At 48.3% G+C, this 285,714-nt stretch overlaps 7 protein-coding genes and 1 long non-coding RNA gene across 14 annotated transcripts; 5 read left to right on the forward strand and 3 right to left on the reverse strand.

Annotated features, from left to right (window-relative positions):
- Positions 1-4,063: 4,063 nt before the first annotated feature.
- Positions 4,064-6,133, reverse strand: B3GALT6 (beta-1,3-galactosyltransferase 6). Its single transcript, XM_084822331.1, has one exon. It carries the CDS (start codon positions 5,343-5,345, stop codon positions 4,302-4,304), a length of 1,044 nt encoding a protein of 347 aa, XP_084678457.1. The 5' UTR covers positions 5,346-6,133; the 3' UTR covers positions 4,064-4,301.
- A 674-nt stretch (positions 6,134-6,807) lies between these two features.
- On the forward strand, positions 6,808-35,010 carry SDF4 (stromal cell derived factor 4). 2 transcript variants are annotated; one of them, XM_084821739.1, is made up of 8 exons: positions 6,808-6,924; positions 9,430-9,485; positions 17,053-17,429; positions 20,626-20,762; positions 22,113-22,226; positions 23,879-24,037; positions 26,621-26,796; positions 31,006-35,010. In XM_084821739.1, exons 3-8 carry the CDS (start codon positions 17,110-17,112, stop codon positions 31,180-31,182), a joined length of 1,083 nt encoding a protein of 360 aa, XP_084677865.1. In that variant the 5' UTR covers positions 6,808-6,924; positions 9,430-9,485; positions 17,053-17,109; the 3' UTR covers positions 31,183-35,010. The 2 variants fall into 2 exon arrangements, with proteins under 2 accessions (XP_084677865.1, XP_084677864.1); XM_084821738.1 differs by lacking the exon at positions 9,430-9,485 and having other exon boundaries at positions 31,006-35,002.
- A 3,149-nt stretch (positions 35,011-38,159) lies between these two features.
- On the forward strand, positions 38,160-56,099 carry LOC146335226 (tumor necrosis factor receptor superfamily member 4-like). The gene is made up of 7 exons (XM_084821740.1): positions 38,160-38,351; positions 41,449-41,571; positions 46,171-46,278; positions 48,121-48,187; positions 49,068-49,300; positions 53,185-53,322; positions 55,073-56,099. The coding sequence occupies exons 1-7, from the start codon at positions 38,222-38,224 to the stop codon at positions 55,144-55,146; spliced, it is 873 nt and encodes a 290-aa protein (XP_084677866.1). The 5' UTR covers positions 38,160-38,221; the 3' UTR covers positions 55,147-56,099.
- Positions 56,100-60,326: 4,227 nt separating this feature from the next.
- LOC146335227 (tumor necrosis factor receptor superfamily member 18-like) lies at positions 60,327-84,922 on the forward strand. Of its 5 annotated transcripts, XM_084822344.1 has the most exons (8): positions 60,332-60,635; positions 64,030-64,124; positions 64,546-64,638; positions 73,558-73,674; positions 74,180-74,267; positions 79,488-79,588; positions 82,008-82,133; positions 83,461-84,921. In XM_084822344.1, the coding sequence occupies exons 2-8, from the start codon at positions 64,091-64,093 to the stop codon at positions 83,598-83,600; spliced, it is 699 nt and encodes a 232-aa protein (XP_084678470.1). In that variant the 5' UTR covers positions 60,332-60,635; positions 64,030-64,090; the 3' UTR covers positions 83,601-84,921. The 5 variants fall into 5 exon arrangements, with proteins under 5 accessions (XP_084678473.1, XP_084678470.1, XP_084678469.1 ...); XM_084822347.1 differs by lacking the exon at positions 64,546-64,638 and having other exon boundaries at positions 60,327-60,635; XM_084822343.1 differs by lacking the exons at positions 60,332-60,635; positions 64,030-64,124 and having other exon boundaries at positions 64,420-64,638.
- Positions 84,923-88,802: 3,880 nt separating this feature from the next.
- On the reverse strand, positions 88,803-211,339 carry TTLL10 (tubulin tyrosine ligase like 10). 2 transcript variants are annotated; one of them, XM_084821901.1, is made up of 16 exons: positions 211,024-211,339; positions 158,622-158,772; positions 155,456-155,662; positions 153,998-154,187; positions 143,741-144,342; positions 127,584-127,667; positions 119,410-119,578; positions 116,332-116,450; positions 115,197-115,311; positions 112,416-112,501; positions 110,422-110,593; positions 104,802-104,973; positions 99,832-99,972; positions 97,550-97,666; positions 91,681-91,774; positions 88,803-90,050 (listed from the first exon to the last, which is right to left on the reverse strand). In XM_084821901.1, the coding sequence occupies exons 1-16, from the start codon at positions 211,084-211,086 to the stop codon at positions 89,215-89,217; spliced, it is 3,318 nt and encodes a 1,105-aa protein (XP_084678027.1). In that variant the 5' UTR covers positions 211,087-211,339; the 3' UTR covers positions 88,803-89,214. The 2 variants fall into 2 exon arrangements, with proteins under 2 accessions (XP_084678027.1, XP_084678028.1); XM_084821902.1 differs by lacking the exon at positions 99,832-99,972.
- On the forward strand, positions 163,858-194,897 carry LOC146335229 (uncharacterized). Its single transcript, XM_084821904.1, has 4 exons — positions 163,858-163,935; positions 168,324-168,491; positions 172,628-172,797; positions 193,199-194,897. The coding sequence occupies exons 1-4, from the start codon at positions 163,923-163,925 to the stop codon at positions 193,370-193,372; spliced, it is 525 nt and encodes a 174-aa protein (XP_084678030.1). The 5' UTR covers positions 163,858-163,922; the 3' UTR covers positions 193,373-194,897.
- Positions 176,220-191,999, reverse strand: LOC146335230 (uncharacterized). Its single transcript, XM_084821903.1, has 3 exons — positions 191,818-191,999; positions 188,220-188,462; positions 176,220-178,752 (listed from the first exon to the last, which is right to left on the reverse strand). Exons 1-3 carry the CDS (start codon positions 191,917-191,919, stop codon positions 178,120-178,122), a joined length of 978 nt encoding a protein of 325 aa, XP_084678029.1. The 5' UTR covers positions 191,920-191,999; the 3' UTR covers positions 176,220-178,119.
- A 59,213-nt stretch (positions 211,340-270,552) lies between the features above and the next one.
- LOC146335231 (uncharacterized) lies at positions 270,553-278,913 on the forward strand. The gene is made up of 3 exons (XR_014786017.1): positions 270,553-270,611; positions 271,932-271,988; positions 277,825-278,913. It is a non-coding gene; the product is annotated as an uncharacterized LOC146335231 (long non-coding RNA).
- The last annotated feature ends 6,801 nt before the right edge of the window (positions 278,914-285,714 follow it).

Below are 285,714 nucleotides of genomic sequence, written 5' to 3' on the forward strand. Positions count from 1 at the left end.
CTAAAACCCATGGTTCATTAACCAAAAACAACCCACAGTTCACAACCCAAGAACCGTAATTTCTCATCATGGGTTGTTCATCATTAAAAACCACGGTTTGTTAGCACAGCTGGGTTCACACAATGCAACAACCCACAGTTCGACAACAACCCAGACTTAACCTTGTGTGTGGGCTGCCATGTTGTGCAAGTTAAAGCTGCCGTATAAAAATTTGTGAAAGGTGGAAATTCCTAAAAAAAATAGTTATACCCCCCCCCCCCCGTTCCCCATGTCTATCCTTTCGAATGCAAAAGTGAAGTTTGCATCTCATTTTAATCCATAAAAACAATAATGGTGTCCCAGGTATCAAGAGTCAGTTAATGGCAGTATTTGATTGTTCTTTTGACTGTCATCCCAATTCAGACTGCTCTGTATGACATGAGAGGGTTAAGCTTTTTCCCCACCACTTGAATGAATATTGTAACTAGTAGCCATCATCTTATATGCTGCACTCAGCTTTCATAATGTCATATGTCTCATCTTGATGCAACCAAGCAAGAAACATATTCTTGACTTCCCATCTGGCAAGCTTGATGCTGTAACAGAATAATGCAAGCAGGGCCGTTCGATAGATTTCAACACACAAGGGAAAATGCCACATACTGGCAAGACCCAGCTTTAAGAAAGACCAATAAGTGGCTACAACCAGTTACAGATTGCTAGATAAATGAAGAAAAATGCAGACATCTTATCAGAGTTCCATTAGTAATGGCCAAAGCCACATGTAAAAAAATACAGCCATTCAAGAACATTGTAAAGCTTGAAAATGGAGGCATACACAACCATTTGCCCATGCTGTGCTGAGCAGGAAAAACCAGCACTGCCATATTATCTCAGGCCACGGACATGCGCCTTGCCTCAGATGAGAAAAAGGAATGAGGAAATGTCATGTTTTACCAAAAGCTAACGGAATTTCCTCCCCAGAAATAACTGCTTGACTTTATTATTTAAATGCAGAGTTAAAGCAATTCTATTTTCCCAGGCTTTTATTGCTGTTCTCATTTTAAATTGGATTTTCTCGGCTGGGCTTTACTTTTGCTGTTATTGGTATGATTGTTGTAAGCCATCCTGAATCATTCTTGAACAATGGGTGGTGGGGGTGGGAGAGTCCATTTAACTTTTGTTCCTTTTTTTTAGAACACTGCAGGGGAGGGGCATGTTTTAGCTAAAACTGTGGGATTGAGGCAGTAGGGCTTGTGGATTAAACATCCTCTTACCTTCCCATCCATAATTCAAGCACGGTCTAGAATGCTTTTCAAACTGGAAAGGTAGGATACAAATATTTTGAATAGAGTAGATAAAATAACTTGCCTACGGCTCCATGTGGAGGTCCACCTTACTTTCTCAAAACCATTGTTCTAATTGCATTCTTCATCATCCTAATGGATGGAATTACAAAATACGTTTGGGGCATTACATAAATGTTTAGTGCAGCAGAATGTAACCTATTAAAAAGCCTGTTGTGTCACTGCAGCACTGCAATAAATTGCAAGGGTAAGATTCTAGCCTGGGTTTTTTTCTGAGAAGTCAAAACACCCTACCTTTGCCCAGTCACATTGCTTTAAGTTCATATGCATCTACGCCACAGGACGAAGGCTCTAATCCTTCAAACTCAGGTAGCCGACAAGTGTACAACTTTCTATAAAAAGTCTTTGAGCCATTGGCGGTGCTCACATGAGCTTCCCACTGTCACATTTCATTTGGCAATTTTCCATTTCTTCTGAAGCTTAAAATCCAATCACCACAGGGGAGTTATGGGGATGGTGAGGGAGAGGATTCTTTTTAAAAAAATGGAAGCGACAACACAAATGACTTTCAGAAGCACTGATATTTTGACTAAAAGGAGTGATCGGATTTTACAAGCTCCCAAAATACATGCAGAGGGTTTGGGCTTAAAAGTCAGCCCTGGTGCATTTAAATAATAAACTGTACAGCAGAAAAGGCATTTGATAAGTAATAGTTACGAGCTTCGACACGCTCCTTTAAATAATTTAAAATTACAGTGACATTCGGCTGTTTTCAAGCCGGCAACTATACACAGCACCTTTACAATATTTATAAATAAATAATCACAGCTGTAAACACATAATTCTACATACAATGCCAGCTTCCCTCAGAGCAAGGAGAGGAATATTTTTGACTTTTCTGGAAACCAACTTCTTGGAGCAAGCCTGCACAATCGGTGATCCGCTGAATGCTGCCCACCAGAGGCTCAGTAACACCCCCCACCCCCAATTTTAGCATTTCCCCAGGACAGCAAAACGAGAGTGGTGGGAATGTCAGCCGCTTGTCAGGCCACATTACATGACTGGTGGGTAGGTTCAGCTCAGGTGAGACATTGTGCAGACCTGTCCTTACAGCAAGGTTGGATCATAATGTCCTTTTTTGACGATCTAAACAGCACTGGAAGATGCATCTGTAAGGAGTGTTGACGCAGGATTGGATGCCTCAGATTCTCCACTCATTAGTACTTTCAAAGTTAACAGATAGTTAGCTTGTGTCCAAAAACTCTTTAGGTCCTCAAAAGAAGCTCTTAAAATGTAGTTGGAACATTTAGGGTTTAGATTTAGGAGCAGGGAGAGGCCAGAAAAAAGGGAGCACTGGATACAGCACTTCTGCATGACGCAAATGACGAGTCCTTGGCTCCTCCTCAGCTATCCTCCTCTGCCCATCTCTAATTCTCATGTTGTGCAAAGAATCCCCCAAAGGAAGGCAATTAAATATGTTTATATCTGGCTGCAAGATTTTTTTTGGTACAGAATTCTTTTAAGGCCTTGGACATAAACTACAGAATTCTCAGACCCACCAAAAGAAGGGTTCTGCAGTTGTCCCAGTGCAGCCTTCCTCAACCTGGTGCCCCCCAGATGTTTTGGCCTTCCAACTCCCCAACCAGCATGGCCAATGGTCAGAAATTCTTGGAGAAGTAGTCCAAAACTTCTGGAATTTACACAGTAAGAAATCTTTGGAAAGTTAAGCCCCCCTCCTCAAGGTAGGCCTCAAAAAACGCTGGTTTGAAGACAACACAAAGGCTATGAACAGTTGTCCTCAGCCAACTTACTTCGGAGTAGTCCATTGCTTATCTAAAGAGGGAGTGGTTCAAGGAAGGCATCTTTATTTTTCTAAGCAACTCCAGCAGTTGTCGGTCATCTCCTATTGTTACAACTTGGATCATTTCATGACAAGGGACAAGCACCATTTCTTGACAAACAGTATACTTGAGGCGGACAATAATTAAAAATATTTTTAAAGCAACTAATCCCAGAAACCAATAACACTCCGTTGGGAGCAATGGCTGCCTGATTTTCATTCAAGATTAGGTCATCTTCTATGCTGCCTAATAATTCATCCTTCCAAATACAGCCGTAGAGAGCAATTCAGTAAACCCTTAAGTCAGTGATATTACATTGATGCCCAGTAGGACTCTCTTAGAATATGTGGTCACCATAGCATCCTTTCAAGGTAAATTCCTACTACACTGAAATGCAGTTTTTACAGACTAACGTTTCTCCCTTTCTACATAGTTGGCAGATGATTCAGGGAACACACTATGCAATAAACAAAGGAGTACAAGATTTCTGTCCAGTGACACAAGTTATCCAAGTATAATAAATGTTTGAAGGTCGGACCATCTCCTGCTAGAATGGATATCTCCCACCTCTAATACATCTTGGCCAGTACACATGCTTATCCAGGACAAAAGTGGCTCCCTCAGTTTAGAACTAACATTATGGAATATACTAATCATCTATTCCTTTGATGCTAATACCGGTTGTTCTCCTGGTATTATTTTATTTTTGTCGATATCCTAGGCCAAAATCCACTTATCCTTTTGAAGAAAGTAAAAATTATCAAACACCAGGTACTTTGTTTTTTCCACAGTCTACAGGATGGCATGAAGGATCGTCACATCACTTAAAACAGTAACTTAAGGTACCTATGAAATCGGTGTTTATTGGGGGGGGGGGGTTAAATTGACCATTGTCTCAAATGACAAGTTTGTTCCCTTTCCCAATTCAGGTACTTCTTCTTTTTTTTTTTGACTCAACACTTGCCCCATGCTCTTCTGTATCTTTTGCAGCTTGAGACAAAAATATGTGACACTGAAACGTAAGGGTGATGCAGTATGGCCTGACATATTGTGCGATATCTCAGAATAATTTAAAAATTCTGGCTGCACGGGGAGGTTTTTCAATATGACACATATCTGTCTCCATTAGCCCCCTCCTGTCCCATATTCCCTTCCCCTCTTGTTCACGAAGCCTTCAAGGTATACCATCCTTCCTCTGACAGCACTGTGAAGGAGGCACGCTCCAGTCATACACGTAAGACAGTCTGAGTTTAACCTCCTCTTTACAAAGCTTCCCTTCTTTGGCCAGAGTCTGATGTTTCTCCAACATGTCCTCAATGCTCTGTTTATGAGTCACAATGTACTTATTGTTGCAACCTCGCGATTTATATTCCGTGTCAAAACGAGGGTCATGGACCCTCTTCACATCCACTGGGGCAAGCCAGGCACCCAAGGAGACATCTTCACTTTGCCAGACATTGAGATAGTCTTGGCTGATGCGCAAATAGTGCACCAGATCAGCTGAAATCACGTAGCCGCCCCCAAGGGCGTAAGGCAAGTAATAGTCACAAAGGAGCCAAGCGTTTTCTTTCCATTTGCCGCCTGATTTCACGCGGCCACGCCCAGAAAAGAAGCCCCAGTAGAGACGCCGGGGCTCCTTGGCCCTCAGTTCTTCCACAAGGACATCCAAGCGCACAAACGTGTCGTCGTCTGCCTTGAGAACAAAGCGGAAGCCCAGATGTTGATCTAGCCAGACGTACATGGCCAAGACCTTGGCAGTCAGGTTCTCATAGGCGTCTCGAAGGTCGGGAAGGAGCAAGAGGTCACGGTGCCGGCTTTGCTCCAGTTCCAAGGTGTGGAGCTCCTCCGCATTCAGGCCACCGGTGCCCACCACGAAACGGCACCAGACGTCACCACCGGGGGCCCGGCCAGCAGCCGAGAGCCAGGTGCTGCGGATGATGCTGCGCCGCTCCGTATACTTGGGGCCGCTGGCCACCAGCACAGCCAGGAAGGCCGTCTCCTCGGGAGGAGGCGGCGGGGCGGCCGCGGGGGGATGCGGGCCCCCCGCGATCCCCGACCGGGCGGGCGCCGGCTGCTGGTGCGGCAGCCCCCAGCCCTGCGATGGCCTGAGGCCTTCCGAGGTGCACTTGGCCAAGTAGAGCAGCACCACGCCGAAGAGCGACAGCCCGCCCAGGCCCAGGGCCGTCTTGTGGCGGCACAGCAGGCGGAGCAGCTTCATGGCGGCGGCCGAGGGGGGGTGAGGAGGTGGCGGCGGCACAGGGGGCAACGGCCCCCGCCACGGCTGTTCCCTCGGCACTGCCCCGAGGAAGCTCGATTGCGTTAGGGGCGTGGCCCAAAGACTGGGCTCCTCCCCTTCGGGGGACCGACGCCCCCAAGCCCGGCTCCTCCCCCTTCAGGCGCGGGAACCAATGCCCGTCCTCCTCCCCGCTGAGGAGCCGACCTCCGAACGCCTCTCCCTCGCAGCGAGGCTCAGGCCGTTACGGTGGCACCTCCCACTCCCTCCCAAGGGGCGGGGCCCCAGCGTCCGCCACACAGCCTCAGCGCCGCCCCCTCCTCAGGCGCGAGGCCGACGCCTTTCCCCTCCCCCCTCCCCGCACAGCTTCGCCTCAGGTTTTGGCGGGAACCACCGTGAGGCGGCTACGGGTGGCGGGCTGGGACACACCTCCTCGGGCCGCGTGCGAAGGCGCCACTGGGTCTCCCCTCAGAAGCCTCCGGCGGGGGTGCCATTGTCTTCTCGTCGCTCTTTTTACACCCCCCCCTTCTCAGCCACGCGCCCCCCGAGGAGAAGGTGAAGGGCGAGCGATGGTTTCTTTCCCGCTCAGCCCTTTTTTGCCGCTGCGTCTTCTCCTGAGGCGAAGAGGAGAGAAAATGCGAGTGAATAGAAGCGAGGAGGAGGAGGGGGCCGAGCAGACTGGCGCCACGTGACCCCCGTTCCCTTCCTCGCCCCCCCCGTTCCCGCTCGCCATGTCTTGTGAGGGCGAGCGAAGCTGAAAGCCGGCGCCATCTTTGAGGGCGTTCCTTCCCCCTTCCAGAGGAGCGGCGAGTCTGTCATCTTGTGTCAGGGCAACTGAGGCCGCGGAGGTCGCCATCTTAGATGAAGGCATTTCCCCCTCCAGCCTCTTTCTTTCAACGCGGGTTTATACCTGCCATCTTTCTTCAGGGCAGCCGAGGGTGAAGCGGCTGCCATCTTGGGTAAGGGAAAAGACCCTTATCCAGCGGAGGCTGGTGGCAACATGCTCACACAAATTAGGATTTTTAATATGTAAAATACACCGGAGCCAATGGGTAATAACGGAGCGCACTCTCCGCCTCAAAGCATGAGGGAAAGGACTCGCCGGCCGAAGTAAACATGGCCGCCCTAGACTCACGTTGCCCCAGAAAAATATGGCTTCCCTCGCTTGAGAGCCCCTCACTCCACTTTAGAATATAGGTGTCTAACGGAGTGCCTGATTTCTTTTTCAGTATCCCCCCCCCCCAAGTTCTGCACCTTTTTATTTGCAATGTTTACCAAAGAGAACGAGGGACGAAGTCAAACCCCGGAGTGCGCGGGGAGCGAGGGATGGGAAGGGGTCCTCGCGCTTCTCAGGCAAGTGAGAGGGTCTCCCCGGGAGGGGCGGAAGAGGCGGGGTACTGCCTTTCCCCGAAGATCCGAGCGGCGCTTCCGGTTTCCGGCCTGCTCCGCAGCAAGAGGCGGTCCTTCGGCGCTGCGTTGCTCTGCGCCGAGCGGGGAGCGGGACGGAGGCGGCGCGGGGCCGGGCCGGGCCGGGCATGAGGAGCCGCGGCGGCCTACGGGGCAGGTACGGCTCCCTCCGCGGCCTACGAATCGAAGCAGGGCTGCCCCCTCTGAGCATGTGCAGAGCGCCACTGCTCTGCTCTAAAAAGTGGTTGGCCCGCTCTTTGTTTCCAAAGGGTGTCTTAAAAGCGGCCCCCTGAGCACGTGCAGAGCGCCTCTGCGTTGAACGGAAAAAGCGGCTGTTTTTCTGCCGTACCTTTTTAAGGGTCTCTAAAAAGATTGCCTTTGAACATGTTCAGAGCGCCTTCTGCTTCGAAACGACAAAAAAAAGAGGAAGGTGTTTTGCTGTTTGTTTTTAAAGGGTGCCTTAAAAGCGTCCCCTCGAGCATGTGCAGAGCGCCTCTGCTCTGCACAGAAAAGTGGTTGATTTGCTGTTTGATTTTAAACGGTGCCTTAAAAGACCTCCCCTGAGCATGTGCAGAGCGCTTCTTCATTGAACAGAAGAAGTGGCTGTTTTTCGGTTGTAGTTTTTTTGTCGTTCAGTCGTGTCCGACTCTTCGTGACCCCGCGGACCACAGCACGCCAGGCCTTCCCGTCCTCCGCTCTCTCCTGGAGTGTGCTCAGGTTCATGTTCATTGCATCGGTGATGCTATCTAGCCATCTCATCCTCTGCCGTCCCCTTCTCCTTTTGCCTTCAGTCTTTCCCAGCATCAGGGTCTTTTCCAGGGAGTTTTCCCTTCGCATTAGGTGGCCAGAATATTTGAGCTTCAGTATCTGTATTCAATATTCAGTATCCCCTGCTTGTTGTTCAGTCGTGTCCGACCCTTCGTGACCCCATGGACCATGGCACGCCAGGCCTTCCTGTCCTGCGCTCTCTCCCGGAGCGTGCTCCAGTCCATATCTATTGCATTGGTGATGGTATCCAGCCATCTCATCCTCTGCCATGCCCTCCTCCTTTTGCCTTCAATCTTTCCCAGCTTCAGGGTCTTTTCCAGGGAGTTTTCTCTTTGCATTAGGTGGCCAAAATATTGGAGCTTCAGCTTCAGTATCTGTCCTTCCAATGAGCAGTCAGGGTTGATTTCCTTTAGGATGGACTGATTTGACCTCCTGGCAGTCCAGGGGACTCGTAAGAGTCTTCTCCAGCACCACAGTTCGAAAACATCGATTCTTCGGCGCTCAGCCTTCCTTACAGTCCAGCTCTCACAGCCATACGTTGCTCCTGGGAAAACCATAGCTTTGATTATGTGGACCTTTGTTGGCAAGGTGATGTCTCTGCTTCTTACTATGCTGTCTAGGTGTGCCATAGCTTTCCCCCCATGGAGCAAGCGTCTTTTAATTTCATGGCTACAGTCACCGTCTGCGGTGATCTTGGAGCCCAAGAAAGTAAAATCTGTCACTGCTTCCATTTCTTCCCCTTCCATATGCCAGGAAGTGATGGGGCCAGATGCCACGATCTTCGTTTTTTTAATGTTGAGTTTCAAACCAGCTCTTGCACTCTCCACTTTCACCCTCAACAAGAGGCTCTTTAGATCCTCTTTGCTTTCTGCCATTAGGGTGGAACTGAAAAAAGTGGGTGTTTTGCTGTGGGCTTTTTAAGGGCTTTTAAAAATGCTTCTGAGTAGCTGCAGAGTGCCCCTGCTCTTGTTTTTTGGTTATTTTTAAAAGTTCCTCTGGGCATGTGAAAGCTGCATCTACCCTGAGCAGGGAAAAATTGGGTTGACCATTTTGGGGTTGTTGTTTTTTAAACAGGGGCTTTAACAACAACAAGAACAACAGAAATTAAGTAGGGGTTTATTTTACTGTGTGTGTGGTACTTTTACATAGTTCCTTTGAGCATGTCCTTTGAGCATGTGCTTTTGCCCTGAGTTGATTAAAGTGTTGCTTTTACTAAAGTGTAGTGCTTTAAAGGGCTCTTTATTTATTTGAACATGTGAAAAGTGATTTTCCTGTCAGATAAGTTATTTTTTATTAGTAGCATTAAAAATGGAAGAGGAATGTAGATTTTTTTCCCCTTTTTGTGTAGCAGATGTTATTAAACTGGTGGTACTCGGGAGTTTATAGCAAAGACTTGAAAGACTGAATTGGATTAACTTGATGAAAGTGGCACAGGAAATTAGTGGCAAAGGGCAGCGAAAGGAGGGGGCTTTTAAAAGGGTTTTTCTGAACATGTGCAGAGTGACCAGGAAACCACATGCTAAAATCTGTTTTTGTCCTTTTTTAAAGAGGAGGAGGGAAATGTTGTTATGGGGAGAGTGCATTTCAAGATATACTGAGTGCTTTTAATTTTGGATGGGTGGTAGCTTTCTTTTTGAAATTGGCAATAGCATACAGGGGGATGACACCATCTTTGTTTTAAAAATATAGTGTAGGAAGTAAGCGAGGGTTATTTCTGAGTGTAAGAATTAAGAAGATAATGTACAATAAGTGCTTTGAACACATGGCAAAATAGCTATAAATAAATACAGCCATTAATTGTACAATAACAATGTTTGAGTCAGTTGAAAGGGTTGGGGACAGTAAAATCAACAGAAATCCCAACTCTACTTATTCTGCTTGTCTTTTCCCACAGATCCTATATACCTTATTCCTGTTTCTGCAAATATTTCCATATTTGCCTTCTTTTAGGTAATTGTTTTTGCCTTATTTGCAAACGAATTTCTGACAAGGTTTTCTTCAGGGTTTTCGGCCTGATCCTATGCATACTTATTTAGGAGTAATTTCCTTGAACTTAATGGAACTTCTGATAATGGAAGTTACTACTAGATATGTGTAGGATCAGGCTGAAAATCACAAGGGGTTTGGGCTTAATTTTAGAGTAGCGCTAGTTGAGGACTAGCATACTGACTGCAAGTGCAATTCTATGCATTTTTACTCCCCAAGTGTGTATTCATTTATAAAAATTTATATACAGCTTTTTGGCCTTCAAAAAGGTCCCCAAAGTAGCTTACAATCATAAACCTACACGTTAATAAAGACTAAAAGGAGTGAAACAGTTATTTAAAAGCATCATAAAAATGATTAACAACCCATTTAGAAACTGTTAAAAGCAAAATAAAAATGTCTTGGCTGCCTGCTTTAAGAACATCAGACTGGGCCAGTCAGACTTCCCTTAGAAGAGAGTTCCACACCCAAGGTGCTGCCACCACTAAAAAAAAGCCCTTCCCCGTTACAGAACAGGGCTTCTGATAATGTCCGTAACTAACAGGCAGGCTTGTATGGGAGGAGGGATTCCTTAATCTATTCTGCCTTGGTGTGTCCACTAAGGCTGAAATGCTCATTCACGCTCTGGGTTCAAACTCTGGGTTGTTCATCCCCCAACAAGCCAGAGTTCCAGGTTTGGACGCCATATAAACAATCCCAGGGTGGGGCATCCCTGGTTTGTTTATCGCTGCAGAAATGGGTGGGTGTGTGGGAAGCAGCGTGCTCCAGCTGCATTTTCAACAACAAGTGGTGGGTTTCAACAATGGTGGGTTGTTGGCAATGTGTGAGCCAGGTCAATAAGATGTATTGCATTTTTTCTGTTTGTTTGAAAGAGGTGCGGTCTTATGCATGCTCACATGGGGGAAAAGCCCCCTTGGACACAGGACCGTTGAGTAAATATTATGGTGGATATCAGATTGCAGTCCATTGCAGCCCACTCCTATACACACCTTCCTGGTGAGAATCTCACCTGAACAGAATGGGATTTACTTCAGAGTAAACATGTGTGGTGGGAAAGGAGTACGACAAGGCTGCATATTGTCACCCTGCTTATTTAACTTATATGCGTGGGATTGCGCTGTGCATGTGTTTCTTCAGAGTTAGTCCTATTTGACCACTGATGTCGTGAGATACAGAAGTGCTGCCTTATAAAGGAGATTCCACACTTCAGGGGCTGGAAGGAGTTTATGTTCAGGGCCATGACCTGGGCCTATTCTGTTGATCTTTCTTCCTCGATGCCTGTGCTTGACTGGTCCACCTGTGTCTGGGCTGTACCACTTCAGACTCAAGGTGGTGGGGGCTCACGCATCCAACTGTAGCTTAATCTTTTCCTTGATATGCTAGCTTGCCATGTGGACAGGTGTTACCTGTGGGCGTTTTGGCATGGAGGAGCAGTCAGTTCGAGTTATTTGCTTACAGCATTTTTACCCTGCTGTTCAGCCGAAAAAGGCTTCTGGAGTGGCTTTTAAAAATTGGCAGTGGAGCAGTCTCTGTCCTCAGGCCTGCAATTTAAAAGCCACAAGACACAAGGAAAGCGATAGGGAGGGATGTGGAAAAATGCGTGATGGTGGTAGTTGACTCAGGTGCCCAGATGGACGAGAATAAACCTATCCTAGATTCGATTCTACTCAGGTTCGCACTGCATCTATTCTCCTCCTGGGCTGCCTTGTATGTTCTTGACTGGCCTGATCCTTCCCCGCCCCCCCCCCTTGTGTTTTTTTCTCTTTTCTTTGTGCTTTTTGTTATGATTGCAGTTGCAGGAGGGAGGGGATGCCGCTGATACCTGGGTGATATTCACCAGGCTGTTTGTGCTTCAGTCTTGTGACCTTGTACCTGCATTCTGAAGTCTGCAAACAGGCTGGCCGCTTCAGTTAGGACTAGGCCAGAGACTGGATGAAAAAGGCCAGATGGCTCCACTCCTACCATCATCAATCCTTCTGTAAGGATACAGTCCTATGCATGTTTAGACGAGAAAAGGCCTACAAATCCCAGCTTTGCTGGGATTTGTAGGCCTTTTCTCTGTCTAAACATGCATAGGATTGCATCCTAAATTGTTCAAGCAACAGCGTGATCTCCCTGTGAGGTGCAGATATGACCTTAGAGTCAGTAGAAGATGTCATTTCAGAGGATAGCTGTGCTAGTCTATTGCAGCAAAAACAATGTAGAGTCTTGTAGCACCTTTAAGGCTAACACCTTTAGGGTGCAATCCTATGCATGTCTAGACAGTAGCTGGCTGCCTGGGGCATGCTGGGAGTCGGCCTTTTCTCTGTCCAAACATGCATGGGATTGCGCCCTTAGGGAGCAATCCTGTGTCCCCTAGACAGCATGCGGGGGAGACAGGATGTTTGAATTTCCCAGCTACGAGCTCATAGCCGGGAAGCCGTGCTCCCTGCTCGCTGGTAGCCAGGGCAGAGAGAACCGCACCGCCTCTGCACTTGTAACACAGAGGGGTGAAAACGGCATGTTCCCGGGGGCGGGAGGAGATCACAGAAGCTGTTTTAGACAGCTTCCTATGTGGTCTCCAGCCCCGCTCCCGCCCCCTCCCCGAAGCTGCAATTAGATGCGTGAAAACGGTCACCCCCAACTTCAGGGGAGGTCAGAGGCACCTGTCTCTCTCTATAGGATGGCGCCCTTCTTCTGGCATAAGCTGTCATGGGCTCCAGCCCATTTCTTGAGATGCACGGATTATTATGGAGGATTTCAGGCTAATATGCAGTACGTATAGTGGGAGTGCTGTGTGTGGAAATTGTAAACAGCGAGGTCGGAAGGAAATTAAATGCAGGAATGTAGTGACAATTGCATTATTAGAAGGTGAGATTGCTGTGTTAGAATTCATCAACAGGTTTCATTCTCTTGCCAGGGGCTTGAACGGGATAAAGGATTTTTTATTACACCATATGTTTTAATTGGCTTACCTGGTGCCAGGATGTTTGTGTTATCGGTGACAGCTGCATTGCAAAAGACTGCTGTTAATAATGTGATTGTCACTATCACTACTTTCCACAATCCATTTCCTGCTGACCTCATTGTTTACCGTTCTCCCTCCACCTTATGTACTGTACATGGAACCTGAAACTCCCCAGAGTACTCCATGCCTCTGATGAAGTGGACTGCAGTCCACGAAAACCTATGCCAGTTGCTGGCTGAGGCATGCTGGGAGTTGTAGTCCAACAAATCTGGCTTGTGTTAGGCTGCTCTAGTGATTCTTGGTAGAGATGCTACTTGAGGCCAAACTGGTTCCAGTGGGAGAATTCCTCCCAAACCAATATTATCTTCAGAAGAGGGATTTTCGTCAGACCACAACAGAGAAGGAAAGGATTAAACTCCCCTTCTGTGCCTGCTCTAATCTCATTAATTATCCCCTCCCTCCCTAGCTGATCCAATTTTCACTTCAGAAACTCTGCATTCGATGCAAAGGTGCCTTTGACATATGTAATTTGGTTCTTATTTCTTGTGTGGACCTCTCCACAGAGTCTGCACATGCTGGGTTGAGGACTGATTCTTAACAGATGGACCCTTAGGGTTAATATGTGGAATAATTTTGGGGCGCAGATGACCATGAATACTTCTCAGATTTATATTAATGCTCGCAAAGCAGCATTTGTGTGTTCTTAATTCTATGTTTAAAATAATTGCATGATCAAGGGGTCAAACGCTGTGACTAAATACACCAGCTTTCCTGCCTTTGGGGGTTTGAGGCACTCCAGGAAGGGATTTTAACTACAAGGTGCTGGTGTGGGTTTTTAATAATTTGTTTGCAAATTGTGTTTACAGGATTAGAGCTCTAGGCGTTACAGAGTTGGTCATGGCAGGATTATTGGCAACCCTTTTGTGCTTCAAAGCATCTATTTTTATTCCACACTCCCCAATTTGCTTATGAGTCCTCAGTTAATGATTTCACTTTTCAAACAGAATGACAGAGCGCTGCAATTATCATACAGGCTCTTACAAGCATTTATTTAAGAGAAACTATGGAATTCGCTACCACAGTATGTAGGGATGGCCACCAATTTGGATGGCCTTAAAAGCGGGTTAGACAAATTCCTGGAGGAGAAGGCTATCAATGGCTACTGGTCCTGATAGCTATGTGCTACCTCCAGGAACAGAGGCAGTGAGCCTGTGTTGCTGGGGAACATGGGTGGGAGGATGCTGTGGCATTCATGCCCTGCTTGTGGGTTCCCGGTCGACAGCTGGTCGGCCACTGTGTGAACAGAATGCTGGACTAGATGGACCCTTCGTCTGATCCAGCAGGGCTCTTCTTATGTTCTTAATTATCATGAAAAGACTCATGCGAATATGGGGAGAGGTTCTTGAAGAATAAATATGTACATATTAACTTCCACAAAGCTAAATGATGGCATTTGGCTACTGTTCACCCCAAGGCTGGTTGATCTCTTGGGCGGTAACAGCATAGAACAAGTTGAAGAATTCAAGTACCTGGATGCTACTTATTCTCAGACCATTTTTTGGCTGACTCGAATAAACACAGTGACCTGGTTCCTGCATAACACCAATTCGTGGGTTGTTTAACCCATGAATTGGCAGGGCCACGAGCAAGGAAGCAAGTTCACTGCCTCCCGCACATTCATCACTTATGCCTTCAATCAGCTTTAATCAACAACCCAGGAGCAACCAGCACTCTGGGTTGTTGAGGGACAAACAACCCAGAGTTTTAACTGAACAACAAACCATGGGGGATCGTTGAATTAAACTGGGTGGTTTAGCCCTAAACAACACAGAGTGCCAGTTTCAGACATCATATCAAACAACCCAGGAGCACGTTCCTGATTAAGATGGATTCAAAACAGAAGTGACAAGCTTCTGGGGTAGTTCCCTTGCTTGCAGTCCAGCAGTCCATGCTTTAAACAACCCATGGGTTGTCGTTACATGCAAACAAGGCCATTGAAACAAACCCTATAATCTCAGCTGAAGTTGTGCTTTTTATAAGAGAAGGGAACCTGGCGAATCTGGCTATCAAAGACTCTGAAGCAAAGATTTCACACCGATTAACATATGGAAGGAATGGCGGTATACATCAGATTTAGCTTTTTAGGATTTGGTCTTTTTCATAGAATAAAAAGGTAAAGGTAAAGGTGTCCCCACCCAGTCATGTCCGACTCCAGGGTGCGGTGCTCATCCCCGTTTCTAAGCCGAAGAGCCAGCGCTGTCCGAAGATGCTTCCGTGGTCATGTGGCTGGCGTGACTGAACACTGAGGTGCACGGAACGCTGTTACCTTTCCCACCAAGGCGGTACCTATTTATCTACTTGCAATTTCTTGCTTTCGAACTGCTAGGTTGGCAGAAGCTGGGACTGAAGACGGGAGCTCATTCCGTCACGCGGCACTCGGGTCTCGAACTGCTGACCTGCCGACCTTCCAGTCTGCAGTTCAGTGTCTTAACCACTAATAGCGGGATGTAAAGTGTCTTATCAGGGCTCTGGTTCATATATTGCTGTTGGCAGAACTGCTGCTTGCATAATGGGGGAAATGAGTGGGATACCAAAAGAACATGGAAGGTAGAAACTTCACGAGTCTGCTCTAATACTTGCTCCCCCACCCTGCACAATGGGGCTTTGCATGGAGGCCCCAGGTTTTATGTTCTGGTCCCTTGTTTTAGATCAGGGGTGGGCAGCACGCAGCTCCTGTGCTGCGTCTGACAGGCTCGGCCTCTTTTGTGCCTCCCCACCCTCAAAGCACTGCTACATTTTGGTGGCATGTCAGCAGCAGAAAGACGCTTTCCCCCTTCAAAACAGGATGCATGGCGGGCCTGCGCTCTGTTTTAATGGCAAATCACGCTCTTCCAGGAGTACAATTTGCCTTTAAAACAAGGCACGCTCACCTTGTTATAAAGCTGAAACGTGGCTTTTCTGTGGCCACCACGCTCCTAACATTCGGTGATTGTAGTGGTGGGTGAGTGTGTGTGTGTGTGGCCCCCAGTGGGGGCCAGGGGGGTGAAAATTGGCCCCTGGACCCTCCAGTGTTATCCACCCCTGTTTTAGCTGCATGAGGGAGGGGAGTTAAATCTGCTGGCAGCTTTACCACCCCGTTAGTAACAGCACCCTCACCAGTAATGTATTAGGCAGCAATGTTAAAGTTTCTATAGAGCCTGGTGTAGCGATGTGGGTTTTCTGGAAGGAAATTTAACTGGAACATTTTCTGGAAATGTTAGGTTAATTTGCATAGGGTAACTTGCATCAGAACATTTTCTGGTACCCTACAGCTGCCTTCTTCAACCTTGCAGATGTTTTGGACTGCAGCTCCCGACATTACTGACGGTTGGCCATGCTGGCTTGTGCTGATGGGAGTTGTAGTCCAGCACATCTGGAGAGGTTCAGGTTGGGGGAGGCTGTTGTAGGGAGTCATCTAATCTAGCATGTTTATTTTACATGTATTTTGTAAATAACAAAGCTAAAACAAAAGTAGTCCTTGTTACTTTTCTGTCCTGATACGCCACAAATATTTGACCTGAAATATTTGAGGGGGGAAATGAAAACACACTTAGTGTTCTTTAAACATTACATTATGTAGAAATTTTTATTAGAATAGTTGTTAAAAATTTAAAGGCAGTAATATGTACTTTTCTTCCATTGTTTAAATGTAAGGGGGGGAAATCCTGTTGACACGCTGATTTTAGCAAACAAAAAGAACTGTACACGATGTGCCACCAACCACGTCCAGAACTTTGAAACTGCCCCACTTGCCTAATATTGTACTTGCAGTTAGCGTCCGCTCATTGTTGCCGATGAACATATGAAACATTTTCAGCAGAAAAATAAAGCCCTGTAATGTTTTCCACCCCACATTATTGGCCTTACGTTAATAGCCCTGTGTTTGGAGCGGGTTTCAAATTTTGGTTTGCATTTACCGTGGCCAACCTTTATGCCTGTACTGAGCAAGTCATGGTTATGGCTGTTTCTCTCTCCTGCCAGCAAGGTGTCAGGGTGGTCTCACTGCTGTTTCCCTGTGCACACCCTTCAGGGCAGGGCTTAACTTGGCAAGCTTCCTCTGTCCTGCTTGGAATCTTATTTAGTTTAATCTTTATTTATGTGCTGCCCTTCAATTAAAAAATTTCTAGGGAGGCTTACAGAAACAATGAGTACAATAATAAAATTCTATTGTCAACCAGGGTTAAAGGAACAATCCATGGTTAGCGCTAACCAGGCTTACAATGGCTACTAGTCTTGGTGGCTCTGTGCTACCTCCAGTACCAGAGGCAGTGAGCCTGTGTACACCAGTTGCTGGGGAACATGGGTGGGAGGGTGCTGTTGCACTCGTGCCCTGCTTGTGGGTTCCTGGTCAACAGCTGGTTGTGGCCACTGTGTGAACAGAATGCTGGACTAGATGGACCCCTGGCAGGTCCAGCAGGGCTCTTCTGATGTTCCTATGTGTACACTGTGCCCGTGTGTCTGATGGAAGGTACTGGCTCAGCTTCTGAGCTCATAAAAGCTTTCACAAAAGATGGATTGTTTTCATCAGGTTGGTTTTCCTCCCAGGTTATCCATTTGCTGTGCCAGTGTTTTAAGCTGCTGACGCTTTGAAGAAGAAGAGCGATGGTTTCGAAACGAGCCTTCATCTGCAGCTTGGGCTCCATCTATTTATCCCTCCTCTTTGTTTTCCTGCTCATGGATGTCTACGCTCGGCCCGCCAACAACTCTGCCTTAAAAGAGAAGGTGTCCGACAGCAACAATAATAACAAGGACGAGAATGAGATCCTACCTCCAGACCACTTGAACGGAGTAAAGATGGAGATGGACGGGCACCTCAACAAGGAGTTCCACCAGGAGGTCTTCCTAGGGAAAGAGATGGAGGAGTTTGATGAAGATTCGGAACCACGCAGAAACAGGAGGAAGCTCATGGTTATTTTCTCCAAGTGAGTGTACTCCTTGCATTTTTGTTTTCATTTAAGAATGGCTGTGGGCACTCTGAATGGGATTGGGGCAGAGTGCCAAGGAAATATATACTGCTTTACACTGACCCTGATTGTCAGTCTGTCTAGCTCCGTGTCGTATATGCCAGCCTTCCCCAACCTGATGTTATCCAGGTAGTTTTGTCCTAAACAAGCATCAGCCCCAGCCGGCAATGGCCAAGAATGCTGGGAGTAGTTGTCCAAAACATCTGGAGCACACAGGTAAACTATGGAATTCGCTTCCAGAAGACGTAATGATGGCCACCCATTTGAATGTCTTTAACAGGGGGTTAGACAAATTCCTGGAGGAAGAGGCTATCAATGGTTACTAGTCCTGATGCCTCCACGCTGCCTCCAGTATCAGAGGCGCTACACCTAGGTACACCAGTTGCTGGGGAATATGGGCAGGGGGGTGCTGTTGCAGTCTCGTCCTGCATGTGGGTTTCCTTTGGGCACCTGGTTGGCCACTGTGTGAACAGAATACTGGATTAGATGGACCCTCGGTCTGACCCAGTATGGTTCTCCTTATGTGGGCATCAGTTTGGGGGTAGACTTGGGGAAGGGGTGGGCAGAAAGTAGTTCTCCAGATGTTTTGGACCTCAATTTCTAGGATTCCTAACCACTAGGCATGCTGGCTTGGGCTGGTGGGAGTTGGCAAGCCCACCAAAACTGCTTAGCATCAGAAGGTAAAGAGAACCTGAAGAATACCTTGGAAAAGATATTGTATGGAATGTTCTACAATGTAAATGCACAGTCACTTAACGAGCGTACCTTGAATTATACAGCACATTCATAAGTAATAACATACAATAGGCAAGGAGTGAGCAGAAGGTCTGTCTCCAGATGTTTGGGACTTCAGCTCCCAGAAGCCCTTGCCAGCATGGCCAGTGGTCAGGAATGCTGGGAGCACACCCTCTCTCTGACTGCTTTTAGGTAAAAATTAAAATGTTGGGCGGTTCAGTAATCTTTGCAACAGCCTCTATCTGAAAAGGGGAAAACAGCCCTGATTGTGGTGTGTGAACATTTCATTCCGTCCGGTCCCTACACAGCCACATTTCACTTTAGAATAATTACTGGTCTCTGATGCTGTTGGATTGGTAGCCACCTCGCAGATGCTTTGTTGGCAAATTAAAAGGTTTATTAAGTGCATAGCGGATAAGCAGCGGGAAATAATGAAAGTGAAAAGCCGATTAGTGCGCTGGGAGTTCGATTAGTGACTTAGGTCATTCGCAAGCCCCTGTCCCTCTCGCCGCCTCCCATTCTTGGCAGGGAGGGCAGGTCACAAGCAGCTTGGCTGCTCCCATCCTGACCTTGCAAATGTTCTTGAGCAGAAAGCAAACCCTTATTCTGTCCCACGTTCCTCTGAGAGCAGGGACCGTAAATTTGATCAGGAAGAGCTCGGGGAATGGAGGATTTTTTTTTTAAGAGGAGCACAGCAGAGATTGAGGGGAGGAGTGGAAGGGACTGTGAAGGAGGTATGGGGAGAAACTGCCTTTGTGCAAAAGCTTGTTTCTAAAATGCCACTCCTGATTTTCCAGGCAGTGTCTTTCACCGAATAAAAAGAACATTTTGCAGGTTAACCACCTTCGTTCCTTCAGGCAATCAACTCCATTAATATCAAGCATGCTGCGGAGCAAGGTTATGTGGGGGCGGCTCACATGTTACAAGTTGCCCGCCTCTAAGTTAGCCCTTCTTTGCCTGCTTGGAATCCAGGAAGAGGGAGCTGCCTCCCGGGTGTCCCTACGACCAGCCAAAGCAGAAAAGTGCTTGAAACTCTTGCCTCCCTTTGCCATCCTCCCAGTGTGGAGAGACCCCTGACCCTTTTGCACACTCTCCAGGAGCAGCTCCTTGCCAGAGGGAAGAGCTTATCACTGGACAAAGTCTTTGCTTCTTTATCTCGGTGCAGCTGATCTTCCCCTTCCCAACCGTTAAGGAAGATCAGCTGTATCTGCTGCAAGAAGTGGGAAGAGCAGGGAATATGAACCACAGCAAAGGCAAGAAGAAAAGGAAAAGCCTGGCTGGTGTTTCCTCATCCCCTCTGGCAAGAAGGCATACCTGCCAAGTCCATCATGGGTTCTTTCCTTGATGGGAACACATGGAAAAGTCAGGGTTGCGGGGAGTAAGCATAGGAAGCAGCCTTATGCTGAGTTAGTCCACTTAGCTCTGTATATCTACACCAGTATTCTTCAACCTTTTCAGATACAAAGATGCCTTTGGGGATCCAGTTCTTTTATTTTTTTTACTATATATTTCTGTGGTAGTAGTGCTGCTGTTGTGACCCACCTTAGATCAGGCTGCAACTCAGCCGTGGGTCCCAACTTGCCACTTGAAGACCAGTGGTATTTATTTATTTGAGGCATTTTATCCAGCTCTGCTCTTCTAGAGCAGCTTACAAAAGATCATAAACAAGACAATGGGGCTGTTCACACAACACTAACCGACACTCAAGGGTTGAGTGTGGGTTGTTGTTGAACCATGGGTTGTTTGTTGAACTGTGGGTTAGTGTGTTGTCTGAACCCAGGACATTTTCTGCATGGTGGCTTGTTAACTACCCTGAACAACCCAACAACAAACTATAGGCTCTCAAGGTAACTTCCTGAGGAAAAATAAGCCACTCCGTATGGTTAACTAGCCACCCTGCAGAAAATGTCATGGGTTCAGACAACACACTAACCCACGGTTCACCATCAACCCGCACTCAACCACTGAGTGTGGGTTAGCATGTTGTGCGAATCCAATCAGCTTCTGCCCATAGGCTTACAATCTAAGAGACATGACACAAAAGGAAAGGGGATTGGGAGGGTGAAGGAAAAAAGCTAATTTAGGCGCTAGGTTCTTAATTGCAAAGCTTAGCAGGTCATGGACTTGGTATTGATTATTGGCCTGTCCTGACTGGCAGTGGCTTTTCTGTCTTTTCCAGCCCTTATGCAGAGATGCTGGGGACTGAACCCAGCACCGTTTTGCATACAAAGCATTCCCCAAATCCTCTCTGGCCTTCGCTCCCTGAGAGTGACTCAGTCCAAGCCCTCCGAAGTTGCTTCATGGCTGAGCAGAAATCTGAACCGATGCTTTTTCCTCTGCTCCACAGTGACCTATGGGGCAGATGCCGGGCCGCTTTGTAGCTCTGTAATGTGGCCCCTTTCCCCCATTTGCCCGACAGGGTCGACATCAACAGGGACAAAAAGATCAGTGCGAAGGAGATGCAGCGCTGGATCATGGAGAAGACGGAGGAGCACTTCCAGGAGGCTGTGGAAGAGAACAAAATGCACTTTCGGGCGGTGGACCCTGATGGTGACGGTAGGAGGCTGACAGCTGCGATCTCTGGACTACTTCCGTGGTGGCAGCTCGTGGGCAGCCCCGTGGCCGCGGTTGCATCAGAGCTGCGCTGTGCAGGTTCCACAGCTTGCAGCCTGCCAAGGAGAAGGCGGTCGAGCAGCCATGGGTTTCAACAGCCCACCGTGGCTTCATGAACACCTTGGATTTGTTGCCCTCCACTGGAAGAGCTGAAATGGGGGAGGGTTTTGGAAGGTCATTAGCAGGGGGCCAAAGAAGACTGGCTTGGCTTATTATATTAGCCAGCTTCTGGTTTTGCTTGCCCGCCAGCCCCTCCCCAAGTCCTCTGGGGTATTGTGTATTGAGGGAGTAGAGAAGAAGTGGGGATTTCTTGAAGGTGATACGACAGTGTGATGAAGATAAGGAGCCTTCCCCAACCTTATGCCAGCGTATGCTAGTGCAATCTTCCCTGACCTGGTGCCCTCCAGATGTTTGGAACTTCGGTTCCCATCAGCCCCAGCTAGCATGGCCAATGGCCAGGCACGCTGGGAGTTCTAGCCGAAAACATCTGGAAGGCCCCCGGGTGGGGAAGGCTGTGTTGGTGTCTGTAAGGCAGGGGTGAAGAACCTCAGGCCTGATGTCCAAATCTGGCCCTCCTGGGTTCCTCCTCTGGCCACAACAGCTTCCTTTGATCCCACCGCCATTCCCTGCTCACAGATGGGTCGGTGGTTTCCCAGCTGTTTTGCAGGTCTTTCCCATTCTGAAAGGCTGAAATGCCTCCCCCAAGGCTTATTTACTGGCAGAAAGAGCTTTAAGCTAACATATGCTGGTGTGTTTTGCTCCGCCCCTTTTTCCTGTGGTCCTGCCCACTGCTGGAATGTGGCCCCCAAGGGCTTCTCTGAAATGGAATTCAGCCCTTGGGCTGAAAGAGGTTCCACACCCCTGCTATAAGGGAAGGTTCACTGGCAGAATACCTGCTTTGTGCACAGAAGCTCCCAGGTTCGGTCCTTGGCAGCTCCCACGGAAACGTCTGGTAGCAGAAGATGGGAAAGGACCTCTGTTTAGGCCCCTGGAGAGCCGCTGCCATTCAGTCTAGACAGACAGGGCCGAGCTGCACTCACATGGAGAATAGAAAGGAGCCATTGGCTCTTTTCTGGAAATGAGCGCAGCGTGTTCCCTGTGTCCCCTTGGAGGCGTTTTGCTACATCGCAATGAAACGTTGGTTTGAGTCCAAAATGGATCGGTGGCTTGTTCTCTCTGCTGTTGGCAGAAGCATCAAAGCCCTTTATCAGGAGTCTTGATCAGTACCAGACTCTTAACTTGACCTTCAGCTGTTGACATATTTGCCTCCTGAGACTCTTCCTGTCTTTCCAGGTCACGTGTCCTGGGACGAGTATAAAATCAAGTTTCTGGCAAGCAAAGGACTGAATGAGAAGGAGGTCGCTGAAAAAATTAAGAATAACGAGGAGCTAAAGATTGACGAGGAAAGTAAGTGGCGCGGGTGATGTTCTTTCCTGGACTGTGTGGAAGTGTGTTCATCTGCCCATTGCCTGCAGTGGGTTGAAATACCACCTTGAGCATTGTGTATGTGTTATCTCTGTGGCTTCCACTGGTTAAATCAACACCACTGCTCTAAACCATGGTTTGTCTTTGATGCTTGGAAGCTCATACCATGGTTTGGGTTCTAAACCAGGTTCAGCACAAACCATGGTTTCGCACAATGCCTGAATGACCGGCCCAAGGCCACTGGTTGCGTAAGGATTTGAACCCAGGTCTCTCCAGACTAAGTCCAATACCCAGGGGTTGGCAACCTGGTGTCCTCCAGATGTTTGTGACTACAGTTCACATAAGCCCCAGCCCATGCGGCCAGTGGTCAGGGACTGTTGGAGTTGTAGTCCAAAATATCTGGAGGGCACCAGGTTGCCTACCACTGCTGTAACTTTTGGAAAGCATTGCCCGCAAACTTTCATGCATATCTTTGCAACCCTAAGGACTAGGAATTTGCCTTTTTTGTTTTTCAAAAAACAAAGGTTGAGATTCTCAGGAACCTGAATTCTGCGCACAATTCCTCGATTCTTTGTTTCTTTCACAGTCAGGAGGGCCACAGAGCAGACACACACACAAGCCCTGGTTACAATAATGAAAAAATGAGCAACAAAGTGTTGTTCCAGTAAACAAAGTATGACAATTGGAGGAAACGGTAGTCCTGTTATGATCAATACAGCAAGTAGCAATAACTTCAGTAGTATTGATCAAAACGAATTTGTACAGAGGAACATTTCAGTGGAATTGGAACAGGCATGGTTGAATTTAAATACACACAGACTTGTTAGTATATTGTGCCATCCAATCTAAAATGAGTCCGTCAACATATTCCATACAAGCCTTTAATCTCACCCGTATGCATTACGCACACGCCGTCTTAATCGCTCTGTCTAGATCAATGTGCCATATGGAGCAGAGAAGCCCATCTGGCAATCTGCTGCCACTCCAGCAGGAAGGAACGGGTTTGCGTCAGATCGAGAGTCTTCCCTCTTCCATATTGCACTCTCTAGTTTGCTGTTGCTCATTTTTCAGTGCCACTTGTCTGCAAGATGTTGCTGGAGACCTGTCCTTCCCCATTCCCCGACTCCATGTTTCAATCTTGCCTCTTTGGCTTGGTCCATAAGCCCCTAAAACACATAGATAGTCAGGACGTAATAGGAAAGTAGTTCAGCCTTCGCCCACCTTGTGCCCTCCAGATGTGGTGGCCAGCTCCCATTATCCTCAGTTAGTGTGGCCCATGCTGGCTGGAGGTGATGGGGTTTGTCCAGCATCTGAAGGGTGCCAGACTGGAGACAGCTGCTCTACTTTAAAAGTGGGTGGTTTCAATCTTTTCACGGCTCTGCAAGAGAAGGCGGGGGAAGCACATTTACTCTTGAGACTTATCACATAGCACGAAACTCTTGGTTTAGTGTTGTGTCTCATCTGAGCCACTGTGTTTGATAGAGTCTTATAAGATTATAAGTGTCGGTTTTAATTTCAACCAGGCTATTTTAAAAGAAGAGAAACTTGCAATATCTAAAACTAACAAAAATCAGGCTTTTAAAAAGAACTTTTCTTCCTCCTTTGAAACTTATATTATGCACCCTGGTTTGCAGCGCAGGAAGTCCTTGATAACTTGAAAGACCGTTGGTACCAAGCCGACAATCCACCCGCCGACCTCCTGCTGAATGAGGAAGAGTTCCTGTCCTTCCTTCATCCAGAGCACAGTAGAGGGATGTTGAAGTTTATGGTCAAGGAAATTGTCCGGGATTTGGGTAGGTCTCCTTTTCTCTCCAGGGCCTAATGGACAGAAGTCCTTTAAAGCCACCAAATAAACATGCTAACAATGCCTGCCAGACAGATGCCTGCCGGAGGAGGCCAAACAGTCCACTGCCGGAAATGTTGGCTGATGTTAACGGCAGCAGGGGATGCAGGGCTTAAACACAAGGAGGAGTGTGGGAAGCCTGAGTTGTGTGAAAGGTAGCTCTGGATGAAAAATGCCCTCCCATTTGTGCAACCTTATCCCCAAGCTGAGATCGGGGGGGGGGGGGGATTGTTTGGCCACACTTTCATGGGTCAGGCAAACGGTTTAACATTTTTCAGAGGCAGAAGGGCTTACCGGAAAAGGTGGAGGCAGTAAATTCATGGCACAGCATTATTCCAGATTCACTGGGGGGAGGGGGGGGATAAGCAGTAAGATAGTGGCCTCTGCTAGCCACCATCTTATCCCCCCACCCCCCGCCCCCACAATTCATCTGAATGATTATAGGAGAAGATGGTGGCCTGTCCGGCCGCTAAGTGCCAGTTCTCCTGGCTGCTTGAAGTGCCCATGGAGACTTCTGTTGTTTAAAACTTCTGTTGTTTAAAACTTCTGTTGTTTAAAACTTCTGTTGAGAGCCAGCGTGGTGTAGTGGCCACAGTGTTGGACTGGGAGTCGGGAGATCCGGGCTCTAGTCCCCACTCAGCCATGGAAGCTCGCTGGGTGACTTTGGGCCAGTCGCAGACTCTCAGCCCAACCCACCTCACAGGGTGGTTGTTGTGAGGATAAACTGGAGGAGGAGGAGGCCTATGTGTGCTGCCTTGGGTTCCTTAAGGTGGAAAAAAGGCAGGATATAAATGTAAGAAATAAATAAATAAATAAATAAATAAATAAATAAATAAATAAATAAATAAATAAATAAAAACAATGACCTAAAAACAGTCTCTGCCACCCCTGCTTTTTCTGGTAAGCCTCCCACCCTCTGAAAATTTTAAAACTTTTGCCTACTCTCCCCTCCCCCAAATGTAGAAGTTTTCACCCACCCTTAATCTGCCCCTCAAAAAAATACCAAGCGAGGTAGTTCTGAGCAAAATGTTTGGAAACGTTCTAGGAAAATGTAATACAGTAAAGATCCCAAGAAAGGGTTAACTGTTATAGTTCCATCCATGTGCATCGCAAGGCTTTCCGTGGCCAGGAGGTGGAGCCCTAGTCCCACTCTGCTCTTTATCTCACCAGTGTTAGCCTTACCTTTCCGCTTGCCTGTTCTGCGTTCCGCCCCTGTTCCCTAAGTTTTCTCCCTCTGATCCCATCACTTGTTGCTTCAAGTCTGCCTTGATCCGTTGCCAAAGCTCCAAACTCTACACAGAACCCAAAATAGACTGTGCTGGGTTGGCTGAATGCATGCAAATGAGAATAAGTGTGCAGTTTTTGCTTAGCTACTTAATTTAATTTAATTGCTTCTTCATCCTGTCCTTCCTCCCAGGAGCCCTGCATTGACCTGGTTCGCCGCATCCCCATCCTACCTCCAAAAACAACCCTTAGATTTAAGGTGATAACGACCCAGTTGAGAGGGGACTTGACCTGGGGTTTTCCCTGTCCATGTGCATTTCATGGGCTGATCTATGATCGTAATAAAATGTATTCATCTATCTATCGATGACTAGCACAGCCTTCTCCAACCTGGTACCCCCTAGATGTTTTGGACTACAGCTCCCAGCCTTCCTCTCCATTGGCCATGCTGTTTAGGAGTTGAAAGTCCAAAACACCTGAAAGGCACCAGGTTGGGGAATGCGGCTATATCCATTCTTACTTTCTGCCCATCTCTCTCCTCCCCTCCCCTGGTTCCTAGACTCATAGGATAGTAGGGTTGGAAAGGACCTACAAGACCATCGAGTCGAACCCCCCGCTCAATGCAGGAATCCAAGTCAGAGCATCCCCGACAGATGGCTGTCCAGCCTTGTCTTGACTGCCTCCAGTGTGGGAGAGCCCACCGCCTCCCTAGGTAGTTGGTTCCTTTCTCCAATTTGTAGGAAGGAAGGAAGGAAGGAAGGAAGGAAGGAAGCTGCAACAGAGGGAATGACTTAATGAGGGATGTAGGAGTAAGCAGCGCCCCCACCCTCAAAAGTGACTCTGAAGGCTTAAACATTTCTTCAGCACCCTGTACCTGCAGCCCTGCTCACCACTGGAATACTGTTAGCCTCCTTGCTGCTTGCAGCTGCCACCCCCCAATGCCTTGCAGTGGTGCCGTGTCGTGATGCAGACTCACTCTGGGGCGCTTGGGAGAACACAAATGGGAGTGATGTGGCTACCAGAGTGCCAGTGATCATCCCCCCCTCCCTGAAAGGTGGGGCAGTTTTGCTTCCTCTTCATCTCGATATCCCTCCCTCACAGTCAAGTCTGAATTTTTAGATTTGTTGTCCCAGCGGTGTTGCCGTGATCATAAAGAACCTTCCCGACTTGCATTGACAGCATTCTGGAAGCAGAATGTACCGTGGTTTCAGCATGTCCATGACTAGGAGCTGAGAAAAGAAGCGAGATGACTCATGTTACCTGCGTTGGGTGTTCTTTTTCTCGGCTTTGAAACATTTCCTCTCTGCAGATCAGGACGGCGATAAGAAGCTGACACTTTCCGAATTCATCTCATTGCCCGTGGGCACTGTAGAGAACCAGCAGGCTCAGGATATAGATGACGACTGGGTGAAAGACAGGAAGAAAGAGTTTGAAGAAGTCATCGATGCTGACCACAACGGCATTGTCACCATGGAAGAATTAGAGGTTTATTTTATTTATTTATTTACAACGTTTCTATGCCGCCTGATAGCTGAAGCACTCTGGGCACTTCACAGCAATTAAAACCATAAAATACAACGTGGCAAAACATAATGTAAAAGTTTAAAGCTACAGTATAAAACCTAGCAGCAATGCAAAGATTTTTAAAAAAAAAAACAGTAACCAAAACTTGAAAGACTAAAATGCCTGGGAAAATAAGGAAGTCTTCGCCTGGTGCCAAAAAGAAGACAACGGTGGTGCCAGGCCTGAAGCCTGGTTGAAAAGGTCTAGATAATCAGTTTAATTCAAAGGTGCCTGGAGTTGACTGGCAACCACCCGCTCAAGCACCTTGCCCAGGAAAGGGACGTTGACTACTGGCCTGTCGTTGTTGACATCATCCGGGTCCAGGTCAGGCTTTTCAGGAGTGGCGTAATTACTGGCGCCTTTAAAGAGGCTGGCACTACTCCTACTCTTGAGGAATTTACAGCCTCCTGGACCCAGCCAGTCTTCTCTTCCCTATTAGATGCAATAAGCCATGAAGGGCAAGGGTCAAGCACACAGGTGGTCGGCCAGACTTGGCCAAGCACCTTGTCCACATCCTCAGGCCTCAGTAACTGAAACTCGCCCAATAAAACTGAACCAGGCGGTGCTCTGAATGCCTCTGCTAATGGGACTGGGTTAATTGTGGTGTCCAATTGGTGCCGGGTTTGAGCGGCTTTATCTTCAAAATGCTGCGCAGTTTTGAGGGTTCTACCATCTCTCTCCTTGGCCCAGATTGTGGCAGGCCTTGAACCAGTCAGAAAAGCTCCACTGGTTAGTGTTTCAAATGGCTGGCTGCAGGCATCTTAAATGCATGGTACCCCGGCATCTTACTCAAATGGTGACCTCATCGACATGCCTCCCACACTGGAGGCATTCAAATGAGGCTGGACAGCCACCTGTCAGGGATGCTCTGACTTGGATTCCTGCATTCGGCAGGGGGCTGGACTCGATGGCCTTGTAGGCGTTCAACCCTACTGTTCTATGATTCTATGAGGCTTGTATCTTGATTACAATCCCATGCATGCGCACAACAGCAGTTATATATATTTTTTTCCCACTGTTACCCCCATGCCTAGTCTCTTGTTTTGAAGGTCGAGGGAAGCTAAGTCACCGTGCTTGGGAGAAGGTGGCCATTACTGCAAAGCCAGTAGCGGTCCTTCTCTGGAAAGAATCCAGATGCAAAGAGATAAGCATGTTCCTTTTTCAGTTTCCTACTCCCTCACTGAGCTTTATCAAACCAGGTGATCAGAACTCGTGTAGGCATCTCTGCTTCCTGAAGCATTGTGTAGAAAGGTCTTTATTTGGTGCTGTTCCTGACTTCAGCTTCAGCTCTTTATTTCCACTGAACCAAAAAAACAACAACCCCTAGGCACTATTGAATCATGACATGGAAGCAGTTTGGTATTTCAGTTAAGCTTTGAAAGAATGTTTGGGTTCTGTTTTTTAAATATCCAACGAGTGTGCATTGAACTGTGTTTGTGTCTGTGTACTCCTTGGAGTATCAAAAGTGGGGGAGTCACAGCAGGAAGAGTAACTCTCTCCCCCCCCCCACACACACACACACACACACTTGTGCCTGCTTATCTGACTGCTGGATCGTCACTGCATTGTTGTGTCGTAGGATTAATGTCTCCTCATCTTCGGACTGTTATGGATTTGGGAGGGAGGCTGACTTCACGTACTGGCCCCTTCGTTGCTAACTTTCCTCTCTCCCAAAGAATCACTGATAGGCTACCACCAGTCAGGATGTGCTTCCTGACTGGTGGTAGCCTCTCTTGTTACACCGCAGTCTGTCCAGCTGCTTGGGCAGTGTTAAGTCCTTCTGCCAAGAGCTCCTCCCTTAAGCCCAGCCCTGGGGAAAAACAGAACGGTGCTTTGGATTTTCTTGCCCAAAGCCCAGAAACATAGAACTTGGCAAAAGCCTTGTGAAAACCCTAAGGGCGCAAGCCGTGGTTTGGTAACTACGCAGTCCTTCACGTGGGGAAGGGTTTAGAGTGAGCAATGCCCTTTTAAAACACAGCCAAAATAGGATTTAATTTGGGGGGCCAAGAGGAAAAAGGGAGGGGGGAAAACAATAGAAGGCAACAGTTCCACACACACAATTCCAGATGAAATCGACAAAGTCAAGCTAACGTAGCTAGTTACACGTTACCTGCTTGAGTCATGGATTTCTGAGCATATGCAGAGTTCATTGCAGAGAAGGTGGTGTCAGGGAGAGCAGCTTGGCCTCTCATTCGATGCTACTAAGAAGGTGACAGGTGGGGTGTGTGAGCAAGCTCTTTTATGGGAAGTTGAGTGGGGTAAAAGCAGGCTCCTTCATGCAGACTGTCTGCTGCTTTTTCCAATAGCGCAGCGTCGTCCATTTCTCATGTCAGCCAGCAAATGAGAAAATTAGTTAGGGGCTGGACCCACCTTCACAGCAACCCTACACTTGAGAGATAAAAGAGCTGGCCAGTTCTAATTGGAAACAATTGTGCAAAAGAGCTTCCGTTTTGGATGCCATTACCTTTGGAGAACAAAAAGTGAGATCTCGCCCATTTAGTCATCTTGTCATGGTGCTAACTTACCAGATGCTCTAGGGGGCACTGTTGATAGGGGTTTGTCATAGGGACTCACGATCTTATTGAGATTTCCTATTGAAGAGGCCATGAAGGTTGTGGCTCAGGGATTCTTGTATTTCCAACCACACATTTAATCTGTAGGGTTTATTGTTCTGACACAATTTTCTGTAAGCACTGGTTTAGCCTGAATGAACTCCCTGCTCTCTCCCTCCCTAAATTCCACGCTTAGGGTAGCCAGGTTCCACAGATATACCACACCAGAAGCAGCATTAATTTTACCCCTCTTTGCAAATACTGTTGGATCTTGATTATCCGTAACCAACAAAGCAGCTGGATTTAATCATACAGTTTATATGACACTACCAGAGTGTTCCATGGGCTTCCCATGGATTATTGTAGATATCCTTACAACAACCCTGTAAGGGAGGTCAGTATTAAGATCATTTCCCATATTTCAGACAGGACAGAGAAAGTGGCTTACCCAAGAGGTTTCTTGGTTTGCAGGATGACAACTCTATTTCATTTTATGTTATTATTTTGTTTTGTTTTTTATTCTATTGTATTCTATCCTTTTTTAATTTAATTTATTTTTTTCCATTTTATTTGTTCTATTTTATTCTATTCTATTCTATTCTACTTTATTTTATTTTACTTTATACTCTTTTCTTTTCTATACTGTCCAATAGCTGAAGCTCTCTGAATGGTTCACAACTCTACTATTGTGTGTGTGCATTAATGTAGCAATTTTATATTTTACTCTCTCCTATATGCTGAAAAGCCCAGAAACTGATGGCTTACCAAAACTCTTTAAAAACTCTTAAAATACTCTTAAAATACAAAGGGTGGCTTTGTAACTATGCGGTTTTTCACGTGGACAAGAGTTCAGTGAGAAATCCCTTTTAAAACAACACAGCCAAATGTCCAAATATAAAAAAGGAATTTATTGGGGGGGGGGGGACAAAGGGGGAAAACCAGGGGAGGCAACAGTCACACACATGCACAGACTTCCAAATAAAAGTCAAATCTAACTTATCTAGTCACATTACCTACTTGAGTAGAGTATTGGGTCCCAGAGCATGTGCCAAGTTTATTGCAGAGAGGATGGTCTGGGAGCAAGAGAGAGCATCTGCTTCCAGTTAGATGGTATATAGGAAAGCTCTAGCAGGATCGAGGGAATCTTTTTTTTTTTTTTTTTTAGAGGGATCTCCACTCAGTAAAAGCCATCCCCTTTGCAGAGACTGATGGTTAGTCTCCATTTCTGATACCAGTATCCTAGCCAGCAAATCAAAAACTGCCTATTGGCTGGACCCACCTTCTTAATGACTGTAACTTGCATCTCAAAAGCCCAAGGTGGTTGGAACCAGTCAGCCTACTCAAGAAATGGGATTACGGTTTTGTTCACGTTTTGGAGGACAAAGAAGTGAGATAAGGCTAGATAAAAGTATTCAGGTTGCCCAGCAGGGTGCAAGCTGAACAGCTGCTCTAGGGGGCACTGTGGATGCATATCAGTAGTAGGGTTTTGTCACACACCTGCTTAAGTTGAGCAGTGCTCGCACAGAGGGATCATGAAGGCACTGGCCATCTTGCTAACCTTTTCTTTCCCTCTTCCCAGGAATACATGGACCCCATGAACGAATACAATGCCTTGAATGAAGCCAAGCAGATGATTGCGGTGGCCGACGAGAACCAAAACCACCACTTGGAGCCGGAGGAGATCTTGAAATACAGCGAGTATTTCACCGGCAGCAAGCTCATGGACTACGCCCGGAATGTCCATGAGGAATTCTGAGTCCTTGGACCCAAGGCCCCCGATGCACCTTCTTGCTTTCCAAAAATGAAAAACAAAAGAAAATTACCTTTTGCTGCTATATCTGTGTTCTGTGTGTATACCGTGTGGTGTTCTAGACTTTCTTCTTAAAAAAATAAAGCCACCCACATGAATTAAAAAAGAAGAAAGAAAAAGCTACGTCTCTCTCTCAGCCTTGAGGAGAAAGTGGTCCCTAAAGTCAACAGGGCAGGATCTGGACAAGTTCCTGCTTTGTGTTATTAACTGATGACTTTCCTGCTTGGGAGGCCCAGTTGCACCCTTTGAAGGCTGCATTGAAGTATCTCCCTCTTCTAATTGACTTCTGAAAGCCACGCTGAACATCTGAGGACCATTATCTTGAGAGGCAGTGTGGGGAGGAGGGTGGTGTGCGGGGGGTGGTGAAATCTTGGTGATGGGTTAGTTTGGTCTTGTGTTTTAGCTCTGGTTGGGGAGTGGGGGCTTGTAGTATGGCAGGAAACTTGGTGATTGCTTGAAAAGAGAGTGGTAGCATTTCTGCAGCCAGCGTCCTTTTCATCGGCTACTGTGATTGCCTAGGGATGGTGGGGAAAGTTCCATATTAGAATACAGGCTGTCTGAAACTGGATTGAGTTGACAGCTTTGCTTTGCTGCTTCTAATTCATCTTCTCCTTGTAGTCCTCAGCTGTTTTTTCATCCAGACCACCCGAGTTCTTTCCATTCCTCTTTCCCCAGTGTGCTTTTTTTCTTTTAAAAGAGCTGGCTTCTGTTGTCTTCCCCATTTTTGTTCTAATAGAAGGCCCGCCAACCTCTTTACACACCGTCTGATGCTCTTTCCCCCTCTGAAAGTAAACTGCTCATCTTCACCGATCTTCATCTTTAAAAAAATAAATCCATGCATCTTTCTCATGGTATCAAGAGGGGAACAGCAATCACCGTGTGGTTCTCATATGCTGCTGCCACACACACATGTCAGTATTATTGAACAGTGACTGTGCATTCCTACTGGCTTGATGTCCATCTGGAAATTCATTGGCTGGAGAGGTTCGGTGGCAGGAGCGCCCTAGCTGCCTCTTGCAGTCCCCTCCAATAGCCAACTCAGGACACGGACGACGAGGATTCTTTCCAAGGCTTTATTCCTTTATTACTTTATGACTCTTTCAGATACTAATCACTAGCGACTAAGCAAGGAACAGCACTGGGGTAGATAGCAGAGTAGCCTAAGCTCCAGGTAAGGCAGTTGGTCTCCGTTTGAAGGAGAACCGCGGGAAGACTCTGAACTTATGGGCTAGGGAGAGATCCTCCCTCTTTCCCTTGGGTCCTCGGGATGTGACCGTTGTTTGAGCGCCAAACAAGTGGAGCGCCACCTTTCGGCACCCTCCATCTGTCGCCGCTCCCTGCATCTGCGCCGAGCGTCCAGCAAGCTCCCCTCCAGCGCTCTCTCACTGCCAGGGTCACTATCCCAGGAATGCTGGCAGGAGGAATCTCTGCCAGCTACTGTGCTTGTGAGAGATGAGTGAGCCCCTCTCCCACGGATTGCTGTTCCTCTTCAGAAGCAGAACTGCTCTGGGGCTCTATGGGCTCAGTTTCCACCCTGACATCTGTCGTACTGTGGGTTCTTAGGGTGTCTTGCACCATACTTTGCATGCTGTCCTCACAAGTCATTGCACGGCAGGAACAATGAACGGTGCCTGCTTGTATTAGCAGAATCCTTCAGCAGAGTAGAACTTCAGAGCTTTTCCTGGACTCTGCCACTTCAGGCTGTGGGTATTTGTGTGCAGAGAGATAGAGGAGAGAGGGCATGTTTGAATCATCCACCCACCCACTCACCATGCAGGATTTCGTGAGAACTCTGTGCTTGAACATTGCCCCCACAAGTGTGAGATTTGGCTCTCCGCTGAGCCTGTCTTTCACCTCTTCCTTGGCCAACACTTTCCCCCCTCTCAGGACCCTTGTTGGAATAACACTTGATATAATGTCTCTTGAAGAGGCTTCTGGGGAAAGAAAACTGGTCAAAAGGTGTTGATGCTGGGAAAGACTGAAGGCAAAAGGAGAAGGGGACGGCAGAGGATGAGATGGCTAGATAGCATCACGGATGCAATGAATATGAACTTGAGCACGCTCCGGGAGAGAGCGCAGGACAGGAAGGCCTCGCGTGCTATGGTCCATGGGGTCACGAAGAGTCGGACACGACTGAACAACAACAACAAAATTTTGCTCCATCCTGTCTGAAAGAATTGCCAAAAATCCCCCCCTGCTCCGTTTTTTACTGCATGAAAATGGTGAGGCGGTGCTGAACTTCGGAGAAGCGCTCGGGGGCTGCATTCCAGCCGTGGGTGAGGCCAAGAAGACCAGCATATTTTAGCTTAAACCTCTTACTGCCAGTAACTTAGGCTTAGGAAAGGCATTGCAACCATTTAGAACTGGGCGGTGGGGGCAGGGGCTGTGCAAAAGCTGAGAAGCTACTAAGTGATTGGGGAGAAGGGACAGGATTTGGAGAAGGAACAAAGGTATTCTGGAGAGCCCCTGAGGCTTTGATTTGGCCCCTGGGCCTGAGGTTATCCACCCCTGTGATAAGGCAAAGGCATTTCAGTGTAACCCCATAGAAAAGGAGCATGTTGGGGAGAAGCATTCAGGTTAGCCGTCTCCTTGATGTACTAAGTGATGACATATGGGGAGGATTTTTCCTTAAGGAAGACCGTTCACACCTGTAACAGTTCCAATATGAAGTGGTACAGTCCTGCTGAAGTTTTATCAAGTGTCCTAGAGCTGGAAGAAGTGCAGAAAAGGGCAACTAAAATGGTCAAGGGGCTGGAGCATCTCCCCTCTGAGAGAAGGTTTCAACAGCTGGGATTGTTGAGCTTGGGGAAAAGGGGGGGAGGGTAAGGGGAGACATGATAGAGGTCTGCAAGAGGATGCCTGGTGTGGAGAATGTGGATAGGGAGACATTTTTCTCCCTCTCAAAATATTAGAACCCAGTGGGGTCCTCCCATGAAGCTGATTGGTGGGAGATTCAGGACAGATCAAAGGAAGGGCTTCACACAGCACAGAGTTAAACTATGGAATTTGCTACCACGGTGTAGTGATGGCCACCAATTTGGATGGCTTTGAGAGGGGGCTGGACAAATTCATGGAGGAGACAGCTGGCAATGGCTACTAGTCTTGAGGGCTCTGTGCTACCTCCAGGACCAGAGGCAGTATCCCTCTGTACAGCTGTTGCTGGGGGACAGGGTGGGAGGGTGCTTTTGCACTCGTGCCCTGCTCGTGGGTTCCTGGTCAACTGCTGGTCGGCCACTGTGTGACCAGAAGGCTGGACTAGATGGACCCTTGGCCTGATCCAGCAGGGCTCTTCTGATGTTCTTCGTTTCTGCTGATCTGTGTAAAATGGCCCTTCTATGGAACATTCCTTGGGGAGATGCTCTTCAGCCAGGATTCCCCATTGAGCCAAATCTTTCGTCATTCTCTTCTTAAGGGAGCAACTTTACTACCGAAGTGATGCGTGCAGCTGTGCCTCCATCCCTGTAGAACTGCTTTCTGGCTAAATTAGCATTGAACATGATAAGGAGGGGACCAAAACCAGCTTCCACAGCTTTGACTATATTTCACTTTTTCTGTGTTCAAACAGCTCTGAAGCCCATAAGATGCCCCCTCACTCAACCTATTGCTGGGGTCAAAGGTTGAGTCCACTCATATTTTTCATTTCAACAGATTTATTCAGCTCTCACCCTTCCTACAAAAACCAAACCCTCTTCTTTTGAAATTGCAGCTTAAGGTGTCTGATCAAATTTTATCCTCCTTAATATAATGTAAATACATCTAACGTGTGTGTGTCTTATTTCCCCTGTTTTATTTAAACCGGTATTGAGAAGGCTTTGCCTGTGAAGTGCGGGAGTGGGGGGTCGTCCTTTTGACGTGGAGTACAGGGGGGGGGGAATGGTGGAAACCCAGTGGGAGAGTGCTTGCTTGTATGCGGAAGGTCCCAGGCTCACTTGGTGGCATCTCCAGTTAGAAGGATCAGGAAGCAGGTGACAAGGAGGCGCCCTCTCTGTCTTAGAGAACTGCGGTCAGTCAAAGCAGACAATACTGAATGAGTGGGTGTTCTTAAAAACAAACTCCTTTGCTACTGCTAGGCTGGATGTTTGATACGGCGTGGTATTGCAGTAGTGATTCTGCACGCTCGCTCTTTTGACGTGGGAGGGGGGACAGGTCCCTCTGACCAGACATCTGAACTGATGGTTTGCAAAGGGCTTTTGAAATTGTGTGGAGGGCCAGATTGTTCACCCCTGGTACAAAACTCCCTCCTCTCGTATGATGACTCACTTTCAGTTATGGACTGAATGCTTTCACGGACCGGCCTTGCTCTATCAGACGTGCAGTGGATTTGAATGTTAAAAATGGATATTTATTTATTACATTTTTCTGCCACCCAATAGCCGAAGCTCTCCGGGCAGCTCACAACAATTAAAACCACAAAATGCATCATAATATACAGCATAAAATGTAAAGTGATATAAAAGTACAAACCACAATCAAACCTAGCAACAGTGCAGAGAGTTAAAACACAATAACAGATTTAAAACAAAGCTAAAAGACGAAAATGCCTGGATTTTTTTTTTAAAGGTCTTCGCCTGGCTCCAGAAAGAGCACAATGTAAGCGCCAAGCAAGCCTCTCTGGGAAGCCAATTCCGCAACCAGGATCCTTGGAGAAGTGAGGTGTGCTGGACCCTTCTTCTTGGCCTATAAGAGCAGCTGGTGGGGAGTGGGGGCCTGGTTGACTGGGTAAGGGTAGTGGTGAATGCCTTTTTACTGTGGTTCTGTCTTGCTTAAAAGAGGTGGTGGAAAGACCTTTGTCTAAGAGAGAAGAAAACCTCCCTGAATCCCACTATATTGGACAATTTCCAGCCGGTCTCTTACACTCCATTTTTGTGCAAGGTCTAGAGCACGTGGTGGCTTCTCATCTCCTGGGATTTCTGGATGAGACGGATAATCTAGATCCATTTCAATCTGGCTTCAGGCCTGGTTACAGAACAGAGACTGTTTTGGTCACCTTGGAGGTCTTGGGAAATCTGGCGTGATTTACAGCAGAGTTGCTTTAGATAGAGCGAGTGTGGCAATACAGCATTTAGTATTGGATGCAACAAACACAGGCTAGAAGCAGTTTAGAAGAAGCTAATCCATTTACTGTATTAGTGCCTTCATACACATCATCAGAGAAGGCGATCGGACACTGTATCTACAAGCACCCCCTAAAGCTAGGTGTGTGAGTGTGAGAGAGCGAAGCCGGGAGGTATGGTTACTTGCTTTCTTTCCGGAAAGACCACGTGTTGTTGCTTCTTGCAGAGACAAGAGGAGGAAGAAAAGAAAAGGAAGGGAAATATGAACTGATCAAGCTATAGGACATTCTCTATCGCCCCATAGTATCTGGAAGCATGCAGAGTTGTTCCTATTATCCAGCAGGTGGATGATCTGTGCCAGGAACTGGACAGGGGGAGTGTGTCCCTGTTCATTCTGCTGGACCTTTTGGTGGCTTTCAGTACCATCAGCCGTGGTATCCTCCTGAGGTGTCTGTCTGAGATGGGACTGGAATGTACTGTTATGCAGTCAGTGCCTCGGGTCGTTTTTGGAGGGGCGGTTTCAGAAGGTGGTGCTGGGGGATTCCTGTGCGACATCATGGCTGCTGGCCTGTGGTGTCCTTCCGGGTTCCATCTTATCCCCCATGCTATTTAACATATACACGAAACCGCTGGGAGAGTGCTGATGACACCCAACTCTTATCTCTTCTTTCCATCTAGATCCAAGTAAGTTGTTCTGGTTCTAAGTCAGTGCCTGATGCCAGTAATGGACTGGATGAGGGCAAACAAATGGAAGCTTAATCCAGACAAGAAGAGAGAGGTGCTTTTGCTCAGTCTAAAGGCAGACCAGGAAATAGGGATTCAAAGTGTGCTGGGTGGGGTTACACTCCCCCTGAAAACTCATTCAGACATTCAGAGGCATGTTTGGTGGCAATGCAGCAGAGGGCCTTCTCGGTGGCCGCTCCTTGGCTGTGGAACTCAGTGCCAAGGGAGGATGGGTTCCATCTGGAAGGTGTGAATTGGGTAAAGCCAGATCAAAAATGAAGTGAAACAAATTTCTCATCTCTACTCACCACTAGGGATGTTTGTCATTTCCAAATCTGGACCTTTGGGGAGCCAACTGATCCCCACCATCTGCAAGGTTTGGCTTGCATTCACGAGCCATGCTTGTCCAGGCTTTTCCTGGAAACCGGAAACTCCCCCCCCATCGACATGTCTGCATATTGCAGCTACAATTTACATACATTAAGCAAATCATAACTGTAATTTCTGCAAATTACGGCCATAGTTTGCTCAAATTACTGTCATGGTTTGCACAAACTACAGCCGTAATTTGTGCAAATTATGCAAATTGCAGCTGCAATTTGCATAAATGCCAATTTAAGGAAACGAACAAACCCGAAAATCCGTGAGCTGGCCCGACTCAATCCGCATCGAGTAGGGCCAGCTTGTGGCTAAGTGAGCCAAAGTGCAGGGTGTCGAGCTGCTGAAAGCTTGACAAATTTCACCCCCAGACCAGATTCCTCTGACATCCTTACTCACCATTCGAATTCACTGTTGGAGTGACCACAGCTGCAATCCTATGCGTCGCCCTTGAACTCAGACTTGCTTCCGGGTCAATAGGGTTGCATCTGAACGAGAGAATGATGTAATCCATGTCTATAATGGGGGTGGGGAAGACAGCATTGCAAGAACTAGTAAGTCTAGTGAGTTTCCGTGAGGCTTCATTTCCACTTCTGGGCAAAGTGCTGACGATTGCTATCTCCAGCGTGGAAACTAAAATTGCCTTTGTTTTCTCTCTACTTGAACAAAGAAAAAAGTGTGTGTGTGGGGGGGGGGGGTTTACAGTTTCTGGGAACTTCCCAGCCATGAAGAAATCATTTAGCTGTACCACTGTCATCGCCATTCGGCTCAGTAGTTTGCACACACCTGTCCTTTCGCTGGCGTGAAGTCAGGCATTGGTACAGCTGGACATGAAATCCGCCCTGGGTTTCGCTACTGCGTTTGCCTTCTCCTTGCTGGCCCACACCACATGGGGTTTACAGTGTTTAGAGAATGAATATCCCCTCGAGAACTTGAAATGCTGCAAATATTGTCCACCAGGTGAGTGATGCGTTATTATATTAGTGCCTATAAGGCATCCCCAGGTGTGAGGGACAAGGGACCACAAAACAGGAAAATTTGGAGAGTTGGTACACATACCTTATTTCTGCCCGATTGATGGATTGGATTCCTTGAGTTCTGGGTGATGACTGTATTAGGGATGTCACAGGAGTCCAAGAAGGAGGTGGAGTCTGGCGCACTCCCCCCTGCTCAGCCTCCTGGGCCCCAGTCCATGGACTGTCACACTTACCGGACCCCGCTTCCCAAGATGCCAGACAGTCTGAGAGCTTCTGGTGGGCACCAGTTGCCTCAGCGAGCTGCTATTTTTCAAAAAATGGCAGCTCAGGGTTTTTTGGTAAATGTAATGTTATGTTGCTTGTATATATTATCTTTATGCTTTTATGTAAATGGTTTTTAAACATTTATATTGTATTTTAATGTTCTAACTTTTGTAAACTGCCCAGAGAGCTTCGGCTATGGGGTGGTATAGAAACAATAATAATAACAACAACAACAACAACAACAACAATAATAATAATAATAATAATAATAATAATGTAAAACCTGGGCATAAAGGGGCCATTTATGCAAGATTACAGGCACAAATGGTCCAGTAATGCCTGTAATGTTGCGTAAATGGCCTCTTTATGGTCTCTATTTATGCAAAATTACATTTATGGAAAACCCTGAGCTGCCATATTTTTTTTTGCAAAATGGTGGCTCGCTGAGGGGTCGGGCGGCCATCGGGCACTTGTGGGGCATTTGCAGACCATGCAGCAGCTTGCCCAGGGAGCCAAACAGAGGCGGCCAGCTGGCGGGGTTCAGCAAGCACGCAGCAGAGCAGACAGAGGTGAGTCTGTCCATCCCTACACTGTAGCTGTCGGATGCTCCAGGGTTGAATTTTTGTGCTTTGGATCACAGAGCTTGGCTATAATGAATCCTTCTGAAGTGGTCAGAACTTGGCCTTGGGTTCAACAATGGCGTGGGGGAAATCTGCTTCCCCCCACCCCTGCACCAACTCTGTGCCCCAGTTGGCAAATCAGTTGGGCAAAAGCAGGGTGGGGATGAGTCATGCCCAAGACGACAGAAAGGGGGACCGAGCTATTTTGGAAAGTGGACTCCACACTCGGCACACCAACCCGCACTCGCTCCAGCCCTGCTCCGAACACACTGTCGGTGTGTGTTGCTGGAGTTCCTTTCCAAGCAATGAAATATCTGAGGCAGGTAGAGTGTACTTTGTTTGGAGTGCACATGTATGTCAAAGCATATGCATGGACGCCAAGGCAACATGTCTCATGCAGCCTGCAGTCAGACTCTCCCACCCTAAGGATGCCCATCACGGGGAAATCCCATCCTTTTTTGGCTCGAGAGCGTTCCACGGTGTGTACAACTCGCCTTGTGTCTGCGAGCCAAGCTGTGGGCTGTTCCCCGAACTCCAGCAACATTTCTGCTCACTTTTCAGGGGAAGGGGGAAGGTTCTGCCAACCATCAATGGTTCTGGAAAGCATTTGCCTTTTTTCACTTATTTAAACAATTAGCTTTGGAATCTGTTACCCAGTTAATCAGCAGGGGACATGGCTTTTTCATGAACGTACAAGATTTGTTGAGCTCTGAGCTGTAATCTAGATTTTTAAAAATTGATTATATATATTTTAAAAAAATGCTTGGGGGACTGTTTCTCAGTCACCTTGAGTGCCTCATATTGAGCCTAGATTTGTATAATGAATGAATGAATGAATGAATGAATGAAACAACTGAGAACTGCAACCAAAGGTTACAGTATCTTTCCCTTATGTCCTAGCACTTCTTTCCAGCCCTCCTCACTGTGTTTTGGCTTTTTTTTTTGTCTCCTTAGCTTTGTGTTCTGTGTTTTGTTTTAAGGTTTTGTAGTTCTGTAAACCCCAGAGTTTCCCAAAGCCTGCTGATACATCCTTCTTGTTTCTCAGTAGCCCCATTTTGGCTCCATTTCTGTCGGCGCTCACCACCCGTGTTCGCTATTGGAGTGATAGATAGTACAGCTGCAATCCTATGTGTCCCTTGAATTCAAACTTGCTTCCGGGCCAATAGGCATAGGACCGAGCTGTAAACTAGAGAGGCAGCATTATGGTCAGACAGCAGTTGGGCCCTCCAGATGTTGTCGGACTATAACTTCCATAATTCCTGGCCATCAGCCATGCTGGGGCTGGGTTAGAGTGCCAGGCTAGTACTGGGGAGACCCAGGTTCAAATCCCCTGCTTGAAAGGGCCAATCGCAAACTCTGCCTAACTTCCCGCACAGTAGGGATGTAGAGATTTAGTAAAATCCATCCTGTCTGCATTTTCTGGATTCTCAGGTGCTTTTATTCCACCGTCCACTCATTGACAGAATGAGTGGAAAGTGTGGAGTAGTGGTGAGAGTGCTGGACTGGAAGCCAGGAGATCCATGTTCTAGTCCCCACTCAGCCATGGAAGATCACTGGGTGACTTTGGGCCCATCACAGAGTCTCAGCCTAACCTACCTCACAGGGTTGTTGTTGTGAGGATAAAATGGAGAGGAGGAGGATAATCTAAGCCACCTTGGGTTCCTTGCGAGTGGAAAAAAGGCAGGATATAAATGCAATAAATAAACACATAAATAAAATCGGATTTTTCTCAATTTCCCCAACTTGCGCAAATCCCCACCCAAAATGCGCAAATTCCACCCAAATGTACATTCTCATGCTTTAGCCTTTGGGGGGAAATGCACATTTTCAGCTGGTGTTTTTTTATTTAGGTATTTTTCTATGACTAAATTTGCACAAAATTCTGGAAAGTACAAGGGAAAAAAACCCTGATCCACAGGTCTGCGGAATCCGTGCAACTCGGGAAAAGACAGTCCGCTGCAGAATCTGTGGGAAGGATTGATAGAAATCTGCACTCATTTGATTCTGTTGTGAATTTCTCCAACATCCCTACCTCGCTGGGTTGCTGGGAGGATAAAAGGGAGGGGAAGCACATACGGTAACTATAAACAAATGTTGCTGCCCTAGAAATGTTGGATTTGAAATTGTAGGGTTTGTTTCGCCATGGTAGCCTCCTGCCCCTCTCCATCTCTGAATGCAACTCCTTCTTCCATGTAGGAGAGCAGCTGGCAAGACGATGTACACGCTCGGCCGGAACAACCTGTGAACCATGCGAGGAGAACTACTACAACAGTGACTACACTTACTCTGATTGTAAACCTTGCACCGTCTGTGACAAAGGTAAGCCTCCCCCCTGCCAACATTTGATGAGAGAGGCTTCAACGGCTCTGTGCAACTGGAGATACAAATCAAGGTGAGACCTGGAGTGCCCTTCCCACCCACCAGTAATGGATCTGTTTACGGCATCTCAGGTGGCATCCAAAGTCCCTCCTCCAGGTGCCTCCTCTGAGGGAGGCTTTGAAGGTGGCAACAAGGGAGAGGGCCTTTTCAGTGTGGGCCCCAAATTATGGAATGATTTCCTGGGCAAGGCCCACCTGGAGCCAACATAGTTATCTTTTTGGTGCCAGGTCAAGAACCAGCCTTTAGCAGCATACAGTAAGTTTTTTAAATGGGTCCTGGGGTCTCTTCTTATTCATTGTTAAAACTGTGTGTGTGTGTGTGTGTGTGTGTGTGTGTGTGTGTGTGTTAGGGATAGTGACAGAGTCCGGTTGGGGGCTCGAGCTCAGCGGATTACTGCCAGCTCGGCCCCCCGGACTGGAGTCCACAGACCACTGGGCTGGTATGACTCTGCAAAATTTTCCTTGAAGGCTGGTTTTACATAAATGGTGTCTGTAAAGAGGCCCATTTACGCAACATTATAGGCATAAATGGTCTGTTTAGACCACGAAGAGCCAGTGTAGTGTAGTGGCGAGAGTGACGGACTGGGAGATCCGGGTTCTAGTCCCCACTCGGCCATGGAAGCTCACTGGGTGACTTTGGGCCAGTCACAGACTCTCAGCCCAACCCACCTCACAGGGTTGTTGTTGTGAGGATACAACGGAGAGGAGGAGGATAATGTAAGCCGCCTTGGGTTCCTTGCAAGAGGAAAAAAGGCGGGGTATAAATGCAATAATGAATGAATGAATAAATGAATGAATGAATGAATGAATGAACCTCTTTAGGGCCGCCGTTTACGTAGGATCAGCCTTTACCGAAAAGGACGAGCCACCATTTTGTGCAGAATGTGGGCTCGGCGGAGGATCGGGGCTCTGCTCACTGGGTGCCCGTGGACTGCCCGACGGGTCTGCGCACGGTGAGCAGGGTTGAGTGGCCAGTGGGGGTCCGGTGCGGGGCAAGCAGCGCATGGCGCATATGGGGGTTAGTCCGCCCATCCCTCGTGTGTGTTGTCTGTTCATATGTCTGTAGGTAAATAGCTTTTACAGTATGTACAGTTTTGTATTGTAAAGGTTCTGAGTCTTTGTGAACCGCACAGAGAGCTTTGGCCGCGGCCTCCTTGCTCCCTGGCTGTCTGCCTGCCAAGCAAGCGAGAGCCATGATGAGGAAGAGGAGGAGGAGGAATAGCAAGAACAGCTAGTTAGAATGGCACTGAGAAGGGAGACCCACTGGGGGGGGCATTGAAGGAGTCTTTCCCACGGGCCCTGAGAAAATCTGGAGCTGACACAGTCTGCGATGATAGCGAGCTAGTCGCATGAGCCTCCCTGGGCAAGGAGTTTGTTAAAGAGAAGGCTGCCGTTGCCAGGCTAGAACCGATTGCTGTCCCAGCAAATCTCAGATCTTTATAACTTGTGGGTTTGTGTGTGTGTGTGTGCGTGTGTGTGTGTGTGTGTTGGTGTTATTTCTGTGGGTTTTCAAAAGAGCAGTTCTCACACCCAGTGCCGTTGGAGAAACGGCACTGGAAACCGGGGGTGGGGGATTCAGAAGCAGCTTGCCATCTGTCTGGCTCATCGTATCAGCAAGTTAAGAAATTGCACAACCCAGCCTCAGGGAGCTGAAGGGAAACTGCCTTATACAGATTCATCGCCATCAAAACCATCCGCTTTCTGTATGCCGTTTTTCCCCAGTACGACCGTGCTCGAAGCAGCTCACGGCAGTGTCAGAACAACTTCACACCATAAAACCGAACAATGTTTCGAGACCATTCGCTAACGACTAGGAGTTGTAACAAAATGTAGACAGTCACGCATGTGGAATGTTTATTTTAAAAGGACATCTCGCAAAAAATAAAGATGCACTAAACCTAAACAATCCCATAAAAATTCATCATAAAGCCACACGAAGGAGAAGGGCAAAATGCATGCATGCATGCATCCAAGCAGCAGTACTAAAATGACACCAGGAGCTGGTCTTTTGAGAAGCGAATGGGTCTTAGTTGCCCATTCACAGCCAAGCCACCCCAAAATATTTTGCAGTACAACAACCGGTGTAGCTCAACACTATATATTGTTCCTGGAGACATCCATCTCCCCCTGCCCTACCCCAAGCCCCTGTGAGGACAGAGGATTGCAGTAAGCTCAGAGGACACAGGGAAGTTGTGTGTGTGGGGGGCAGGGGTGGTGATGGTGCTACTAAAAAGTCCCTGCCGACCAGTCCCAGGGCTTCGACTACTGTGAGGATTTCAGTATGCTCAGACTAGGGAACAGGGAAGTTGTGTGTGACGCTGCTAATGAAGAGACTGCCTGCTGGTCAGTCCCGGGGCTTTGACCCTGTGAGCCCTGGCTCCACGACATCACTGGGCCTCCTGCCTTCAAACCGGGTGCTCTACCACTGAGCCCCGGGACCTTCCCTAGCTAAAGACAGGAAACTACCGTATGCAAAATCCACCTCCTCTGACAGGCGGCTGCTCAGGGTTCCTTTACCTGGAGATGCATCTTGGACTTCCTTCATGCAAAGTGTCTGATATTCTTTATGCTTGCCTGTTAAAATATTTTTTATACCTCCCTTCAGTTATATGCTCAGGGAGGTTTAAAAAAATCAAATAAAACCACTGAAGTGTAAGCACGAGTACACACATGCATATGGACAGACGGATGGATGGATGGACGGACACAGCTACCTTATACTAGGACAGAACATTTTTGGCACCACATAACTCACTAGACCAGCCTTAAGAGTATAAGAACTTGGGAAGGGCCCTGCTGGATCAGATCAAGGGTCCATCTAGTCCAGCATTCCGTTCACACAGAGGCCGGCCAGCTGCCTGTGGGACTCAGGACATGAGTGCAACAGCACCCTCCCGCCCATGTTCCCCAGCAACTGGTGCACATAGGCATACTGCCCCTGATACTGGAGGTATCATGTATCCATCAGGACTAGTAGCCATTGATAGCCTTCTTCTCCAGGAATTGGTCCAGTCCCCTTTTAAAGCCATCCAAATTGGTAGTCACCAGTATGTCCTGTGGTAGCGAATGCCATAGTTTAACTCTGTGCTGTTAAACAAGGACTTCTTTTATCTGTCCGGAATCCCCCACCTGTCAGACTCATGGGATGGCCCCATTGGGTCCCAGTATTATGAGAGAGGGAGAAAAATGTCTCCCCACCAGGCAAAATTCTGTACACCTCTGTCATGTCTCCCCTTACTGGCCTTTTCTCCAAGCTAAACAATCCTAGCTGTTCTAACCTTCCCTCACAGGGGAGTTGCTCCAGCCCCTTGATCATTTCAGTTGCCCTTTTCTGCCCTTTCCCCAACTCTACAATATCCCCTTTTAGGTAACTTTTAGGTAACCAGAACTCTGCACGGCATTCCAAGTCTGGTTGCACCATAGGTTTGCAAAAGGGATGTATGATCTCGGCAGTTTTATTCTCAGTTCCTTTCCTAATTATGCCTAACACAGAATTCCTTGTTAGGAATTTTGGACTGCAGCTACAATTCCCATCATCCCTGGCCATTGACCATGCTGGCTAGGGCTTGTGGGAGTTGTAATCCAAAACCCCTGGAGGGCACCAAGTTGGGGAAAGCTGAGCTGCTACAGTCTGTTCCAAGGGTGTTGAACCTCTTTCAGTCTGAGGGCCAAATTCCATTTCAGAGACAGTCTCAGGGCTGCATTCCAATGGTGGGCGGGGCCAAAGGCAAAAAGGGCAGGGCCAAAAATACTCCAGATACTAGCACATTGGCTTAAAGCTCTTACTGCCATGAATGAAGCCTTAGAGAGACATTTAAACCTTTTAGACTGGGGAGAAAAACTGTAAAAGCTGGGAAGCCACCAAACGATTGGTGGTTGAGGGAAAGGGGGCAGCCTTATGGGAAGGGGGTGTGGCCATTGGGGGAACCAGAAGGTCCACTCCTGGCCCCTGGCCAGAGCTTCTGCACCTCTGCTCTATTCTGTGTCTTCCCTAGCCAGTGGAGGCTGGTGACTCCAATGTCAGCGGGGCAGTACATCCACTCTGGGTTTGGTCAGAACCAGCCAGAATGCTAAAGGATTTATCCATGGTGCTGAGCCCAACCCCCAAGATAGGTTAAGTACCTTGGATAGCTCCTTTAGAGTTCTGGCTAGTTCTGACCGAAACCCAGAGCAGATTCACCACCCCACTGACATTGGAGCCACCAGTCTCCACTGCTTAGCTCTGTCTGTCTACCGCTTCCCCCCGCCACACACACACACACACATACACATACACTGTTCCCTCTATTTCCTCCCCTCAACTGGAGGGGTGTTGCTTCCTCCAAGCTCTGATGAGTGTCTCATTCCATCTCATTGGAGAGAGATCCCTGGCAATCATGACACTCCCCTCCCACCCATTAGCTCCCATTGATGGAACATCAACAGACCACTCTGGGCTATTCACCAGAATTGTGCATAGCAAAGGAGCACCGTTCTGACAACTGAAGCTAGGTTTCTTAGAAGTCCTTGCTCTCTCTCCCTTCCTTTTGTGCTTTCCCAGACAGAGGTCTCCGAGAGGAGGAGCCATGTGAAAGAAAGTCTAACACAATCTGCGTGTGTCTTCCAGGCTATGCGCCAGCCGGTGCTATGTTCAGTAGAAACAACAGAAGTGAGTAGGGGGGACGGTGGGGGGGGGGTGAAGACCAAGACTGGTGGTGGCCGGTCAGACACATGACCAGCCACTCCTGTGGGATGATCAAAAGTGGAGGGAAATCCCTTCCCTTATCAGTAACCATCACAAGGTGGCAATAGAAGACCTCCTTGCCTCTATCAGCACCGTGGTTGCTGACTGGTTATCTGCCCTTATCAGCACTGTGGAAGTGTGTGGTTGCTGACCGGTTACCTATTCCTATCAGCACCATAGAATCATACAATAGTATAGTAGGGTTGGAAGGAGCCTACAAGGCCATCACACCATGTAAGTGTGTGCTTGTTGAATGATTACGTGTCCTTATCAGCACTGTGTAAGTGTGTGGTTGCTGACTGCCCCATGATATCCTGATGAGCAAACTAGCTCAAAGTGAGCTAGATGAAACGACGATCCGGTGGATCCACAGTTGGCTACAGAATCGGACTCAAAGAGTGCTTATCAATGGGACCTTCTCAAACTGGGGAGAGGTAACGAGTGGGGTACCGCAGGGCTCAGTCCTGGGCCCAGTGCTCTTCAACATTTGTATTAATGACTTGGAGGAGGAGGTGTAGGGAATGCTGATCAAATTTGCAGATGACACAAAATTGGGCAGGATAGCTAATACTTTGGAAGACAGAAACAAAATCCAAGGTGATCTTGATAGACTGGAGCGCTAGGCAGAAACCAACAGAATTACATTTAATAGGGATAAATGCCAAGTTCTGCACCTAGGAAAAAGAAACCAAATGCACAGTTACAAGATGGGGAATACGTGGCTCAACAACACTACAAGCGGGAAGGATCTTGGAATTGTTGTCGATCACAAGCTGGATATGAGCCAACAATGTGATGTGGCTGCAAAAAAGGCCAGTGCTCGTTTGGGCTGCATTAAGAGAAGCATAGCTTCCAAATCTCGGGAAGTACTAGTTCCCCTCTACTCAGCACTGGTTAGGCCTCATCTGGAGTCCTGTGTCCAGTTCTGGGCACCACACTTTTAAGAAGGATGCAGACAAACTGGAGAGGGTTCAGAGGAGGGCAACAAAGATGATCAGGGGACTGGAAACAAAGCCCTATGAAGAGAGACTGAAAGAACTGGGCATGTTTAGCCTTGAGAAGAGAAGACTGAGGGGAGATTTGATAGCGCTCTTCAAGGACTTGAAAGGTTGTCCCAGAGAGGAAGGCCAGGATCTCTTCTTGGTCATCCCAGAGTGCAGGACACGGAATAATGGGCTCAAGTTCCAGGAAGCCAGTTTCCAGCTGAACATCAGGACAAACTTCCTGACTGTTAGAGCAATACGACAATGGAACCAATTACTTAGGGAGGTGGTGGGCTCTCCCACACTGGAGGCGTTCAAGATGAGGCTGGACAGCCATCTTGGATCAGGGATGCTCTGACCTGGATTCCTGCATCGAGCTGGGGGTTGGACTCGATGGCCTTGTAGGCCCCTTCCAACCCTACTATTCTATGATTCTGTGACTGGTTGCCTGCCCCTATTAGTGTCATTTAAGTGCATGGTTGCTGACTGGTTACTTCCTCCAGATGTGGGCTGTCAATATCAACAAAGGCAGCTAGCCAGTCAGCAACCATGCACTTGCACAGTGCTGGCCGAATCGCCCCAGCCTTCACCACTATCTCCCAGTGGTTACTTCCAGTAACAGCAGGAATTTTCATCCCACCCACCATGATTGTAGCGATGGTCATCGATTCCCACCGGCAGAACGTTCGTTGAGCTGAGCTGGTGAAGGTTGCACCAGTATTCCCTTGCTTTTGTTAAATTTCTTAATGTCTTGTTTCTTTTCATCACATCCATTTTGTTTCAGGATGTGACCCCTGTCCCAATGGATATTTTTCCAGAGGAGGGAAGGAGAAGTGTCAGCCTTGGAGAAAGTATGTATCTTAGCTTAAAATCTTACTGCCAGTAACCAAGACTTAGATGCATTTCAGTCTTGTAGAATGGGGAAAAACTGCACAAAGGCCAGGAAATGAGGAAATGGTTGCTGGTCAGGGAAAAGTGGGTGGGGCCATCTAGGAAACTGCAAAAGGCTGGATTGGGACCTTAGGTAGGTCAGATTTGACCACGGGCCTGAGATTCCCTACCACAGACTTAACGTTTATTTACAGAGAGGTGTAAGCAAAGGATAGGTCCCTTCCCTAAGGATACTGTGGTTGCTGACTGGTTACCTGCCCCTGCCAATATCAACAAGGGCAGCTAGCCAGTCAGCACACATGCATTTGTGCCCCAGCTTTCACAGGTTTAGCTGGTGGTGGGAGAGGTAAGAGTGGGCAGGAGAAGGAAGTGTGGCAGAGGGACAAATGTGAATAAATGCAGACATGTTTGTAGGACTGCCCCAAATTTTGGCAGGACTCATTTTTTTTACAGTGGAAAGGGGCCATTTGGGGTGATGGTGGTGGGTCAAGGTTTTCTCCAAAAGAAGTGCATTTTCCTATGAGAGAAGGGAGGGAGGAATCACTTCTGACTGTGAAATTCTAATTTCACCTTCTTGGTGGTTATGGGGCAGGTAACCAGTCAGCAAGCACAGATCACTTCCTTGAGACATGATCCTTGCATCTGAACGATCACCCAAACTGGGTAGTCTTATCATGTGGGGTGGGGTGGGTGGTGGCACAGGTCTTTGTGAAAAGCAGGCCCCACCCTCCATGTTTCAGTTCAGCCCATTTTAATTGCGATCGGTGCCATCCCAGCGTGATTTACCTAAAGAACCATGTGCATCTGCTCTTTTGTTTGTTTGTGTGTTTACACGGGCAGTTGCACGGCTAATGGCTGGAAAACTCTGCATGCTGGGAACAGGGAACAGAATGCAATCTGTGAGAAGCAGCCCGCCAAACCTCCAGGACCGACGGCTGCCGCATTTCCCTCAAGCCAAAGATGGGAGCATGGCATACTCGCAACGGAGCCCAGCTTTACTCACGTTAGTCTGGCCACTCACGTTAGTTTGGCCACTCACGTAGATAAAGATGAGCCAAAGGAGGCTGACAATGGTAAGGGTAAGGGACGGCGTCAAGGGTAGGCACGGTTGGGCGCCGGTCGAGGGCCCACGCCCCAGCAGGGGCCCACTGACAAGAGCCCGCTGGAATTGCTCCTCCCCTTCGCTGTTGCAACCTGCTTGTTTGCCTGCTTCTCGCTTTGATAACGGAGGTGGCGAGGAGGAGCAGGAGAGGCCACGGCCTCCTGGCTCCCTGGCTCTCTGCCTCTCAAGCAAGCAAGGGGTAGCAATCAGGGCCAGTGTCGAGGGTAGGCATGGCTGGGCACCTGCCAAGGGCCCACGCCTCAGCAGGGGCCCACTGACACCATTGCAGCCTGCTTGTTCCCCGGCCTCTTGCTCTGGCCCAGACAACGGTGGTGGTGGTAAGGAAGAGCAGGAGACGCCACGGCCTGCTTGCTCCCTGGCGCTCTGCCTGCCAAGCCAGCAAGGGGCAGCCATGGTGAGAAAGGGGAGGAGGAACACGAGCGGCTGGTGAGAATGGCGGTGAGGAGGTCAACCCACTGAGGGAGGGGGGCCACTGAGGATGATCTGCCCAAGGGCCCTCCAAAGCCTGGGCCAGGGGGAAAGGTGTCATGTTCTGTTCGCTTGCAGGCTTCCCAGTGGCAGCTGCTTGGGCACTGTGGGAACCAGGATGCTTTCACAGAATCATAAAATCATAGAAGAGTAGGGTTGGAAGGGGCCTGCAAGACCCTCGAGTCCAACCCCCTGCTCAGTGCAGGAATCCATGTCAGAGCATCCCCGACAGGTGGCTGTCCACTAGCCTCGTCTTGACTGCCTCCGGTGTGGGAGAGCCCACCACGTCCCTAGGGAATGGGTTCCATTGCCGTATTGCTCTAACAGTCAGGAAGTTTCTATTCCTTGGATAGTCCTTTGGTCTGATCTAGGACAGCCTTCTTCTGCGAAGTCCTTAAAACCTGAGGACAGGATTCTTTGTCATAGGAATGTCCTGTTTCTTGGGTTGTTCTGTGCCCTGGCTTTGCCCTGTGTGTGCTTGTTTTTGCTCATTCTGAATGTGATTTTCTTTTCTTTTTTATATAAACCTTCCCCCCCCCCAAATTAGAAAATATTTCTTTGACGGATACATAAAATTGAAAACACATAGGGCTGGGTGCAAGCTAAGGCTGTATCCTCCATTCCAGGTGTGGGCAACTTGAGGACCTCCAGATGTTTTGGCCTACAACTCCCATCAGCCCAAATCAGCATAGTCAATGGCAAAGGATCATGGGAGTTCTAGGCCAAACATCTGGTGGGCCACAAACAAACGTCTGGTGGCAATCACATCTGGTGGACCACAACAAAACATCTGGCAGGCCAACAAACCCCCTGGTGGGCCACCAAAACATCTGGCAGCTCCCACACAGACACATCTGGTAGCTCCCCACAGACACATCTGGTAGCTCCCCACAGACTAGGGATGTCAGAGAATTTCGCCACGAATCTCGGGGAGGCCGAATGCCAGCGCATTCAGCCCCCCGAAATCGGTGGCGGCACGGTCTGCCCCCCCCCGCGGGACGTGACTTACCTTGGGCGAATCTTCCTGGCGGCAGTGGCTCCGGCGGCAGTTCGGCGGCGGTTCAGCGGCTGTGGCAGCCGGTCTTCCGACTGGCTGCTGTCGCCGCCATTTGCAGTAAAAAACAAACAAACATGATAGGCTACACAAAGATTTACGTAGCCTATCACAGCTAGATTTTAAAAAAAATACCATGATAGGCTACGTAAATGTTTACGTAGACTAAGACGGCGAAAATAAGGGGAACGCAAATAGCGTAGACGCTACGCTATTTGCGTTCCCCTTATTTTCGCCGTAGTCTACGTAAATGTTTACATAGACAAAGATGTGTCAAAATAAGGAACGCAAATGGCGGCGCCCATAGGCGCCACCATTTGCGTACGCGCGTTGTTGTTTTTTTCCTTTAAATCAGCCATGATAGGCTACATAAACATTTACGTAGCCTATCACGACTGACTGCAGGGACGCAAACGGCGGCGGCTATGGCCGCTGCCATTTGCGAAGCCGGCTGACCAGGATTCGGGGGGGGGGGAGGAACGGAGTGCTCACCCCCCAGCCACAATTTCGGGGGGGAGGGACGGAGCACCTCCCCCCCATCGCAAATGTCACCCTTCGAAAAGGTAAGTGACTTTCATACATCCCTACCACAGACACATCTGGTGGCCCACCACAAAAACATCTGGCAGGCCACCACTTCTGGTAGGCTATACCCACTTACCTGGGAGTAAATCCCATTGAACTGAATAGTGCTTATTTCTGAGTAGACATTTATAGGATTGCGTTGTAAGGCAATCCTATACCCACTTACATGGGAGTAAGTCCCATTGAAGAGATTTTTAAATATTAAGCAGTATATAATATTATTAATAAACAAATAAATGGCTAATAATCGGAAGCTAATGAGGCTTACTTCTAAATAGATATGTACATAGCTGTACACTGTGCAGCCTTAGTTAGTTGCACTTACAGTTTATTTATTTTTATTTATTAAATTTATTAATCGCCCATCTGACTGGTCACCTAGCCACTCTGGGCGATGTACAACCCACCATAAAACAATTTAAAACAATAAAATTTTACCATAAATTTTTTTTTTTTTAAAATACCCTAGCCCACCCCAAATGCCTGCCTGAACAGCCATGTTTTTAATGCATGACGGAAGCTCATTAAAGAGGGGGCATGACGGAGTTCCCTAGGGAGGGAGGTCCACAAAGTGGGGGCCACCACAGAGAAGGCCCTCTCCCTCGTCCCCACCAGTCTAGCTGTCCTGGCTGATGGGACAGAGGGAAGGCCATCCGAGGCCGATCTTGTTAAGCGGCCTGTCTGGTGTTGCTGGAGGCGCTCCTTAAGATAGGCTGGGCCGGAACCATATAGGGTTTTAAAGGTCAAAACCAACACCTTGAATTTGGCCCGGAAAACAACTGGTAACCAGTGCAACTCCTTCAGCACTGGAGTGATGTGATCTCGCCGGCGGCTGCCTTTAATCAGGCGAGCCGCCGCGTTCTGTACCAGCTGCAGTTTCCGAACCGTCTTCAAGGGTAACCCCACGTAGAGCACATTACAGTAGTCCAAACGAGAGGAGACCAGGGCATGCACTACCGATGGGAGCAGATGGTCGGGAAGGAAGGGGCGCAGCCGCCGTATCAGATGGAGTTGATACAGCGCTGTCCGGCTCACAGCTGACACCTGAGCCTCCATGGACAGCTGGGAGTCCAAAATGACCCCCAGGCTGCGGACCTGGTCTTTCAAGGGTAGCTGTACCCCATTCAACACCAGGTCAACATCTCCCAGCCTCCTCTTGTCTCCCACCAAAAGTACCTCGGTCTTGTCAGGGTTGAGCTTCAGCTTATTGAGCTTCAGTGGAATCCTATGCATTTTTACTCAAAAGTAAGTGCCACTGTGTTCAATGGTGCTCACTCCCAGATAAGTGTGCATAAGATTGTATTGAAATCCATGGGACTTAAATCATGGCAGTTTAAAGATGCAATGATAACTCTCACTGGGACTGCATCTAAACAACTTTACCCCGCCCTTTTTTCCCCCCAGGGAATTTGGGGAAACCTCAACTACTCTTAGGCAATTAGCTTGGCCATCCAAATTCAAGGAGTGGTGAATTATGGGAGATAATCCACCAAGGGGCGGGGATTTTCCAAACTTCAGACTGGCTTGGGGAATTTTTCCAATCCCCCCCCCCACACACACACACCCCTATGTTTTTCCAGGAAGTTCAGAACGTTCCTGAGCTACTCCGCCCCCAACATGAGCTTCAGAGAGTTTGCCCATCTCTAGCTAATACTGAATGCAATTGACTCCAACATATTTCCCAGGCAGCTATAACTTTGGGCCATCCTTGTATGTTTTTCTTTTAGGGCACTTATGGATTTTCCTGACCTGTGCAGGGCTCCTGCTTGCAGTTGGAGGACCGGTCCTTCTGCTGTTTTTCCAGAAAGCCAAGAAAAAGAAGGAGCAGGCAAGATCTGAAATGTTCTCATATATTCCCCATGAGGGTAAGTTAAATCTGTAGCAGGAATGAAGGTGCCAGCTGGTGGTTGAGTTTTGTCATGTCCCTTTCAACTTTTGGATTGAGGTTTTATTGTATCTTTATTATATCCTCAACGTGTTAGCTTATGTTTGTTCACTGCTGTGGAATCCACTTTTGTGGGTGAAGGATAGTCTAGACATTAAAAAAAAAATGATGTGGCAAATATTGTATACGGGCTGTTCAGGACCAGAGAGGGTTTTCTGGCAGCTGTGTGTGTGTGTGTGTGTGAGAGAGAGAGAGAGAGAGAGAATCTGGCATATTGCAGAAATTGGGAACGTGATGTAGATTCTATGTGCTACTGAAAGGGGGGAGGGGATGGTGGCGATTAGTATCCCAACTTTCTTCCATCATGGAACTCAAGGTGGTTACATGGGATGCCCAGGTGGTCTCCCTTCCAAGCACTGACCAGACCTAGATCTGCTCAGCTTCAGCAAGGTGGCTGCCTCCTGTACCTTCAGACCACGTCCCATTTCATTTTGTTTTGTTTTTATCTTATCCTTCCTCCAGGCAACTCAGGGCAGAGTAAATCAGCCTACCCCAACCTGATGCCCTCTAGATGTTTCAGACTGCAGCTGTAACCATTGACGTTACTGGCTGGAGCTAGGGATGTGTGAATCAGCAACACTCGAGCTTGCCCACCAAGGCTCCCTGTTCCACCGTCCAACCGATCGCACCATCAGCAAGCTTTTTCCTAACGTGTAGTTAAACCCCCAATTCTTGCACTCTGAACTTGTTGGTTCCTGGCCTTACCCTCTGGAGGCGCCAAGTCCTGATAGGGCTTTGTCTCCAGGCTCCATTTCCTGATAGGGCCTTGTCTCCAGGCTCCATTTCCACCGTCATCTTCCTCTAGATGCAAATCCTTTGGATATGATTTATTGGGATTTCACATGAGGCTACTCAAGGCTTGTAAATGACTAAAAGCACCTTCATGTTCTTGCCTTTCAACATGGGTGTTTATTGCTTTGTAAATTTTGAATGATCAGATCTTGTATATGAATGCTTCAGTAGCTTTATCAGCATGCGCTCTTGGGCCATGCTTATGGGCTCTGAGCATTAATCCAAGGTGGCTTATTATTAGCAATGTTCATCTTGATTAACCTCCTCCATCCCTGAACTCTCTAATTAGGTTGGACTGTTCAGTTTGCAATTGAATCCAAATGTACCTAATTTTGCACTTTCGAACAAATACGTGAACTGAACTCAGTTATCCTTTGACAGTCACATTTCTCCAAATTTCTCAGTGACCTTCCATCAAAACATGCATACAAACATGCCTGTATCAGGGAAAATAACACCATATTAAGGAAATTGCTTGCAAAAATGGGTATATTAGACAAAATTGGAGAAATGAACCAAAAAATGCCTATGAATTAAACGAAAAACAATTAAAATATCTCCATGTTGGGATGAACTGAATTTAAGACTGGAGACATGAGAAACCAGATGACACTGAAACTGACAGTTTCATCCATCCCTAATCCCATCCAGCTTGACCATTGGCCATGCTGGCTCGAAATGATGGGAGTTGCAGTCCAACACATCTGGAAGGCACATCTACCATTTGGGGATGGCAGATTTAGTTCAAAGGGTCCAGCTTCCAAGACGGTAATCTGTACTTTTAGAAATAGGATACTCTATGGCAACAAGTTTTGGGCACGCCTGGCTTGTCCTCTCCTTCTTTAACCTTCCCATCCACCCCCATACTTGTCTTTCAGATGGAAGAAGCAGTTATCGAATCCCTATCCAGGAGGAGCAAATCGATTCCAAATCTAGCCTTGCGCGAAACTGATACCCCCATGGAGAAAATCAGATCTTTAACCTCTGAGCCAAAAGGAACACCGCCTGGACTTCCAGATTGCCTTCCAATTTGTTTGCCTTTTCCACCATCAATGCTTCTTCTCCTTCTCCTTCCCTCCCTAATGGGTCTTGTCTTTATCTTTTGGATTGTAAGCCTAGGTGATCAGGGCCTGTTTTGTTTGGTTTTCTACTGCAGGGCTGGGCATCTACCATCTCCAGATATTTGGGACTTCAGCTCCCAGAAGCCCCTGCCAACATCAGGAATGCTGGGAACTGAAGTCCAAAACTTCTGGAGACCTGCTTTCTGCCCACCACTGTTACATACCACTAGTTGTTTTAGGTACTTTAGAAATAGGGATGTACAGATTTTGTAAAATCTATTACATCTGTGTTTTGTGGATTATTAGGTGCCTTTCATTCCATCATTCATTCATTGGTGGAATCAGATTTTTTTTCCAATTTCCCAAATTTGCACAAATTCATATTTGTGCAAATTCACACATGCGACAATGCGCAACCCCCTAAAATGCATGGCACCCCCCCCCCAATGCACAGTTTCATGCTTTAGCTTATGGGGACAATGCGCATTTTCAGTCCTTGTTTTTTATTTTATGTATTTTTCAACAACTAAATTTGAGTAGAATTCCAGAAAGTTTTAAAAAAACAAAACATTCCACAAGACTACAGAATTCATGCGACTCAGGAAAAGCTGGTCTGCTGTGGAATCCACAGTTGGATTCATAGTAATCTGAACTCATTTGATTCCATTGTGGATTTCTTCGGCATGGCATCCTTATTTATAAGTAATGAATGAGCGGTAATTATTCCAAATTAATTGATGCAGAGTACAAGAGGATGCAATTGGTGTATGTGAAGATAAATATTTCAGCTCTTTTAACTAAAAGCTGAACCTGCTTTTTGGGGGGCGGGGGATAAAGTAGTTTCAAAAGGAAAAAAAATGCATATAGATTGAAGAAATGGCTTGCATCTCTAAATCTATATATTCCAAAAATGTTAAATATTATACTTTCTAAGTTCAGTGGATTTCAACATTTTTGTGTTTCCTTAAGGAAACAGTAGTTTTACTCCCAAATAGGGAGGTTTTAAAGCACAAATGTGTGTATCTGTGTACACTTCAAGACATGAGAAATGCTCTTTTTAAGAAGAACATCTTTTTTGTTTTGTTTTCACATTTGCGGGTTTATTTGTAGTACATTTATTTTAAAAGTGTATAGTTGTTCTAGTCACCAGACTACTAGCCCCCGTGGTGACACGAGATTTACACTAGTATATGTCCACACCCAGAAGTACACTTGTACTTTTGTGGATGGGTGGATGGATGGATGGGTGGGTGGGTGGGTAGAGTTTGTTTCTTTGTGTGTATGATATATTGACGTACTTAAAAACACAATAGGGTGGATGCAGGATTTGTCATACTTAGAGAAGACCCACTGAAGTCAGTGGGACTTAAATTCATCATGACTAACATTAAGTTCCATTGATTTCAGTGCATCTACTCTAAGTATTTCTCAGGATGGATCCAGCCCCATATTTTTACATAAGGTATGTTTGTGTCATATTCTGAATCTGTAATTAACTCCCAAGTGCAAAGGGGGTGGGCTGGGAAATGGGCTAGGTAGTGGGTCTACTTTAAGTATGACTAAGGCTGGATACAACCCTATATTTTTACATAAAGTATGTTAACTCCAGAGCACAAAAGGGGTGGATGAGGTAAACCCAGTTTTTTAATTAGATATGAGATGGATTTGGACATGACTTAGGGGATTGTCTCTGAGCACTCTTGGAATTCCAATACGTGTGTGGGATCTTCCAGTTTGAGTCTGGGTACGGGTAGATATGAGGCCATCTTGTTAAGGACAAACTCACTTGTCAGAGCAGAGCTGGACCAGATCAGACTTATCAGTTGCCACCTGGCATATGCAAATGGATTGGGCCCAAAGTGTCCATCTGCACCACCCACACACAAGAGGAGATAACAGCAAGCTTGGGGGGAGCCTGAGGTTTGCAGAAGTCCAAAAAATCTAACCCTAAAGGTGAAAAACCAGTAAAATGAGGTCTGAACAAGTTCCATAGCCACAGAATGCTAACTGTTGGGAGGGGGACATGGAAAGTTGGGGGGGGGGAAGCAAATGGAATGGAGTGACTAGGACCCTGAACAGCAGCATTTCACACTGCAATATTTTGTGTCTATCACATACAGGCCTTTGAAGCTACATTTGTAGTGAGTCAGGTCAGGGATTGAGCTGGAAACCTGCATCCAAAACAGATGCTCAGTCACTGAGCTGTGGCCCCCTAAGAAGAGTACTTTTTGTCATATTGATTGCCTGTAATTTTGTTTGCGTTTGTCATATACCTGATACTGTCTCTCTCGGGATTGCTAAATGTGATGATCTAATTTATGGCTAGGTTTTGTTTCTGAAAAACCTCTCAGAAAAAAATGCGCATGGGCACATACCGAGCATAACATTTTGCATTTGGAAAATGCACTGGTTTTTTAATTGATGCAGAATGGGCAATATCCAAGTGTGTCCTCCCGTTAGTGCAAAGGACGTTGTGCCAGCGGAAACTAGATTCTGAACTATGCTCCAGAGAAGAATCCAACTAAAGTTACACCTGCACAAATGTGTTTCCGCAAGTGCGTTTCCGCTCTTGGGCGACCAGTTGTGCATTCGCTTGTGCAACAGGTTGCGTGGTGGCTTGTGCAACTGGTTTCACAACCAGCTGCACAAGCAGAATAGGCAACTGCTTGTGCATCGCTAATATCCAGCTGAGCTCCACTAGCGGGATCTGAGTTTGCGAAATGACACTGATGGATACTGCCCCCAATTTTTGTTCTCTGCTTTGCTTCTGAGCAGCTGCTCTGTGGCAAGTTTTTGTACTCTGGGACTGATGAATTCACCCATGTTTGGTTGCAGTTGTAAGCCAATTAAAAATGTTACATGTTCACTGTCTCTTTTTCTCTCTCTCTGTGATGACGTGATATTTATTCCAGAATAATGAATCCAGAATTTAAGAATACGCTTGGTGGGATGGGACCAAACTCGGTCTAGCTGAGCAACCTGTTCTCAGTCCCAGCAGCCAGTTAAGGAGATCAGATGATGCTCCCTTTTTGCTTTTAATGAGTTTGGACAAGCTGTCCCAGCACCTCCACACTCAGCAGAGGAGGCGGATGGCTCCAATTTCAGTGGGGCTCTGCATCCATTCTGGGTTTCAGTCAGAACCAGCCAGAACTCTAAAAAGAGCTATCCAAGGTGCTGAAACACACACCCCAAATAGGTTCAGTGCTTTGGATGGCTCATTTAGAGTTCTGGCTGGTTCTGACTGAAACCCAGGAGGGATACACAACCCTACTGAAATTAAAGCCACCACCCTTCTCTGGTGCTAAGAGTACGAACTGCTCAGCGGGGTCAGACCAAAGGTCCGGGTAGCCCACATGCAGATACGCATGTCAGAGCATGCCCCTGCGTTTGGGATTTCTGCAGCCTCTGTACATGGAGTTCATGTTCAATATAACTTGCTTGCTTGCTTGCTTGCTTGCTTGCTTGCTTATTTATTTATTTATTTATATTTATATAGTGTCTTTCTCACACTGGTGGGACGCAGAGGAGGGCCCAGCCAACAGATCTCAGTCCTTCCTTGGGCAGGCATATATAGCTACTTTATACTGAGTTGTACTGTCTAGCTTTGTTTTGCAGCAACTCTGTAGGATGCCAGGCAGAGGTCTGTTACCCTGGCATCTTTTTCATTGAAGAAATGTTCTAATTCTTAATTTTGTGCCAACATAAAACAAACCGAACAACATTCTCGGCCATCCTCATCCTGAGGTGCAGGATATCTCTTATGGTCTCTAAGCAGAGAAGTGTTAGCAACGTGCTCCGCTTCCCCTACATGCTCAGAGGATCAGCTTTATTGCAAAGTGCTCCCTTTATGTGCAAAGTGTTCCTTGTTTTCCGTCACCAGAAAACAGAAATCACCTTGTTTTCCGGCGTCACCAGAGCTCTTCTGAACTCTTCAGTGTGTGCAGGGAGAACTCTATGTTGCATGGCCTGCCATTGCACCCACTAGAACGTAACACCTTACTGAAATACTAGATATAATATAACAGAAGCCTGCGGGCCACATGCGGCCCCCATGGGAGATTTTGCAGCCCCCGCTGGGTCTCCTGTCACTGCTGGATTCCCAGCAATTCTGCTGAGCCCTGTTTCTCCGCAGAATGGTGCTCCACCAACCTGCTGAACAGCTATTGAACAAGCCTTGTGTCCTAGCAGAATTGTGGGAAGGCAGCTGCGTGGATACATCTGGTGGCAGTGGTGGTAGAGGGGTGTGACCCGTGGTGGGTTCTGAGGGGGCAGTGCAACCCCCTAACCCACCAAAGTTGCCTACCCCTGTAATAGAATAATTCAGCAAATAGAATTCTTGTTCCTCCTGAAGAAACACACTGGGCAATACACTTAGGATGCAATCCTATACATGTTTAGACAGAAAAAGTCCTACAATTCCCAGCATGCCCCAGCCAGCAGGGCTGGCTCAGGCATGCTGGGAATTGTCAGACTTTTTTGTCTAAACATGCATAGGATTACGCACTTATTTTCGTAAAGTTCTCTACATTTTTCAATACCATGTTGAGTCTTGCCTCTTCTTTTTTCTTCTTCTCAACTGTATTTAGTCACCATTTCTAACAAAGTAACATATAATGGTTTAAGCAATGCTTTCAGGCAAAACAATAAAATAACAAAGACAAAACGTGGGGGGGGGCAGGGGGACAGACTGTAGAGAAACCAGAAATAATCCCTGAAGAAACTCACTGAGAAAATTTGATTAAGGCTCCCTACATTTTTCAATATCATTTTGAGGCTTGCCTCTTTTACCTTCTCCTCCTCACATCTGTATAGACATCATTTCTAACAAAATAACATAAAAATGTTTGAGCAATGGTTTCAGGCAAAATAATAAGAATAAAATAATAAAAACATTAAAAACAAAAAGCTTTCAGGGAAAAAGAAATCAATAACTATAGGGAAACTGGAAAAAAAATACAATAAAAGTCAGTTAAGCATCTGTCACCACATCTTGTTGTAACCCACAACCTAAATATGGGTTTTAAGAAGTGCTTCCTTTTGTCAAACGGAAGCGGATGCTACTCAACTTCGCGACGTGACAGACATCCCTTGAGGTTTCTCCATCTTGCCCATTTTCCAGGGGAAAAAAAAACTCAGCAGAGAAGCTGCCTGCACAAGAGATCTGGCGGCTTCTGTGCTCTTAAAATAGCTGCAGATGCAATGCCTTCCATCTGCCATCTTTGATCGTATCTGTTTGTGTGATGTGGAGAGACCTACTAGAAGTGCTGGCATGTGCGTAATTTCTCTTCCTGCCTTCCTCAAGAGGCATGGAAGCAGGGCTCACTGAAGAGGTCAACCGTGCTCCAAAACTGGTATGGACTCCCCAGGGCTGGCGTCAAAGGTAGGCATGGCTGGGCACTGCGGAGGGCCCACGCTCCAGTGACAAGAGCCCTTTGGAGTTGCTCCTGCATTTCCCCATGGCAACCTGCTTGTTCCCCTGCCTCTTCTTGTGGCCCAGACAACGGTGGTGGTGAGAAGGAGGAGCAGGAGATGCCGCAGCCTCCTTGCTCACTGGTCAAGCAAGCAAGTGGGAGCAGTGATGAGGAAAGGGGGGGGGGCAATGGCAGATGGTGACAGTGGCACTGAGAAGATCAACTCAGTGACGGAGGGGACCATGGAGGGTGTTTTGCCCAAGGCCCCTCAGAAAGCAGGACTGGGCATGAGGACTCTCTGACCGTTTATGAGCTCAATGTGGAACATAAAAAGAGCTGCAATAGATCAGAAGGCCGGTGGTCCATCTAGTCCAGAATTGTGTTTCCAAAGTACAATCAGAAAGAAAATTGGAGAGATCCAGGGAGCTCTCTGGATGTAGGGATGTCAGGGGAAGTTGGAACAGATTCAATGCATTTTTTAAAAAATGTACATGCTTTTGTCGGCATGTTTTTTTTTTTAAAAAAATGGAGCGCTCCCTTGCAAAATTCGGCCACGTGCAAATTTTGAAGGATAACTGAGTTCCCATTCTCATAGTGCTACAAAAGTGCGGAAATCAGGCAAGTTTGCATTAAAATAGAAATGGAACGATTTTCTCCCCCAACCTTCAGCACAGCGAAGTACAGCTAATTCAGAGGTGGGGAATTTGGCCCTCTTGCAGTGGTGGCTGGTAGCTTCAATTTCGGTGGGGCTGTAAATCTACTCTGGGTTTCAGTCAGAACCAGCCAGAACTCTAAAGGAACTATCCAAGGTGCTGAACCTATTTTGGAGATAAGGTTCAGCACCTTGGATAGCTAATGGGTGGCACTGCTTGGTCCCCAAGGTTGAAACCCAAATTTCACTTCCTTATGGAGGCCTTTCCAGAAACAGATCTGGATTGCTAAGCATGATTTGCCTTTAGGAGGAGGAGTTTGTAGGTGTGGTGTTGGTGATGGGCAGACATTTGCTGGTCAGACACTTTCTTGGGGGTTGTGGGGGAAGCTCATCTCTGCCTGAGACTCTGAAGAGTGTCCCAATCAGAGTAGACAATCGTAGTTTAGATGGTGAATGATGCAGCCTCCTAATGTTAGACTGGGTCTGATCCAGCAAAGCATTTCTGAATATTTTTATTGGCCAATATAGATTATTTTAAAGCCAGCACACCTGCACAGGTTCACTCCCAATGAATTAGTTCTGCCTTAAATGTCAAAGAGATGCTCAGGGTTATGCACTTGCTTTGCAAATTAAAAGCACATGCCCTTTTATAGGATACTCCATCCCCCCCCCCCACGTACACACACAGACATACACACACCCAACCATCAGCATTCCATGCCTTCTGAACACTGCATGCTTAGTTGGCATCCCTGACCCAGAGTGCCCGTCATAAGAACATCAGAGAAGAGCCCTGCTGGATCAGACCAAGGGTCCATCTTGTCCAGCATTCTGTTCACACAGGGGCCAACCACCTGTCAACGGGAAACCCACAAGCAGAGTATGAGTGCAACAGCACTCTCCCATCCATGTTCCCCAGCAACTGGTGTACAGAGGCATGCTGCCTCTGATCCTGGAGGTAGCACAGAACCGTCAGGGCTAGTAGCCATGGATAGCCTTCTCCAGGAATTTGTCCAACCCCTTTAATGCCATCCAAATTGGCGGCCATGACTACATCCTGTGGTAGCGAGTTCCATAGTTTAACTCTGTGCTGTGTGAAGAAGGACTTCCTTTGATCTGCCCTGAATCTCCCACCCATCAGCTTCATGGGATGACCCCTTTGGGTCCTAGTATTGTGAGAGAGGGAGAAAAATGCCTCCTTGTCCACGTGCTCCACACCAGACATCGTTTTGCACACCTCTGTCATGTCCCCCTGCCCCACTTGCCTTTTTTCTTTCTTTCCCCTATTCTAAACAGTCCCAGGTGATGTAAAAGTGGAAGCTGGTGGTTCCGATTTTGGTCAGGCTGTGAATCCACTCTGGGTTTCCATCCGAGCCAGCCAGGATTCTAAAGCGGCGATCCAAGGTGCTGAAACTAATCCCCAAAATGGGTTCAGGACCTCGGGTAGCTCCTTTAGAGCTCTGGGTGTTAGTGGCTGAAACCCAGGAGGGATGCACTGCCCCACCGAAATTGGAGCTGCCTGCATCCACTGCATTGTACACTTCCTGCATGGGGGACTTGCTCCAGCTCCTTGATCATTTCAGTTGCCCTTTTCGGCCCTTTTCCCAACTCTACATCTCCCTCCCTCCTTGCTCCTCCCCTGAATTCCTGTGGATTCTCTTGTGAAAGTGTAGGGCTGGCTGGCTGGAACCCTGAATAGGGTTTGTGCTGCACCATTCTGTTGCAGGTCCCACGTGCACTTACAGTCCTGGTAGGAGGACTACGTACAATTTGGATTGTCACATCACGTAAAGCAGCCATGGAGCTGAAAAAGGATAAATGAGTTTAGTTTATAATTTATACCCTGCTTTTCCACTGCAGATGATCAAAGCAGCGTACTATAGCCAAGATTAAAAACAACAAATCCATTTTTATTTAGTTTTATTTATTATTACACTTATAGCCCATCTTCTTTTCCTCTTGCAAGGAGTCTAAGGCAGCTCACACGATCCTCCTCCCCTTCTCCATTTCGTCCTCACAACAACCCTGCGAGGTAGGTGAGGCTGAGAGTCAGTGACTGGCCCCAAATCACCCAGTGAGCTTCATGGCCAAATGGGGACTAGAACCCACGTTTCCCCAGTCCCAGTTCAACACTCTAACCACTGCACCACAATGGCATGACAACAATAATACAGTACCAAAAAGGCATCCGTTACTAAAACATCCAGTATTTAATGATGAAAATTATGAGGCACATGGCCGTAGATTCAAAATGAGCTGGATTTTTTAAAAATAGTTTTTACTGACAGTCTAAAGTTGAAAAGAATATTGAATCACAGGAAGGAGTTCCAGAAACATGGGTGCCATCAGCGAGAAGGCCCCATCTCTTGTACCTGCCTGCCTGATCATGGCATATGAGCAGAACTGAACAAAAGGCCTTCAAGGCTGGTGATTAAAGTTGGGCAGGTTGAGATGGGAGCAACAACAGAAAATGGAAAGGAATCAAGGACCTGGAGCATTTTCCCTATGAAGAGCTGCTAAAACATATGGGTCTTTTAAGCATGCGGGTCTTTTAAGCATGCGGGTCTTTTAAGAGCGGCTACAGCATACAGATCTTTTAGGTTTCAGTCATGGGCAAACCACAGCAGCTGAGAACAGCACAGATCACCAGATAGATGGCAGCTATGGTATATTTTGATGGACGCTGGTTTTACCTTTGTCACTCTCATCAGAATTTTTCAAACTTGCTGACTGATCGTCCACCAGCTGCAGAGATTTCCCGTCTAGGGCCGGATGTCATCTATGCTTACGACACCGCTTTTCCAAGGTAAGCAATCCCCGCAGCAGCACTCGCGTGCAAAGTCATGACACGCGGTTTGCGGGCAGACCTAAAGATAGTCGAGAACCTTAAAAGAAGAAAACTAAAGTACGAAACGCAACCTTAACAAAGGTCTCAGTTCTGCTTCCTGTCAATATGCGGCCTTTCTGATTATTTGATTCAGCAAAAAAAGAAGGGCACAGACATTTGAATCCTATTTTTAGGGGCACAAAATAGGTCTACAACTGCAGGTAAAATTTTGGCTTTTTTTTTAAAAAAAAACTTAATTAAAAAAACTGTGATGTTTTGGATCATGTTTGGAAGGTGGTTCAGGAAAAGCCTAGTTGTTGGCTTGCTCAGGGGCTTAGTGGTGGCAGCTGGCCAGGCAAAATGGTAGTTTTTCAACTTTACATTTGCTCTTTCCATGCAGCCTGGCACACCCATCTACCGCATGAGATCTCGCTCAGTACTGTCTACATCAAGGATGGGCAATCCCCATCAGCCCTAGGCAGCGCAGCCAATGGTAAGGGATTATGGGAGTTGTAGGCCAAAACAGCTGCCCACCCCTGGACTATAATGACTGACAGTGGCTCTCCAGGGTTTCAGGCAGGCTTTTCCCCCACATCCCTATATGGAAACGCCACGAATTAACTTGGGACATTTTGCACAAAAAGCAGATAGAGTATGACTGAACTGTGGTTCTATCCCACTGCCAATGTTGAAGAAAGTTTCAACTACCAGTCCAGTCAGTTTTTGTACATGGAATGAGAAGCGGCGCCATCTTGCCTCTTGCCTCAGGTAGCAAAATATCTCCGTTAGCCTGACCCCACATCTCTGAATACTTGCCTGTGCTTAACCATTTGCCTGCTTAATTGACCGCTCTCTTGTTAAACTCTCTGCACTGGCTAGCAAAGAGCCAGGACTCGGTTTAGAGCAGGACAGCAACATCCAAATCCATCTGAGACTTCCCTGGGAGAACATCTACTGGGCACATTTTGGTGCTCCCAAATCCAGTAGACATTGCTCACCTGGACTTCCAAAAGGCTGTGGACAAAGTCCCTCACCAAAGACTCCTGAGCAAATTCAGCAGTCATGGAATAAGAGGAGAGGACCTCTTATGGATCAGTAACAGGTTAAAAAACAGAAAGCAGAGAGTACGAATAAATGGTAAATTCTCCCAATGGAGGGAAGTAAATAGTGGGGACCCACAGGGATCTGAATTGGGACAATTGCCTTTCAATCTGATCATATATGATCTGGAATTAGGAGTGAGCAGTGAGGTGGCCAAGTTTGACGACAACACCAAATTATTTAGGGTGGTTAAAAGAAAAGGAGACTGAGAGGAGCTCCAAAAGGATCTCTCCAAACTGCGAGAATGGCCATCTAAATGGCAAATGTGGTTCAGTGTAAGCAAGTATAAAGTGATGCACTTTGGGACAAAAAATCCCAACTTTAAGTATAGCCTGATGGGATCTGAGCTAACAGTGACCAACTAGGAAAGAGATCTTGGGGTTGTGGTGGACAGCTCCATGAAGATGTCAACCCAGTGTGTGGCCACTGTAAAAAAAAAAAGAAGGCAAACTCCATGTTAGGTATAATTAGAAAAGGGATTGAGAATAAAACTGCCAACATCATACTTGTTGTTATTGTTCAGTCATTAAGTCGTGTCCGACTCTTCGTGACCCCATGGACCATAGCACACCAGGCCTTCCTGTCCTCCACTCTCTCCCAGAGCTTGCTCATAGAATCATATCGTAGGGTTGGAAGGGGCCTACAAGGCCATTGAGTCCAACCCCCTGCTCGATGCAGGAATCCAAGTCAGAGCATCCCTGACAGATGACTGTCCAGCCTCGTCTTGAATGCCTCCAGTGTGGGAGAGCCCACCGCCTCCCCAGGTAATTGGTTCCATTGTCGTATTGCTCTAACAGTCAGGAAGTTTGTCCTGATGTTCAGCCAGAATCTGGCTTCCTGGAACTTGAGCCCATGATTCCGTGTCCTGCACTCTGGGATGATCGAGAAGAGATCCTGGCCTTCCTCTCTGGGACAACCTTTCAAGTCCTTGAAGAGCGCTATCCTATCTCCCCTCAGTCTTCTCTTCTCAAGGCTAAACATGCCCAGTTCTTTCAGTCTCTCTTCATAGGGCTTTGTTTCCAGTCCCCTGATCATCTTTGTTGCCCTCTTCTGAACCCTCTCCAGCTTGTCTGCATCCTGCTTAAAGTGTGGTGCCCAGAACTGGACACAGTACTCCAGGTGAGGCCTAACCAGTGCTGAGTTGAGGAGAACTAGTACTTCCCAGGATTTGGAAGCTGTGCTTCTATTAATGCAGCCCAAAAGAGCATTGGCCTTTTTTGCAGCCACATCGCATTGTTGGCTCATATCCAGCTTGTGATCGACAACAATTCCAAGATCTTTCTCGCTTGTAGTGTTGTTGAGCCACGTATCCCCCACCTTGTAACTGTGCATTTGGTTTCTTTTTCCTAGGTGCAGAACTTGGCATTTATCCCTATTAAATGTCATTCCGGTGTTTTCTGCCCAGCGCTCCAGTCTATCCAGATCACTTTGAATTTTGTTTCTGTCTTCCAAAGTTTTAGCTGTCCCACTCAATTTTGTGTCATCTGCAAATTTGATCAGCATTCCCTGCACCACCTCCTCCAAGTCATTCATAAAAATGTTGAAGGGCACTGGGCCCAGGACTGAGCCCTGCGGTACCCCACTCGTTACCTCTCCCCAGTTTGAGAAGGTCCCATTGATAAGCACTCTTTGAGTCCGATTCTGTAGCCAACTGTGGATCCACCGGATCGTTGTTTCATCTAGCCCACTTTGAGCTAGTTTGCTCATCAGGATATCATGGGGTACTTTGTCGAAAGCTTTGCTGAAGTTGAGGTATATGTTGTCTACAGCATTCCCACGGTCTACAAGAGAGGTTACTTGATCAAAAAATGATATCAGATACGTCTGGCAGGACTTGTTCTTGACAATCCATGTTGGCTTTGAGTCATCACTGCATTGTTGTCAAGGTGCTTCCAGATGGATTGCTTTATCATCTGCTCCAGAATTTTTTCCCTGGGATTGATGTCAGACTGACTGGTCTGTAGTTCCCAGGTTCCTCCTTTTTACCCTTTTTGAAGATAGGGACAACGTTAGCCCTCCTCCAGTCATCTGGCACTTCCCCCATCCGCCATGATTTCTCAAAGAGAATAGACAGCGGTCTGAGAGTTCTTCTGCCAGTTCTTTTATTACTCTAGGATGCAGTTCATCTGGCCCTGGAGATTTGAACTCATTCCAAGTCATTAGGTGTTCCTTGACCAGATGCCTATCGATCTCAAGCTGTAATCCTGCCCCTTCAGCCTGTACTTTGCCTTTGCCAGGGGGGTCATAGACCCTCTTTTGGGAGAAGACTGAGCCAAAGTAGGAATTGAGCACCTCTGCCTTTTCTTTGTTATCTGTTATTGTTTTGCCATCCTTATTTAATAGCTGAACAACCTTTTCTTTCCTCTGCCTTTTACTATGCACGTAGCTGAAGAAAGCCTTTTTGTTGTTTTTAGCATCCCTCGCTAACCTCAGCTCATTCTCAGCTTTAGCCTTCCTGACACCATCCCTGCAATTCTGTGCTACTTGCCTGTACTCGTCCTTTGTTACTTGGCCTTCTTTCCACTTCCTATATTGTTTTCAGGTCATCCCTAAGCTTTTTGTGAAGCTAACGTTGTGAAGCCAACATTGGCTTCTTCTGTTGTCTTCCACCTTTTTTTCTTGTTGGAATTGTTTGTGATTGTGCCTTGAGAATTTCCTTTTTTAAAAGCTCCCACCCATCCTGGACTCCTTTTCTCGTTAGCGTTGCTTGCCATGGGACCTTACTGATCATTGTTCTGAGTTTATTAAAATCCGCGTTCCTAAAATCCAGGGTACGCGTTTGACTACACTCGGCTTTTGCTTCCCTTAGAACCAAGAACTCAAGTGCAACATGGTCGCTTTCCCCCAGAGTTCCTGTAACTGCTACTTGATCCACTAAGTCATCTCTGTTGGTTAGGATCAAGTCAAGGATAGCCGCTCCTCTAGTTCCTTGCTCTACTTTCTGTAGGAGGAAGTTATCCGCCACACAAGTCAGGAATTTCCTGGAGGGGCCATGTTTTGCAGAATTTGTCTCCCAACAAATATCGGGGAAATTGAAGTCCCCCATTACTACTATATCACGCTTCCTTAAAACATTGGCTATTTGCTTTTCAAAAGTTTCATCCTTGTCTTCTCCTTGGTTGGGTGGCTGGTAGTAGACTCCGACCACCAGGTTCCTTTTATTCTTTGCTCCATTTATTTTGATCCAGATACTCTCGATGGGGCTACCAAGCTCATCCTCCTGTAATGCTCAAGTTCATCAACATCATACTGCCCCTATACAAATCTATGATGCAACCACACTTGAAATACTATGTAAAGTTCTGGTCACCACATCTAAAAAAAGGTATTGTAGAGCTGGAAAAAGTGCAGAAAAGGGCAACTAAAATGATCAAGGGGCTGGAGCATTTCCCCTATGAAAGAAAGTTACAACAGTTGGAATGGTTTAACTTGGAAAAAAGGAGTGTAAGGGGGGACATGATAGAGGTCTACAAAATGATGCATGGTGTGGAGAATGTGGATAGGGAGGCATTTTTCTCCCTCTCTCAAAATACTAGAACCTGGGGCATCTGATGAAGCGATTGGTGGGAGATTCAGGGCAGATCAAAGGAAGGGCTTCTTCACACAGCTGAGAGTTGAACTATGGAATTCGCTACCATAGGATGTAACAATGGCCACCCATTTGGATGGCTTGAAAAGGGGGTTGGACAAATTTCTGGAGGAGAAGGCTATCTATGGCTACTAGTCCTGATGGCTATGTGCTACCCCCAGTATCAGAAGCAGTGAGCCTATGTAGACCAGTTGCTGGGGAACATGGGTGGGAGAGTGCTGTTGCACTCATGTCCTGCTTTTGGGTTTCCAGTCGACAGCTGGTTGGCCGGCCGCTGTGTGAACAGAATGCTGGACAAGATGGACCCTTGATCTGATCCAGCAGGGTTCTTCCGACGTTCTTATGACAGGCATGTTGGGTCAGGAATGCCACCTAAGAATGCAGGACAAATGGAGTCCACTCTACTAGCTCCCTCAAGCTTCCACCCTGCTCTTGAAGGAGGGGGTTGAATCTCCACCCAGAACTTGGAGGTCTTTTAGTCAGATGCCTGGGGGGGCAGGCAGGGAAGCCCACATCGATGAGTGAACAAGACTGGTTACTGGGCTTTCTAGGTTTCTGTGGCTGTAGGATTTGTGTGTGTGTGTGTGTGCTCGTGGGATAGTCTTTGGAGACATCTTTTGCCACTCTTCTTTCAGCCAGAGCCTTCTCCCACCTCCCACTTTGGCCTTTGGCTTTGACATTTGAGACATCTGAGCCACCTCCTTTTTAAAATGGCACCTCTCTCCCACTGCAGCTGAGGAAGTGACGTCTGTCTTCTCCTCCACAAATGCACAGGTGATGAATAGGGCAGCCAGAATGAAAGCCGAGCGATGCCTGGGCCTCCACAGAAAGGAATGACAGCCCCGAGGCATGTCGCTAACGTTTTTGGCCCAGGCTCCAAAGGCTAGTGGTTGAGTTTGACGTCAGGTTGAGTAAATCCTGAACTTGCAGGTTTTTCTCCCGCCGCCCCTCGCACACAGCTCTGTATTTGACTGAACTGATGTCACATTCACCACATGTTTGGGGGTTTTTTTTGACAGGAAACAGTAGCCTCTCTCAAGAATACATGAGCTGACAAAAAAATTTGCATACATGGGCTTATCTAAGGCGTTGTAGTTGTGGTTGATTTACTGTCCTAGGTGAATTGAAATCTTTTCCTTTGCTTGGCTCTTACTGTACCCTGAGGAGAGTAATGGTAGTGCACGAAATGATCAAAGCACTCTCTGTGGGACCGATGAAGCTGATTTCTGGCAGGTCAGGGCTTTCTGACTGCCAATCATTTAGCAATAGAAAGGGGTATGTGCGTCCTAAATTAGGGTACAGAAACAAAGTGCTGGTTCCAGGTTTTTCAGAGCCCCTGGGCAGAACATCTCCAGTGGGCCCCCTCCTCAGTGAGCCTACCTTCTCACCACCATTCTCCCCAGCCGCTGTTTCTCCTCCTCCTCTTCCTCATCAAGGCTTCCACTTGCTGGCTGGACAGGCAGAGAGCCAAGGAGCAAGGAGGCCGTGGCCAGAGCGAAAGGCAGATGGAAAAGGAGGAGGAAATGGTGAAGAGAATCAACTCCAGGAGGCTCTTGTCCATGGGCCCCTATTGGGCTGTGAGGCCTTGGCAGGTGCCCCACTATGCCTCCCCTTGACGCCGGTCCCAGGTTGAGTATCTGCTTCAGATTGCAAGGCTCTCCTCTGCTCCTGCCCTAAATTGCTGAGCTAGCATACTTACATTACATTATGTAAGTGACGGGAAATTTGTTCCTATTCAAAGGGACACTACATTCAAATGCACCCCCAGGCCCTAATCCAAGACTTGGGGCACCCTCTGGACCTCATTTGGACTCTGACCCTGGCTCCCCTTCCCCCACACGTGTGTGTGTGTGTTTGTGTGTGTATGTGTGTGTGTGTTAAGAGATGGCAAATGTAATGGTATCTTTGGATCAAATCTGTCTGTTTTGAACACTGTCTTTAAAAGGGCCCCTAATTCTCCTGCTTTTGAACATCATTTCCCTTCAAGCAGGAACCCCATTTTCCCTCTTTTCCTTGGTTTTTTGTTCATTTCTTTTTGGTTTAAAGCAGATTCCATTTTTGCACTTTTGGTGCTGTTTTAAAAACTAAGCTCACAATGTTCAGTTGATTAATCTGTTACGGAGCTCCGTGAGTAGAAAATGGCGGCTGCCGCACACACACACACGGCATGTATTAAGAGACGATTCTGAAAAGTGGCTTTCTTTTTCTGGAGGGGAGAAAAAAGCCTCAGACATTTTCTCAGTACAACATCTTCCGAAACATTTCAGCTTTGCTCGAGTTTTTGCTGATGTACAAATATCGACAGATGCTGATTCTGTAAATGTTTATATCCCTCTTTATAGCCACAGGAGGCTAACAAGGTGGTTTGACCTGCAAAACAAATATCTCGCAATAGAATCACATTAAAAGGTTTGTGATGGAAACAGAAAGATCGGAATTTCCACACATTGCCGCAATCACTCAGGCAAAACCCACGGCTCTCACCCTTGGTCTGAACTGATCAACGCCCTTTGGCGTTACCTTTCGGCTGCTGCCATCCAGTACACAGCTGGGGGCCCCTGAGGCGAGGAAGTGGGGCTGAGCAACTAGAACTGGCTGTTGGATGTATTAACCGGACCCTTTAATTGGGCGGCAGCCCCTTTCGAATCGCTTAGCAGCGCCTACTGTGTTTTGATGAACAGGGCACTGACTTCCTCATCGTCTTTCCTCCTTGTACTTTCTCTTTTGACAGTGAGTGAAAGAAAGAAAGCTATTTCAGGGGTTCCTGTCAGGGACCTCTGGAACGTCACATCCAGGAAGCGAACCCACATGATTTTGTTCCACAGAAATGTGTGGGCCATACAGTATAAAATGTGTCAAAAGAAACGAGGTGGAGAGATTGAGGGTGGAGGATGAGAAGATAGACAGACAGACAGACAGACAGACAGAGAAGGGCCAACACAGGTGCATTAGAGGTCTAGTTGTGGCCGAACCTTGAGTTTCAAAACATAAGACAAGAAGTGAAGACTTGACAGACATAATGCCAAGCAACTCTCATCCCAGGCTAGACACCAGTTTGCGTTACGTCATGACACTCTGGTTGTGCATGGGGCTTGGGGCAGGTGCCCGGGACTCTCCCCATCGAGAGACAGTGTGCTGTGCCGTGAATCCTTCAGGTAAGTTTTAATTTTCCTCAGGTGATAACGTTTCAAGTTTGAGCCTACCTCAGGCTCTCAGGCCCCTCTTTCCTGCCCCACTGTAGCTCTTCATGGGGCTGGTGATGATGATTCCACAGCACGGGGGGATGTGGCCCTCTGCATATGCTCCGAGGCCCAATTAGATGCATGTGTTCTGGGCCAGGCTGTCCAAGCCAAGTGTTCAAGAGGCCTTGCTCCAGATGTCTCACGACAATCTATTTTTGCTGGATCCGTTTCAAAACAGTTGCAGCAAGCAATCCCAGGGCTGATTTTTCAAACCCGAAACATAGAACCTTGCTGCAGGCTTCACAGGACATCTTATGCCATGTTGTGTTTGGACTCCTGCCCTTGAATCTCTTGAAAATGGGCTCAGGAACTGGGATCATGGGTGGGTGGGTATCATCCTTGAAATGTGCAATCCCCTTCTGAAGGTGTCAACCTAATTCCAGTCTGTTGACTTAGTGTTCAGGAGAGTTATTGCATTATAAGCCACTGAGAAACTTGTACAAAGGGCAGTGGTTGGACCAAAATTTTACTTTTACTCAGCCAATTATATGTATTGTAATATAGTCCTTCCTTCTATAGTTGATGTCTAAATCAGGAAACTTCCTGAGAATCACAACTTCCCATAGCTGGTATCTTCTTTCTCTTATCGATCCTATTCTGTCAAGTTGTATATCCTCTATGTTTATCTTTACCTAACTGTTCTAACATACGTATCTGTCTAGCCTCTCTAATGTACTTTCTTATCATCTATCTATCCATCTGTCCAGCTGCCTTATCTTCCTTCTCTATCTTTACATAACTTATCTTATTTTGAAATGAACTCTGTGCTAGATAAAACATGTTTCATAGACTAACAATGAAACGGTGTCGGTCAAAATATAATAAGAAGAAAAATACACCACCAAAATGCCTAATGATACAGAGGTAGATTCTTTTATCTCCTCCTTTGTGGTGTGATTCTTACTTACCACAAACAATCTGAGACAGTGAGGGGGGGGGGTGTCCCCTTTTACAAGCCAGCACTGTCATACAAAGCTGATGTCACTAGAAGGATGGACCATAACACACTCTTCCATTCCTTGGCCCCATTGAAGGCCATGACATTTTGTCATGGGGGCATTTTGAAGGGGCCATTTTGGCTCTTTTGAGGGGAGCAGTTTTTCAGGGGATGAAACTCACATGAGCTTCCTTGCTGCTCCAATTGTGTGGCAGCCATCGTCTTTCCCCTCTGCCCAAAATGCCCCATTGCAAAGGGCATCCTGGGAGGGGAAAAAAAGATGGTGGCCACTGATCAATGGGAACATCGAGGGAGCTCCAGCAGTGTTCCGCCCCCCTCCACAAAATGGTGTGACCTCCACCCCAAAAATGTGGAAGAAGGAAGGTGGTTTCAGCCCTTGGATTTCCCATATTCAGGTGGAAGTCCGAACAGTTTGAAAGCTCGGACCATCCTGAAAAGTCATGGCGCCAGAAGCAGCAGCCAGGTGGCAGGAGTACGTTGAGCATTTGTAACCATCTCCCTCTGTGCTTTCCTCAATGACAGCCGAACCTCCAAAGTCATGTGGCACCTGTGCCTTGGGGAAATGCTGTGAGGACAAGTGGTGTAGCCAATGCCGGCCACTCCCAAAATGCCAGGAAGGGGAGGAGCTACACTGTTCAGGTAACCTTGGGGTCATTCTTGCTTCCTCTGATTCTTGCTTCCTCCCTGTTCCTTCACCCATGCCCCCTCTTATTTTGTTTTAAACGGCTGTACACTGCCTTGGTGGCTTTTTAGCAGTGTGGTGTAGCGGCTAGAGTGTTGGACTGGGAGCCGGGAGATCTGGGTTCTAATTCCCCACTCAGCCATGGAAGCTCACTGGGTGACTCTGGGCCAGTCACAGACTCTCAGCCCAACCTACCTCACAGGGTTGTTGTTGTGAGGATAAAAGGGAGAGGAGGGGGATAATGTAAGCCGCCTTGGATTCCTTGCAAGAGGAAAAAAGGTGGGATATAAATGCAATGAATGAATGAATGAATGTAAATAATTCTTTCTCCCTACATATATTTTTTACATATTTTGTATTGTTTTTATCTTGTATGACACCCTGAGAGGATTCTGTCCTTAAAGGCAGCCTAAAAATAATTTTAGATGAATAAATGAATAAATTCCCTCATCCTTCTCCTAGGCACGACTGACTTCAAGTATTCCTGCAAAGCATGTCCCACTGGAACCTACTCCAACACCAAGAACAGCTGTTGCATCCCTTGGACAGAGTAAGTGTTGATCTAATTACGCTCTCTTTCCAACCTAGCCTATTCAGAAAGGCGGGTATCTGTGTGTGTCAGCCAGTCCTACCAGGAAGAAACTCCTCCCCGTCGATCCACAGGCCCTGGGAACATCCGCCACTGTTGCTGTGTTGAAGCTAAGCAGGTCTTGGCCTGGTCATTTCCGCCGCCCTCATGCCCACATACCCCTTTATGAGGTTTGCAAACGGGATGACTGAGAAGTGGGTGGAGCCTGGGTGGACCACACCCACCTCGTGGACCAATCAAGGGGCAGAGAAAAGCCTGCATTAGCAGGGACTCGAATGTAGGCTTCCCAGTGGTTGGCCACTGTGGGAGACAACACCACAGGGCCGACGTCAAAGGTAGGCATGGTTGGGCACCTGCTGAGGGCCTATACCCCAGCAGGGGCCCACTGACAAGAGCCCCCTGGAGTTGCTCCTCCTCTTCCCCATTGCAACCTGCTTGTTCCCCCACCTCTCGCTCTGGCCCAGACAATGGTGGCGGTGAGAAGGAGGCGCAGGAGATGCCACGGCCTCCTTGCTCCCTGGCTCTCTGCCTGCACAGCAAGCAAGTGGTGGCAGTGATGAAGGGGAGGAGGAGCAAAAGCAGCTGGTGACACTGGCGGTGAAAAGGTTAACTCCCTGAGGGAGGGTGTCCACTGAGGGGGTTGTGCCTCAAAAACCTGGGGCCAGAATGTCTAGACTATATGGACCTTTGGTCTAAGCACCAACCATGATCTTTGAGAAGTAGATTCCATTCTGAGATGCCAATTAGAAACTGCCTCTCCTGCCTCTTTGCCCCTGCCTGTGCAATAAGTGGGAAATCACCATGGTCAGCCTTGCAGGGCTGTTGTGAGGATTGTCACAGATGTATCACTGCAAAGCTCTTCTCGGGTGCTCAGGGGGATATATTGCATTCCTTCTTAGTGTGTTCAGAGCACTTTGCACGTGCAGTTGGGCTGCACATCTCACAACGGCCCTGTAAGGTATGTTGTTGTTGTTGTTGTTCAGTCGTTCAGTCGTGTCCGACTCTTCATGATCCCATGGACGATAGCACGCCAGGCCTTCCTGTCCTCCGCTTTCTCCCGGAGCGTGCTCAGGTCCATATTCATTGCATCGGTGATGCTATCTAGCCATCTCGTCCACTGCCCTCCCCTTCTCCTTTTGCCTTCGATCTTTCCCAGCTTCAGGGTCTTTTCCAGGGAGTTTTCTCTTCGCATTAGGTGGCCAAAATATTTGAGCTTCAGCTTCAGTCTCTGTCCTTCCACTGAGCAGTCAGGGTTGATTTCCTTTAGGATGGACTGATTTGACCTCCTTGCAGTCCAGGGGACTCGCAAGAGTCTTCTCCAGCACCACAGTTCGAAAGCATCGATTCTGCGGCGCTCAGCCTTCCTTATAGTCCAGCGCTTACAGCCATACGTTGCTACTGGGAAAACCATAGCTTTGATTATACGGACCTTTGTCGGCAAGGTGATGTCTCTGCTTCTCACTATGCTGTCTAGGTTTGCCATAGCTTTCCTCCCAAGGAGCAAGCGTCTTTTAATTCCATGGCTACAGTCACCGTCTGCAGTGATCTTGGAGCCCAAGAAAATAAAATCTGTCACTGCTTCCATTTCTTCCCCTTCTATATGCCAGGAAGTGATGGGGCCAGATGCCACGATCTTTGTTTTTTTAATGTTGAGTTTCAAACCAGCTTTTGCACTCTCCTCTTTCACCCTCCACAAGAGGCTCTTTAGATCCTCTTCGCTTTCTGCCATTAGGGTGGTATCGTCTGGGCATCTGAGGTTGTTGATTATTCTCCCGGCAATCTTAATTCCGACCTGTGATTCATCCAACCCGGCATTTCACAAGATGTACTCTGCATATAAGTTAAATAAGCAGGGCGACAATATGCAGCCTTGTCGTACTCCTTTCCCAATTTTGAACCAATCGGTTGTTCCATGTCTGGTTCTTACTGTTGCTTCTTGACCCTCGTACAGGTTTCTCAGGAGACAGGTAAGGTGATCTGGTACTCCCATCACTTTAAGAATTTGCCACAGTTTGTTGTGATCCACACAATCAAAGGCTTTAGCATAGTCAATGAAGCAGAAATAGACGTTTTTCTGGAATTCTCTTGCTTTCTCCATGATCCAGCGAACGTTGGCGATTTGATCTCTAGTTCCTCTGCCCCTTCGAAACCCAGCTTGTACTTCTGGTAGTTCTCAGTTCACATGCTGCTGAAGCCTAGCTTGTAGGATTTTGAGCATCACCTTGCTGGCATGTGAAATGAGCGCAATTGTGCGGTAGTTTGAACACTCTTTGGCATTGCCCTTCTTTGGAATTGGAATGTAAACTGACCTTATCCAGTTGTGTGGCCATTGTTGAGTGTTCCAAATTTGTTGGCATGTTGAGTGCAGCATTTTAACAGCATCATCTTTTAGGATCTTAAATAGCTCAGCTGGAAGACTGTCATCTCTGCTAGCTTTGTTGTTAGTAATGCTTCCTAAGGCCCACTTGACTTCACTCTCTAGGATGTCTGGCTCAAGTTCTGTGACCGCACTCTCATGGCTATCAGGGACATTAAGATCTTTCCTGTATAGTTCTTCTGTGTATTCTTTCCACCTCTTCTTAATCACTGGGAGATCCGGGTTCTAGTCCCCACTCGGCCATGGAAGCTCACTGGGTGACTTTGGGCCAGTCACACACTCTCAGCCCAACCCACCTCACAGGGTGGTTGTTGTGAAGATAAAATGGAGAGGAGGAGGATAATGTAAGCCGCCTTGGGTTCCTTGCAAGAGGAAAAAGGGCAGGGTAGAAATGCAATAAATGCAATAAATAAATAAATAAATAAATAAAATCATGCCCGTCTTTGCACAAAACTTTCCCTTGATATCTCTGATTTTCTTGAAGAGATCTCTAGTCTTTCCCATTCTGTTGTTTTCCTCGATTTCTTTGCATTGTTCATTTAAGAAAGCCTTCTTGTCTCTCCTTGCTATTCTCTGGAACTCTGCATTCAGTTGGATATATCTTCCCCTTTCTCCCTTGCTTTTCGCTTCCCTTCTTTCCTCAGCTACTTGTAAAGCCTCATCAGACAGCCACTTGGCTTTCTTGCATTTCTTTTTCTTTGGGATGGATTTCGTTGCTGCCTCCTGAACAATGTTACGGACCTCCGTCCATAGTTCCTCAGGCACTCTGTCTATCAGGTCTAATCCCTGAAATCTATTCCTCACCTCCACTGTATATTCATCAGGGATATGATTTAGGTCATACCTGAATGGTTTAGTGGTTTTCCCTACGTTCTTCAATTTAAGCTGAAATTTTGCAAGAAGCAGCTCATGATCTGAGCCACAGTCAGCTCCAGGTCTTGTTTTGACTGACTGTATGGAGCTTCTCCATCTTTGGCTGCAAAGGACATCATCAATCTGATTTCGATATTGACCATCTGGTGATGTCCATGTGTAGAGTCGCCTCTTGTGCTGTTGGAAAAGAGTGTTTGCTATGATCAGCGTGTTCTCTTGGCAAAACTCTATTAGCCTTTGTCCTGCTTCATTTTGTACACCAAGGCCATGCCTGCCTGTTATCCCGGTGATTTCTTGACTTCCTACTTTAGCATTCCAATCCCCTATGATGAAGAGGACGTCTTTTTTTGGTGTTAGTTCTAGAAGGTGTTGTAGGTCTTCACAGAACTGATCGACCTCAGCTTCTTCGGCCTCAGTGGTTGGGGCATAGACTTGAATTACTGTGATGTTGAATGGTTTGCCTTGGATTTGTACTGAGATCATTCTATCGTTTTTGAGATTGTACCCCAGTACTGCTTTTCCCACCCTTTTGTTGACTATGAGTGCTACTCCATTTCTGCTAAGGGATTCTTGCCCACAGTAGTAGATATGATGGTCACCTGAATTAAATGAGAGCCAGTGTGGTGTAGTGGTGAGAGTGTTGGACTGGGACTTGGGAGATCCGGGTTCTAGTCCCCACTCGGCCATGGAAGCTCACTGGGTGACTTTGGGCCAGTCACAGACTCTCAGCCCAACCTACCTCACAGGGTTGTTGTTGTGAGGATAAAATGGAGAGGAGGAGGATAATGTAAGCCGCCTTGGGTTCTTTGCAAGAGGAAAAAAGGCGGGGTATAAATGCAATAAATAAATAAATAAATAAATAAAATTCGCCCATGCCTGTCCATTTTAGTTCGCTGATTCCCAAGATGTCGATGTTCAATCTTGCCGTCTCATGTTTGACCACTTCCAGCTTACCTTGATTCATCGATCTGACATTCCAGGTTCCTAAACTATATTGTTCTTTACAGCATCGGACTTTCTTTTCACCACCAGACACATCCACAGCTGAGTGTCCTTTCGGCTTTGGCCCAGCCGCTTCACTCTTTCTGGCGCTACTTGGAAATACCCTCTGCTCTTCCCCAGTAGTATATTGGACACCTTCCGACCTGAGGGGCTCATCTTCCGGCGTCATCTCTTTTAGCCTTGTGATACGTTCCATGGGGTTTTCTTGGCAAGGATACTGGAGTGGGTTGCCATTTCCTTCTCCAGTGGACCACATTTTGTCAGAACTCTCTGCCATGACCTGTCCGTCTTAGGTGGCCCTGCACGGCATAGCTTATGGCTTCACTGAGTTACGCAAGCCCCTTCGCCACAACAAGGCAGTGATCCATGAAGGGGTAAGGTATGTTAGTACACTATTATATGCACATCTTGCAGACAGAGGAGGCCAAAAATGACAGAGAAAGGGCTTGTCTAAAGCCACCTCCTAAATTCAAGGCAGAGGTGAGATCTGAGCTGGGTTCTTACTGGTTCACAGCTCAGTCTTGTAGTCTCAGCTTCTGTGCTATAGTGTAGAATACATCATCATCATGTCTTCTTCTGAGTTCAGACCTGCCTTATACTGAGTCAGGCCATTGCTATATCTAGACCAGTATTGTTTAGTTTCCAGGTATGCTGGACTCCAACATCCAGCCAGCATTGGGAAGGCATCAGGTTAGAGAAGGCTGTTTTACAGTAACTGGCAGTAGCTCTTCAGGGCTTTAAGCTGGGGGTCTTTTCCAGCCCTACTGGGAGTTGCAGGAGTTTGAACCTCAAGCCTTCTGCATGCAAAGCCAGCTCTGTCACTGAGCGACAGGCCTGACCACAGTGTTTGTGTCCCAGCCATAACTCTTTTCTTCTTCTTCTTCCTCTCCTTCTTCTTCCTCTTCTTCTTCTTCCTGACTTCCTTGTAGCTGCAAGAAGCACGGACGCCCAACTCTCCATTCAGGGAACCAAACCCATAACGTGCAGTGCGGCCAGGAACACATGCTCGTAGTTAATGTTCTGCAACCAGGTACTGTTCTGTTTTATATTGGAAAGGGCCCTGCTGTTTTGATATGGGCATTGGTGGTGGTGGGTGGGGGAGGCTACACAAGAACATCAGAACATCAGAAGAGCCCTGCTGGATCAGGCCAAGGGTCCATCTAGTCCAGCATTCTGCTCACACAGTGGCCAACCAGCTGCCCACGGGAAACCCACAAGCAGGACACGAGTGCAACAACACCCTCCCACCCATGCTCCCCAGTGTGTACATTGGGGAATGTACATTGTACAACTGGTGTACATTGGCTCACTGCCTCTGGTTCTGGAGGTAGCCCACAGCCATCAAGACTTGTAGCCACTGATAGCCTTTTCTTCCAGGAATGTGTCTAACCACCTTTTAAAGCCATCCAAATTGGTGGCCGTCACTACGTCTCATGGAAGCAATTTTCATAGTTTAACCATGCGCTGTGTGAAGAAGCCCTTCCTTTCATCTGTCCTGGATCTCCCACCCATCAGCTTCATGGGATGACCCCACTCGGGTCTAGTATGTTGAGAGAGGGAGAAAAATGTCTCCCTATCCACATTCTCCACACCGTGCATAATTTTGTAGACCTCTATCATGTCTCCCTTTACCCTCCTTTTTCCCCATCTCTGTACCTCCCTGGGCAGTATGTGGGAAATAATCATGGTCAACCTTGCAGGGTTGTTGTGAAGATGATTGTGAATGTTATTGCTCCAGTACAGTGAACTGGGATAAGAGAGGGCTGGATTCTGATTGGACCTCTTGTGAAATCCCCCCCCCCGTTTTTTTGGGTTACCCTATTTGCGAGGGCCAAAACCAAGAGGTAGTGTCTTCATTTTTTTCAGGGAGGAGAGCAAAAATGTTCAAAGAGTTCATGGGAAGGCTTTGTATTGGTGGTAGCGGTGGGTGTATGGGGGAGGTGGTAGGACAGCAGCCACCCAATGGAGCTCCATTGCAGGTGGCAGCAAAAATTTAAATTAAAAAAAAGACTTAAAAAAATAAAGTTTAGAAAGTGTAAACTTGAAAAAATGTTTAAACTTAAAAAAAGTTTAAACTTTGAGAAATGTGTAAACTTTAAACAAAATGTACTAAAAAAAAAAAAAGCGTCCACTGCAAGGAGCTTGTTCATGTCCTTGCACCAGGAATGAGTGGCTTAGGTCAAGGCGAAAGCCCTGAGACTGGGGCTTTATAGGGGCTGGTTAGCTGGGATTGGCCCCGAGGGAGTCAGATGATGGAATGCTCAGGCAGGCTGGCACTGCAGCCTAGATGCCGCCCTTGGACCACAGAGCTCAGTCTGCCAGGCCTGAAGCGGAAACAGAATACTGGGGGCACAGGAGATACGATTCCTTGGCTGTATATTGATGGCGTGTTTGACATGTCCGACAGTGTTTTTTCTCCCTTGGATTAAAATGTTCCCCGGAGCAATGGGCTAGCACCCATCTAAAGGACAGCCCACTTAATTTTGCCTTCTGGTGTCTCAAATAAGAAGAGCCCCACTAGATCAGACCAAAGGCTCACCTAATCCAGCATCCTGCTCCTGCGGGGGTCTCTGGATGCTGGACTAGGTGGATGCTTCTGGAAATCCCACAAGTGGGGCATGACAGAAAGAGCCCTCTCTCTTTCACTGCTTCCTGGCAACGGGTACTCAGAAACACAGTTCCTCTGGAACTGGAGGCCGAATATACCCCACCTTCCATGTCTGTCTGTCTGTCTATGAATCTCACTTGTCAGTAGGGATGTCCATGGGAAATCCATTTCTCTTTTTGCTCGATGGATTTCTGTGGTGTGCCCATCCCAGCTTGCATTTGTGGGCCGATCCATGGTTTCCCCCCAAACTCCAAGAACTTTTGGCATATTTTTGCTTGTGGCAAGCTGTAATTTGCTCAAATAGAGATTTGTGCAAATTGCAGCAGCAATTTGTGTGATTTGCACAAACAGCGGCCGAAATTTGCATAACTTGCACAAATTATGGCTGAATTTGAGCAACGCTCTGTCGTAATTTCGGCAAATTTAAAAAATACCGAAAATCTGCTAACTGGCCTGACCCGATGAAGATCCAGTCAGGCTCCACAGTGGCAAAGTAACAAAAACTACAGTTACTTTCAGCAGGAACAATGAGGGCTTACAGTTTAACAAAGACAATACAGTATTTATTCTTTCCTGGTGCGCACTCGTAATTTGATCCCAGTAAAACTGTGAAAGATCTCCAGTTATCCCCAAGTGTGGATTCTCTGTTGTCCCAAAGTCTTTGGAAGGTTTAAGCACTATTAAAATTGCCCAAGCCATTAACCTATTCTAGGCAAACTGATTCCTTCCAGTATTTAGTGATCAACATCCGAGCCAATATAAATGGGTTGCTTATCAGGCATTGATGGTTTCCTGTTCTGGAGTGCTCCAATAGTCCTAATGGCTGGCTTTATTTCCTTAGATTCCACATTCACGACTCTCTTGATCATTCTGACGGCAGTGGGTATCTTCATCCTCATCCTCATGACTTTTCTCTTAATTGTCTGTACATGGACACAGAAGAAGGAGAAATTCCCTCTGGAGGAAGGTCAGTATAGCTCTACATTGTATAGAGTCTAGGGGTCTTCCCATGGTTTGCATCCAAAGTTCTCCCCTTCGCACCATAGACATGATGTCACCTGGCTTGTCCTGTGAAATCAGCTGGAGGCCTAGACAAGAGGTAATCAACTTGTGGCCCTTGGCCCTCTGCAAGTGGCCTCAGACAAGAGTAATCTGTCCATCTCTCAGCATTCCACTGGGTGGGAGAGGGCCAAAAGAAATTAAGCCAAGAGGAAGCAGGGAGAGAGAAGGGGTTGCAGCGAGAAAGAAAGACAGGGAAGGGGTGGCAGAGAGAGAGAGAGAGAGAAGGGGCAGCAGAGAGAAAGAGGGGAAGAGGCAGCAGAGAGGGGGGAAGGAAGTGGGTGAAAGAGAGAGGGAAGGGGGTAGCAGAGAGAGGGAGAGAGAGGGAAGGGTTGGTAGAAAGAGAGGGAAAGGGGGTAGAGAGAGCAGAAAGGGGTGGCAGAGAAAGAGAGAGAGAAAGAGGGAGGGAGGGGGAAGGGGTGGCAGAGAGGGAGGGAGGGGGAAAGGGTGGCAGAGAGAGAGAGAGAGAGGGAGGGGGCAGAGGGAGAGGGAGGAGGAGGGGAAAGGGGGTGGTAGAGAGACAGGGGGAATGAGTAACAGAGTGAACAAGAGGAGGAGGTGGCAAAAAGAGAAAGGGAGGGGTGGTGGGGAGAGAAAAGAGATGGTGCTGTCCACTTTGGGCTCTGGCCCCACCCACCACTGGCATCAGACCCCTGACAGATTATCCCTGTGGGGGGGGAAAGGTTCCCCGCCCCTGGTCTGGACTCTGCCAGTGCCCAGGTTTTCTCGCATGACTCCCTTCAGCCGACCTAGTGTTTGCCGGACGATCAGCACTCAACCCACGCTTTGCCTCGTTCTGGCGGGGTGTTTTCCTCCAGCATTGGCTGGCGCTCCGTGGCAGCTCACAGGCTGTGTTTCTGCATCAGACGCCCCCCAGGTTTCCTCACCCATTCTTAACTTCCTGTATGTCCTGTATACTGACAGCAGCAGGATCCACTCCAGCTAGCAGCGGCTCTCCAAGGTCTGGGGCAGAGAAAAGGTCTTTCTCATCTCCTGCTCCCAAGCCCTTCTCATTGGGGATGCCAGGGATCGAACCTGGAACCTTCTGGTTGCAAAGCAGGTGCTCTACTGCTGAGCTACGTCCCTTTCCCATAGGGGATGTCTATCCCTTCCTGGCCTACATGAAGGCTTCCCAAGAGGCTGGCCACCGTTGGAAACAGGATACTGGGCTACATGGACCAACAGGTGCAATAAGAACCATGCTGTTCTTACGTTTTGCACCTTTTGCCCCACAGAATCTGACTCCGAGAACTCGCCTAACGTCTTTGGGTCCCAGCTACTGCAAGCCGATACCTACAGCTGCCAGTTCCCAGAAGAAGAACACGGGGGCAAAATGGTGGAAGAGAAGGCTTCGTGGAAGTCCTTGGCGCACTAATGAAGGTCTTCAGGGCCAATTCACAAATGAATCCCTCGATCCCTCTCCTCTTGGTGGCTCTCGGCCGAACTTATGATTTGCCTCTATTACGTTTGAGGCAAAACCGAACCGCATGTCTTTGAGGTGTGTTCATCCAGGTTGGCTCATCCACACAGACTGGCTGTTGCTTGACATCACTTGCTCCATGACCGTGTGCGGACTTGCCTCTGGTCTTGCTGAAGGGTGGGGGGAAGAGGTTACTGGAAAGGAGATTGGCAACCCATTGGATGTTGGAATATCCATGTAAAGGATATTCCAACAACCCCGCCCCCTCCTGCAAAGCACGGGTGGGAGCAACTCCACCCCTTTGCTTTTATAGACAAGAAGCAGACTTCCAAAAGACGCAATGGAAGGACGAAAACAGGGCTGCTGGCTTTTGATTAAAAATAAATAAATAAATGCTGACCCTCTGAGCAGAGCCAGGAGGTGGAACCAGAGAGCACGGCAAAGTCTGGGGGAATCAATCTGGTGGGTTGGAGGCTGAGCCGAAGTGGAGTGAAGAGGGCTACGGCCTACGGGTGGAGCTTGGCAGAAGCTGGCATGTTAGGGGTGGGACTCATCCAGAGCTGGAATTTACTGGCTTTTCAGACCTCAGACATGTTTTCCTGGCAAAATGAAGTTTTACTGGCGAGATCAAAGATCTGTTGTTCATTTAGGGTGCAATCTTGCTTGGACAGGAAAGAAGTCCTACAACTCCCAGCATTCCCCATCTAGCCACGCACAGGACTGCATAGGATTGCACCCTTTGCAACCCTATCTAGAGAGGTGCATTTGCAATGCCTCCCTTCCCTAACCCGCCTGATTTAGGATCTTCGGAGAGAATGGGGCGCCTTTAATTTCTAGGGAGAGTCCCTTCTCCTGTTTGTAAGCAAAGAACAGACATTCGGCTTAGAATGTGCAACAGTGGTGATTTTATTGGCATTCCCCTTCGCTGTTTTCTCACCACTGAGACGTGGGCAGCACAGCCTAGAGGCGCGTATATTCGTATTCCTTCAAGGTAGCTTCTTGGGCACTTTTCTAGAGATCATCTCAGTCGTTTCCTGTTTTGAGAAGCCAACCCAACGTTGGGAAAGCTGAGGGCGTTATGCCTCCCGCTTCCCACCACTTTCTTTTCAAAAGGTGCCGTGATGCATCCGAGAAGGGTTGCTTTTATCACAAAAACGTCCCGCCCCCAAGCCGTCACAAAACCTGCTTTGAAACAATATCAGAGTCTTGAACTGAGCTTCCTTTGTGAAACCTAAATTGAGGCTTCTTTATTAAAACAATAAAAGTATCACCACTTTGCCCTGTTTCTTTCCCTCTGTGGCTACGAAGACAGAGGAAATGGAAATTTATGCCTGTCGTGTAGGATGAGGTCATGGTCACTTTCTCTTTCTTTGAACCAGCCGCCAATTGAAAACCCGCTTCCTTGAAATGTTTTTAGCTGCGCATGGTGACTCACTTCCTTGGTGTTTCCCCCTTGAATTTGAGGGCCAATTTACTGGTTACTCACAGAACGAGGACATCTGCTATACAGTGGAAAATTGGGCAAGTCTTTACTTTTCCCCTGCCAACCCATTTCCCTCCAAATAACCCACCCTACAAACACAGACACAAACACAGACAGACACACAGTTTCTTTTAATCCTGCCCAAATTCTGGACCTGTGTTTATCTCGCAAATGTGAGGCTGGAATCTCACAGGGGTGAAAGCAACTGGGGGAGATATTTTTCTCCCTCTGTCATAATACTACAACCCAATGAGGGTCATCCTCTGAAGCTGATTGGTGGGAGATTCAGGACAGATAAATGGAAGCCTTTCCTCACACAGCGCAGAGCTGAACTACAGAATTCACTTCCACAAGACGGAGTGATGGTTGGCCACCCATTTGGATGACTTTAAAAGGGGGTCGGACAAATTCTTGGAAGAGAAGGCTGTCACTGGCTACCAGTCCTGATGGCTCTGTGCTACCTCCAGGATCAGAGGCAGTATGCCTATGTGCGCCAGTTGCTGGGGAACATGGGCGGGAGGGTGCTGTTGCACTCATGCCCTGCTTGTGGGTTTCCCATGGGCAGCTGGTTGGCCGCTGTGTGAACGGAATGCCGGACTTGATGGACCCTTGCATGGCTCTTCTTATGTTCTGGTGGTGGTGGTGCGTGCGTGCGTGCGTGCGTGTGCGCGTGCGTGTCATCTGGCACAGGAAGGGTGAAGCACTACCCTGAGTCAGAGCACTCAGTCCCGTAGGCACATTGTGGAGGAGAGGGGGCTGTTGAGGCTTTGTTGTACATTATAGCTGCAGTGCAATGGAAATGACGACTACTGGTAGTCACGATGGCTATGGATTATCTCTCAGCATCAGAGGCCTGTGAATAACGGCCTGATTGGCTGGGAGAGTGCCTCACTCAGGTTCTGCCGGAAGTCTTCCCAGAGGCCTCTGGCTGGCCACTTTGAGAACAAAAAGCTGAACAAGATCGACCATTCCTTGTGGGCAGGCTTTTAGCTTTGGAATCAATCTACCATGTGTGTGCGTGCGTGTGCGTGTGCATGCACATACGCACGCGTGTGTGTGCAGGGCCAGCCTTACCGTGAGGCAGTTGGGGGTGTCATAAAAGGCCAGCAAATTGTCCGCTATTTACCCCGTTATTGTCTTTCTACTGCCATGGAGGGGGAGAGGTGCTCACGGTGCGTTCTCTGCCACATGTACCAGAATAATTCAGCTCGCTTTGGGCACTCTGCATCTTGACTTGAGTGGGTGGGGAGCATCGTTTGTTGCTCTGCCTCAGGCAGCAAAATGTCCTGGGCCAGCCCTGTGTGTGTGTGTGTGTTTTACTAGAATCCCCAGGCCCACCAACTGGAGCCAGGTGCAAAATGGTGGTTCAGAGAGGGTGCAACCAATTGAGGGCTGCAGGACACAAGCCATGCAGTGAGATGCTTCTTGGGGCCATATTCCGGTGGTGGTGGTGGTGGGCGAAGGTAAAAGGGACGGGGCCAACCTACCCCAACCTCCAGCAAAAATTAGCTTATAGTAGCCCTGTGCTGAATTCTTGGATCTATTTGTTTTTGATCATTCCTGAGAAGGGAGGGGCAAAAAGAAATTGTGGGCAGGGCAGGGGTGAGAATTTCAGAGGAATTTCTCAGGGCAAAAGGCTTCAGCGCTTACAGTACTGTAAGAGGTGGCTGAGCAAGGAGTTCTTCTTTGTCTTGAAAGGCCTTTTAAGCACAACCAAACCAAAAATGCCTCGCTCAGCTTCTGAGCACTCAGCAGGCGGCAGCAGCACTGGAAAGCCCCAAGGGAGGACGTCCTGGTTAAATCCTCGAGGGGACTTTTCAGAAAGCTCCAGCAGCTGGAGAGGCTGCCTGCAAGGACAGAACAGGATAACAATGGTAAAATAAAGAGTGCACCCCTGCCCCCACAGCCACCGCCTTACAGTAAGATAAACCCTGAAGCCCAGCTCATGGAGAAATTTCTCTGAAATTCTCAAAATCCCTGTGAAGGACGCTGTAAAACGACTGCGATAAAGAGGTTGTGGAAGAGCAGGTGAAGCTTCTGCGCAGCACGACTTTAAAGCTCTTGCTGCCCGTAAGGAAGCCCCAGGTGAGGCATTTCAACCTTTTAGAATGGGGGGGGGGGCTTCACAAAAGCCAGGAAATGAAACCATTGGTGGCCAGGGAGAAGGCGGGCTCTGGGGAAGGGCGTGTGGCCATTTGGGGAATGCCATCCCCTTTGAGTCCTCTTCTGAGCCAGATCAAAGCTACAGGAACATGGGACCTAATAGCCAGGAAATATATGAAGGAATTCTTCCCATACCTCTTCCCCACTCTCCCAAGAAACGTTCTGATTCAGTCTGTGTAACATGCCATCATTTTGGGGGTAGCTGCAGCTGGGGTCAGACTCAGACAATGTCAGCTAGGAGGTCAGAGAGTAAAAAGGTGCTATAGGAAATATCTTTAGCATACCCCCCTCCCTCCCCATCCCTACAAACCTAGTGAGGGCAGTATCTGATGGGGTCATTAATACTGTGACCCTTCACTTATGCTCAACATATAAATATGTGTAATGGCTTATTTACACATATATGGTTTACTTATCCACATACGTGCAAATAAACCATACAGCACGATAAGAAACCAAGCCATAAACCTCACATGACCTCATTCCAAGGAAATATAATTCTGCATGAAATGTTCATGCCCCTGGAATTCTCATCACACGGAGCAAATCAGGGCGCGAGGCCATCGCAGGGCAGTGCAGGTGGACTACAACGTCCATTCTCCCCTACTGTCGGCTGCGCGAGCTGGGGCACGTGCGAGTTGCCCCAAGAGCATCTGGTGTAACAGCTCGATGGCCATCATCCCCCACCTCAAAGAACTCTGGGGACTTCGTGGAGGAAGATGCAGTCTATCTACAGCTATTGTTCATGAGGGCTAGAGACATCAACAGCAGGCACTGGGAACCATCAACAGGTGAAGACTCCTGCCTTCCTTCACGCCCCGCTTCTAGGGTTCCTGGAAGCAGCTGGTTGGCCTCTCTTGAGTCTTGGGTACAGAATTCTGGACTTGACGGGCCCCTGGTCTGATCTAGTGAGACTCTTCTTCTATCAGAGGTGTTGGAACTCTTTCAGCCCAAGAGCTGAATCCTATTTCAGAGAAGGGGTGTGTGTGTGGGACATTCCAGTGGTGGGAGGGGCCGAAGGGGTGTGGTTAAGGGCTGAAGGGGTGGTTCCAAAACACCCCAAACACCAGCGTATTGTAGCTTAAAGTTCCTACTGCCAGTAAGTAAGCAGCAGGAGAGGCATTTCAACCTTTTGGAATGGGAAACAAACCATGCAAAGGTCTGGGAACTACCAAACGATTGGTAGTTAGGGGAAAGGGAGTTGGGCCAGGGGAAGGAGGGAAACCCAGAGGGGCAGGATTGGGACCCAAGGTGTGCTGGATTTGTTCCCCACGCCGGAGGTCCTGTACCCCTATCTTATATAGTTCTTGCAGCGGTAGTGGGGTGTGATCTCTGACAGCAGTTCTTTCAGGGATGCTGGGACAGTTATATGCTGTTATAAAACAGATAAAAGCCTGCAATTTAGCTCTGTGTATCAATAAGGTTTTGTAAACCCCTCCTTGGCCAACCCCAGTGCATCAAACCGGCAACCTGACTGCATATGATTCAACTCCAGGGCCTGATGCATGATTGAAGAGGGTGTATTGCACAATCCATATTGCATACAAAGACACATTGATGTCAGTTTCCTCCCCGACATTGACCATCTCACCCTATAATGTTACCAAGCTCTCCCTATAGATCTATAGAATGGTATATTTTCAAACCCTGTTATCTCAGAGGGAAGGCATGGGAGACTAGCAGAAACACTGGATCAAGAGGGATCTTGGAAATGGCCGTATCAGTATTTTGCATCATCCACAATGTTTTCTTTTCTTAAAGGATATCGAAAATAGATTGTTTAAAAAACTCTTCTTTTTTTCTTTTCTTTTTTTTTTTAAGAAAAAAGCCTTAACTACGTCACAGGTTAGGGGTTATTTTTTTTCTGGCTGTCCTTTATAGGAAAAAGAACAAGGGCTTTTCAAATACACACGCGATCTTGGTTTAAGAGCCACGGTGGGAGATCTTCTTATCTTCTGGGATGGGTTCGCTGCAGCTGTGGCTGATGGCCCTGCTGCTGTCGGCCGATGGCTTGCTGTGCGTCATGAGCTGGCGGAGGGGCTTGGGCATGTCTGGGAAGACAGGGATGTTGGGCGGCAGGTTGGACTGGAGATGGAGGGAGACCATCTGCGAGCTGGTCAAAGGGCTGCCAGCCCCGTTGGCACTGCCCGGCTGACACTGGGTCCCAAAAGTCTGCTGGAACCACGTGGCATAGGACCTGTCCTTGGAGGTGCCTCCGGCATTTGCTTTCCCCCTGTCATGGCTGTTCTCAGACTTGTGATGCTTGTCCAAGGCCGCCGGTACGTGTTTGATGATGTACTGGTTGCCACTGTTACAGACTTGGTTGCCCCGGAGAATGGCTTTCACTGATGGGCAGCAGGTGAGGCCGGGGACGATAGAGATCTGGACCTGTGGCATGGGTAAGGGGTTTCGGGGGACCCCCTTGCTGGGTGGGAGGGACATCCCTTCAGGAGGGCCAGATGGTTCCCCCTTGGGTTCCCCTCTGGGCGGCTTCTCCAGAGCTTTGGGCGGCTGTTTGTCCATCAGGCGGCTGCTGCTGCTGGAGGAGCTGCCCACGCTGATGCTGCTATTCATGCTGCTGTTGTCAGACTGTGACCGGTGGCTCCTGAACGAGCGGAGGGATGTCCTGCTCTTGGTGAGCTGGGGCAACCCGTTGTCAGAGACCACTCCGTTGTAGAGCAGCACGAAGTGGCACAGGGCCTCCAACGGCAGGATGCTCTGGGCCTTTTGGATCTTGGTGAAGATCTCGAGGGCCAGATCTAGAAAACACACCGAGAGAACACATCTGGAAATCACACACAGAGAACACATCTAGAAAATAACCCAGAGGAAACACACAGAGGACAAGTCCAGAACACACAGAGAGAACACAACCAGAAAACGCACAGAGAGACAACACACACAGAGCCTGTCTAGAAAGCACACACAGGAAAAACACACAGGGAGCCTGTCTAGAAAACGCACACAGGGAAAACACACAGGGAGCCCATCTAGGAAACACACAAGGAGCTTTATTTGAAACAATATATTTAAGCTTGCTGGGCCCATGTTGCTATTTTGGGGGTGGGGAGGGGTGGAACATCCACCCCTACGCCCACCCCCTGGAGGAATCCCATCAGAGGGCATCCCTTGCTGTTATCTCCAACCTCAGATTGGAGATAACAGTGGGGAGTCTGCTGCTCATGCAGAACCACCACTTATCGCCAGTTTTGGGGATGGGAGATAACAGTGGGGATAGGGTGTGTGGGGTGGCCTGACTCTGGTTCACCCACCCCACCTCCTTCCCACAATGGGGAAGGAGGCAGGGAAGGTGAAGCCAGCTGAGTCCCCTTCGCTCCTCTATTGGATTTCACCCACCTGGAGTCCTAGTCCAGCTCTATAGGGTTGACCAGATAGCCACGCCCTGTTCCCCACATCACCAGGTTGTGCCTGCTTTCAACCCCCCTCCCCATGCCAGCTGCCTATCATTTCCTGGCTTTCACACAATTTCTTCCCCATTCTAAGAGGCTGAAATGCCTCAAGACTTCATTCCTGGCAGTTAGAGCTTTGAAGTACAATATGCTGGTAGTTTTCGCCCCGCCTATTTTGCCTTTTGCTCCATCCCTTTTACCCACCACTGGAATATGGCCCAAGCACTTCTCTGAAACTGAATGTGGCCCTTGGGCTGAAAGAGGTTCAACATCCCTAGCCTCAGGCACTCATAGCTAGGGTGCAAAAGCTGATAGGGCTCCTGTATGTTCAAGGTACACCTGCCAAAATCCCCTCCTCTTAGGGATGTCTGAGGAATCGTTCAGGGAAGTGAAACTTGAAGAGCCTTCATCAGCTCAGCCCCCTGGATTCTGGCATGCTTCCCCATGAGCTGGCGCGACTCAATCTGCACTGAGTTGGGCCAGCTTGCAGGTTTTCCTCTCTTTTTTTGGTAAATAGAAAGTGTGCATAATTCGTGCAAATTATGGCTGCATTTGCGCAAATTACACAAAACGTGGCTGCAATTTGCGCAACTTCCAATTTATGAAAAAACAACCTAATAACGTTCCTGGATTTCGGGAAACACATTCCTGGATTTCAGGAAACACGTTCCTGGATTTCAGGGAACACGTTCCTGGATTTCGGGAATAACCAATAACATTCCTGGATTTGGGGAATAACGTTCTTGGATTTCGGGGAAAACCTGTGGGTTGGCTCGTGAGTGCAAGCTGAGCTGGGCAGGAAATGAGAGAATCCATTGGCCCCCAAAAGGGCCAGATTTGCACACGTCGGACATCCCTACCTCTTCTACTAAAGTACAGGAGCCCTGTGTATCTGTTCAGGCAGGCCTACGCTTTCCCCCCTTCAATCGCAAATCCCACAAAAGGCCTCCTCCTCCCAGGATGATCTGCTTCTGCTTACCCAGAGTCTCGTTCACTACCATGGGAATGATGTTCCTCAACGCCCCGCAGTTGGTGTGCAAAGCAGGGTTTGCGTTCATCTCCAAGAGCCACACCTGTGGAAGTGCCAGTCCATTTCTTTAGGTCAGGGGTCTCGGGGCCAAATCCAGCCCTCAAAAGTTCCCCAGGTGGCTGCACCCCCATCGCCTGGGCCCACCCCTTCCCCTGAACCACCAAACGTTTTTGTGCTTTCCCGAATTTGTGCAGCTTTTTAAAACCTGAGTTTAAATTCTTCAAATGCCTCTCTTAGTTGCTGGCAGTAAGTATATGGGTCGTTTTCGTAGTTTGGCCCCAGACATTTTTGCCTTCGGCCTCCCCCCGCCCGAAATGCGACCCCCGAGAGCTTGTGCAAAACGGAATTCAGCCCTCACGCTGAGAGAGATTCAACGTCCCGGCTTTATTTAGGTCCATTCAGAGTTGCCACCAGATGTCAGGGATAGGCTCTGGGGCCCATTCTTAGGGCCTTAGCGTAGCGAGTTTAAACCTCAGGGCCATCGGCTAGTCAAAACTACAACCTTTGAACCCTGGGTCTAGGAGGGTTTTTGTGGCTGTCCTTGCAGTAAAATTATTTTAAAACACAACTTAAAAGATCAGATTTTTAAAGGGAAAATAATACAGAACTGAAGTTCATTTTTCAACATTTCCCCCAGTTTTCAATTCCTTTTCCAGTGGAAAAATAGGGACCGCCCAAGAAATACAACCCCACCCCTTCCCATTTGTTTCCATTTTCACAGGCCACAATGAGTTTCAGGGTCAAACTATGTTAAGTATGTGATGTGCTGTTCCATAGCTTTGGGTTTTTCTTTGACTTAAAAGGAAGAAGGGTGGGGCAGGGGCTATTTGTAATCCAGACTGCAGCATAGGTGAAGGGGAAGTTTACTCAATCCCTCCTCCACCGAGACCCCCCCCCCTCCAAAAAACTGTGTGCCCTGTGGTGTGCAGTGGTATAGTGGTAATTTTTTATGTGCTCGTCATGAGGGTCCCCATAGCCACAGCCCAAAGGAGAGTCCAAAATGCACTGTTGATCCATATCAACAAACCAGTTCCAGCCGTTTTCATTTCTGGAGCGGGTCTTTTGTAAAGCTAAGGGGTCTTAATTGCCTATTCAAGACTTTGCTATCCTTTGCATTGCAACAATATATTTTTGTTGGGGAAATCCATCCCCAACCCCCCAGCTGCTTTGAGAAGTGCAACAAAGCTCAGAAGGAACAGGGAATCCTGGCCGGGGGGGGGGGGGATGACATCAGTGTCCCTGCTAATAAAAAAAGTCACAGGGCTGAGTCCCTATCAGCCCTGGTTCCACTGTACCACGGCTGATGTGACAATTCGCTTTAGGGGGAAAACCTCCCATTGACATGCGGGATCGTAGCAAGGAAGGATTTACCTCCGTTCTGCCTGCCATTGAAGACATTTCTTTTCAACCAAACATTAGATTCTGTTGCTGCTTACTTTGATGTATATCCGTTGTTAGTTCTGGTTCTCTGTGTTTTTGTCTTTGCTGCTGCCTTTAGCTCATTGGAGATGCGTTTTAACGACTGTCTATTGTTTTTATGCTTTTCTTCCCCATGTAAGCCCCTTTGACCAACCCCCTTCTTTCCACAGGAAAAGTGGGGTATAAATAAAGAAGAAACCTCCCACCCCATTTCCTGTGGTCCTGACTGAGATGCGGGGGAGGACTCAACATGTTTTTTTTAAAAAATTGCAACTACCCTATGCAGTGCATGCAACATATTTAATGTAAATGTGTGGTTTGACCCTAAGGCTTTGGGATGTCAGAGACCACTTAAGCTTTGAAACATAAGATGCAAGATATGCTCTGGTTGTACCTGCTGAATTGGGAGAGTGCTGATTTTCTGGAGCAGGGGTGTTGAACCTCAGGCCTGTGGGCCAAATCTAGCCCTCTGGGATTTCCCAGATGGGCTCCCTCCTTCTCTCCAACCACTGATCATTCTGTGGTTTCCCAGCTTTCCTCAGTTTTTCCCCATTCTAAAATACTGAAATGCCTCTCCTAAGGCTTAGTTACTGGGAGTGAGAGCTTTAAGCTAAGATATGCTGGCATTTTAGCCCCACCCTTTTTGCCTTTGGCCCTACCCACCACTGGAACACGGCCCGCAAGAGTTTCTCTGAAATGGAATTTGATCTGCAGGCTGAAAGAAGTTCAACACCCCTGCTCGGGAACTTGTCGCTGATTAAATTGCCTTTCCAGAAATGTATTCCTGGGGCAGACCCATCACATTCTGTGAATGTCTGACCTTAAGAGTTCCCATTCCTGTTTTCCTATGAAGAATAGACAGATATACAGATACAGATATAGATATAGACATATATGGTGCCCACCAAGTGTTGGGACTCCTCGGAGCACCATCACATCCCTTTTTATGCCCCCCAATCACAAAAATGCTACCCTCAGCATTGCAGAATGCACCCCCCCGAAAGTTGAAGGAGGCATTTCCGCTCAGCTCTAGAGTAAACACCACCCCTGCCAAGACTGCACAAACAGGCAGCAACAGAAAGGGGCAGGAAAACTGAGTGGGTGAAACGTTTCTCTCCCCCCTGCCCCCGCCTCAATGTTCCAGCTCAAAGTCAACAGTTTATGTTGGACTTAGCTCTAGTGAAAATATTTTATGGTTGTCACTAGAGGGTGCTGGCGCCCTGTCTATTTTCTCTTAACAAAAGAACCAGAACACAAAAGCTTTCCATCTTGCAAGGCAGGCCAGGGATGAACGTGATCCAGGGAGTAGAATGTAAGCGAAACTTCCCCAACCTGGTGTAGTCCAACCCATCAGGAGAGCAGCTCCCAGCACCCCCAGGTAGGGATCGCAGAGAAATCTACAAAGGATTCAAATGAGTTCAGATTTCTATGAATCTGACCTGTGAATGCCCTTGCTCTGAATTGGCTTTGTGGCATAATCAAAATGGGATTGGCTGTCTCACGTTGTGACACCATTGTGCTCACTGAACAGTTCTTGCTGGGATCATTGTTTTTAGAAAGATGATTAGCGTTTGGGGCACGTGTGTGTATGGAATGAGGGCCATGCAGCTACCAGTCAGGGCCACGAACAAAAAGGGGCTGACAGCAGAGGCATTGCTAGGCACACAGCAGATTTGGGACCCAATCTTTCCATTGGCATCAGAGGATTCCCCCCCCCCAGTTAAATGCTATGCAGAGGAGGAATTTTACAGGTCTACAGTGCACAGGGAACGGTTGTCCAAACCTTCTGTCCCCAACTGTGATCTCCCTGGAAATCCCACCCCCATAGAATGGCAGCTCCGTGTAGGAAGACCCTCCCATTGGCACACATTTAATCATATTTTGCTAAGATTAAAGGCTACATAGGGGGAAGAGTAAACCCTTCCACACCAGCTGTAATCTTCCTTGAAAATTGTCCCCTGCATGGAATTTGGTCTCAGAAAAAAAGCTTCCGTTGGTACCAGTGGACCACTAGAGCTCTGGGGGAAAGCTCAGGGCGGTGAGAAATAGAGTCAGGGCCCATGCCCCGCTGGGCCCATACCTAGCAATGCCCCTGGCTGACAGTGATAGACATTTAAGTGGGATAGTGGTGATTTGGGGAGCATTTCAGCCCTCTTGAGAACTCAGCTTTTTGCACAAAAAACATCCACGGCTTATTCGGCATATCCAGAATGGTTTTTATTCATGTACTGCTTTAATGGATTATAACTGACTTAGAGTGCAGTCCTGTGGTGATGCCTGTGGGCATCCAAATGCGGAAGCTGACGGGCACCCTAGAGAGAGTGGGAGGAGCGCAGAGGCGATCTTCAGCTCCGTGCTCCTCCCGCTCTGCATTTTGGCTAGACAGGCTTCTCTACCCGTCTAGCTGGGACTCTATGGAGCAGGAGGGAAGGAGGCTGTGGAGACTGGAGAATCCTTTGTAAGCCGGCCTCCCCAGTCCCCCCACACCCACAGAACCACCCCCTTTCCCTCCTCTCCGAGGTCGCCTTTGTGACCTTGGAGAGGAAGCCACCATGGTTCTCAGCACACCAGCAAGGAGGGGGAGAGGGCAGGGCGTTCGGACTCCTGGGTCCGAGGTTGGAGTGCTCTTATATGGCTCCCCAGATGCTGTCTAGGGGCGATAGGATTGCTCCCTAAAATGTCTTTAATTGAATGGCTAATAATAATAATAATAATAATAATAATAATAATAATACCGTAGAGCTATGATCTGTCATAGATTAAAAAAAAAAAAATTGGTGGGGAGAGGTTTATTTAGCCTTCCAGGGCTTTGTTTGTGAAGCGAAAGCTTTTAATTAACCACACGGGGACGGCCACAATGGAGTGACACCGGATCTCCCGTCTGAAGTTAATTTTTACACAGCCGGAGGGTTGCGGGCCAACCTCGAAGGGCAAAATAGGAGACGGAACAGATTGCACCCTTGAGCACCTCATCTCCTCCCCAGGCCATTGACATCCTGATAAAGGAAGGGGAGGGGGCTGCCTTCGGGCACCAGGCCCCCACCACAGGCTGCCACCCCGCATTAGGGCTTGGCTCTTCACACGCTGTGCCTGGGGGAAGCATCTGCCCCCGGGCAGGGCCGACAAAAGCAGGAAGGGAAGCAAATCAACCTGAGCAGGTGATCTTCTGGCAGTCCCTGTGCAGGAGGAGGGCAGGACAGTAAACACAAGAGACCTGACACGGTCTCCTTGTTGCTCAGAACTGACCCTGGACGCTTTCATAGGGGGGCAGGGAACGTCACCTGACCCGATCTGGCCTATTGGGACAAGGAGCCTTCAACAGCTTGGGGCATGTGGCCGGTCAGCCTGCCGTCCCCTCTGTTGGCCACCATGGCAAGGCAGTGGCACCCAGGCTGAGCCCCAGCTACACAAGGAGGGGCTGTAGCTCAGTGGCAGAGCCCTTGCTTTGCATGCAAAAGGTCCCAGGTTCGATCCCCGACATCTCCAGGTAGGGCTAGGAAGGAAGCCTGCCTGGAAGCCTGGAGAGCCGCTGCCAGTCAGTGTTGATAACACTGGGCTAGATGGTCCAGGAGCTTGACTCTGTATAAGGCACCTCTGCTGTTCCTAACCTATAGGCATTTCATGACCCAACGAGAGCTTGAGTTCAGAGGGACACTTTGTGCAAAACCTCAGCCCTGGAGGTCAAATCCAGCCCAATCTGTCCCCCCAGGGGTTCCCCAGATACCTACACCCCCTTCTCCTGGCTCCATCCCCTTCCCACCTGACCACCAATCTTTTGGTGTCCCCCCCCCCAGTTCTTGTGTAGTTTTCCCCTGCCCCCCCCCCATTCTAAAAAAATGAAATGCCTCCCTAGGCTTCATTACCAAGAGCTTCTCTGAAATGGAATCCCACCCTGGGTCTGAAAAAGCTTCAGCAACCCCCTGTTCTATGTATGGGTTTTAACATTTTTAGGACTTGCATGCACCACGTCGAAATCTGTCACTGTTGACTAAATCCAATGGAGGCTGGTGGCTCCGATGTCAGTGGGGCAGTAAATCCGCTCTGGGTTTCAGTCAGAACCAGTCAGAACTTTAACGGTGCTGTCCAAGGTGCTGAGCTCCCCAAATGGGTTCAGCACTTTGGATCGCTCCTTTAGAGTTCTGACTGTCTCTGGATGAAACCCAAAGCAGATCCCCCGGCCCACTGGCATTGCACCCGCCAGCCTCCACTGACTAAACAGACAAACAAATACTCTGAGCTGTCGCCTCCGTGGCTTGCTGCATGGGACGGGCGTTCCCAGTTCTGTGGGTCCGTTGCTCTACCCCCTGCCTATTCTCCTCAGGCCCTGGCTCCGGAGGCATGCTGGGTCCTTCCCCCTCCCTCCATTTCGCACTCCAGGCCTTCCCCCCTGCCACAGTACCTTAAAGTCTTCGTCAATCAAGAAGTCGCAGCCGATCAGGTCAAAGTAGCCGAGCTTGCAGTCCAGTTTCGACTTGACGGCCAGAAAACACTGCAACATGATTTCCTTCATTCTCTTCTGAAAGACACGGGATGCCATCATGTGTGGGGGGAAATTCAGAAGCCCCCCCAACACACACACACACACAGAACAAAAAATGGCCTCCAAGCCCTCTTTTAAGCAGAATAAACCAGGAAAGGATGCAATCCTATGCATGTTTCGACAGAAAAAAAATCCCACAATTCCCAACGTACCCCAGGCAGCATAGGTGGATGGGGCATGCTGGGAGTTGTAGGACTTTGTTCTGCCTAAACATGCATAGGATTGTGCCCAGAGGGAGCAAACCTATGGCCACTAGACACTGTCTAGAGGGCCATAGGACAGGCTCTTTTCTGGGAATTGACCTCAGAGCCCACACTCCGAGGTCGGTTTCTCAAAAACTGACCTCCCCCATGACCGCGCTGCCTCGGAGGCAGTGCGGAGAAGCCTCATCATCCATGCTTGGAAGAAGAGCGCGGAGTTACTGAAAAGGGGCAGGGCTGGGAGTGTTCCGGGGCAGGGAGAGCAGAGCTGCGTGTATGACACATCCTGTGTGCCACTCCTGCCTTGCTTTGGAGAGCTGGTCGCCTCCGAGTTCAGAGGTAGCCGCCTACCTATTTGGCACCCTAAGTGACGAAACATTCACATCAAGAATTCACATCAGTTTATTTTCAGTCTACATCCCTTTCACATGTGTTCATCCAGACACCCATTCCATCCTTTTCTTCATCCTTCTGCCATTTTAAAGAATCTGCATGCAATTCTGCGTTTAAATGCACATTATTTGTCGGGTTACATTTTCTATCAATGTTAACATTCATTCATTTATTATCTATACCATCCCATAGCCCAAGCAGTCTGAGCAGTTCTCAAAAATTTTAAACCATCAAAATGCATCATATAAAGTATAAAAACCATTCATGTAAGGACATAAAACAGATAGCATCCACAACAACAACATATATCTAAAATAATCTAAAACAATCAGCCAGAGACAATCTAGAACCTGATCAAAAAGATCCATTATATGCTGCCAAATGCCTAAGAGGGCAATTTTAACCTGGTGCCGAGAAGATGACAATGTTGGCACCAGGCAGGCCTCGTCGGGGACATCACTCCATAAATGGGGGGCCAGCACCGAGAAGGCCCTCTCCCTTGCATTCTCCCAAAAAACTAATTCACAAACAAATTTTGAGACTTTTGGGGAGCCATGAACATTTAAACCAACAAAAGGTGTTTTCTCTGACCATTTGGTGAGCTCAGCTGACCTGCCCTATTCTGGAAACAAACATTTCTGCTCATTGTGGGTTATTTTTTAAGCAGTGCAAGAGTGCGGTTACATGAGCAGTCAGTCCTGTAAGTGCATGGGCTCAAGAGGATACTACCCCAGTTGTTGGGGAACATGGGCAGGAGGGTGCTGTTTGTGGGTTTCCCGTGCACAGCTGGTTGGCCACTGTGTGAACAGAATGCTGGGTTAGATGGACCCTTGGTCTGATCCAGCAGGGCTCTTCTGATGTTCTTACCCTAATTTTTAATTTTTATTTATTTATTTATTTATTTATTTAAATTGGGAGCTGACATGCTACAAAGGGAACCTCCAGCACCATCTTCATTTCCCAGAAAGCATCTGGTCCCCACTTGTCTCTGTGCTTTCTTTTTGTGGGTACAAAAGAATCTCACTGTGTTTTGGAGTTTAGCCCCCAGCTCAACCTTCTACTTGTTCTTGGGTAACTTGCTTTTCTTTTCGCCTCACCAGTTTGCCTCCTAATGAGTGGGTATTTTGTGAATGCCCACCATGCAGCCATTTTGTGAATAGTCAACCCCACATGGCAGCCATTTTGTGAGAGCGCCGGCAACACTCTCTCAAAATTGCAAACGTGCCCACCAACCCCCGAAAGGTTGGGGCCCCTGGGTTTAACGACTTACACATTGAACACTGTTTTCCGGCTCTGGTTCCGCATTTTGTATTTTAAACTAAGTTGCATTTTGCACACGCCCGGCCCAATAAGTGGACTATAAATCTATCATATCAATAACTGAAACAGGCCACTCAGAGGGAGGGAGGGAGGGAGGGAGGGAGGGAGGGAGGGAGGGATGTTGTGCTCCTCTGAAAGTGTTGGCCCATGCCGTGGAAGAGCCTTGGCTACCGGGCGGTGTAGAAATGTAATACATAAGGGGTGTGGGAGCGATGTGTGAAAACTCACGGTAAATCCATTGAAGACCCAATCCTTGGGGAGCCCTTTGGTGTGCCTGAACCTCTCGTTGACGTAGTTGTTGAAGCGTTCCATTTGCCACACTGTCTCTTCCTTGACGTGGGAATACATGGGGCTCTTTTTCTGCACGTACTGAAGACAGTTGGGTGAGAAAGCCAAAGGCACGACTCAGACTGTGCATTCAGGTGTTGACTGGTGTCCAAAGGGTGGATCGGACCCATCGGTTCCATCCTTACCTCTGATTACTGCTTTGTTCAAGCAGTGCCTACATTGTCAAACTTCCCCTTGTCTCATTAAAATATCACTTAAATATCTCGGATAAAGATCTGTAATATGTCAGTTTAGTACTTTGGAAAAACATGCTAAAAGTTAGGTTATTAAAATACATTATTTATTTTATGGATCATTACATTTATATCCTGCCTATTTTCCATCTTGCAAGGAGCCCAGAGGCGGCATATGTGGCCCTCCTCCGTCTCCTCTCCATTTTTATCCTCACAGCAATCCTGTGAGGTAGGTGGGGCTGAGAATCAGTGACTGGCGCTTAGCCACCCAGTCAGCTTCATGGACACATGGGGACCAGAACCCAGATCTCCTGAGTACGAGCCCAGTGCTCTAACCACTACACCACACTGGCAACCCTCTTTCACTTACATTATCCTTGATGATCAGGATTCCGTGCATGAGCTTTGGCCTCTTCCATTTGAAAGGGGTCGAAAGAGGGGCCTTTCCAGAAGATCTTTAGAACCAGGCTCACATGAGAGAAGGTGGTTAAGGTGGCCCACCTCTTATTTTTCTGACAGGCTCCTCATCTTTACTAATTATATCTCAGGCAGGTATGTTCCTCTCCATGCTGAGAATAGCTGTACCTACTGAATTTGACCAGTGCAGATGGATGGGCATTTTGTTTCTGTCAGGGTTTTGATAAGAACTTAGCAGAATTCGCAAAGTTCGTATTTGGGGGAGAAAGAACTTGAGATGATTATTTTTTTAAAAAACTGTATGCAAAAGGAAGTGAAACAGGCAGACCTGCCTATCCCTTGCTAATACAGCATCATAGATGTGCATATGACAAACACAGCCATGTTGGCTGCTCTCCAGACGGCAGTGCTCTTTGGACGCGCTGTACGCAGATTTCTCATTGGTGGTGCGGCGAGAGGGTGGATCTCGAAACACCTCACTTTTTAAGCCACGAACATTGTGGATTTCATGCCACAGCGTGAAAAGTCAAACGATTCCCCTACCCTACCCTGGGATGTCGGAGAAATCTGCAATGAATTGAAATGAGTTCAGATTTCTATTAATCCGACTTGTGGACTCCGCAGAGGACGGGCTTTCCCCAATTCACGGGGATCCTGTGGAGTTACGAACCGGTTTTTCACTTCTGAGGGGGATTTGTGCTAATTCGCACTTGCGCTGATGTGCATTAGTGCATTGCCGCAAGTGCGCATGCGTGCTAATGCACACTTGTGTGAATGCGTTAATGTGCATTATTTAATGTGCTAATGCAAATTAACACCAGCGTGAACAATTTCTTTAAAAATCCGATTCCGTCAATGAACGGATGATGGAGCAAAAGACACCTGACAATCTGCGAAACAGAGATGGAATGGATTTAACAAACTCCTTACATCCCTGCCCCATGGGGCAGAGAACAAAAGCAATCAGCTGCAGATTGAAGTATAATCTGAGGGAGAGGGGAGCATCTGTGTTTCAGGTGAGTTTCTTTGCCCCACCTACCCCCAACGGACTCGCGGGTAATTCACACTCTTCGAATAGGGACACCTGTTCTTCATTTGAGATCCTTTGTGGCCAAGGGTCTCTCTGGAGCAACTGTGGCAGCATACTGCATTTCGAGCTGAGCAAACAACTCAGTTCCGGGAAAATTAAGACAATCTCTTGCCGACGGCAGAAGCTGCAGAAAGACAATACCGGGCGGGATAGGCTGATGGTGATCGCATATGCTCCAGATGTCCCTATTTACCAGCGACATCTCTATTTTCTAGCACCCGTCTTTGGAGAGAGAGAAAATAATAATTGTCCCTATTTTCCCTCTTAGCTTGTGTAATGAAAACCCCGCTCAGGGGTGCTGCTGGGTTTGAAAGGGCCACGACTGAGTTGCCTACCAACTGGGAACAAGTGAGAATTTAGTTTCTGTGTGGTTGTGAAAAGAATTTACCAAAATTCTCCATTTGGGGGACAAAAAGAACTTGAGATTAAAAAAAACCAAAACAAAACAAACGCAGAAGCAGCTGGACTTGACAGATTCGTCCATCCAGGTGCCGGGATTTGACAGCTTGGCTCTAAAAAGTCAGGCTTTGCATCCCTATGTATCCAACCATGCTGGTGGTGAATTAAGGGTGCTACCTCTTTTTTTCTCGCAGGCTCCTCATCTTTAACAGAGAGGTCCACCTGGCGCCAACATTGTCATCTTCTCGGCAGCAGCTTAAGACTTCCCCCTATTCCCAGGCATTCCACAATTGAGAGGGGGCACCACTGAGAAGGCCCTGTTGCTTGTCGGCATCCTCCAAACTTCCTCAGAGGAGGCAGAGGTGGGCCTCCGATGTTGACCATAGTGTTGAGGGAGGAATTATGGTGGGGGAGGAGTAAATATTGGGGTGGGGAACAGTAAATGCTGCACCTAATATCTGTCTCCTAGCAGAATTCGAAGTGCTGGTTATGACCTATAAAGCCCTGCATGGCTTAGGACCAGGCTACCTGAAAGACCGCCTTCTCCCATATGAGCCTGCATGGGCCTTAAGAATTTTGGAAGAGGCCCTTCTTTTGAAACCACCACCTTCAGAGGAGCATTCATTGTTGACGTGAGAGAGGGCCTTCTCGGTGGTGGCTCCCAAGCTGTGGAACTCCCTGCCAAGGGAGGCTAGTTTGGCTCCCTCTCTGCTGTTCTTCCACCAGCAGGCAAAGACCACTTTATTGAAGCAGGTCTTTGGCACGTAAGCAGGTCTGTCCGGTTGGATGCTCTTTTTATTCCATCATTGTGGTGTTTTTCATTGTGCTTAAATGCATTTGTTTTATGATTGTTTTAATCAAGTTTTACTGATGCTTGTTAGCTGCCTTGAGTGCCATTTTCTTTTTAGAAAAATGGGGTACAAATCAAACCAAATGAAATCTACTAATAAATACATTCTAGTTGGCAGGCTGATCAATGTACATGCATGAACACTAAAGGACGATGCCAGTTCCAGCTTTTTGGGGAGCCCTCAGTAGGCTCCCCTGTCTCAGCCAGCCCAGCTTCTGGGGATTGGTGAACGAGCAATGTTTGAGCTTGCTAGCATTCTCCAAACATTGTCTTGCCACTTGTCTTGTGCCTGATTCCCATTTGTGTTTGTGATCCCTGCGCACTCTGGCCCAATGTGGAAAGTGTGCAAATCGAACAGCGATCAAATGGGAAATGTGTGCAACTTTCCCAATTTGTGCAACTTTCCCAATTCGTGCAACTTTCCTTCATAAACTAAAGCAGGGCTGATTGAGTCTGCAGGGGAAAGGTGTGCAAATTAGGAAAGGTGTGCCAAATCGGATGGGGAACGTTGCACAAATTGAATGCAAGCACATCTGGCAAGTAAAGAGCTGGATGCGCCTGATCTCGGAAGCTAAGCAGGGTCAGCCCTGGTTAGTACTTTGATGGGAGACCGCCTGGGAATCAGGCTTCCTGCACTGAGCAGGGGGTTGGACTTGATGGTCTTGTAGGCCCCTTCCCACCCTGTGATTCTATGAGTCTATGAATTTGTGAACATTTTCGGCAGACATGTGCCTGCGCTCGTGTTTGGGGCTTCAAACAGGGCATGCTCGCATGTTTTGTGAGCAAAAATGAAATTTTCATACATCCCTACTAGCTTCTCCTTCTACTACTGCCAGTGTCCATTTGCCTCTCTCCCTGGGCTAAATTTGCAGCACCTTTCAGAGGGAGAGGACAAGGTACATGGTTGTTCCTGCTCCTCCTCCACTTGGAGAGGTGCAGTAGGCAGGCAGTGACGGATGGAAGGGGGAAGAGCAGCAGGGCCGTTGCCTCCTCGACTGGGGCAAGGAAGGATCTTGGGCAGTGGCCCGATGATGCCAACCTCAATACTTTCGTTGGATTGATAGTGGGTCCATGGATTGATACTTCCATGGATTGATACCTCCATGGATACCTCAATACCTCCATGGATTGATAGTAGGTCCTCGACTGAGGCAAGGAAGGACCTTGGGCAGTGGCCCGATGATGCCGACCTCAATACTTCCATTGGATTGATAGTGGGTCCATGGATTGATAGTTCCATGGATTGATACCTCCATGGATACCTCAATACCTCCATGGATTGATAGTGGGTCCCCGACTGGGGCAAGGACCTTGGGCAGCGGCCCGATGATGCCGACTGCAATACTTCTATTTTACTGCTGCTGGGGAGGTACTTTGTCGATCTGTTGAGATTATGCTACAATTCTGAGTTGAATTTCTTGGCAACCAAGATGCCTGGTTTGGGAAGAGGCCAAAGCATTGGGCAGAAACCCATAATTGCTTCATGGATGGAAAAGTCTGTCTCTCTCTCTTAGGGATGGGAGAACGCCTGATGTTTGTGCTCATGGAAGTTCCCCGTTTGCCACCTCAATGCTCACCTCACCTCATTCTCACATGGGAGCATCTTTTCTTCAAACAGGGAAAGTGTGTGCCTTTTTGAACACGGAAAACAGTTCCAAGCACGAACACCGAATGTGCACGTTCCCCCCATTAGCTAAAGGACGAAGATGCATTTTGGGAGGTGCAAATGCACATCTTCGGAAGTGTGCAGTTGCGCACGTGTGCATTTTCGACTGTGAGCGCGAGTCGGGAAATGGCGAGCGTTCCCCGAGAATTACGCTTCTGCTCGCGTCTAGGGTTGCGAAGGGGACGTGTTTTCATGGTTTGTGAACAGGAACAAAATTCTCACACATCCCTTCTCTCTCTCGCTCTCTCTCCTCACCTGATTGGTCAGATGAGAGGTGAGGTCTTCTGATTTTGGGTCGTAGTTCAGGCACGTCAGACGGACATAGCCGTGGCCAAAGAACAGCATATAAGGCACCGTGCAGGCAATGAGGAGGTATGAGCGGACGTCAAACTTCTTTCCCTCCAGCAGCAGCGGCCTGTCGATGTACCTGGGATGGAAGGGGAGGGTGAACTCTGTGGGACTGTTGAAGCCTGACAGATCTTCTCCTTGTTTATATATCGTTCCACAAGCGAAATTATCCATCGGCCAGAGATCTGAGGACCACTCCGCACCCCTGCCTTCCAGGAATAACTTCACAGTGAGGGGGAAATGTGGGGGAAACTGTGGGAAACCCAAAGGGAATGAGAACCACCCCTGCCCAAAGGATGAGGCTGGTGGTCAATGTATCTGAAATCACACTTTATTACCAGGACATGTATACAAGGGTAGCTCACAAAAGAACTACAGTTTGGGAATAGGTTACATGGGTTCTTAAAGGAAAACAAAGTACATAGTAAAAATATGAAGAGAAAGACTTTAGCCCATTGAAAGCTTACATATGTTATCTATATCCAATCACATTGGGGTTGGGGGTGCTCACGTATGCATCAGTGCATCCTATCCATGAATATACCCCTTAACACAGCTGGGGCACAGTGATCTACAGATTCCTCCTGCCAGGCAGCACCTTATCTCAGCAGGGAATGGGTTTTTGCCTACTCATTGCCCATGAGATAGGAGTTGGAGCCTGCTTTCTCTGTGTGCAGGAATGTTTCTTCTACCCTCTTACCCTATTCTTTGTGTCTTGTTTTTCTCAGCTACTCCCTTACAATATTCTCTGTATTTTTCCCTCTTGGAGACTTTGGTTCAGGCCTGATACTTTGGTTCAGGCCTCATACAGGCTTTTTCTCCCACAGAAACCAACCTAGCCCCATCCATCCGCCAGAGAAGGAACAGCAACAGAGGTTATTTTGCCCTTCCCTGCCAGAAAGAACACCCATCAGAACTTTGAAATGAAGGACGGCTGCCTGAGTTCTGCTTTTTTTCCCCTCCCTCCCCCCTCCCAATACATTTTCCTTTTGAGTGGTCTCTTTTGGAACTGTAAAACCGAGGGCAGGGACTGTCGTTATTGATCACTGTAAACCGCTCTGGGAGCCTTTTTTTGGCTGAAGAGCGGAGCAAAAATGCTGCAAATAAATGAAGACATTGCAGGCTTCTGCCCCAAGGAGCTTACAGTTTACATTTCAACAGAAGGCAGAAACACAGCAAGGAGAGGAGAGGGGAGGGGAAAATGAGGGAGAAGTGCATCTTACATAGATTTTGTTCCAGTTGGGGGTGATCAGGAGCTGCAGGGGTTCGAACCGGGAACCCAGAGACCATTGTGCCATTACCTGTATGGGGAGTTACAGACTCAAGTGTTCCGTGGGTGTTTTCCTAGGCTGTGGATTGATACTGCCCACCCCGGCCAGGCCCGGCCAACCATTGGCTTTTCATGACCCGGAAGGGCGACAAAGATTTCAGGGTCAGTCTGGAACTTTGCCTGGGCAAGAGCAACCTCTACTGCAGGAGTGGACAAGTGGTGGCCATGGCCCTCTAGATCAGGGGTCCCCGCATGGCACTTGAGGGTGCCTGCCCCCCCACAGGGGACCTCCAGTGGCACCCACAAAGCTCCCCGCTCCCTGCCCCTTCACAAGATTATTTTTAATAAACTGTGAAAAACGTGAGGGCGCCAGGTTCTCCTTCCTGTTCCTGAACCTGCTGCTGATCAGCTGGTTGACAGGCAGGACGAGAAGGAGAGAGCTGCTTCCTGGCCCCACCCCATCTTCTTCCATCCAGATAGATTTTTTCCCTTGGCTCTCTCTATCTCTCCCAACCTCTATCCTTGTTATTTCTCTCTACCCAAGCCCTTTCCTACCCAAGCCCTTTTTCTCTCTCTGCCCCATCCCTAGCCTTCTTCTCTCTCTCCCTTCCGAGCCCCTAGCCTTGCTCTTTCTCTCCCACTCTCCCCTTCATCTTGCTGTTTTTCTCCACACCCAGCCTCCAGCTTAGTTATTTCTCTCTCCCCAGCCCCTTTCATTGCTATTTCTCTCCTTTTCCCACTCCTAGCCTTCTTTCTCTCCCTTCCTAGCCTTGCTCTCTCTCTCTCTCTCCCACTCACCCCTCTTTCTTGCTGTTTCTCTCACTCCCAGGCCCTAGTCTATTTCTCCTCCACCTCTTTATCTCACTGTTTCTCCTTCCCTTCTAGCCTTGCACTTTCTCCCCCACCCTACCCCTTGGCCTTGCTATTTCCACCTCCTTCCCAGCCTCTAGTCTCACTATTTCTCTCCCCCGCCCCTTGACTAGCCAGGCCCCCATGGCAGCCATCTTGTGACTGGCCACATCCCCCATGAGAGGCATTTTGTAGTATTGCCTACAGCAGTTTCTTAAGTCTCCAAATGTGCCCATGGGTCCAAAAGGACTGGGGACCCTGCTCTAGATGTCCCTGGATGAGTGCTCCCATTTATCCCTGAGCCTTGCTACTGGGGATGATGGGAGGTGGAGTTCAACAACCTCTGGGAAGACCACAAGTTGTCCACCCCTGCACTGCTGAGCCCTGCTCTGTGGCTGCCTATAGCTCAGAACTCAAAAAGACTTAAGCCCTATAGAATAAATGGGTTTTGGAGCATTGATTTGAAGGGGAAGCAAGAGGGAGACCACCAGAGGCTGATCCCATACACCGTGGATAGTGCTGTTTTGTTTTGTTTAAAATATTTAAATAGCATCATTTGTGGTGATAAATAAGCGTCGTCATTAAACCCAGCTGTGCAATGGATACCACTGTGGAAAAAAGGTGTATCCACTGATTTCTTTGTCGGTTTGGTTTGATTAATCCAGCCTTAGGCACTGCAGGGTTTGATCTGATGTTTTAAAAATGTCAGCATTACAAAGAAGAAGTCTATAAATAGTAATAAAAAGATTAAGACGGGAACATGTTCGCCTCAGATCCCAAAGATCAGTGGCATTTTCTCTCTGGGCTTCCTCCTTTCTAAGAGGATGGTTAGACATGGACGGAGAGGATACAGCTGTTCTGCTGATCTGCATCGTCGGCGCCGTGTTGGGGGCTTAATCAGCTCACACAATGCCGAGTCCTTCGCGTGCCTCTGTCCCTTTGAAGTGCTCCTAAGATTTCCAGACAGAAATAATCCCTAATCTCTCTCTCCCCCTCTTTCTCCCTCTCTTTCTCCCTCTCTCTCTTTCTCTCTCCGCACCTGCTGAAATGCTAACGAACCGCCTGCCAATGACATCACATTAAAAACACCACCGCCACCCCGCCTGCAATGACCAGGTATGCAAAGCAACGTCTCAGATCACCAACGGCAGGAAACCCTTCGACCGGGAATTCTCAAGCTCCATGCCAGCCAGAATAACATGATTTGAACTGAGCAGGGCCAGCGTCAAGGGTTGGCATGGCTGAGCACCTGTCGAGGGCCCACACCCCAGCAGGGGCCCACTGACAAGAGCCCCCCAGAGTTGCTGCTCCTTTTCCCCATGGCAACCTGCTTGTTCCCCTGCCTCTCACTCCGGCCCAGGCAAGGGTGGTGGTGAGGAGGAGGAGCAGGAGATGCTGCGGCTGGCCTGCTCCCTGGTCCTGCCTGTCAAGCGAGCAAGGGGTAGCAATCAGGGCTGGCCTCAAGGGTAGGCATGGTGGGGCATCTCCCCAGGGCCCAGCAGGGGCCCACTGAGAGCAGCTCCTCCTCTTCACCATTGCAACCATCTTCTTCACTCTGCAGGTGAAGCAAGCAAGTGGCAGCAACGAGGAGGAGGAAGAGGAGGAGAAAGAGCAAGAGCGGCTGGCGACAATGGCAGTGAGAAGGGAGACTCACTGGCAGAAGGGGCCCAATGAGTGTGCCTTGCCCAAGGGGCCTGGATCCGGCAATTGGAACCAAAGCGGAGTGCCAGCTCTTACTAGGGATGTACGAAAATTCCGCCACGGATCTCGGGGAGGCCGAATGCCAGCGCATTTGGCCCCCTGAAATCGGTGGCGGAACGGCCCGCCCCCTGCCCCCCCCCAGGATGAGACTTACCTTGGGCGGATCTTCCTGGCGGTGGCAGCTGCGGCGGCGGCAGCAGCTGCGGCCGGTCTTCTGACCGGCTGCCGCCACCGCCATTTCCAGTTTAAAAAAAAAACCGTGATAGGCTACGTAAATGTTTACGTAGCCTATCACGGCTGACTTCAAAAAACAAAAACAAAAACGCGCATACGCAAATGGCGGCGGCCATGGCCGCCGCCATTTGCGTACGCGCGGTTGTTGTTTTTTCTTTTAAATCAGCCGTGATAGGCTATGTAAACATTTACGTAGCCTATCATGGTGTTTTTTTAAAATCTAGCCGTGATAGGCTACGTTAATCTTTACGTAGCATATCACTTTTTTTTTTTTTTTAACTGGAAATGGCGGCGGCGGCAGCCGGTCGGAAGACCGGCCGCCGCAGCCGCCACTGCCGCACTGCCGCCGGAGCCGCCGCTGCCAGGAAGATTCGCCGAAGGTAAGTCCCGTCCAGGGGGGGCGGGGGGGCAGACTGTTTCGCCACCGATTTCGGGGGGCTGAATGCGCTGGCATTCGGCCTCCCCAAGATTCGTGGCGAAATTCTCTGACATCCCTAATCCAGCCCAAACAGCACCGCCATCACCCAAGAGGGAGGCAGAAGGGGGGTAGAATTTTTAGGGAGGTAAAAAACAAAGAAACAAGCCCCCAAAGAGCCCAGTGAGGACTGAGCCTGTTCAGTCATCGCAGGATGCTGATCGACTGTTATGAGGAGGAAATGGAATGGAGTCTCCTGCAAAAGGACATGGCTGTCTAGCTGCAGCCCTGAACACATCCCAAAGTGGTACGTTCCAGGAGCTCACTTTCTGCAAGGAAGCTGACGTGAGGAGGAGAACATCCCTAAGTATTTCCCCTCTTGCCCCTGAATGCGGAGTGTTTCGGCTCAAATACAATGGTTGGCATTCCCCCAAGATCAGGCCTGGAGGCTAAATCCAGCCCACCTGGAGTTCCAGTCCAGCAACCTCTGGAGTTTCCCACATCGCTATTCCCCCTTCTCCTGCCGCCACCCCCTTTTCCCTGACTTCTGACCATTCCCAGTTTTTGTGCAGATTTCCCCCCCCCCCATCTAAAAAGTCGAATTGCCTCTCCTAAGGCTTAGTGACCAGCAGCAAAAGAGCTTATGAACATGTTGCGTGAATTATGACATGTATATCGCCGCCTATTTTTCCTCTTGCAAGGAGCCCAAGACAGCTCGCATGCCCCCTCCTCCTCTCCATTGTCTCTTCACAACAGCCCTGTGAGGTAGGTTAGGCTGAGAGTCCGTGGCTGGCTCAAAGTCGCCCCGTGAGCTTCATGGCTGAGTGGGGACTAGAGCCAGGATCTCCAACACTCTCACCACTACACCACGCTGGCTCTCAGCTTCACATATGTCAGCATTCTTTTGCCCCACCCACCGCTGGAATGTGGCCCCTGAGAGCTTCTCCAAAATGCCACTTGGCCCTCGGGCTGAAAGGGGCTGCCCAGTGCCCACACCAGCCAGCAGCTGGGGAGCGAGGGCAGTTGCAGCAGAAGCCCCCTCTTGCCAAATTGCCTACCTCTGCACTATTCTCGCCTGGGGGATTTTGTAGGGCAGTTTCTTGTACTGAGGGTCTTCCTCCATGCTGTGGAGTTTGGCTTCCAGCTCTTTGACCTCCATTTGGTTTTTCAGGAGGAAGATTCCCCGGCCTTGGTTTGAGCTGGTGGGCTTACAGATCCAGATATGAGGTTCTGCGGAGAGAGACATGGAGAAACAGGTTGTATTTGCCTATTTATTTCTTTTGTTGATATGCTGCCTTTCTGCCAAACAAAATGTCACTCCACATGGCAGCCGGCTTTGCACCAAGGCAGGCCATAGATCCATCTGGCCCAGTTATTACCAACTCCATTCTTCAGCAATAGGGCTCCCTCCAGAAGCGCTGAACCACAACCCCCATCATCCCCAGACTGCATGTTGGCTAGGGATGATGGAACTTGCAGTCCTATTTCCAAATCTAGCCTTCTCCAATCATGCTCCCTCCAGATGTGTTGGACTACAACTCCCATCACTCCCAGACCATATGCCACCTGGGGCTGATGAGAGTTAAAATCCGCACACATCTGTGGGCTGACGGGTTAGGAAAGATGCTGTGGCCCGCAACTCCCAGCATTCATTTTTTAAAAAAATCTTATAATTTGCAACACAAAGGTAACAACAACAAACAGAAAAAGCTGCTGCCCCCAAAGGGGGAAAAATTAATATAATGAAACATATCAGTATATAATAATCATTAACATCTCCCTTCATATAGGGAAAAGAAAAGGGAAAAAAGGAAAAGAAAAAAGAAAACACAAGGAGGGGGGAAAAAAGGGTTAACATTTCCATTTCAAATATTTATGTTAAGCAGTCCGCACATCAAAATGAGCATCCATACAACTCTGATGGCTGTAGAAGATACACTCAAACATAGCAAGAGCAGTTAGCTCTTCCATCCATTGAGTTATAGGTGGTGGGTGTTTATTCTAAGCTTGGGATATAAAGGCACAATCCTATGCACATTTAGACAGAAAAAAGTCCCTATAACTCCCAGCATTCCCAGCCAGCCACAAATTGTGCCTTGAGTCTTTTTGCAACTATAAAGGCTCTCAGAATCCACTTTTGCTGCCCATCTGTTAATCTTCCCTCCTCTCTCTTGCACAGGAGGGAATGCCTCTTCTAGCACCATCCTAGAAGAGCTCTCTCTCTCTCTCTCACACACACACACACACACACACACACACACGTGTGAGGGAATTCCTCTTCAAACACTATCCTAGAAGAGGCACCCTTCCTCCTTTCACACAGGAAGGAATGCCTCTTACAGCACCATCTTAGAAGAGGTATCTCCACTTCTCTCTCATGCACTGGAGGGAATGCCTCTTCTAACACCATATTAGAAGAGCTCTCTCTCTCTCTCTCTCTCTCTCATGCATGCATACACACACACACACACACACACACACAGTATGTGGCAACTCTAAAGCAGAAGCCATTCCCACTGGGAATGTTTTGCTTTATCTGGGATCTACAGCAAGAGTTTTCTCCTGGTTCCAGGGCATGGTGTGAAGGCCTGCGAGGGAGCCACCTTGGTGAAGCTAAGCAGGACTGAAGCTGGTCAGTGGCTGTGTGGATGACCATCTGGGCATCCATCTAATCCACATTAAAACCACTGGAGGGAAAGTGGGACCCTACATACCTAATAATAGCAAACTCATTCTCTGAGTGACAATCTTTATATAGCTAAAATGGCACACGCGCACACACACACACACACACAAGGGAGATAACAGTAGGCTTGCAGAAGTACAAAAACTGAATATTGGGTGGGATAAAAGGATGGAAAACTGGAGGCATCAGGGGGTGGGAATGTATCGAATGGAGTATCCTGGAGAAGGGCATAGCTGGCTGGAACCCTGAAAAAGAGCACTTCATGCTGCAACATGTTGCTGCTGGCCCTATTTGTAGATATATCATATATGAATCTTTTCTTAGTTCAGGACTGGGAGAAAAGATCAATGTTCAAAACTTCTTCACCTCTATATATTTCAAAGAAGATTTCTCTCTCGTCTTTGGTATCCAGGCGAAAAGTCTCAGGGAAAAATTCTTCCATTCTCAGCATTCTGCAAAGATCCATGATAATGGTGAGTTCGAACGTGCATGGTCCTCATGCAAGGATAGGCAACAAGCAGTGTCTTGTATGTGTGAAGAGTAGGGATGTCAGAGAATTTCGCCACGAATCTCGGGGAGGCCGAATGCCAGCGCATTTGGCCCCCCGAAATCGGTGGCGAAACGGACTGCCACCCCCCCGCCACCCCCCCCGGAATGGGACTTACCTTGGACGAATCTCCCTGGCGGCGGCGGCTCCGGCGGCGGTGCAGCAGCGGTGCAGCAGCAGCGGCGGCGGTGGCCGGTCTTCCGACCGGCTGCCGCCACCGCCATTTCCAGTAAAAAAACACAAAAAACGTGATAGGCTGCGTAAAGATTTACGTAGCCTATCACAGCTAGATTTTTAAAAAATACCGTGATGGGCTACGTAAATGTTTACGTAGCCTATCACGGCTGAGTAAAAAAAACCTGCGCGTAGTGTCTACGCTATTTGCGCTCCCCTTATTGTCGCCGTTGTCTACGTAAATGTTTACGTAGACTAGACGTGCCAAAATAAGGAACACAAATGGCGGCGCCCATGGGCGCCGCCATTTGCATACATGCGGGGGTTTTTTACTCAACCGTGATAGGCTACGTAAACAGTTATGTAGCCTATCACGGCTGACTGCAGGGACGCAAACGGCGGTGGCTATGGCCGCCGCCATTTGCGTTCCCAGCCGGCCAGGATTCGCAGCAGGAGGGACAGGGCGCCTCCCCCCTGGCCAGAATTTCAGGGGGAGGGATGGAGCGCCTCCCCCCCACTGCGAATCAATTTCGTCATAAGGTAAGTGACTTTCGTACATCCCTAGTGAAGAGGCCATCGGGGATCAAACATCATGGATAGATCTTTCACAGTGACTTACTTCCCCTCCAACACAATTTAGGTTCAGTGGAGGCCGTTCATATGCCCCACTGTGCATACTTGAGTGATATGATTCCTCACAATATGCTACCAGCCAATCAGGGACCCCATTTTGATGATTTCATGATCCCTGATAGCCCACGAACTTCAGCAACTTCTCAACATCTGGATTCAAGCTTTTGAATGTCAGCATGGTTGATTATTTTGCTGTTCAATGTTTGTTTTGTTTGTTGTTCTTTTAAAAATGACATATAGAGCCTTTCCAGATGTGGCTGTTACCCCACTGTATCTGCTTCTGCTTTTGTAGCAGAATTGAGATCGGATCTCTACACAAAGAGCTTTTCTTTTCCTGCCTTTCCATACTTTCCACTACCTAACCTTTAGGTGGCGTTGTGGTGTAGCAGAATAATGTAATAACACTAGGAGGGACTTGTGCTTTGTTCTGGGATGACAATAAACAAACAATCCACTGCATTTTCCCTGCTCAACTCCCCCCCCCCCGTGAAAGCACTCTTTAAAAACAGAAGCGAAATTGGAAGGTCTCATGACATCGTCTAAAGCACCTGTAAACAACTGTGAGTGAGGAATGATGAGCCATGTGTAGAAAAGCCCCTAATGTACTATTGCTGAATGTTAAGGTAAGAAGGAGATTGTATTAATTTGCCAAAGTCAATGTTTTTACAGAACAGTGTCCTGGCACCTCCTTTCAGCCTCAAATGCAAACAGCATCCATCATGAAGAACTTGGCTACTGTCAAGCAGAGAGGATTGTGCAGCCTGCATAAATTCTGCAAATTGAGCCAGTTTGCATATTTTCTCTTATTTTGCATAATGCTGCAATATTAAGTTTGGCTGTTTTTCATAATTTATTACAGCCTCACTGAATGCTCTCAAGCAAATATTTTCAACACAGAAGGAGGCTGTTTGTGGCCCTCCAAAACATTCCTCATAATTTAACTTTTCTTTGCTCACTGTTTACTGTCCGTTATCGCTGCTCCATCAGCTCTACACGCACACACTGGGCCATTTCTTCCCCACAACATCATCCCACCCTATCAGGGATCCCATTGTGAACACGATGATGTTAGAGTACCAAACAGCCTATCAGCTTGGGCCTTGGGTTGATGTCAAAGCCACTTCAGAAGGAGGATAAGCTTCCTTTAGCACACTACCCTCATTCTTCAAGGGCAAGTACGATGGGGCTATGCTCCAACACATGTCAAGGTGTGGCTGCCACATTCTGTGTGGCTGCCTGATGCCCAGTCATCACAGCAACCCGCCCTTAATTCAGGTAACTCTTCATCCAAGTTGAGAGGCCCCCTCCAAAATCATCACTGATGGGACTTCTTAGTCCATAGCCTGTTAACAGTGCAGCAAAGTTTGCAGGGGGTGTCTATAATGTATTCTGCTTCTGGCAATCATAATGGAGAGGCGCAAAGAACTATTCAGGCTTTTGAAGACACCCCTCCCCCCCCACACACACACACACAAATCCCTGACCACTGAAAATCTTATTCAGCAAACTCGCAGGCTTCTGGGGTTGCATATATTTCAAATATATTTTCATAGTCATGAGGACTAGAAACATTTTTCAATGGAAGTTGAATTCTGATTCAGGTTCTTAGTAAGCTGAATTCTGAAGCCAATAAGAGTACACTCTGTGGCTTTCCCATACGTCTCCAAAATGCACACAACCCTGACCTCCCCAACGCCTGGATATATCTACCAGGAAGTCACTACATTGATGAAATACATAAATATGTGTGTGTGGGGAGGGGATAAGAGTGCACAAGTGGGGGTGGGTCTCACTTGGTGGTCCTGTTGATCTTCCTCATCACCCGTTCATACTCCCTGAGGTTCATCAAAAGGCCAATCTTCGTGGTGAGGATCTTGTTGTTTGGAATCTGGTAAAGAAGCTGTTCTCCTGTGAGGGAATAGCAAGAGCCAGTGTGGCATAATGGATGGATAGCTGGACCACATGGACCAGTGTGGACCACATGGATGGATGGACCACATGGATGGATGGACCTCATGGACCAGTGTGGCATGATGGGTAATAGATGGACCACATGCACAGCACACAATTTATGGAACCAGAAGTTGAGCCGAAATGCTCCGCCCACTTTGCAGCCCTATTTCACAGACACCGAAATGGGGTTATGCGACACTCGAGCAATTTTGGGGGATGATGAAATATGGGTGAAATGCAGAAGGTTTAACACTAGGAGTGGATGAATCTGTCAATTTTTGGTTTTCTCAGTTTCTCATTTTTCCAATCTGAGGTTCGGTTCATCCCAAACTTTCAGCATGTTTTTAAAGAAAAGAGCACATGAAAACTTGCACACACTTCCCCCCTAATCTTGTATTTTTGTACACAATTTGGCCTAAGAGACACATTTTTTACAAGTTCTTTTTCTAATATACTGCCTTTAAAAAAAGAAGTTATTTTCACAAGTAGATGCATTCTTACACACCATTTCCCCTGATTTTTGTATACAATATTTTGATTGGAGAACTCAACCGAAAATATGGAGAAGTGTGAATCCTCAAAGGAGCACTGACTTTTAGTTCACATTTTGATTTTGATTCACATTTTGGTTCGCATTTTGATTTTGAAAGATTGCTGAGTTTTAGTTCGCATTTTGTGAACCGCCCAGAGAGCTTTGGCTATTGGGCAGTATAGAAATGAAATACATATGTACATTTTGGTTCAAAAGTACAAAATTAGGTAAGTTTGCGTTACATTTCACCTCCTGTTTGAATTCTGTTTGGTCAAACTTCTGTGAAACAAAGAAAGGAGTGTGATCAAACTTCACACAGATATCCCCTGCAGATACACCACACACCACACACACACATACACACACACACACCCCTCTAGATCTGAGGAGGAGCTCTGGAGAATATTGCTAGGCCTGCTTTCAGCCCGACTGTTGAACATTACCTTCTCGGAAGTTGTAATAGGTGTCCCGAAACTTGGTCTCGCACCATTTCAGGATGTAATCCTCCCTCCGGTTGTCATAGATACGCTGCCAACCTTTGCTCTTGCAGTAGACGTTGAGTCTGCACAGGAGGAAGAAAGTGTTTCGGATATTTATTGGGGGGGGCGGTTGGAGAAATAACTGCAGAGGTCCTCCATGCATTTGACAAAAGGCCTAATTAGCCACAAGGTCTTGAATTCCTGAAAAATCTCTTCCTGGCCAACTCCACAAACACATTGATGGGGTCAGGTTCCAAAACCTCTAACTAATGAGGGATGAGGCCTTCCCTTGGTGCTGAAGAAACCAGGAAAGGAGCGATGCTCATGAAGGAGACCACTGAGAGACAGTTTCCTTCTATTGACTGCTGGACAAAAGGAGCCCTTGCTCTCACATGCTGTCCTGGGTGGCCATTTGGAGCTAATGGTCAGTTAATGGATACCCTATGGGTCTTGAACCCCAGGACCCCTGGCCAAATCTGGCCTGCCTTGAATCCTAATTTGACCATCTGCAGTTCCCACAACCAACTTTTCCCACAACCAATGATCGTTGGGTGCTTTCTTGGCTTTTGTGCAGTTTCCCCACCCCCACCCCTTATAAAAGGTTGATGTCAGGAGGGAATCTGAGCATGATGTCTGGCAGTTCAGATTCAGAATCAGAATGGGAAAGCTAGAACAGAGGGAGGCACCCTCCCTAGTGAGCCCAGATACAGTGAGACTTTCTTCCCAAGACCTTGGCACACAGATGGCCCAGCCTGAACAGCTCCCCCATTCCTCCACCGTAAGAACTCAATTTTTGGAGGAGGAGGAGGAGGGGCATGACTTGAGGGACGCTAGGGTCCATCACAGAGCAAAGTGGGAAAAGTTAGGGGCAGGGCTCAGATGCTCTACCCGGTTGGCCACTCGTGGAAGCCGATGTAGGAGGGAGCCACCCTAAGGGAGGGGCATCCCTGCCAAGCAAGTCTGGCCATGAAGTTCTTGCCCAGACTGCTGGCAACTTCTCTCATTTCCCCTTCGTCTCCTCCATTGATATTCATAGATGTGTGGATTAGCAGGTTCTATGCAGTCTGAGAGTTTCCTAGAATCTGCATTTGAAAAGAAGCTAGTTGTTTACCAAAAAAGTCATGTTGGCCTGAAGCTTTGTTTCCTGGAGTGTGTTGATTGCAAAGGGAGAGGACTGTATTGGTCCCAGGACTGTAGCCAAGTCATTTATAGTGTTAGAGGGGCCTAGAGATCCATAATGCTTGCTTAAGTTCATTATTGGTGCAATTCCCTTGCTAGTAGGCCTCTGAGCATGTGCAAATGAGTCAAAAGGCCGATAACAGCCTTCTTGGTGCGTTCCTTGCTAATGAGATGAGTCTTTATCTCTGGTGTGCCTGGGAAATAGGGATGGACAAAAGTCACTTACCTGATCCCGAAGCTTGCTTCGCGGTGGGGGGGAGGTGCTCCGTCCCTCCCCACGAAATTCTGGGCGGGGGGGAGGCACCCCATCCCTTCCCACTGAAATTCTGGCTGGGGGGGAGCGCCCCGCCTCTCCGGCCACAAAGGTTCTTCTCCTGCCAGGACGCAAATGGCGGTGGCCATAGCCACCACCGTTTGCGTCCCTGGCCTGCGGTCAGCCATGACAGGCTACGTAAATCTTTACGTAGCCTATCATGGCTGACTTTGAGGGGAAAAAAAAAAAGTGCGTACGCAAATGGCGGCGCCCATGGGCGCCGCCATTTGCGTTCCTTATTTTGGCCCGGGTAGTCTACGTAAATATTTACGTAGACTACAGTGAAAATAAGGGCAACGCAAATAGCAGTGAAAATAAGGGCAACGCAAATAGCCTCCACATCGCCGCCGAACCGCCGCCAGGAGCCGCCAGTGCCAGGGACATTCGGGAAAGGTAAGTCCCATTCCGGGGGGGAGCGGGGGGGGCGGACCGTTTCTCCACCAATTTCAGGGGGCCGAATGCGTTGGCATTCAACCTCCCAGAGATTCGTGGAGAAATTCTCCGACATCCCTAGGCCGGGCCAACACCAGGACGAAGGAATGTGACAGCTGAAATTCCTTTCCTAAGGCTTAGTTACTGGTAGGGATGTATGAATCCCTTACCTTGTTCTGGGTGGGGGCATCCGTCCTTCCTCCTGGAATCTTCCCCAGCCAGCTCCGCTCCACAGGGAGTCCGTGGAGCTGCCAGCCACTGCCTGACTTCTGGCTGCAGCCGGTCTTTGGATGCAAATGGCGTCCAGTGTAGCGGATGCCATTTGCGTCCCCTGCCTTTTGCCATGATAGGCTGCGTAAATCTCTACGTAGGTTTACGTAAGATTTATGTAAATCTTTACGTAGCCTATTACAGCAAAGAGCAGGGGCACAAATGGCGTAGCGGACGCTGTTTGCGTCCCTGCCTTTTGCCATGATAGGCTACATAAAGATTTACGTAGCCTATCACGGCAAAGGCAGTGACACAAATGGTGTCCGCTACGCTGGATGCCATTTGCGTCCAAAGAGAAGCAGCGGCAGACGGCGGAGGGCAGCTGGACGGACCGGACCTGCTGACGACCAGGCAGGGTCTGTCCCGGGGGGATTCCGCAGGGTGGCGGGGGGTAGTCTGTTCCGCCACGGACTCCAGGGGGCTGGATTCTAAAGAATCCAGCGTCATTGGAGTCCATGGCGGATTTCTCCGCCATCCCTAGTTACTGGCAGTAAGAGATTTAAGCTACAATATACTGTCTTTTTTTTGTATTTTGCCCCGCCCCCTTTGCCTTTGGCCATGCCCACCCTTGGAATGCAGCCCCCGAGAGCTTATCTGAAATGGAATTTGGCCCTCGGGCTGCAAGTGGTTCCCCACTTTTGCTCTATGTGACCCCACATCTCTGGGGGATGTGGCAGTATGGAAAATGGGATACTATCAGCTGCAGCAAGGAGCCGAGATGAGGCTGGGAGGCAGAGCCAGGACATTAGCTTGGCTAAGCTCAGTGAGCCAACCCAAGCCCTGGACTGGGGGAAACGGGATAACAGGAGCGGTGGTTGAAGGGCGATTCCAGTTCTGGGCATCCTTACATGTCGACTCCATTTGCTCCTCCGATGTAAAAGAAAGGCCCCAGTCCAGGGGCTTCTTCTGGCTTCTTTTCTTCTAGATGATTCATTTGGGGTGATGCCTTGGGGACACCTTTGGGCCCTTTGGATCTGGTTTCATTTGTCGGCTCCCCTTCAGGTAAGTTGGGAACACCTGGAACGAAAACAGAGGTGAAATATTTGGGAGCCATAACGCCCCCCACCCCGATCTGGTGGCGATGATGTCGATGATGGTTACCAAAGTAGGTGGGTGGGAGAGGAATGATTGATTCAAACCAAACACTGTAGGTGCAAGGAACCAACCACAATACACTGGATTAATAATTGAGTATTTTTGTGCAAATTATGGTGGGTATTAATTAATTAATGAATTAATTTTCATTCACTAATTAGTATCAATATCAGAACAGATCTTGTTCTGATAATTTTCAATATCAGAACAGATCTTGCAAACTATTTCGCTATATGTTTTACAAAGGAGTTGCACGAAACCATCTCCAGTTATATCCGAAAGACTACAAATGTTTAAACAATTATCAGGCTGATACTGTTTTAAATGCCATTTTTAACCTACAACAACGGGCCCCTGGTGGAATTCCGCTTCAAACAGGAAATCTTCCTCAGGTATTAGGATATGGATAACTCCTGACAGATTATATACAATGTGATTTTTTAACAAGCAGATAATGTTGGAAAGACCATCCTAAACAACTGTATCCTCAGTGCTCTGCCGGGAGAGGAGAGGAGGAAGCCATGCTGAAAGTTTGTACTGGATCCTACCGCAAAATGCTGTAGGGCCCTGCAGTATAATGGGAGAATCCCCGCCCACCATTCAAAGCCCAGCTTCAGAGGAGGCATTTTTGTCAAGACTTCAGAAGGGGAGGAAAGGCTTATCTCTGGTCTGTTCCTGATCGGTTCGGGCTCACTTTATAAGTAGCATTGTTTGTAACACACTCTCATTCATGAATGAAGCCGGCGTTCTACGCCGAAACATTTCACATTTTAAAATCCGCTTGTTTCTTTACAAATGCTTTTTAAAATCCGTAAGCTGCCCTGAAAGGCAGCCAATAAATATTTTAAATAATTAATAAACAAACAAATATATAAACAAACAAACTGAATGCGCAATTGGTGGTGATGTATTGAGATTTGATGTGCAGTGCGCATCACATAATCTATGCATGTTTATTTGGGGAGGAAAGGGTTAACCCCGCCCTCCACTCCTGTTTTTCTAATGATCAGCGGATGTTATTTGCAGGGAGAGTGGGGAAGGGAAACCCCTGCACATTCAGTGCAAACACGGCTTTAATGTTCTGTCCCGCTTGGCCTCTGCGTAGCTGGACGTTTCTCCCTATGAATTCCTTGGCAGTCAGAGTAGAGAAACCTATGCCAGTGGAGGCTGGTGGCTCTGAATTTGGTGGGGCTATAAATCCATTCTGAGTTTCAGCCACAACCTGCCAGAACTCTAACGGAGCTATCCAAGGTGCTGAACCCTATCTGAAAAATAGGATCCATGCCTTGCATAGCTCCTTTAGAGTTCTGGCTGGTTCTAACTGAAACCCAGAATGGATTCACAGCCCCACCAAAATCAGAGCCACCAAGGAATAGGATTCTCTGACACTCCACTGTGTCAGAGAATCCTATTCCTTGGCTACAAATAATGTGATGGGATCGAAGACTGATTCCTAGCAGGGCCGGCCCTACCACGAGGCAGAGTGAAGCAGCTGCCTCAGGGAGTGAGCGTTGTGGGGTGGGGATTTGTGGCACCGGAGGACAGAACTGTGTGTGCTAGGCAGTTTGACCGAAGCAGCCTCTAAGCGTCCCCAGTGCCCTTAGGTGCCGCAGAGGACACTGACCTGTTGCCAGCGTTGCAGTCGGATCCACTTGCCAGTCTGGCTGGTCTCTCTGGATGCGGGGGTGTCGTGCAGGGGGGGTCTCTCAGGGCCACAGCCCCAACCCTTTTTTTTGTGACGAAGGGATGCTGACCTCACCTGCCACCCGCTTCAGACTTCATGTATGTATGTATGTATGTATGTATGTATTATTGCATTTATATCCCACCATTCTTCCTCTTGCAAGGAACCCAAGGTGGCTTACATTAGCCTCCTCCCCTCCCTTTTATCCTCACAACAACCACCCCTATTTTTAGGCTGCCTTTAAGGACAGAATCCTCTCAGGGTGTCATACAAGATAAAAACAATACAAAATATGTAAAAAAAAATGTAGGGAGAAAGAATTATTTACATTTTATTTGTCTGTCTGTCTGTCTGTTTATTTATTTATTGCATTTATATCCCACCTTTTTTTCCTCTTGCAAGGAATCCAAGGCAGCTTACGTTATCGTCCTCCTCTCCCTTTTATCCTCACAACAACAACCCCATGAGGCGGGCTGGACTGAGAGTCTGAGACTGGCCCAAAGTCACCCAGTGAGCTTCCATGGCCAAGTGGGGACTAGAACCCGGATCTCCCGGCTCCCAGTCCAACACTCTTGCCACTACACCACGTTGACTTCCCTGTTTCCTCTGAGCTTAGCTGCAATCCTCCCCTTAACTTTGGGGTAGGGATGGGGATGAATTTTCCCAGCAACAATACATTGTCCCTTATTATAAGGGGAAATATTTGGGTGGTTTGGACGGGAAAGGGCAAAGAAGACCCATTAGGTGGTGGAGATGAAAGCAGCTAGGACTTGTTTGTCGATATTAATCGACATAGGTGCCTGCATTTTCGGCCTCTCCTTGGGGGCGTGGCTATGGGACTGGCAGGCTGAGCGCCTGCCCTTCAACATCTACCACGACATCTCTGGAGGTGCGGGAGGTACCATTTCATCCTTTGCCACAAGCATCAGAACGTCTTGGCCTTGGCCTGGCCCTAACTGGACCACATGGACCAAAGCTCTGATTTGGCATATGTCAGGTCCGTAGGTTCCTACGATTCACGGCACTGATTATTATCTCATCTAAGCAGCTCCCCTCCCCTCCCTGATGCCAGCCATCATGACACCGGTGAGCCTGTTTTCCTGGTGTTGCCGGCAGGCCAGTACAAAGCCTATCAAATTTCACTGAGCCTGCGGGAGGGAGATTCGGCTCTCTGGAGGCCAGGAAATGGAGTCCTGCCAATTAGTTGAGTAGGGAAAGGTTTGGAGCAGCTGCATGACCCTGGAGACGGGAGTGCTGGTTTCATCAGGTTGGTAGCTAATTAGTTTGGGGCTCAGCGATTCTCTCCTAAGACCTCCAGCTCTCACACTGAGGCCCTTTGCAAGAGCAAAACTGGCTTTTGTTTAACCCCGAGAAGATGGAGTTCACATCAAGGCTGTGCAGAGAAGGGAAGTCAGGGCCTGTAGAGTCCTGAAGACTTAGGTTTCACAATGATATGGGAGCACACCCATCACTGATTTGCAGGGGGATTTTTCTCCCTAAGTGTTTGATTTAATTCTTTAAACTTTGGACCATGTTCTAAAAATGCTGTGAAAAGGGGATGGGTGCAGTGCTTAAATTCTAAGGATGGGCGGATCTACGCACTTCAGCTTCGCCACACTTCTCCTTTATCCGACGGTTTCAACTAGGGATGTCAGAGAATTCCACCACGGATCTCGGTGAGGCCAAATGCCAGTGCATTCAGCCCCCAGAACTCCGTGGCAGAGCGGCCTGCCACCCCCAGCCCCCCCGCGGATCCCCCCCCGGGTCGAGACTTACCTGGGGCGGATGTTCCTGACGGCGGCAGCTCCAGCAGTGGCTTCGGCGGCGGCAGCTGCTCTTCCGACCGGCTGCCACCACCACCTTTTGCAGTCTCCCCCCCATTCGTGATAGGCTATGTAAAGATTTACATAGCCCATCACATCTGGGTTAAAAAAAAAAAGCATACGCAAATGGCGGCGGCTACGGCCGCCACCATTTGCATTCCCTATTCTTGCTGTCTTAGTCTACGTAAATATTTATGTAGAGTAAGACAACCAAAAATAGGGAACGCAATTGGCAGTGGCCGTAGCCGCCGCCATTTGCGTACGCGTTTGTTTTTTTTTAACCCAGACGTGATAAGCTATGTAAATCTTTACGTAGCCTATCACGGCTGAATACGGGGACTGTTTTTAAGCCAAGTGAGCTATTTAACTGCCCACCTCCCATGTCAGGTCTTGTCTGACCCTGAGCCACAGGGAAATGGGAGTAAGGCCAAGTTGCCCCAAAGCAGTGATGCAGAACCTCAGGCAAGGGGGCCGAATCCATCCCCCTGGGCAAGGCCAGGCCAAGATATTTTGCTGTCTAAAGTGAAGAACAAGATGGCTCCCATGTACGGATGCTGACTGGACTGACAATTGAAGCTTTCTTCAGCACACTGGTGACGGGGCAGCATCCTCTGCCCCACCAGGAGGCAGCAGGCTAGCTTAGGGGGGTGCAAGTCAGGCTGTGTGGCACAGAGCTCTCTTCTCCAACACCTGGCTGCCGCCTGTCAGCATCTGCTGCCTGAAGCAACTGCCGCACTCTGCCAAATGGTAGGGCTGGCCCTGCCTCTGGGGTTCCCTCAACCACCCATCATTTGGGGCCTTTGCACAGTATTTGTTGTTGTTGTTCAGTCGTTCAGTCGTGTCCGACTCTTCGCGACCCCATGGACCATAGCGCGCCAGGCCTTCCTGTCCTGCGCTCTCTCCCGGAGTGTGCTCAAGTTCATGTTCATTGCATCAGTGATGCTATCTAGCCATCTCATCCTCTGCCGTCCCCTTCTCCTTTTGCCTTCAGTCTTTCCCAGCATCAGGGTCTTTTCCAGGTAGGGCTGTCAGAGAATTTCACCACGAATCTCAGGGAGGCCAGATGCCAGCGCATTTGGCCCCCCAAAATCGGTGGCGAAACGGTCTGCCCCCCCCGCCCCCCACCCGGGACGGGACTTACCTTGGGTGAATCTTCCTGGTGGCAGCAGCGGCTCCGGCAGCAGTTCGGCGGCGGTGGCTGCAGTGGCCGGTCTTCTGACCGGCCGCCGCCGCCGCCATTTCCAGTAAAACAAACAAACAAACACAAAAAAACGTGATAGGCTACGTAAAGATTTACGTAGCCTATCACGGCTAGATTTTTTAAAAATATCGTGATAGGCTACATAAATGTTTACGTAGCCTATCACGGCTGAGTAAACAAAAAACAAAAAAAACTGCGCGTACGCAAATGGCGGCACCTATGAGCGTTCCTTATTTTGGCACATCTAGTCTACATAAGCATTTACGTAGACTACGGCGAAAATAAGGGGAATGCAAATAGTGTAGCGTCTACGCTATTTGCGTTCCCCTTATTTTCGCCGTAGTCTACATAAATGTTTACATAGACTAGACGTGCCAAAATAAGGAATGCAAATGGAGGCGCCCATGGGTGCCACCGCCACCATTTGCGTACGCTTCATTTGTTTTTTGTTTTTTTTACTCAGCCGTGATAGGCTATGTAAACATTTACGTAGCCTATCACAGCTGACTGCAGGGATGCAAACAGCGGCGGCTATGGCCGCCGCCATTTGCGCACCCAGCCGGCCAGGATTCGGGGGGGGAGGGACAGGGCACCTCCCCCCCAGCCAGAATTTTTTGGGGGAGGGACAGGGCGCCTCTCCCCCGGCCAGAATTTCAGGGGGAGGGACGGAGCGCCTCCCCCCCACTGCAAATCAGTTTCGTAAGGAGGTAAGTGACTTTCGTACATCCCTATTTCCAGGGAGTTTTCTCTTCGCATTAGGTGGCCAAAATATTGGAGCTTCAGCTTCAGTATCTGTCCTTCCAATGAGCAGTCAGGGTTGATTTCCTTTAGGATGGACTGACTTGACCTCCTTGCAGTCCAGGGGACTTGTAAAAGTCTTCTCCAGCACCACAGTTCGAAAGCATCGATTCTTCGGCGCTCAGCCTTCCTTATAGTCCAGCGCTCACAGCCATACGTTGCTGGGAAAACCACAGCTTTGATTAGACGGACCTTTGTCGGCAAGGTGACGTCTCTGCTTCTTACTATGCTGTCTAGGTTTGCCATAGCTTTCCTCCCAAGGAGCAAGTATCTTTTAATTTCATGGCTACAGTCACCATCTGTGGTGATCTTGGAGCCCAAGAAAATAAAATCTGTCACTGCTTCCATTTCTTCCCCTTCTATATGCCAGGAATTCCAGGTTCCTAAACAATATTGTTCTTTACAGCATCCCACTTTCTTTTCACCACCAGACACATCCACAGCTGAGTGTCCTTTCGGCTTTGGCCCAGCCGCTTCACTCTTTCTGGCGCGACTTGGAAATTCCCTCTGCTCTTCCCCAGTAGTATATTGGACACCTTCCGACCTGAGGGGCTCATCTTCCGGCGTCATCTCTTTTAGCCTTGTGATCCGTTCCATGGGGTTTTCTTGGCAAGAATACTGGAGTGGGTTGCCATTTCCTTCTCCAGTGGACCACATTTTGTCAGAACTCTCTGCCATGACCTGTCCGTCTTGGGTGGCCCTGCATGGCATAGCTTATGGCTTCGCTGAGTTACACCCTTCGCCACAACAAGGCAGTGATCCATGAAGGGGGCACAGTATTTCCCCCCTTCTAAAAAGTGGAAATGCCTCTCCTAAGGCTTAGTTACTGGCAGTACAAGCTTCACGCTGCAATATGCTGGCAATTTGGCCCTGCCCCTTTTATCTTTGTCTCCGCCCACCCCTGGAATGCAGCCCCCAAGAGCTTCTCTGTGACGGAATTCAGCCCCCAGGCTGAAAGAGGTTGCACAGCCCTGCCTTGAATGCAGTCTCTGCATTTTACAAGGTCGGTTAAAGGGTTAAAGAGCCCGCAACCTTTGGTTCTGAGCCAGGCTCAGCGCCCACGCCCAGCATCCTTGGTCCTGCTGCCCCCACGCGCACCTGCCCTACTCCCCCTCCCCCCACATTGAAGAACATTTGTTCCCAAAGCCTGGCTAATCTCGAAAATTTCAACCAACGCTGCAGCGCAGCGTCACTCCGACATCTTGTGGGAAATTTAAGTCCTTGCTGAGGGAACTGCACTGGCTGCCTATTCACTACCAGGCCAGGTTGAAGGTTTTGGTACTAGTGTACAAAGCCCTAAACAACTTGGGACCGGGATACCTGAGAGAGCGCCTTCTCCCTTACCAACCTGCCTGGTCACTGAGGCCATCAGACGGCTTGTTCCTGGTGGCTCCACATGGCCCGATGGCCCTACTGGAGCCCACTAGAAGAACAGCCTTCTGCGTGGCGGCCCCCTTTCTCTGGGACTCCCTGCCTGACAGGAGGTGAAGCAGGCACAAGCACTGCATTGCTTCTAATGAGCTCCTGAAAACAGCACTCTTCCAGTTAACTGACCAGTCACGGTTTCTATTGGCATTCTGTTTTTTTAAAATAGCATAATTTTAATCTGGTGTTTTCCTCGTTTTATCCTTGAACTCTTGTGCTCACCACCCCGAAATCTGTTCTAGATAAGGAGCGGTGTACAAATATTGTAAATAAATAAACAAATTTACATGGTGGGCCTGAGGGGGTGCCATTTCCCACAATGCCCTATAGTGATGCTCCATGCAAAGCATTGTGGGAAATTAACCTGGCAGCCCACTGGCTCCCAGTCGCTTAGCACGGATACCTACCAGGCAAGCCCACTGGGGGAAGGGGGCACTGAGGCTTGAGGGGACCCACCAGGGGCGCTGTGAATGGGTGGGTGCTCAAATGCAGAGCCAGCCCTGGGGTGGGACAACCGGCAATCAACACTGCAGAGTTTGAAAATATGGTTCCCATCAGGAACAGTAAGTACAAATGGCAATGAATACTATTTAAGCTTTTGCTCTCAGACACTACAACTATTGATCCCACAGACCAAATTGGCCTCCCTGGCATCCGAACCTGGCCTTCCTGGGTTCTTTAGATGGCCCTGCCCCCTTCCCAAGCCTGCTGATTATTTGGTGATTTCCTGGCTTTTCCCCCATTCTAAAAGTTTGAAATGCTCAGGCTTAGTGAGTGGCCATTTAGAGCTTCAAGCGAAAACTTTGCCCCACCCCTTTTGCCTTAGGCCCTGCCCACCACTGGACTGTGGCCCCCGAGAGCTTTTCAGGAATGGGATTCGAGCTGACAGAGGTTCAACACCCCTGCATTAAGTCTACACCACTGCGATACTGGACGACCCATTGGTGCGACCAAATGGCTCAAAAGCGGGGAAAGGGGGGAGAAGAAAGTGCCTACTCTTTCTCTTTTGGGCCCGCAAGTCTTTCAGCACTTGGTTTTCATACATGTACTTGTTTCTCCGACTTGTTATGCACTTGGAATCTGCAAAGGAAGAAAACGAGATGCTCTGATGAGCGTCTGCCTTCCTGTCCCAGAGAGTCATTGTCATTATGGGAAAGCGGGCTGGCTATAAGCATGTCAGGGGGACCACAAGGGATGTCGGAGATCTCTGCAACAGATTCAAATGAGTTTGGATTTCTGTGAATCTGACGTACAGATTCTGCAGGAGATTGGCTTGCAGACCAATATCTCATTTGGGGGGGGGGATTTGCGCTAATGCACATTAGCAGTATTGCGCACTTGTGCAAATGTGCATTAGTGTATTAACGCTAATTCATGAGAGTTAGCACTAATGTGAATTAGCACAAGTGGAACAAAATTGTGGTGAAAAAAATCTGATTCCGTCAATGTGCAGACAATGAAATGAAAGGCACCTGACAATCCCCAAAACACAGACAGAACAGATTTAACAAAATTTGTATATCTCTACTCATGGTCACCCTAGAGCATGAGAGTAGGGGAGGCAGCTGCTCCATTCACCGCTTCCATAAGAATGAAAGAAGATACCCCACATTGCATCAGGCAAAAGGTCTATTTGGTATATTTCCAAAGTTCTCCGTCCCTGACATTTTCAAGGGATTTTGGACTTCCCAGATTACATATCTGCGTCCCAAAGTGGAACTAATGTATTGAGAAATCCTCCATTGCTTAAAAAAATGATCCAAATGCAAATAATTCAAGCCACAAAGATCATAAAAGCCTCCCTGGATGTGTCCATCTAATCCAGCAACCTGTTTCCCATGGCAGTCAATCACATGCCTCTGGGAAACCCAAAAGCAGGACATGAGCACAGTCATTCTCTCCTGCTGTTCTTCCCCAGCAACTGATATTCAACGGCACGCTGCCTCTGATCCTGGAGATAGCGTGTAGCCATCAGGGAGTGAGCCGGTCATCTTGGCAACGGATTTGCAGTGTCATGAAATGGCAGCACATCACTAGTTATTAAATATTGTTTTTAGTGGGACACTTGTCTGCTTTTCTGCCTCAGGTGCCCAGATAACTTGGTCAGCCTTGGGGACTATGCAGCATAACTTGCAGGGGGACATCCTAACTTGCTGTTACTCACTGTTCCACTTTGTGTAACAAAATGTCTTTGGCCAGCCCTGGCTATCATGACTAGCTGCCCTATATGATAGCCTTCCGTGCCATGGATTTTTCTAACCCCCTTTTACAGCCATCTAATTCAGAGGCCATCGCTCCGTCTTGTGACAGTGAGTTCCACAGTTTCACTATGTGCTGTGTGAAGAAGATAGCCTTTTGGCTATCCAGAATCTCCCATGATTCAGCTTCATGGGATGACTTTGGCTATTATGACAGAGGGAGGAAAACCTTTCCCTCTCTTCTACACATCTTTCCTCTTCCTCTATATGTGCATTGATAAAATACCCCCCCACACACACACACACACACACATGCACGGACACAGACAGGGACACACACGGACACAAAAAGATACCTAGTCTTGATCTGATCACATCACCAGCAAGGTCCTTCATGTATGGCATTTTCCTAGAGCAGAGGAGGAGCACGTGTGTGTGTTGCCAAAACAGTGCACAGAATCTTGATGCAAAGTTGCGTGTGATTTTTAAAGGGCTGCCACCAATGTAATAAATTTTAATTGCTTAATCATGGATGTTTGGGGCTGCAATTCTATAGCCACTTACTTGGGAGTGAGCCCCATTGAACTCAATGGGACTTTGGAGTGGACACATGTCGGATTGTGCTGTTAATCTATTGATTACATTTGCATATGGGTAAAAAATTAAAAACTAACTATTCCAATATTCCAAAGCAAGGAATATCCTTCTCCTCTCTGTCTGTCTGTCTGTCTGTCATTGAAGATGATGCACAGATGTGACATAGCACAAATCCTCTGCCTTCTGGTCTTGCAGGCACATTGAATTCTGCAGACACATGCTTTTAAGCTTTGTGTATGCTACTATAAAGGGCTTCTTTCTACTCAGAGCTGTGTGCAGAACCACATTTCCATGGCAGCACAAGATTTAGAACTGGGTGTAAAAGTACAGCTTTGGAATTCATTTTTTAATCATTACAAGAAGGGACATTTCTGGCCCTCGTGCCTGCCAAGGTATGCTAAGAAGTGCGTTCAGGCAAGGGCAGGGGAAATGTCAGATGCCGGAGAATTTTCTCAGTAAGGTTGTCAGCCTTCAAGGGAGGCTCTTCGCTCCACAGTTAGATAATAAATTACCCAGCCATTTAAAAATCAATGCAAAACGTTCCGAGTGCTGCTTTACATATCAGGTCCTCTCTAATGGGCTACCGCTCAAAGGTAGTGAGAACCGTAATACTCAGGAATTTCCACCCCCAGTGTGAAGATCACATAATCTGGGTTGCAGAGAAGTGTCTCCAGTAGGAAACAGGTTTGCAGATATTGTGTGTGCGTGTGTGTATGGGGGGGGGGGATTAAGCAATAGATGGGTTGTCCATTATAATACATGCAAGATATGTAACATCTTCACTCCTGCATTATAGTTCTTAGACAGCGAGGACTCAGCTTCTGAAGAGTGTCCATGATGCACAACTGAACACGTGAACAGCTCCAGGTTTTGGAGGGCCTTTGGCCAAGACACCTCCCATGGACCCTTCCCTCGGCGAGTCTACCTCACAATCCCATTTTCACCAGCAGCTGTTGCTCCTCTGCCTCTTCCTCATTGTTGCTACCGCTTACTGACAGGCCGTGGCCTCTCCTCCTCCTCCTTCTCACCACCACCATTGTCTGGGCCAGAGCGAGAGGCGGGGTAACAAGCAGGTTGCAATGGGGGAGAGGAGGAGCAACTCCAGGGGGCTCTTGTCAGCGGGCCCCTGCTGGGGTGTGGGCCCTGGGCAGGTGCCCAAGCATGCCAGCTCTTGGTGCCGGCCCGGATCGCTACCACTTGCTTGCTTGGCAGGCAGAGAGCCAGGGGGCAAGGAGGCCGCGGCATCTCCTGCTCCTCCTCCTCGCCACCACCAGAGTGAGAGGCAAGTGAACAAGCAGGTTGCCACGATGAAGAGAAGGTGCAGTTCCAGGGGGCTTTTCTCAGTGGGCCCCCGCTGAGGTGTGCTCCCTCGGCAGGCGCCCCGCCATACCTACCCGTGGCACCGGCCCTGCACATGAACAGACATTTCTATTACCGCTGGAGCAAACTTTCTGAAACCTTAAAGTTCAGCCCACATTGGGGCAGGGCAGGGGTAACAAAAGGGTGTGTGAAAGTGGTACACCTCTGTCTCGCGTCAAGGGAACAGAAATATATTTTGAGGTGCAGGGTGAAGAAAACCTGCCGGCAGCTCCTCCATGGCTGTCAAGCACCTGAAATTATGATGCATTGTGGTGCATCACGGTTCCAAGGGACATTCTGGGGGGAAACACAGCCCTCACTCCAAATTTGCTCCTGAAAGTGGGGGCAGGGATTTTCTTTCACCCCATGTTTTTATATGCACATGTGTTTATCCATTCCCATCACAATAACACACGTAACTATGGCTTAGTTCTCTCTGCACCCGCGTTGCACCAAACGGCAATAATACCCTGCATGTAGAAATCTAGCCTGTCAAAGAGAACCCTTCTCCCTGAGATGCTAACTTTCTATGCAGCAGGGAGTGCTTGCCCATCAGCTTTTGTGGACGAGTTTCCCGAAGCTGGCTTTGACATGAAGAAAACTAAAATAAATAAATAAATCAGGTGACAGAACAAGAGATGTTTTGGATATGGCTAGCAACTGTCCTTTTTGCCTGCTTGCTCCTACAGGGTTAGCCAGCTGCTTTTTCCAGATTTCAGCCAAGAAAAGCCAAGATTTCAACACCAGCCTCTGCTACCTGCTATTGCATCGTCGTGTTATACTACCACCACCGGTGATGGGTCACTTCTTTGAGCACGTCTTAAGGCCCCGAAGAGCACGTAAGTGCTTGCAGCCATGTCGTGACCTCACCTCCTTGCTTATCAGATGGTGCGCTTTTGACCCTTTGCCTGTTGTTTCCCACGTGTCTTTCTGCCGTGGCCGTCCCCCTGCGGGTCTCACCTTCGGCGTTGTAGTATGGGTACCAACAGAAGCCTAAGCGTAGGGCAGCTGCTTTCTCAGTGGCATCCAGAGGTCTTAAATCCATCCATCCTATAAGCCAGAGTAACCTGATAAGAACCGGGGTGGGTGTTCTGATAGGGCAGAATGAGGTTGTGGCTTAGTGGTAGAGCCCCTGTTTTGCATGCAGCAGGTCCCAGGTTCGATCTCTGGCATCTCCAGGTAGGGCTGGAAAAATTCCTGCCTGAAACCCTGGAGACCCGTTGCTGCCAGTCAGTGTTGACAATACTGGGCTAGATGGACCCAGGGTCTGACTCAGCATAAGGCAGCTTCCTACATTCCCAACGGAGGAACATGTTTTCATCCTGGGATAAAGTTGTCTCTGAGTTGCAGGTGAGAGGGGTACATTTCTTCTTTCTTATTCTCCATGCCCTCCCAACAAGGGACTCCAGAATTTTATTCTAAAATGATCCCAGGAAGGTGACATTCAGGTGCCTTAGGAAGAAAAGCTGAACGATCGGGGCATTTTCTTGAATCATAGGGAGAAGGACCATGGGTGTGGATGGTGGGAGAATGACAAAAAATTATTCTTCTTTAAAAAGTACTACAGGAGTGGTTAAGAGCTGTGAATGAGGAAGGCTTCAGTTCACATTCTGTTTCTTCTGTAACTCACCAGATACCATTAGGCCAACTAACAAAAACGAAAATGGGAGCAAGCCGAAATGAACTTTGATTTATGGAGGATTTCGGTGAGCTCCAAAAGCCCTGGTTTTCCCATCCCTATGGCCAATGGCTATGCTAGCTGGAAAAGATGGGAATTGCAGTCCAACACATCTGGAGGGCAGCAGGTTTGGGAACATTGTTTGAGTAGATATTAGGGGGGATGTTATTTTTAGGAATTTGACATGATTTCCCCCTGAACTGTTGGGCATCCATTGAACAGAAAGGTGGGATCTAGATGTTTTTAGTAAATAAATACAAATGGAGGTGAATCCATTGGGTTTGGGGGCTGACAGGATGGGGGTTTTGAGATAAGGCATGAAACCTAATGTAACTCTGATTCTTGCCCAAGTCTTTAAAAAACTGAACAGATGAAGGGTTCCGTCCCGCAAATGGCACCCAGCTCATCTCATGATTTAATCAAGGCTCTTGAGCTAAATGTCCTCTAGCCAGGAGAGTCTCTTTCTCTCCCCCTCTCCCTGCTTGAAGCTCATTAGTACTTTTGACAGCCTCTCACCACTTAATTAAGAAACACTATCTGCGTCCAAGAGCAAGGCCGTGCCTTTTAACAAGGGCTGATTGACAGAAAGCGAGTAGGATGTTGATGATGATTTGAGAGAGAGAGAGAGAGAGAGAAAATACCTCCTCTTCTCATTTTTTAAAACCCACTCAGGAATTCCCCCCCTCGAATTGCAAGCGGATTTGCCATCCAGCTGTCCCTTTACATGGGTGCAATTCCCACAGGGGTGGACACATTAATGCTCCCTGTCCCCACAGGAGCCCATGGGGCAGAACACACATAAGGTTTTGAAGAAACAAAGGCTGTCGCTTGCTTTGTTTCTTTTCTAACACTTTGTAGACAGCCAAATTTAGCCTTCTGGGATTCCCCAAAAGACCACACCCCTTTCACAGGCCCCACCCCCTTCCCCCAGCCACTGATCTTTTGATGGGTACCCAGCTTTTCAAACCCCGCCCCCTCAGTTCTGTAAGGCTGAAGTGCCTCTCCTCAGACTGAATTACTGGCAGTGAGAGCTTTAAGCTAAAATATGCTGGCATTTTTGGCTCCTCCCTTTTGGCTTTGGCCCCACCCACCACTGGAATGCGGCCCCCGAGAGCTTTTCTGAAATGGAATTTGGCCCTCAGCTAGAAGAGGTTCTGCATTCCTGGTCTAAACAACTCGGGGAGCAAATACCTGAAGAACCATCCCCTCCCATGCTATTCTGCCCAAGCACTAAGCACTACAGATGAGGTCCTTCTCCGAATACCATCTGTGGGAGACATGCACTGTGCATTTATGAAGGAGGGGGCCTTCACTGTGGTGCCGTCCCCTGACTTTGGAATGCAACCCCCACACACAACGGAGACTAGGAGAGACAATTCGGGCAGACTTTGTTTTCTTTTCGGTGCCGAATTAAAACTGTTTCGTTTTGCCCAGGCATTTTAACATTTTCAGAATGCTACCATTTAAAATTTAAGGCTGAACTTAGCACGAATCTGAAATCGGTTGTAGTGTTTCCACTGGGCTTGCTCGTTGGAGAGATTTTTTTTATAATTTACCCTTTAATGTGCAATGGGATGGTTTTTATATTGGATTTGTTTGCTTTAATGTTGTGTACACCACCCTGGGGTCCCTTGTGGAGGAAGGGTGGTTTAGAAAGTTTAGAAATAAGTAATTAATAAATAATTTTTAACATGACCCTTCCACCCTCACAACAACCCTGAAGGGTAGGTCAGGCTGAGAGAGAACAATTGATGTGAATCTCATCCAATGAGCTTCATGGGCTGAACTGGGATTTGACGTCTAAGTCTAGTGCTATAACCATTGCACGGCCCTTCCCCCAAAGAGCTCAGTCTGGTTCAGATGTGATTGGTTCCCCTCTGTATTACCCTCACAATGACCCTTTAAGGTAGGCTAGACTCAGAAAGAAAGAGGGGGAGAGAGAGAGGGAGAGAGAGAGGTTCAAGATTACCAAGCTAAGCTACATGGCTGAGTGGGGACTGAACCCAGGTCTCTAAAATGTGCAGACCACCCACTTCACCACACCAGCCAAAAGGTAATCTTGAAATACACTCCCTGGTGACATCTTTGGGAGAGGGTTGCATGCCGCTGCCACCCTCCATTTCCAGCCTTTCTCTGGGATTGTTGCAAACCAGGCTGGATCAGCACAGGGCATAGAGGGCCCCATTTCAGACACAACCCGTCCCCGCCCCCCCCCGGTTCTCTGTGAGGGTGCTGGGTGAACCTGAGAAGCATGCTGGTCTTCGGAGCGTCAAGAGGGGTGGGACGCTGAAAAGCTTCTTCTTGCAGACCTTTTGTCCCCGGGGAGTCGGTGTTGAAGCTGTTTCCCGCTCTGAAGCCATCTCCTCTAGAAGCAGACTCACATGCAGATCATAATGGAGTGGCTGTGATGTCATGCTTGCCAGCCGTCTCCAGAATTCTTCTCTGAGAGCCATGGGCAGAGCATCCTGGGTTCAAACCTTCACATCTCCAGTTCAGGATCAAGAAGTCATGCGGGTGACCTTTCTCTGACTGAGACTCTGGAGAGATCCTGCCAGTCAGAGTAGAAAATATAGGGAGAGAGAGAGAGAGAGAAATAGACGGATCTGCTCTAAGGCATGTTCACTCCGTATGTTTTCTTGTTCCTTCCCCAGAGCTTACAAGTAGGGAATCTACTGAATTTTGTAATTAGTCAGCTTGTCGGTCAAAACTCATCCCTTCGTAATGCTCACCTTTGTAGCGAGCCTGGCTCAATGTATTACGAATTCACCATTCAATTTGGAACTGTTTGTGAACTTCGAAGCACACGCAGAAACACAGGCCACAACAGGGCCGGCCCTACCATTAGGCAGGGTGAAGGAATTGCCTCAGGCGACAGATGCTGGGAGGTGGCAGCAAGGTGGCGGAGAAGAGAGCTCTGTGCCTCACGACCTGCCCTAGGCTCCTCAAGCTAGCCAGCATTGAAGTTGTATTGCTGTGTGACAAATTAACGTAGAAGAAGTCACAGATTAAGGAAAACCATGAAGGTGGCTTTTGGTTGGATACTTCTTCAGGGTTGGATACTTCTTCCCTTTTCTTTGACACGGTTCCTACTTCACACAAGCAGTTTAAGACACTTCTACACGAGATGGTCTGGATTCCGAATTGGAAGTTAAACAGTTGTACTAGCAAACCTATTTCTTTCACTTTCTGCCACATTCGCTTTTTTAAAATCTCAGCTTCTATTTCTCCCAGATATGAAGGACTTCACAAATCCTTATTAAATCCTTATTAAAAGAGAACTGAAACGAAATTCTCGCCCATCCATAATTCTGACCCATCAGTCATTTCGGCTAGCTTCAGATCTTTTGTTAAAGCCCGATGCATTTTACAAATCGAGCCGCCACAGTCAGAAATAAGCACTGCTGAGTTCAATGGAGATTGCTCCCAGGTATCTATGGACAGGACGGTGGTCATGTATGTCGATTTGAATAAATTGGGTATTACGTTACATATTTTTTCTGTCCCTGAAACTGCCCCCCAATCCTACTTTTGATCAATTCTACTCAAAAGAGTATTACCAAAAAAGAAAAAAGGTGAGGGGAAAGCCTTAGCAAGCCTTGGGGTTCAGAAAGATTAAACAACTCAGAATTCTCCTTCTTGCCAGTGATTTATGTTCAAGGTGCCGCTTGAAATCTTTCCAGAGCTGCTGTCTTCACAAGCATAAATCTGTCTGCCGATGTGACTTGGGAGACCAAAAGGCCAGCTTAAAACGACTGGGGCGAATGAATTGAAAGGGGGTGAAAGTGATGTCTTGACATCTGAGGTAGAAGGAAACAAACAAACCCACTGGCAATTTGTCACCCCTGAGCAAAATCTCAGTTTGCTTCGAGGTGCAACCCATCCCTGGGTGTGTCATCAGATGAAGCTTGTGTGCATACAGCTAGGTCTTTCAGACAATATCATGCTCTCGCGAGCTGTTCCTTCCATTTGATAAAGCCCTTTAACTCCGCACTGGAAACAAAAACACACACGAGGTCACATTGAGGAGACCCAAATGTGCTTTGGAACCACCACTGTTAATGTCACTGTCACAAATGGTGCAATGGTGCGACTGAGAGGAAACATGGTGATGTTTCTAAAATTACTCATGGTGTGGAGAGCGATGGGGGAGAGAAAGAGGGAAAGAGAGAAAGAAAGAGAGAAAGATCTCTCTGTCATGCAATGCTGGCCCTTGGTGTTCATTCGTTTCATGTATCGTTTATTACATTTCTGCAATCATGTTACCCAGCAATATCAATGGGCCATGGATTCAGGACAGATAAGAAAAAGTCCTCCTTCACACAACAAATAAATTAATTAATGGAACACACTACCATGAGCTTATCGCAGGGAATTTACAGCCATAAATGGCGTATTGTACTTACTTTAACAGTGAAGCACTGACTTTGACCTAAGTGCAGCTGTGAACAGATGCGGTTTAAGTCAAAGTCAGTGCTTTGTGGCTGCAAATGGCATACAATATGACATTCACAGCTGTATTTCCCCCGTGATAGGCTAATGGCAGCTGCTGTTAGTGTGTCACATCTTAGAGGGAGCCGGAGAGCCACTTCTCCAACTCAGGCAGATGCCGCTGGGCTCCGGAGCATTCCGCAGGGCCCTGAGTGGCCCACATTGCCCCTACACGGACCTCCAGCCCCGGACTGGACAGTGGGGGGTTCGTATATCCTGAGTGGCTGCTAGTAATGATGGTCATTTAAAACCTGCATGTTCAGAGGTAGCACTGGTTTCTGGGGAGAGGGATATTGCCATCAAACTCTGGTCATGGGCTTGAGGCTTGTCATTGGCCACTGTGTGAAACAAGAAGCTGCATCACATGGCCTTTGCTGATGTGAGCCAGCCCTGGGGCTCTTCTCATCTTCTCTGTGCTATCCATGGGCGGATTTGTACGTCAGGTTTTATAAATGTGCACCTGCTGTGTCAATGTTTTTGCAAATGCAGGTGTCAGACTGGGATAGGCCTGGTTGGCCTGTGCACTTAAAAGCACACAAAAAGCTTAGAGATGACCTGAAAACAAAAGAGGACACATATAGGAAGTGGAAAGAAGGCCAAGTAACAAAGGAAGAGTACAGGCAGGTAGCACAGAATTGCAGGGATGGCGTCAGGAAGGCTAAAGCTGAGAACAAGCTGAGGTTAGCGAGGGAGGCTAAAAGCAACAAAAAGGCTTTCTTCAGCTACGTGCATAGTAAAAGGCAGAGGAAAGAAATGGTGGTTCAGCTATTAAATAAGGATGGCAAAGTGATAACAGATGACAAAGAAAAGGCAGAGGTGCTCAATTCCTACTTTGGCTCAGTCTTCTCCCAAAAGAGGGTCTATGACCACCTGGCAAAGGCAAAGTACAGGCTAAAGGGGCAGGATTGCAGCTTGAGATCGATAGGCATATGGTCAAGGAACACCTAATGACTTTGAATGAGTTCAAATCTCCAGGGCCAGATGAACTGCATCCTAGAGTAATAAAGGAACTGGCAGAAGAGCTCTCAGAACCGCTGTCTATTCTCTTTGAGAAATCATGGAGGACGGGGGAAGTGCCAGATGACTGAAGGAGGGCTAATGTTGTCCCTACCTTCAAAAAGGGTAAAAAGGAGGAACCTGGGAACTACAGACCAGTCAGTCTGACATCAATCCCTGGGAAAATTCTGGAGCAGATGATAAAGCAATCCATCTGGAAGCACCTTGACAACAATGCCGTGATTACTCAAAGCCAACATGGATTTGTCAAAAACAAGTCCTGCCAGACAAATCTGATCTCATTTTTTGATCAAGTCACCTCCCTTGTGGACCGTGGGAATGCTGTGGACATCATATACCTCAACTTCAGCAAAGCTTTCGACAAAGTGCCCCATGATATCCTGATGAGCAAACTAGCTCAAAGTGGGCTAGATGAAACAACGATCCGGTGGATCCACAGTTGGCTACAGAATCGGACTTAATGAGTGGTTATCAATGGGACCTTCTCAAACTGGGGAGAGGTAACAAGTGGGGTATCGCAGGGCTCAGTCCTGGGCCCAGTGCTCTTCCATGTTTTTATTAATGACTTGGAGGAGGAGGTGCAGGGAATGCTGATCAGATTTGCAGATGACACAAAATTGGGTGGGACAGCTAATACTTTGGAAGACAGAAACAAAATTCAAAGTGATCTGGATAGACTAGAGTGCTGGGCAGAAAACACCAGAATGACATTTAATAGGGATAAATGCCAAGTTCTGCATCTAGGAAAAAGAAACCAAATGCACAGGTACAAGATGGGGGATACATGGCTCAACAACACTACAAGCGAGAAGGATCTTGGAATTGTTGTCTATCACAAGCTGAATATGAGCCAACATTGTGATGTGGCTGCAAAAAAAGCCAATGCTATTTTGGGCTGCATTAATAGAAGCATAGCTTCCAAATTGCGTGAAGTACTAGTTCCCCTCTACTCAGCACTGGTTAGGCCTCATCTGGAGTACTGTGTCCAGTTCTGGGCACTACACTTTAAGAAGGATGCAAACAAGCTCGAGCGGGTTCAGAGGAGGGCAACAAAGATTATCAGGGGACTGGAAAAAAAGCCCTGTGAGGAGAGAGTGAAAGAACTGGGCATATTTAGCCTTGATAAGAGAAGACTTTGGGGAGATATGATAGCGCTCTTCAAGTACTTGAAAGGCTGTCGCAGAGAGGAAGGACGGGATCTCTTCTTGGTCATCCCAGAGTGCAGGACATGGAATCATGGGCTCAAGTGACAGGAAGCCAGATTCTGGCTGAACATCAGGAAAAACTTCCTGACTGTCAGAGCAATACGACAATGGAACCCATTAGCTAGGGAGGCGGTGGGCTCTCCCACACTGGAGGCAGTTAAGACGAGGCTGGACAGCCATCTGTCGGGGATGCTCTGACTTGGATTCCTGCATTGAGCAGGGGGTTGGACTCGATGGCCTTGTAGGCCCCTTCCAACCCTACTATTCTATGATTCTATGAAATGTCTGAATGGCCACTATGAGCAGATTTTTGAAAAGGGTTCCTCTTTGCTGCTTTTCTCACACACACCCAGGGACCTCCCTCCCATAAGGCAGGGTGGGACCCTTGCCTCAGATGGTGGACTGCACAGAACTCCCCCATGCCATGAGGGCCACCCACTGCTGCCTGCCTGCCACTGTCAGCCAGGCCCAATGCCTCACTCTGAAGAAGGACCCCCCGAGAGAAGCATTGGGTGGGCGGGTGCTCCAGAGAGCCCCACTGGCTGCTGTCCTGCTGTGGCAAATGCCACAGAAAAGCAGCCAGCAGGACTCTCCAGGGAGTCTGCCAGGCCCAAATGCCTCACTCTGAAGGGCTACCTCCCTAGAGTGAGGTAGGCGGCCTCTGCCATGACAGCACAGACCATCTCCAGGGCCACTTCCATGGCCCTCTCACCCACAATGCCTCACTCTGGGAAAGGACCCTTCAGAGAGGTCCTTCCCCAGAGATGTCCTTCTCCTGAGATGGGTCCTTCAAGGCACTGAGGAGAGGAGAGACAGCGGAGGTGGCAGCAGCAGCGTGTCTTTCCACCTCAGGTGGTGGGACATCCTTGCAGCACCGCTCTGAACATGTCTTCCTTTCCGCTGCCGCTTTCTCCCTCCTGGGGGCTGCTCAGAAAGCCAAGCTTTTTAAAAAACACTTTATCCGAAAACACCGGCTGGAGGAACACACACACACACACGCACACACACACACACACAGTTTGCTGTTGGAGGCCATGATATGGGGAGGCTCTCCCGCTGAGTCGAAACACATCCCCATCCCTGCCTAATATGGGGAGGACCCATCATTACAAACCCCAGGAGAAGATGAAAGAGGACCGTTCCCCCAGGGCTCTTCCCTTTAAAGATTAAAAAGATGAACTTCCATGCTCACCTGTGTATTTTTGACACACATTATTAAACGTGAGCTTCCAACCCTACTGATCCCGATGCTCTGTAGATGTTCTTCACCTCTCTCGGTGGCTAATTAGTACTACAATCCTCCCCGCCACACACACCGCATATTCAAAGTACGAATCTGGGTTTTCAGATCCAGCATGCATTGCTGTGGCTTTTTAAAAAGTCTTCCACTGAGCAGGGGAAAGTAAAGCATTGAGCTTGGGTGCTGCTGGACCAGAGGTGCTGAACCTCTGGCCTGTGAGACAAATCCGACCCTCCTGCAGTTCTAATCCAGCCCTCTGAGGGTCCCAGAAGGCCACAACCCCTTCCCCATATCAGCTTCGCCCCACCGCCATCATTTCGTGGTTTCCCAGTGTTTGCATATTTCACCCCTTCTAAGAGGTTGAAATGCAAATGCCTCGCTTAGTTACTGGCAGTAAGCTGAAATAGGCTGGCGTGTTTTGCTCCACCCCTTTTGGCTTTGGCCCCACCCACCACTGGAATGCACCCCCCCCCCCCGAGTGCTTCTCTGACACAGAATTTGGCCTTGAGGCTGAAAGAGGTTCTGCACTCCTGTGTTGGACTGGGAACTTTTTGTTATAGGGCAGCATATAAACACCATACATGGATCAATAAGAAATAAGCTGGATGTTTCGTCCAGCGCTAGGAACCTCCTGTTTTTGAGAAATCAAACCAGCTTTCTACCCGATCTTTCATTCTGCATCCTATTCCTAACCTGGAGGCATGACGCTTTGCACGATTACTTGGGGGAAAGCCTTGTGGGATGTGCCGCTGAGGAAATGCATTTAATACACAGGGCACCATGAGGACTAGAAGCATCCTCCTTTGGAGAATGAAAAGCAAGACGGCCACGTGTATTGAATGCGCAGTCATATTTACGGGCCAGTGCGTTGACTCAATATAAGGCTGGTGGCCATAGCTCAGTGTCACCTGCTTTGCATGCAGAGGGTTCCTGGTTTAATCCCCGACCCCGGCATGATCCCTGGCATGTCCATTTAAAAGGACCTCTCCTTGAGATGCTGGATAGCCTCTGCAAGCCAAGCTAGACAGTGCAATGGCCAAGCTCAGCTTAGTATAAGGCAGCTTTGAATGTTCATTTTCCCCCAATTCAATTTCAACATATTTCCAGGTGCTATTTCTTTATTCTAATGTCATTGGGTTTCCTTCTCCCCTTTCCTCATCCCCAATCAGCTTTTGCAATCAACCAATATCCATTTTATTATTACCAGGGCTGTAATAGGACAATTAACAACCAATATTACTCCTGCCAGGACAAATAAACTATCAGATTTATTTTCTTCACATTTCTTTTTGTATTTTTATAGCACGCCAATATTTGTGGCTTCCTCCCCCCCCCCCGCCCGCCTCCAACTAAACTGGCCTATTAATGAAGCGATCGTCTTTGCCTCCAGTCAAATTGCCTGCTAATGAGACCGAGTTTTTATATTTCCTTCTGTATTTCCAATTTGCTCTTTTATAAGTCTCACTTGGACAATTTTAGTTTTATGAAGTTCTTGGCAGGAAGGGAAACAGGGCCTTTGGTTTCATTCACTGCCGAGCCAGAGTATATTGTGTATCTTGGAATGGGTCTGCTTCAGATGGAATGACTGAGACTAGGCCTAGCAATGAGACAGCCCCCCAGACTGAGACAGCCCCCCAGCAATGGCCGCTTCTCCGCCATCTTGTCTTCCAGTAACTGAAGGGGGGGTTGTACAGTTGGATGCACCGTGAGAGCCAGGGAAGTTTTCACACATCGAGGCTCTGTGTGGTATTATCCTCCCCACCCGTTCCTCCCTGGTGTTCTCGCTCCTGTTCCTTCAGCACCAGCACTCTGTCCCTGAATTAGCACACAGCACTACATTTGTGGGGCAGAGTTAGTGCTGCACAAAAACCTCCTTCTTTCGCAGCTCCATTAGCAGCAAATGAAAAGCATGCGGGACAAGATTTCATATATTTTTGGATCGACAGGAGTGAAAATTTGGTTGTGGGGAGAAGTGGATTTTGTACATGGTTCTCCACGTTCTCCCCGGGCTGCTGTCCGCCATATTTCTTTGTGGGGCATTCTGGGAGGAAGAGGGGTAGGTGGAGAGTCATGAGTTCTGCACCCACACCTGAAAATCACACTCTGCACCCCAAAATGTGAAGGAGGGGAGGCAGTTTCTCGCCCTCTCCCCCAAATATTTGAGCCTAACATTTTGCCCCAGCACCAGGCAGAATTAGTCCCTTGCTCTGCATCCTTGAAGCCATCTGGGTTGGGCAGATGCCAGGTTGCAAAGGCCCATGGGAAGGGTGCACAGAGCTGATGACATCACCATTCAGACTCCTCAAAAGTCCGAAAGAGCAAGAGAAAAATTGCACTGCTTCCTATCTTCCCAGAAACCTAGCACAAAGTAAGGATACCATACCATGTCTCCCTAACACAAAGGTGCAAAAAGCGCATCACGTGGGCCATAGGCAGCCCTACAAGCCAGGTGCCCCTGCCCGCCTCTGACCCTCAGGGAGAAAAAGGGGGGGGAGGTTAAAAAAAAAAAAGCCCTCTAGGAACAGGCTCTATGGTTCCTGTCACAGCAGCCTTGTTCCTAGTGCCTGAAGGCTCCTGCCTGTTTTCTAGGATGCTCTAGTAGTGGGACTTCTATGGCAGGAACTCCCCCCCATCCAGCCTCCTGGATCCTGTCCGCCAAGCCATGGGGTGCTGACAGACCCAGCCACTGAGGACCAGGCTTGGAGCAGTGCTGAGGACTTGTCCTGTCTCTGCCTGCTGTCAAGGAAGCCCTTGACAACCAGCGGGGTCAGGACGGGCCTCGGGACCCCAAGGGCTCTAGCCCTCTCCTCCTCGGGACCTCGTTCCTACCCCACCCATGTCATCCATATATATCATCCATCACCCAGAAGGTACATTATCCAGACCGCAGCTTCTCCCATTGAATCTGGGGTGCAGTAGCCCTCAACAGTACATCTGGGAGGTGCTCCTGGTTGGGGTGAGGGGAGGGGAGGGGAGGGGAGGGGAGGGGAAGGGAAGGGCGCTTACAGGAGATTGTGAACAACACTTCCAGTCCTCGTAACTGGATGCATCCAGCAGGGCCTGCTTTCTGCTCAGCCAGGGGCCAGCTGCTCTGCTTCCTTCCCTCCCGCTTCAACCAAAACAGAAATGCAGCAGCCTTGCAATGCAGGCACAGCTCACCGTGTTCAGGTCCAGCTGTACCCATGTGGGCACACCACAGGTCCTTGGGGAAGGAAATGTCAAAACTGGGGTGGGGGGACATATCTGACAGACGGTGGACATAGCGGGGACGGCTGACCCTGGCTGGAATCAAGATTTCTTTGTTGCTAACCTTTAGGAAGCGAAGCTGTGGGATTCCCCTGTACCTACTGAGGAGGGATGGCGCCGTTTACCTCCTTGTGTTCCAAGCTTGCCTTTCTTTTTCCATTTGCCAGCGCCACCCGCTACGGCCCCCTTAGAGTTTATCTTCGAGCAGGAATGGGACTTTCTGGGCAGGTTGGTGACGGAGTCCTGAATGAGCTCGGGTTGTGCCACATCGGCTTTGGCGTCTTGGCCATGAGCCATCCCTCGTAGCTCCGTGGGACCCCCCTCACAGCCTTTCTCCTGGACCTGGTTCCACTCCAGCAAGGTATCACTACATCTCAGGCCAGCGGTCTCCAGTGGGGTGTTTTCTGGAGACTGGTTCTGGCCAGCCTCTACCACTGGGTCTCCTTTGACTGCATCTGTTTTAGGGACCCCTGAGCCCGTCCTGGAGAAGCCCTGGAGATGCAAGGCCTCTGTCTGCTTGCTACTGCTCAGTTCGCAGCTGCTGAGAGACTCCATTACGGGCTCCAACCTGAGCGCCATCTCTCCATTTCCAAGTCCCAACTGCAGTGTGCAGCCTTGGGCGGCTCCATCCTCCTCGGCAGGCTCGCCTCGCTCACTCGGAGGGCGGAAGATAGATTTCTTTCCAGGAAGTTCCCTTGATGACGCCCATTTGTGTTCCGGACAGTGGCTGTGAAGACAATCAAAGATGGCCCCCCAAGTTAATTCATGAGCTGTCAGACGTGGCTCCTTCAGGACTCCTCTAGTCAATGTTTTGAGCATCTCTGAGGGGAACAGAGAGGAATGACACACACAGCCCTCTTTGAGAGAGCCAGGGTAGTGCATAGGGGTGTACGAACCCCACTCACCTGAGTTGGCTGGGGGGTCCACAGGGAGGGGAGGCGATCCATTCCTCCCCCCGGAATCCTCCCCGGCCAGCTCTGCTCCGTGGTAAAAAGATTTACGTAGCCCATCACGGCAAAGAGCAGGAACACAAATGGTGTCTGCTACACTGGACGCCATTTGTGTCCACAGACCGGTAGCGGATGCCAGCGGAGTGAGCTGACAGACCCGGACCCGGACCCAGCTGGCGGCAGGTAGGATCCGGCCGGCATGAACTTCATGGGATGGCGGAGGTGAGTGGTCCGTTTTGCCACGGACTCCAGGGGGGCAGATTCTTTAGAATCCGGCCTCACTGGAGTCCATGGCGGAATTCTGCGCCATCCCTACTGGTGCAGTGGCGAGAGTGTTGGGCTGGGAGTTGGGAGATCAGAATTCTAGTCCCCATGAAGCTGCCTGGGTGACTTCGAGCCTGTCACTGACTCTCAGCCTAACCTACTTCACAGGGTTGTTGTCAGGATAAAATGGGGAGGAGGAGTACTATGTAAGCTGCCTTGGGCTCCTTGGAGGAAAAGGCAGGAAATAAATTTAACAAACAAACAAACTAACAACCCTCTTTAAAATTGTCATTTTCCATTGGCCCTCCAACAGTTGTCTGTTGGTGTGGATTCCGCTTCCTGGTCCCAGCCAACATACCCATACCACTGAGCTTGTACTGTCAACATTACACATTATTGTTCAGCTTTTTACACATTTGAGCCTTTTAACTTGTTCAACTGGTGTTGAGCTTTCAGCACATTTCATTGGTAAATTCATCAGCTGACGTTTTCAGGGCCGGTGTCCACGGTCAGCATAGCCGGGCACCTCCCAAGGCCCACACCCCTGCAGAGGGCTCCACTACTTATCCTTGGAGGATTACACAAATCTGGAGGGCACCAGATTGGGGCAGGCTGGTCTAAGTCCCTTCTTAAGCTAGTGGTCATCATCACTGCATCTGGTGGTGGTGAGTTCCACAGTTTAACTATGTGCCCTGTGAAGAAGGGCTTCCATTTTTCTGTCCTGACTCTCCCACCACTCCATTTCATTGGATGACCCCACATGCTAGTATTATGAGACAGGGAGAAAAGCGCCTCTCTTTTTTTACTTTCTCCAAACCATGCATCATTTTATAAACCTCTTATCACAGGGGTGGGGAACCTTTTTCAACCAGACGGCCGATTTCCAATTTGGGAAGGGTCTTCCACATTTCAGAGGTGTGTGGGGACAAGGACAGATGTAATTCTCACCAATGTGGACATTTTCCCAGCCAGCACACAAGGCAAAGCTCAACTCCAAGAAAGTCTACTCAGTAGCTAGGCACCCAGTACCCAGTGCAACAGTCTTCATGCCTGATAAACCAAGAGCTACTCAGGGTATTTAAAGTGAATTGCCTTTAAATAACCTGTTATCTCCAATCTCTGATCAGAGATAACACTAGAAGAAGCTTTCAGGCCAAATGGGGAACTCTTAGGGGTTGCACCTGGCCCATGGTCCATAAATTCTCCATCCTGGCTCTTTCATGTCCTCCCTTACTTGCCTTTCCCCTCCTAAACTAAAAAGACAAGGAGGATCAGGGTTCGAATCCCCACTCAGTCACTTAGCCCACTGGATGATCTCTTGGGAAAACAGCTGTCCATCAGGCTTCAAGGGGTTGGACTCGATGGCCTTGTAGGCCCCTTCCAACCCTACTATTCTACTATTCTATGATTCTAAGGGACAGGGCCCATCACTATCTGTCAGGCTTCTCAGGCTTGTTGGGAGAATAATATGGGATAATCTCCACGTATACTAGAGCCTCGTGTGGCGCAGAGTGGTAGGCGGCAGTATTGCAACCGAAACTCTCCCCATGACCTGAGTTCGATCCCAGAGGAAGCCGGGTCTCAGGTAGCCGGCTCAGGTCGACTCAGCCCTCCATCCTTCCGAGGTCGGTAAAATGAGGACCCAGCTTGCTGGGGGAAAGGTGGTCATGACTGGGGAAGGCACTGGCAAACCACCCCGCTACAGTCTGCCATGAAAAATGCCAGCGCAAGCGGCGTCCCTCTAGGAGTCAGCAATGACTCAGTGCTTGCACAGGAGAAACGTTTCCTTTCCTTTTCCATGTATACCAGGTGCCCTGAACTCTCTCGGACAGATGGACAAATCTGTCAATTTCAGTTTCTCTCCATTTCTCATTTTCCCAATCTTATGTTTGGTTTATCCAAACGTTAAGCATTTTTTAAAAGTTTGCTTGAAAATTTGCCTTCATTTTAACGCACATTTCTCCTAATATATGCATTTTATACACAATTTTGTCTATTAGCCATTTTGTTTTGCGAGTGGTTTTCCTAATAGAATGCATTGTACATGACACGATATTTTCCCTAATAGACACATTTTCGTGTGCACCTTTCGCTAATGTTTATGCGCGTGTTTCGACAGGCGAACGCCATTGCAAAATCAGGAGAAGTGCACATTTCAAAGGATACCTGAGTTGCCGTTCAGCCATTGGTTCAAAAGTGTGAAATCAGGTAAGAACGCGCTGAAATGTGAACCAAACACATTTCTTGCCTCTCTCTGCTCCCTCGGATGCAGGTCGAGACACCACCTGTGATCTCTGTCCTGTTTTTTGTTTTTTTAAAAGGCCCAACCCTGAAGAGAAAGCAAAGTAACAGAGAGTCTAACCTTATCTCCGCACGCCCTAAATGTTTTAATAAAGCTTTGGTGGGTTTGGGTTCCAGACGGGCCATAAGGAAGGTCTAAAGCGCACCGAACATCACGTCCCCATGCAGACCTGGGCTGCTCCTTCAGCGCCTCAGTGTGCTTTGCTTTGCGCTCGCTCAGCAACACAGGAGAGTCTCCAGCGGCCTCAGCGCTCCGGGCATCCAGGAACTGGAGATGGCTTTTCCCTGGCAAGCTCAGAGAAGGCCCTCAGCTCTATCAACAAGAGCCAGTCTCCTAGCAACCCACTGCTTAGAAACCGTTGCCACAGTTGTGAAGGACTTCCTGCCTTAATGGGCAGGCCTGGCTTCTGCCCAGGGACACATGTGTGGGTTGTGAGAGCGAGTGTGTCCGTGTGTCATCATCAGAGCCACCTTCAGGTTCGAGGGGGGCCCAGACAAAGTGTGCTCTGGTGACCCCCCTCCATGGCCTGCAGAAGCGCTGGGCGGCTGAAGGCCGCTGCTTCAACTTCCCACAATGCCCCAGTGCCATGCTCACCAGAGGCATCATGGGAAATCAAAATGGCAGCTTGACCCTGCTGCCATGTGCTGCTCGGCTTGAATGCCAGCATGGTTGCTCCAGCCCAGGGGCGCAGAGCCTCTTTCAGCCCCAGGGCCAAATTCCATTTTGGAGAAGCTCTCGGGGGCCGCATTCTGGTGGGGCCAAAGGCAAAAGGGCGGGGCCAAAGGCAAACTTTAAAAAAACAAGCATATTTTAGCGGGAAGTTCTTACTGCCAGGGAGTCAGTTTTAGGAGAGGCATTTCAACATTTTAGCCTATGGGGGAAACTGCACAAAACCAGGAAAGCACCAAATGACTGGGGGGTTGGGGGAAGGGGCGGGGCCAGGAGAAGGGGCGGGGCCCTCTGGGCAACCCTGGAGGTCCAGGTTGGGAATTCAGGTGGGCCACATTTGGCCCACAGGCTCATCATCCCCGCCAAGCCCTGACATGCTGGAAGGGTCTGCTGGTGCTGTCGAACTTGCCCTGCACTGTCCCGATCCATGGCCGCAGGGGGGAGTTCACACCCCAGAATTTGGGAAGTGTCCCTGGCACCATTGCATGTGGACTCCACAAATCCACTGGTGAGGAGTAGAAATGAGTAAGACTCGTATCCGCCACAGAACTGGGGCAACCTCAGCATCTCAGATGTCATCTAAAAGCCCTACATGCAGCCCACAGGCAATTATGTCTAGCCCCATGGTGGCCCTATGCAATTAAAACCCAGATATGACCGATGTTTTCCATTCCTAAAGTTATAAGAAATAGAAACACAGGGTTGGATCCAGATTTAGGTGTGTGTAACTGGGCTGGCAGAAGCAGACTTCCCTGACCCCCTCCACCCCACGGCTGTCCCTCCAGGCCCCTGAAAATGCTACACAGAGGGTGAGGGGACCCTGGTGAATGCTTAGGCTGTGGTGTGTGTGGGATCCCTAAACACCAGGCACAGGCACCTTGCATGAGCTAAGCCCTTCTGTCCATGGACAGCCCAGCTCTGGGTCCCTCCTTTGAGTCCTCCCTCAATCTGAGCTACAAAGGATGGTCTCAGGCCTTTCAGTGGTTCCCCCACCCCACCCGTCATCCAAAGTTGTTCAGTGCCTTTCGAAAAACACTTGCCTGATGCCTGTTTTATTATCTTTTTGGCACAAGGCAAAGAGGGTTTTAAAAATAAATAAATTCCTGGGTCTTTTAAAATCTGTTTGTAAATTGGCTCAGAGTTTTAATGTCTTAATCTGCCCATTTGCAGTGGTGTCATGACGATGCATTTTAGCTCCCATGAAGACAATTTTGCAGTTCTTCTTGTTTTGATTTTATGATTATGGCTGAATCTCTGTTTTAATCTCAGTTCGGTTATTTGTGGCTGCGTTTTATAGCGTGTTGTTCTCTGATCTACATTTTTATTGGCATTTTTTTGTAGTTTTACATTATTCAGAATGGTGCATCACCCTGAGAATTTCTGTTATAGGGTGACCAATAAATGTAGATAGATAGATGATAGATAGATAGATAGATAGATAGACAGACAGATAAATAGATGATAGATATAGATAGATAACTGAAGGAGAGATCAATGGATAGATCAATAGATGATGGATAGATAGATAGATAGATAGATAGATGGATGGATGGATGGATAGATGGATAGATGGATAGATGGATAGATTGATGATAGATATAGATAGATAACTGAAAGGGAGAGAGACAGACAGAGAGAGAGAGAGAGAGAGAGTGAGAGAGAGAGAGAGAGAGAGGTTAGAGAGATAGAAAGATAGAAAGATAGATAGACAGAAGATAGATAGATGATAGATAGATGATATATAGAGAGAGAAAGAGAGAGAGAGAGAGAGAGAGAGATGAGACAGAGACAAAGAGATCAGTAAATCTGGTCTTGTGTTGCTGTTATTTTTAATGGAACCAATATCTTTGGAATCTTGGATTAAAGTATCATAGCATTGGAAGGGACCTCAAAGAGTGTCTAATCCAACTTCCTACCAATACAAGAAATCCACTACAATGACATCAGTTCCTTGTTTCCATGTTTTCTATAAAGCAGAGGTGTTGAGCCTCGTTCAGCCCCAGGGCCAAATTCAATTTCAGAGAAGCTGTGGGGGGATGCATTCCAGGGCTAGGTGGGGCCAAAGCCAAATGGGGTGATGCCAGAGGCAAAAGGGGTGGGGCCAAAAATACTCCAAACAGCCAAAATACCAGCCTATTTTAGCTTGAAGCTCTCACCGCCAGTACCTGCGCCTTAGGAGAGGCATTTCAACCTTTTAGAATTGGGGAGGGGACTATGGAAAAGCCAGGGGAGCCACCAATGAGCGGTGGCTGTGGCAAAGGGGTGGGGCCAGGGAAAGGGGTGTGGTCATCTGGGGAACCCTGCAAGGCCAAATTGGAACCCCAGGTGAACCTGTTTTGGCCCACGGCCCTGAGGTTCAACACCCCTGGTACACAGGATTGCACATGCTCAGTTTGCCACACTGTCCCATTCCGTTGCGTGCGTCTCCTCCCATCCCATGTTCCTGACCCATCTGAGTGTGTTGAAAACAACAACCCCACAAGCAATCTTCATGTGACCGCATCGACAGCTGAAGCAGGGTTCCTTTTGTGCAAAGTTTGACCCGATGGTCATAGCAGCACAGCGCATTGGTCCAGTGAATGGATCTTGGTGCAATTGTGCACACGGTCACATTAAGACGGTGCTTTGGCAGTGGTCTGTCAATGCAGGGGAGCAGGGGAAGAGATAAATGAACTGAATAAACTGGAAGTGATGGCCATCTTGACAGGCTCTTATTCCAGAAATCAGTCTAGAAATGCCCCCAGTTCAACTGAAATTCAGGGGATGCGGACCACAGAGCACAGTGGACAGGGGCAAGACCCTGCTGTAGCTCAAAGGTAAGGATGCTGTACAGTTTCATTGGGTCTGCATCTTTACGCTAATATGCCAATTGGAACACAGTCATCCATTGGATTGCAAACATGGTGTGATGCATTTCTTGGCTCGAGACTCGCATACAAAAATGCACAGATTTGGGACCGTGAGCGGGGTCTTGCCAGGCCGTGCGCCAGTGGGAGCAACCGGTTGTGCAGCAAGGATTTTGCAGTTCTATGAGCAACATGAAATGAACAGAAACCCTCATGTCCAGAATGGAAATGAGGGTTTCTTTCACACAAGGGAGCACTGCTGACCTGTCCTGACCCAGAAACAAGCCTTTCCGCTCATTTCTAGGGCTATTTTTAACACTGCGAAATCGCCGTTGCACAAACTCTTGCCATCCTGACTCAAATGCATTGCAGAATACTGTGTGTGATCCAGCCAAAACAGAGGCTAGAATTTCTGCTCTCAGGCAAGAGATGGGCTCCCATCTGAGGCAGCGCTGCTCTTCAGCGGTGCGTTTTTTCAGGTCCGCCGGCCTTCCTGAATGGCTGGGCTGCAACCGAATTTTCAGATCCTATTTTTTTACCTCTTCGGTGAGCGGCAGCAGCTTAAGCTGCAGCTCAGGCAGTGGGCTTTGAAATTGTAATGACACCTTTGATTTCCAATCTGCAGATGAAGGCCGGGATGTTGGAGGCGATGAATGGAGGGTGTGTGTGTGTGTGTGTGTGAGGGGGGGGGGGCAGAAAAGATCAAGTCGCAGGAAACCATGGTGAGCACTGGCCATTTCCAGAGGGAAAAAGATTATATGGCACCCGGCGCCAGTGGGCTGACAACAATGGCTTGGGGGGGCGGCGGCGGAGGAGGAAGAGGAGGAGGAAGGCAAAGAAACAACAACATCTTGGAGAAAAAGAAACTTGGATCCATGTAGGTGACCAAAACAACGCTGAGCGGCTCTTTTCAAATTAGCTGAGCCGAGACAACCTCGGCATTTTTTCAAAGGTTCAGCAGAAAAGTGCACTCCGCAAACTAAATGTGCATGACGGTGGTACGATGAGTGGTCAGCTGAATCTAAAGGAGCCGCATGTTGAGGACTAGAACCTTAAAATGTCCCAGAGCTGATCCAAAGGATGCTGCTTTTTGTGTATAAAAGCTGGGGACAGATTTTGCCTCTCCTTCCTCGGCGTTCCTTTTATTGGTCACACTACATTGTGACGCAACCAAAGAACTGGCCTGCAGACAATAGGCTGCCAAAATGTCCCTCATTAGGGAAGGAGGAGTGACCTCACTATTGTAATCTGTCCAATAGATGGGTGCCCTGCCCCTTCATTTGCATAACCCCATCCCGGGTTCTGCTTATCGGTCACATTTTAGGCAAGTTCTCACTGAGACTGTAAACCTGGTTATGGGCTGTACCACTGCAGACTTTGTTTGGGTGTTGGGGAGCTCACATGAATAAATGTTCTTCCTCTGGGGAAAAGTCCTTGCATACAAATGGCTAGCATGCCCCAGAGAATGGTGGGTGGATGCTTCTCCCTGACATGCCAGTTTTCTATGTGCAGGGATTTCTTTCCCCAGAGGAGGAGCATTTAACCATGTGATTCCCCCGCCTGGATTCTGAAGCGGTGCAGCCCACAGGCAGGACTGTGATGCTTCCATGAGAATTCTGCTTTTGTGATGCACATGGATGGCGAGGACGAGCTGTTGCTGTTTGCAATGCAATGCCTTTCGCTTCTCTGCTTTGTGTCTATTTCTCATCCGGGATTTCTCTATTTCTCTTTTTGTCTATTTCTCATCACAGGTTTGGATGTCAGAGAATTCCACCACGGATCTCAGTGAGGCTGAATGCCAGTGCATTCGGCCCCCCAAAATCCATGGCGGAACGAAGCCCCCTGCCCCACCACCCCGCGAAAGGCACGCGAAACGGAGCACTTACCTGGTGCCGTTCGCGCTGCTTTGTGAATGGCGGCCATGTCTGCGGCCGCCATTCGCTTCCCCATTTAGGCCGTGATAGGCGACGTAAATACTTACGTAGCCTATCACGGCTAACGCAGGGACACCATTTGCGTCCCTGCGGAGGCCGTGACAGGCTACGTAAATATTTACGTAGCCTATCGCAGCAAAAAAAGGGAACGCAAATGGCGGCCGCTGTAGCCGCCGCCATTTGCGTCCGCAGGCTCCACACGCCTGCGAATGCACCCGGCCGGCGGCTCCGCGGAGTTGCCATGGAGCGGAGCCAGCCGCCGGGTTAGGATTTCGGGGGGAGGTGTGGAGCGCCTCCCCCCCACCGCGAATCACCCCTGCGAAAAGGTGACTTTTGTACATCCCTAGTTTGAACAGCACCTGGAAAGTAATCTGGACCAGAATCAGGCGCTGGCTTCATGGGGCATCTGGTGGGGCCCATGTCTTAGTCAGGGGCCTGCTGCCAATTCCGGGAACAAGCAGAATGGGCTGTAAGTAACCTCAAAGTAACACTGGGCCAACATCCTGAAAATCTTCACCCCCCCTGCCAAAGGGGTGGGTGGGATTTTTTGCTCTGTTGTGGGTTTGCCTGCATGTGTGTGTGAATTCCGTAGGACACGTCTGGGTTTGGAGGCCTCCCTTGCTGTAATGAGAGGTACCAAGGGATCCTTCCATCCCACTTTCTGCTGCTTAACCCCCCACACACACACCTCATTCCTTCTGCCTTTCGTGGCCAGCGAGGCTCTCCATCCTGCATCCTGCATTTCCTGACAGGCGGGCCTCGGGTCACAGAGTTTGTTCCCAGGCGTTCATCCAGCCCAGCCCCCAGGAAATGAAGGCTGCAACACGGAGGGCCTACTCAACGTCAACCTCTACAAGCAGAGGCGGGGGGTCTTTTCTGAAACGGTAAATACAGGCTTGTGTGGAGGAGCCTCTGCCCACCTCAAAGGCAAGCCAACTCCCAGCCCCCCCCCGCAATAAATTTGAACTCCACCCCCGCATTCACAACTTTAGGTAATTCCTCTTTTTCCCCACCCTGCAATTGCCCGATTTGCACTGAGCTGACATGTGTGCCTCACATGTTGTTCTCTCCCTCTGGCACAAGCGTGCACATCTCTGTCCTGGGGTCCAAATCTGCCCTCTGGCAGCCACCGTTAGTCCATCGCATCTTACAGGGAGCCAGAGAGCTGCTCCATCAACTCTGGCAGACGCAGCAGGGCTCCTGAGGACTGTGGGGCGCAAGTGGCCCAAACTGCCCCCCAGCGGATCCCCCTCCCCTCCCCTGGACTGGGGGGGGTTCATACATCCCTACTACAGATGTGTTGGGTGACAACTCGCAGCATCCTGGAAGTTGTAGTCCAACACATCTGGAGGGTCCCAGGTTGAGGAAGGCTCCCACAGGAGGACTGAAGGACCATCCCGTCTTCACCGACGCTTGCCTGATACAGATGCCTTGCAGCCACGTCTCGATGGACTTGAAGTGGTACTCCATGCCTCCATAGGAACTGGAGATGAACTTGTAGGAATCAAAGACCTGCAACTGGCCCCGCTTCCACCGGGCCCCAAGGCTGTGCTCTCCGTCTCCTAGCCAGATCTCCACATGGACAATGTCATGGGGTTGCCTTTTTCCTGCAAGGAGGGGGAAGCGATGGCAACTGGAGGAGATGAGCTTGGAAACCAGCAGATTTAGGGACATCTAGCGAGGGCCAGTCGAAGAGGAGACCTAACACATTGATTAGCCACAGTGGTGGCACCAGATCATCTCAGCCTGAGGTCTTCCCAGCACCTGCTATCCAATATCTTTTTAGGGTGCAGTCCTATGCATGTTTAGATGGGAAAAAGTCCTACACCTCCCAGCCTTCCCCAGCTGCCTACCAGTGCTGGGAGTTGTGAGGTCCCCCTCCCCATCTAAACATGTATAGGATTGCGCCTGTAGCTGGAGATGCTGAGGATTGAACCTGGAACCTTTGGCATGCAAAGCAGGTGCTCTACCACTGAGCTACAGCCCCTCTCCTAATAAACTAGGAATCTGTCTTATACCAGATGGAACTACTGGACCATCTAGTCCAGTATTGTGTACTCCAGTTGGCAGCCTCTCTCCAGGGTCTCAGGTAGAGAAGGGTCTTTCCCTCCCCTGCTACCTGATCCTTGTATGTGGAGATGCCGGGGACTGAACCTGGGAACTTCTGTATGCAAAGCGGCAGCTCTGCCACTAAGCTATGGACCAATCCCAGAAGCTGCCTAGTACTGTTGTCCCATAGATGCACCCATTTCAGTGTTGTCTCCCCCAACTGGCAGCAACTGTCCAGGACGTCGCGCAGTTCTATGTCCTGGACTGGTCAACTCAAGGTCCTTGTAGATGTGCTGGGGATGGAATTGGAGACCCCTCTGTGCTACCAAAGGCATGAGCTTCACCACTGAGCAATCTGGCTGCCCACCCAAAGTTGGCTTCCCCAGCCTGGTATCTCCTCCCCCATGCCCACTGCATGTGACTACGTGGGGCCTGCTCAAGATATTTTGCTGCCTGAGATAAAGAATAAGATGGTGCCCCCTCCTGTAGTGTGTAGATAAGGTGACCAGACCGGAAGTTGAGTTTTATCTGAATACTGGCGATGAGGCAGCATCCCCCATAGCATCTAAGGGCAGCAGGCTAGCTTAAGGGACATAGGACAGGTCACGTAGCGCACACACACACACCTCTATCCTCCAGCATCTTGCCACTGCTTCCGCCACCCTCCGTCACCTACCGCCTGAGGCCACTGCTTCACTTTTTCTAATGATAGGGCTGGCCCAGTGATTGTGGCCACCTCCCCATAATGGATGATCAGATAGATGGAGGAACAGAGAAAGCATGTGGAATGAAGAGACAGGTGGACGGGAAAGATGGAGGACATTACGTTGCTCGTCAAAGTAAGTTCCTGAAATGAAGATGAGATCTCCTGGCTTCAGATGTTCCTCACTGGGTAATGCAATAGGAAGTGTGTCATATTGATAGGCTTGGTTCCCTGGGCCAATGCAGAAGCCAAATTCCTCATTTAAGTCCTGCATCACTCTCCGGATAAACCCGCAGCAATCCAGGAAAAGTGGAGATTCGTATTCTGGAGCTGCAGAGAAAAGAAAAGTGAATGTCAGCTGCAGGAAACGGGAAGATGACCAGGCAAAACCGTAACCTCAGTGCAGCATCAACAGCGAAACAGAGCCATGACAGAAGTGGAGGGGAAGCCAGAGAAGCATTCCTGCCCATTAACCATGATGGTTGGGACTGATGGGAGTTGAAGTCCAAAGCATTTGGATGCCACCAGGTTGGGGAAAGCCACTATATTACAATAAAACTGACTGGCGATATTCTGAAAGTAAGAATGACCTCTATTCCACCTCAGCACCCTGTTATTAATAGTATGAACCTCTGTTGTACACAGACACCTTCACATCACCTTTGTTGTCCTTTGTCTATTTTTTTTAAGTATTGACATTTTTATTTCAAACACATTTCAGCCAGTGGCAAAAAAGAATTCTGAAAACAAGCATCAATGATTGGCTTGACCTTTTAGAGCTTTGACCTGTCTCCTCCACTCGTGGTTGAACATAACTCCTGGAAATGTTGCTCTTCATTCAGATTCACAAGCCTTGATACTCACTTCTGATCACTGGAATGAGGATGGCCCTTCATATTTATGTATGTATGTATGTATGTATGTATTACATTTATATCCTGCTTTTTTCCTCCTTAAGGAACCCAAGGTGGCTTACATTATCCTCCTCCTCTCCATTTTATCCTCACAACAACAACCCTGTGAGGTGGGTTGGGCTGAGAGTCTGTGACTGGCCCAAAGTCACTCAGTGAGCTTCATGGCTGAGTGGAGACTAGAACCCGGGTCTCCCGACTCCTAGTCCAACACTCTAGCCGCTACACCACACCGGGCCTCATATGTAAGGCCAAGCAAGAGCGACTTCACCTGATTCCCTCCACCAATTTTGTTTGTATGCAAACCATACAAAGGCTAGGAGCAACTTGTCATTCAAACCACTTCAGAATGTAAAACCCAAACTTTGCTGCAGAATCTCAGTCCCAGGGGCTAAATCCAGCCTTCTGAGGTTCTCTAAAAGCCCCCACCCCCTTTCCTTGGCCCCTCCCTTCCCCCCAATCACCAATCATTTGGTAGTTTCCCAGCTTTTATGGGTACGCCCCAATAGTGGGATTAATCTTTTAGAAATTCCATGAGTTAAAACTCAGGAGGAGTGGAATGTAGAGCAGATTGAACCACAGGAGCAATAACAGAATGGAAGCGGGGCAATTGGCTCATCCCTGTGGTTCTTGAGGGCAGTACAGAAGGCTCATTTTCAGTTTAAAAGTGGTGTGTGTTTTTCCAAAATCAAATAGGCCCAAACTCAGCGCTGGCTCCAGGTTTTGGGGGGCAGATGGGGATTCAGTGAGCCTTCCCCTATTTCCTCTGTCCTCACCCACTTCCTCAGCCTCTGGGCCCAGTTTCGACTACTGTGTAGGGGAAAGATCAATTCCATTCCATTCCATTTATTATATCTCTATGCCGCCCAACAGCTAAACTCCCCAAGAGGTTCACAAAAATCCCTTAATACAACATGATAAAACAAATCTAAAACCTTTAATGTACAAAAACGTGAAACAGTTTGAAAGAGCTAAAAACAATTAATGATGAACTACCAGGTGCTGATAAAATAAAGGTAAAAAAGGTAAAGGTGTCCCCAACCAGTCGTGTCCAACTCTAGGGTGCGGTGCTCATCCCCGTTTCTAAGCCGAAGAGCCAGCGCTGTCCAAAGACGCTTCCGTGGTCATGTGGCCAGCATGACTGAACACCGAGGTGCACGGAACGCTGTTACCTTTCCCGCCGAGGCGGTACCTATTTATCTACTTGCAATTTCTTGCTTTCGAACTGCTAGGTTGGCAGGAGCTGGGACCGAAGACGGGAGCTCACTCCGTCACGCAGCACTCGGGTCTCGAACTGCTGACCTGTCGACCTTCCAGTCTGCAGTCAGCGTCTTAACCACTAAGCCACCGCGGCCTCGTACTGATAAAATAGCTAACACTAAAAAGCCCACCATATGCTCTACCTGGGCGTAGGGGAAAGCCGTAACCTGGTGCCAAAAAGATGACAAAGATGACCTCACTGGGGAGAGCATTCCAAAATGGGTAGGGGGGCCACCATCAAAAAGGCCCTTTCACTTAGTGGCAGCTGGTGACTCCAGTTCCAGAGGGGCCATGATTCCATTCAGGGTTTTAGTTAAAACCAGCCAAAACTCTAATGGCGCTATCCAAGGTGCTGAACCCATTTTGCAGGGGGATAGGGTTCAGCTCCTTGGGTAGCACCTTTCAGCATCTTGGGTAGCACAGTTAGTGTTTTGGCTGGTGGTAACTAAAACCCTGAATGGAATCACAGCCCCTCCGGTACTTGAGTCAGCTGCTGCTGCCGCTCTCACTCCTTGCCCTCCTCCTCTGAGCCTCCCTGGCACTCGGAGGAGGGCCTCTCGTGTTCTTCATAGTGTATAGGTAGGGTCATACCAGGAGAGGTGCTCCACCAGGTATTGTGGGCCTTAGCCGCGTAAGGCCTTATCGGTCAAAACCAGCATCTTGAACTGGGCTTGGAAACACACAGGCAGCCAGTGCAAGCGGGACAGAATTGGTGTCATACGTTCCCTGCTCTCAATACGGACGCCGCAAATTGCACACGCTGCAGCTTCTGAACCATTTTCAAGGGCAGCCCCAATTGAATGGGCAGTAGCTGCTGCACCTTCTTGCTCCTGTCGCTCACTTGTGCTCTCTGTCCAGGGAAGAAGAGGGTGAGCAAGCAGGCAGCAAAAAGAATTGCTGCAGTAGGGCTGACTGGCTCTAAAGGATAGCTGTGGGACCCCTGCAGAGCCGTGGGCCTTGGCAAGTGCCCAACAATGCTGACCTCTGATGCCGGCCCTCCCAAATTTATAGGAAAGGTGCCCCAAACCAGCCGTGGATTTTCTTTGGGGGGCGGGGGGAGGAACCCCATTTTCTTACATCCCTTTGACAGGAAAACAGGGAAAGGAAATGGTCCTTACTTCCAGGTTCATGGTATTTCTTGGCATAAGGCACTCCAGTGTAACTCTTTGCCTGCTCAAGAAATTTCATCCGGAGGTGCCACCGGGCATCTGGGTGCTGCAGTTTTCTTGGTATGGATGCCTTCTTTCCAGGAAGCCTCTGGAATTCCTCCTAAGGCAAGGGAGGAGAAAGAAAACGGAAGCATTCTCACTATCGCTCAGACGTTTGGGGACATTTCCATACATGGCACAAGAAGCACCTATGAGCGTTTCTTTCTCTTGCAATCAGGACCCATCAATCAAAGAGAAATCCAGATTTTAGGTTAGTTGTTGACCCAACAGCCATGCACCCTTTTTGTTTTTTGGCCACTTGTGAACGGACACTCTATTCAATTTCCCTGCACATCCCAGCCTCGCCTAATCATGCAAAGTTTCATGGCACATTTGGTTTAGGCCAAAAATAACCAAAGAATTGTGAGAGGAAGCGGAAGAGTTTCAATAAAATCTAGTATGTTTCTTGGGATTAAGGGGGTTCACACACCATCCCTAATGTTGTACTTCATAGTGAATTATTGACCATCTTTCCACTGTTATTTTACCACCGAACTGTTTTATACTCCCCACTGCCTGGGCAGCTTTTACAGGTTCTGTTCCCTTCTAAGAATGCTGGAGGCTTTGTGATACCTTTGTGAATAATGTCTATTGACAAATATACTGGTTGAGTAGATGGGTCTCGGACTTGACCTTGGGGAAACTGGGGATGGCGACAGCTGACAGGAAGCTCTGGCGTGGGCTGGTCCATGAAGTCACCAAGAGTCAGAAGTGACTGGATGAATAAACAACAAAGATGGCTCACAAGTAGACACATAGGCAGAGTATGATAATGAAGAAGAGAAAAAAGAGAAGGAGCGGGGAGGAGGGGAAGAAGGAGAAGAAAGAGGAAAAAAGAGGAGGAGTAGGTGAAAGGGGGGAAAGAACAGGAGGAGGAGGAGGAAGGGGAGGAGGAAGAAGAAGAGGAGGAGAAGGAGAAGGAGGAGCAAAAGAAGGAAAAGAAAGAGAAGAAAGAGGAGGAGGAGGAGGAGAAGAGCTTCTACTACTCCTCCTTGGGGGAACCCACCAGGGAGTTCATCACTTATGTGTGTGGGCTGCGGGGGGCAACGGAACGACCTTATACCAACTCAGACCCCTTGATCTATCTAGCTCTGCATTGTCAACACTGGGTGGCAGTGGCTCTCCAGTTTTTCAGGCAGGGGCCTTCCTTCCCAGTCCTACTTCTGTGGATTTGTGTAACAGAAGTAAGACACGTCCTCCCGCATAACCCCTTGCAGGTGTCCCCAGGTCCAGATTTGCCTATGTGGTTGCAAGGGAGGGGAGAACATCCTCAAAGGTGGATTTGGCACAGGATGAGCTTCTGGTGGAGGCCACGAGATGGCACTGCAGAGCCACCCGTCTCCTTCCAGCCCACCCAGCGCTCCCAAGTCCCCACTCACTCAAAGCGATGGTTCTGCTCAGCCCATTTCGCGGAGGGCAGAATGTTCCTGGGTCACAGCGCTCACTCTGGCATGGCTCCCCTCTGGAAAGGGGTCACTCACTGCAGGCTTGTTGGCGTTTTCTAGCATTTGCATTTCTTTTCAAATACACCAGTTGAGCATAGGTGGGGTGCACAGCTTAAATGCTCCAACAGACAGCCAAAGATCTTGGATGCTGCTACGACCTCGGGAGGGGGCTCTGAGCTCCCACCCCCCACCCCCTATCCCCTCGCAGTTGCCACAGAAAGAACCATGCTGGCTGCTTCCTGAGGTTGCAAATGCGGCCTTGGAGGGAGAGAAAAGGGGGTGTTTCTGTGGGTGGGGAGGGGAGGGGAAGGCCAAGATACGAGAGATCCTCTCTAGCCCCACCCTCACAGCTCCTCTAGGCAGGCTCAAAGGCCCCCCTAGAGAGAGAAAAATGTAAAGAGGAGAATGGAGTGGCCTCCTTTTTCCAGCAACAGCCCAGCAGGACAAAGGGTACTCTAAATGCATTTGGATAGCTCTAAATGTGTGTTGGAAAAATGCAGGCTCTGAGCTTTAATGGTTCTAAAGCTTTGGTTTGGGGATGGGGAACCAATGGCCCCCTGGGTGTTGTCAGAGTACAACTCCCATCATCCCTGACCATTGGACAGGCTGGCTGGGGTTGATGGGAGCTGGAGTCCATGAACATTCAGAAGGACACAGGTTTCCCACCCTAGCTTTAATTGGTCAGTAGGAGCCCAACCTTATTAAAGAAGGGCCAATTTTAATGGGTAAGGCCGCAAGTTAAGCCTCACACGCAACCTTCCATCTTTTATTTTATTTTAGTTATTTACTTGAAGCTACTTTGGTTCTAGTGCATTAGAGAAAGAGGAAATAAAGACAAAAAGTGTTAAAGATGGCCCCTCCATTCAACAAGGACAGGTAACTTTGTTAAATTGTACAATGTATTGTGTTCAGGCAAAGGGAATTAACTGTGCGCTGTTCCCTTAAGTACAGCACCGCCTCTAGATTCCCCCGCCCCGCCCCGGTCCCTCTTCCTTTGGACCAGGAGATGTCCTGCTGCAGGCCTGTACTAAGAGCCCTTCTAGGGGCTTGTAAAAAACCCTATGTAATAAATCTGTTACACTACCAATGCCTGTGTGCAGCCTGCAATCAATATTCAAGGTGCCACAGACAACATATATGTGTACATTTCTGTCAATATCTCAAATAGGTATCTTAATGGGGGCTTGGGGAATAAAAATATATTGAAATTCATCAATTGACCGTTTTAAATGAATTGACTTAAAAGTCAGATGATTAATCACCCCAGCATTTAATAAATTGACCACCCAGGGGAAAGTCTTTCTCTTTCTTCCATTCTTTCTTTCTTGTCTGAGATTTGCCCTCAGATTCAAATAAACCTGCTTTGTTCTCCTTTTCTCCATTCTGATTCTTTTTTCTGCTCTCCTGCTCTGCCCTCTCCCCTCTCATGCTCCCATCTTCTCCATTCTTTTATATTCCCTTCCTCTTCTCCCCTCCCCACCCCCTCCTTTTCATTCTGTTATTTTGTCCTCCTAAATCAGTGCTGAGCACAGACAGCAATCTTCTGGATTTTCAGCAGCATAAGTCTGTATTACTTTCTCTTTCTTTCACAGCCTAAGGTTTCTTATTTCACTGTACAAAGAAAACTGAGAAATTGAGAGAGAGGGAGAGGGAGAGGGAGAGGGAGAGGGAGGGAGAGGTGAGCTAAAAATGATGCATTTGCCCTGGTCTTGGATTTTCAAGGGAAATTGATAGGATACAGTATTAGGTCAGTTTTGTGAAAATGGCAAAACACGTGAAAACTGGCGGGTGTGATGGGGAAAGAGCCTCACAAGATTTCCCATGGCTCCCCAGCTGCAGAAGCATGTCCCGGCCAGCCAACAGGCCAGAGAGGTTTAAGCAAGATTAGAATCCAGTGTACAAAGGAAAGGCGGGGGGGGGGGGCGAAACCGCACAGCACTCTGATGTTCCTGCCTTGCTCTCTGCTCAGGTTCCTGGCAGCCACAGGTTAAAATCTCGGCCGCTCTGTTTATCAGGGAGTCACCTGCCAGCTCCTGCCTCCTGGCAGCTTCACACGGCTCCTATTCCTACGGGGTGCAGCTTCATAGCAACCGATACACGTCACCTGATGCCTGTAATCACAACGGTTTGGGGCGGTGGCAAGGGGCAGGGAGCAGCAGGAAGAAGGCAGGGAGAAAAGCAGGTGTCTGTTTCCTAGAACAAGCCCCCCCCCCCCACATACACACACCCTAAAGTTTGCTTTCACACATTGCTATCGATGGGCCTATTTTCTGGTAGCTCTCGCTGGTAAATCGCTAAAAAGGTATGAAGGGCCCTGCTGCATCAGACCAAAGTGGGGGTGCAGTAAGGTAATTCTAGACTGTGGACATCATTGTCTTCCTGGAGGTGGGCTCTTTTGATGGGAATGTGTTCAAAATATGGCAAACCAGTCCTGCTACGTTTGGACGCCCCTCCTGCTCATCCCGCTGAGTGGTACCCGCGACTGCTGCCCCAAACTCCTGCCTCGATGGCACCACTGGGCCAAAAGCCCAGGCCAGCATGCGATTTCCCACAGTGGCCGACCAGCTGCTTCCGAGAAACTCACCGAGCCGGCCGTGAAGGTGGCAGCCTAATTCAGCCTTCCCCAGCCTGGTGCCCTTCAGATCTTTTGGACTACGACTCCTAGCATTCTTCGCCATTGACCAGGCTGGCTGGGGCTGATGGGAGGTGAAGTCCAAAAGATCTGGTCAGCACCAGGTTGGGGAAAGGAGTCCTTTTGAACAACCAGGGACTATATGCAGTCATCATGTAGCATCATTCCCAGGTGGCTTCTGGGAAAAACATGGGTGGCCCCCAGCCAGTAGCTTTCTTTGGGTGAAATCCAACATAAGCCCTACTTAGAGTAGACCCACTGAAATGAATGAGACTTACGTTAGACATGACTAACTTAAGTCCCATGCATTTCAATGGGTCTACTCTACGTAGGGCTTATGTTGGCTTTTGCCCATTGCCCCCCAGTAAACCTCAATTTTAGTTGTATTTTATCCCCCCCCCCCCCATTGCTGAAATCCCTCCATTTTTGTCTTCTGCAAATAGGGTAGTGTGTGTGTGGGGGGGGGAGAGAGAAAGGTTATTTCAGCCTAGCCCTATGGACCTGAATTTCACTGATTCCAAAGCCAAGAACTAGGAACTGAGATTTAGTGCCTGAGTTTGCTTCCCCCCCCTCCTTCCCACTCCCTTTCCTTTTGTGCTTTGTCTTTCAGATTGTAAGACTGAGGGCAAGGACTGTCTTATGGATCCCAGTAACCCACTGTGTAAAGTTGTTTTGTTACGTTTTTAACTGCCAACATTTTCCAAAGGCACCACTTGCCCTAAAACAATTTTACAAAGGCAAAAAAAAGGGACCCTGACCTTGACCCTGATTTACTGGGGCCCAGGAACCAGAAAATACAGACATGAGTGTCTGTCCCTAGTTCAACCTCTGCGGCAGCAGCTTGCCCCCCAACAGAGCACCAGCACTATGACATCCCTGCTCCTATGAGCAGCGCTATGGCAGCATCGATGGACTGGTGTTTGGCAGGGAAGGAGCAGGGAGGAGGTCCGTCGGCATGGGAGACTCTGGGCAGCATTGTCCCTTGGTTGCCACTTCCCTTGTTTCGGAGCCTCCGGTTTCCCCGACTGGCTCCACATCCACCTTTCCCCAGCAGCCTGGCTTCCTCTTGGCTCTCGGCTGCCGCTCCACAAGCTGGAACCTGTTCCTTGGCGCCGCCGGAGCGGATTTGGAGTGATGTCAGGGAAAGGTAGGATAACCCCACCCAAGGTTGCGGCTGTGGCTGGGAACAGCCGAGGGAGAGGGAGGGAGAGAAGGACTCACAACTGGCTTTCCAACCAAAGCCCCTTCCCTGCTTCTTTCGCTGCCAGCAACGCAGGGCAACGGTTCTGTCGGGGCCGAGCCAGGGCTCGGAGGCAGCCGTCCGCCCCGATCTCAGCGGCGTGAGCCTGAACTGCAACAGGCAGCCAGGAAAGAGCAGAAGGCCGGGTTCAGGACTGGGGCCGCCACCACCCAGAACCCTGGGCTGTCACAGGACCATCCATGATTTGAAGGTGTCCTCTATTCGAAAAGGTGCCGGGTCCAAGTCCACTTTCAAGACAAAGTACCCTCAGAATCGTTGCCCATCCTCCTCAGTTAGCACTTGGACCGAGCAGGTAGGCCTGAGGTCTCCTGGTCAGAGTCACCTGCGCTACGGCACGCCGTGCTGCCATTCTATTCGAATTATATCAGTTCTGTCTCAACGTCCATCTACGCATATCAATTAGCATATCCAAATCTTATGCAAATCGCTGCTCTCTGCTTTGGGCACGCATTTCTTCTTTTGGTGCGGTTCATCGCTGGCCGCCCCATGCCGATGTCTGCACTGCCTTGCCCCCTAAGTGGCACCAGGTGTCTGGGCCTAGCCTCCATTTTAATTTCCTCTCCTCGCCGCCACTCCTGCTGTGTGAAGCTGGGGGCGGTGAGGAATAGAAGGGGGAGAAAATCATAGACCTCAGGAGCAGGGAGGCCCTTTGGCGGTACCAAACTGGTTCCTGTTTTCATCTGTGAAATGTGCGCGTGCACGTGGGGTGATCTTAGGCAAGGAACCGACTTCCCAAGATGGTTGTGAGGATCAAAATGGGTAATGGGGTTAAATATTAAAGGTGCAATCCTATGCACATTTAGAAAGAAAAAGGTCCTACAACTCCCAGCGCTGCTGACTGGGGAATGCTGGGAGTTGTGGGACTTTTTTTTCTGTTGAAACTTGTATGGGATTGTGCCCTAAAGCAGGTGTTGGCAACTTGTGGCTCTAGGATGTAGTAATATCAGATGGAGAGGGAGAAAGCCCTCTGCCTGCAGTCACTTCAGATCTCCGGCAAAAGCATTTTGTCCCTTCCCTGGCAGCCCACTGGGTGAGGAAGAAGAGAGGGAGAGAGAAAATGGGGCATCAAAGAGAGAGGGGGTGCCAGAAAGGGGGTGTGTGTGAGAGAGAGCAAGGAAAAGAAAGAAAGAAAGAAAGAAAGAAAGAGAGGGGGGTGTCAGTGGGAAAGAGAGAGGGGGTGTCAGAAAGTGAGAGGGGTGTCAGAAAGAGAGAGAGAGAAGAAAGAAAGAAAGAAAGAAAGAAAGAAAGAAAGAAAGAGAGAGAGAGAGAGAGAGAAAGAAAGGGTGTCAGAGAGAAAGAGAGAAAGGCGGTGTCAGAAAGAGAGGGGGGTGTCAGAAAGAGAGAGAGAGCAAGCAAAGAAAGAAAGAAAGAAAGAAAGAAAGAAAGAGAGAGAGAGAGAGAGAGAGAGAGAGAGAAAGGGAGTGTCAGAAAGAAAGAGAGAAAGGGAGTGTCAGAAAGACAAAAGAGAAAAGAGTTTTCAGTAAGAGAGAAAGAAAAGGGGTGGCCCCCCCGCTCACGTTTGGCTCTTACTCTGCCCACCACTGGTGTAGGCCTCTGGCAGATTACCCCCCAAAGATTGTGCTTCCCCACCTAGCATTAAATGGCAAAACCTATACAGAACCTGGCCCCTCTACTGGAGGCAAAAGGAGAGGCATGCCTGCTCTCTTCCCTAAGAGCATTCACGTCTTCCATTGCTCCTCTCTCCTCCTCCCGGCGGGCGTGGGGACTCCAAAAGCCTGCCTGGCACTGGGTGCCTGCCCGGCGGCTCCTTCCTCAGCCTTGCATCTGCTCTGCTGCTGTGTGAGGTTGAAGCAGCCTGTGCGAATGGGAAGGTTCCTATCCAGGCTGTGCGGGAGGAGGACAGAGGCAGCCTGGCGATCCCAGAGATGACGTCTCCGAATAACTTGTGACAAAGCAGTTCCCAGGTCAAAAAGCACATCCCCCAAATTCATGTGTTGGGGGGAAATGCGTACAGTCGAAATGCAAACGCGCTCCCTCTGGAAGATCAGGCCCGTAGTTGGAGGTACTCCTAGTCATAGATCCATCATTGTGGCTGGAAGCCCAAGCGGCCGGGACGACTGGGAGTGCCTTTCACCAGCTTCGGCTGGTTCGCCAGCTACGGCCTCTCCTGGACAGGGACAGCTTGGCCACAGTGGTACCAGCGCTAGCAACCCCAAGGCTGGATTACTGCAGCGCGCTCTCTGTGGGGCTGCCCTTAAGGATGCTCCGGAAGCTGGAGCTAGTGCGGATCACAGCAGCTCAGCTGTTGTCGGGAGCTGCCCCTTGCCAGCATGCAGCTCCTTTGAGGAGGGAACTGCACTGGCTGCCTGTTCTCTACCAGGCCAGGCTTAAGGTTTTGGTACTAGTGTATAACACCCTAAGCAACTTGGGACCAGGTTACCTGAGAGAGCGCCTTCTCCCTTACAACGTGCCTGGTCACTGAGGCCATCCGAGGGCTTGCTCCTGGTGGATCCACACGGACCTATGGCCCAACTGGAGTCCACCAGGAGAACAGCCTTCAGTGTGGTGGCCCCCTTTCTCTGGAACTCCCTGCCCCTGGAGGCCAGGCAGGCACCAACAATGCGCTGTTACCGGCGCCTCTTGAAAACAGCGCTGTTCCAGGAGGCATTCCGTAATTGATCGGTCACGGTTTCTAGTGGCATTCTGTTTTTAAAATAGGATAATTTTAATCTGGTGATTTAATTTTTTTTATCCTTTTACTGTTTTATCTTTTGTAGTCACTGCTCCAATATCTGTTCTAGATGTGGAGTAGTATAAAATATTGTAAATAAATAAATAAATAAATTTCCACGCCACTTTTTGTTTAACTGTGAAAAATTGGACTTGTGATTGAACATGTGGAGAACTGACGTGGGCCAGAAACAGACAGATCTGTCCATGCCCAGCAGGGGTTCATTGTGGCTACATAGGGGTGAGGGAAAAGAACTTCACACATTTATTTATTTATTTATTGCATTTATACCCCGCCTTTCTCCCTCTCGCAAGGAACTCAAGGCGGCTTACATTATCCTCCTCCTCACCGTTATATCCTCACAACAACAACCCTGTGAGGTAGGTTGGGCTGAGAGTCTGTGACTGGCCCAAAGTCACCCAGTGAGCTTCCATGGCCAAGTGGGGACTAGAACCCGGATCTTCCGGCTCCCAGTCCGTCACTCTCACCACTACACTACACTGGCTCTCTGGCACATGCGCAGAGGCACCCTTTTCCTCCCGATTTCTTCCCATCATCCAAAGCTGAGCTTCCAGGACATTTGAGATCCAACTTCCCCAGCAAAACGAAAGCACTGAAGCTCAGTTTGGACAAATCCATCTTAATCACACGTTGGGGGATGGAAAGGCAAACACCACGTAAGTGCAACCTGTGAATATTTGAACATCCTCTCTTCTTTATTATTTCTGCAAATTGCTGGTTGATTTGGACTCGACAGCCTGCTTTTTAACAGCGTTTCCATTATTATTTTTAAAAGATACTGCTCTGGGCACACGCTGGCTCCTAACCAAATACACACCCCAAATACAAACATTTTATGCTGCTAGAATTCAGGCCAGGGCTCAGGGGGAGGTTCCTCCTCCTCCCCCTGAACATCTTGGGAGATGTAGTTTTCAAGGCCACTTTTTGCTCTGGCCCCACACACATATAGCGTCAGCCCTGGCCACTGACGCCATATGGACCCAAACACAAAAAGGGGTCCCCGTCCCTGGTCGAGGAAGCGTGCTTAGGACTGCAACCTTATAGTGCAAAAATGATGCACTGTTTACTCTGAAGTAAGGCCCTCTGTGTTTAGTGGTGCTTACTCCCAGGTAAGTGTACATAGGATGGCAGGCCGAGGTATTTCAAAGCTGGGTCGGGGTTAGCTTCCACTGCCTCATGTAAAAGTCTCCTCCATTTTGTATTCTCCTCTCTCTCCTTTTTACATTATGCGATTTGTGGTGTGTGTGTTTTTTGAGATATTTCAAACTGCAAACCCCGCTTTAGGCAATTTCTTGCTTTGTCTTTTTTACTGGCCTTTTAAAGATTGTAAATAGGTAAAAAGAGTCGATAAGACGTTGACGACAATGAAGAAACAATGAAAGAAATTATCCCACAATTGAGAGCTCCACCACTTCTAAAAATGTTGATTTGTACGGCTTTGCCAGAGAGAACAAAAGCGAAGATTGCATGCGAGTCAAGGGGGACGCAGGCATCCGGAGCTGATGCTCACAGCCTTGGCTGCTATTACTTTTCCACTGTCCTTCATTTTCACCTGTCACAGAACAATCCCTGCGTGTAAAGACGGGTGACCTTGTGGATCATGGAGCGATCAGCAAAACCAGACAGAGAAGTCTCCTTTTCGAGAGTCATCGCAGCCGAGGGGGAAGACGCTTCATTTCCAAACTGTTCAATCCTGTACCTGGATCTCGTCCTCACCTCTTAGCCCCAGGTATGTTGAGGCTAGTTGGTGCGGCCGCATCAGCAGCTAAGAACATAAGAAGGGCCATGATGGATCAGACCAAGGGTCCATCTAGTCCAGCATTCTGTTCACACGGTGGCCAACCAGCTGCCCACAGGAAACCCACAAGCAGGACAGGAGTGCAACAGCACCCTCCTGCCCATGTTCCCCAGCAACTGGTGTGCATAGGCATATTGCCCCTGAGACTGAAGGTAGCATAGAGGCATCAGGACCTGTAGCCTTTGATAGCCTTCTCCTCCATGAACTTGTGCAATCCCCTTTTTAAACAGTCCGTGTTGGTGGCCATCACTATACCCTGTGGCAGCAAGTTCCACAGTTTAACCAGGCACTGTATGAAAAAGTCCTTCTTTTTGTTTGTCCTGAATTTACCACCAGGGATATCCAATGCGACCTGGCCCTTTGGGGGTTCAGCAGACTTCCGCCACCCGCCAAAGGTTTACCCTGAACTCCGGTCCTTTTTGTAGATTTCTCGTCACCCTCAGCTCCTATCCCGTGCTTTTCCATTCACCAAACGTATGCAAATCAATAAACTGAATGAGTTTATGCGTTCTATACAAGCCTATGACTTTTCCAACACTCCACCTCTCACACTTTGATTCAGCCACACACAATTACTGCCCCATTTTATGCAAATCCTCCTGTGGTTTCGACAGCCTGGAAAGTCCCTTCCTCCTTTTATTTTTAGCTGATAGGCAAGTCTGTTATCATGACAGTCTCTCCATTAGCAGGGGACAACTCAGTCTTTTCCTGCACTGACCAGTGGCCACAGTGTCTGCTCTGGGTTTGTGAGCGCCCCTGGGGAAGACACCCTCCATGGGCCACTCCCTCACTGAGTCTGCCTTCTCGCTGCCATTGTCACCAGCTGCTCTTCCTCTTCCTCCTCCTCCTCCTCATGGCTCCCGCTTGCTGGCGTAACAGGCAGAGAGCCCGGGAGCAAGGAGGCCGTGGCATCTGCTGCTGCTCCTTCTCACCACCTCCATTGTCTGGGCCAGAGCAAGACAAGAGGCAGGTGAACAAGCAGGTTACAAAGGTGAAGACGAGGAGCAACTCCAGGAGTTCTTGCCAGTGGGTCCCTGCTGGGGTGTGGGCCCTCAGCAGGTGCCCCACCGTGCCTACCCTTGACGCCAGCCCTGAGTGACCATTGTCCTATATATACTAATAGAGAACTCATTGTCTGGGTGCTGATTCTTATTCTTATTCTTATTAAATTTATTAATCGCCCGTCTGGCTGGTCACCCAGCCACTCTGGGCGATGTACAACATACAATAAAACAGTTTAAAACAATAAAATTCTACAATAAAAACATTTTCTAAAATACCCTAACCCACCCCAAATGCCTGCCTGAACAACCACGTTTTTAATGCACGACGGAAGCTCATTAAAGAATTAAATTTTATGTAGTCAAAGCAGCACCATCCGTGGATAAAGAGGAGGTGTCAGCAAGCTTAGGGGGACCCCAAGTTTTGCAGAAGACCCCCCCCACACACAAAAAGCTAAGGAGGGTGAAAGCCAAAAAACAGTCTAATGGGGATTGAGCATCCTCAAGTGACCATGGAATCCTGATATGTGTGTGTGTGTGTTTGTGTGTGTGTGTGTGGGGGGGTAAACTGGGAATGGAATGGAGTACATTGGAAAAGAGCCTGAACAGGAGAACTCCACACTTCAACATTTTGCAGTAGGTCTCTCTTACATATATTAATAGCAAACTCAGGTGCTGATGACTCTATGGCTCAAATGGGGCTACTGAGAAACAAATAAGGGGGACTGAACAGTATGTTATGTTGAAGGTGAACACCAAAGTTTTCAGAACGAGGTGGAAGAAAAAGAATTACAGTGAAAAACCCTAATGGGACACCCCCTCCCCCCAGCAAACCCAAACTCCATAGGGACTAAGCATGCTCAGTGGAAATTTGCAAAGTTCTTCCTATTTGGGAGAGAAAGAACTTGAGGGTTAAAAAAAGGTGGATGTGGGAAAAAGCGAAACTGACCAATTCACCCAATCCTAGTTGCAAATCTTCCATCACCTCTGTTTAGCTAATTAATATCCCAATTAAAGTAATTAAAACTTGCAGACCACTGGGTGTATGTGTGTGTGTGTGTACCCACAGCTGGCAAAGATCCCCGTTTGAAACTTCACAAACGTTTTCTGTTCCTTTTTCTTGGATTTAAAAGCCATCTGCTCCTGAAAGTGCTAGAGAGGGTGTTTGTGTGTGTGTTTGTGGGGGGGGGGAATGGGGGGAGAGCCAGGACTTTCTTTGTGGGCTGCCAAACACCCACCTGCAACAAAGACCATGGTGCCAATTGAGGAATGTGTTAAATCGCCTGAAACACACCACTCTCGGTTCCCTTACCCAGACATAAGGCCCTAGAAAGCTTTTGTGCCAACTTTGGGGAACTGGGCAGGCTGAGCTATTGATCTTCAGATCAAAGATGGAATTGGGACAGTGGAACCCTTGGGTAAAACCACAATGGCGGCACCTTGAGAGGGTTCTGAGCTTTAAAGTAGGCCCCAAAATCATTTCGTATAAACAATGCTTCCATAAAAGATGAGTGGAGGTTCATCCCATTCTGCCAAGAGCAGAGGTCTTCAAAGTGGGGAAGGGGCTAGAAAGAAGCCACATTTGGAGATCAGCATGATGGTGTGTGGAACAGCGTTAGGTTTATTTCCAAGAATGTAAGAACTGGCGTCAGCCAGAGCAAAAGCTGGCTAGGATGGCATTAATTTTGTCTCCAGCAGCGAAATGTTTCAGCCTGTCTTGTCATCTGCATCAGAATTATTCATGCCACTTTGATGTGGAAAGCAAACCAACAGGGCACTTGCACTTTTAACAGGAGTATGGCAGGCAGAAATTCAACTGGCACAGCTCCCCGTATTGTTGCATTCTCCAGTTCAATTTTGGCTTGTTGTGGGGAGCTGAGTGTGCCTTTGGAAATGGTGCTGAATGAAAGGCACAGTCAGCCCTGAAGCCCCCACCTCTTCACCTCAGACTTAGTGGTGACTTAAAGGTCCCCTCTGTATGCCCAGAGATGCTCTCATGTCTTGTATTGCTTCACAATGCTGAGCTCTACCTTTAAAAATAATAAATAAATAAAAGCGGGTCCCAAGATTCTGACTTTCTCATTTCTAGCTCAAATGTTGTCCTTTCTAGTCAAACGAAGCCCTTTTTGGTACAAAATAGGCAATCAGATGAAAACATAGGATGCATAGCTAGGAGTGCATGGAAAGGGGGGTGGCAGACACACTTGCAGTATTGCAGATATGCAGTATATTAGGCCAGGAGCCAAATCCAAAGAGTAGCCAGTGCGGTGTAGTGGCAAGAGTGTTGGACTGGGAGCCGGGAGATCTAGTCCCCACTCGGCCATGGAAGCTCACTGGGTGACTTTGGGCCAGTCACACACTCTCAGCCCAACCTACCTCACAGGGTTGTTGTTGTGAGGATAAAATGGAGAGGAGGAGGATAATGTAAGCCGCCTTGGGTTCCTTGCAAGAGGAAAAAAGGCAGGATATGAATGCAATAATAAATAAATAAATAAAATCCAGCCACCGATTTGGTCATTTCTCAGCTTTTTTGCAGGGTTTTCCCCATTATAAAAGGTCGACATGCTTCTATCCCAAGGTTTAGTTACTGGTATTTTAGCCCCACCCCTTTTGCCTTTGGCCCCACCTACCACAGGCATGGAGCCCCTGAGAGCGTCTCTGAAATGGAATTCAGGATGAAAGAGGTTCAACACCCCCGCCTTACTGAAATGTTCTTTTACTCCCCTCCCCTTAAAATTCCTTAATAGCATTACCTGAGGAGGTCACACACACACACACACACACACACACACACACACAGGGTCAGACTCAAAATATGAAGGTGATTTCACTTTACGCAAAATCCAGTGACAACTCAGTCAGGATGTGTGAGAAATTCAGTTCGTTGAGGGTTCTTGTTTTTTCCATGGATCTCCCCAGTTTGCACTTCTTGAACATGGTCCTGAAGCCAATTTGCAGTTGGAAACAGAGCTTGTGATATGTTACGCAAAAGGAAAAATAAAATGCGTCCGTCAACATGTGCACATTTGAAAAATGTGCCATGAATCATGCGTACATTTCCAACAGATGCACAGACACGCTTTCATCCCGTCCGAAGACCGTCAGTCTGGCAGCGGACGGATCCAGCCGGCAGCTCCGCAGACTTGCCATGGAGCGGAGCCAGCCAGGGAGGATTCTGGGGGAGGAATGGATCGCTTCCCCCTGCCCCCGTGGACCCCCCCGGCGGACTCGGAAAGGTGAGTTCCGTACACCCCTATTCATCGGTGAGCATATGTGTCTAAAGACGTGTATGTTTAAAAATGTACAGAAAATGTGTACATTAGTGCATACAGTACAAAAATTTGTACACATTGCCATACATTTATTTTCTTTAAAAATGGCAAGTTTATGCAGAAATGGGATGGAACGTGCACATTTTTTAAAAATGGCAAGCTTGTGAGGAAATGGGATGGAATGTGCATATTTAAAAAAAAACTGGCAAGCTTGTGCAGAAATGGCATGGAATGTGTTTGACCTCAAAAATCTCAGCAAGATTGAGACTGACACATCTGTCCATCCCTACAATTTAGAAACCCTGCAGATGATATTTACCAGACTTTGGTGAAACCCTTTTGACTTTTTCTTCCTGACTTTCATTCCCATTCCCCCTTTCATCCCCTGAGCTACCTTGCCTCCCCACCCATTTTGTCCTCCCAACAACTTTGCAAGGTAGGTCAGGCCAAGAGATAGCGATTGGCTCGAGGTCATTGGAGCTTTGCGGGCAAGCAGAAATTTGAGCCTGGCTCTCCTAGCATGCAGCCCACCTGCCCACAATGGCTCTTTTTAGCATCCCTTGAAATCCCTCCAAGGTTTTTCTCTGAGTAAGCACACAGGCTCACCCCACAAATTCATTTCGCTTCAGGTGACATTTCAGCAGCAACCCTGGGAGAGGCTCCAATTTTAATTTATCCTTGTTTTTAAAAAAGACAAAACACCCGCATCCAGACTCCATGTCACCAGCTTTTATTGCACTTTATCTTTTTAAAAAAAAAAACCTGCAATATTCCATACACAATGTCTACATCGTTTGAATCTTGCAAAAAAAGAGAGATCATTTTTCAAGGCCTGGGCAAAGTAAACAAGGCCAAAGTCTCCTATGGTAGATTCATCCCCACGGCCTCCGATTACACCCTCTTCCGTGTTATAAACCCACCCGCCACCTCGCACGCACCCGCCTCCTCTTCTCCCTGTGTTTGTCCAGCCATCGTTTCAAGAGTTTCCCACAGACTGAAACGGTTAATAATGAATCACAGGCGGGTACAGAGTTAAAGTCGACACTGACTTGTAAACAAAATTAGCTGCCCTAATTGAAAGCACTTCTCTCTCCGAGTGTTTGTCGAACCTCTCCCTGGCTCACACAGCCACGTAACAATGGCTTAATATTTGCCCCCGGAGACCCGGCATCCATTTCATCTGGTTGGTGGTTGTCTTTTAATTGCTGCTCCCTTCTCAGCTATGGGGGAGCCGACTCCCCCTGCCTCTCTTCCACACACACTTGGAGTTTCAAACACTGGCAGGCACAGAACCATATCCCACAATGCCTTGCGAGAGGGCTGGATCCCCAGCATCTCCAGGTAGAGCTGGAAAAATTCCTGCTGGAATCTCAGGCGCTCCGCTGCCAGTGTTGGGCTAGATGAATGAATCTGCCGCTCTTAGCAGGGGCAGTGACTTCCACTCAGATGTCTGCATGCAAAGGGTGGGCTCTGCCACTGAGTTACTGCCTATCCCACCAAAATATAGCAAGATTCCAGTCCTCATGGCTCTGAACCAAGGTCTGATTTAAATAGGAAGATAGGAAGCTGCGTTAGACTGAGTCAGGCCTTTGGTTCATCTTGATCGGTATTGACTACACTGACTGGCAGAGTCTCTTCAGGGTTTCAGACATGGTCCCCCCCCCCCCGGCCATTCCTATCTGGAGAGGCTCCAAATTGCATATGTGACTGTTTGAAAGCAGAGCTCTAGCTAGCACCAAGGTATGGCCCTTTCCCAAGGAATGCATCTGTGATCTAGCAGAGCAGAATGAGGATGCAACTGGAGGAGCAAACTGTGGAGTGAATCTAAATTCCATTAAAATTTATAATACCCCCTCCTCCAGCACTGAAAGGGTTCTCTCCCCTTGTGTTTAAGGGGGACACCTGTGTGGAGTGTACCATTTCAAACTGTGGGTAGGTCGGTGGGTTACATGGGGAACCAAGCAGAAGTGCCCCCCTCCAGGAATCGAGAAAGCCAGGGAGGAAGGTTGCAGCCTAATTTCCACTAAAGATGTACATCACTGGGAAATCCCGATCTTGTTTGCTCGACGGAGTCCCATGGCATTTATGACTCGATTTGCATTTGCGAGCGAGCTGCGGCCTTTACCCTGAACTCTGGGAACATTCTGTGTGCATTTTTTCCTCCCACAGGTTATGCAATTTGCAGAAATGGCTCGGAAATTTGCACAAATGGCTCAGAAAGTTGCACAAATTGCAGGACCTGTGGGGAAAAATGCACAAAATGCCTGGATAATCCACGAACTCGCCCAAGTCGGCTGGCGCAACAAGCGCCAGAGCAAAGTCCAGAGAGGGGCGAACCTAGGAAAACCTGTCGAATCACACCCCCCAAACAGATTTCTCCGATATCCCAAATTTCTACACACACAGTCCAGTTTTCTCTCTGCTGGGATTTCCCCCCCTGCATTCAAGAATATACAGTTGAGTAAGTCGCCCTCCACCTCTAGACTGACGGCGCTTGGCCCAGGTTGAGCATTACAGGGAGAACTAGGCCAATGCCACCGTATTGTAGAATTGAGCATAGAGCTTGGGATGACTGCTTGTTGGGGCAGAGCTCCTCTGTCACTGGGGAAAGGGCAGTGGAAGAGTTCCTGCTTTGCATACCGAAGGTTGCCGGTTAAAGACCCGGCATCTCCAAATAGGCCTGGGAAAGACTCCCGTCTGAAACTCCTAAAGAGCTGTTGCCAGGAGATAATGATGGTGAATAATGATGTTGATGTTGATGTTGATGTTGATGATGATGATGCCTTGTGTAAAGGAACACTAGGAGAGTCGGCCTTGCACCGGGAGGGTTGTGCCCTCTTTCTCTCTGTGAGTGTCTGTGTTTCTTTGCATATGTGATGTGCGTGTGGCCAATTTCAAACCATATTTTCCACCCATTTACAAAGGCATCTGCAATTCTAGGCATTGGAATTTTCCCTGCCACCCTTCTGTATCCAAACTGATCCTTCATGTTTTTGTCTAGTATGCTGTTGCAGGTGTTGGGTAGGCCAGGAAGGTAGTCTGGTGTGTGTGTGTGTGTGTGTGAGAGAGAGAGAGAGAGAGAGACAGAGACAGAGAGAGAAAGAGAGAGAGAGAGCCAGTGTGAAAGAGAGAGCCACTAGTGGTTAGAGTGTTGGACTAGGCCTCAGGAGACCCATGTTCTAGTCCCCACTCAGCCATGAAGCTCACTGGGTGACTTTGGACCAGTCACTGACTCTCAGGCTAACCTACCTCACAGGGTTGTTGTGAAGATAAAGTGGAAAGGAGGAAGATTACATAAGCCACCTTGGGCTCTTTGCAGGAAACGCAGGATATAAATGTAGCAAATAAATACTTTTTTTTTTTTTTAACTCTCAAATTTTGCTTCAGCCGCAAACTTGGCCACAGTGCCTTCTCTTCTCCAACTTCCCATCCCTGCAGTAGGAGGCTACAAACAGTAGCATACCTTACAGGGCTGTCATAAGGGCTATGAGAATAACTCATCACTCATGCTACTTTTATCATACCACAGACCAGCCCTTGTGAGATAGGACTGAGTCACAGGCAGGGCACCCGTTTTTAATTAATTCTTTTAAAGTTGGGATAAGTGAGAATTTTGTCTGCCATTTTCTTTGTTTTGATAAGGGCTTATCCAAATTTGCAAATTTTTCCATAGCTGGGATGGAAAGAGCTTGAGATTTACAAAAAGAAAGAAAAATAATGCAAGAGAAAGTGAAACTGATGGATTCATCCATCGAGGCCCAGGGTTTTGAGAGCTTTGCTCGTAAAAGTCTGGCTTTGAATTCCTGTGTATTCAACCAGGTTTGTGGTGCTGAATTAAGGTTGCCACCTCATTTTTTCCTAACAGGCTCCTCATCTTAAACAGTCTGGTACCCAGACATATATTGCCTCCAGGGATGTCCGTCACTTGGAAATCCAGCTCTTTTTGCGCTCGACGGATTTCCATAGCCAACCCCGACTTGGCTTGCATTTGCAATCCAACCCATGAGTTTTCCCTGAACTCTGGGGCCCTTTTCTGTATTTTTTCTCTTTGGGGGGGGGGAGGTGTCAGCCAAATCTGCAGGGATTTTCATGGATGGGAGGGGGGAGCCAGTGGGATCTCAGTGGGGAACTACCAACCAAATCTGTTGGGTAGGGATGGAGGCTGGTAGAATGTAGGGATCTATGAGAATTTTGTTTTTGCTAACAAAACATGCGCGCACACCCTGTTTGAAGCTCCAGACCTGAGCATGAGCACATGTCTGCCAAAAATATTCATAAATTGCCAAGCACGTCCTTGCATTCATCTCGTTCCCATTTCCCAGTTCAATTCGCACAAATTTCCTAATTTGTGCAAATTTCCTCCATGGACTGAATCAGCCCCACTTTAGTCTATGGAGGAACGTTGTGTGAATTAGGACATTTGCGCCAGTTGGGGAAAATTGCACCAGAGTAGGGAAAGTTGGGCAAATCTCCCGTTCGACCGCTGCTTGATTTGCACAGGTTTCCTGTTTGTGCAGAGCAAGAAGAGATCGCAAACATGAACTGGGCACGAGGCAAGTGGAGAGACAACGTTCGGAGCATCCTGGCGATCTCAAACACTGCTCGTTCTCCTATCCCCAGTAGCATGTGGCAGCTCATGGGTGGAGTCAAAATAGTATCTGGGGAGCATGGGGGGTGGTGCCATAACAGAATAATTCCCTTTATTTTTAATGTTCCTGTTGTGAGTGCCATTCCTTTTAGCCAAATCAGCACCACCACAAGAGGGAAGTATCAGCATGGCTGGGGGAATCCCAAGATTTGGGGAAGTAAAAAAAAATCTTATGGTGGGGAGGTGAAGACCCCAAAACAGTCCAATAAGGACTGCGTGTGGTCAGTGGCCATGCAATACTGACTGACGGGCGTGCGTGCGTGCGTGGAAAACTGGGGACAGAAGGGAAATGGGATGGGGTGACTGGCATCCTGAATAGCAGTACTCTATGCTGCCACATTTTGTTGCAGCTCATGTTTGTCTGAAACTGATGACACTTTCAGTCCCAGGTATCAGTTAACTGATATGACTGACAAGTTTAATTGGGTTGGCTCAGTACAATTCCACCTGGATGTCGACTTCATTCTCCAGGCAAGAGGGAATGTGAAGTTGATTTTTAAAAGAATAAATAAGTCAATGCTATTCACAGCTGAGTGGACAATAAACATTTTTATTTGAATTACACACACAAGAAAGGGAGTGTTTTATGAAGAGAAATTAAAAAGTTAAAAAAGAAAAGAAGAAAGCCACAAACAATTTTACGGCATGTTCAGGAATATAAATGGGAACCCGCAGAAGTCGATGGGATTGTGTTTGATTTGCGGAACCAGGAAGAAGACAGATGGGAGCCCAGTGCCTCTGTCTTCTGCGTGTGGTGTTTGGTGATAAAACAGTGCTCGGGATATTGGCAGCACAATATTCAACCCATCAATACGAAACACGGTAATTAATGGTAATTGGGAAGGCAGCACATCTGTCTCCTTCTCCCCGTCTCCTTTTACAATGTGGAGCTTTTCATAAACACAACCCCGCCTAAGCAGCCACCCTGCCTTCCTAAACTGGCTGGGCCAGATAGAGAGAGAGAGAGAGAGAGATTCCTGTGAGTCATTTCTCGCCCAGGAACATATTTGGCTCCAAGACATCAGAGGTGCTTTAAGGTAATTAGCAAAGAGCAAATGTTCGAAAAGCAGCCAATTTGCTTCAACCCCAGGATTGCTCCCAGTTTCAAAGCACCTTGAAGGGGGTGGCGGGGAATAGGTAGCTTGGGGCCTCCGGGAACAGCGTGGGCGGCGGGCCTCTCTTTTCTTCCAAAGGGAATTGCTGAGGACAAAACAGCCAACCTGGCATGGCGGGATGTTGTGTAATATACCACCAGAAGCCATTCCAGCAGGCTGTACAGAGGGAGATGAGAAGGAAATCAGGGCCGTTCCACCCGATGAAAGACTTTTGTTTTCCTCTTCCCTCCCCATTTCCCTTTCTTTGTGTGTTGCATCTTTTTCGATTGCAAAAAAGATTACTGATTGGATGTGAGTGAGCTGCTATAGGAGCTTTTTTTTTTTTTTAACTGAGCAACAGAATAAAAAAGGCTTTCCTCCATGAATGCAAACCTCCATTCATAGGCCTTTCTGAAGGGACACTTCAGGATCTCGTTGGCTTCAGCTGCCCCTGATAGAGTTGCTCAGGGGACTGGGGTTTGGGGAGTGGAGTCAGGAAGTGGAAAGATGGTAGGGGCTGGCAAATCAAGGGGCAGAGTTTTGTGGGCAGGGGCAGATCCTAGTGGCACCTGGTGGGGAAAAAATACGGCAGCTGGGACCTTGGGGTTACACGCACCTGGGGAGGGGTAGAGTGAACAGGCAAGGAGAAGCTAGCCTTCCCTGTTGATTCAACCCCATGTTGATAGATTTACTCCTTCGCCTCAAGGTTGAGGGCTATATAGCTCCATGGCAGAGCACCTCCTACTTTGCATGCAAAAGATCCCCGATTCAGTTCCCGCCATCTCCGGGTAGACCTGGGAGAGCCCTGCCTGAAACCCAGGAGAAGGACTCTCGTTGTAAACTGCCCTTCCCCAACTTCCAGGTGTTTCGGTGCACACCTCCCATCAGCCCCAGTCTGCACAGCAAAACTGTGGGGATTATGGGGTTTGTAGTCCAAATCGACTCGGCGGCACTGGGTTGGGGAAGCCAGTAATGATCTAGATGGACGAATAGCATGACTCAACAGAAGTCGGCTTCCAGCGGAGGCTAAAGACCAGGGAAACTGGGTTGAACCTGGAGCGTTGGTAGCCCCATTTCCCCTAACATCCAGGGGCAAGCCTTGTTTCATTGGACCTGTCCCTGATAAACCACCAGCCATCTTCTTGCCTTTTAGAGACTGCTTTTAAAAGATACTCTAACATACACACACACACGCATGTACAAGAGTTCTATGGGGTTCAGGCATCCTTCTTTGGGTCTCTAGAACAGAGATGGGGAATGTCTGGCTCTCCAGATGTTGACAGACTACAACTCCCATCACCCTCATGCTTGGCTGAGCTGATGGGACTTGCAGTCCACCAGCATCGAGGTGGGGTGGCTCTACATTTAGGCCAAACTTTGGTCATTCTAAAAGTTCTGTCTGGCTGTTCCCCAACCCTGCCCTGGAATCTCTGAATGGAGGCAGGAACCAGAGGCGCATGGCCACTAATGCACGGACATGGCAACGCATGCGCACTGACACACAATGCTCGTGTGCCACTTTCCTTCCTTCCTCTCCCCAACTATTAAAACATTCTTAAGCTTAAAAAGAAAAAGAAATGTCTTATGGTCGATTTTTCAGAAGGCGGTGCAGGACAAGGTTCTAGCAGAGTCAAGGAAGACAACACGCATACACCGCAGGCAGAAAGAGCCTCGAGTCATTTCTAGTGGAAAGTGCAAGCAGGCAGGGCGAGAGCTGAGGCTGTAATTGTTGGCTTGAGCATAAAATTACCACACATGCACAGGGGTGTGTCTATTGTTCTTGGTGAAATGTCAGGACACTATGCCAGCTTGACCTCCTCCATCTACGGGGGGGGGGGGGGGGGCTCCCTGGCCAGGATTGGCCAGGATTTGAATCTGGAATCCTCTTGATCTTGCAGCAGTTTCCCTTACAGTCACCCACTTGAGGCTGCAGAGTCAGGGGTGAAGGGACGGAATTGTCCCCTCAGGCCCCCACCTACCCAACTGCACCTCATCAGTTCCTCCTGAACTGGTTTGGTCTAGGTTGGTTCTGGCCACACTTCCGACATTCTAAAAGTGCCATCTGAATTGGTGGAGGGGGCTGTGAGGAAATGGGATGCCTGTGAAACCTCTTCCCCTCTGTTACATTTTGGAGGGGTGAAGGCTATGGGGGGATGAAACACCCCAGTGCTCCTCTCAACACCTTGCTGCTCTTGGCCGCCACCTTTACATTCCCCACAGTGCCCCAGAACAGCTCTACATCATGCGGCAGCATCATTCCAAGGCATTCCTAGAGAGACTGGATTGGCGCCTCTGCCTTCTTCCTGGCTGCTTCGTCGTGGACCTGTAGCTGCATTCGATATCAGCTTCTTCTCCCCGGCAAAGCACCCCCTGCTGGCTGCTGTCACCCTTTAGCTGCCCCCATCTCCACCATGGCAGGATCCCAGACTTGTGTATGCCAGGTAAATACAAGCCCGCAACACCGGGACACCGGATTTCGGGGGGGGGGGGCAGAGCAGCTGGGCAGGGAAAGGGTTAAGTACCCCGTTGCCCCCAACTCTTCCATCCCTCCCCAAGAGAGCCTTGCAACGGAGAAAGGGCCTTTGGGCCAATGTTATGCGTGGCTGTAGAGTAGGCCTAAGAAACCCTGAACGGCAGAGGCCCATCTCAATGGGCAAAGTTCAGTCCCAGGGATTAGCTTTGTTTGACCAGAGAAGGAAGAGGAAGGGAACACAGGGTGGTCTTTGTTCTTTCGAAACCATCCACAGAGTTCCCTTTGTTGAATGCCCAATCAGTTCTGCACTCATGTCGAGAAAGGTCAGAAAGGTTTGCCTCCCATTCCACACGCGGGTTGCACGGCTGGGGCGAGCACAGAGGCGCTGCAGCCATGTTTCCGGCATCGATGCGCACGCTCTGTTTCCTCGATGTGATGGGCACGGCCACACATGTACCATGAAACCCTCAAAATTCAGCACCCAGCTGAATCCAAATTTTGCAGCGAGGTAACATAAAAAGCCTACACCGGTGTTCCCTTCTTCCGGCCCAGTCCACGCCGACACTCCCCAAACTCAAGGCAACAGCCCCCAAGATGCGAATAAAAAAGCGTTGTTGCTACTTTATTTATTTATTTATTTATTATTAAATTTATTCATCGCCCATCTGTCTGGTCACCCAGCCACTCTGGGCGATGTACAGCATACAATAAAACAGTTTAAAACAATAAAATTCTACAATAAAAACATTTTCTAAAATACCCTAACCCATCCCAAATGCCTGCCTGAACAACCCACGTTTTTAATGCATGGCGAAAGCTCATTAAAGAGGGGGCATGGCAGAGTTCCCTAGGGAGGGAGTTCCACAGAGTGGGGGCCACCACAGAAAAGGTCCTCTCCTTCGTTCCCACCAGTCTAGCTGTCCTGGCTGATGGGACAGAGAGAAGGCCATCCGAGGCTGATCTTGTTAAGCGGCCTGTCTGGTGCTGCTGGAGGTGCTCCTTAAGATAGGCTGGGCCGGAACCATATAGGGTTTTAAAGGTCAAAACCAACACCTTGAATTTGGCCCGGAAAACAACTGGTAACCAGTGCAACTCCTTCAGCACTGGAGTGATGTGATCTTGCCGGCGGCTGCCTTTAATCAGGCGAGCCGCCGCATTCTGTACCAGCTGCAGCTTCCGAACCGTCTTCAAGGGTAACCCCACGTAGAGCGCATTACAGTAGTCTAAACGAGAGGGGACCAGGGCACGTACTACCGATGGGAGCAGATGGTCGGGAAGGAAGGGGCGCAGCCGCCGTATCAGATGGAGTTGATACAGCGCTGTCCGGCTCACAGCTGACACCTGAGCCTCCATGGACAGCTGGGAGTCCAAAATGACCCGCAGGCTGTGGACCTGGTCTTTCAAGGGTAGCCGTACCCCATTCAACACCAGGTCAACATCCCCCAGCCTCCTCTTATCTCCCACCAAAAGTACCTCGGTCTTGTCAGGGTTCAGCTTCAGCTTATTCCTCCCCATCCAGCCACTCACCATCTCCAGACATTTGGACAGGGATTCTACGGCCAACCTTGGTGACGATTTGAACGAGAGGTAGAGCTGCGTGTCATCCGCATATTGATGACACCGCACCCCAAACCTCCTGATGATAGCCCCCAGCGGCTTCACATAGATGTTAAATAGCATCGGGGAGAGGATGGAACCCTGTGGCACCCCACGAGTGGCCACGGGTCTGAAACCTCCTCTCCCAGTGCTACCCTCTGGTACCTGCCAGAGAGGAAGGACCGGAACCACCGCAATACGGTGTCTCCAATGCCCAACCCCTCCAGGTGGTCCAGGAGGATACCGTGGTCAACGGTATCAAAAGCCGCTGAGAGGTCGAGGAGAACAAGGAAGGAGCATTCGCCCCTATCCAGAGCCACTATCCAGTGCCCTATCTACAACCCTGTGAGCCCTCCTCCCACTAACCCCACTGCTCACAGGGCTATGTAACATCATGGCATAGAGCTGCCTTGTGTGGGAATTTTCTGTGCATGTGTGTGCGTAGATGGTGACCTCCCCGATGGTGACCCCCTAGGCAGAAGCCAGCATCACAACCATTACATTTGTGAACTGAACTTAATCCCCCCCCACCCGAAAACCTTCTGAAATGCCCTGCCTTTTTGCGTCCTGCAAAGCAGGGGCATAGAACTGGGGAAAGACATTTTTGCCCAGCCCTGCACTCAGATCACATCTTTTCGTTGACTTGACAGGAAGCTGCCATGGACCGAGACAGACCATCGGTGGTCCATCTAGCTTCAGGGCAGCTACTTACGCGCCATCAAAACAAGAGGAACTGCATCACACACACCCCCAAGAGAGGTCAACAGAGGACACCGATTTGCATCCCATTTGCATAAGTGGATTTATAGGCACAAATGCACATTTAGAAAGGATATCTACAATACGAGTAGAAATGCAATACGTACCACCTTAGTGGTGAAGAACGTGACCAGGGTTCCTGAGTACCTGTTGTGTCCGCTAACTGTTGAAGGGTGGCATCCAGGCCATTGATTTCCTGTCTTAGGCTCCTTTCTCTTTAAACCAGGCTTGGACACAGAACCCTTCAAATAGAGGGTGCCTTCAAACAGGGGATTGCCCTCTAGGCACAAGACCACCCTATCTTCTTTGCTGACTGGCACTGGGTCCCCCGGGTTTCAGGTGGCGTCATTGCTCAGCCCTACCTGGAGATGCTGGGGATCGAACCTGTGACCTTCTGCACGCAAAGCAGATGTTCTGCCACTGAGCTACAGCCCTCCTGCTGTCGGGAGCAGCCGTGCAATCTCCATAAGCATCTCCTTTCAGCCTTACAGTAGAGGAAAAGAGGAACAGGCCTCCGCCTTGCTGTTGACACAGCTCAATCTTGCGTGTGCGGAGGGCGGAGGGCCGCCTGCTATCGACGAAAGCGAACTCGGTCGATAGGGACGTGTGAGGCTGTACACCCTCGCAACCTCCCCTTATCAGGGGATTTATTCCCTCTCCGTGCAGTTTTATGAGGCCGACCTGGGAGCTATAAAGGCGGACTTTGAACCCATCGCCTTGAATGGGCTCTTTGAACACACCCAGCCAGGTCGCAGCCTCGGCAACTAGGTTTCGGAGGGCCCTTGGCCAAGACACCCTCCATGGGCCCCTTCCCTCCGTGAGCCTACCTTGTCTCCACCATGGTCACCAGCTGCTCTTGGCCTTCCTCATCCTCTTTCCAATCATTACTACTGCTGTCTCATCATTGCTACCACTTGCTGGCTTGACAGGCAGAGAGCCAGGGAGCAAGGAAGCCGCGGCATCCTCTGCTCCTCATCACCGCCACCACCCTTGTCTGGCCCAGAATGACAGGAAGGGGAAGGAGCAGGATGCAGTGGTGAAGAGGAGGAGCACATTTACAGGGCTCTTGTCGGTGGGCCCCTGCTGGGGTGTGGGCCCTCAACTGGTGCCCCACCATGCCGACCCTTGCCACTGGTCCTGATCGCTACCCCTTGCTTGCTGGACAGGCAGAGATCCAGGGAGGCGGTGGCATCTCCTGCTCCTCCTTCTCACCACTACCCGTGTCCGGGCCAGACCGAGGGGTAGGGGAACAAGCAGGCTGCAGTGGTGAAGAGGAGGAGCAAGTCCAGGGGGCTCCTGTCAGTGGCCCCCTGCTACGGTGTAGGCCCTCGGCAGGTGCCCCACCATGCCTACCCTTGACGACGGCCCTGCTTAGCATACCTGGATGCAACCTGCCTAAGCAGAGAAGCATTCTCTTCGAGGCGAAGACTTTGCCAATGCAATCGACGGCATTACCAGACAGTATTAGACGAGGATAGCTTAAGATCTAACTTTGTCTGGTAAGACAGCGATCAGCAGGCGATCGGCCCTGTGGGAATGCAATCAGTGTCAATCGCAGACGGACGAGGAAGGAAGGAACTAGATGTTTAGACACTATAGGCACACTTGCCCATCGCTCTCCCCCCCACCCCAACCAACACACTTCATTTCTTCAGAAAAAAGAAATGAGAGAGTTCGAATTCTACAACTCTACTTCTTAATTCTCTCCCACCTTTAAACTTTAAAGGCAATTCTGCATGTTTTCTTACAGCCGTTTTATGGGGGGATAAGACACTCAATGGCTACTAGTCACAATGGCTTATGACCTCCCAGGATCAGAGGCACGGATGCCTCTGAATTAGGGACAGGGTAGGAATTTTTTCAGTTCACTAATTTTGAACCAGGACTCAAACAGAAACTCAGTTGTCCTTCGATATTCAGCTCTTTCCAAATTTTGCAATTGGTTTTCCAGTTTAAAAAATGCGTACAAAAATTCAGTTATTAGAGGAAAGCATACACAAAAATGTGCATATGAGTGAATACAATGTGTTCGGAAATGCATTATATTAGGAAAACTGCCTGCAAAAAAAAGTGTATACACAAAATTACTTTAAAAAAAAAAAGTGTATTAGGAGAAATGCGCACAAAAAAGAGTATGAATTTTCGTGTGAGCGTTTTCTCTTAATCAAAAATGCTCAACATTTGTAAGAAACAGAAGTTAAGATCAGAGAAATTCTCAATGTTCAGAGTTTGAACATTGCTCAGTGTCCAAACTTAAGATTGGAAAAATGAAAAACCGAGACAAACCGAGATCAACAGATTCATCCTTCCCTACACGGAATACTGGTTGATGGGGAATAACAGGGGGGGGGGCTACTGCGCTCACGCCCCACTTCTGGGCTTCTCAAGCAGCATCTGATTGGCTGCTGCAGGAAACAGAAGGCTGGATTGGATTAGACAGGCCTTTGGGCTGATCCAGCAGGGCCCTCCTTATGAGCTTACATTCAGTTGGAAGAGAGTGTCCAGCCCCTAGCAAGCGTTGAACAGGACTCAGCCGGTTCTCTCCATGCAGTAGTCCAAAGCACAAATCTCCTTTCATCCTCAGTGCCTGCCCTGTTCCTCTTCCCTGAAAATGTGGCCCTGCCCTAGCCAAGCAAAGACAGGTTCCCTCCTCAGCCCAACAGGGCAAATGATAATATATAAGGAATGTCTAAAATGACTTCAACAAAGGGAGCAAGTGAGGCTTACAGCATCGGTAGGCAGGCTATGGGTGGGATTCCTCAACGGTGCAATGCTTGGCCTTGGGAGACTTTGCTCAGTGGGCCACAAGAAAGAGAAGCCCCCGACAATGCAAGGCTTTGGTGAGCCCCAAAGCACTCACCCAAAGAGGAGGCTGCCTGCTGTTTCTCTGCCTGATTGATTGATCTGCTCTCGCCTTCTTCCCACCCACTCTGCTGCGGTTGGGTCGTTGTGATGCATTTCTGCTTTGGATGTGATTTGAGCCCAAGGCAGACATGCAGCTGAGTTGCCCACCCTCAGAGGAGGCTACCCGTTTCATCTCTGCGTGTGAGTCTCTGATCATCTTGGCACACCTCCTTCCAGTCACTAGGCACATCTGCAGTAGTGACCTGGGTTCTAAAGCGAGAGGTCTGAGCTGAGTGTTAGAAGTCAGAACCCCAGTTTTGCATGCAGGAGGTCCCATGTTCAGTCCCGGGCACCTCAAGTCAAAAGGATCAGGTAGGAGGGGATGGGAAGGTTTGCCCAAGTCTCTGGAGAGCCTTAACAGGACAACACCCTTCATTCCAACTACAACACAGAATAGATCAAGGGTGGGGAAGTTTTGGCCCTCCGGATGTTGTTGGATTGGCCGTGCTGGTGGTGATGGGGAATTGGAGGCCAACAATACCTGGGGGGATTGTTGGACTCCTGGAGCATGGTGCAGAGAGAGAGAGAGAGAGAGACCTACCCAGGCAGCTTCAGGAGAAATCACACAAATGTGGCTCCTTAAAGATCACACTCATTTAGGTCACATATAGAGTTGCCAACTGACCAGACAAACACAAAGATGGGTTCTTGGTTACTTTTTCAACAATTGGGGGAAAGACCAGCTTTATGCTCCACTCCTTCAACATAGGTTCAGCACCTTGGATAACTCCGTTAGAGTTCTGGCTGGTTCTGACTGAAACCCAGAATGAATTAGCAGCCCCACCGAAATCGGAGTCACCAGCCTCTACTGGTCCTATGATCATATTGCTGTCTGAGCGATTCAGAACTGAGGCCTCAACTGCAGCCCCCCCCCAAGCTCCCCCCCCACTCCACCCAATGCCAGATCAAAGTCTTCTGGGGTTTTGTGTGTGTGCATGTGCATATTTGCGCGTGACTGAGTTCAAGCTGACGTCGGCGTGACCTGAGCAAAGCTAGGCTTGTCTCTGTGTGCCTCCGGATCCCCTGGAGTTTTATTTTCTGTTATTTTATCATTTCTTCACCAGACAAAGTGGGGCTGCCTTAGCATTCTTGTTTCGACACCCATTAGAAGTCAATTTGCAGGGTCACTCCACATTTCACACCATTTCCTCAACTACTTTCCCAGCAGTTAATCAGTAACAAGGAGGCTAAACACCAGCCAGCCCACCTCGTACTCACCCCTCTCCTCGAGCTCTTTAGCTTTTGCCATGAGTAATAAATTCACAGATGGAGGAAGAGGGGGTGGAGGCGGAAAAGCAGCCGTCTATCAACAGCAAACACACTGTGACACAGACGCAAAAATAGCTTTTCCATTCCAAGCAGCCATCGCTTCCCAAAGTGTCCCCAAAGTCCAGAACTGCACAGATCGGCAGTTGAGTGGATCTGCATTCACTTTGCAAAACGCACACGCATTTTCAAAACCTTTCATCCAGGGCCGGCTCTACCATTAGGCAAAGTGAGGTGACCCCACAGGAACAGGGAGCAGTGTGTCTGGGGTGCCACTTGGATTTGATAGCCCCAGGAAATCAAACGTCTTGAGCCAGACCTTCTTCCAACTTCTTTTCTGCAAATTTTGCCTGGACGTTGTATCCCATCACACTTTGCCTCGCCTGCCCCTCGGGAACTCTTCCGTCGAGGAAAGGCACTACACCGGGGATGGGATACTGGGGCCCTCCAGCTGTCGTTGGACTACAGATCCCATTATCCCTGGCCACACTGGTTGGAGCTGATGGAAATCAGAGTCCAACAATGTCAGAAGGGGCCACAGGTTCACCACACCTGTGCTGCATAGAAGCAAACCTTCCAATGAAGAAAGCAGCTAGCAGAGAAAGCTAGAATACGGTTGGAGACCTTACTGTCTAGAAGAACTCACCTTTAATCGGAGGAAGCACAACATAATGTTGATTCCTTTACATTCAGAGAGGCAGGGCTGGCATGGTCGGGCATCTTCTGAGGGCCCACACCCCAGCAGGGGCCCACCGACAAGAGTCCCCTGGACGTGCTCCTCGTCTTCATCATGGCAACCTGCTTGCTCACCCGCTCTGGCCCAGACAATGGTGCCGGTGAGAAAGAGGAGCAGGAGATGCCGCGGCCTCCTTGCTCCCTGGCTCTCTGCCTGCCAAGCAAGAAAGGGGCAGCCATGATGAGACAAGGGAGGAAGAGCATGAGCGGCTGGTGACTGTGGCCATGAGGTAGTTTCATTGAGGGAGGAGGCTTAGTGCGGGTCTCTTGCCCAAGGACCCTCAAGACCTGGAGCCGGCACTGCACAGGGGAATTAAATTGCACCGCATTCCAAGACCGGTGGTGGACCTGCATTGGTGGCATATTCATGTTACTAATAAGAACAACATGCATGCATCAGTTGCTGTGATGTGAGCACCCTGGGTGGCTACTACTGGGAACAGGAGAGTGGGACTACCACATGGAATTCTGTCTGATCTGGAAAGGGAGTTGGCTGTGGTCTTGTAAATTCATGGTGGATAGGTCTATCAGCAGCTATTAACCATGACAGCTCAGCAGGGAGCCTCCATGTTCACATGCAGTCTATCTCTGCCTACCAGATGCTCAGGACAAACAGCTGGGGCAAACCATCAGCTTCACACCCTGCTTGTGGTTGCACAGAGGCGTCCGGCAGCTCACGGGTAGAAACAGGATGCTGTATTGGGTGGACTTTGGGTCTGATCCAGCAAGACAGTTATTATTCTCTTATAGAAGGACTAGATCGGTTTGCAGCAGAACAAGTCTATCAGCGGCTATGAATGGGACTTCCCAGTATACCTCTGAATGTCAGGTGATGGGGAGAATCCAAGATCTGTGTTGCAGATTTTGCTCACATGCCCAACCTTAAAATGGATTAGGTTAGTGAGCACACAAGACAGGGCCTTTTGGTGGTGGCCCCGCAGTTCTGCAACTCCATTCCAGTTTACTTTGATTTGGCCCCTTCAGTGCAGGCCTTTTAGAGGGCCTTGGAAAACATCATTCTTACTACTACATTTCCATAAGGGAACTGCATGATTTAAAGCAGGTTTTCTCATGAATCTATTTAGTTGTAACCACCTTATGTTCTCCCTAATGTTCCTCTATTTCATTTTGTTTTGTGTATATCACTTTGTGAGGTGCCCTGAAAAGAAATTAATAATAAATAAATTGGAATAAATAAATACCACTTGAATCTGAATGCTAGACTAGATGAATACTTGGACTCAAGCAATTCCTATGTTTGTATGTAATGTCAACAACGACTTATATTATTCATTCCTCAAAGTGATTCACATTTTTTGTGATTCTTACAACCCTATAATGTAGACAAGGACTATACTCCTCTCCCCCACCCCCAGATTAGAGATAGAGGTGAAGTTGAGAGTAGAGATGTATGGGAAATTCATTTCAATTCATTTTTTATCAAGATTTTACCCGGTTCTCTCCTTCCGAACCAAACATGGACTCAGACACAATCTGTGCTCAAAGTACATACATTTCTGAGCTTGCAATGTGATCCCCCCCCCAAAATGTGTTTGACAGCATGCATCCATTTGAAAAATGCACATGAAAAAAGTGTACTTTTGAAGAATGTGCATAAATACCCCTTAATCAACGGGAGAAGAATGCGTACATTGCAAAGATGTGCACCATTGATGCGCACATTTGAAGACATGCATGGAAATACGCACCGATTTTCATGAGAAAAAGAAAAGAGAACGCTTGCAATCCGATACGGACTCGTCAGAACAAGTGTTGAGATGGAATCTGGGGAACTTTGGCGAGCTCGTGTTTTGCAAATTCACACATCTGTAGCCGAGACACAGCAGTTTGCCTATGGCTTACCCAATGAGTTTTTGGCTAAGGTTTTCAACCTGGGACTTTCCGACTCCCTGCCATGTATGCCCCACCAGTGCTGAAGAAGAAGAAGAAAGGCCCAACCTATCAGCAATGACAGCTGAGAATGGAAGATACTCAGGGGCATCTTAGCTCTGATTACCCCAAGATGGCTGCCTGATATTGAGCCAGAGCACTGGCCCCCAACCCCTCAGCGGTTGGCCATCTGCTCTGCATGGCAGTGACTCCGCAGCAGAGGTCTTTCTCGGCATCTGGGACTGATCCTTGTCAATGGAGATGCTGGGGTCTTTTGAATGCAAAGCAAGGGCTCTCCCACTGAGCCATGACTCCTCCCGCTAAAACAGCATTGGTTGCCTGGGTCGCCATCTTGTCCTGCCTGTGAGCACTGCTGGGCCAACTGGCTGGACTACATGAACTTTTGCTCTCGTCTCAGCCAGGAAAGGGTAAGAGCCGTTCAAGAATAGAACCAATTGCCTAGAGGGGTGGTGGGCTCTCCATGGCTGGAGGTCTTCAAGCAGAGGCTGGGACGTCCCCGCTGCCTCTGGATTCCAAGCAGCAAAGGCAGGTTGGACTAGAGGGCCAACAGCCCCCCCACTCTTTATTTCAATTTTTCTGGGGCTCCTTGAGAAGCCTCTGATTGGCCACTGTAGGAAGCATGCAAAACTGTCTGTGGGAGGCCAAGGAGGGGCCATAGCTCAGTGCGACAGAGCCCCTGCTTTGCATACAGAAGGCCCAGGTTCGATCCCCAGCTTCTCCAGGTAGGGCGGGGAAAGAATCCTGCCTGGAACCCTGGAGAGCCGCTGCCAGCCAGTGTCGACAATACTGGGCTAGATGGGCCAATGGCCTGACTCAGTGTAAGGCAGCTTCCTAAATGTCCTCTGGGTTAAAATCTGGAGGCCATGCTGCTACTTCCAATGGAGGTGTAGCTCTATGTTCCTAAGGTTTGTTGGCATCATGGTGTACCTGAGTGATGGCATGATGTTCACTTCCCACAGACGGGGCTTTCATTGCCACTGCTGCTTGTGCTTGCCAGACGAGCTTTAGCAACAAGCAGCCCTCCTGAGCCTGAAGCTGGGTGCGGCCTAAATCTATCCCCCCCTTTTTTATGTTCTCAAATAAATCAACTCCCAGAGAAGGAGGATGCTGGGAAAGGTCACTCCCGAGGCAATTGGGGGGGCAGCACGGTTTATCTAAGGTTGTGACTGAGGGCGTGCTGATCCAGCAGCCATTCAGAAGTTTCAAGATGCAGGCATGTTATCTTTGTGATTACTATGGGGTGGAACTGCTGAAAGAGAGCCAGGCTCCTCGAAGGGCGTAACTGGGTGTGACCCAAGATGACTCACTGGGTCGCTAATCCTATTGCACCACTTCCCGCACGTTACTCCAGTGCCTTGAAACAGAACATGGGAAGGATGGATCCGTCCCCACATCCAGACTTAGAGAAACAAATGGTAAACTAGATTAATTTAGCCTAATCATCATCATTAGTTATTGGGCAGACTAGAAATGTAATAAATAAAGAAATAAATATCCCACCTTTTCTCCAAAGAATTCAGGGAACCATACATAGTGATTATCTCGTTTTTAAAATTTTTCACAACAACCCTGCAAGGTAGTTAGGCTGAGAGACTTACACAGGAGCAGCTGGTGAACTTTGTGCCTTGATCTGAATCCCAGTTCTCCCTGTTTCGAAGTCCAACACTGTGCCACAGCAGCTCCCTGGAACAGTTTGCCATGTATGAAAATACAACCCAGCAGTCTGCACAGTTCTATCCAGTACCACTCAGGGCCTGGTTGGCTTCCATCTTGGGCTCCTGATTGGCCCCCAGCTGGGGTTCCTGATTGGCTCCCATTCTGAGTTCCTGGTTGGATGGGGGTGCTATATAAATCAAGCTGCCTCTGGGAACAAACTTCCATTCCACCATTCCCCTGCTACCTGCAAACCAGGAATTATTGCCTAGTCCTCCTTGAACCTGCGTCCTTTGCCTTCAGCCATTATCCTCCTTTTGCCTCGTTCTTACTTTTCGCTATGGCTTTTCTTCCTCATATGGAGGTCCTTTGTTCAGTCTGCTTTACTCCCGCCTACACTTCCTAACCAGCAAGGGGCAGAGCAGGTAAAGCACACAAACGGAGAGAGCGCCTGAACTCCTTTGCCAGATGACTCATGCAGCAAGCCACATGTCAAATTATTTGGGGTGGGGGGGGACACACGTGCCACCCTCCAATCTGATCCTCTGAGGGATAACTGTGTAACTGAAGGGCAGACCCATTCTCCTCCTTATGGGCATTGCTCTTTAGGTACCCCAACCCCAAGAGTTTTGGTTAAGGTGAAGGAGGAAACAAAGGCCAGAGGGTTCCTTGAGGGTTCTGATCAGGTGTTCACAGACCTCCATAGCTGGCCTGCTTGCTGTTTGTCTCCAAAGGCTTCCGGCGACTGTAGCAGTTTGGTTCTCCCTTTAAACATCGTTACCAGACAGTGTTAGAGTAGGTTCAAGAAATCCAGCACTGTCTAGTAAGATGCCCACAGAGGACCATCATCGTCCCAGCAGCTGTCAGCAAAACAGAACGTCCATTCATGGCCTTGCGTTTCTTCACAAAAAAGGTCCGTTTCCTGCAGAAGTCAATCCAGACAGTCTGTTTCCCACCCCTCACCTTCAGGATCGCAAATGTATTACCTATTTCCTGTGCAATGGACACACTGGAGATAAAATGTCCAGGAGAGGAAAGTCCAGGATTTTCAGGAAAAACAAGCCCCCAAAGGAGAAGAAGGTGACACATTGATCACAAGTTGGCAATGTTGGGGGCGGGGGTGTTCTTCTGGGGGTTTTTGTTTTTTCTTGTTTAGCACCTGCCAGGTGTGCAAGAACACCTGTGACAGGTTTAAAACATCTAACAGCAATAACACCCTCTCAAAGATATCCCTGTAAATCATTATTTACGGTCCCTTTTAATAACTGATATCTGGAAGAAGTCTCGCACACTTCCGTTTTTTCTTTCTTTTCTTTTTTTGAACAGGTTCGACATCTGGTTAAAGAAGCTGAAAAGAGCATGCAACAATGCAGTCTTGTCCAGGTTTACTCAGAAGTAACTCCCGCTGAATTCAACGAGACTTACTCCCAAGTAAGGGTGAATAAGATTGCATCCTGGGAGTATCACAGAGTGGGATCTTTGGTTCAACACTTGAAGTGATGACAGGAGTAGTGGGGAACTAAAACCACCCAACACAGAGACCATACAAATAAAAGAAAGAAAAACAACCTTGTCTTCTTTTTCTTCTTGTTTTTTTTGGGGGTGCGGGACAGATCTATGCTAGAGAACATCAGAAGAGCCCTGCTGGATCAGACCAACGGTGGCCAACCAGCTGCCCATGGGAAGCCCACAAGTAGGACATGAGTGCAACAGCACCCTCCCACCCATGTTCCCCAGCAACTGGTGTACATAGGAAGAGTGCCTCTGGTACTGAAGGTAGCATGGAGCCATTGATAGCCTTCTCCTCCAGGAATTTGTCTAACCCCCTTTTAAGGCCATCCAAATTGATGGCCATCACTACATCCTGTGGTAGCAAGTTCCATAGCTTAACTCTGTGCTGTGTCCTTCCTTTTATCTGTCCTGAATTTCCCACCAATCAGCTTCATGGGGCTGACCCCATTGGGTTATGTCTCCCTATCCACACCATGCATTATTTTGTACACCTCTATCATGTCTCCCCTTACCGTCCTTTTCTCCAAACTAAACAATCCCAGCTGTTGTAACCTTCCCTCATAGGAGAATTGCTCCAGCCCCTTCATCATTTTAGTTGCCCTTTTCTGCACCCTTTCCAGCTCTACAATATCATTTTTTAGGTGTGGTGACCAGAACTGAACATGGTGTTCGAAGTGTGGTTGCACCATAGATTTGTATAGGGCAGTATGATGTTGGCAGTTTTATTCTCAATCCTTTTTCTAATTATGCCTAATATAATTAGAAGGCGGCCTGAGCTGTTGGTTTAACTTGCAGTTCCTTCCTGATGCCCTCCAGATGAGCTGGACTACAATACCCAGCCAGCCAGCAGGGCCATGATGGTTGGGATGATAGGAGTCGCAGTCCAGCATATACAGAGGGCCCCAGGTTGGGGAAAGCTATATTACAGTATGTGTCATCAATACATAGATGAGTATGTTGAATATTTTCACTTGGTCTAGCAAGACACCAGGATACAATAAAGGGTTGCCATCTTTCCAATAATGATTGCCTAGTATGACCAGACACAATTGTGGCCTTATTGAGATGGAGGAGGACCAATGGATCTTGGGATTCAGCAGAATGTCCAACCAATGGGTCTTGGGTCTCAGGCTCCACAAAACACCCAACCATTGGTTCTTGTGTTCTACAAAACACTCAACCAATAGTTCTTGGGCTCTACAACATACCCCACCAGTGGATCTTGGGTTCTAACAAAACACCAAATGGATGGGTCTTGGGAGCCAGCAAAATGCCCAACCAGTGGGTCTTGAGATCCAGCAAAATACCAAATCATGCCACCCTGTGGAGTGTCCTTCCTGATTATCAACAACCACAAGGCTAGATGTGCCATTAACATGACCAGTCAGAAGGCTTTGAACTATTATCCATATCCAAACTGTTAACACATCTACACACACACACCCACGATTGGTCACTAACCTTTTCGGTTTCCACACTCTCCGCAGACGTTTTCCCATGCTGGTTGCGAGAGACTATCATCATCATTACCAGGCAGTATTAGAAAGACAGAAAACATCCAATGCTGCCCAGTAAGATGGCAATGGCCTCCCAGAGTCATCAGCTGGGCAAGGACCAGCGAACGCCATCCGCTGAAACAAGTGGTTATTTATCAAAGGGAAGTGACAGCAGCAAGAGGGAGTGTGGCAATGAAAGCAAAAGAAGAATGAGTCCCCAAAGCCAGTATCTCTGCCTATTAGCCAAGATTTTGCTAACCGCCCAGAGAGCTTCAGTGATTGCTTCAGTTAAATGCAGTAAAATATGGTCCTTCCGGGATCCCAGTCCGGGGTTCCCAGAGGGCCCCACCCCCTTCCGCTGGCCCCACCCCCTTTTCCCCAACCACCAATAATTTGGAAGTTTCCCAGCTTTTGTTCAGTTTTTTCCTCATTCTAAAAAGGTGAAATGCCTCTTTTAATGAGTGGCAGGAAGAGATTTAAACTAGAATGTGCTGGGATTTTTTTGTATTTTTGGCCCCACCCTTTTTGCCTCCTGCCCCGCCCACCACTGGAATGCAGCCCCCAAGAACTTCTCCAAAACCGAATTTGGCCCTTGGGCTGGAAAAGGTTCAACATCCCCGCACTGTTTAAACCGAGACTCTATCATCCTTTGAAATGTGCACTTTTCCAAATTTTAATTCTCCAATGAAAAAATGCATGCAAAAATGTCAGTATCAGGGAAAATAGCATTCCAAAATGCATTATATTAGGAAAGCGGCTTGCAGAACGATTTGATATTAGCAAAAAAAAAAAATGCATACAGAAATGCAGGTATGGGAAGAAATGAGCACTAAAATGCTTATGAATTTTTCATACAATTAAAAAAAAACTCAAAGTTTGGGATGAATTGAATTTAAGACTGGAGGAATTGTCTAAGTTTGATGTGAACCACACTTAAGACTGGAAAAATGAGAAACAGATGTTGCAACTGAAACAAAGCTGGGGGGGGGGTGTTGCCAGCAAATTCTCCCAACCCACTTGCAAATGTATTTTGAATTTGATTCCATATTATTATTATTTCACAATGCTTATTATACCATTTGTCATTCAGAGGTCAGTCCAAAATTGAATGTAAAATGTTGAATTTCAGCAGGTTAATACTTATTTCCTTTTTTTAAAAAAGAATTCTGCAAGACTTAAAGCGCATGTGACAGGATACATGTCTGCTCAGAAGTAAGTCCCATTGATTTCAATCAGGCTTACTCCTGGGTAAGTGGGCATAGGATCAGCCTTCATTTGCTAAATTGAATGTCTAAATAGGGAACAATCTAGCAAAAGTTGAACGCTTCCAAATCCCATTGGACATTTCTGATAATATTAATTAATTCATTCATTTCATTTCAATACTGCCCGATAGCTGAAGCGCTCTGGGTGGTTCACAAACATTAAATTAAAAAATTAACACACACACACACACAAATTTATTTAAGATCCCCTTTTCTATCACATGGGTAACACCCGTTAAAGGAGCAAAAAGGAAGTGAGGCTTAGGGTGGAGATGTGTCCTCTTTTACAGAGGGCAGTCCTCTATTTCAGCTTTCCCCACCTGGTGCCTTCCAGATGTTTTGGACTACAACTCCCAGCATTCCGGAACTTGGGCCTTGCTGACTGGAGCCGCTTGGAGATGAAGTCCCAAAGAGCTAGAGGGTGCCAGAGGGCTCTTCAGCACAAACACAGACAGACACTGGATACTCCTCAGCCCATAAAGCCAGTGACTCAAAAAGAACATCCTTCCACTGTGTCTTCAAACCTGGTGGAAATCCTCGTTTGCCACATGGAAGAGAGATAAAGCTGATAAAGGCCTTCTTGGCTGTGAGGTGGCTTTTGCTGTCACCAAAGACGCCAACCCTGTTGCTAAGCTACATCAGGCCTTTCCGCCCCTCCATGACAATTTTGATCTACCCCTCCATTGGAAGTAGCAGCATGGCCTCCAGATTTAACCCAGGGGACATTTAGGAAGCTGCCTTAGACTGAGGCAGGCCATTGGCCCATCTAGCCCAGTGTTGTTGAACACTGACTGGCAGCAGCTTTCCAGGGTTTCAGGCAGGATTCTTTCCTAGCCCTACCTGAGGATGCCGGCGATTGAACGTGGGACATCTTGCATGCAAAGCAGGGGCTCTACCACTGAGCTATAGTCCTACACTAGGAGGAGAGGGGAGATGGTCATCCGGAATGCAGCCAAGAGTTAGCAAAGGAACTGCCATTAGGTTCTGAAAGGGTGGCCGTGTGCCCTCTTTGACAGAGAAGACTCCTCGCTTGGAAGGGCTTCCAGAGGACCATCCTCGATAGGACAGCATCGTCTATTTGATGGGCTCCCCACCCAATTCCAGTTCCAAGATAACGAACCCTAAGAGCTTTTGCCCATCAACATTTAGCTCCTGGACAGCAGGCACCCAGGTCACCTGGTCCCAGTCTTCCACACGACAGCGAGATGTACTATGTTACTCCTTAAATTATAACGATTATTTCTCAATTTGCATCCCTATATATACATTCACTTATGCTGTTTTATGCAACTCGCTATCCTCGTTTGTCCTCTTTTTGGTCATGCGTTTTCCCCGTCTTTCATGGTTTGTAAGTGACCATCCTAGGTTCCGAGCAGACACCAGACGTCTAGCAAGTGGAATGCCCGATTGCCACATTTGAGGAAGGGGTCTTTAGCTCAGTGGTGGAGCACCAGCTTTGCGTGCAGAAGGTCCCTGCTTCAATCCCTGATCTCTCCATCATTAAACAAAACAGAACAAACAAGGATCAGGCGGCAGGGAATCGGAAAGATCTCTCTCTTCCTTGGACCCTGGAGAGCAGCTGCCAGTAAGAACAGGCCATGCTGGGCTAGATGGAGAAATACGCTCGACCTAGCATGATGCAGCTTCCTATATTCCTACCTCCTTCCCACACTTATGAAATGTGCATTTAGGAGCCTAGCAGAAGAGCAACCTGGTGGACTGATAGGCTGAAACTCAACGCCGTAAATAAAGAGTCATGGCATGACTTTTTAAACCATTGTGCCATGAATCCCAGTTAAAGAAATCAACAAGCATTCCTCCCTCCCTCCCTCTCAAAGCAGTGACTAACATAACAGAAATATTTCTGTTACGTTAATCACTGTAATAATTGTATGTTTTAGGGTGCAATCCTATGCATGTTTAGACAGAAAAAAAGGCCCACAACTCCCAGCATGGCACATGCTGGGAGTGGTAAGACTTTTTTTCTGTCTAAACATGCATAGGATTGTGCCCTGAGTGATTAAGTGTGTCCTTCTGGGATCCAGAGCAAACTTGTCTAAAGTGCTGTGTGGTGCATTAAATTGTATTTAAACATCTGCACACACACCCTCCCCCAAAAAGCATATTGACATAAGTATTTTAAATCTATGTTTCTCACAAAATATATACATGTTTTAATAATGTATGTATATTATCCCAAAGTGTGCATCGCTAAATGTATTTTATCCTAAAATACACATTTTTAAAATGCATTTCAGTATGTTATTGTTTTTTGAACCAAGAACTGTGGCCCTGCACTGCGAAATCTGCATCAGAATGTCCAAAGATTGGATTTTCAAAGCATCGAATTCCCTACAGGTCCTAAGTTTCCAGACAGAGCTGTCGGATATCCAGCAAATATTCCACAAACGTGAAATTGCCAAGAGCTGATCTGGATAGCGTATGGCATCAAAATTCACAGGGGGAGAATCCTGATATACATTTCTTCAGGGGCAAGTATGTTTCGGCTCTACGTGCAAATGGTTAATTCACCAAACAGAAGCTATTCAGCTGTCTCCACCACCGCCCAATCCCAAAAGTGCTCAGCTACACCTCCTCTCCTCCCAGTTATTAGGTAACTGTCAAAAAAGATAAAGCAAATCAAATTCCGTTGACAGTCAGCTGTGTTCCATTTAGCTTGTACAAAAGAGATTTTCCTTTTCCTTTTTTCCCTTTTGCGGTTTTCCCCCTAGCATCAATAATTCATGGATTTTTAAAAAGAGAGATAAATGATGGGGAATTTACACTGTTGCTACTCTCTGCCTTTATTATTTATTTTTTAATAAAGAGCCCCAATCGGGGGGGGGGTATTTTTTAATGTAAAATATTTATGCTTTGTTCTGGAGGGCTTATGCACCATGGCGCTATTATTTTGACACTAAAGATCTTATCAGAGGCACTGGTGACATCTTAGCTAGCGAATTGGCTGAAATGACCGCAGTTGAAAATAATCACATGGTAAGGAAAGATGGTAAGAGAATGAGCCTTCATTTATGGGGTACCAGAAAGACATGGTGACAGAAGGAAGATCAAAGAGGCACAGAACTTTTGCAAATTAATCAGCTTTAATCATCCCCTTCTCTCTCTCTCTCTCTCTCTCTCTCTCTCTCTCTCTCTCTCTTTCACATGAGGATTTCACTAGAAGAGTATTGGGATCAATTAATGTGAACAGGGAAACCGAGGCTGCAATCCTAAATTCATTTAATTGGGTGTAAGCATCACTGAACATATTGGGATCTACTTTTGAGTAAGCTTGCTTAGGGTTGCACAATAAACGCTGCACATCCAAGATATCAGGGAGTTTAAATCATGACACCAGGATGTTGAAAATTCTAATTTAATAACACAATACTTACTTTATCTTGATGCAACAGTTAAGAGAAGGGGATGTTAACCATTCAATAGTGTGTGTGTGTGTGTGTGTATGTGTGTTCCATACCTCCAGGATGGTTAGTGTCGAAGGGGAAAACTCCATATGATTTAGGTATCTGGGGTCTAGAAGACCCCATAGGAATTAACATTTTGAATTACTACAGACTCCAGATGCCATACAGTTGCACCATAAACACTAATACTTAATACAATTCTATATTTTAAATAATGTCGTGAAGGCATTCTCAAATACTTTTTAAAAGAACAATGCTTTTAACTGGAGCCTATAAGACTTCAATATCTGATTTGTAACTGGAGATAGATAGATAGATAGATAGATAGATAGATAGATAGATAGATAGATAGATAGATAGATATAAATCGCAGGAGAGTCAAGGACCGGCCTTAGAGATGCTTGGTGCAACACTGAAGCAGCGACCCTGGCAGCCCTGTGCAGGGCATTGGTTCCTTCCTCTCTTGGGCCTGTTGGCCTCACTTAGTTTTCCCATGTTGCCCTGTGGCTTAGCTCTCTAGCCTCCCCAGCAGTGAGCAGTTCCAAAAGCAGCACCCAAAACGAGGGCATTAGAATACGAAGATTCATATACATTTTCCATATGGTAATTCATATGTATAGATGCAAATTTGGAAATCATTACTAGAATTTTTAAATAGAAATGCGGTACATCTCACCACTGTGGGGAAGACGTTGGCCAGATGCCCTGTGTCTCAGTCTGCCGTCCAGGTGTTGCTAACTGTAGGTGAGCAACTTTAAGTCCCCTGCTGGCTCTCCCTCCTTAGAGCTCTTTCTCTGTAAGCCAGACTTGGGTTGGACAATGCTTCAAATAAAGGACTGTCCTCTTACAGCCCTACCAATGGAAGACAGTGAAGCAGGACACATGGCCACCACAGGCCCAGAACATCAGGTTGTCTGAAAGACACCCCCTCCAATACTCGAGGCTATAGTTTCTGAGTGGTGTAGAAAAGACACTCCAGATATAATTAGAGGCCAAAGGTTGACTCCAGGGATTGGAAGGTATCACTCCACGAGGCATCTCTCTGGAATGCTGGCATTGGGCCTGCTGGATCAGTGTCTTTCTCATTTAACGCAGAGTATCCAAGGTCAGACTGAGCACTAGAAGATTCTTGGCCTGCCCTTCAAGGTCAAAAGAACCCATGGAGACCCAAGGACCCAGCTTCTTTGATCCTGGAATTGGCACTGCTTGGAGGCCCTCACTTCTTCATTACCTACAGGACTAAGCCAAGGTGTCAAGTCAAGGTCTTTTCCCCACAAATCCTTCTCAACAGAGATGCCAAGAATTAAACTTTGAATCTTCTGCATGCAAAGCAGGAGTGCTACCAGGGAGCACCCAACAGGAACATTCCTGTTTGAAGTAAAACTATTGGTCCATCTAGGCCAGGGGTGGCCAACTTATGGCCCCTGGGCTTCAAGTGGCTTCCACTGCCCCCTGCTGGCGTGCTGCTAAAATTTGCAGCAGTGGCAAAAAAAAAATGGCACTTTGCTACAGAATTTTGGTAGCAAACCATTACACACAGGTAAAGAGGTCACATTTAGCTTGAGAATCTATGGAATTACTGTTCCACAGTGGTTTTCCACCATAATTCAGTGGCAAACAGCTGATTTTTTTTGCCACCAATGATAGCATGGCAGCAGCAGGTGTGTGGACCATAGGGGGTCAAGAGGAGCCCCCGGACTTCCCACACACACACCCCAATCTAGACAGTCTTTCCCAGGCTTGCTCACTGGGATCATTTGAAATAGAGATGACAGGGACTGAACATAGCAATGCATGTGCTATGCTGTGGACTACAACTCCCATCAGCCCTCTTGGTCATGCTGACTGGGGCCTATGGGAGTTGGAGTCCAGCAACAGCTGGAAGGCTGCAGGTTCCCTGCCTTAGACCTATGGCCTTCTCTTTCCTGGGTTCTGAATATGCGAGGGCAGGGAGGGATAGAGGGGGCTGCATTCGGGAAGAATCGGGCACCCTATCTGCCCATGCTCTGGTGGAACTGGGGAAGCCACTCCCTGAACCTGCCTGTGATGCTCAGATCTGCAGCTCCATCGTCCAGGAATTAACAGAACCAGCTTTGCCAATAAACGTGTAACAAAGGCGTGCTCAAGCCGCCATTTTAGCAGTAAACCGACGGCGAAGCATTAGTCAGAGAACAGCATCTCAGACGGCTCTGCACTGTGGATGGCCAACGGGATGGCACCAGCGGGGCCCCAAGCAGCACTCCAGGTCACCCAAAGGGGCAGAGCTTTGTGGTGGTCCTCGACAGGAGTGAAAAGAGGACTTGTGGCATGACTGGAGCTGCAATTCGGTGGGGACAAAAATTACAGAACACAGAGTCCAGCTTCCAGAGAATCTCAACTTTCCTTTAAGACAAACAAAAAACAAACCAAGGTTCTAGCCCTTATGATTGTGATGGTATACTGGAACTGGAAGTGTGTCTTGGCTGAATAAGACTCCCAGTGCTTGGGGTGGGAGGGAAACTTCCTACGGTGGAAAGGAGGGCGATAGATTCTATCAATGATTAAATCAATCCTAAGGAAACAGTACATTCAACACCCCACAGGGCTCGTTGTCCCAGAATGCACGAGTCAAAAATGGGAAAATAAGTGGTGCAGAATAAACGAAATGATACCAGGGGGCTCATTTTGCGTAATGCACACAGCTTGCAGAATTCAGGTGATTCTTGATGCAGAATTTGAACTGCCTAGTAATAGCAGCATTTATTTATTCATTTATTTCATTTCTATACCACCCAATAACCAAAGCTCTATGGGTGGTTCACAAAAGTTCTACTGCGAGTAGGAGTAGGGGCTATGGCAATACGGTCAGGCCTTCAGGTGGGGTCGCTCCTTATGCATCACCCCCAAAGAGGTCAAAAGATGACACCAATTCGCGTAACATTTGCATATGCAAAGGTATATGTATAGGTGCAAACTTGGAAAGAATGCCTCGGGTGTAAACAGAAATGCAAGACATCTCCCCATAGTGGAGAGACTGACCAGGGGACCTTTCTGCCTGCCCCGTCTGCCGCCCAGGGCTGGTGGGCAGCGCGAAGGCCCCTGCCTGTCCTCTCTCCTTATGGTTCTTTAACGTCAAACCAGACTTGGACTGGACAGCTCATCAAACAGAGGATGCCTTCAAATAAAGGGCTGTCCTCTGACAGCGCTCCAAAGCAGAGGCCTGTCATTTGCAAAGCAGGACACCTGGCCACCCTACCTGCTGGCCTCCCCCCCTCCCCAGCATGGTACTGCTGTTCACTCCAGGCCATAGGAGATGACAGCCTGCATGACGTGGGCACCCCAGCCACACACAGAAACATCAGCCCACGGGCTCCGCAGTGTTGCTCACCCCTGCGCTTTTTCAATCCCAGGCAGGAAGCTTACCAAGCCCCCGCTAGGCTGCCAGACATGGCTGGCTGGGGAGCACTGGCTTGGTTGGGCAGGTGTCAACTCAGCCCCCACTCCCAAGGTCAGGGAGGGTGTGCCGGTGTGTGTGTGGGGGGGGGGAGCACAGCCTAGTGTGGCTCTATCTCGTACCTGACGTGTGTTGCACAAAAGGCTGGCTGCCCCTTCCCTGGTCGGATGCTCCAGCAGAAAAGGTGATCTGGGGTTGCCACCGTCTAATTAAAACAAAAAAATAACACGTGGACACACAGCCCTGCAATGTTTTCGCGGCTCAGCCTGCCATTCTGCCATTGCTCCCTTTTTACAGCTACAGAATCCCCCTGAATGGTAATCCTTTCATCTTCTTGCTCAAGCACAAAGAACAGCAACGCACATCTCAGGACAGAGAGCCAAGGAAGCCTCTGTTGCTCCCTTTCCAGCCCTGGATCTACCTCTCTGTTGCCAAAAGGCATGCAATTATGTCTTTGTCTCCCCTAGATAGGGGAACGGGCCATGACTGGGGTGGCAGAGCCCCTGCTTTGCAGGCAGAAGGTCCCAGGTTCAATCCCCAGCTTCTCCAGATAGGGCTGGAAGAATTCCTGCCTGAAACCTTGGAGAGCCGTTGCTGTCAGTCAGTGGTGACAATACTGGCCTAGATGGACCAAGGGTCTGGCTCATTATAAAGCAGCTTCCAACATTCCTAGGTTTTCCTATTTGATTAGGGACCCAAACAGAAAGAGCCCTTCAATATGAAACAGAACGGATTGGGGAACAGAAGGAAAGCAAACCCTCAACCTCCATTTCCTTGGCCAAATAAACGGCTACATGGATGTACATAACATAACCCAGCCACCCTTCAGTCATGCACATCATAAACTGAAAGGCCCAGGGGTCAAGTGTGAGATCTTGGTAGTTTCTCTGCTCAAGCCAAAAAGAGTTATAATGGATTTATGCCGCTGCCTTTAAGCTCGGCAGAGATCCGTGGACGTTTCATTATCGCACACCCTTGAGGAGAGATAATTCTCCATTCTCGTCACATACGTGGCCTCTGCGCAGTAATGAATGCAAGCTTAACAGCAATTATTATCTTAAACCACTGGCTTATTTTCATAATTATTGGCTTAAATGGCCTGTACCAGTATGATTCCTCCTCCCTCCCCAACCCCACACCCTTCTATTATAGCTGCGCAATTAGATTAATTTCCATATTCGGTGAAACTTTCTTTTCATGCATTCTCTGGTTTGCTTTCCCAGCTAAAGGTACATATTATTAAGAATTTTAGCAGCAGCAGCAATTGAATTAAACTTTCCTAGAGACGGGCCTGAGATAAAAGTCTAAAAAAAACCCAAATGGTGGCCCCCACACCTCCCATGGTGATTAAAAAAAAAAAGATTCTTCATCAAAACGATGAGCAGCTTGCTGCCTCAGCATGGCACCCCCAAACATGATGCTTCAGGTGGACCACCTCCCCTCAAGAAGAACATCCAAGGATTGGGGGTTGTTGAATGTTCAACTCAGTAAAACTCTTCCACCTTCTCCATTCCACATAATGGAATGTCTCCAAAGGCTACAGGTGGTGAATTATGGATTCTATTAACCAGCCTGGCCTGGAGGAAGAATAAGAAAAGAAAAGAAAACTGCTGCCTTTCATTTACCCCTTTGAATCACAATCGCACACCCAAGAATTGTTCTTTTAGTTACATCATCTTCTACTCCATGTACGCGCCTTTGGGTATGCTACTCAACATCTAGCAAAGTCCTTATTTTCCCAGCCAAACCAAGATGGCCTAACATATAACTCTCTTTCTGGCTGGTCTTGCTATTTGCCTGCTGACTGCTGTAAGTCCTCGCTCTTGACAAGGGCAAAAACAATATTAAACCAACCTTTCAACGTTATGGCTCTCGGCGCTGAGCCCATCGGAGGCCCATCAGCAAGACGAACGACACATTCCATAGAGCATATGCTTGGTCGTTTCCTTAAACGCCAGCATGGCCATGAGCAATAAAAAGGCACATCAGTACTGCTGGATGGGGGGGAAGGGGGAAGGGGGAAGGGGGAAGGGGGAAGGGGGAAGAGAGAATGCAACGGTAGAAGCAGTTTCAGTTCGAGAAATGTAATTTTGTTGTTGTTCTCATTAAATACTGAAAGAGTGGTGAAGCAAGGCCCTTGAGAGAGAAGTAAGGTGCCACCTCTTAAAGTCTGGTCCATCTGCAGAGGACAAGGAAGGAAGGAAGGGGAAAGAAAGAAGGAAGGAAGGAAAGATGGATGGATGGATGGACAGACAGAAGGAGAGAAAGACAGAAAGGAAGGAAAGAAGAAAAGAAAGAAAGAAAGAAAGAAAGAAAGGAAGGGGGTAAGTGAAGGATTGGAATCTTACCATGGCACAAGATCAATGCAAAAAATGCTACACTAATTTTTTTTAAAAAAACCACACAAATAATAAAACGATGAGAAATATCTGTTTTCTGAGCAGTCAATAAGCACACTATTTCCAGCCGTTCGGTACCCATGAAATTTAAAACCAACCTATTCGTTGTCCAGGTTACAGACTTCATTTAGTTAATCATCACCATTATTGCCAATGCCTGGGCCCCAAAAGGAGAATGGGGAGGCAGAAAGGAGGGAACCAAAGAAGGGTGGAAAACAAGGAACCTGAAGCAAATTTCCACCTTGTTTGTTTTTTAAGCCATAATTTTCTGTACCTAGGATGCCTTTCTTTTCTCTAGACCCCCCTTTCTTTGGCTCTCCTTTCTGGAGTACAGAAAGGTAAAGTTCTGAGTGGCTTTTAAAACCAACCAGGTATCAATTATCTTCCAAATGGGAATGCAGTGTCTCTGGTTTGTACCCAGGTTGCTCAAGGTCCAGAGAGGAATGTGAGTCAAGCATGGAAAGAAAAAAAAAAGTCACTCTTCTAACTTGTCAGTTGAGTTAACCTGCCTGGCTGAGTCTTAATCAAGAGGCAGGGACTCCGGAGAGGAACAAAGAACAAGAAAACTAAGCCTTTATCTCGAATCCCCATCAGATAAGCCATACCTGGAGTTGAGAGGGAGAGGCCAGACTATTCATTAGCTTTCAGAGTTCAAGGGGGAGCAAAGACATGTTTCCATAACTTCTTATGATTCATCAGTACAATTTTCTTTGAATGTATTTTAATTTCTTCCCCACACCATCTTCTTTTTTATACAGGAGAAAAATCCAAATTCCAATCAAACAGGCATCTTGGTGTAATTTGGAAAGCAAGACCCTTTAGGTTCAATAGGGGTTTTCAACCAGGTAAGCACATACAGGATCATGGCCACAAATCTAAAAGCTCTGTTAACAACATCTTTAGCTCATTACTGTCTAATTTCAGCCCAAACTCACAACAAATAGGGAATGCGTCTGCCTCTCAATACCTTCCCAAATTTCTAATTAACCACTTTTGCAAACATTTGCTGCACAGGAGAAAGCTCTAAAATTAACATGTGATTGCAACCATATTGGACGTCCAATTTGCATTTTTGTAATTTTTAAACTCGTTATAGGCTCCTTGATGAAGCAGGAGGCCCAATGATCCCAGCCCTGACCTTGTTTTGGGAACTTTGGGGGAGGGGGGAACCCAGAATTCAGTAGCCAAGTTTCGACAGAACGCATACACGGAAGTCTCTAAAGCAATCTCCAGAGCTCCAAAGAGAACCATCAAAGTGAACGTGTACGGGAAAACAAGACAGTGAACAACAGCAATTTGCAAACACTTTGCTAGAGCATGGAATGAGATAATTAAGCTTATTTGAATTTACAGTTTCACCTGCTTTAGTCTCTTTGATTAAGGAGTGGGGAGGGGAACAATCCCATCTTTGTTTTGATGTTTTGATGTCTTTCAGTTGCAACGACGATTTAATACATTTCTTTTTTTGTGGGGAGCAATTTAAATGTCACTGTTGTTTGCTCAGGGCAGCCTGTTTAAAGTCAGGGGGTTAGATTCAGATTTAGGTGCAGGCAGGCGGGCCAGCAGATGTAGACCACCTAGCCCTCTTCTCTCCGTAGTACCCTCCACGAGTTCTCTTCCATCCACAAAAGACAGATATTTGATCCAAACCAGGCACTTTTAACTGAAGTTAACATCAAAATGTTTCTCTTAAGGCTGCTGTTTTGTACACACTTACCTGGGAGTAAACCCCATTGAACACAGAGGGATTTATTTTCAGGTAAACAGGACTAGGACTGAGCTGTACAAATAAGGATCGGGTGTCAGTAAATCGGTATTTGAAATCTGCACCTTGCTCAGTTTTAAGCCTGAACCGATATTACGTTCAGTAAAATATGCTTATTGTAACAACCTGCTTAGGGGGACGGGGGAGGGATTGGAAGGGGCAGCACTCAGTAGCTAAGAAAGCCAATCCATGGTTAAATATGATTAGAGTCAGAATTCAGGAGAAAATAATTATATTACCCAACCACGCATTGATTTACTCACATGCTTAAATTTACTCCTAGTTGTAGTCCATTGTATGAGACTACTCGAAGGGGAAAGTTAATGGTATATAAGATTTTGAAGCTTGCATATTTATTCGGGAATTGGTCATCCTTGGGTTCATTGGGATTTATCCCAAATAAGTGTGCATAGAACTCCAGCCATTGGTTTTTGTTTTTAAGTGTATTTTTTAGGGTTTGTAGAAAGCAAGCATTGATATTTGAAAATCTAATGACAATCAATATGTAACCATTTGTAGCATTCATCTATATTTAGGCTAGCTCAGTCGTGGTTTTTTTTGAGGGACTTTAAGGCTTCAATCCTGTGTATGCTTACTCAAGAGTAATCTTGACAGGACACAATGGGTCTTACTTCCAGGTATACAGGCATAGAATTGTCTATTCTTTGGACAACTCCTGTGCACTCTTAATCAGGCACAGGCCCTATTTAACATAGTGGGACTTACTTCTGAGTAAATCTCCACAAGATTAGGCTGCATTTATCTAACTCCCTACAATTTACACAAAACAAATTTACTTGGGAGTGCCATGGATTTTAATGGAACATCCTAAACATACGTAATCTGGAAGTAAATCCATTGGAATCGATGGGAGATACTCCCAAGTAAATATGGTCAGAATCAGGCCCCCAGGCTATCATTCAGTGATTACTTCTGCTGCAGTAACACCATTCAAGTCAAAGACCCTATTAAAGTGTGGGATGTTACTGATACATAATTATATTATAGGAAGTGGATTGAAAACAACAATGTGTGAACTATTAATTCTGTTTAAAGGCCTGCAAACGGGACTGTGCAAAAACTGTACTTGGTATCTTAAAGTACACATGAATGCTCATATTTATTTCTCAGTTTAATAAGTTTAAATAGGAGCAGGGATATGAGGCAGATCAGGATACTGAACCTACGTTGGGGGTTCTGGATGCCCCCATATTTCAAACAAGGGCTTTTAATGATTTTTGTGGGCTACCTTTTTGATCCTTTGAAAATGACTTTTCGGAGGCTGGGCTGCAAATGGGGACTCTTGCCTCTGCCGTGAACTTAGCTAGGTTCTTTTTTCAAAATGGGATCTTGGCAACTTTCTATCTGAAATATACCATTTGAGGCCTCATGTTCTCCCTTCTCCTGCCCCATATGTAATATGGAGATAATACCATTGATGTAAGGATGACAACAAGATCATGGATGTAAAACACCTTGAACATTCTCATCCTAAGAATTATTATTAATGGAGATTCGCTCAAACCTGTAGGAGTTTTGCCCCTGAGTTCAACGGGATGTCAGCCTCAAACAACCTTCCCCAACCTGAGGCCCTTCAGACATGTTGGGCTACAAATCACATCTTCCACAGTGGGTAGAGATGATGGGAGTTGGAGTCCAAACACATCTGGAAAGTGCCAAATTGAGGAAGGATGTCCTAGAGCGATCCTATGCCCACCTCCTTAATTTCTGTACAGTTTCTGCAGGCACAGTACGGTAGCTAGTCTTGCAACACAAGTTGCTAGTCATGCAACACCGTTCAGTACGGTAGCTAGTCATGCAACACAAGCCTAAGCTTGCTTACTCAGAAGTAAATCCCTCGTAAATCCCTATGCTTACTCCCTAGTAAGCATGCGGAGAATTGCAGCTTTAGAAGCAAGCTTATATTGGAGGAGCATTACACGAAGAGGGATGAAACCTAATTAAAGGGTTTGGATGGAAGTAAGTGAGCAATACAGGCAGATTCCTTCTTTTTCCCATAACTATTTCACTGGGACTTCCATTTTAGAAGATAATGAGACTGGATAGCATTCAACTCAAGATACATTTGAATGGCACCTTTCTAAAAAAAAAATGAAAACCAGGCATGTGTGTGTGTGTGTATTCTTTTAATTTTTGAAGCAAAGGGTAGGAACTTTCCAGGATGGGACTAGGCAACCTGGTCCCCTCCAGTTGTTTTGGAAAACAACTCCCATCAGCCCCAGCCAGCATGGCCAATGGGCAAGGGTTATGGGGCTTGTAGTCCAAAACATCTGGTTGACTTACCCTGTCCCAGGCAATGGTTCTCCTAACAGGTGAAGGCCAAGCAAAGCACTCTGCATCCATTCCACACCCCTAAAGTCCACAATGACCAACTGCCTCTTCCTGCTTTGGAACCAGCCGATGAGGAGGAAGGTTTGCATGCTTACAAAACACACACGTCTTCACTCTTGCCCGATTGACTGTGTCAATAAAAGCTGCAACAGCCCAACAAGAGCTGACAAAAAGCCAAGTTTCTCCTCCCTCCCCCCCCTCCGCACAAAAAATGCCATTCTTTCGAACATTTACTGCATGCACAAATGATTTGGATCATCTCTCAATACCCAATTGTTGACCGCTAGAAGGTTCCTGTGTATTTCAAATTAACATGCTATTCTTTCTAACCCCCCCACCCCGCAACTCGTTCTGTCTGGTGCCTCTTTCGTACTGCCCAACTAGACACGGCAAGTAGAGACAGGTTGTTCTTGGCATGGAGGGAGGGCCCTAACGGCAGAGAACTGGAGCAAAGATTAGGAGGAAGCAAAGAGGCTCCCGTTCTGCTCACTTAGACATGCAGCTGCTATAAAAAGGCTCTAGAGAGAAAAGAACAAACAGTTCAACTCAAAATGGCTCCTCTAAGCCAACACCAATAACTCCGAACTCAGTCAAAAGTCCTTCATCTCGCCTCCAGTTAATTTCAAAAAAACCCATCAAAGAATCGAAGTCCATCTGTCTTATCCCTTACATTATAACATTATTTATGGTTTCAGTGTTAGTGAACGAAAAACATCTCTCTCTCTCTCTCTCTCTCCTCAATGGCTCAAAGTATTTGTCAGCACCATTGAACTAATGTTCATTTTCCCCATTAAAGAGGGTTACAACATCTAGAGTATCAATGTTTTTAGGAAATTAAGAAAAGGATGAAAGGAAACAAGGATCATGAGCAAACAAAGGCATTTAGGATTCGACGCTAGTTACAAACCATAGGCAGGTTGGTTTTCTCTTCATCTTATGGTTCCTTGCCAAATGGCTTTCCCCCCGCCTAATCGCCACAATTCAGCCATCACAACTGATCCCAAATCTGGCTCCTTTGTCAAGATCCGTGAGACTCACTTTCCCCCCATTGGCTGCCTCCTATTGAATAACTTTGCTCCTTTGCCTCCACCTGCCCGAACTGGTTTGGCTAGTTGCAAGGTGAATGTTTGAATTCATGAGTTTTTTCAGCCATCTCAGCCTCGTATCCCGCCCACCCACCCCCCAACCCCGCCTTCCATCTCCAAGCAGACAAAACCTGATACGGTTTTACAAAACTTCCTTCATTCTACCTGGAGAAGGAAAAAAAAAAAAGAGACAAAAGAAAGTGGGACAGAAGCCCTTAAAAGCACACCTTAGCAAAGCGCATTTTACTACAGCCATCCGCAAACACCACTAAACTCCCATTTTAGTGCTCATCCAACGAGTAATGATGGAATCCTTGGAACCTACAAGGACTGTGGCAGCATTTACATGACTTTGGTGCAAGGCGCCAAGTAACCTTTCCCCAACCCACGACCGTCAAGCATCGTAAATCAATAAATACATGAATAAAGCGAGTTGTGGCAGGCCTCTCGCGAACCACTTTAGCTTCGGATCTTTTCCGCATCTCGATGGCAAAGGCGGTGCAGGAACTGGTTTCTCGGCGAGAAGTTTTGCAGGACACCGCCGTCCTGGTTGTCTTTTTTTCTTTTCTTTTTCATAAAGCATGTGAGAAATCAGGACAGCTTCTGTGCATTTTAAGGTACTGAAAGGAAAAGCAAATCCTAACAAAAAAGTTTAAAAGGCGGGGGAAGGTGCAGCATTGCATGGTCATCGTGGAAGAATCGATCTGCTCGTTTAAGCTGCAATAGAGAAGAGACGGAGAATGTCTAACGGCTAGGCTTACATGTACCTCCTCGACCCCTCCCCGCGCAGGTGCATTCTTTGCATCCGACCAATCTCCTTGCCCCTAGCCATGAACAGGTGTGTCCCTGCCATCTTGGGATAGGGCAGAAGGGGAAGTGCCTGGCGTGATGCAGCCACGGACCCCACAATAGGCTTCGGAGCTTCCCCCCACCTCGGAAGGATCGTTTCCTTTCAAACATGGCTGGGGGGGGGATTAATCTTGAGGGGCTGCCATGCTATATAAAATACAGCCTGGGCTTGCAGCTGTGGCTTGCTCTCGGCCATCAGATCAGCTTGGGGAAAAAAGGCAGGCTAACTGGTTGAAAGGGGATTTTACAACAGGGTGTATAATGCTCTGGCAGAGGACTCTGGTTAGGCAACCAGCTTCCCCTGCTCCAAGTTGCCATAATTGCCCTAAGCAGGGGAGGAGGCAAGAGCCTGAAAAAAGAAAGCGGCCTCATGTGGCATTCAGTGGGAGTAGGATACAAGATGTTGCCATCCAGCAGAAATCCATGTGAAGGGTTTACTGCAGGCTGGGCCGGCGTCAAGGTAGGGATAATCAGGCATCTGCCAAGGGCCCACTGACAAGAGCCCCCTGGAGTTACTCCTCTTCCCCATTGCAACCTGCTTCCTCCCTTGCCTCTCACTCTGCCCCAGACAACGGTGGTGGTAGTGAGGTGCCATGGCCTCCTTGCTCCTGGGCTCTCTGCCTGCCAAGCAAGCAAGAGGTAGCAACGATGAAGAAGAGGAGGAGGAGCAAGAGCTGGTGATCATGGTGGTGAGAAAGGAGACTCACTGAGGGAGGGGACCTATTGAGGGTGTCTTGCCCAGGGCCCTCAAAAACCTGGAGCCAGCACTGACTGCAGGGCTGGGTTGAGTTCAGTTTTCCATGGTTTATATCCGGGGTGGGCAGAAGGTGGATCTCCAGATGTTTTGTGCATCAACTCCCAGCATTCCTGGCCATTGGTCCTGCTGGCAAGGGTTTCTGGGATTCGACGTCCCAAACATCCGGAGATCTACCTTCTGCCCATCCAGGTCCTACACCTGGGATCTCCAACAAGATGCCTGTGGCCACCAATGCGGACACTTCTCTTGTGCCTGCCAGGCTCCCCGCCCCTCCCAATTTTTATTTATTTCTTAAGAATTCTCAAAATGATTAACAACTTAAAAAAAAAAAACCTGGGAGACTGGCATGCTGCAAAGTGAAGCACCACCCTCCAGCGCCATCTTTATTTGGGTTCCAAAGAGTGATGTGCTGTTTTGGAGCAGTCTTGTCCTTTGCTTCTTGGGCAAGTTACTTTGCATTCAGCCTCACCCATTTTCCTGCTGGGAAATGAGTGTTTTTTGACCAGACATGGCCACCATGGTAGTCATTTTATGGATTGGCAAGTCCTGCCCTATGGCTGCATTTTTGCAAGAGCGCCTGTGACACTTAATCAAAATTCCACTGGCTCCCAAAGTTTGGGGAACCCTGTTCTACATGCATGGTTACTAGCCTCCTTGTGGTCCATCAGTGTGCTGACAATATGCAAAGAAAGAATTCATATCCAGGATCCCTTAACATGTAAGACATGATGTAGGAACGTGGGTAGCTGCCTTATACTAGCTCATACCCTTGGTCTATCAGGCCCAGTATTGTTGACACTGACTGGCAGCAGCTCTCCTGGGCTTCAGGCTTCCCCATTCTTACCTGGAGATGTTGGGGATTGAAGCTGGCAACTTCTGTACACAAATCATAAGCCCTATCACTAAGCCCTTTCCCTAACAACCGAGTAAGATTCTAGCCCCCATGGTTCTGAGTAAAGGGCTGATTTAACTACAAACATGCCTTACACTGAGTTAGACCAATGGCTTAGTATTTTCTGCATCAGTCTTCCACTCCAGGGTGCTCCCTATATGTTTTGGACTTAGGGATGGATGAGGCATTCGTTTCAGTTCATTTCTGATCGAGGTTTTATCCAGTTCGCACCTTCCAGACCAAACACGCACTCGGAAGCAATCTGCAGTCGAAGTCTCTACGTTTCCGAGCTTGCAATGTGATTCACAGACCAAAACAATGTGTCCAACAGCATGCGTACAAAGATGCGCATGAAAACAGCGTACTTTTGAAAAAGCACACAGATCGCTTTAATCATTGGGAGTAGAATGCATACGTTTCAAAGCTGTGCACAATTGATATGCACATTTGAAAAATGCACACTGCAATACAGACAGATTTTCATGCAAGAAGAAAAAAAAGCAAAGCTCGCAATCTGATATGGACGCAAGTCGGAAGGAGCTTTGAGATGGAATTCGGAGAACTTCGGTGAGCTCACATTTTGCTGATTCGCACATCCTTATTTGGACTACAATTGCCATCAGCCCTGAGCACTGCCCATGCTGGCTGGGGAGAATGGGAGTTATAGTCCAAAACATCTGGAGGGCACTTTGTTGAGGAAGGCTGTTCTACACTGACTGGCAGTGGCTGTCCAGGGTCTCACACAGGAGTCTTTCCTGGCCCTGCCTGGTGATGCCAGGGATCGAACCTGGGTCCCCCTGCATGCAGATGTGTTCTACCATTGGGTTGCAGCCCTTCCAAAGTAATCTGAGTTAAGTGTTCCTGAGTATACCAACTTGCTTAAGAACAGAATAAATTCTTTGCTGGATTGGACTAAGGTTCCGTATTCTTTGTGGGGAGCCCAGCAGCCACCAAGAACTTTTGGTGTTATTAGAAATAACTCCTGTTCGAGAACCTGGAGAGTTCCTAGCAACAGACATCCCTAGCTACAAGGTGGAGGGGGGAAATAAGTCGGGATGTTCTTGCATATCTGAAAAGCCTGTGTTGATCCACAAAAGAGCAAAGGTGCATTCACATAGAGCAGTTGATCGTGGGGCCGACGACTCTGAAGGGGTGACACATATGATACATAAACAAAACTTAATTTGACCTGGAAACACTTCCTTCATTGCTATGGATAAAACCTGCCAACTGTTTTGCATTGATTACAGCCATCAACCCCTAACTGGGTGATGTGGGGCCTGTTGGTATGCCATGAGAAATGAGAAATCAATGCCTGTCGTGTGATGAAAGGAGTCCTGAGATCTCCAGGCTGTATCCACTTGCAGAGACGCCCAGCAAGATGCCTTATGCCAGGTCAAGCTATCTGTCCTCCTCGCCCAGGAAAGCTGCCTTAAGAGCAGGGCTGGCATCAAGGTTCGGCATCATCAGGCACATGCCTGGGGCCCACACCTCAGCAGGGGCCCACTGGCAAGATCCCCCTGGACTTGCTCCTCCTCTTCGCCACTGCAACCTGCTTGTTCCCCGGCCTCTCGCTCTGGCCCAGACATGGGTGGGGGTGAGGAGGAGGAGCAGGAGATGCCGCGGCCTCCTTGCTCCCTGGCTCTCTGCCTGCCAAGGCAGCAAGTGGGAGCCATGATGAGAAGGAGGAGGGGAAGGAGCAGCAATAGCAGCTGCTGAGGATGGCGGTGAGAAGGCTGACTCACTAAAGGAGAAGATCCACTGAGCTTGTCTTTGTCAAGTGCCCTCAAAGACCTGGAGCTGGCATTGCCCCAAGGTCTCCAGCAGTGAAAGGTCTCACACACACACACACACACACACACACACACCATTCACTTGTAAGCTGGGTGTCCTTTTAACTGGAGATGCCAGAGACTGAACCTGAGACCTTCCGCAGATGCTCTCCTCCAGAGAAGGCTGTCTGTTCTGTCTCTGCATGATTCCCTGTTCTGGACTGGCCTCCTTCCAGTCAGCCTCTGCTGGGAATAGGTGATTCTGCTACATCTCTGAATCAGGCACACTCCCAGTGCAGAGGGACAGCAAAATGCCTTAAAGGGGGGCTGCCTGTTGTTTCTCCGCATTGAGTTGCTGTTCTGGGTCTGCTGTCCACATGAGGCTTCTTCGAAGCACATATTTCTGATTCCTAACACACTTTAAAAGTCAGACCTTTGGTGCATGCAAGTGTGTATATCTAACTTCAGTTCAGCAACTTAAGTTAGGTGTCAAGGGCTCCTTGGAGGCCTCTCTCAGTCTAATCCAGTAGCCAAGTCCAGACACAGACAAATGGATTCTTTTCAAAGCTTTATTCCTCTTTTACAACTTAACAACTCTACTGTTAGCAACTAGATATGAGCAGCAGAGTACCTATGCCCTACATTGGTACAGTTGGTCCCCGTTTGAAAGGGAATTACTGGCAGACCCCTGAACTTAAGGACTAGGGAGAGTCCCTCCCCTTTTCCCTTGGATCCTCTGGGCGCAGCCATTTTTGCGCGCCAACCGGGCACTACGCCTCCTTTCTGCGCCCTCCATTTGGCGCTGCTCTCTGCGTTGGCGTCGCGCGTCCATCAAGTCTGCTTCCCACGCTCTGTCACTCCCAGGACTGCTATCTAAGCTAGAAATGCTGGTGGGAGGAATCTCCGTCAGCTGTTGGCCCTGGGAAAGAGGAGTGCGCTCCTCTCCCAGGAGTGACTCCTCTTCCTCAGAATCAGAACTACTCTGGGATTCTATGGGCTCAGTGTCCACCCTGACATTAGGGATGTCAGAGAAATCCATTTCGAGAGTGGAGTTCAATGGGTTTTCCTAAGTGCCCCCCCCCCCTGCAGCATCCAACTCAATCTGCTAGGGAATTTTGAACATTGAGGGAGGGGGACAGAAGGCTCTACAATATGCACAAATTTCTAGGCAATTTTTGCAATCTATGGCCAACTTCGTGCAAATTACAGCCAAATCTGTGCAACTTACACAAAATATGGTCGAATTCATGTATATTTGTGCAAATTGGGCTATAATTTGGGCAAATTATGCAAAAAAGTTGTGCAAATTGTAGAACCTTCCCCCCTGCCCCTAAAATGTGCAAAAAGGTTCCCGGAGTTCATGCCGCAGAACTCTGTTGAGCCAAAAATGAAACAGATTTCCCAGTGATGGGCATTCCTAACTTAAGTATGCCTCTCTATGAGCAGAAGTTTGGGGGGAAATAGGTTAAAGCAGGATTGGGAATCCTTTTTTTGGCCTGAGGACAAGAGTCTCTTGTGGCTAACCTTCTGGGGGGGGGGTGCCAATGGTGGACGGGCTGCTTCAAAACGTGGGTGGGGCCAAAGCAAAACTGGGCAGGGCTACTCAACACACTCCCTCACACACCCATACGTAACACACACACACACATTTTCTCACAACACCCGGAAGTGGGGGGCATGGTCCCTTCCCCTTGCCTTTAGCACTGCTCACATGCCCAGGGAAAGCAGGTGAACCATCACCAATAACAAAGAAGACAACTGGTGAGCTTAGGGGGCTTTGGAGGTTCATAGTGTGGTCCCCGCTCAGTGTGGGCCTCAGCAGGTGCCCTGTGGTGCCAACCCCTGGCGCCAGCTGTGCATCGATGCAAATAATTTTATTCCCCATTCTGCTTGTTTAGGACTCAATATAGACTAGGAGAGAGGTGTTAAGTTAGGGGAGGAAAGCTGGTAGGATGGTAAAACAAGAAAGAGTCTTGTGGCGGGTTAAAGACTAATAGCTTTATTATGCTACAAGCTTTTGTGGGCTAGAGTCCTCTTAGGCAATTATCACTGCAGTGAATGGCCACTGGGCTGATTAGAGGTGAGAGAAGCAGCAATTTTTGAGCACTCCTGAATTCTCTGAAGATCACTTCGAATCTTGGCTTGGCTCACTCCCATTTCTGTTGTCGAGGTCTGTTTTGGCTTGTTCAAGTGGGAAATGGCGGATTTCGAATGGGAAAGCACGCTTTTCAAAAGTGCACACTTTTACCCCATTGAGTAAAGCATGAACATTTGTATTGGGGGGGGGAGCATTTTAATGTACAATTAAAAAAATACACATTTTCCAAACACGATAGCAAATTCGGGAATTTGCAAACTTTTCTCAGGGGAATTCACATTCAGGAACAGGACATGTTCATATGATCTGCGAACAGAAATTAAATTCTCGTACATTGCTAGTGTTCATCTGATATGCGTTTGAGCTTCGCATAGAAATATCTATCTCTTTCTGTGTGTATGCGTCTGTCTTTCTGTCTCTCTGCCAATCTCTCTGCCAGTTGGTAAATGTCCCAATTGGCATATGATGACGTGAGCTTTTAGTCCACAAAACATTATGCCAAGGTAAATCTGGTAGTCTTTTTAAGGCATCACAAAACTCTGCCTTGTTTTCCCAATAGGTATGGAATTAGAAATACTGTTCGAAGTTCGAAAATGAATGTGGCATTGTTAGAAATAAAGAACAATCTAATCTAAAATGGCTATTGTGGGTTTTTGTAATAATAATAGTAATAAATCAGCTAAAGTGGAGGTTGAGGTATAAGGCAGTGGATTTTCAAACTGATGTTTTGTTTTGAGCGAATTCAAGACTGCGATGGCCGCTTTGCAAACTCAAGAGCGAAATGCGACCTCACACATTGGCTCCTTCCGCTTGTTTTTAAGGAAACACGGTCCCCAGCTTCTCAGGGAAGATGTTGTTTAATGAAATGACCAATTATCATGCTGATTAGTCCGCGCACCTGGAAAACTCCCCGAAGACACAACCTAATAACTGAGAAGTAGGTGTAGAGTTTACTTGCCAGATGGAGCCATTTCTTTTTCCCCTGCAGAAGAGTCGGTAATAAAATGTGGGCCAAGGAGATTCTGGGAGGAACGTGAAGAAAAGTTGCTGGATCTCAAGGTTTGAACTTGATGCTTCAGCATTTTAGCTGCAGGATCTCCAGAGGAAACAGTGAAATCTCACTGCTGGGAGTCCAGAAATTGGGGCAGGGGGGCAACAGACTAATTCCTGCTTGGCCTGATGGGAAACTGTTTGCTTCTTGCTCTGCCCCGATAAATATCAAACTCCAGCCCCTGGGTCCCCGGGCACAGCTAGCTTGACTTGACAGATGCCACTGTCACCAGGCTCCACCTACCACAATAGACTCCACCCCCTATCTGCTAGGCCATCGCCAGCCCCAGGTTTGGAGGGCACTTAGACAAGGCACCCTCAACAGGCCCTCTCCCTCAGTGAGTCTACCTTCTCAGCGCCATGGTCACCAGCTGCTCTTGGTCGTCCTCCCCTTTTCCATCATTGCTTGGTCCTCCTCCTCTTTTCCATCTTGCTTTCTTGGCAGGCAGACAGCCAGGGAGCAAGGAGGCTGTGGCATCTCCTGCTCCTCCTTCTCGCCACCACCGTTGTCTGGGCCACAGCAAGAGGCAGGGGAACAAGCAGTTGCCATGGTGAAGAGGAGGGCCAAGTCCAAGGGGCTACTGTCAGTGGGCCTTTGCTGATTTGTGGGCCCTTGGCAGGTGCCTGATCATGCCTACCCTTGGCCCTGTCCCAAGCTCCTCCCTGCATCTCAGGGTCAGATCCTCCAGTGACCTGGCAACTCAAGGAAGCAGCTAAAGCATTCTAACTAGGGGTCTCGGAAGATATGCTTGAGCCTCTGTAAATAAAAATGAACTCCATCAAAATGTAAGCATAAGGAACAGCCAAAGGACTGTCTAGTCCTGCACCCTGCTTCCCAAACTGGCCAACCAGATGCCCCTGGGAAGTCTACAGGCAAGACACGAAGGTGATAGGCCTACCCTGTCTTACCTCCTCCAGCAACCAATATTCAGAGGTATACTGCCTCTGAACAAGAAAGCTTCATTGAGCCTTCATGCCTGATAGCCATTGGCAGATCTCTCCTCCTTGAAGTTGTCTACTCCCCCTTTAAAGTCATTCAAGGCAGTGTCCATCACCTCAGCTATCTCGAAACCATTGGTGTCACCCTCTGGTTTCCCATGAAGCAAAAGACAAGGCTAAGTCTTTCCCCTGAACTGACACGTGCCATCCGCTGGCCCCTCTAGGTTCCACTTGACTCCATCCCAACACACTAGACTCCACCCCCTGTGGGACAACACCCATTAACTCCTGGGCTCCACCCATTGACCAGTGAGACTCTGCCCATTATCTCCCAGGTTTCATCCACTGACCAGTGAGATACCACCCATTATCTCCCAGGTTCCATCTATTGACCGGTGAGACACCACCCATTATCTCCCAGGTTCCATCTATTGACCGGTGAGACACCACCCCTTATCTCTCAGGTTCCATCTATTGACCGGTGAGACACCACCCATTATCTCTCAGGTTCCATCTATTGACCGGTGAGACACCAACCATTATCTCCCAGGTTCCATCTATTGACTGGTGAGGCACCACCCATCATCTTTGGCCTTGTAGGCCCCTTCCAACCCTACTATTCTATGATTCTATGATCTCCCAGGTTCCATCCATTGACTGGTGAGACATCACCCATTATCTCCCAGGCTCCACCCATTGATGTGCGACATCTCCTAGGCTCTACCCAATGACCTGTGAGACACCACCCCTTCCTTCCTAGGTTCCACCCCTTAAGCCAGGAATGTACCCCCAGGGACCCTAGTAGTTTTAGTGCAGGGGTGCACAACCTGTGCCCTGGGGATGGCCTTCACTCTGACCCCGACCCAGCCACCTCACTGCCAACAAGGAATCCCCCCCCATTGTACCATCACTGATCGCTGGACTTCTCTCCCCGCTTTCATCCAGAGATCCCAATAAAGTTATCTCTTTCCCCATTGCTGCTAGCAGTGAGGAAAACCTAATCTGTATCGGGATCACTTTGGACTTCCAAGCAGGGGGAAGAAAGCCTGACATAATTGAATTGAATGGTCCTGTTCAAAAGGGTCCCTTTGTGTTACCTTCTGCATCTGCTCTTCTAAGGTGGTTGGACTTTGTTGGAGCAGCGGTGTTAGCCTCACAACAATCCCTGTGAGGTAGGCCAGATCTAGGGATTGTGAGTCTCCACCCGCCACCTGTAGACTGAGCGAGCTTCAGAGCTCACCGAGCCCCTGCTGTGTGTGGAAACACAGCAGGAGTTCCATGCGCCAGCTCCCGCATGTAGGAAGCAGTTGACGTGACAGCTTACATGGCTGATGATTAATGGCAAGATCATTTGCGGATAAAACCCCGATGTGGGGCTGTTTGTGTCCCTGTCATCTTTTCATTCTTTGGAGCAAAGAAATGACGGCCTTATCTGGCTCTGTCACGGAAACGAAAAGTCTCTGCTCTCGGTGGGTGCATCGCCCAAGCTCTACTACCAAAGGAACGCTCTTGTAATAATGTTATTGTAATTCAGGGCTCCCCGCTTAAGACTGAAAGGGAGGGATGTTTGGTTTTGGGGTGTTTTTTTTTGCTTGGGCCGCATTAAAAGCTATAGCTGATGGAGAAGGGACTTATTTCCAGGCTGGGCGCAAGATATTTTGCTGCCTGAGGTGAAGGATTATATTCCCCCACTCCAGATCTCTCCCCCTTGAATCTGACTTCAACACTGGTGATGGGACAACTTCCTCCACCGTACCTGAGGGAAGCAGGCTGGCTTAATGGCTCCGTGGTAGAACACCCGCTTTGCATGCAAAAGGTCCCAGGTTCAATTCCCAGTATGAGGCAGCTTCCTATATTCCTATGTTAGTGGAGTGTAGGGGAGGCCACATGGTACGCACAGCTGGACTCCAATCCCCTGCTTCTGCTCCACGCCCACCAACATCTGCCACCTGAGGCAGCCGCCTCACCCTGCCTTACGGTAGAGCCGGCCCTTTATTATTCCTTTAGAATTTTCATCTGACTCATCTCTAGACTTGCCAGCTCAGAAGCATGTTATCAGTCAGACCACTTCACCAGCATTTGCACCTGAAAAGCTCATTGTTAAACAAAGCTCCGTCACCCCATCTAGCACCACCCCGAACCACCAGATTCTCCCCTAGTTCAACCTCTAACCTTCAAGATGTTGACATGTTCTGCCTGTAGCCCAACCAATGTTGGCTAACTCTGCCTTGTCGGACTCCACTCCCTACACTTGTAGTTTTGAAGTAAAAATGGGCAACTCTACTGGTGCCTGAGGAGTAACAGCAATAGAAGGGAAGCCAAATATAGATTAATATGAAGCCAAATATAGATTACTATGAAGCCAAATATGGAACACTAGAGATCTCTAGCCAAAAGCTGGGTTCATTGGCTAAAATCAGTGTAAAATGTGGTGGCTAGACTGATAACGGGGACCAGCAGATCCAAACATATAAGACTGACACTGGCCTGCTTGCACTGGCTGTCTGTATGTTTCCGAGCCCAAGTCAAGGTGCTGGTTTTAACCTATAAAGCCTTACATAGCTTGGGACACAATACCTGACAGAGCGCCTCTCCCGACACGAACCAACCCATACACTATGCTCAACATCCAGAGTCATCCTCCAGCTGCCTACTCCGAGGGAAGCATGGAAGACAGCAGCAAGGGAGAGTGGTGGCACCTCAACTGTGGAATGGCCACCCAATTATCTTTTCTGGGCCTGGTTAAGATCTTTGTCTTCTCCCAGGCATTCGGCAGCATATGATAAGTTTTAATTGATCTGGATTCTCCTATGGTTATGGTTGTTTGCTTGAGATACTTTGTTTGAAGTTGTTTTAGATATATGTTCTCTTGTGTATATTGTCTGCGTGTGTTTTTATGTAAATAGCTTTTAAACCTTTTATACTGTATTTTTGATGTTTTTAATTTTTGCAAACCACCCAGGGTTTGGCTATGGGGTGGTATAGAAATGTGAACGTGAATGCTAATAATAATAATCCCCACTGATCTTTTTGTCCGCAACCCCCCAAGTCTGCAACATACCCTTTCCAAAGCATTCTTAGACTCAGAAGGCATGCCTTTGGGGAGCCCACAGGCAGACATGAAGGCAACAGGCCAGAGGTGGGGACAGCCTTTCAGTCTGAGGGTCGAGTTCCATTTTGGAGAAGCCCTCCAGGGTGGTGGGTGGGGGCAGGCAAAGGGGGCAGGACTGAAGGCCAAAGGAGTGGGGCCAGAAATACCAAAACAAACAAGCCCCCAGCATTTCGTAGCTTGGAGCTCCTACTGCCACTAACAAGGTGTTGGGAGAGGGACCTGAACCTCTTAAAATTGGGTGGTGGGGGAAACCATATGAAAGCTGGGAAACTACGGAACACGTGGAGGTTGCGGGAAAGAGGTGTGGCCAGGGAAAAGGGGTGTGGCCATATGGGAATCCCCATAAGGGATGGATTTGGCCCCCAGGCCTAAAGCCCCCCAACCCTGCAACAGGTAGCAGCTTCGTAACATCTGTTTTTAGAAATGCTCTGTCTGAGCATAGGGGTTCCATTTAGCCATCATTGCTAATAGCCTTTAGCTACTAGGGATGACGTGGATGCCCGATTCCATCCAGGAATCCGGTGGAACCCCCGCCTCCCGCCACTCAGCAAGCAGCCTGCAATCACCCTGGCAGCCTCGGCAAGCTCCGTGGTCACCGTTTTTTGAAAAATAAAATGGCAATCACAAAATGCGCATATGTGTGTATGCACAAAAATGCACATTTTTGTGTATGCGAAAATTGGCATGTGTGCATTCGTGAAAGTACGCATTTTCACGCATATGGAAATATGCACATTTTTGCAACCGCCATTTTATTTGTCAAAAAGTGTCAACCGCCAGGATGAGTGATGAGTGCAGGCTGCTCGCTGAGCGTAGGAGGGGCTTGAGCATGGGCTGGGGACTGGCAAATGGGGGCAGGGGCTGGGCAGGCACCTGGAGAACCTGGACGGGGTGGGTTCACACATCCCTATTAGCTACTTCTCCTTCACAAATTGTCAAATCCCCTTTTAAAGCCAGCTAAGCCCACTTCTACCACCATGTCTTGTGGTGGTGTATTCCATAGACGAGTTAACTTATGTGCGACGTGAAGAATGTTGGGTTGTCCATCTTGAATCTCCCATCCATCAGCTTAGGGCTGGATGTGCCTGATCTCATCTGATCTCGGAAGCTAAGCAGGATCAGCCCTGGTTAGTACTTGGATGGGAGACCGCCTGGGAATCAGGCTTCCATTGAGCAGCGGGTTGGACTCGATGGTCTTGGAGGCCCCTTCCCACCCTATCATTCTATGATTCTATGATTCATTGGACTAGCTTTGGTTCTAGTGTTATGAGAGAGGGAGGAAAACCTCTCCCTATCTACTTTCTTCACACACCACGGGATTTTATACACCTCTGCCATTGTTCCTCTTACTCGCCTTTTTTCTAAACTAAAAAGCACCAAATGATGGAACCTTTCGTCATAGGGGGTTGCTGCACCTTCCCAGCCCTGATAGTCTCACTTGCTGTTTTCTACACATTTCCCAGCTCTGCAATATCTAGGGATGTTCGAATCAGCACAACTCAAGTTTGCCACAGTTCTCACACTGCCAGTAACTGAGCCTTAGGACAGACATTTCAACCCTTCAGAATGGGTGAAAAATACACAAACACTGGAAAACCACCAATCAGTGGTCAAGGGAAAGGCTGTGGAGCCAGGGAAAGGGGCATAGCTTCTGGGGAACCCCAGAGAGCCAAATTTGGCCCAGTGCTCTTAGGTTCAACACCCCTGCTTTACATACAATGAAAGGCCCAAGGCAGAGGCAGGATTTAAAGTCAGAGTTTTGTTGCTTGCATGCCAGTCTCCCATTAAGCTGTGAACCAGTTACCAACCAACAGCCCCTTCAAGAGGGCTATACCCATGGTGTAAACGTTACACACCAAAAAAAAAAAGGAGCTTCAGATAGGTGGAGTGTTCCAGGACATGGTATATGTGTCACAACGTACAGCGTTTTCCATGTTGCTGAGTGAGATATGCCAGTGTCTTATCTGAACAATCTGGGTTTTGTTTTTTGGAGGGTTTTTTTTCTGTATGGGCCTCTTTGAACTTACCTTCGGCCCGTGTAATCCTGACAGCAGTAAACACTTTGCTTTGTTTGATGAGGAGGAGAACAACCCTGGGGCTTGATGACCTCTGGAGATCTGGTTCCTGACAGGGCCGGGCCATTCTGTGTCGCTAAAAGCCTGTTGGCTCTGTTTATCGCGAGCAACAGATCTGGGGCGTCACCCAAGAAAGTGGGGTGGGGACTGGCCCACAGCTGATGGGTTCTCCACCCAGGGTTGGCATCACCAGGCATTTGACGAGGCCCACATCTTCTACAGGGGGCCCAATTCTTCTTCAAGGCTTGGCTGCTCCTCTTCCTGCCTGTTGCTCTCCTCTCTCAGCAGTGGCAAGAGTGAGGAGATGGACAAGTATGGCCCACTGGCTTCTCCGTCTGGGAGGTGGGGCAGATTAGGCCAGAGGAAGAGGGCAAGAGAATGGGCAGCAGTGACAGTGTTGTGACAGAGGTAGGACAACTTGGTGTCTGCAGGCAGCTTGCCCTGTCCCTCTGGCCTAATCTGAGACAGGGCAAGCTGCCTGCGGACACTGGCTCACCTCAGCCTCAGCACCGTCACTGCTGCCCATTCGCTTGCCCTGTCCCTCTGGCTTAACCTGCCCTGTCTCCCGGAGGGAGAAGCCATCTCCTCACTCTTGCCACTGCTCAGAGGGGAGAGCAACAGGCAAGAAGAAGAGCAGTGAGGCCCAGAAGAAGGCTCACACACAAAGCAGAGCCCACCAGTGCTTTCGCATGCCTTGACACCCCCCGCCCCGGAGACAGACGGTGATAAGCCATGATTTTAAATTACCCACAGTGCACCAGATGTAGCATCACCCCAGGGCACTGTGGAAACTTAACATAGCATCGGCACCAAGCACCAAGTTCTTGAAGTCTCTAGCCCAGGGGTGTCAAACCTCTTTCAGCCTGAATTCAATATTAGAGATGTTCTCAGGGGCCACATACCGGCCTATTTTAGCTTAAGGTGCTTAGTGCCAGTAACTAACCACTAGGAGAGGCATTTCAGAGTTTTAGACGGGGGGGGGGGTGTGCTGCATAAAAGCCTGGAAACTATTAAATGATTGGCAGCTGGGGGAAAGGGGGGTGGGGCCAGGGAAAGGGGGTGTTGTCTTCTGGGAAACCCTGGAGGGCCCATTTGGAATCCTAGACGGGCCAGATTTGACCCACAGCCCTGGCATTCTGCACCCCTGTTCCAATCTGTACGTCCATCAGTTAATTCATCAACAAATGTTTGTGGTGCGTGCAAGGCGTTCGTTGCATCAACGAAAAAGTGGATGGTGCCCCAAGGATGGGCCATTCCTTTCCTCCACTTCAGTCCTACCCCTCCAGGCCAGAAGTTTTAATTCAAACTTCAAAACAAGCTTTGGTTCAGCCTCGCAAATGGAAGCGGGAAAGGAAGCACCCAAACAGGACAGAATGCGGAGGGAGAAGGTGACCCCAAAGTGTCAGGGAAAAGATTGTATGAATGAACCCAACCCAGTGTGGAACAAAGAGCTCCTTCACCAGGAGGCGATCCTACAAACCCAAATTCTAGGAACAGGATAGCAGACCTGGGCTATGTTGGCACCTGGGAGAAGATGTTCTCTTTCCACATTCTGTTCAGCCTGGCAACTGGCCACAACCTCAAAGGAACCACTTTTTTATTTGTATTGTTTACAAATACAAACAAGGGTGTACGGCAGGATGGGCAAAACAGGTCAACCTCCCTAGATGAACTTCATGAACCGATGACTCTGCTGGGCAACAGTTTTACAGAGGTCTTTCCCATCACCTGCTCCCTGCCCCTTTAAACTCAGGGGTGAGAAAGCCTTTTTCTGTTACGGTCCAAATTATCTTAGGGGTAATCTCTTGAGGGGGGTTTGTGTCACCAATTCTGTCTTGCTTTCTGCCACACCCTCTCTCTCAGCCACCCCTTCCTCTCTCTCTCTTCTCCCTCTCTCTGTCATTCCCCCCTCTCTCTGTCTGTTACCTTTTCTCTGTCTTTCCTTTGCTGCCACCCTCCCTCTCTCTCTCTCTCTCTCTCCCCCCCCCACTCCTTTTTCTGCCTTCTCTCTGTCTCTCTCTGTCTCTCTGACACTGCCTTCTCCCCCACACACACACATTTTCTCCCCACCCTGCAGGCTGCCACTCTTGCCAGAAAACTGAACGGATTGCTTTCAGAGGGCTTGTGAAATTAGGCCAAGGGCTACAGGTTGCCCAGAAGTGTAACTGGGGGAGGCAGAGATTAAACCTGGGAGTTCCTGCATGGAAAGTGTGTGTGTGTGTGTGTGTGTGTGTGTGTGTGAGAGAGAGAGAGAGAGAGAGAGAGAGAGAGAGAACTTTAGATCCTGGATTTAGATATGACCAAATCAAAATCATCCCTTGTCAGTCAGATGAGATGGTGTAACACCGATTTTGTACACAATCACATCAGGATGTTGCATGATTTCATGGTATTTATTGGCTGTGTTCCACTTTTGGAGTTTTTCTAATGAACATCAGGTGAGACGTTTAATAGCTAAATGACTCCTTTGAGTGAGGAGGGCAAACTTGTGTCAATTTCTAATGCAGCCGTCTCCAACCCAGCACTCCCCAGATGAGTTGGACAACATCTCCCATTGGCCTCAGCCATCAGGGTGACCATGCTGGCTGGGGGTGATGTGAGTCGTGCTGGGTCTGGCAAGGCTGTTCTAATGTATTGGCTCCACTTTGGAAACAAGACCAGCAATCTGAAATTCTAACCGCGAACGCATTTCTCTGAGCGTGGATGCTTATGCGGCCAAAACAGCACCATCCACACACAAAAGGAAGGTATCAGCAGGCGGGGAGCGGGGAGGGGGAAGCCCAAAGTTGGCACAAGCAGAAAAACAACTTCAGGGCAGGGGGGAAGGAATGGAGTACCCTAGAAAAGGGCATGGCTGGCTGGAAGCCTGAACAGGAGCCCCACTTGCTCAATTCAGGATTCCAGATTCCAAGGAGAAACCTGGCTGAGGAGAATTCTGGATGGTTTTGCGGTTTCTAAACATGCCACTGGGGTGAAGTTCTTTAACATGATGCTGCCAAAGGCCAACCAGCTGCCAAGAGGGCGAGGTGAATCACGCTAGAATTGCTGAGGTCACTTCCGGCTTAAGCGGGACATTTAGGCATATCAAACCTCCTGCTGCATTTCACAGGAGCAAAGTTCAGCTCAAGGCCCCGCTTGCCCTTGCAGGATCTGAAGCTGTAAGTGCAGTAGGTGGTAGCCGTGACTTCATCCATGTTAAGCAAGATGGGGAGAAGAAAGGCAAGAGAAGGGTCAAGGAGAGACATGGCGAATATCTTGGTAGCGTTTGTGAAGCAGTGAGAATCTGAAAGCGTATATGCTGGGGGACATTGCATACACCCCAAAATATTTGCCAGATTTAGCATTATTTTGTAGTTATTCATATCTCTGAAAATTCAGATTGTGGGGGGGATAAACAATGCATGCTGCTAGTCCTTATGACGGTGCAGACATAGGTTTTCAAAACCTCCAGTGTTGATGAGAGCGAGTCTTCACATCCAACTTCTCCACTTCCCTGGGCCTTGATTTCTAGATATGATAACCGTGCAGAACATGAATGTGGGCTTTTTCAAAAAACGATGTCTCTGCTAGCATGCAGCAACCTGGTTCCCTCTCTGAGTTTTCTGCTAGGGATTGGTTTCTTCCCCCATTGATCAGCACATCTGTGGCTGAACGGGGTACCGGAGAGGTGTGGGTGGGGGCAGATGCAAGGTGGCTGCTTTATGGGCCCACCATGCATTCTTCGTAACATCTAATTAAGACACTGGATTCTCCTGACAACCAGAGCTGGTTGCTATAATTCCAGCCGGCTACATCCCCAGGAGTAGTGGAGGCTGGTGGCTCCGATTTCGGTGGGGCCATCAATCCATTCTGGGTTTCAGTCAGAACCAGCCAGAACTCTAAAGAAGCTATCCAGGTTGCTGAACCTATTCTGGGGGTAGGGTTAGGACACTTTTGCATCTGCCCACCTGTACGTTCCATCCAGTGGAGGCTGGTGGCTCCGATTTCAGTGGGGCTCAGAATCCATTCTGGGTTTTAGTTACAACCAGCAGAAGTCTACAGGAGCTACTGAAGGTGCTGAACTCTATTCCCAAAATAGGATCAGCACCATGGATAGCTCCTTTGGAGTTCTGACGGGTTCTGACTAAACCCGAGAATGGATTCAAGGCCCCACCGAAACTGGAACCGCCGGCCTCCGCTGCCCAGGAGCCAAAAAAGAGAAAAAAGGAGGGAGAAAAATAGATCTGGTTCAGAGGCCCTCTAGAAGACACTCCCTATTGGCAGAGATATGCGCCTGGCACTATCTAACCCTCTCCACCCCTCCGTTTAGACATCTAGCCACTCGTGGTTTGCTGCCCTTTACTCCAGTTGAGGCGAACTAGCGTGAGAGGCAGCCGTGGTGGTGTGTGGGTGTGTGGGGCTGGGGGTAGGAGCGTTCAGTAGCTTTCTCCATGATCCAACACCTTGGCACCGCCTGCCATTCATTTTCCTCCTTCCCAGCTCCCCCTAAATTGAAGGGTGACGTTGCCAAGAACCCAACTCCGTCCCCATATTCACTTCCACCCAAGGTTTGGCTGACGGATTCTTTCTCGCCCTTTGTTCCTGCTCTGAGCGTTTGAAGTGGAAGCAGGTGTTCCCCTTCCCCTGCTAATCTCCTGTAAACTCCTACGGACCCAGCAACTGCTCTTGCGTTCCAGATGGGTGACGGGAGACAGGGGGTGGGGATTTTGCGCCCCCTCAGAGGGCGGGGGAGCTGCCGCGGGAGGCCAAGCTCCCCATCGGTTCCACACGGAAGCAGTGAAAAACAACCCATTCAGAAAGGCTCGCAGGGGTGTGTGTTTTTCCCTGCCTTTGTTTCATCCCCTCCTCCTCCTCTCCAGCTTCGCTCCTCTCCATTTCCACCTTACCAAAGATCGAAAAAGGCTGGTGCCGAAGAAATAAAGTGTCAGGAGGCGGGAAGGGAGGAGCTATGAGCCGCCGATCAGCTCTCTGCCTAGGCATCTGTTTGAACCCAATCCCTAATTTTGTGATGTGTAAATGGAAAAGGGACCTCTGACCATGAGTGGATTGCATGTCCTTCCCCGCTGAAAAACCAGAGCCGTTATAAGATTATGAGGAACTGGCTCAAAGGGCAGATGGAGGCAATTGAAAGCAATCCTATGCATGTCTACTCAAGAGTCCCATTGAGTTCAATACAGCTTAAGTAAATGGGTATAGGATTTCGGCCGAGGGGTGCAATCCTATGCTTGTTTAGACAGAAAAAATCCTACTAGCATGTCCCAGCCAGCTACGCATAGGATTGTACCCTAAACCTGCTAAAAACACACACATTTTAAGAACAGGGGAACATCCTGCTTGGATTCACACACACACACACACACACACACCTGCTTCCAATGGGTCAGAGTTAGCGAAGGCATGGAGAATGGCCTAGAGTTCTCCTCAGCCCTGCTTCCCATCACTCAGCACCTATAAGAACTTTGAAACTGCCTGAGTTTTGCTCTTCCCGCCACCCCGTTCTTGTGTACCTCATGTCCTTCAGGGTTGATCGGAGGACCACATCAGGCTCGTTGATTGGAGGACCACAAGCAACTCCGACCCTGACTGCCTTCTTCCTAATCCTTGTCTTCCCATTGCCCCCAAAGCCCCCTACTACTCCTAGTGGTTTCCAAAGCGTGTTTAGAGGGACAGGAGATGGAAACGGGTGGTAGATGAGGATTTATGACTGGGCCCAAGCCTCCCTGTCTGGGGGGGTTCCATCAGAGGGGCACATTCTATTGCACATCATCGGAGCAGCTGACGCGTGGATCCCAGCAGGCAGCGTCCCCATCAGGCTGACTCCTAGGGTGCCTCCTGCTTCAAGCTTCAGCCGCAGAACTCCGCCAGCCGCCTCCAGGCCATCGCATGACTCGGCAAAACAATAGCCTTCCTTCCACCGTTGCCGAGCGCCAGGAATGAGAATTAACGAGAGAGGAAGTTGCCCCACCAGTTCTGCTGCCCGGGGAGCCCTTCCTGTCCTCGTCCTCTCGCTCGTCTTCCAAGCTACGGCTTGTTTTGCACTGCTAATGGCTTGCGGGAGGCTGACTCACCTGGGTGCACAAAAGGCCTCACTGAATTGATTTCCCCCGTGCTACGTTTCCTTGGCATGTTGGAAGCAGAGCTTCCGTGGGGGTAGTCACCGTCCTTTAAAGGTGACGCTAGGGGAGGCGCCATTTGAGACCGCAGTTGGTAACGGTGGGGGAGAAAGAAGTTCAGTTTGCATTTGAATGCAAACTTATCGAATGTCACACTTGCGAACCTCTATGCCAACCGAAACTCAGCTATATCCTTCCAAATCCGCACCAGGACTGGGCGAACATACAGTGTTCGAACGTGTCGCAGTTTTCTGAACTTCCTCTTGAAGCTTGGTTGCCTTTTTTCGATTGGGAAGAATGTACATTTTTAAAAACATGCACCCAAAATGCACACGTTTCCCCCTTTCAGTAAAGTGTGAAAAATACACATTGGGGGAAATGTGTGAACGCATCTGGAGTTGTGAGCAGGACTTGTTCAGATGTTTTGCAAATGGAAACAAAATTCTTGTACACCCTTAACCTGCACTTTTCCAAATTTTGCAATGGAGTTCTACAATAATTAAAAAAAAGTGTCCATATAGGAGAAAGGAATGTTCAAATATGCATGAGATTATCAAAACAGCTTGCAAAAAAAAAAAAGTGTGTATCAGTCATGCATAAAAAAGAAATGAATTTATTCGTCGGCCTCACATGCTCTCCTTTGCAGTATACAATTCTGTCTGCATTTTTTTTCCTTGCTTCTGGAAAATGCAGCATCTGAGCCATATCGCAACCTTGGCAATCAACTCATTAACTCAGCGAACAAATAAACACAAGCATTGTGTCCACACCCTCTTTTTTCAAGGATCTTACTTCCTGAAAGACCCATACATTTCCAATGAAGGGAAGCAGATCCATTTCTGCAGGAATCTCACCCCTCTGGATTCACTAATATTTGGGGAGCAGTAAGAGGTTGTCCCCCAAATGACCTTAAGTTAAACCAATCAATCCATACATTTGGATTTGATTTAACCTGTTCTATTCATGGAGATTCAGCAAATATTCAGAAATATAATCCAGTGGTTGGCAAGTGATAAACCAGTGGGCCAGTGCAGGGCATAGGGGTGGGCTGAGAGGCTGGCCAGCTTCTCTCACCCATCTGCCACCACGAGACCGCCAAGCTCTAAACCACTGGTGCTGCCTGTCAGCGGAAAGAAATATTGTGACCTGGCTCCCGGCATCCTCCGGTGTCAGGGCTGCGCTGAAGGTGGCGGTTGGAGGGGAGCCAGGAGGTGGGAACCAGGAAGCGAGGGTCGTGCCAGGAGTCAGAGCCGAGGAAAACACAGGCACACACCAGAGCCAGGAAGCCTTTTTTTCCCCCAGGCAAAATCCCATCCCAAACAAGAAGCCTTTTGCAGCTCTTCCTGTGTGGGAGAGCGGGACACCCAGCCTCAGTCAGCTGAATCCATGGTGGGTTGAATCCCTTCTGCAGAGATGACAAATGGTCCTCAGCTCCTGTTCCTGCTTGAAAGCTTCTGTTTGGGTAACAGGCACTGAGGTGCTGGGCAACAGGCAGCCAAGAGAACTGGTAAGATGGGCAGCAGGGAAACAATCCAGCATGCAGGTGGGCCAGCGGGCAACAGACTAAGCCCTTATATCGGCACGATTCATTGTTGAGGCAGACTTCTGCCAACCACATTTACTCGGAAGCTTGTATAGCACTACCAGGCCAGGGGGAACCAATGGGCTGCCTGGTGGGCGGAGTCGGAGCTCGGAAAACATCCGAGCTCAAAGGGCATTTCGACCGGCAGTCCCGAGCGGCACCGCAAGAGGCAGCAGAGCACAGACCGGAAGGCTGCATGAGCACAAGCAGACTGGATGCGCAGAGGTGGGGGGCGATCCCCCCTTGCAACTTCACCCCCTCCCCACCCCACGTACGCTCATTGATCATAAATATGTGAGCCTTATAGAGGTTTTCTGGACCGGGCCTTCTCACTGCTCCGAGCAGCTAGGAGACTAGTTCCTGCTAGTCCAGTTCCTGAATGGCCACCTTTGTCGGGCTCCTCCCTCAGCTGTCACCACCAGCAGCCATTCCAGCAGGCTGCAGCAAAAGGCACTTGCTTTTCTCCTCTTCCCTCCCCATCCCGTTTTCCTCTTGTGTCGTGTCTTTTACAATTGCAAGCCTGCAGGAAGGGACCATCTTGTTTTTATTGCTTGCAAACAAGTCGCTCTGGGAGCCGTTTTGGCTGAGCAGGTGCTTTAAATACATAGACAACGGTGTTTAAAATGGTGGTGCTTTAAATAGATACACAATGGTGTTTTAAATAAAGGAGCTTTAAATGCATAAACAATGGTGTTTTAAATAAAGGTGCTTAAATACATAAACAATGGTGCTTTAAATGAAGGTCCTGGAGGGAGCAATCCTATGGCCGCTAGACAGCAGCTAGACAGCCATAGGATATCTGGTTTTCCAGGAACTGACCTCGGAGCCCACACTCCGAGGTCGGTTCCTGGAGAACCGACCTCCCCCCACTTCTGTGCTGCCTCGGAGGCAGTGTGGAACAACCCCATCCTCCGCGCTTGCAAGAGGAGCGCAGAACGGCTGAAAAGGGGCTTTCCAGGGGGGCGTTCCGGGCAGGGAGGGTGGAAATGGCTGCATGACACATCCAATGTGTCGTACAGCAGCCTCCTCCCACACTCAGCCCTCTCGCGGCTAGACAGCCACAATCAGCTATCTAGCCGCAAATGCAGGGCAGGAGGAGCGTGGAGGGAACGATCCCCTCTGTGCTTCTCCTGCCCTGCATTGGATCGGCGGTCGCCTCTGAGTTCAGAGGCAGCCACCTATCTGAACAGGATTGTGCCCTTAAATACATAAACAATGGCATTTTAAATAAAGGTGATTTAAATACATAAACAATAAATAAATAAATAAATAAATAAATAAGCCACCTGCCAGCCTCTGGGGCCATAGACTTTGCCTCCCCACGCCCTTGATTCCACAGGAACCAGCCCTGACTAGGATGTGTGTATGTTGGAGTGTGTGTGTGTGTGGGGGGGGGGTTGTTGTTCCCTTCTCTAAAACTGCAGGGCAAACATGAAAGATAGCGCAGAAGGGTTGCAAGCCGTGCCGCCACCCCCGTTTTTGCAGGTGTACAGGAAACAATACAGTGGAACGACTTGTTTGACTATTCAGCCATCTGCATTTACAGTACAAATGTGTTTCCCCCAGATGAACTCGTAAAAGCTCCACGCACACACACAAAAGGCACTCGGGAGAGAACAAACAAAAGAGAGTCCTCTTCGTTCACTGGATCTTTTACATTTCTGCCTCCTCCCTTCCAATATTCATACCGGGCTCCAGCATTTGAAAGAGGCAGACAGGCACACCTGCTTCACGGCAAGCAAACAAAAGGTTTTGGGTATCGGCGGTGATTTCGCTTTCCCGGTGAAATGTATTTACTTTGTTTCTTTAGATTTATACTTAAGTTCAAGGGGGAGGAGTAAAAGCGTGCACACAAACGGAATAAAAGATGGGTGAACTCAAGCCCAAAACTAACAGCAGAACTGAATAAAATGCAATCAAATTAAAATTTCAGTATCCTTCCCAGATGCTACTAGTTGAGCCTCAAACACCTAGCATCTCTAGCTGTAGTCCTCAGACCACAATGGTGGGCACATGGTTTCCTGTACACCTGCAAACTCTTTGGGTGGGCGGGCACATTTGGAATTTTGAGAGAGGGTCATGAGCACTGTCACAAAATGGCTGGCATAGGGCCAACTTACCCATTCATAAAATGGCTGCCAGGGTGGATGTGGCCGGTCACAAAACACCCCTTTCCCAGAAGGCCAGCTGGTGAGACTAAAAGAAAAGCCAATTGCCCAAGAACTTAAGTCAGAGATGGGGGGTTTGAGCTCCGAAACAGAAAATGACTCTTTTGAACCCACGTGAAGTTGGCGCTGGAAGGCAGCACTTCACTTTGCAGCAGGCCAGCCTCCCGCTTAAAAAAGAAAGAAAAAGACTTAATTTTTAAAGACCTTAAGGAACAAAATATAAATCAGGAGGGGCAGGAAGCCAGGCGGGTACCAGTGCAGGCCCATGGGCATAAATTGGAGACTCCAACTTCAGACCTTAGATTTTATGGTTGCTTCTATATCTTTTACATTCTTTTTCCTGTTACGTTTCTTGTTTTTGTATTGTTGTTGTTGTTGGTGGTGTGTGTGTGTGTTTCAGTCAGTATTGCATTTCATTATTTTACCTTTATGTCATCCACCTGGAGCAATGGAGGCTGGTGGCTCTGAGGTCATGGGGTGGTGCATCTGCTCTGGGTTTCAGCCAGAGCCAGCCAGAACTCTAAAGGAGCTATCTGAAGTGCTGGGCCCATTTGGGGGATGGGGTTCAGCACTTTGGATAGCTCCTTTAGAGTTCTGGCTGGCTCTGGCTGAAACCCAGAGAGGATGTGCTGCCCCACTGACGTAGGAGCCAACCAGCTTCCACTGACCTAGAGGACTTTTGTTAGAAAGGGGAGGGGAATCTAAAAATATACCATTAAATATATGTGTTTGTGTGCGTGTGCGCACGCACGCATATACACACACACACACACACACACAGAGTGGCCCAAAAGTAGGTATATAGTATAGTTTATTTGCATTTTATTACATTGTTTATTACATTTACATTTGTTTAACACTGTTTAATCTCATAAGTGATCAAAATGTATTCCATCCATGTTGCAACATTCCTTGAACCTGTCCAGAACACTGTGACACACAGTACGACACAAATTCCAGTCTGCATCAATGCCCATAAATGCTTCCAAGATGAACTCTTTTAATTCATCTACTGTCTGGGGATTCATCTCAAAAGCCTTATTCTTTACTACGCCCTCCAAAAAGAAGTCCATTGGTGTTAAGTCGGGTGAACATGGCGGCCATTCAATGCTGCCACGTCGTCCGATCCAATGCTGTGGGAAGGTGTTGTCAAGATAGTCCCTTACTACAAAAGAATAATGAGGAGGTGCCCCAACTTGTTGGAAGAGCAGTTTGGCAAAGTTAGCCCTGGTTCTGACTTGTGGCACGACCACATCGCGTAACATGCTTAGATGCACATCGTGTGGACTTTTTCGGACCATTCACAAATGTCAGAGCGACTCTCATCTCATTTTCCTCTGTCATAGACATCCTAGGAAGTCCAGATTTCGGTGCATTAGCCATTGCACCTGTTGCTTCAAATTTATCTCTAAAACGATAAATTGTCAGACGTGTTGGTAGAGGAGTGTCAGATGCTTCTTGCCACGCTGTGCGCACCCGCTCGGCATTTTCAGTCTTCCATTACCAGTACTGCTTTAGAATCCACTTTCTTTGTTCTTGACTCAAGTTCGCTGCCATCATTCACAATATCAGTAAAAAAAATAACTAAAATCTAAAGAACTGTATACCTACTTAAGGGCCTCACTCCCCTCACTCTCTACACTTAACTGATTTAACTGTCACTCCCTGTCATTCCCTCTTCCCAACTGTCATTCTGACTCCACCCACACATCTTCTACTCGCACATTCTCTCCCCCTCCCATCAACATTCTAAACAACTGTATACCTACTTTTGGGCCACCTGGTATAAATATATATGTACAAATCTACTTTCGAGTTGCTACTGATCAGCACGTGGCTTGGGGGAACAGGGACCTTCTTAGTTGCTGCCATTATTAAATGAGAGGGAGTCATAGGAACATTGGAAGCTGCCTTACACTGAGTCAGACCCTGGGTCCATCTAGCCCAGTATTGTCGACACTGACTGGCAGCAGCTCTCCAGGGTTTCAGGCAGGCTTCTTTCCTCGCCCTACTTGGAGAAGCCAAGGATCGAACCTGGGACCTTCTGCATGCAAAACAAGTGCTCTGCCACTGAGATGTGGCCTGTTGCCCTATCTAGGACAGACAAAGACATAATTGCCTGCCTTTCAGCAATAGATACAGGGGCTGGGAGGGGAGGAATAGGGGCTTCCTTGGCTCTTGGTTTTGAGCTTGTGCTCTATCACTGAGCTACAGTCTCTGAGTCAGAAGCCCTTCCTGACCTACTGCAAATCTACCAGTAGATACTGCTCTACAAGCCCTGTCCTACGAACTCTCCATGCCCTTTCCCCAAGACACGGTCAGCATCAGCGGTGGGATCGGGTCTTTGCTGAGTCCCAGAGAGTGTTGAGGAAGCCAGCATGTTCCTCAGCGCACCGTAGCATGGTCTCTCGTGTGCACTAATGTCTGCTGTGATCCTCAGGGGAGATGCTATAAATGTGGATGCAAGGAGAGGTGCTGCCCACAAGTTAAGACATTGCTCTGAAAAGCCCTGGACTTAATCTCAGATGACTTTGAGGCTACCTATGGTTCCAGAGTAGTTCAGGGAAAGTACCTTGTACATTCTTGAGGGCATCGCTTTATTTATTTGTTAAACTTCTATACTGCCCAATAGCCGAAACTCTGAGTGGTTAACCAGAGTTAAAACCCCAAATTAAAAAAAAAAAAAAATCAAACAGAGCCTAAAAACAGAAAGTCAATACATAAAATCAGCTACAAGGTAAAACCAAGTTGAAACCACCACCAGCACTGAGGTCTTAAAAGCACAAACACTTTTTAAAAAACTGAAGGGCTACAACATCTGAGAGAATTAAAAGGTTTTCACTTGACATTGAGAAGATGACAACGGAGGTGTCAAGTGAGCCTCTCTGGGGAGGGTTTTCTACAACTGAGGTGCCACCACCGAAAAGGCCTTCTCTTTAGGAGCCACCCACCCCCCATCTCAGTTTTTTTTTGGGGGGGGATGCCAGTGGACCCACTGATAGCCTGTTCCACAAGGGCTTGGGGAAGAAAAAAAACAACCTGGCATGAATTAGGGGTGGACAGTCTGTGTCAGTTTCGCATGTGTTGAGGTCCCTGCTGCCCCACTGAGGGCCAGCCCTAGACTAGCTGCCAGCAACTGAAGCCCTAGGCGAACCATGCAATCGGAGCCCCCACCCCCGAACGCCAAGGGCAGATTTAGGCTGAGGTTGTTGGTAAACTGGGAAACATTTTGCCCCTATTTTCCATTGAATGAAGAAGCAACCATCCCCCTCCCACTTCAGAAGCAGAAATATTATCATTCATAATAAAACGCGCCCCAAATGTCGGGTTGTTCTTTGCTTTTTGTTTACTAAGCAATGTATCAGCACAGAGGGTCTGATAGAAACAACAAAGGAGATGAGCACAGCCCTGGAAGATGGCTCCCTGGAAGAAGGGTCCTAGTTGCATCCTTAGGGCAACATGGCCAACGAGGCACCGCAAACCCCTAGGCTCAGTTCTCCAAGGGCAAAGGAAGGGGCTGCTCTCGGGGGAGTCTGTTATTCCCTTCCTCCACTGGGAGCAGCAGCAGAGCAGAAGGATAGCCCGCATCGCTGAGGGAGGACTGGATCCTAAGGGCAGGCAGGTGGCCTGACGTAGCCCCACCATCCCGTCAGTCCCTCGCTCACCTCCACAGCCTCAGTCACATTCCCTCTGTACCCACACAGGAATTGAAATAATGACATTTTTGTGATTTTATTTGCATTGTTTTTATTTGTATTTTTTCCCTTGAATTTAGCAACCCACTTAATTTGGCGCCCGAGGCGACCACCTAGTTCATCTATATGTAATGGGCCGCCCCGGTCCCTCTCAAAATTTGTATAGGACTGTGTGTGTTGGGAGGTTGCCCCTGCCTTCTGAAATCCTCAGGTAGCCAGAATCAATACGCAGACAATAGGGCTCTTTTCCAAGGCTTTATTCCCATTCAACCTAATGACGCTTACATAGGTATGGCAGAGAATTCCGCCACGGATCTCGGTGAGGCCGAATGCCAGTGCATTTGGCTCCCTGAAATCTGTGGTGAAACGGCCTGCCACCCCTCCACCACCACCCCGCAGATCCCCCCCGGGACAAGACTTACCTGGGATGGATCTTCTGGGCGGCAGCAGCTCCGGCAGCGGCTTCGGCGGTGGAGGCTGGTCTTCCGACTGGCTGCCTCCGCCGCCACTTGCAGGTTTTTTTGCTTTTTTTTACAGAGACGTGATAGACTACGTAGGTTTTTACGTAGCCTAAAACGTCTGAGTTAAAAAAAAAAAAAGGCATACGCAAATGGTGGCAGCAGCTACGGTCGCCGCCATTTGCGTTCCTTATTTTGGGCCGTCTTAGTCTACGTAAATATTTACGTAGACTAAGACAGCGAAAATAAGGGGAACGCAAATAGTGTCCGCTACGCTATTTGCGTTCCCCATATTTTCGCCATCTTAGTCTACGTAAATATTTACGTAGATTAAGACGGCAAAAATAAGGATTGCAAATGGCGGCGGCCATAGCCGCTGCCATTTGCGTACGCTTTTTTTTTTATCCAAACGTTTTAGGCTACGTAAAAACTTACGTAGCCTATCATGTCTCTGTAAAAAAAGCAAAAAAAACCTGCAAATGGCGGTGGCGGCAGCCGGTCGGAAGACCAGCCGCCGCCGAAGCCGCCGCTGGAGCCGCCACTGCCCGGAAGATCCACCCCAGGTAAGTCTCGTCCTGGGGGGGATCCGCGGGGGGCAGGACGTTCCGCCACAGATTTCGGGGGGCCAAATACACTGGCATTCGGCCTCACCGAGATCCGTGGCGGAATTCTCTGCCATCCCTATGTAAGCGTCATTAGGTTGAATGGGAATAAAGCCTTGGAAAAGAGCCCTATTGTCTGCATATTGATTCTGGCTACCTGAGGATTTCAGAAGGCAGGGGCAACCTCCCAACACACACAGTCCTATACAAATTTTGAGAGGGACCGGGGCGGCCCATTACATATAGATGAACTAGGTGGTCGCCTCGGGCGCCAAATTAAGTGGGTCGCTAAATTCAAGGGAAAAATACAAATAAAAACAATGCAAATAAAATCACAAAAATGTCATTATTTCAATTCCTGTGTGGGTACAGAGGGAATGTGACTGAGGCTGTGGAGGTGAGCGAGGGACTGACGGGATGGTAGGGCTACGTCAGGCCACCTGCCTGCCCTTAGGATCCAGTCCATTTGCGTACGTGGTTTTGTTTTGTTTTTTCCCAGAGCCCTCCGCGGCCGGAAATCTGGCTGCGGATGGCTCTGGCCTGGCTGGGCCTGGCTGGCTGCTCTGTGGAGCTGCTGCGGAGCACAGCCGGCTGCGGAGGATTCCAGGGGGGAGGAATGGATCGCCTCCCCCCCCGTTGAGAATTCTGGGGGGAGGGACGGAACGGAACGCCTCCCCCCCCACCATCAACATAATCCGCGAAAGGTAAGTGACTTTCGTACATCCCTACGCTTACAGATGCTAATTGCTTGATCCTACGAGTGAGACTTAAGAGAGCTGCCTACTTGGGGGGTTCTAACCTTAGGAATCAGTTGATCTCCGTTTGGAGGGGAATGCGGGAAACCTCTGCACTTACGGGCTAGGAGGAGATAGTCCACCCTTTTCCCATGGGGCATCGGGGCACCGCTGTTGCCGTCACGCCAAGTGGGCTGAGCGCCTCCTCTCAGCGCCCACCATCTCGTGCTTGAGGGTGCGCCTAGCATCCAGAAACTGCTGTTGTGCCTCCCACTCCCTGCCAGGGTCAATATCACTCTCAGGAATGTGTACCGGGAGGGGCTCTCCCACTGTCTGCTCCTCTCAACAGCGTGCAGGTTCCTCTCCCGCTGTTTCTATCTCTTCCTGAGAATCAGAACTGCTTTGGGGCTCTCTGGGCTCCGATCCAACCCTGACAGTGTGTGTGTGTGTACTTTTGGATGTCTTTTCTCAGAAAATACACATGTAGGAATGTACTTTAACTAAATGCACTTGTTTCTAAACCTACTTCATCCTAAAACATGCACTCTTAATATACATTTTGGCACTTTTTTTTCTGAGCATCATAAAATCGGAGAAGTGCAAAATCCAAAGGATAACTATGTTCCGATCCACACATGCCTGGGAGGGGTGAATGAGGCCATTTTACAATGGAATTCACAAAGATAACATTCTTCAAGCATCCCTAGCTTCTAGTTCTCTGATCCAGCAAGATGAGAGGACGCAGAATAAATTATACCACCGATTACCGATACAAACATATTTGGCAAACCGTCTTCTCCAGGAGTGAAAGATAGACAAATCAGCTTTGCATGTATAATGCAAATGAGGGAGACAACAGCTGGAAGCTCATCCATTCATCACATTTGGATGTCAAATAAATAATGCCCATCCCATGCAAAGGGAACACAAGTTGTGATCTCACTAGCATGGGCTGCCTTTGCATGTCATCTGGTTAGATCAATCATTCTTGTGGTGACAACAGGAAAAGGATTTAGAGCAGTGGGACCGGTTTGGAAGCTCCTTTATCATGTTCAACAGCCCTAGGGGAAAAATAATTCCACAAGGTTCCAGTATACTGTGTTTTGATACAGTAGGAAACTGTGGAAGGCACCTATTGGGAAGCACCTGTGTTATCACCAACACCCCCCCCAAAGCAATTTTGCAACTGTTTCCTCCCATCCCCCAATGTTTGATATTTTGGGTAGGGTGAAGAATAGATGTAGAAATGAATAAATGTTACGTTTGCTGCTTAAAGTCAAATGTTTAAGGGTGGACAGCTTGCTTGATGCATGGAGGGGGTAAGACCTAGGGATCTACGAAAGTCACTTACCTTTCCGCAGATTACGTTGATGGTGGGGGGGAGGCATTCCATCCCTCCCCCCAGAATCCTCGACAGGGGCAGAGGTGATCCGTTCCTCCCCCCTGGAATCCTCCACGGCCAGCTGTGCTCCGTGGCAGCTCCGCGGAGCAGCCGGCCAGGCCCAGCCCAGGCCAGAGCCATCCGCAGCCGGATTTCTGGCCACAGAGGGCTCTGGAAAAAACAACAACAAAAAACCGCGTACGCAAATGGCGGCGGCTATGGCCGCCACCATTTGCGTTCCTTAGTTTTGGCCGTCTTAATCTACGTAAATATTTACGTAGACTATGACGGCGAAAATAAAGGGGAACGCAAATAGCGTAGCGGGCGCTATTTGTGTCCCTTTTTGATTCACCGTTTTAGCCTATGTAAATATTTACGCAGGCTAAAACGGCGAATCAAAAAGGGACACAAATAGCGCCCGCTACACTATTTGTGTTCCCCTTTATTTTTGCCGTCATAGTCTACATAAATATTTACATAGACTAAGACAGCCAAAAATAAGGAACGCAAACCGCCGCCATTTGCGTACGCGGTTTGTTTGTTTCTTTTTTAAACCCAGCCATGATAGGCTATATAAATCTTTATGTAGCCTATCATGTCGTTTTGGGGGGGGGTTTACAAGACAAGGTTGCAAATGGCGGCGGCAGCAGCCGGTCGGAAGACCAGCCACCGCCGCCGCCTCCGGAGCCGCCGCTGCCCGGAAGATCTGCCCCAGGTAAGTCTCGTCCCAGGGGGGATCCGCGGGGTGGCAGGGTGGCCGCAGGGCATTCCGCCTCAGAGTTCGGGGGGCTGAATGCACTGGCATTCGGCCTCACCGAGATCCGTGGCGGAATTCTCTGCCATCCCTAGTAAGGCCAACAGCAGATCCAGGGTGAATTTGCTAGAATGTATGACTAGAAGTATAGTTGTGAAGCGGGGTTCACACTATGTGAGATCGTTCTTTAAAATACCTTACGTCTTTAGTCACCTTTCATTAGTGATGGGTGAAGGTCCTCCAAATGTATTGGTTATTCACTTGGAAAGTAATGAATTTGGCCATGTGAGCTCAAGTGAGCGTTCTCCATTAATACCAACTCTGGTTCTGTGTATTTGCAACTTTTTGCGCAGGCACAATGTCGAGGTGCATCTTGGGAGCTGTGGTTTGCAATTGTGTCGGTGGCATGACCTCACCACATTATGTGCCCCCTGTCTAACTGGTTGTTTTCATGTGGCCTGACTATGTGATGCTATCCTGTGATGTTGACTCGCCAATTGCCAGTAGGAAGATGGAACGTCCAGGGGTGCCGCCCCCCTTCCGGAGTCAGGGCTGCAATGGCAGCGACAATGAGGGAAGCAGCTAAAAAGACTGCTTCAAGGAAATTGGGGGGGGGGTTTCCAGCTGATAGGATGACTGAAAATTAGGAGGGGGGCTCTGTTTACTACTTTACTATGCATGCTCCGAAGCTTGCCATCAATTCTGAACCTAACAGCAAATTTGTAATGCATCATAGATCATAGTAAGATCACAGAATCATAGGGTTGGAAGGGGCCTACAAGACCATCGAGTCCAACCCCCTGCTCTATGCAGGAAGCCTTATTCCCAGGCGGCCTCCCATCCAAGTACCAACCAAGGCCGACCCTGCTTAGCTCCCGAGATCAGACGAGATCGGGCGCATCCAGCCCTTTGCTCGATCCAGGCTTGCTACAAAGGTGAGGGCTGCGAACGTTCAAATTTTGACCAATGAGCGGACTGATTACAACATTCAGCAGCATCATTACTCTTAATTGGTTAAGGATCCCCAGTGGTGCACAAAGAGAGGAGGCAGCATGCCCTGTCAGATCAGGGAGCTCAAATCCCGGCTCAGCCACAAAGCTTACTGGAGACCTCGGGCCAATCACAGTCTCTTAGCCTAAGCTACATCGTGGGGCTGTTGTGAGGGTAAAGCAATATACCATCAGCCAACCCCATGGCTCCCAAATATGCCATCCTGAGCTCCTCAGAGGAAGCTTCAGGTCAAAATGTAAAAATCAAAGCAGGAGTTGGCAGAGTGTCCCTCTCTGACAGCTGGGCCATTGGAGGTCTTTAGATAGGTGGAAGGAGCCAGCCGGGGTGTTGTAAAAGGGGCCGAGCTGGCAAAGGGACTAGATGTCAGTGCAGGAAACAGTTAAGCAAAACAACAGCAACACTTCCTAATTACAATTCTGCTATCTCAACCTGGTCTACAGAGGTAATTACAGGGAACAAATTGGGATGTGGGTTGTATAGGGGGGAACAAGCAATTTTGTGAGAAAGGAGGTGAATATATATATATATATATATATATATATATATATGAGAGAGAGAGAGAAGGAGAGGGGGGAAGGAAGGGGGAGAGACAGAGAGAGGGGGAAGGAGTAAGCAAGAAAGAGGGAAAGGGGATGTGTGAGAGGGAGAGAGGGAGGGAGGGAAATAGAAAGAGAGAAAGAAGGAGAGAGGGGGGAGAGGAGGGAAGAGGGAGAGAGAGAGATGTGGCTTATTTAGGAGGTGAATATATGAGAGAGGGGTGCGAGAAAAAGCGCATGCGAGAGAGAGAGAGGGTGCCAGAGAGAGAAAAAGAGAGGGGTGAGAGAGAGAGGGAGAGAGGGAAAAAGAAAGAGGGGGAGTGTGTGTGTGTGTGTGTGTGTGTGTGTGTGAGAGAGAGAGAGAGAGAGAGAGAGAGAGAGGTGGCTTGCTTTGATATGGAGGCACCCATTTACCAAGTTATAAAGCAGTGATTGCAAGATGATTCCATATAATATTCATCAACTTTATTAAGGATCATTATTATTAGTTAACAAATCTTTTGTTCTCTCCCCTGCCAGCTGCTGCCATGGCCTTGCACACCATCTCCAACTGCTGCTGGAGAATTGGGATGATTTCACACGAGCACCCAAATTCCTCTCCTGATTGCTCCACGCTTTCAGAACATGGGGTCTGCCCAGCTTCACACGTTCTTGGCCAAGCAAGGCCACGCTGAGGTGACGGAGGCATGCTACGAATGACTCACTGGGGGAGCTCTCTGGAAGGCCAACGCCCACCTGGTTTGATTTTCTGAGCAGGCTGGCATGACTCCGTCGGCCTTGCACTCCTCGCCCGGGGCCTACAAAGGGCACCAATGTGACGGGAAGCGTTCTCCGGGGTAGCCACTTGGCAGTCGGCAGGCAGCCAAGGAAAACAGGCATGTCCGAACGAGCCACGCACCTTGGGAAAGGAGGCTTGGGCTGAATTCAAATGGCTTTGTTGAATCAATGGGAGGGTGGGAAAACAAGGCCGAGGACAGGAGGCGAGAGAGTCAGGGAGACAGAAGGCAGAGGAACCCAATGTGTGTGGGGCAGCTGTTTTGTTCCTCTTTCTGCCCTGTGCAGTTGAAACCCCTTGGTCAGCGGCGCTGCTAGGCCCTTAGGACACATATATGCCAGTGTAGAAAAAATGACTAGCGTTTGTTGAAATTTCACCGGAGGCAAAGGTAACCAATTCATTTCTCATCCATATCATCTCCAACACAATAGATTCTTCTATGCAATTGCACCCTGATCCAGACCATCCCAAACCAATGGAGAAAAGCTGTTTTCCCTTATGCTTAATTGCCATGCAGGGGAAGATTTATGGGTTGGGGGGAGGGAGGTGTTGCAGCATCTGGGAAAGGGAGAATTAACCTTTTCCTCCCCTGCTGCAGTCCTCCTTGAAAATTGCCCCTTGGTGGCCATTAAGGTGAGAAATAAACCTTCCATTGGCACCACTCAGGGCTCTGTGGAATAGATTCAGGGCCCTAGGGAAATAGATTCGGGGGCCCGGGGAAATAGATTTGGGGCCCTGGGAAAATAGATTCGGAGCTGGGGATCCATGGGGCAAGTCCTAGCAATGCCTCTGCCCTCAGTTCTGGGCACCCCAATTTAAGAAGGGTAAGTGGCAATCTGGAAAGTGTTCAGAGGTGGTGGGGTGGGGGATGGCTGGAGACCAAATCCTATCAGGAAAGTTTGAAGAAGTTGGGTTCATTCATTCATTCAATTTCTATAAAACCTAATAGCCAAAGTTCTCTGGGCAGTTCACAACAATGGAGAAGAGATGACGAAGAGGCAATATGGTTGCCATCTTTAAATATTTAAAGGGCTGTCACATGCATGATGGAGCCAATCTGTTCTCTGCTGCTCCAAAGGTAAGGGCCAAGTTCAAATTACAAGAAAAGGGGGTGCTGACCAAACATTACGAGGAACACACTGATGGCGCCAGCAGTTTGGTGGGAGAACAGACATCCTAGGAGGTGTGTGGACACTGCTTCATTAGAGGTTTTTAACAGCGACTAAGAACTTAAGAATATAAGAAGAGCCCTGCTGGATCAGACCAAGGTCCCATCTAGTCCAGCATTCTGTTCACACAGTGGCCAACCAGCTGTCGACCAGCAACCCACAAGCAGGGCACGAGTGCAACAGCACCCTCCCACCCATGTTCCCCAGCAACTGGTGTGCACTGGTATACGGCCTCTGATACTGGTGGTGGCACATAGCCATCAGGACTAGTGGCCATTGACGTTTTCTCCTCCAGGGCTTTGTCCAACCCCCTTTTAAAGCTATCCAAATGGGTGGCCATCACAACATCCCATGGTAGCAAAGTCTGCACTGTGTGAAGGAGGTTAAGGCAGGGGTAGGGAATGTGTGCCTCTCAGTGTTGCTGTACTCCAGCTCCCATTGACCAGTGGTCATGAATGATGGGAGTTGTGATTTAAATGTTCTAAGACCCTGAGGAGGGACCCCAAACCATGGGTCATGGGGCTGAGGCAACCCCCTGAAGATCAGAGGGGAAGCAGGGCATTTTACCCACCCTACTGAAATTTTCCTTGTTTCCCCCCACCCCCCTTACCTCCCCGTCCATTTTTCCTTGTGTGCTGTGCCTTTAAAAAAATAAATAAATTGCAAGCCAGTGGGCTGGGACTATCTTGTTTACTGATAGTTTGTAAGTCACTCAGGGAGCCTTTTTTGGCTGAGGAGCACGATAAAAATTCTTGAACTCAATAAATAGCCTATGTTACATAGTCTGAACGACAAGAGAGGTGGATTTTACAGAGTTATGGGCAGAGACGGAGAGAGCTGTAGCTTGGCAATTAAAGGCCAGAATCAGAATGGAGAATCTTGCAGTAGCCGAGGCCGATGGCAATTAGTGTGTGAACCAGTGGTTTAGTCTGGGGGGGGAGGGAGAGAAAGGAGAGGAGAGAAGGTTGATCAGGAACTACCAGTAGATATCTGGGTGATCTGCAGTAGATCAACAAGAGTTGTTGACTCCTAATTATCTAATGATAGAAACATCTAAATAGCTTTCTCCACCACGACATCTAAATTAGGTTGCTGAAAGAGAACACTAGGATGGAAACCAGGGGTAGATGTTTGTGGAAAGGGCTTGTGAGCTTGCTTCTGGTGCTGATCACACATTCCTGGGCTGAGCATGTGCTCAGAGGCACCACGTTCCTTAATTCTTAGTGTTAAGTCTGCCACACTTGATCCACTCTTGTGCCCCTGACTCTTGTTGGTGGATCTCAGGGTCTGTGCCACCTCCAGGCTTTTGAGGGCCCTTGGACAAGAGACCCTCCATGGGCCCCCTCCCTCCGTGAGTCTCCCTTCTCGCCACCGTTGTCACCAGCTATTCTTGCTCCTCCTCCTCTTCCTCATCACTGCTGCCACTTGCTTGCTGGGCAGGCGAGAGCCAGGGAGCAAGCAGGCTCTGGCATCTCCTGCTCCTCCTTCTCACCACCACCGTTTTCTGGGCCACAGCAAGCGGCTGGGGAACAAGCAGGCTGCAATGGTGAAGAGGAGAACTCCAGGGGGCTCTTGTCAGTGGGCCCCTGCTGGGGTGTGGGCCCTTGGCAGGTGCCTGATCATAGCTCCCGTTGATGCTGGCCAGGCCACGGTTCCAAAATCTGAGGAAGTGTGTGTGTGTGTGTGTGTTGGGTCATGGCCAGCAGGTCAACTGTTCAAAGACAAATGAACAAAAGACAAACTGTGGACATGGGGCCTCCAATGATGATCATGAATCTGTGGTTGTTCAGAGACATTTGTTCACCTCCGGAAATAAGTAATTCCCCAGAAGTACCATAAATATAAGCAATAGCTGGATCTAGAAAGGTGTAGCTTCTAAGTGAAAGGTTTCGCTGTTGCTGTTTTTTCAATGCTGTCCAAGGAAAAACAAAGGAAAAGCACTCTACATACACTCAGAGGCACTTAGCCATAGGTGCCTGCCTTTTTGTAAACCAGTGGTGACAACCATGTGGATATCAGCACATTTTGCGTCCTTCATTCCCGTGGTCTGCATGTGGCTTTCCCAGATGGATTTGTCAAATGGACGGGTTGCTGGTCAGGCACAGTGGGGCTGATTTGACCCCAGACATTCGCCACGAAGGCCGTACATCTCAGAAGAAAGACTTGTTTGACAGACGTGTCCTGTTTCAGGTAAGCAATATCAGCAGAGGCACCTCAGGGGCAAAGCTGTTCTCGTCTCAGGCTTAGGAAGGGGGGGGGGACATTTGCTGTGAGCCCAATTAAAAGGCCTCCTCTGAGGGATGAGTTCCCCAGCAGGTGATCTTGACTGCAAAACAACAGTCTGAACAAGAAATCAGAAAATACCAGAAATACCCGTCTGGGGCATGTCAGGAAGAAGGCACAGGGGGGAAGGAATGGACACAGCTCATTGTCCAAACCAATCAGCAAAATACACCCGTTGACAACTGGGATGCTGACGGACAGACGCAATCGACTTTGGAGTGCGTGGTGTGCACCACACTCAGTTGCTGCATCTAACATCAAACTTCCTCTATGCAGACACAGCGCCGAGCTATAACTGAGGAGGAGCACCGTTTGGGGAGGTAGGGGAGGCATATTCTCCCCCACTTCCATGTTTTGGGCCACATGTGATTCATCGCAAAGGGCTCATCACTCAGTGGAAAAGCAATGGCTGCCCATGCAAATTGTCCTAGATGTGACAGCTGCTGCCACAAAATAGGGATGTATGAGATTTTCATTTTTGATCACAAAATACGTGCACATGCCCCGTTCAAAGCTCCAAATGTGAGCGCCAGTGCATGTCTGCTGAAAATATTTGTGAATTGTTGAACACGTCCTCACGTTTGTCCCATTCCTGATTCCCAGTTTGATTTGTGCACATTTCCTTTGTAGACTGAATCAGGCCCACTTTAGCCTATGGAGGGAAGGGTGGGGCAGCTTGCGCAAAGTTCCTGTTTGACTGCTGTGCAATTTCTGTAAGTTTCCCACTTGCGCAGAGGGAACAGCGATCGCAAACGGGAATCAGGCATGAGATGAGCAGCGAGACGACGTTCTCAGGATCCTGACCATTTCGAACATCGCCCGTTCTCCCATCCCTCCTCCAAAAGGTCTAGAGTGGACTAAAGATCCACCTCTCTGTAAGACAGCTCTGTATGTCCTCAGTAGCAGCTCACAGGGTCTGCACACACAGGATTGGGACTGAAAAGTAAATGGGCTTATGTGCTAGCTATGCGCACCAAAGTCACAAATCCATTCAGGCACATGGCGGAGTCACAGAGGGCCATGTTGTTGGTCCCTGCACCCTCATTTAATTGCTCCGTGACAGTGTACTCAATAGACTACCTGGGTCTTATTGAAGATTACATCATACTGTTTGGCAGGAGGAGGAAGAGATAAATGCTATGTTTATCCAGGGCTTAAGTGCAAAAACGCTCACTTATTCATTTAAAAATGCCCTAACTTGCCCTCACTTTCCATTGCCCTTGTTTGCCCTCAGCCTCTTATTTTATTTGTGGCTCCCCCCTGCTCTATGACACCATCACATCAGATGTAGCACCGTAGCAATATCCCATCCACAAAGTGCTCTCTGATTGGCTGTGAACACACATGAAACTATTTCAGGGAAGATGACAGAACCAGGGAAATAAAAGTGCCAAACATGGACAAACCAAGGATGAAACGAAGGTGCCAAAGCGATGGCCAAATCTGTCCATTTCAGTTTCCTATTTTTTCAGTCTTAAGTTTGATTCATCCTGAACGTTGAGAATTTTTTTTTACATTTGCAAGAAAAGGCGTATGCATTTTAAAGTTGTTTTAAATTATTGCTGCTGCTTTAAAAACTTTTGAAACATTCCTTTAATGTGTTTTATAATTGGTGGTATTGTATTTGTTTTTATTCTGTATGTTGCCCTGAGAGCTTCAGCCATATAGGGACTCATAAATTGAATACGTGCTCAGTCCTACGCATGTTTAGACAGAAAAAAGTCCTACAATACCCAGCATTCCCCAGCCAGCATCTACAACTTTTTTCTGTTTAAACATGCATCGGATTGCGCCCTAAATAAATGAAATAAAGGCATCTCCAAAGTGTTTTAAGATGACTTGCCAAAATGCCTGGGCAATTTAACCATATTTGGACATTTCACTTTTTGAAGATCACCTCTCTTGGCATTTTTGTCTGGTTTTAGCACCTCTCTCCTTCCTCCTTTTCCTCCTCTTTCTCCTCGTCTTTGCTTTTTCGTTAGGGATAGCCAACTTTTATATTCCTGCCACCTACTATGGGGAGGGGCCACAGCTCAGTGTGATGGAAGACATGCTTTGCATTCAGAAGGTCTCAGGTTCGATCCCCAGCTTCTCCAGGTAAGGCGAGGAAACAATCCGGCCTGAAACCTCAGAGAGCCGCTGCTGCCAGTCAGTGCCAAGAATACTGGGCTAGATGGGGCACTGATCTGACTCGGTATAAGGCAGCTTCCCGTGTTCCTATTGTCCTATGTACTTTATTTTCCATGCAGGGGTCCGGAGGCCCAGGTTTCTTTCCACACAAATTGAGCCCCCTGTAAACGATCACACAACACAATACAGATGGTGTCTACTGGGAATAAGGGACTTACTGGTGATGAAGGGGGCTAGGCTGAAAGAGTCAGCGATGAGCCCAAAGTCACCCACTGCGCTTATAGAATCATAGAATCATAGAATAGTAGGGCTGGAAGGGGCCTACAAGGCCATCGAGTCCAACCCCCTGCTCAGTGCAGGAATCCAAGTCACAGCATCCCTGGCAGATGGCTGTCCAGCCTCGTCTTGAAGGCCTCCAGTGTGGGAGAGCCCACCGCCTCCCTAGGGAATTGGCTCCATTGTCGTATTGCTCCAACAGTCAGGACGTTTTTCCTGATGCTCAGCCGGAATCTGGCTTCCTGTCACTTGAGCCCATTCTTCCGTGTCCTGCACTCTGGGATGATGGAGAAGAGATCCTGGCCTTCCTCTCTGTGACAACCTTTCAAGTACTTGAAGAGCGCTATCATATCTCCCCTCAGTCTTCTCTTCTCAAGGCTAAACATGCCCAGTTCTTCAGTCTCTCTTCATAGGGCTTTGTTTCCAGTCCCCTGATCATCTTTGTTGCCCGCCTCTGAACCCTCTCCAGTTTGTCTGCATCCTTCTTAAAGTGTGGTGCTCCAGAACTGGACATAGTACTCCAGATGAGGCCTAACCAGTGCTGAGTAGAGGGGAACTAGTACTTCCTGGGATTTGGAAGCTATGCTTCTATTAATGCAGCCCAAAAGAGCATTGGCCTTTTTTGCAGCCACATCACATTGTTGGCTCATTTTCAGCTTGTGATCGACAACAATTCCAAGATTCTTCTCGCTTGTAGTGTGGTCGAGCCACGTATCCCCCATCTTGTAACTGTGCATTTGGTTTCTTTTTCCTAGGTGCAGAACTTGGCATTTGTCCCTATTAAATGTCATTCTGTTGTTTTCTGCCCAGCGCTCCAGTCTATCCAGATCACTTGGAATTTTGTTTCTGTCTTCCAAAGTATTCGCTATCCCGCCCAATTTTGTGTCATCTGCAAATGTGATCAGCATTCCCTGCACCTCCTCCTCCAAGTCATTAATAAAAACGTGGAAGAGCACTGGGCCCAGGACTGAGCCCTGCGGTACCCCGCTCGTTACCTCTCCCCAGTTTGAGAAGGTCCCATTGATAAGCCCTCTTTGAGTCCGATTCTGTAGCCAGCTTGGCTTCATGGCCAAGTGGGGACTTGAAACCAATCCAGCGCTCTAACCACTACATCACAGCGGCATTAAAGGCAAGGGAGGAGTATGATGATTGTTTGGCCCGTGTGGTCATGGCAAAAAGCCAAGGCATGAGGCCGAAATTTCTTGAGATCTGAAGGAACAGGGATTGAGCATGCCTTACTGCCCCAACTAGATGTGCCTTCCTGCTAGACCGACCAAGTTGTCCTTACAGCCGATGCTGTCCTCATCCTGCTGTGATCTGGTTGTCTCCACATTTTGGTGCTTATGTTCATGACTCAGTGGTACAGCTGGGTAATTTTCAACCCTGGACTTAATGCTCTTATGGGGGGTGGGGAGACTCTAGATGGCCATGTGTATTACTTGAGTGGTGAAGCCCACAACTCACATTTCTCTCCATACCCCCACTATTCCTGCACTGAGCAGGGGGTTGGACTCAGTGGTCTCGTAGGCCCCTTCCAACCCTACTATTCTATGATTCTAAGTCCATGTGCATTTTAGGATTAATCACTGCAAATTGCCGTTGTTGCTTTCTTCCCCCTGCAGCTTCCATGCTTCTCCTGTTGTTTTTAAATCTTTTTCTATGTGATTTATTTTCAGTATATTCAGTTGTTACATTTTGCTTTTGTTCTTTGTTTTACTGTAAGCCTCTTTGGAACACTGTTTGGAAAAGCAGGATATTGACCATTTAAAGAAATGATCATTTCAATAAATAAACACTGTACATTTGGAGAAAGTGCAGACACGGCCAACTAAAATGATTCAAGGGACTGGAGCAGCTCCCCTATGAGGAAAGGTTAAATCTGGGACTGTATAGGTTAGAAAAAAGGCAAGTGAGGGGAGACATGATACATAGTTATGTATGATGTGGAGACAGTGGATACGGAAGCATTTTTTTCCCTCTCTCATAATACCCAATGGGGTTATCCTGTGAAGCTGATTGGTGGGAGATTCAGATGGATACAAGGAAGGACTTCTTCACCCAGTGCAGAGTTAAACTATGGAATTGGCTACCATAAGGTGTAGTGGTGGCCACCAATTTGGAAAGCTTTAAAGGAGGATCGGACAAATTCCTGGAGAAGGCTATCAATGTCCATTAGTCCTGATGGCTCTATGCTACCTCCAGGATCGGAGGCAGGTTGCCTATGTACACCAGTTGCTGGGGAACATGGGTGGGAGGGTGATGTTGCACTCCTGTCCTGCATGTGGGCTGCCCATGGGCAGCTGGTTGGCCACTGTGTGAACAGAATGCTGGACAAGATGGACCCTTGTTGTGATCCAGCATGGTTCTTCTTATGTTCCTATGTGGAGGCCTAGCATTATATACAAAGGTATGTATTTCTGGATTGCAAACTGAAATGCAAAATAAAAACAAACAAAAGAATGAGAAAGTGTGTGAGGGTGAGAACATGGGGCAACGTTTTACCTTTCCTTCATTAAAATGGAGAGCCAGATAAAATTGCCCCATGGCCGGATCCATTTCCAGGGCTGCCAGTTGGCGATCTCCAAGTCCAAGATGACCATCCCATTCTGTGCATCAGATAAGACAGTGAATCTCTGAAATCTGTTGGAAACTCTAAGGTAGCACTGACTTTCTCATGCTCTATCTGTCCATGCTCCCCCACCCCTCCCAGCATGGCCACGATTTCATCATCTCTCTCTCCTGCCTTCCATCTATAATTTGTTTTTCTACTGAGTTGTCCTCAAAGGAGCCTCATCTCCTAGGAATGAAATGTTTTCAGCTAATGCCTGTGGGGCCTCCTACTACCTTGCTTTGCTGCCTTTCCCCCCTGAGCATTTTGCCGGCTGATATTGGAAAACATGGAAATTCTCTCCCCCACCCCCTTTCCTTTTTTGCCTAGTTCATGCACTCAACTGACTGAAATATTGCAAAAAGGTATGTATGTATGTATGTATGTACAGAGCTTGCCTTAATGTCCCTCTCTGAAAACATGGTAGTTATTGAACGTTAGTCACCAATAGTGACAGATGAATGTGTCAGTTTCCGTTTCTCTCGGTTTCTCAAGTTTTCCAATCTTAAGTTCTACTTGTCTCAAACGTTGAGAATTTCTCTGCTCTTAGATTTAGTTTATCCTGAACTTTGAGCATTTCTTTTTTAAGCAGTTAGCATGAATGTACAGCATCATCCGTGTGCACTTTTCTCCTAATGCATGTATTTTGATGCATTTTGCCTAATAAACACTTTTTTGGGGGGGGCAAGCAATTTCCCTAATATAATGCATTTCTAATCATTATTTTCCCGAGTATAGGAATTTTGTACGCTTTTTTGATTGGAGAACCCTATTGCAAAATTCGGAGACATCCGAATCTGGAAGGATACCTGAGTTTTGGTTCGGGTGGAAGGGGTTCTCATAGGGGTTCAAAAGTGCAAAATCAGGAAGTTTCTCATTAAAATGTGAACTGAACGAAGTTCTCCCCCCATCCCTAGTCTCCAAGCAGGAGTCTAGGGATTTGATGGATGATACCCTCTATGATACGGTAGTAGCCATCCAGTGAGAAAATCACTTTTTTTCTATACTTTTCCTTAGCCAGTACCAGAATAACTTCCCTCAATAGGCATTAATGACTGGAAGATGTTTCTTCACCAGTGATGAATACTGCAATAGTGACTGGTGGCTACTAGCTATGACAACTCACTACTAGGGGTGCACGAAAGTCACTTACCTGGTCTCGCAGCTTTTCGCGGTGGGGGGGAGGCGCTTCGCTGCTCTCCCCCCGAAGTTCAGGCCAGGGGGGGAGGCTTCCCGCCTCGCCCGGCCGAAATTCAGGCCGGGGGGGAGGCTTCCCGCCTCGCCTGGCCGAAATTCAGGCCGGGGAGGAGGCGCCTCGCCTCGCCCAGCCGCGAAATAAAAAGTTAAAAAAAAAAAACGCCCCCGTGATAGGCTACGTGACAATTAACGTAGCCTATCACGGCTAGATCTGCAAAGTCAGCCGTGATAGGCTACGTAAATCGTAACGTAGCCTATCACGGGTGACTTTAAAAAAAAAAAAGCGCGTACGCAAATGGCGGACCCCATAGGGAGCCGCCATTCGCGTTCCTTATTTGGTCGCTGTAGCCTACGTAAATCTTTACATAGACTACGGCGAAAATAAGGGCAACGCAAATAGCGTTGCCCTTATTTTCGCCGTAGCCTACGTAATCTTTACGTAGACTACAGCGACCAAATAAGGAACGTGAATGGCGGCTCCCTATGGGGGCCGCCATTAGCCATACGCACTTTTTTTTTTTTTAAGTCACCCGTGATAGGCTACGTGATGATTTACGTAGCCTATCACGGCTGACTTTGCAAATCTAGCCGTGATAGGCTAAGTTAATCGTCACGTAGCCTATCACAGGGGCGTTTTTCTTTTTTTAGTTTTATTGGAATGGCGGCGGCGGCTGCTGGTCGAAAGATCCGCTGCCGCCCCTGACAAAGACCCGACGAACCGCCGCCGGGATCCGCCGCCGGGAGGGACATTCGGGAAAGGTAAGTCCCGTCCCGGGGGGGGGTGCTGGGGGCGGGGGGGTGCGGAGGATTTCTCCCCGAAACTTCTTCAGGGGGCCGAACACGTTGGCGCTTGGCCCCCCGAAGTTTCGGGGAGAAATTCGCCGCCAACCCTACTCACTACCAGCCCAGGTGGGAAGGGGGCTGAAACCATTATTCTGCATACGTTTACTGTGTGCATGTCGGTATGGTTAGAGAGAGAAACAATTTGCAGCCAGAAAGCAGTCAGCAAAGCCTTGTAGCTGGCTGCCAAGAAAGAGCTGTATGTGTGGGAGTGACTCCAGGGATATGCTGCTTGCTTTTGTGGGACCTGATGCTGCTTCTGGTCACCGCACCTCAAAGGGGATGTTGCAGAGCTGGGAAAGGTGCAGAAAGGAGCATCAGGCAGGATCGAAGGGCTGGAGCAACGTCCCTAACATAAAAGGTTGCATTTGGGGCTCTTCAGCTTGGAAAAAAGGCAAGCGGGGGCGGGGGGCATGACAGAGGTGTACAAAATTATCCACAGGGCGGAGAAAGTGGATAAGGAGATATTTTTCTCTTTCTTTCAAAATACTAGAACACAATGGCAAGGCCGGCCGTACCATAAGGCAGGGTGAGGCGGTTGCCTCAGGTGGCAGGTGCTGGGAAGAGGCAGAAAGAAAGACGTTACAGAAGAGAGCAGTGGGCGAGGCAGCCTGCTCTGCACCCCCTCAGTTAGCCTGCTGGTCGTCAGTGTGTGTGTGTGGAGGCTGTTGTCCCACTACTGATTTTGAAGAAAGATTCAACTACCATTCCAGCCAGTTTTTGTATGTGGACTGGGAGGGGGCACCTCAGGCAGCAAAATACCTTGGGTCAGCCCTGCCAATGGGGTCATCCCACGAAGTGGGAGATTCAGAACAGATAAAAGGAAGTCTGCAGGACACGGAATAATGGGCTTAAGTTACAGGAAGCCAGATTCTGGCTGAACATCAGGAAAAACGTCCTGCCTGTTAGAGCAATATGACAAAGGAACCAACTACCCAGGGGTGGTGGGCTCTCCCACCCTGGAGACATTCAAGACGAGGCTGGACAGCCACCTGTCAGGGATGCTTTGACCTGGATTCCTGCACTGAGTAGGGGGTTGGACTCGATGGTCTTGTAGGCCCCTACCAACCCTACTATTCTATGATTCTAAGACTATGGTTGTGGAATGCATCAGACCCAATCCAATATGTCTGTATTTATTACCATCCGTCTATCTGTCTATCTGTCTATCTAGCTATCTAGTGCTCTTCAAGTAGTTGAAAGGTTGCCACAGAGAGGAAGGCCAGGATCTCTTCTCGATCATCCCAAAATGCAGGACACAGAATAATGGGCTTAAGTTACAGGAAGCCAGATTCTGGCTGAACATCAGGAAAAACGTCCTGCCTGTTAGAGCAATACGACAAAGGAACCAACTACCCAGGGAGGTGGTGGGCTCTCCCACCCTGGAGACATTCAAGACGAGGCTGGACAGCCATCTGTCAGGGATGCTTTGACCTGGATTCCTGCACTGAGTAGGGGGTTGGACTCGATGGTCTTGTAGGCCCCTACCAACCCTACTATTCTATGATTCTATGATTCTATGATTCTAAGACTATGGTTGTGGAATGCATCAGACCCAATCCAATATGTCTGTATTTATTACCATCCGTCTATCTGTCTATCTAGCTATCTAGCGCTCTTCAAGTAATTGAAAGGTTGCCACAGAGAGGAAGGCCAGGATCTCTTCTCGATCATCCCAAAATGCAGGACACGGAATTATGGGCTCAAGATTCAGGAAGCCAGATTCTGGCTGAACATCAGGAAAAACTTCCTGACTGTTAGAGCAATACGACAATGGAACCAATGACCTAGGGAGGTGGTGGGCTCTCCCACCCTGGAGGCATTCAAGATGAGGCTGAACAGCCACCTGTCAGGGATGCTCTGACTTGGATTCCTTCACTGAGCGGGGGTTGGACTCAATGGTCTTATAGGCCCCTTCCAACCCTACTGTTCTATTATTCTGTCCTTCTTCACGCAGTGAAGTAAACTATGGAATTCGTTACCACAAGATGTACTAGCGGCCACCAATTTAGTCATGATAGCTCTATATTAGGCCCGGTTAGAGTCCACCAGGAAAAGAGCCTTCAGTGTGGTGGCCTCCTTACTGTGGAACTCTCTGCCTTTGGAGGCCAGGCAGGCGCCAACGTTGTGTTGTTTTCGAAGACATTGCTATGTCGAGAGGCCTTCCCTAAGTGACCAGCTGCGTTTTATTAAGTTCAGAATCTGTTCTTTTAAAATGTTTTAATTATGGGGTTTTAGTCTTTTATTGTGTTGTTCACTGCTTCGAAATCTTTGATGTGGAGTGGTATATAAATATTGTAAATAAAATAAACAAATAAACAAACAAATAAATAAATATATTACCTCCAGTAACAAATGCTAGTTACTTGGGAATATGAGTGAAAGGGTGCTATTGTGCTAGGGTCTTGCTTGTGGGTTTCCCTGGGACATCTGTTTGAGCCACTGTGGGAACAGAATGCTGGCCCTTGGTCTGATCCAGCATGGTTCCTATTATGTTCAAAAGTTAGTGGCAATTCTCTGGGGGCTTATCTTCTTCCCCCTTGCTCAGCTTGATCCCACAAAAAGAACAACAGGGAAGCTACTGTCCAAGATGCTTTTTCTTACAAGGAAACATACTGCGTCAAACAGGGGCGTTGAACCTTTTCAGCCCAAGGTCTTAATTTCATTTCTAGCTCTTGGGAGCCACATTCCAGTGGTGGGTGAAGCTGAATGCAAAGGGGGCGGGGCCGAAGGCAGAGGGGGTGTGGCCAAAACATTGGAAATACCAGCATGCGTTATCTTAAAGCTCTTACTGGCAGTAACTAAACCTTGGGAGAGGCATTTCAACATTTTAGAAGGAGGGGGTGGAAACCACGCAAAACCCTGGAAACCACCAAACCTGGGGGGAAAGGGGGTGGGGTCAAGGGATGGGGTGTGGCCATCTGGGGAAAACCAGAGGGCTGGATTGGGACCATAGCTGGGGGTTCTGAACTCCCTTCCCAGAATTCTCTATCACTTGGGGAATTGGGAAGGAGACTTCAGAGCTTCAAAGGATGTATTTCTTTGAGTTCCTGTTTCTTTGAAACAGAAGTGGCTGAGGTGATAGTTAATTCCTTACCAGTGAATGAGAGAATATTCCCACCCACTCACCCCATCTCTGGTGCATTATTAACTTTCCCCAACTATCTCCCTATCACATTGCCTGGCAAATCTAATTAACCTTTTTTTTAATCAGATCCACTCAGAAGTTGTTCATCACTGCTTTAAAACATATTTTTTTTAAAAAAAAAAGAAAATCCCACATATTCGGGCATGCTAGTTCAGCAATTCTGTGCTGACATGCAACTGAAATGAATCTGAACTCTCCGTGTGGTCCTCCATTTTCTTCTCTCCATTGGCTAGGGAGTCTATCTTCCATTCCATTCCTCCCACTTCTGCATTACACTGATACCTATATCTATATCTATTTATAAATCCACACAAAAATTTCCATTGAAAAGCATATTTTAAATGCGTTGTCTCTCAAAGTATGGCTTTTAAAAACACGTTTTGGCACTTCTTTTCAAAACTCCTAGGAATTGCGTCAAAACTTTTGGATGGTGAGAAATCTGGTGGATGACTAAGGGTGTGATCCTGTGCATATTTAGACAGAAAGAAGTCCTACAACTCCCAGCATGCCCCAGCCAGCCATGCTTCCAGTTGCAGAACTTCCTTCTCTCTAAATATGCATAGGATTGCACCCTAAAGTCCTGGTCTGTTTATTATTCAAGAAGATGCAGATTAGGTCAGGGCATAAGAGTGCAAAAACAGCCCTGCTGGGTGACACAGTGGCCAACCAGATGCCTGTGAGAAGCCCACAAGCAGGACATGAGTGCAAACGCATCCTCCCTCCTGCTCATGTTTACCAGCACCTGGTATTGAGAGGCAGACTGTCTCCAATCTGTTTAGCTCTGCTGTTTTACATCCGTATTTTAAATCCCTGCACTGCTGCTAGGTTTTATTCTGGTTTTAGTCTGGTCGTACTGTTATAGTGTGGTTTTAATGTTTTATATATTTTATACTGTTTTATTGTGTAATCTCTGGTTTTAATTTGTGTGAACCGCCCAGAGAGCTTCGGCTATTGGGCAGTATAGAAATGAAATGAAATGAAGAAAGAAATAATCTAGAGCTAATATATCTAGCCATTCTGACTAGTAGCCATTGATAGCCTCCACACATTTGTCTAATCCCCTTTTAAAGCCATCCAAGTTGGTGGCCAGACGGTGGTTGCGAATTACACAGCTTGACTATGTGCAAGATGAACAAGGACTTCTTTTTGTCTGTCCTGAATCTCCCACTGTCCAGCTGCAGATGATGACCCCACTGGGTTCCAGTATTATGAGAGAAGGAGAAATAAAACTTCTCCACACCGAGCACAATTTTACACATCTCAATCAAGTCTCCCATTAGCCAGCTTTTTTCTGTGCTAGTTCTCCACCTTTGACCAGTCTGCAACACACACACACACACACACACACACACACTCACAACCAGTTTTTGCGAAGAGCAAAAAAGGCCCTAAACAGCTAACTTGAGGGTGGCTTCTTTAGAAAAAATAAATACGTGGGATGACTAATTCTCCACCAGGCAATACTGCTGCCAAGAAGCCTGCCAAGAATTTCAGTCTAGTGCTGGGTATCTGAGATGGGGTGGGGGGTGGGGGCTGGAATCCAATGATCTGTCTATATATTTGCAAGTAAATTAAACTTAATCTACGCATCCACATTTACGCAACTGAACAACATGTGTTCTGGGTGAAATTTGGGGTGGGCCCAAATGCTGGGCATAAATTTATAAATGCTGGATATAAAGAAGAGATGGTTGTGGAGGTGAGAAGAAACTCCTGCTAACCCCAATACAGCTGGGTTGGCCATATGTCCTCTTTAACAGAAGACAGTCCTTTATTTGAACGGCTGCCAGAGGACCATCCTCTATTTGAAGGACTATCCAGTACAATAAAGAACCATCAGAAGGAAAAGGCCTTGAAGTTGCCCATCACCTGGACAGCAGGCTGAGCAAGGCACGCAGGTCACCTGGTCACAGCCCTCTATGCTATGGTGAGATGTACTGTATTTCCATTTAAATTATCGTCCTTCTTTCTAAATTTACATGTCAATTAGCACATGCAATTCTATGCAAATCAGTCTCCTCTTTTGTCCTCTGTTTTGGTGATGCATTTCCTCTTTGGGGGCATCTAAAGTGGCCCCTCTAACATTGGACCCAAAGTGGGGGGCCTCCCTCAGCACCTCCAAAGAGGAACACCATGGCTGGGGGACCATGAGTTTTGCCCCCAGCAAATTTTGCACCCTTCCCCCTGAAAATTATCCAGAGGCTTGCTTGCTCCTTCCTGTTTCAATTCAATTCACCCCTCAAACCGGGATAAATTTTTTCCTTTAATAATGTTCAGGCTAAGTTCTAGTTTGGGGGTGTTTCAGAGCATGTAAATGACCATTTTTTATGCTACTCCTTTGTAATGACACATAGTAACTAATTAATTTTAGAAATGAATTATTATTATTTTCATTTCTATACTGCTCAATAGCCAAAACCCTCCAGAAGGTACACAGAAAATACATATCACAATACAAGTTAATAAAAACATAATAAAAAAACCTCAAACATACAAAATTTTAAACAATGTAAACAACTAAAACATGTATAATAAGATACTGAACCTGATAGAAGCAGCTGCCATAAATGCCCCATCATATGCCATAAATGCCCCATCATATGCCATCAAATGCTTGGGAGTATAGGACAGTCTTAACCTGGCACTGAAAAGATGACAGTGTTGGCACCAGGCAGACCTTGGGGGGCCACCACTGAGAAGGCCCTCTCCCTTCTTGCCACCTTCCAAGCCTCCCTCAGAGGTGGCACTTGGAGGAAGGCCACAGATGTTCATCATAGAGTCCGGGTAAGTTCAGGTCGGGAGAGGCGCTCCATCATGAAAAATGAAATAAATAGTACCACACCCCTCATCAATGATGGATGTGCCATGTTATCTGAGGGTTAGCTGACTAGGGGTGTACGAACCCCACTCACCAGTCTGCCTGGGGGTCCGCAGGGGTGGGAGGCAATCCATTCCTCCCCCCGGAATCCTCCCCGGCCGGCTCCGCTCCTTCTGCCTTCTGTCCGCTGCCGGTCTGCAGACGCAAATGGTGTCCGGCGTAGCGGATGCCACTTGCATCCCTGCTGTTTTCATGATAGGCTACGTAAAGATTTACGTAGCCTATCATGAAAAGAGCAGGGACGCAAATGGTATCCACTATGCTGGACGCCATTTGCGTCCGCAGACCGGCAGCGGCCGGCTGCGGACAGAGCAGACGGACCCGGACCCAGCCAGCAGCAGGTAGGGTCCATCCAGGTGAACTTCGCGGGGTGGCGGATGGGGGTTGGTCCGTTCCGCCACAGACTCCGGAGGGCCAGATTCTAAAGAATCCGGCGTCATTGGAGTCCATGGCGGAATTCTCCGCCATCCCTATAGCTGACTGGTTCCTTTTTTCCACATTATTTCATCTTTCCATTTTTCAGTGGAAGGTGGGCTGCACTAACAACATTTCTGTGAACGGTGGGCAGCAGCCAAGGCAAGAAGGACTATCTACAGCATAGGTTCTAACCAAAATTCTCTATGGTACCAGAGGACAGCAGCATGACACGTTTCAAACACAGCGCACCACATCTGCTTTTGCAACCAATGGGGGGCCACTTACGAGTCACCCAAGCAAAGGAAAGGCTCCACCACAAAGGAGGACAAAAGAGGGCAGCAATGTACATAAAACTGGCACATGCTGATCGATATGTATAGATGCGAATTTGGAACCAATTAGTAAAATTTAAATAGAAATACAGAACATCGTCACATAGTATGGAAGACTCTGACCAGGTGACCTGTGTTACTGCCTGTTCAGTCTGCTATTCATGTGCCAGGTGTTGATGGCACACAGCTCTTAGAATTCTCGATCTTTAAACCGGACTTGGCCTGCACTGTGCTTCAGTGAGAGGACACCTTCTAATAAAGCAGGGGTGCAGAACCTCAGATCCAGGTGCCAAATGCAACCCCCTGAGTTTCCCCAGAAGGCCACGCCCCTTTCCTGCAACCACCAATCACCTGGTGGCTTCCTGGCTTTTGTGCAGTTTATCTCCCCATTCTTAGTGGCTGGCAGGAAGAGCTTAAAGCTAAAACAGGCTGGCACATTTGGCCCTGCTCCTTCTCCCTTTGGCTCCACCCCCTTTGCCTTTGCCCCCTCCCCCCATCCCTGGAATGCCACCCACGAGGACTTCTCCAACACAGAATGCAGCCCTCAAGCTGAAAGAAGTTCCATACCCCTGAAATAGAGGATGGTCTCCAGGTGAACCTTCAAATAGACTCTATTAGAAGGGGGCAGGGGACTGCACCAAAACTGGGAAACCACCAAATCATTGGGGGTTGGGGAAAAGAGGTGGAGACAGTGGAAGGGGGCATGGCCATCTGGAGAATCCCAGAGGGCTGCACTGGCTCCCCAGGCCTGAGGATCCCCACCCCTGAAATAGAGAACTCGCCACTGTCAAAGAGGGCATACAGCCATCCTAACAACTGAACATAGCTCAGACTGTGCACTCCTTGACTAACACATATGAACATCAGAAGAGCCCTGCTGGATCAGGCCAAGGGTCCATCTAGTCCAGCATTCTGTTCACACAGTGGCCAACCAGCTGCCCACAGGAAGACCACAAGCAGGGCATGAGCGCAACAGCACCCTCCCGCCCATGTTCCCCAACAGCTGGTTAACATAGGCTCACCACCTCTGGCACTGGAGGTAGAACAGAACCATCAGGGCTAGTAGCCATGGATAGCCTTCTCCTCCAGGAGTTTGTCCAACCCCCTTTAAAGCCATCCAAGTTGGCGGCCATCACTACGTCTTGTGGTAGCAATTTCCATAGTTTAACTCTGCGTTGTGAGAAGGAGGACGTCCTTTCATCTGCGCTGAATCTCCCACCCATCAGCTTCATGGGATGATCCCAGGTTCTAGTATTATGAGAGAGGGAAAGAACCCACTTTCTGTCCATCCAGTAACACACACACACCTGAAAGTTCTGCAAGCATCAGAGCAATTACACGATCACCCAAGGGTGTGGAAACAACGGAACAACACACCCAATCGTTGTGTATTTGCACCCTCAAATACGAGGGCGAGCTTATTTCTCACTTCATTTAACCTAACAGCCCTAACTATTTCTACCGGTGTTGGATATGGGAAAGTGTAAGCAAAAACATTTGTTTTTGCCTCCAAGAGGCAAGGAGAGCCGAGTGAAGAGTTAACACGCTAGAGGGATCCTTTTCCCAGTCCAGCTAAAGCTGCTAGTGGATCCGGTTCCAGAGCTATGCTAGGTTCCTGCTGAAGCCCAGATGAAACAGGAAAAACCTGTGAGAGGGATTGGTTTTGGAATCCCAGATTGGGGGGCAGGGCACGCTCAGGTAACCAAAAGACGTCAGGTTTCTTCTTCACCTGCCAAAGCCTCTAAACAAGGAAAGGGAAGGCTCAGATATCTGCGCAGAGAGAGAGAGAGAGAGAGGCGGTGGCGGGGAGAAACGATCTTCAGCATATGTTTGTTTGTTGCATAGCTGTCCTGGCCTGATGGTAAAAATGAAGGGCCTTCATTGCTGCCATTAATTAGAAGAAGAGGTTTAACTGAACCGTCAGGGAGTTTTTAATCCTTTTTTTTGGTACTGTAATTGCCAAAGTTCTGCAAAACTTTTCAACGTCATTTCTGGGCTCAGTTATGCTTCTGTTAACCACTCCCCGAGTCTGAGCTGAGCTTGCTTCGTTGGCGAAGAGTGACAGGCGGTGGGGGGGGAAGAACGTGGGGGCCCCGGCTTCATTTCCAAAAGATCCTCTTGCCTGGTACAGAGCGGCCTTTTTAGACGTATCAGCCTTCTGTTTGAACAGGATGATTCACAGAAATGGGGATCAATCCAAGGCAAATAAAAGGTGCTAGCTTCCTATGGCTTGTTAACTCCTTGATTGTCTACTTACAGCAGACAGATTGGTATCCCCCCGCCCTTCTCGTCAGTGTAAGCATGGGAAATTGGACGTGGTAGGCCAGATCCAGTACCAAAAAGGCTTTCCATCAGGCCCTCAGCACAATGCTCTCCTGATATCTACACACTGCTATGCACATCAGCCACTTTCTTCCAAGCTGAAACATAGCCAAAGGACTCTTTAAGCCCCAGGGGCCCCAATCTAGTCCCCGACGGCTTTCTATCTGATCAGTCCAACACAAAGGCCACACACACCACTATGAATCTCAACTTTCTCCCAAGCTGGGACACAGGCAAAGAGTTCCTTAAGCCCTACAACTGCACTGCGAGCAGCAAGGGAGGGCTTGGCAGAGCCCTTTACCCTACACACTGCATGGAGTTCTTATGTGGTGTTGCGTGGGTGTGTGTTTTTTAGCCCCATTCTAACTGGGGAAGACTGTGAGGGGAGAGGCCGCTTGCCTCTTTGCTGCACAGTCTTCAAATTTCACACTCCCCAAGCTGCTTTTTCCCCTGCTAGTGGGCGGTGGGGTGGGGTTGAAGGAGGGAGATACAGATAAGAATGTGTGAATCAACAAAACTCGAGTTTGTCGACTTTCTCCAAATTCCACCTCTGAGTTCATTGTGACTCATGTCCGTATCGATTGTGAGCTTTCTTTGTGTTTTTGTTTTCACACAAAAAATCATGTGGAGTTTATTGTGGGGGGGCTTGGGGGGCGGTGTACCCCACTTTGGGATTTTTTTATAATGAAAGGCAGGTAATAAATTTCACAAATAAATAAATGCATGTTTCCAGCACAGCTTGGAAATGTGTGCATTTTTCTCCCATCAGTTAAAGGGCATTTGTGCTCATCTGGTCAAACTTTTGCGTGTTTCGGATGCATTTTTGTTTGTTCCGCGAATAGCATTGCGAGCTCGGACATGTACGGACTTTGACCATAGATGGTGTTCAGGTTTGCATTCGCATCCAAAAAATGTGAACTAGGTAATTTCTGGTGAAAAATGAACTGAAATAAATTTGTCATGCAGCCCTAGATACGGAGAGCTTGTACCTCTCTCGCAGGTGAAAAAGCAGCTAGGAGAGGGCAATTTAGAGCTGGAAAATGACAAGGGAGGAAAGGGTGAAGAAGTACTTTCTCTACTAACCCTTTCTCTGATAAAATGCAGCCTGCCCTGACCTGCAAAGGAATCATGCAAAGGAATGAATCACATAAATCCATGCGATGCGAAGTCTAAGGCAGAGGAGGGGACGATTTTCCAAGGTTTGGCCAAGCAGAAAAAAAGTATTGCTCATTATGCACAGGAAGGCGGTGGATACCAAAACAAATGCCAAGTCAAACTATTTGTCTCATTTGCCTAGGTGTGGGCGAATATGTCCATTTTCAGTTTCTGCTCTGTTTCTCATTTTTCTAAGTTAACTTTGTTTTGCCCCATTTCAGCCCCAGTTTGCAATTTCCCCCCTACCCACACATACACACACACACACAAAAGGTCCACATAAAGATTCATATCAATGTGCATTTTCCCTAAGATCCAATTTTTCCTGAACCGATGCATTTTTGTATGTTACTTTCGCTACTATGCAAATTCTCCACCCCACCCCCCAATATAGGCATTTTTGGATGCATTTTTGGATGGGAGGAGACCAGCATGACAAAACTGGGGATAGTGTGGAGAATGAAGTATAAGCACGTTTCGTTTTCCATACTGATATGGGAAGCACGAATTAGGTACATTCGCAACAAACGGCAGACTGAAGGAATTTATTCCCCAGCCCAGGAGTTAATTCCCCAGTGTTGTCTGCTCTGAATGGCAGTGGCTCTCCAGGGTCCAAGGCAGAGATGGATTGTTCCCATGACCTGTTTCCTGGTCCTTTTAATTGGAGATACCGGAGATAGAGCCTGGGACCTTCTCCTACATGTGCTCTCTCACTGGGCTCCAATCCATCGCTAAGGCCCAAGGGTGGATGATTTGCTACTCTGAACTGGGGATACCAAACCTCTTTCAGTCTGGGGGCAGAATTTGATTTTGGGGAAGCTCTCAGGGGCTGCTGCTAGGGAAAGTGGAAGGCAAAAGGAAGAGGGGCTGACCAAGGGCAAGATGGATGGATGATATTCTGGAGGTGACGGACTCGACCTTGGGGGAGCTGGGGGTGGTGACGGCCGACAGGAAGCTCTGGCGCGGGCTGGTCCATGAAGTCACGAAGAGTCAGAAGCGACTGACCGAATAAACAACAACAACAACTCAGGGGCTGCATTCCCAAGGTGGGTGGAGCTGAAGGCAAAAAGGGGCAGGCCGAAGGCAAAGGGATTGGAGCCAAAAAAACCAAATGCCAGCCTCTTTTAGCTTAATGCTCTCACTGCCAGTCATGAAGCCTTCGGAGAGGCATTTCGACCTTTCAGAGTGGGGGACAGGGAACTGGACAGGGGCCAGGAAACCACCAAATGATTGGTAGTCTTGGGAAAGGGGGTGGGGCCATGGGAAAGGGGCATGGCCATACAGGGAATGGCCAGATTAGGACACCAGGAGGACTGGACGTGGCCACAGGCCTGTGGTTGCACACAATGGAGACTGGTGGCTCTGATTTTGGTGGGGCTGTGAATCCCTCCTGGGTTTCAGTCAGAACCAGCCAGAACTCTAACGGAGCTATCCAAGGTGCTGAACCCCATTCCCAAATTAGGTACAGCACCTTGGATAGCTCCTTTAGCGTTCTGGCTGGCTCTTACCTGGAATGGATTCACAGCCCCACCGGAATTGGAGGCACCAGCCTCCACTCATTGCACCCCCCTGCTTTTAGCCATGGGAGGTAATGGGACCTCAGCAATCAAGGGCTGTATATATTGGAATACCAAAGACAGGGGGTAAATAACAGGGGTGGGAATGGATATTAAGAAATTTAATTAATAAATAAATATGCTGCCTTGTTTCACTAGCTCTAATCTTCCCAGAGGCATCTGGCAGTCCATTTTTTGGAAATAGAAAATACTGGATTAGATGCAGGGATGTCAGAGAAATCTGCAACAGAACCAAATGAATCCGGATTTTCATGAATCCAAACCAGGGATTCTGCAGTGGACTGGCTTTTCCCCTTCAGGCAGATTCCATGGACCTTCGGACTGGTTTTCTAACCTTCCCGAATTTTGTGCAAATTTTGGCGTAGAAAAATAAGCAAAATTTTTTAAAAATCCCAGTCAAAAATATGCATTTCCCCATAGGCTAAAGCATGAAAATGCACATTTGGGGGGATTTGCACATCTTTGGAAACTAAAAAAAAAGTCCGATTCTGTCGATGGGCGGACAACAGAACAAAAGATGCCTGAGAGTCTGCAAAACTCAGATGGAACAGATTTTACACACTCCATGCGTCCCTAATTAGATGGACCTGATCTGGCAAGGGAGGTTTTTTAGTCCTTCAGAAACATCAGCTGATGGACCAAAATGTATACATTAACAGGAAACAATCAGCTTTCATCCAGCTTCCTTTGGACTGAATTGCCCAGAATGTCATAACCCAAACGAAGAATTTGAATACTGTAGATATGAATCATTGCCCTGTTCTTTTTCTATGATTTTCTTTGCAAATGAGAAAGCATCCTTCCCACAGCAAATCTGGATTTCAAATCCACTCATCGGTCTGCCATATTTCAGTCCGGGGTGGGGGGGTCACTTGCACATCAGCCCAAATGAGGAAATGCATTGCTGGAGAGGACAAAAGAGGGCACGGTTTTGCATAAAATTTGCATACGCTAATTGATATGTATAGACACAATACATCTCCTCCTAGTGGGGAAGAATATAACCAGATGATCTCTGTGTGTATCCCCAGTCAGACAACCATTTATGGGCAACTTCAAGGCCCCTGTTGCTCTCCCTTCTTTCTATTTATTTATTTTTGTATGTATTTAAAACATTTCTTGGCCACTTTTCAGGGCAGAAGCCCTCCCAAGGGGGCTTGTTGTTGTTCAGTTGTTCAGTCGTGTCCAACTCTTCATGACCCCGTGGACCATAGCACGCCAGGCCTTCCTGTCCTGCACTCTCTCCAGGAGCGTGCTCAGGTCCATATTCATTGCATCGTCGATGATGCTATCTAGCCATCTAATCCTCTGCCGTCCCTTTCTCCTTTTGCCTTCAGTCTTTCCCAGCATCAGAGTCTTTTCCAGAGAGTTTTCTCTTCGCAAGGGGGCTTACAGCAATAAAATACATCAAAACAATTAAAATATTAAAAACGATAAAAACGTAAACACAATGAAAGCCAACAATAAAACCAGTGACAACCATAATGGCAGTAGCAGCAACAACAGCATATCAATAGGAGGCCAAGGTAAAATAATAAGTTTTCAAGGCCTTCTTAAAAGCCTACAATGACAGAGCATGGCGGACCTCCAATGTCAACTTGTTCCAAAGGTGCGGGGCCACTGCAGAGAAGGCCCTCTCATGTGTGATCACCCGCCTGACTGGTCTCACAGATAGGCAGATGAGGAGGGCCTCTCTTTCTGATCTTAAAGTGAGGGCAGGCTGATATGGGTGAAGGCAGTCCTTGAAGTAACTTGGTCCCAAACTGTTTAAGGCTTTAAAGGTCAAAACCAGCACTTTGAATTGGGCTCGGAAACACACCAGTAACCAGAACAGCTGGCACAGTATAGGCATTATGTGATCTGGCATTAGGTAAACTGGACTTGGGCTGGACAGCCCTTCAAACAGAGGATGCCTTCCAATAGAGGACTGTCCCCTGGTGGCTCTTCAAGTAGAGGACTGCCTTCTGTAAAGGATGCATGGCCACCCTACATCTCAGGGGAGCTCCTCTCCCGCTTTTGAGCCTTCCCAACCTAACAGGGTTGTGCAAGGAATTAGATCTGTGGGGATCTTGAACGGGGCCAACACCATCGTGGCCCCATGACTTCGGAGTTCCCTGCACAGAATGGCAGTTCTCTGATGTTGTGCTGGGTAATCTTGGGGTTCATCAGAAGCCTGTTGAGGTTCCTTGATGAGATGACTAGGGATGGTGGAAAGACAGACTGCCCATCATGACCGCTCTTTCCTTGCAATGTACAGCTGCAGGTGGAGAGGCTGTTCTGCCAGGGCACACTGCCAGTTCACAAAGGGGAAGAGTGAAGTAGGGATGCCAGAGAAATCCACAAGAGAATCAAATGAGTTTGGATTTCTGTGAATCCGATCAGCAGATTCCACAGTGGACCTGCTTTTCCCGAGTTGCACAGATTCCCCAGACTTGCAGACTGTTTTTTTTTTTTTTTAACCTTCTGAAATTTTATGCAAATTTAATCGTAGAAAAAGGTGTAATTAAAAAAAAAATACTGGCTGAAAATGCACATTTTCCTCATAGGCTAAAGCATGAAAATGCACATTTTGGCGGGGGATGTGTGCATTTGGGGGAATCTGAACATTGGGGTGGGGGGGAGGATGTGTGCATTTTTGCAAGTGCATTTTTGCACAAATATGAATTTGCACAAATTTGAGAAACTGGGGAAATGATTCTGTCAACAAGCAGACGACAGAACAGAAGGCAGCTGAAAATCCACAAAACACAGGCGGAAAGGATTTTACAACGTCCATACATCCCTAAAGAGAAGTCACTGTCACGATCTCGGTAGGGGAGGAAATAGGTGTTTGAGGAGTGGGGCTGTGGCCAGGGAGGAGAGAGGATTTGGATCCACCAGATCCATGAATCTCTCAGTTTCTCAGAGGCCCGTCTAGCAGAAATTAAAAGGAGAACAGAGTGGCTAAAAAGCCCCCACCACTCCCCCATCCCTGTATGGAATGGACAGAGAACTCGGATCTCAGAGGCCTCCATCACTCGGGCACCCGTCTTGTAGGATTGCACACTTAACTGATACATTTTTAGACATCTCTATTACCCCTCAACACTGTTCACCTACTGTGGCGGAACTGCACATTATGGGAAACAAAGAGATTCCACTGAAAACAACTCCCCGCCCCGCTTTGAGGACTGTATTGTCTTCCTCTGTGATGTATAGCAACACTTAAAGCACAATCCTATGGATGTTTAGATAAAACAAAAGTCCTACAACTCCCAGCATTCCTCCTGCTGGGAATTGTAGAGCTTTTTTCTGTCTAAATATGCACAGGATTGTGCCTTTAACCTATGTCACATCCTCGCCATGTTTTGTGTTACCCTGCCCACACATCACAAGACTGGTGCAAGGAGATGGCACATTACAGGGATCGGGGGGAAACTCAATCCGCTGCGTAGCTTTGATGTTGCTTGTGTTTCATCATGGTTGTGAAAATTGTTTTAATCTCACATTTCTTGTTTGAATTGAAGAGCGTATGAGGCCGTTCGCGGTGGGGGGGAGGCGCTTCGCTGCTCCCCCCGCGAAGTTCAGGCCGGGGGGGGACGCTTCCCGCCTCACCCGGCCGAAATTCAGGCCGGGGGGGAGGCTTCCCGCCTCGCCCGGCCGAAATTCAGGCCGGGGAGGAGGCGCCTCGTCTTGCCCGGCCGTGAACGCGAAAGTAAAAAAAAAAAGGAAAAAAACTTCCCCTGATAGGCTACGTGACGATTCACGTAGCCTATCACGGCTAGATCTGCAAAGTCAGCCGTGATAGGCTACGTGAATCGTCACGTAGCCTATCATGGGTGACTTTAAAAAAAAAAAGCGCGTACGCGAATGGCAGCCCCCATAGGGAGCCACCATTCGCGTTCCTTATTTAGTCTCTGTAGTCTACGTAAATGTTTACATAGACTACGGCGAAAATAAGGGCAGCGCAAATAGCGTTGCCCTTATTTTCGGCGTAGTCTACGTAAACATTTACGTAGACTACAGCCACCAAATAAGGAACGGGAATGGCGGCTCCCTATGGGGGCCGCCATTATCTGTACACTCTTTTTTTTTTTTTTTTTAAGTCACCCGTGATAGGCTACGTGACGATTCACGTAGCCTATCACGGCTGACTTTGCAAATCTAGCCGTGATAGGCTAAGTGAATCGTCACGTAGCCTATCAGGGGAAGTTTTTTTTTTTTTCTTTCATTGGAATGGCGGGGGCGGCAGCCGGTCGAAAGACTGGCTGCCGCTCCCGCCTCGCTCGAACACCCGCCGAACTGCCGGCCGGACCAGCCACCGGGAGGGACATTCGGTAAAGGTAAGTCCCGTCCCGGGGGGGGTGCGGGGGGTGGGGGGGATGTGGAGGATTTCTCCCCGAAACTTGTTCAGGGGGCCGAACACGTTGGCGCTCGGCCCCCCGAAGTTTCGGGGAGAAATTCTCCGCCATCCCTAGCGTATGATGCCTAGAATGCTTTGACAGATGAAGAAAAATGAAAGGGGAAAATGAATACATGCCAAATCCATATCACTATCCTGTATTTCCTTGCAATCATTGCAAATCAGAAGGAAACAAAATTTAGGCTTGTTCAATACAGCAAATGATATACATACAAATTAGAACATACAGATTAGAACACAAAACAGGCTATAACGTTTACCAAATAAAACAAACAATGAAAAACAAAATTGTTGGATGATGGGCTCCATTGGGTAGGATGTTTTCTGTATATTTCCCTTTATTTCCCATATTCAGACATTGAGTGCTGAAATGCCGATGCAGCCAAAATAACGCCACCTATGCACAAGAGGTGGCTTGGGGGAGCTACAAGTTTAGCAGAACTACAAAAATGTTTACGGGAGAAAAACTAAGGTGGGACCCCCAAAACAGTCCAAAGAATAACGAGTGTGCCTGGTGGCCGCAGAAGGCTGACTGCTGTGGGTGGAGGCAATGGAAAACTGAGGTTGGGGGAGTAGGGAGAATGAAATGGACTGTCTGGGAGTCTGAACTTAGCTATCGTAAGGGTGAGGAGCGCTCTGATGGAGTGCTCTGATCTCAGGAGCTCCAGCCTGTCCAAAGCCCTGCTGGGCTCCTACCATCAGGGCAGGAGGAACAGCGGAGGCGTTTTTTGCCTCTCCATCCTCCAAAAAGGGAAATTCTGTTAGATGGGCCATGGATGATACAGGCACCTGATTCCGTCCGGGAATCCAGTAGAACCCCCCCTGCCCACCCCCCTGAGCCCCACTCGCCGAACTCCTGCCCCCGGTCGCCCCCTGCCTGCACTCGGCAAGTGGCCTGCAGTCACCCCAGTGGCCTTGTCGAGTTCCACGGTCGCCATTTTTTGAAAAAGAAAACGGCAGTCACAAAAATGTGCATATTTGCGTATGCACAAAAATGCACATTTTTGCATATGTGCACATTTGCGTGTGCGAAAATGATCATTTTGCGAGTGCACGTTTTTGCATATGCACAAAAATGCGCATTTTTGTGAATGAACACCATTTGCGGCCATAAAGCACTGACTTGGACGTAAATTGCAGCTGTCTACAGTTGTATTTAGGTCAAAGTAAGTGCTTTATGGCTGCAAATGCCATAGCTGTATCTTTCCTGCACTAAGCTAATGGCAGCCTCCATTAACAGATCGCATCTTACAGAGAGACGGAGAGTCACCCCATGTGAACTCCTCCGGACCCAGAGGTAAGTGCAGCTGCTCCACCATGAATACCAGAGGTCAGATTCTTTAGAATCTGGCCTACTTTGAGTCCATGGTGGAATTTTCCAACATTCCTAATGCTGACTAGAAACCTAGGATTCTTCCGTTAATCTCTTTTCGGTACAGCAAAATTGTTTCTAGTGTTGTTGATGCAAACAGTCTTGTGAGTCAGATCTTGGCCTCTGCTGGAAAGGAGCCTCCCCTGCGTCAGGCATTCCAAACACACACGGAACCTTTGTGATGGATGCGTCAAGCCAGAGGAGGCCCTTTGGCTCATTTAAGCAAGAGGCCGAGATGAGGTCCAGAGGTGTCGTTAGAAATGCAGGAAGTCCCCTTGTCGTCTCAATAACTGGCCCATCGCATAGAGGGCGTTTTGCCTCTGGCTTGCCCCAGCGCTTTGGAAGGAGGAAGGGGGAAGCTACTTTTGGGACCCCAACCTCTTGTGCAATGCCACTTGAATACCCGGACAGGTAGGGAAAGGAATCCACGAGAAGGCCAGTAGCTTCTGGGGCCAAATTGCACCATTTTTTTTAACACTATCAAATCTGTCGCGTGATTCAATTCCAAACAAGCGTTAGGAGCAACTCAGAGGTCACCAAGAAGCAAGCAAGCTTGGGAGTTTGTTAAAACACTTCCTCAAAATGGCTTCCCTGCCTTCCCTCAAGAGGCCAGGGAAGGTCAGCTGCTGCACTTCGACCTAATCAACGCTTCCAGGGGTCAAGCCGGAGAGGCTAGAGCTGCGCCTGCCCATCGACAGATCTCCGGCCTTCTCTGTTGCTTCCCGCTCTGCTTTCAGCCTCGCCCTGCCCTTGACTGCCCCCGAGTCGAGTCTGGCACCATCTGGCATCCGCGGAGCCTGGTTTGTGTAAACGCCGAGCTCCCGAAAAGAGTCACAGGCCTCTCCCTTTCCACGAACTCTGTGGAATTCATCCTTCGGGGTAGGAGCAGGAGCTGGAATTTAGATCCCACAAATAGATTGCTCTGTTTGTTTTGTAAAGGTGCATTGTGAGGGAGGCGGGAGACTGAAGCTGCATAGTGAATGAACTGCAGTAAGACTTGGAGAGAGAGAGAGAGAGAGAAAGAATCTCTCTCTCTCTCTCTCTCTCTCTCTCTCCATTTATTGCAAATGGTTAACCAACATTTCAAAATGCTCATCCCTCCTCAGATCACAGCAGCCTTCCCCAACCTGGTGGCCCCCCATCACCATTCCGCCAGGCTGCAGGAGAGACACACATGGAAAGAAGGACCACTCCACTGGCATTGCTGGGAGGTTGGGTCCCTTGGCTCCTCCTCTCGCTGAAATGTTTCCACTCCATTCCAACTGGTCATTATACCAACTGTTATGTAACTTGAAGTGACTAAGTTACTTCCTCGGTGGTGACTAAGTTTGCTTGTTTTCCTCTTCCCTCCTCATCCCACTTTCCTTTTATGCCATGACTTTTAGATTGCAAGCCTGCCATAGGGATGTACATATCAGTCCCTATATGGTCCATGCCACTTTCACACTGATTCAATCATAAGTTTGTCCAGGTTCTACTTCATTCTGCAAATCTTTTTTTTAAAACTGCATGAAAATCCATATTTATTTTCATATGTAACCTTCCCTAACATACATAGTTTTACACATCTTTACCTACCACATGCATTTCTGCACATATCTTTTCCTAACGTACACATTTTGTACAAATCTTTCGTTAATATTCTCATTTTTGGATGCCATTTTTGAGCTGATAATGGCACCACAAAATTTGGTGAAGTGCGAGATCCAGATAGGTTAACTGTGTTCCGATCCTCATATCACTTTAAGAAGTGCAGATTTGATCAGTTGGCTTAAAAATGCAGAGCAAACAAAACTCTCCAGCATTCTTAGCTGTTTTGTTATTCATCTCACATAAGCGCCTTTGGGAGCCTTTTCAGCTAAAGAAGGGGTGTTAAATCTCAGCCTGGTGGCCAAATCCAGCCCTCTGTCAGGATTGGATCGGAGCCCAGAGAGCCCCAAAGCAGTTCTGATTCTGAGGAAGAGATAGAAACCGCGGGAGAGGAACTCGTGCGCTGTTCCAAGGAGCAGCCAGGGGGAGAGCCCCTCCCGGTACACATTCCTGAGAGTGATAGTGACCCTGGCAGGGAGAGGGAGGCGCAACAGCAGTTTCTGGATGCTAGGCGCACCCTCAAGCACGAGATGGTGGGCGCTGAGAGGAGGCGCTCAGCCCACTTGGCACAACGGCAACAGCGGTGCCCCGATGCCCCACGGGAAAAGGGTGGACTCTCTCCTCCTAGCCCATAAGTTCAGAGGTTTCCCGCCTTCCCCTCCAACAGAGATCAACTGATTCCTAAGGCTAGAACCCCCGAGTAGGCAGCTCTCCTAAGTCTCACTCATAGGATCAAGCAATTAGCATCTGTAAGCGTCATTAGGTTGAATGGGAATAAAGCCTTGGAAAACAGCCCTATTGTCTGCGTGTTGATTCTGGCTACCTGAGGATTTCAGAAGGCGGCAGGGGCGACCTCCCGACACCCTCCGAGGTTCCCCAGATGGCCACACCCCCTTCTCCATACTGGCCTTATACACTTGTGCCTTTAAGAGCATCCTTAACATGCAGAAATGGAGCAGGTGAAACCTTTCCTGGCGTAGAGGTAAGTGCTGGGTCAGCTTGCCAAGATTTCACCCGGCCCTGCAGTTCTGATGTGTTCGATGGCTTGATCAGCTAATAACTCATCATGTTTATCTGTCTCTCAGGTGTATTTGCAAAAAGCAGATTCCACCACTGATTTCTCATCTTTTAATGCACAAGAGCAGGCCAGTTGGTAACTGCAGCACTGGGGAAAACTTTACCCACTGAACATCTGGCCTGTGCCAACCTCTTAAAGGCACAGGACTGGGGCTGGCATAGCTTTGCTCATGCTAGGAATGGGCAAACCTGCAACATTTGAGATAGTTGAGGTTTTCCAAATTCTTCCATGAAGCTCATTTAGTTTCATTAGAGTTCCCGAATGCAAGCATCTTTTTTTTCTGATCAAGAAAATGAGCATCTTTAAAAGTGCACAATTTTTCCCAGTTGAAAAATACACATAGGCTGAAATGTGAAAATGCAGATTTGGAGAGGATTTGCACAAATGCACATATGTGCATTTCTGGAAGTGCACGCTTGTGTAAGTGCACACTTTTGAATGCAAACGCAAGTTCGGGAAATGACCAAATTTCCCAAGAATTGCGTTCTTCCTCCAGTTCGCGTTCGGGGTTGCAAACAGGACACGTTCGCATGATTTGTGAAAAGGAATTAAATCCTTGTACATCCCTAACCCAAGCTGGTGGGTCGTCCACTACAATGTCGCCCAAATCTAATTGGCTTCCAGACAAATGGGGAACATGAGACTTGACTAACAACCCAATACTTGTCCGGCAGGAGCTGTGTGGCATGTAAGAAGGCAAATGCTTTAATTAACAGGGGATTACGTTTTGCCCAAGTGATAAGATGACCCGGCTGAGTCCGGTTAATGACTTGAACCTCCAATGTGCCAAAAAAGAAAAAGAGAGAGCGGTAAACGCATTTTCGAAAACAAACACACTTTGAAGCAGGTTGTAAATTGTAAGGCCTAATCTAAGCTGTAGGTTACATTAAAGACGTGGGGCGGGGTTGTTTTTAAAAAACAACCCTTCCATGATCACTGCCAGACTTTAAATTATTTCCAGGCCAGCTGGACTCAGGAGGTCTTCTCTACCCTCCCACTAGGGGCAAAGAGAGCCCATCCTGACCTAACCGTGAGCGGCTGACCAGTGGTATCTACATGATAGATGGCTAACCATCACGGCTTCTCCAAGGGACCGTGGGAAGCACAGTTCTGTGAAAGGGGCTAGGGATCTCCCTCAATCAGAAAAGTCTCTTAGGGTGGCCATGTGGCCTCTTTTACAGAGGGCAGTCCTCTGTTTGAAGGGCTCTCCTGTCTAATTCCAGTTTAAAGATAAAGAACCATAACAATGGATGCCCATCTACTGTTAGCACCTGAACAACAGACTGAACAGGTAGGCCCACAGCTCTCCCAATCACAGTCTTCTGCACTATGGTGAAATGGAATGTATTTCTATTGAAATTATTATAAGTGTTTCTAAATTTGCATCTCTACACGGAAGCGAGCATATGCCATTCTTATGGAAATCCCAACCCTCCTTTTTGGGCCGTGCATTTCCTCTTTTAAGGTGACTCATACGTGGTCATCCTAAGTGGCTGACCAGGGCAAAGGCTGCTACTCTGCTCCCCCAGAGGGCAGGACTCGATCCAACAGACTTCCATTACAGGGGTGTGGATTTTGGTTGAACATTATGAGAGATGTCTTCCTATGGCAGGAGCAGTTTGATAATGGAACCAGTTCCCTGGAAGGGTGGTGGGCTCTCCCTTGCTGGAGGTCTGTTGGGATGGTTCCCAAACCAGACGCCCTCCATATGTGTTGGACTACAAGTCCCAGCATCCCCAGCCAGCATAGCTGACTGGGGATGATGGGACTTGTAGTCCGACACATATGGAGGGCTCCTGGTTGTAGGGGATGCTACTCTAGCTCTCAAGATGCTGCATTGGGCAGGAGGAGCACCCTAGACAGCCTCAACAGACCACTCCCACTTTAGAATCCTGTGATTCAACATCAAGGTCCAGCAGCCAAATCTATGGGCTGGACCAAGATTTAATCATGGTCCCATTGATTTCAATGGGTCTACTCTAAGTATGACTATGTCTGTTTAATGCATTCATTGTTTTATGTTTGGCACTGGCTTTTTAGTTGTTTTGGTGGAAATTGCTTTAGCTGCTTTAAAATTTGTATGTTTTAATTACATTTTAAGAAATCTAAATTAAAATAAAAGTCATTAATAATAATAATAATATCTGTACACACACTGGTACAGAGAGAAGGGTATGGAGGGAGTGAATATTATTACTAAGTGAGACCAGAAGGCCTAGAAAATGATGAGGGCGGTGTGTCACATTACTATTCAGAGCTCAAATAAAAATGAGATCCAAATAAAAGGATAGTGGAAGATCCAACCATACTGGGTGTGACCTTACCCTCCTGGATGATAAATCAGTGAACAAGATGGAGAGCATAGATCAACACCCAAGAAGGACAATTACTCTCTGTTGTGAGTGAGACACTCCTAATCACTGTTGAGCCCACATGAGACTGTGTCAAATCTGCATACACATTCCTTCCAGCTTCCTGCCAAAGTGTCTCCCCTTTCCTGTTGCTGTACGGCAGCTTTCCAAGGCTGTTGCAGGATGCTCAAGGACAGAGACTGAAATGCTCCCTTGCTGGATTTTGAAGTGTTAGTCTTTTTAGCAGCCCCACTGGACTACATTTCCCAGGATTCTCTGGGGACAGTCTTAATGATTCCACTGGCACAAAACTCATGTAAGCTGGCAGTGTGTACAGCAGCTAAAACAGGGACATATAGCCAAGTACGGAGGCGGGTCTAAGTTTGCTGAGTTCAGCCTGCAGTGCCCTTCATGGAACAGATCAAATGCAAAGGGAAGGGACGTGCCTTTCCAAATGTTCACTGACACAATTGCTGGTGTTCCCTGGTACTCTTGGTCTCTTTTTCACGCTTGAGGTGTTCCCCACAGGGAACCCGGGTGCAAACATGGGAAATCCGGGACAGGGCCTTCTTAATTATGGGCCCCATTTATGGAAAATACATCCCAAGGAGGCTCACCTGGTGCCGACACTGTTCTCATTTTGGCACCAGGCAAAGACTTCTCTTTTCTCCCACTATAGATTTTTCTGGCTATTTTTGTTTATTGCTTTTCCTGTGCTGTTTGTTGTCATTTTGTATTGCAGGTTATTATTTTAGCTTTATGTAATCCTCTTTTTACTGGATGGATGGAGGAAGGAAGGAAGGAAGGAAGGAAGGAAGGAAGGAAGGAAGGAAGAGAACGTAAGAGCCCTGCTGGATCAGACCAAGGGTCCATTTAGTCCAGCATTCTGTTCACACAGTGGCCAACCAGCTGTCTATAAGAAACCCACAAGCAGGACATGAGGGCAATAGCACCCTCCCACCCATGTTCCCCAGCAACTGGTGCACATAGGCAAACTGCCTCCGATACTGGAAGTGGCATATAGCCATCGGGACTAGTAGCCATTGATAGCCATCTCCTCCATGAATTTGTCCAATCCCCTTTTAAACCCATCCCAATTGGTGGCCATCACTCTGTCTTGTGGGAGAGAATTCCATGGTTTAACTATGTGCTGTGTGAAGAAATGCTTCCTTTTACCTGTCCTGAATCACTCACCAATCAGCGTCATGGGTTGACCCCATGGGGTTCTAGTATTATGAGAGAGGAAGAAAAATGCCTCCCTATCCACTTTCTCCACACCAGGCATAATTTTATATATCTCTAGATATACTGTGAGAGCTGGACTATAAGGAAGGCTGAGCGCCGAAGAATCGATGCTTTCGAACTGTGGTGCTGGAGAAGACTCTTACGAGTCCCCTGGACTGCAAGGAGGTCAAATCAGTCCATCCTAAAGGAAATCAACCCTGAGTGCTCATTGGAAGGACAGATAATGAAGCTGAAGCTCCAATATTTTGGCCACCTAATGCGAAGAGAAAACTCCCTGGAAAAGACCCTGATGCTGGGAAAGACTGAAGGCAAAAGGAGAAGGGGACGGCAGAGGATGAGATGGCTAGATAGCATCATGGATGCAATGAATATGAACTTGAGCACGCTCCGGGAGAGAGCGCAGGACAGGAAGGCCTGGCGTGCTATGGTCCATGGGGTCACGAAGAGTCGGACACGACTGAACGACTGAACAACAAATATGTTCGAGGGATGGATGGATGGATGGATGTCTGCGACAGTAGTTGAATTAGCCCTGATGTTTAAATAAAACATGCTATCAGCACTCTTGCTCACAGGAGATTTGAGGAAGTAGCACAGCAAATTTATTTTGTTCAGGACAGTTGCATGGGTAGCAGGGTGGAGGCAGGGGAGGGACTTTTCAGAAGAGCAGGGAGCCCCACCCTGCCTACACACCTGGCACAGACCGGAGGCAGGTGTTGGGTTTCAAACGGACACAATTGCTGACTCAGAGCTGACACGCACACGCTTCCCATTGGCTGCTCACCATGGTAAGGGACACACACACGCACACACACAAGTCCCAGCAGGCAGCTCTTGAGCAGGATGTGGGACATGACAGGGGTTTGGTTAACCCCTGCAGACCAGGCAACCGGCAATGACTGCACTCCTGCGTTCTCTTGAGTCAGATTGCCAACAGACCAGCCAAACCAACAAACCAAAACCACCCCTGACAGGCCTCATCTGGTCAGGTTCATAGCAACCTGTTTGGCAGGAAAATGAGCAGGTGAAGATTTCTTTCTTTCTTTCTTTCTTTCTTTCTTTCTTTCTTTCTTTCTTTCCAATGGCATGGAGAGAGGTATGTCCACCTGCTCATATAATCTCGGCAGATCGAGATGCTATGAGGGGCTCAGGAACAGAACTGGGAAAAAGAAGTTGGCAACAGAGCCACCTTTGGGTCAATGTTCCATTCTCATACGCACCCCCTACCATAGTTTTCCCGCTATGGCAAATGCCTCTTCTAAGGCTGAGTGACTGGCAGTGAGAGCTTTAAGCTACACTATGCTGCTATTTTTTGCACTTTGGCCCCACCTCATTTGCTGTTGGCCACACCCCTTTTGCCACTGACTCCGCCCTCTACTGGAATGCAGCCTCGAGAGATTCTCTAAAATCAAATTTGGCTTGCAGGCGGAAAGAGGCTCGATACACCTGTACTAGAGGGATAGATCATGGAGTGAAATCTGTGGGTGACAAAGCATCTTGACTCCAGCAGATGTGTGTGTGTCAATGCGCACAGGAAAGTGGGGAAAGGGAAGGGGTGTGGCCTTCAGGGCAGACATATACATATGTGCAGTCCTATGCAGATTTAGACAGAAAAAAGTCCTATGGCTCCCAGCTTTCCCAACCAGCATGGCTGGCTGGGGAACGCTGGGAGTTGCAGGACATTTTTCCTGTCTAAACATGCATATGATTGTCCCCTTAGCCTATGGCGGAATGCGTGCATTTTAGGTGTGCACTTCTAAAAACCTGAATTTTTCCTGATCCAAGAAAGAAAGACACTCGCATTCAGGAACGCAGACACGAGGTGAGCCGAGCTTCAAGGAGGAATTCAGAGAAGCTCTACGAACTCGAACGTTGCATGCTCACCCATCCCTAGTGACTCAGCAGCCCCTTTGATAATGGTTCCCTGTTTTTAAAAGCCAGAATAACTGAATGCCAGTTAGTTCAGACAAAGGGGAGAATAAATCCTGTGGGAACAAATTGTGTTTGGTCAATCATTAATAGTGCTTGCTAGCCAGACAGAAACTTGGAGATACTGTTACCCTTAGTCCTTTCCCCCCTTTTTTCTTTCTTTCGCCTTTTTATTAACATTAACTGGACTTAGGAATGGTCCGAAATAAACACAGCATTCCTGTCTCAAAGAAGAGTTTGTATTCCTGCTGCAATGTATCGTGTATCACACTTTGGGTGCAACCCTTCCCCAAGATGGTTTGGACTTCTACTCCCATCAGGCCCAGCTGGCAAGGCCAATGGTCAGGGATTATGGGAGTTGTAGTGCAAAACATCCCGAGGGCACGAGGTTGAGGAAAGCTGCTATACAAATTCCCTTTGGAGCAGCCCATTGAAATGCATGGGACTTACTTCTATGCACATAGGTTCAGGCTGTGTGACTGGCCATCTTTATGATCTCTCTCTCACCAAAATAACCCCTATGATGTAGGTCACCACTGAGTGGGGATGCAACTCTGCAGTCATGCTGAAATCAGCATGTGGCACAGGAATCCGCAACCTATGTATCAACCTATTATACATAATAATATGTATTATTATTATTAATCATCATCATCAGTGGCTGTTTTTAAAAGGGGAGCAAGTTTCTAGTCCTTAAGGCTGGAAGATATGAATGTTTATGAGCAATGCCAGATGCATATGTATGAGTTCTAGGATGCCCTTTATAGGATTCTCAGGGCGATGTACAACCAATAATAACATTATAAAACTTTTTTTTAAAAAAATTAAAGATACGAGCACAGAAACAGCAGCCAGCAAACCAATAAAACCCACCAGAGCTGTACCATAAAACTAACATCTATATAAAACATGCTGGAAATGCCTGAGCAAATTTAAATAAACCATGACCGAAAAAGCCCTCTCCCCAGCAACTACCTGCGTAACCTGAGAAAGTGGTTAGGTAGGCTACCACCGAACCAGGTTGTCCTAATAACAGCCCAGTGAAGTCAGCCAGACATGCTACATTTCCATGTGCAGGGATTGGTGGTTGTATGGAGGAGCATTTAAACATGCAAAGCTCCGTCTGTAGGTACAACACAGAGCCAAGTGCACTCAACCAGGAGAGAACTACGCCTTGGTTGGTAGACCAGGTGTTCATGTATTCTACTTTATGGATAACAGTCCTCTATTTGAAGACGTCCTCTAGTCGAAGGGCTGCCCAGTCCAGGTCTGGTTTAAAGGTAAATAACCCCAATAAGGGACAGACCAGGAGCCTCGCACTTGCGCAGCAAGTTAGCGCTTGCTAGGTCACCTGGTCAGCCTTCCATACTACAGTGAGATGTCCTGTATTTCTATTTAAATTTGTCATTATTCCTACATTTTCATCTATGCAAATAAATCAGCATATGCCCATTTTACACAAATCTGTCTCCTCTTTTTCTTTCTTTCTTTCTTTCTGTCTGTCTGTCTGTCTGTCTGTCTGTCTTTTTTTCCCCTGGTAATGGATTTCCTCTTTTTGCAATGATTAAATGGCCATCATATGTTAGACCCCTGGGTCTGCACAACATGCTAACCCACACTCAGTGGTTGAGCGTGGGCTGTTGTTGAACCGTGGGTTGTTTGCTGAACCGTGGGTTGGTGTGTTGTCTAAACCCAGGACATTTTCTGCAGGGTTGTTTGCTAAACATGTAGTGTGGCTTATTTTTCTCAAACAAGCCACCTTGAAAACCCATGGTTTGTTGCTGAGTTGTTCAGGGTGGTTAATAAGCCACACTGCATGGTTAACAAGCCACGTTGTGGGATATGTCCTGGGTTCAGACAACACACTAACCTATAGTTCAACAAACAACCCATGGTTCAACAACAAGCATTGGGTTAGCATTTTGTGTGAACAGCCCCTATATAAGTTCTGTCCGTTTATACTAGGGATGTTGGAGAATTCCACCACGGATTCCAGGGAGTCCATGGCGGAATGAAGCCACTCACCCCACCACCCCGCGAAATGGGCCCGGAACGGAGCCTACCTTTGTCGGCCGTTCCGGTGCTCCTCGAATGGCGGCCGCGTCTGCGGCTGCCATTCGCCTCTTTCGAAAGGCTATGATAAGCTATGTAAGTATTTACGTAGCCTATCACAGCTAACGCAGGCGTCCCTGCGGAGGCCGTGATAGGCTACGTAAATATATACATAGCCTATCACGACAATAGGAAGGAACGCAAATGGCGACCGCCTTAGGCGCCACCATTTGCGTCCGTGTCTTTAGCCGTGATAGGCTACGTATATATTTACTAGGGATGTACGAAACTCACATACCTTTTCGCAGAATCTTTTGTGGTGGGGGGGAAGGCGCTCCGTCCCTCCCCCCGGTATCCTCGACAGTGGGGAGGCAATCCAGTCCTCCCGCCGGGATCCTCGACGGCCGGCCAGGCTGCGGAGCAGCCAGCCAGGGCTGTCCGCAGCCAGATTTCCAGCCGCAGACGGGCTGCTGCGGACACAAATGGCAGCCGCCGTAGCGGCCGCCATTTGCATCCAGCCAAGCAGCCATGATAGGCTACGTAAGAATTTACGTAGCCTATCACGGCTAACCCCCCCCCAAAAAAAAACCAGCGTATGCAAATGGCGGCTAAAGAATCTGGCCTCTCTGGAATCCGTGGCAGAATTCTCTGCCATCCCTAATATTTACGTAGCCTATCACGGCAAAAGAGAGGGGCGCAAATGGCATAGTGGCCGCCATTTGCGCCCCTGTCTTTTGCCGTGATAGGCTACGTAAATATATACGTAGCCTATCATGGCAGTAGGAAGAGACGCAAATGGTGGCTGCCGTAGCCGCCGCCATTTGCGTCCGTGTCTTTTGCCGTGATAGGCTACATAAATATATACGTAGCCTATCATGGCTAAAGACACGGACGCAAATGGCGGCGGCTACAGCGGCTGCCATTTGCATCCCTGTGCAGCCCAGCGGCTGGATGTCCGGCTGTGGGCGGCCCCGGCCAGTGGCTCTGTGGAATTGCTGTGGAGCGGAGCCGGCCAGGGAGGATTCCGGGGGGAGGGACGGAGCACCTCCCCCCCACCGCGGATTGCCCAGCGCAGAGCCAGGTAAGAGTTTCGTACATCCCTAGTTTATACCCTCAGGGGTTAGCAGTGCCCTCAACACTCATGGGCGCTACAGCTCTCTGGAAGTCTCAGCCACTTAAAAGGGAAACATCCCCTTTCTCATGATGCCTGAAACATCGATAGGCAACCATGCTTCCATTCTTCGGAGTGCAATCCTATACATGTTTACTCAGAAATATGTCCCGCTGATTTCAGTGGGGCTTCCTTACTCCCAAGTGAACACCCAGCGCTGCCACCTCAGTGCTTCCCTGCCAGCTTGTCACCGGCCACCTTTGGCCTGTCCTGAAAGGCCACCGATTTCTGATGCATGACAAAATGTACTCCTAAGAGGGTCACGAAACAGCTATGCCAGCCAAGCATGTCTACCGCAGCTTTCCCCGATCTGGGGACTTTTTTGGACCACAACCCCTATCAGCCCAAGCCAGCATGGCCAATAGTCGGGGATGATGAAATTTGTTGTCCAAAACATCAGGTTAGGCTGGTTCAATGCCGTGAGCTCTCCAAAAACATCAGGAAGGATGCATTCAACAGAAAAAGGAATGAGAATAGAATGGTCTATTGAGTACTCTAATTATCCAGGCTCCTTAATTGTTATGAAATGCTCTATTATTAAATGCACAATGATTAAATGATTGGAATTATCCAGACTCTGATAATTAGGATATGCCGAATGTTTCAGAGTACAACTCCCATCATCATTGACCCTTGCCCACGATGGCGGAGGCTGATGGGGTTTGTAGTCCAAGACATTTGGAGGAGGAAGGCTGCCCTAAGGGTGTCTGCATGAAAATTTAGTTGATGTTTGGCAAAGCAGCAACTTGCAACAGCGGGCACCCACACGGCAGGGAGCAAAGTCCAGCTTCCTCTTGGATAGTGGTGGGGGGAAGCTGAGCTCAGAGAAACCCAGCTTCCTCAGGTTTCTGATCAGGTCAGATCCATGACATTGTCCTCCTCGCCATGGGATTGCTACATGGTACTGTGTGTGTGTGTTTTAATCCTCGTTCCACCTCTGTGCTGCATTTTATCACTGCCTCCTCCTTTAAAGAAACAACAACACACAATTAATCTTTACTTATTGTGTTCGAATCCCACTCTACTGGGTGTCGGGGCAATGAATGTAAGTGGGAGCCATCCAATTTATTGCCAGGGCAACTCTGCTGGGTGGTTTAGGATGAGAGACACTGGCGTACCCAAGATCGCCATGTTGAGCAGGGGTGGTTGGCTCCGGGCTTAGTCGGACCTCATGCAGACCCACTGAAATCAACAAGACTCAAGTTAGTCATGGCTAACGCATGTCCCCTGGATCTCAGTGGGCCTCCTTTAACCATGACTGAGTCTGGATCCAACCCTGAGTTCCCCCATACAAGGTCCAAGCCTCTATCCGGTACACCATGCTGCCTCTCAGTTTATCTTCATGCAATTTCCACAAGAATGGTTTTACAAAACAACAACACCCAACTACGTGGAATGGAACTGAGCACTTATTCTCCTCCACTTCCCCTCTCCCTGCTTTCATTCCTTCCCACCCTCTACACTGAATTTGCACTTTGTAAGATCCATAAAACAAGCAGAGTGCTGATTCTCTGAAAAGGGTCAAATGCACAGAGTGGAGAAATAAAAACGGTCTTAGTGTTTTACTCTTATATTGTTAAAGCCACCTTGAGGGCTCCCTGTTTGGATCAAAGGGCGGGCTAGCAACATACCAGTCAACCATACGAAAGAGGATGTGCTCCGTCTGACTCCATGCAATGCATTAGGACCCTCCTCTCTGCCATCTCACAGCGCCCCGCCGCCCAGCAATCAATGACTGCAACCCCAATCACAGTGCGTCGTAAGCAAAGAACAGGTGCGCCACAAACAGGTGCACTGCAGAGTAGAATACCTGCCAGAGAAACGGAGCCACATTCAAGGCTCGCTGCTTCTGATTTATCGGTGCCAATACTGGATCGATCCCACCTTTCCGTTCGTCTCCAAAGGCTCCTCCTCTCCTACCTTGGCTGCATCGCCCAGAAGAACTGTCGTGATCTTTGACCCTTTCCTTGAAGAATCCTGAGTGGCCCTCCTGCCTCCAACGGCATCTTTTTACCTATGCCCAAGGTTCAGCGACCAGAAAAAGGCCTCGCCATTATTTTCATCACCGGATGATTTGCCTTAGACGAAGGGTGGGTGGGAGCAACCTAGGAATTCCTGAAAATTCAGCTCTGTTTTCCTGGGCTGGAAGATCCAGCATGCCGCCGGTTCCCGCGTCAGCCTCCTTGACCAGTTTTCCAAACTCAACGGAACAATGCGAAGTTCCTTGGCTCATGA

Source organism: Heloderma suspectum, chromosome 15 (assembly GCF_057233095.1).
Source record: "Heloderma suspectum isolate Gila_16-S chromosome 15, 16-S_ref, whole genome shotgun sequence".
Taxonomy (NCBI): domain Eukaryota; kingdom Metazoa; phylum Chordata; class Lepidosauria; order Squamata; family Helodermatidae; genus Heloderma; species Heloderma suspectum.

Bases quoted from the DNA above. Each gene is read 5' to 3' on its own strand.
- B3GALT6 (XM_084822331.1), bottom strand. From the start codon at position 5,345: ATGAAGCTGCTCCGCCTGCTGTGCCGCCACAAGACGGCCCTGGGCCTG.
- SDF4 (XM_084821739.1), top strand. From the start codon at position 17,110: ATGGTTTCGAAACGAGCCTTCATCTGCAGCTTGGGCTCCATCTATTTA. The intron at 17,430-20,625 runs GTGAGTGTACTC...TTTGCCCGACAG, and splicing joins CTCATGGTTATTTTCTCCAA to GGTCGACATCAACAGGGACA. The intron at 24,038-26,620 runs GTAGGTCTCCTT...TCCTCTCTGCAG, and splicing joins GGAAATTGTCCGGGATTTGG to ATCAGGACGGCGATAAGAAG.
- LOC146335226 (XM_084821740.1), top strand. From the start codon at position 38,222: ATGAAATCCGCCCTGGGTTTCGCTACTGCGTTTGCCTTCTCCTTGCTG. The intron at 41,572-46,170 runs GTAAGCCTCCCC...GTGCTTTCCCAG, and splicing joins TTGCACCGTCTGTGACAAAG to ACAGAGGTCTCCGAGAGGAG. The intron at 48,188-49,067 runs GTATGTATCTTA...TTACACGGGCAG, and splicing joins AAGTGTCAGCCTTGGAGAAA to TTGCACGGCTAATGGCTGGA.
- LOC146335227 (XM_084822345.1), top strand. From the start codon at position 71,855: ATGCCAAGCAACTCTCATCCCAGGCTAGACACCAGTTTGCGTTACGTC. The intron at 79,589-82,007 runs GTACTGTTCTGT...TTATTTCCTTAG, and splicing joins AGTTAATGTTCTGCAACCAG to ATTCCACATTCACGACTCTC. The intron at 82,134-83,460 runs GTCAGTATAGCT...TTTGCCCCACAG, and splicing joins GAAATTCCCTCTGGAGGAAG to AATCTGACTCCGAGAACTCG.
- LOC146335229 (XM_084821904.1), top strand. The intron at 168,492-172,627 runs GTATGTTGAGGC...CATTTCCAACAG, and splicing joins TCCTCACCTCTTAGCCCCAG to ATGCACAGACACGCTTTCAT. The intron at 172,798-193,198 runs GTGAGTTCCGTA...TTTTTTGAACAG, and splicing joins CCCCCGGCGGACTCGGAAAG to GTTCGACATCTGGTTAAAGA.
- LOC146335230 (XM_084821903.1), bottom strand. From the start codon at position 191,919: ATGGCAAACTGTTCCAGGGAGCTGCTGTGGCACAGTGTTGGACTTCGA. The intron at 188,463-191,817 runs GTAAGTCTCTCA...CTTGCTTGGCAG, and splicing joins AGTTCACCAGCTGCTCCTGT to GCAGAGAGCCAGGGAGCAAG. The intron at 178,753-188,219 runs GTGAGTTCTTCT...CCCTCTGTACAG, and splicing joins TGTGCTTCCTCCGATTAAAG to CCTGCTGGAATGGCTTCTGG.
- TTLL10 (XM_084821901.1), bottom strand. From the start codon at position 211,086: ATGCGGAAAAGATCCGAAGCTAAAGTGGTTCGCGAGAGGCCTGCCACA. The intron at 116,451-119,409 runs GTAAGGATGCCC...CCTCCTGTGCAG, and splicing joins GGAGCAAATGGAGTCGACAT to ACTCAACGTCTACTGCAAGA. The intron at 110,594-112,415 runs GTGAAGAAGTTT...CTCTCTCCGCAG, and splicing joins CTTCTTTGAAATATATAGAG to AACCTCATATCTGGATCTGT.